The sequence below is a fragment of the Anopheles arabiensis genome, chromosome 2 (assembly GCF_016920715.1).
Source record: "Anopheles arabiensis isolate DONGOLA chromosome 2, AaraD3, whole genome shotgun sequence".
Lineage (NCBI taxonomy): Eukaryota > Metazoa > Arthropoda > Insecta > Diptera > Culicidae > Anopheles > Anopheles arabiensis.
This window is the reverse complement of record NC_053517.1, coordinates 73,764,013-73,977,485: the sequence shown is the minus strand read 5'-3', so window position 1 is coordinate 73,977,485 and position 213,473 is coordinate 73,764,013. Positions and strand designations below refer to the sequence as shown.

The following is a 213,473-nucleotide window of genomic DNA, read 5'->3' as shown; positions in this document are numbered from 1 at the left end:
GACCGCATTGATGTATTTTGCTTGAGCTAAACTTTTCCAATTTATCATTTGATAAAAGTTTGAATTTCCTCCAAGAGACGGGTGAGCGTCATATCTTCTTGAATTGATCATATCTTCTGTTTTAGTTATTGAAGAAAGAAGAAAATTTGAAGTTATTTCAATAACTAAAACAGAAGATATGATCAATTTACCATCCAGAAATGCAATCTCCCATACAAAATGTATGTCATAAAGATGAGGGTATATTTTTGGTCATAGAAACGAAGGTTAAATGGTTGCGTTCTCAACAGTGCTCCTGCCGAAATCTGCCAATATAATCTGGCCACACTGACCCGCAGGGCAAAAGCTCGCTAGAAAGGTCAAAAACCGTCGCAAAACGTCAAAAACGACCGTCGCCAGCGCCTCCAAATTATTGCGAGTTTCCCTCGCTGGCGACGTCGGTTTTAAGTACTTGTGACGTCGGTTTTGACGTTTTGCGACGGTTTTGCGACGGTGGCCGTCAAAAAGCTCGCCTTGCCCTGTGGGCAAAGTGACTAGAAATACCGATATATTTATATATCTAGGATTTGAAGGAAAAAATCTCAATGTTTTTAATCATTGAACTATAAAACTCAGCCAAACAATCAAATCAATCTAAATAATCCAGCGAAAATCAAATGACAGCACGTACGATAAAATCGTATCCGATGGAGCACTGCTGCGGCCCTAAGCGGTCGCGTGGAGCCCCGAGAAAAAGAACTTGCCACCACTGAGAAAAAAATGTGCATCTTAGTCCTTCTTTGGCTTAGAGCTCCAATTTTCAGATCGACATTTCATAAAAATTCATTTGTGTAACCGCGGAACCAAATCTAATCCATATCCTAGATAAAGGATGCATATTCTCGTGGGATGGAACTTTCATTTTGCGCATTAGCACTCCTCCCCCCCTTTAGCTTAACACTTCTTTCGCTTTTACTTCTTTCGAGTTTCGAGTTTTAACCTACCTAAAACTACCGATAAAATTTTGATGCGCCTACCGAAAATCGCCAAAATAATCTGGCCACACTGCTTGCCCAATGTCAAATGTCAGTCAAAACAAGACGCAAACTCACACATACACACACAGACTCCCTCCCCCCCCCCCCTCACATTACATCCGTAGAAGGAGTTATCCTGCTACCATCAGCGAATTGGAAAGAAACTCCTTGAACGGAAAGGATGGCCCAAAGCTTTCCGTCGTGCGTGAGGATGTAGCAAGGTTATTAGACTCTATACAGGTTACGACAGAGCGATTGAGAGGGTCACCATTTTGTAAACCTTGTTTACAATTTGTCTGTCAAAATCGACGCCGGTCAGCTGATGCTTGGAATAAACAACACAAATAAGATTGCAGAAGCTGAAACTAACGCTTCAAGTTTTCTTCATCCTACCACGTTCCATCGTTGTTGACCTGTTCAATGCTGAGTAAGTTCTGCTGATTTGCCTAGGATATCATCGCATTGTTTACCCAGTTCCGTTTGTTCTCCAGGTTTGAAATTGCAGTCACAGCTTCTGGGAACGAGGGTGTATGCCGTCTAGCAGCAGCATTGTTAAAAAGGGTTAGAAATTATGCAGTCCTGAACGCGACCCTACTGCGATGTGTGGGAAGCGGCGAGGCTCCATGCCTCCAGGGTGATCGTCTATGCTGCTCCTGTTACTGTTCCGTATCATAGGAAACGAATGTTCGTGCTGCAGTCCCCCCTCCCCCCCACGACTGCAGTCTTGTTCCAGTGGGGGTTGAGAATTAATGCCACCTCGGGTGAAGCTTAATTTAAGTGCTATAGCGAAAAGACGAGAGATAATTGTCGTCGCGGCAGCTGCTATAGTGTTAAACAACGGCGGGGGTCCATTTCATTTATGCTCGAGTCAAGTACAATATCAGAGCGAAAAGGATGTTTGAAGCATTTGTGGTGGGTACATAGGTGACATAGGTAGGGGGATCATAGGTTACAAATTCCCACATTTGAGTGAGGCGAGTGCATTGCAGAAAAGAGAGTGTGTACAAAGGTTGATCAAGTAGGTGCTCTCGGTAGGGGTGCTGCTGGTGTGCGGCCCGTACAGTATGAGTATCAAAATGTTTTGCAAATAGTGTTTATTTATATAATATTTTGTGATTGCGTAAATGGTTGTGACGAAAGTTATGAAGGAAAATCGTATTTGATAAAGTTATATTTTGATTTGCCAAAGTTATAAAGGAAAATCGTATTTGATAAATGCTACCAAAAAACACAAATATATTTGAAGTTTATTTTCTAATTATTATTGTTACAACGGGCTCGTTAAACATTAACTCACTTTTACATCCTTCTCCTACTCCTTGGTCAGCGATCCGACAACTCACGCACGTTCTTCTATACACACACTAGTGAAAGGCGGGGCAACTGGAACTCACCGGGTCGGAGCAATCCGAAGCATCCCGGAGTCGTGCGGGTCAACCTGAAACGTACAAATAGATGCAGTATGTGCAACGATTTCGGTAGATACGAGAAAGCATAAGCGATTCCGGCCCATTGGTGCAGCGAGTACGGGTCGGGTATTGAACCTACTTTGACCTGACCCAAACTCGCTGCACCAATGGGTTACTGGGTTAGTAGATGGAATCGCTTATGCTTTCTTACAACTACTAATCATTCGAGTTAACTTGAAGTCCTTACTACCTCGGGTCGGATTTGTTTCCGACTCCGATCTAGCACACCCGCTCCATTTGCGGGTCGGAATCATTGATGATGCATGATGTGCGTTACCCCACTGCTTCAAAACCCTTTACTGTAGCTTATTCTATCCTACTTTAGAATACGCGAGCATTGTTTGGTACCCAGTTAGTCTGGTATGAACTGACAGGGTTGAAAGCGTTCAACCGTTAGGCGGCTCTTGAGGCAATCGAGTTCTACTCTTCTCCCATATGAAATTCGGTGTCGTATGTTTAGTTTAATGATCCCCACGATCGTCGATATGCTTCTCAAGATTTGATTATTAGTGGTTTGCTTCGATATGAGATTGACTGTCTTTCATTGTTCATTAGTGAGCTGAGATAGTAGATGACGTATGATCACGTGCATCCAGTCTGCGTGTCAGAACTGATTATGCAACCAGATCACACACTGGAGTCGGGCTATGGTTGCAATTGTTGGTTATTTGTGTGCTGGACCCATCACGCGGCACTGTTGGAACCACAGGGATACGCCAATACATGTGGTGGCCAGCTAACGGTTTATCTCTATATGACGGTATATATGAGCAGCTTCTCCCTCTGCTGATGCTACAGTTACATCCGGGTGGTAAAAGAATTCGTTCCCTAGAATGGAGCAACATTCAACGGGTCATTCGTTCATTAGTGCAAAGATACTCATCTAGCCGTAGCAACATGCCATCTCGGTCATCAGGACATTATGTTGCAGTCGGGTGGAATCTGAAGGGAGCTAAACCTCATCCCAACGGATACTGTGCAACAGCCAGGCATGGTATGATTCCTCATCTATTATGAACAGTGATTGCTTTGGGAATATACGGCACTTTGCCCCCCTCCCTCTTCATAGTTACTGAACTGTTGTTGGTCGGAAAGGAAACTCGTAAGATGAAACTGTGTCTGCACTGCACACGTATATGAGAAATCTATGAGAAGAAAGTTTGTAAAAAATGAAAATTATTTTTATATTCATTTCATTAAAATATGAATCAAATTACCGCACAAGTTATAGCAACTGCATACATTTTCCCTTCAACATATGCTTTCTAGCTGGGTACTTCTCTCGCTCATTTATCTCCTGGTCCGTAATGCTAATAATGCTGAAAAGCGAATGATTTTAAAGCAATCTTCCGCTTGCTTGATATAATCGTTTTACCTGACACAATGTTAAACTCCTACATGTTGGATCTTATCACCACAACAAATGCATATTTTTACTGGATGCTCACTTTCTCGATTTCTTCCTTATCACAGCTGTTAATTCATCACAATATTAATAATTATAACATTACAAAATAATTAAATAAATTATAACTTGCAAGATTCAACACCATACCATAGCACGATTGCAATCCAGACAAATTGTAAACAAACCAGTCGAATTGTAAACAAACCATTCCAATTTGTCTGTCAAAATTTTCATTCATTTTTTTGTTGGAAATCGGCCAAAACGGGCTTTTGTCGTAACCTGTATAAAGTCTAATAACCTTGGGATGTAGTGTTCGTGTGGCTGGAACGGTGGAACTGCGCCTACACGTAATGCGTGGATCGTTCACGCGAAACTAGTGAGAACTAAGGGGGAAGCAACAGCGAAGTGGCAGTGTTGTCCATCCCACAGGGATAACGCAGCACACAACGGCAGTGGCCAGTGCTGAATGGTGTTGACGCACCTATAGAAAGATTCCCAACCAAAGTGAAAGTGGTCCTTGGTTCTCACTCCCGAACTCCACGTCCACCTGCACCGTCAGCACCTGTGCCGTGCGTATCAGTGTCCATCGAGCTCTTATCCGAACCCGTGTGGGTGGTGTAGTAGGCGCAGCGGCGAGCGAGTGGTACGATGGCAGGTGATTTTTCGGGCTGCACCGCGCGGAAGAAAAATCGGGCCCAATCCATCGAGTACAACCCGGTGAAGACGGATGGGAGTGGAGAAAACTCGAAACAGCCCACCAACCCGCTGACCACCCGGAGCGGACTGCGGGTGTACAAGATCGTCATCCTGGGCGATGGGGGCGTTGGAAAGTCGGGTAAGCAGCAACTCCTCAACCTTCTATGCATTGCTGGTAAAGTAGGCTGGCAGGTACTACGACTCTAGGACATCACCAGCAGCTGGAGCGAGCCGAGTTCGGTCCGTGGTGCCGTAACATGCGACACAGCACACCATGCCATATAAAACATTAAGCATTCATCCTCTCACGCCAAAGGTGGGGGCGGTAAAGCGCAAACACCGCCAACGCACGCATTTGTTTACGGGGGAGATTAACGAGTGACGTGAATAGTATTATCGATCGATTCTCCCCGCCCGATCCATCCGCCCAACGGTCCAACTGTTGAGCGAGACACAACAACATTTGTCATCGGTTTGATAGTGGGACGACGAGTTGATGTTTTTATGCTGTCCTTTCCCTTTTATCCTTCCTTCCTTGGGTATGTTAAACGGCTTCTTCCTCCCCCTTTCCCTGTTCCCGGGGCCTTTGTTTACTGAGCCGTGATGTGCCCGACCGACACTGGAACGGTTCGGCGACGTGCGTCATCAACGAATGCGTGTGTGTTTTTGTTTGTGTGCGCCTGGCCCGTCCTAGACGGCTCGGGTGGGAGGGTCACGATATCATCGGGACTTTAAAAATAGCTAACCTGTTGTTAACGCGTGTTTGTCCTTGCCGATGCAATGTTTCTTTTTTCTTTTTACAGCCGTCACACTCCAGTTCGTGAGCCATAGCTTCCTGGACTACCACGATCCGACGATTGAGGACTCGTACCAGCAGCAGGCCGTCATCGATGGGGAAGCCGCCCTGCTCGACATACTGGATACGGCTGGCCAGGTGGAGTTCACTGCCATGCGCGACCAGTATATGCGTTGCGGCGAGGGTTTCATCATCTGCTACTCCGTCACGGATCGGCACAGCTTCCAGGAAGCGTCCGAGTATCGGAAGCTGATCGCACGGGTGCGGCTGACGGAGGACATACCGCTGGTGCTGGTGGCAAACAAGCTGGACCTGCAGTCCCAGCGCAAGGTCACGACGGAGGAGGGCAAAACGCTGGCCAAACAGTTTGGCTGCCCGTTCTACGAAACATCGGCCGCCCTGCGCCACTACATCGATGAGGCGTTCTTCTCGCTCGTGCGCGAGATACGGCGGAAAGAGGAACAGCGGGTAAGTTGGGCGACCATGTGCTATTAGGCTTAGTGTTTATCGCGATAGTTTCAGTCTTACGTTATTTAAATGCTTCAATTAATTCCTGACATCAATTTGCATCGACATCAATGTCCTCGTCATAATTATTCCCTTCTGAATTCTTTTAAATTTATTTTCAATTCGACATAGAACGTTGTCCAATATTTGTATTTCTCGATACAAGTTCCGTTCTAGCTCCGAGCTATAAAACAATATCGTAATGGATTACTAGCACAGCACGATACATTTGTTTGTATTGAAACTGATCCTAAATTTGGTTCTTCGTTTCCGCCCTCCTCCATTCTGCTAATCTTTTCCTCATTTCAGGCACTGAATGGTGGCTCCAGCTCGGAAAAGATACACCCAAGACGGCGCAGCCGCTGGTGGCGATTACGGTCAATATTTGCCCTCGTCTTTAGACGCCGCCGAAATGCTACCGGCATCAATCAGTAGGCAACCCAACTGAACGGGAATCATCGAAATGGTGGTGTCAGGGAAATGTCCAACCGTTCGGTTGGGAGGATTAGATGAGTCATCCGCTCCGCGGAATGGGAGGGATCAGATAAAAGCTGGTGGTGCTTTTGAAAAGCACGTTTTCACACGGTGTTCAGTTCAGGATAGGTGTCGTTGTACTGCTGACATGATGTCCCATCGATATGCGTCTGTCCTCTGGACTATTTATTTTTCTGTGGATTCTTAGCCCCTTGGTGTAGTCCGTTATAGTGTGTTCTATTTGTAGCTAACGCTCTTCAATCAACGAACATCAAGCTCGTAGTTTCCCTGTAGACCGAGAAGAAAAGAACAAAAACTCCCATACTAAAGAGGAATGATAGTTATATGTTGTAATAAGTCCATAGGACGCAACAGATTGTGAAGGCAGGATCAACGAAATGAAGGGAAAACCCAAACAATTGTTTTGCACACTTCCAAGCTTCGAAGAAGCAAACGAATGGTAGGCAAACCTTCCTTGCTTAGGCTTTGTTGGATGGACTATAATAGTTCCTTTTACAAAACTAGTATAGAAATGTTTATTTTTTTATGTCCTTACCCAACTCGTCGAACACAGCAGCAGTTTATGTATGCATTGCGTTGACGCGCAGTATTAAGGAATTGAGGAAGGTCGTTCATTGTTGATTGAGAATTGCGCAAACAAATCACTTTTGTTGTTTTTGACCAGTTTAAGGATTTCTTTGAGATTTCTCACTTTAATTAATTTAAGCAAAGCTTAGCTACGATTTAGCTACATTATTATTGATCTGAAGCTAGTACATATGTTAACACAAATCAACGAATCTTTACAAATGCTGTTTTTTCTTTGCGATTGTTCACGAAGCGCATCACCTTACATTGCGATATGATGGACGAAAGTACATTCTAGGTTGAATTTCTCTGTCTCAAGTAGGGATTGGAATAGGAAGTGCATGAATAATTAGCAAAGCATAAAAGGAAAACAAAAGTGTAACCCCTAAAAGAATCATAGAAAGAGTTTACACAGTATAGTGTTTGTAGCTCTGTAGTATGGTTAGACTTAGTTTCGCATCTTACCATTCGCTGCAAGGTTTTACAAATCTTCATACCCTTCATCCTTACAAGTAAGCAAAAGCCACATTCAACCAGAAACTAGTGAGCCACTAGTCTGTTTCTGGTAAATGTACTGAAACACACATAACGGAACTCTACAACAAAAAACGAAACAAAACAAAACTACCAAAAAGCTAAACTAAACTTATCTAACTAAAATATCTGTGATGTATGCCAAAACCAAGAAACTTTTAATCTGCATATTTTTCTTCAAAATGTGTTATGTTTAGTTGCATTACCATTTCCTACTCTACCTTCTACTTTATGTACCATTTCGCTACTCCTTGACTATGTGAGGTTTTATACTGAAATATTATTTTTGTTGTTAATCCATATTGCAAAAGCAGTATGACGAAACGAAAACATACCAATCGCAGTTCAACTACATACAGGTCTTCTCGCGAAGCACGCAAGTTAAAGTAAACTCCTCTCAACCGATAGGAACAAAGGTGTTCCTTCACAGGGTTGAACAGATAATATTTGTATAAAGTATCGTATCCAATAGTACACAGGTTGCAGTAAAACCGGCAGGTATTCAAACAGATTGTAAGATTTCTAGTCCGCCATTACAAAGAGAGGAAGGTGTAAACGGGTATAGCGTTTGCGAAATGAATGCATTTTTTGCTTCAAAATCAGCAGGTGCAAGTGTTTCAGAATAGATTACTAAGTTGAGCATGCGTTAAAAGGTAAACGATTATGTTCCTTTTATTTTAAATATTAGTTTAATAATCTTTGAGATTTTTATCCTTTAACCGTATACACTTTTACGATCTGTTATTAAATTAATGTTTTTTCTCAGTTTTTAAAAAAGTCGAAGAAAGTTTGCAAAACTACGATTACCAATTGTTAAAAAAAACCAAAGATAAATCAAAGGAAGTAAACAGCGTAACGCTACTACACACATTGCACATAGCAGCAGCACACAAACAAACACAAAACATCCCGCGGGCACATACAGAAACAATCGAAAGCAATAGAGCAAATTGTACGTAAATATGGGGCAAAAGGTAAATCGCGCTACATGTAATAACAGCATTTAGAGTGCTGAAGTTGTTCTTCCTCCCTCGAACCCACTACTACCCGCCCATCCCCCCACCTCCCCCCCTTGTCAAGCAGCTGTTTAGAGCTTGCATTGTACAAACGAATAGTATGATAAGCACCAGAAAGAACCAATTTCCTAGAGTTTGTGGTGTGTCAAACACGCAAATAGTAATGCGTTATCCATCGCCCATTGATAGAAATAGGGATAGAGAGAGAGAGAGAGAGAGAGAGAGAGAGAGAGAGAGAGAGAGAGAGAGAGAGAGAGAGATATAAGAAATAGACGAACGATGAACAAGTAGCAGGATCCATCCAAAAGTGTAACACTATACGTATGCGAACATTGGTTTAAGTATCTTCATTTTAACCAGACAGCCTTGTCAGGGCTTTAATATATATCGTACATTGTCTGGCTTTAATTTAAGTCGTAAATTGGCATCGGAATTGTTTAAACTTCGCATAAACGGCCAACCCCAGTGTGTGTTCGCTTTGTTTGCAAGAGCATTTAGTTGGGAGAAAATACAGAACAGTGCTAAGAGTAGTAGCATTATTTGTTTCAGGACAATCGACGTTCCCTCCTCGTCCCTTTATTCAATATGGTACAGTATTTTATTCGAGCGAGTGACAATAATTGATATGCAAAAGCGCAAAACATAAAACAGAATACACAGTATTGCCCCCGGCTAGTTTGTTAGATTGAGATTGAGTTTGCTGCAGGTGAATGGTATTCCTTACTGCTGGAATTGATCCAATTTGGTACGGTAGAAATACGAATAATGTCGATTGCACTTGATAAGAACAAAAAAAAAACACAATACATACACATGCTACTGGTGATAAGCGAATGGATTTGTTATGGATTCCGACAAGATCAAACCAAGTTCTGATGTAATTTTGGAATGTAAATTGTTGTTACAGAGAGGAAAGCAATGATGTTGAGCGTGTGTGTGTGAACATATAGTGAGACCTTACACGGTGGAAAGCAAACGTATCAACAAAGCAAAACGAAAACAAGTGTATTTGTCCACCCCACGCCACCCCCACAACAGAAAGGCCTGAATTGTTAATGAAAGCAAATATTATTACGGTAAACGATGACGAACCCTCCCCCCTTTAAAAAAGGAATGGTGTTTCGAGTTTTACAATCATATCCTCTGGTAAACATTCACTTAAATACACACACCACACACATTGTGTAGGAGAGAAAAGCTACAATATATACAGGTCGCCACATACTACTGCCAGACCATAATAATGATGATGATGATGACAATGAGGATAGTGATGCCCATTCCTAATCGTAACTCTCCTCAAAGTCATGTGCGCTTTGTTTTTTGGTTATGAAAAAGCCACAAATTATAATGTTGCATGATGATGGATACACGGTGGAACGTGGAAGTGACCAGGACGTACAAGCGTAGCGAAAGCATTGAATTTATTTCCGTAGAGAAAAGAAAAAAAGAAAAGAAAACAAGCAAATTGCTCTGGGAAACAATGTTGAAATATTGATACAAAATAAATTTGAAACAGAACATGTGCAAAAAGAACGTGTGTTTTCTTTTTAAATCCTTTTATTTTGTTTTGAATATTCGCCGCTGCTCGAGCACATGGTCAGTACGTAACGGTCAATTCAAACGATTTGCGCCTTTTTCTATTTTGAAAACATCGATCAAATGTCACTTTGATTTGTTTTGCTTGCAATAATTCCTGTGAAGCCGGCATTGGAGAAGCAAGCACAAGAAAGCCGAAAGAGTTTTACGATGGATTTTTATCATCTTCTACCGAAAATTGTAGGTAAAGTTGTATATTTTGTAGTGCTTTTGTACTCATAAATGTGTTCTTTTGTAGGAGCTGCATGCCCATCTGAACGGATCGCTCAGTAACAGCACTTTGGCTGAGCTGCGTGAGCTGAAGTATGGAAAGGAAGTTCCCAGTGGTACTGACGATTGTTTCTACAAGATTTTAAACGGAGAATCTCTCACCCTGGAAGAGTAGGTGCTCGGCAATGTAATGTGTCGTGGCATATGATTTTGTCACCCAGGAAACTGTACACTCCGTTTTCGTTTCCTTTTAGATGCTTTAAAAAGTTTCAATACGCGCACGATTTGACCGATCGCCGGGAAGCGCTGGCACGAGCGACCGAGCGAGTAATAGAAGAGTTTGCCAAAGACAGCGTAATCTACCTGGAACTACGCACAACGCCCAAATGCACTGCGCAAATGACGAAACGCGAGTACCTCACCACGGTGCTGGACGTGATAAGGTAGGATTGGTTATGGTTTTCACGCCTTTCTCCTCAGTACTGACACCACTCCATTCGGTTCATCGTTAGAAAATCGTCCGAAAATCAACGGGGAATCGTGGTTAAACTGTTACCCTCGATCGATCGCTCAAAGGGCGTCCAGGAGGCGATGGAAAACGTCAATCTTGCCATCGAACTAAGTTCCTCGTTCCCCGGCCTAATGGTTGCGTTTGACCTGAGTGGCAATCCGTTCGGGACCACATTTTCCGGCTTTGTACCGGCGCTGCAGCGGGCACGCGAGCATGGCTTCCGTTTGGCGCTGCACTGTGGGGAGTTTGAGGATGAGCAGGAGATAAAGGAAATGTTTGCGCTCGGTGTGGACCGCATTGGACACGGCACGTTCATAGAAGGTAGGGGATGGTAAGAATTTCGTTCAAAACGTACAGTTTCACTGTAAAAGTGTTTCTTTGCTTCATTTTTTAAACCGAGAAACAGGAGAGAATCTCGCTTTTGCACAGGAACATAAAATTCCCTTCGAGTGCTGTCTGACCAGCAATGTAAAGTGCAAAACTGTACCGTCCTACGAGGATCATCATGTTGCGAAATTGCTGAAACTGAAGCATCCCGTGTGTGTTTGTGTGAGTAGAATTCGTAATGGAAGGATGATTGCTATTATTGGTTTTTTGATTTTCCTTTTGATAATGATAATTACAGACGGACGACTTCGGTGTCTTTGAAACGAGCCTGTCGCAAGAGCTTAAAATTTGCGCTTCCACCTTCAGTCTAACGAAGGCCGACATGGTAGAGATGCAGCGCAATGCAATTGAATATTCGTTTGCTAGCGAGCAGGAGAAAAAGGAGTTGCGCGCCAAAATTGAGCAATTCTCAGAGACTCTGGCGAAGGAGCTGTAAAAATTGCAACTTTAACAGGACAAAGAAAGGATACACAATTTCAACGTAAAAATTGCTTGGATAACTTCCCAACAGAACCTTGTTTTGTCCAAAATCCTCTCAGAAAGAACTCTTGCTACTGTTCAAATTCTGTAGCAATTAGATTAAGCCTTGGTTTGGGGCATTCGTTGTAAAAAATGGTATGAATTACTCTTTCCAACTTTAAAAACTGTTCTTCAAAAGCAGATGCAGCATACATCTTCGTTAGGTTTCCTTTTGCTATCGATGCTATAAAAGTGCCATAAAGCATACATTATAGCAAGCTAAGCTGTACGCAAATTGTTGTATGCTACAAGGGTTTGACGATCAGAAGTACTTGCGATTTCAATAAAGGACTCACTAATTTGTGTACTTTTATTATTAATAATTCGTTTTATTTTGGCAATAATAGTAAAATTAATAGAGACTTTCTTTCATTAATAATTTAAATTAATAATAATTGTTTTAATCAAGTAGAATAGCTATGAGATCGCATGACCACTCCCTTAGGAATATTGAATGCTCTTAATTAAAAACCTTAAAAAACCATCATTTTACATTCATCCATAACCATACACGTTCTTATCAGTAAAAGCAGCATCACCAGGCTCTGTCCTCAACGTGGAACACGTTTTCCAGACGACTTCTCTCGGCATGTTTTCCACCTCTCCAATGCATCCGACTCATCAGAACACTCAGACAACCACTAGCTTATAAGAAACAAAAACTCCGACCGAAAGAAAAAAAAATACAATCATTCCATTTTCCATCACACCTCCCGCGAGTGGGAAGGATTGTTGATGTTGCTTGAGCTAACTGCGGTGCGAGCGATACTGGCGCTAGAACCGGTCGCTTCGAAGCGAACGCTACATAATCGGTATCGTGATTAATGATTCGAAAGATGAATTACATCTCATCAGCATCAAATATAAATAAATACAGCGCCAAGCGTCGTCTCGTCTATTGCTGCGCCCTCTTGTAGCCCCGTCCCACGCCATCCAGCCCAGAAACGGGGGTGTCTGTGCCCTAGCTTTCCTTCCCCCTCGTCGCGGTCGGTGGTATTGGGGTTTACAGATGCAAAGGATACTATCGGGAAAATCGCTCTCGGAAACTCATTTACGAATCGCGAAGCGGTGTATCTACCCCGATCGGTTCAGCCGGGTTCGTGGACTGAGGATTTGGCAAGTGTTAGGGGGAGTGTAAGCGCCGCTACAGTAAGGAGCAAATTTCAACAACATCAACTAATCACTAAGGGTCTTGATGAAAAGGGTCATTATCATCTCAACCTGAAAAAATTCTTCTTCATGGCATAACAACCTATGCGGTCATGCCGGCCTAACGTTTGCATTTAGAAAAAATATGGACAATAATTGTGGATTTGGAATTGACTTGGAATTGAACGGCGAATTTTGGCGGAATTTCGATAAGATACCCAAGTCGGCGAACCGGTCCAACATCCCCTAGCTGCGTCCTATTGAAATTTTCTGAACCAACATAATGCAAAAGCTCTAATCCATAAATTTTGTCGCGCAAGCTGAGAAGGTATTGATAAAAAGCAAAGGTAGAACTTAAAACATGCCTACACGCATGTCTTCATCCACCATGGCGAAAACTCCGGATAACTGGCAAAAGGCTTGCAAGGTCGCAGCTTTATTTTTGCAACTAAAAATAACAACCTTTTAAAGGATGTTCATGGAAGGCAAATATCTCTCTTCGTGTTTTTTCTACAGCCAACCTTTCTAATGCCCTTTCTAAACCCATGATGGGCATGTTGTTAAGTCGTGCGAAGTCGTCAACTCGTACCACGGCACCGCCAGGAAATCTAATTAATAGTTCATCGATTCGCATAGTCTATTTACACATATAAGGGAAAGCGGGACAAACTGGCACTGTTAAGGGTTTTGCTCTGTATCTCATTGGGTAAACGCTGATGTTTTGACGGCTATTGATGCTTCAACGTCTTATTCATGAAGCAAAAATAGTAGTAGTTCGTACTAACAATACATATAAATGTATAGAATATTTAAAAATAAATATCAAAAGTCGTGAAAATGTATTGTGGGGGATAAAATGGTCTCGCTATGGAGCAAATTCTCAAAACACATAAAAACTAATGGGCAAATATTGAACTTTAGGCTTTAGTTTGAGATCTGCCATCTAGGTAGAATCGTAAAGATAGAGATTACAGTTTTTTATTAAAGTGTTTTGTTGAATAATTTATTAAATTGCTGGAATAATCTAATAATGCACGTGTTGTCAGCAATTTTTCTTGTCGATACATACATCATAGTTTAATCTATGTAAAAAAATATTAATGCGACCTTTACTTACACCTCAGCATCATCATTTTGCTCCTGTCAAAACATACCGACCATTTGGCTCCGATCAAAACTTTTATACTACAGTCAAATGGTTACTTTTTTCTCCTAAATCATAGATGATTATCGCGTTTCTGGATACACATCTTGTTTTCTCTATATTTTTACTAAATTCTTATGAAAGCTTATTTTCGAGACGATCAAAATAACATCGTTTTGACCAATTGTTTTATTTATTAATGTATTCTTTGATTTATAAATCTTTGGTTATAAAATGTTCATAATGTGCATCTAACATTGTATTTGATGTTTTTCAATCATCAGAAGTCATTTTAAACGTGGTAATTTGCGAATAATGCAGGTTGCCATTTTGCCCCACTTTCCCCTATACGTACATATAGGCGGACAAAAATATAATTTGTATAAATTAATAGTTAGTTTAAGGCAAAATAGTTCTTAAACTGTCAAGTATATAGATTAACAGTAAAACTTTTACGCGAGTATGTCTGGGATAAGGCTAAATACATAGAACAGAAATTAAAATAAATATCTGATAATACACAATGTTTTAGCAGTAACAATGTTAAAGTAAATAACACAATAACAATAAAACTCCATCAGAACGAATTTAAGAAACTACCGAAATCCTGAAGTGTCGCTCAATAATGTCACGCACTGTCCCATTTGCTTCGTGCAATTCCTTGCCTTCTCTCCTGTCTGTGCCGGTTGCTTGCAAGACTCGGATGTTAGAGAAGCGTTAGAGGACGTAAATTAATGCGCCCTATGCGAAAGAACAGAGCACCAGCGCCAAAGACAACCCAAACCACCTACATCATCGTCTCGGGGGAAAGGGGCTGGGAATGCTAGTGAGGACGAGATGAGCATTTTGCTATCTGTATTGGAATAACGGTGGTTATCGGAATTGCGGGTGGTTGGGAAGTGTTGAGAATGTTAAAATTTCAAGAAATTCCCCAAACACTTTTGTGTAGTGCATTTCAATTTTCCACGCTTTTTGTTTAACAATTTTATTAGTTTTTGGTGATTTTTGCAAAAAAAATTTTTTTATTTTACTTATCCGTCAAGGAATTCACATCGCGCCGCAGCATCTTCTTCTCGCAATACGTTTAAACGGGAAGCAATTAATGTTTGCACGATAAATTACCGATTGGCAGGAATGGCGGGGAAGTAGATCAATTCCATTTTCCCACCTACCGGTTGGCAGCGAACCCGAGGGGAGCCAAACATTCCGTCACTCCCGGGCCCGGGCTACGTCATTTGGCCAGTTGGTTTGAGAAAATCAATTAGTGAGATAAATGATAAGTCAAATTAACGAGCACCACCAGCACCAACACAAGTATTTGCATAATGATGAATGGGTGCTTTCGCTAGAGCGAGGCGAGTACGGAGCACTGTCGATGAAAGAAACGCTTGGTAAAAGCATCATTTGGTGTGAGATGCAACCATTTTCACGATTAATGCACTTGCTGCTGGATGTGTGTGTGTGTCGGGGTCGTCGTGAGTAATTCGGCAGGGTCAGAAGGAAAGGTAATATTGATCCAAGATTCATGAAAGTAAAAAGCGCATGTTTGGAATGCTTACCTTCAATATTGAACTACTTAAATCATACACGATCTCAGTCATTGTTCAAGCTCCGCAAGCTGTGCACGTTCGAGCACGGGTTTTTTCCTCTGATGGGAAGCAAACTTTACGACTGCGGCTGGAAGGAATCGTAAAAGTTTGCTTCACCCGCCGCACAGGGATGAAAACGGAGCGAGCAATAAACCGATCTGCCGACGCGTACGGTACGCGAATGTGATTACTCTCCTTTAATGCAATCAATTAGCAATTTGCTATTTGGGGCAGTGGAATTAGCACAGTTTGAAGATGTTGTTGTGGGGCTCGAATTTTATGACGAAGTTTTATTAGCAAAGTGAAGCATTTCGATGTGTAATTTCGGGGTGCAAAATAAATGTTTTCACAAGTTGTACTAATTTCTTGCGCACTACGTTTTAGTTTGTTAATTAAGTGTCAGACAGGACCAGTGTGTCGTTTTAGTGTCAATCAATTTGTTATAACAAGAAAAAAAAAGAAAATAAATACAACAGTATCCTTATTACATCTTTGAAGGAATAAAAATTAGAAAAAAGATTATCTGGACAATGTAAGCAATGTTCATACAACTAAACCAGAAAACAGAAAGACAGGTAACTAGACGAACAGTTATGTTGATTACCAATGTGTTTAATCAGAACTAAAGGGGCGGTTCCGTGGTACAGTAGTCAACTCGAACGACTCAATAACATGCCAGTCATAGGTTTAAGCCTAGAATGGACCGTCCCCTCGTAGCAAGGATTGACTATCCGGCTGCATGGTAATGAATAAAGCTTCGAAAGCCTGTATAGACTGGCATGTCCGTGTAGGACGTTACGCCAAATAGAAGATGAAGATATGTGTTTAATCGCTTAAGTTTTCTGATCAAAATATACAAGCGAGTAATATGTCAGTATCATAATTATTGGATTACCAGTTCATTCCCAAATTCCTCCACAGGCTTGTGACGGAGGAAAATTTCCACAAAGAGGGTTTGTGTACGAGTAAGAGTAGTCCGTTGGTTATAAGTACGCCAGTTACCTTGCCCCAATCCTCAGGCAGGAGTAAGCCTTAACCAGCAATGTGATTAAGAGCTGTGTTTTTTTTTAATAAACACTTCCCATTTTTTTAATTTTTAATTTTAATTTCCTAATTAATTTTTTTACAAAAATGTATTAACTTTTTGTCTCAAGCGACGTTTTTTCATTTTCGTAATTTGGATCGAGGGGAAAAGCTTATAAATATCTTAAATTTATTTTAATCAACCATAAACCTGTGTGTGTAACAATTTTTTTAATTTTTTGTCAAATAAAGACTGAGAGACCTCTTAATAAACTGAACTTATGACTGGGATGACTTAGAATAGAATGAGCTACTAGTAGGATTAGGAAGAAAACTTGCAAAATAGTTTTTAAAAAGGAAAAAGCTGATGCTTATGAGCCATCTAATAAAGATTTCTAAAGATACTTTTCTAATTGTTAAAAATAAAAATAAAAATAAATAATTTCATTTATTGCGTGCTAGTATATTAGTAATCACTTTATTTATATCAAGCCTCATGTTTAGCCTATTGAGACAAGAATATACAATAGTGTAAATAATAAATAAAAATTTATCACATTGATATCTCCATCTAATATGTGTCTAATATCTATGGAATGAATAAATGTCTTTCAAAGTCAATTTGCTATACTAGGCATGGAAAGAAATGGTCCTGGGAATTGAACCTTATAGAATTGTAATCAATATAGAAATGTTCAGGATTTCTATTAGAAGCGGTCAATCAAAATTCATCAATCATTTGATGTAATTCTGACTATATTCTACAATTTTAAACGTCCTTATTATAAGAATTAGGAATTATATAATATAATTTTACCAAGGGGGGGGGGGGGGGTTTGCATTTGACAATTGATGACAATTGATCCAATCAGTACAATTTGCCCGCAGGGACTCTCAAATTCAGAAAACAGTGTATCTTGAGGTCTTATTATATTCATGAACGATGGATGTCGTATAGATGAAATGGTGCATGTGGGAAGATCTGTTAATAATTAATTATTTATTCTAACACTAAATATATTTAAATATGTCTACTTCTTTTCTGGTGCAACAACCGTTGTCGATCAGGATTGATTACCCGTATCAGGATAGTCAGTCCTACGTATCGAGGCTCGTGTCGTACGAGATTTGAACCCATGTCGGGCATGTTGTTAAATCGTGCGAATTGACCACGGGTACCACGGGACCGACCCATTTAAATATCTAAATATTCACTCAATTCAAAATACGGGCAAACATATTCAGTCAGGATTCAACAGTTGAATACTTGATAGTTGGCTGACAGTTTGATTCAGATTGTTAAGAATAAAAGATAATAATTAAATGTAAGGTTGAATATTGGTATAGTAAGGTAGTTTTTGTTGTGGTTTACCTCAATTATTTTTTTTCTTAAATTTAACATACAATTCCAAACACCATCAATAATGTATAGTTAATGTAGCAACCAATGAATGACGATCAAGTATAAGGCAGACATAAATTAACAAGTCCTTTACAAAATTATTACAATATGTAGCTCCAAATAAACATAAAATCATCCAAAAGTTAAAAAAAAACAGCCATGATGCAAATATTCATAAAATGAAACCTAAAAAAACACGCTTCCGTTACGATCGCGTCGAATTTGCTTCCCGTTTGCATGGCGTATGACGCAAAAGGACGAAGCAATTGGCCCGAAAAGTGCATAGTGGAGAGGATTTCCGAAATAGCAATCCAAAAAAGCATGCCATGATCCAGTTCCATTGCAGGGCAGCTTAGAACGCGGCACAACATCCTGTGCAGTGCATTTGCCTACACTTACGGCATGCAGCGAGCATTGCAACGAACTAGAGAATGAGAGAGGAAAAGGCAAAGTAAAACATGAGGAAAAAAGTTTGGCGCGCTGCAAACGCTAGGATGCATTTTTATCAGCAATGCCCAGTTGGAGGAAGCGAAACAGGGTTAAACCCAAGAAGGACAGACAGAGAGCGATAGAGCGGGAGAAGGGAGCGGAGGGGAAAACATGTGGTAGCCAGCTTGCTGCATGTTGTACGATTTTCTTTGGCTCCGTTTTGTTGATCAATTTCGTATTTGAATAAATCTTTAGACCATAACTCCTCGGGTGTGTCCTGCTGTGCGTGTGCGTATGGTCAAAATAAATTTCATTCCCATACGCATACGCATGGGCACAGCTTTTCCGATTCCGCCTTTCAAGGAAGCACACTGCGTACTGCGTGTGTGTGTGCTTGTATGATTCAAAGAGGATACCATGACAATTCCCTGGCAGCTATAACTTGATCGCACCATAGTGCTTATCCTTCTTATCCTTAGAGCTGATAGCGAGTGGCGATGCTATCGAAACGCTCCCGAAGTGCCGCTAGCGCGCATGGCGCACATTTCCATATTTCCACCATGTTTGAACATAGCTTGATTATTTATTCATGAGCGAGGGGAACAGGGTGCAATGAATAATTACAGCAATTTTGCAGCAGCAAGGGCGCGCGCCGGAAAGAAATAATCGTGCATCTAGACGGAGAACAACAGTGGGTTTTCATTTTCATCCCCCTCTCGGTGGTGAGAAGCAACCATCGGGTCGTCTCGTTCTGCCGATACCCGTGCAAGTGAGATAGAAATAAAACATTTTGGTTTGATATTCACCAACAGTTTGTTCCCTTTGGCGACGATTTACTGATTTTGTATACAGTTTAACATTGAAAACAAATAAAATAAGATTCAGTTTAATTCATTAACACATAAATCGCCTTCTTTGTTTGCAGGTCTGATTTATTAGCAACAATTTACAATTTCTCACTCCGTCGTAGTGAGAAAAGTGTGCGTGATGAATGAACGAGAATAAAGGAGAGAATTTCATTGATGAACGCACGCACACAGTCGCACGCTCTTGTACACCGCCTTCTTTTTTTACAAGTACGTTGCTACGGGAAAAACGCAACTCTGTGTGGTGGTGTGTGAGCGCGTGTGATCTCACTTTATGGAAAATTTGCTTGCATTAGGTGTGTGAAGAAGTTTGGCGCAAAAGAAAGGAAATTAATTTTGAAGGAATAAGGGTAGATGGTGCAACACAGTTAGTTCAATAGTTATAAAAACAAGTTTATAATACATTTTATAAATGTTTGTAGCAAGAGTAATTAAAAATTCTAATATACAAAGACAAACGATACAAATTTCATCACGCATTGAATACAATATAGGGAATCACACTATTTTTGTGTATAGAAAATATTTAGAAAATAAACAAACAATCTATAAATATACCCACACCACCAACAAACTGTCGATTTTCTTCTGACGCATGTGTTTATACCAATTTTGTGCATCGCTGTGCCCACAGTGCTCACAGCGAACGCACAGGAGGAAGCCAACCAGCTCCGGTTCCGTTCCCTGTTGCCGCAGTCAAAGCCGGCGCCTTGTTCGCGCATACGAGTGTGTACGTACGGTGGTGTGGTTCGGTCGAGCAACATCAAACGGAATCCTGAAGCTGGCCGTGGTTGTGCTGCTGCCTCACCGCCGACGATAGCAGCTAGCGCACTATAACGATCGGATCGGGTTCGACGCGCGCTGTGTGTGTTTATCAATACGCACGCGTGCGCGTACTCGCGTATCAACGCCTTCACCACCACCTGCCACTAAAAAGATAGTTGGTGTGTGTGTGTGTGAGAGAGAGTGTGTTGGAGTGTAATTGTAGTGTGTCCTAGTTGTGTGTGATCGGTGAGTTGCTGCTTTCCCACCCTCGAGGGGGGGAGTTCTTTCACTTGGCTTGCTGTTGCTGTTTGCGATTGCTGCTACACAGAAGGGGGGGATGTTGCGCTGGGTCGCGTGTACCCTTTGACGCGTTCATTCATTCATTCGTTGCCGGTTGCCCGCATGTGGCGCGTAGTGTGCATAAGGTGCGTGTATTTGCGCGAATTTGGCGTTGGTGCCGATCGTAGCCATAACCGTAGAGCGTTTGTTGCAAAATCTGTTTGTGTCTAATTGCGCTGTGATTTTACATTTCGGTTTATCGTTGGCACAAATAAATGTTTAGCAGCGATTTAAAGCAACGGTTTGTTTTTACAACGGAAACATTGTGCTCACATACACTCGGGAGCGTAGTGCGACATATTTAAGTGCATTCTAAAACAACATCCCATGCAGTGAAAGAGAGACGCGACAATTTGCATCCGGGACCGGCTTGTGCTCCACGGCATGCTGTGATGTGGTGGTACATCTAATGTTTACCAGGTGACAACCAATTGCGTGTGTGTATGTGTGTGTGTGTGTCTCATTTGTGTGCCTGACCGACGACGACACGTTGCTTGCTGTGCGTGTAAATCTGGTAATTCGTTTGAAGAGTCAGTGACGCTAAACTGTGACGAGCCGAGAGTGAAAGTGACTATATCGCCGTGCGTGTGCCGCCACATCTATTTTCGTTGAGCCCAACTAAACAACCACACACACCAACACTTTGTGCGTCTAAGTAACGAGAGCTAGAGTGAGCAAAACCCCCCAAAAAAGGTTGAAAAAGCGATCAGCTTTATAAATTTAATGTGCATTCCTTTAGTGTAATCCGCCAGGTAGAAAGTGAAATTGTGTGGAATTTTTGAATATTCATTGTTGCACTATTAATTGGTGCATCAAGAAAATCTTCGTGAACTGTGTGATATGGAGTGAAATTAATTTTGCGTGCAGAAATTGAAGTGCATTTGAATCATCTGAATCGTTTGTGGCAAATGGAAACAGTGGCAAATTATCATCATTGACATTTATACGAATTTTTGCAACGCGACCAACGAGGTGCAAAAGGTACCTACTTTGCAAAAGGTATGTCGGGTTTTATGAATTGTTTTTCTTTTTTTAAGTTATTTTTTCTGAATATAACATCTCATATTTACATAAGAAAAATGTAAGCAATTGTTTAAAATTGTTTTATTCAGTCACTATTATTAAGTAATACAAACAAAAAGTTCCTCAGTTCCAAAATCAGGTCCTCAGGCATGAATGGGTTTGAACTGTGTTCATTTTAAACTTAATTTGTAAATTTTTTATGCGGTAGTAAGTAACAATCTTACGATACTAATTGTGGTTTATGTGTGTGTGTGTGTGTTTTTTTTTTAATTTTGTCACTCATTGTTGAGCCGAGGTCTCTTTAAAGGCATTAAAAGAAATAAGTTATGCTGTCATTTCTTTCTTTATAGATTCCTATTTGTAGACTATTTGTGGAAGAAGAACACTTATTTTAATGCACGATTCGAATGCGATGCGTCATCACTGCACCGCTCGAATAAAATTATAGAATAAATATTTTTTAACTAAACACAGAGTAATGCAATTAGCTATCGTTTGATGCATACAACATCATACTTCATTGTTTTTTTATATATTTACTGAAATTGGGCTTATCATTACTTCTTACTTTTAGTAAGAATTTTTATTCTCTACTTAAAATTTCACAACTGTTCATGAGTGTCATTTAAAATTGAAGTAATATAATTGCCAATAAATAAATTGTTCAAATTTATTATAATACAACTTGAAAGAAATTAAAATTGTTATCTGCAATTTTACTTTTTACGGTAGGTTTTACTTTATACCTTTCTCGGAAGTTTTGAATGGATCTTGTTGTTTTAAATGTTGAGGAAAATATTAATTACAAATGAAGTATACTCTCAGTTAGATTGTTTTTTATACAAAAAATAAACTGATAAATGGAATGTATGATATGAATATACATTTATCTGGTAGAACAAATTTGACATGCATAATTGAAATGGTATAATAATATAATGATCAAATTAGTTATAATTATTGCCCTATTTGTATTATAATTCGAGACGATTAATATTGTTCTAGCAACATCCTCATTGAAAAACTTTCTTCGGGGGGACTTACTTTTTCATCTTTTCTTTTACCTCATACAAAAATGCGTTTTTAAATACTTTGCATTGAAACTAGATCTGAAGCAGGTTTCTCGCTTCTCATTTCACGTTTCTTTTCTATTTAGATGGAACGGTCAGGCTGCATAATGTTGGGTTTTAGGTTTAAAAGTTTTAAAGAAGAGATAACAATAAAAAATACACCGGGTGTCCAGCATCTTCGCAAACTCGCACGATTTAACAACATGCTCGTTGGGGGTTCAAGTCCCCCACGTAGCAACTGACTATCCGGATGCGTGATACCTAAATAATCTAAAAAGCTTGTATAGCCCGGCAAAACCGCATAGATCGTAACGCCAAAAAGGGATAACGTGAGCTTCACAATCTTATTTTGCGCAAGTTTTTGGTAAAATTCTTCATAAAAAGGCTCGTGCCGTACAAGATTTGAATATATGACAATCATGTTGTTGGATCGTACAATTTGATAACAAAACAGTGGCAATAGCTCTTGAATAACGAGACAACTTTGCTTACAAAACATACAAACTATTTATACGATTATCAAACAAAAATTCCTGTCTTCATATCTTACCAACAGTATGATTATCATATTTTGATCATCGTCGTGTCTGGTTACTTTCCTATTGATTTAACAACAAATGTTATGGTAAAGTGTTTACACTATGCTCTAATCCTGATGTTTAGAAAAAGTATTTAACAGTTTTCAAGCTTAATCCATAGTTCTACGATAGTTTCATGTATGTTTGAAATACTTGTTTTATTTGTATTGCAAAAGTATTTGTGTATTTGGTAAGCCTATGTTGATAGTTAATTTGGTAAATAGACGTTGTGAATTCCATTTTTGAATGGTTCACATACCTTAAACAGGAGGTAAAATTCGGTTCGGTTTGTACGCATGCAATAATATTAAAAAAAAAACCGTAACAGCGACACCTATTCTTAAACCAGCATGCAATTGTACCAAAGACCACCAAATGAGATTCCGCCGAGCGGCTTTAACCCTTTGCCGGCGTATTGAACTCTACCCTGGTGGTCTTGTAACCGGTTATACATTCTGGTGACTGTTTTTACAGCATTTCCCTTAAAACTTTATACATCCATAAAGAATCGTCCTAAGGATAGGACGCCAAAACTACAAAAAATGCTTCCAAACTGCAAAGCCTATGCACAACGCATCTGGTGATGATCATTTAACGACAACGCTTTGTTTTATCTTTCGAATGGCACATGGTGTTCTACTGGGAAATAGCATCGGCTCAAAAAAGAAGAAGAACGCAACTTTGGGGGGAGTTCCGCGGCTCCGTTGCAACGCTCGAAACAGGGCGCTATTTCGGCAGCTCGGTGTTTGAAAGATAAGGTGTTAAATGTCTCGACAGAATTTTTGTGCCCATTTTGCTTCCTTTGCTAAACATTAAAGGATCACATGCTTCTGTGTGGTCCTTGGGAGCGGGTTTGATCCTATGCGGTGGGTCCTGAGTGAGTTTCGTTTTCGGTTTAGCAGGGGGCAGCGCAGGTGATAACAGGAGCAAAAGCTGTCGTAAAGTCATTCCTAGAAGCAAAAAAGATTTTTTTTACAGAATTTTTGAGGTTTTATGCATTTTGTCGTTATTCTCACAATGCTGGGAAGTGACAAACTTTTGGCAGCAAAGTTCTATTTAAACGATGAAAGTGGGACAAAACGTTCAGATCGATAAGAACCGTGGTACCGAAGACACGTTCGTTCTGTGTTTGGTTTGTTATCAACCGAGTCTAACGTCAGCAGATAACACTGCTGTTTATAATTGGTGATCAAATTGCTGTGAAACAGTTCCGATGCTGCTTAGGGTATGTGTATATCTATTCTATAGGCACGAGCGATTAGTTTTGTGATAAACATAAAGTTTGTACTGAATTTTTTTCATAAAATTGAGTACCTCAATAACTTAAAAGATTTTTTGTACGCCCAATTTTAATGATTGGTTTTTCAAAGCGTTTCAATTCGTTTCAATTATTTTATTGAAGTTTTGGATCTAATCCTAACCCTCTACCACTTTCGTTAAATCCTTCAACGCCTGCCTATAAATGTCCTGGTTTTGGTTCGTTCTGTTTTTTTCAATATCTTTCGTTAAATCAAATCGGTTCTAAGATTGTCAAGCACGATAAGCGCTCCCAGTCCCCCGGTGTTGGCTAGCGATCGTACGTAGTTCGTCTTTCGTTGGAGCACACACCGCTTCTCCCAGTAAGCGATGTGAAAGGCGATTAATTCGTTACGGCAACGGTTGCTATACGGTTCAGCTCTATTTTACTGTTCGTCGTGCGTGTTTTTGTGTGCGCGCCCCCTTTTGGTGTTGGAAGATCGTTGGTACACCAAAGCGTCGTGTGTTTGTTCATTAGTCATCGTTAGAAGACAGCGCTTAGATTACCACCGGTAGCATTTTGGGCAGAGCAGGAGGAGTGTCGTCGTGGTCGTCGTCTTTTTTTTGGCATGATATCGAGTGCAACCGCCGTTACTGTGTTCGATAGTTAATCATGTCGGATGGCAAGACTGACTTTTTTTTCGATCAGTTTTGTCGATGTGTGTAATTAATTGAACGCAGGAAACCAATCATTATGTAAAGTGCGCGAATAGTGTGTATCACCGGCGACCCTGTTGGGTCGTCCCTAGAATTATGGAACACTTTCACTCGGTCGTTTGCGTTTGTTTCTTTTTTTTTCTTTTTGGAGTAAAGTTAAACCCGTTTTTTGCACCTTAATCGAAGGCATTAATTGCAGTGTGATAATGTCGGTTCAAATATGGAGTCGCTGCCACGCTTCTAACGATATTATACGACATGATCGCCACATGATCCAGTGTTATCCGGTTGAGGTTTAAAAAAATAAAAAATAAAGGTTAATTTTGGACTCATTTCCAAATCCAGTTTTATCCGCTTTCGTGCATAGGACTTTCTTCATGTTACAAAAAAAAAACAGATAATGTGTAATTCCGTGTGTAGGTAACTCTTGAAAATGTATATTCTATGTGTTTGTACGTGTGTGATTTCCTATGTGAGTGTCTGTTAGTGTGCGTGTTGAAAGTTTTGCAATTTGACCGATAAAAAACGTGAATTTGAGAAAAAAAGGAAATTGCATTAAAAAACATTGCATTGGGGCATTCGAAAAGACTCTCAAAAATTAAACTCTACTATAAATCTGCGCCACTTAGCGCGTATCGGATCGTTAAGAGAGTTTCTACCGTATACGGTAGACGAAAAAAGGCTTCACCATTCGGGTTAAGAATCGAGAACCTGTGCCGGTGTACGCGGCGATGGAGCCAAGTGTTTGCCGGACAGAACGGGACACTGACTCCGACCTTGGCGATGATTCACCGTTGGTAAGTGTGTGTGTACTTGCAAAGGATTAACAGTACAGGTATTCCCCGATATGCGCTATTAATGCGGACCGGAGGCAATAGCGTATGTCGAATTTAAAGGTTTTCAGTCAAATTATAGCTAATTTTTGTAAAATTTGCTTGAAGTGGTATGTTTTAGCCACTTAATTATGACTTAGTCAATTGGTGAAATTAGTATTTCAACTGAATATACCAATTTTATACCTTTTAAAATTTGGATTTTAAAATTCGTCCAAACGAAATTTATTTTACATTTGACATTCGATAGGTCAAATTTGTACAATTTGCTCAAAGAACTGTCAAATTTAGAAAATAGAGTATAGCTAAATCGCGTACATCGAGTATGGGGTATATCGGGGACTACCTGTGTTGGTCTATATTTAAAGCGTACTCGGAAAAGCATTTCGTTGGATTGGATTTTATTATTTTAAAATATGTTTGTTGGTATGTCATTGCAAATCAATTGAAGAAATATATAAATATCGTGGGAAGAATGCTGTATTTAAATTTAATTGTCATTCTTTTAAACCTTTTTTTCATTTGCATGCTGCTTTCAAACAGACAAATTTGGGCAGACGAATTTGCAATGGATTGTGTGGTTAAGGATTGTATAGCATCGATTTTAAACCATTTCCAGCCTTTGGTCTGTTCCAGCTATTATACTAACCTTTTTAACAATATCTCTAATTGGGCATTTCCTCTTGAACGTTGATTAAAAACGTACATTTCAAGGTTGTTTTACAGCATAAGAAGAAGCAAAGGAAGTGTTGATTTGCCACACCACCGCAAAAAGAGTGCAGAAATGCAGTTGTTCTGCTCTTAACCTTCAGAAAAAAGCTGCTTCAAAACGACGTCAGTAGATATTCAGGGACATGAATTTGTAATTAAAACACGAGCTAAAGCTACGCGTGCAATGCAAATGCAGCAAAGAATGTTTCGCAACAGCCCTTTTGTGCGTGAAAAAGTAGTGTAATAAAATAAAAGCTCGCGAGTAGAAGGCGGAGCTTTTCAGATGTGTTTACAAATTGCGTCTCCCGTGACTACTTCTTCGATGGGAAGGGGGTAGAAAATGATGGGCAGAAACAGACCTGAAAGCAGGAAGGAAAGAAGCGAAGGGAGAGGAAGAAGGTTGTGTAAGCTTTCCTTTGGTTTTAGCACAGTTGTTTGCGCTGCTTAACGATTCCCGATTCTGGATTAAGGCTTGTGCTTGGTTAAACACTTTCCTGGTAGTGGAAACGCTTCCCCAGGAAACGCTGTGCATAATTATGATTTATATAAATATAAATGAACCAACCCCAAGGGAAATGAAAAGTGTGTTCACCGTTTGGGGGGGAAGGTGCGCTAGTTTGCACACCACAGCGCACCGCTCTAAACTATTGTGCAAGTAGTGCAGAGTGCACCGGATAAGGAAAAGGGAGCCGTTATCGCCCGCGTGACCGAGACGGTTGGCCCAAGACGAGACGATAGGGGTGAGCGTATAGATTGGTCAAAAAAACGCAATCTACGCCCTTCTTGGAACAGTTTTTTTTGTGTTGTTGCTGGAGCCGCCAAACCGAAGACGAAAGTGTAGACGAAAATGAAAAGGGAAAAACAAACTCCTCAACGAGGAAAACGCGTCCGAGGCTGGTTGTGTGGAAGGGAAAAAACGACGGTCTGCATCGGATTCGAAATGCCAATCCAAGGCCTGCTGGGATTTTGTTTGCGTTTTACACTGCCTAGTCGTCCCTCCCTCTTGTATCTAGTGCCAGACCTTCTTCCTCCTCTGGCAGTGGTGGTGGTGGTTCGGTTTGTACGAGCTCCAGTGCGTGTTTGCCTGTTCTGCACGGGGTGTACACAATATCCGCGGTAATTAATTCAAAACAATTATCCAGCAATTAATACAAATTAACGTTTGTGGCTGTGGGAAGAGAGAGAGAGAAAGAGAGAGCGAGAGGACGGTAGGGGGAGGGGGGGTGGATAGAAGCTGCCAATACGGTAATAATAAAAACAAAGGTAACGAAATGATTACAACCATTTGCGACCATGGCTGCCAGTTTGCAATGGCGCCGGTCTCTTATGCTGTGGTCGCGTATCCAGCGCGAATGAAAAACGCTAGTCTTGCGCTGTGGTAGTGCGGTAGTGTGATGTTTTTTTTGTTCGCCCTCCCCCCCGCCCCCCCTCTTTCGCCGTTGTTTACCCGAGCGATGGCAATTATCATCGCACAGGTTTTCTGTGCGCGGAGTTGGGAGTTGGGTTGGCGTACGCGTACGGCTCTAGTTATGCTTTCCCGACCAGTTTTGGATCCTTCGACAGGTGCTGAAGTTGCTGTGGTTGTTGGGCGGATGGTTGTGAGGTGACGAGGGAAATTGAAGTAAAAATAATCATACTTAAGCCGTGATGGGTGCGCACACCTGACTGATAAGAGATTGGTGGGTGTGCGTGCCTATCTGCGACTGTGATTGTAGAGTTGAGTGAATTTTCTTTCGAACGCTATCATCGACGGATGTGTAATTTTCGCTGTTCTAATTAATAATCATTTTCGCAATTTAGTGAGCAAAATAAAAAAAACAAATCATGCATCATTTTTGAATTTTTGGACTAGTTGAGCGATGAGTATGTTATAATTGAATTAAGCTCTGCCATCATACTTTTTTTTGCTGTACCAAATTTTAAAATACATCAAGACATTGTTCAAGGCAAGTCTTCTTCTTCTTTGGCTCAACAACCTTTGTCGGTCAAGGCCTGCCTGTACCTCTTGTGGGCTTGGTTTTCAGTGACTAATTGATTTCCCCCCATAGCAGGATAGTCAATCCTACGTTTGGAGGCACGGTCTATTTGGGGATTGAACCCCATGACGGGCATGTTGTTAAGTCGTACGAGTAGACGACTGTACTACGGGACCGGCAAGGCAAGTACTTAAATTAAAAATTGAACAAATACTTTGACTTCAACGTTGAAGTGTATAAATTACTATTTTACGTGAAGATTTCATAAATCAGTTAGATTACAGTTTTGAAAATTTATTGATGATTACAATCATACAATTGTACAAACAAAACTTTGCCGGACTTTGCCGACCGCTGGTCTAACGCTATTTTTTATATGATGAACTTGCATGAAGCGCAAGAAGTATTAAATGCAGTGGCGACCACCTAAAATCGGACACCTTATGTTTTCCCATATTTTCTGACTTTGAGGCACCCTGAATAGTTCTTTAGACCACTTATCGGAAAAATTTATTAGTACGTCTTTGAGAACACTCTACAGCTATGCTCAGGCAAAAAATCGTACCGATATCTTGAAAAATCCATGAAAACTATGCATAAATGTAAGAAAAGGTATGGAATTCAAGCGGTCGACCGAAAATCAGACAGTCTCAATTTCTAAGCAAAATGACCACGTAGCTTGTTAACATTGGCCAAAATGGTTCTAAAATCGTTTAATCAATCGATCAATTAATTGGTTCGAGAGGTCAATCGATAAAGCATGGCTCCAAATTCAGTTAATATTAGAAAATATAAGGTGTCCGACTTTAAGTGACCGCCACTGTATGTACTTACAATATGAAATCTGTTTCTTTACGTTACGTTACGAGTTAATTGAGAATTATTATCTTTAATTAATTCTTTGGTATACACATTTTTTCATTTCCGTTTTATTTAAGTAGTATCGATCAAGAATTAAAAAGTATCGAAATGATAGGTAAAAATCAGCATCCCTAACAGCTTGCCATACTATCGCGGCCTAGTGCTACAGCAAAATCTACACCGCACACAGTAGATAAACATGTAAAACCTCTAACAGGATTGTGCATAAAGGCAAATACGTGTTTCAACACAGCGAAGTGCAATAAATAACGTAGAAAATTAGCAAATAACTCAATACCGAGTGTATTTTCACGATGGAACAAACAACAACACAACAAAAAAACACAGACCCTGCTCACTACAATGTGTAAACCGTTACCGATAGTTTAAGCTAACGTCGTGGTTTCACAATCTCTGCACCGATCGGCCATTTGCAGCCCCCGGTACCACCTTCTCCTCTACCCATTGCCCACCCCATTTCCCCAGAGGATGCCCATACTCCATGGCACCTTCCGCGATTGGGGCCTTTTATTTTGTTTTTTGCTTCTGCCAGCGTTTGCTACCGGCAGCCATCCCTGGGTATGACACCGCGCGGCCTTAGCGAAGACAAACCGTTTAAAGTTAATCGCTCACTCGCTCGTAGACGGAAGTGATTGTAGCTAATTGATACGCCGGAGAAATTAGCATCATTTTATGATGGCAACCATCATCGGCAGGCCGGGGCGCCTGTCTCGCGCGTCAGCAGCCAACGGGAAATTGGGCCTCAGCGTGTGACACTCTGATGGTGGTGGTGCGGTAGTGGTTTTGCCTATACTATTTTGTCTTAGACGTTACCTGCCTTGACGTGTGTACGGTTTGATGTCCGTTTTTATCTACTTTACCTTTTCCCCACCTGACTCAGTAAGAGTTGATTGATTGATACTGTTTGACCTATGTTCGCTATTATGTTTTTGTATTGTAATACGTTTTATCGCACCTAAGCTAGATTATCCTTTCCTTGGTTTTGATGTCGGTGAAGTTTTAAATAAAAAAGCCTTATGTGTACTAAAATTGCGAATACTTTAATTGATCGCCAACTGCAGTCAACTGCACTAAACATGAATGAATGATACAGAAGGCAGGATAGCAGGAAGATAATTATTGGCGCAAACCGAACGCAACCACTGTGTGTGTGTGTGTGAAACCATCGGTTCGGACGGAAAAGTGGAGTACCGCGGGAAGCAAAACGCAAAATGGGACGATGGCTGCTGGATTAATATTCCTCTCATCAGCATATCTTGGGAGCGGTGGAAACCGATCAACGTCGGAAATGGCCTGTTGTGGATGGCGGGGGCCGCCCGATGAGCTGGGCGAAAGGGAACGGCGAATGACCACTTCGCGTAATTACCCTTGAGAAAGAGCGTTGGTAATTATCGATCGGTTACATATTCGAAGCCACTTCCATTGGCTTCCATTGGCCGGGCCCGCCTGCCTGCCTGCCGGAATCGAAATTGGAACAGGTCACAAACCAACGCTCCGGTGCGTACACAGGTGCGCACACGCAGCTAAGCAATGAACGCACGAGACGCGAGAGTTGCGGCCAAAGAGCGTGCGTGCATTCTGCAGCAGACAGCAGCCGCCTGCCCGTTGGTTTGCCAATTGCGACTTATCAAAGCGAACGCGATGGGCTTGGGCGACTCGTGGACGGGTGAGACTCAAGGACTGTGAAGGATTTCGTTACGTTTGGAACACTCGGAAAAATCTTTTTTTCCCACCGTAGGGCGGTGGAATTTCCATTGCGCGGTGGTCCAGCTCGGTCGGTTGGTTGGTTTTTTTTCACACGCCCTGCATTTTCTCACCAATCTTACCAGCAGTGGCCCAACCGGCACCAATCAAGGCTGGTTATCGGACGGCGATCGCCTGTCTGGAAGCTGCCGTTGGACAATCGCAAATTGAGGACACTTTTCTGGTCGGCTTTTTCGTGCCGGCGAAATTGTACCCGCCATATATTCAGAGCCAGTGTAGATGCAGGTCTGGTGACAAATTCGTTCAACCATTTATCTGTCGGTGGAAGTTTGTTAGTAGGGTTACGTTTCCACAGGCGGGTGGTGGCCGTGGTTTATGGTGGCTGAAAACGGACGATGTGGTGAAATGACCGGCTGCAAATGGGCAAAAAAGATGTGGGACAAATTTAAAATGGCTGGGAACTGGAAGAACGTGTTAGTTTATTTAAATAGGCGTGAAGAAAACCAGTAGTAGCAGTAACTAAATTTATGCAACTTTATGACATTCACAATTTGTTTAATACATTTTTGAGAAATATTAAGCATTAAGTGTAAAAGTTAGGCAAAGATTTTTAAGATTAATGGATAGAAACGGATAGCCCAAAACTTAGTAACTAAGAAAATAACTAAGCCATGAAGTTTAAGATTGAAAATATTAGTACACAGTACAGTATTAGTAGTATAAATTAATGTACACTTTGTTAAAAAAAAACATTACACCGTATTCCTTTGAATTACGAACCCTAAGGCATTTTTGTCATTTAATATGTTCTTACTCATTAAATTTTAATTGACCAAACCGCTGTATGCGGTTCACTTTACTTACTTACTTGTTTTCTTCCTTACTTTACTTTCTATATTTTAGAAAAAAAAGATTTATATATTCGAAACATTGCAAATAATCATAAAATTGCAAGGATATTTTGATTAATGTTCCAGATAGTTTCAAGTTCATGTCTCAAATAACGGACGTTTTGATTCGAAATCAGGACAGCCTCAAAATATTAACTTTAATCCTATAAACATATATTTAAAGTAATTTAATCACAATTTACTTCATCTGACCGAAATTTAAAACAAGATAAAAAATGTTGCTTCGGATTCCTGACAGAATGAAAAACAGGGTTTAAAGAAATACATAGTATATTATGATAAAACACTGTTGTTATCAGGTTGACAATGGATTCCGGTTATACAATGGATTCCGATACACTTCAATGTATCTGGACAAAATTAATAAGAGTTATAGACGATATTACACTGGTGTAGGTTTGAAGCAAAACTGCTAGGAATGCCTGTGGTGGTGAACTGACCGATAGAAAATATTTATTTACTGTAGCATTAGGGCCTATTAGGGGTCAGATACATTTTTAAATTATTCTAGTACATCATGGTAATTATTACAAATTTAAAAACGGTATGGCCAAGGTCAGGGATATGAAGAAATTCTATAAAAACATGCCAAATGTTCGGAATTTGAAGCTGTCCATAATTTGAATCATAACGGTAACTACCAAATTCTATTTAAGTAAAAAAACCCGCCTTGGTTGTGTTTGTTTTCTGTTGATTTACTTGTGTTATTTTAATTATTTATGATTCTTATTTTCCAGCTTGTGCAGTTACTCTGTTTCATTGCAATACTTTTGTACATTCACGACAAACATTTTCAAAATCAAACTGGTTCTCAGCATCCCTTTATGCTCCTCATTTTACGACAATTATTTAAAATTGTAATGGCATTGAATGTCATGGTAAATGTCAACTTTTACGATCCATCCTCACCCTAACACCACAATCCAATCCCACCATTTCCCCCACCCGCCCTTTCGAAAGACGATGACGAATATTGTGGTTTTTCACTTCAATTAGATAAACCGATTGGAGCGGTTTTGTGGGCGATCGTATCGTTCGTGGTTTGTGTGGTGAAAATCGGTTGGTCCCTTGCGTAACGCCCAATGCCATCCCATTGCCACCTGGCCTTTGTTGCTGTGAGCCATTTTCATCTGCCCAACCTCATCACGATCATCATCACCATCATGTGCACCATCACCATGCTCCGAAAATGCCTCCACCGTTTAGCACTCGGTACCGGTGGATTGGGGGCGCCAAGCAGAGAGCATTCAGCGTCTGATGATCGATTGCTAATAGAATTCGAACCTCAAGTAGATGCTTGACGCGCTGATGAATCGTTCGGTTTGGTTAACAATGATGTGGTTGGCTGCGCGTTCCGGGGATGCGATGAAATGGTGGGAAAGTACCGACCGTCGAGCAAAGAGACCCGATTCAATTAGGAAATTTCACATCCCAATGAGTTTGTGGGGAGCTCAACTACTACTACTACTGCTACTACAGCGTGATGATTGTAGTGAAGAAGCGAAGAAAGAGCAAAGTTTAGGCAAAGGCGGCCCAATGGCGGTTGTTGCAGACACACTCATTTAGGTCACACTATCGATATGAATGTTGAAAGCTTTTTATCTTTTTTAATGCCATAGAAAATTGAAACATTTTCATATACAGAATATTAAAATTAAACAATATTTGAGGCTTGATCTTGCAAAACTTGTGAAATAATTGTTTTATTTCGCATTAGAAGCTTCAAGCACTTTTGTACGTGAGTCGTATTTTATGGCTGTAGATATTAAATTATAATCTTTCAACTTTACTGCCCCTTGTTTCCACCGACCAGCGTTACATGGAGTGCGTTAGGCAGAGTGCGGAGAGAATGGACGCATGTGGAAATCGGGGGAAAAAATTAGCAAAATGAAAATTAAAACTGCAAAAGCCAACGGCCTGTAATTGTTCTCTACCCTGTTCTGCCGTTTACGAGCGCTAAAGGGTGGTCAAAAGGTTCCTGAGTCCTAGTAGCACGGCTTTAACCGGGTGACCCAATGGGAGGGGGGCGGAGAAGGCAGGAACGGAGGCACCTTACCACCGGAAATGGTCGGAAATTAAAAATGAGTGCCGCTTCGGGTCGCGGAATTAAAGGCATTCCATCGATTTTCCCCGCTCACACATCCCCCCAGTACGAGCTCCACCGTTTTAATCAGCCGACCGATACCTTTCTGCGTGCGTTTTTGCTCACAGTGGTGCAGTGTGCATACGTCTGTGAGTGTGTCTGTGTGTCTGCCAGGAGCCGTAAAAAGCCGCATTTATCAGTGGAAAAGCAACGGTGGAGAAATTGAACAGCTTTGTGTGCAGCTTGAGCGAGTGTAGGAAAGGGCAAGCAACAATCGTCCTTTTTCCCGCCAGCCAGAGCACAGAGCGGTTGCGTTTGTATGCGCACAGCACCGGTGTGGCAAGCTGCAACGAACGGCCGATGATTGCAGCCGCTCCCTTAGCCCCTTCCATTCTTCTGCCATCCAGCTTGCCGTCAGCGACCGGTGAAACAGCACCGTGTGCCGTGCAAAGTGAAGAAGGGCAGGCAATAAAAATTAAATTACAAATAGGCGTGGTCTATCAATGAGAAGTGCAGGGGATGCATTTACCATGCATAATGGGGTGGGGGGGGGGGAGAGGTGGTTATAAACAACAGGGGAAGAAAACAGGCGAGTGAGAAGGAGATATAATAGCAGTGAGAGAGAACGATAGCGAGCATACTGCGGGCATACCACTTTAGTTTTATTACAATTTTACACCCTGGCAACCCTGGCCAGTGGACAGCCGGGAGGTTTCGATCGTCCCGGATCGCTGTTGCGAAGTTATCCAGCCAAAGACATCCTCACAATCTCCATCTCCACACACACACAGACGCATACCTAATACGCACTTCGCTGTGTGGCGACTAGCGAGAGGAGAAACTTTTATCGCCCCATCCGCGTCAAACACAAAGATGCATGATAATGCGTTGAAGCATTCATTAAAATTCGCAAACCTCTTGGTGGCACTCCGTTCCGTTCGTTCCTTTCGGCGGCTCGGCCAAGAGTTTATCGCGGAATTCGCTAGAATGGTGGCCATGTGTTACGTTTATCCAGTTTCTCGTGTTTGCCATTACATGAGCGCTGGTTTTAGTGCGATCCTCATTTAATCGCTTCTGGCCAATTACACAAAGGCACATTGTTTGGATTTGCTTTGTGCATCGAGCCGAACTGGGATGAACGAAAATCTCCAAATAATTGATTTCTGACCCTGAAGTTCTTGTCGTTTTCGTAGAATGATTATTTTCACATCCATGTTTGTTAAATCGTTACCAACCATTAGAAAAGTTTTTGTTTATGTTAAAATTCAAGCGTGTAAAACATTGCGAATGTGCTACTGTACCAAAGAATCACTTCGTGCTAGCAAATGGAAGCAATCGTGACCTAAGGCTGTCTTAATACTACTTCAATAACATTTGAGTATGAGACAAGTATGAGTGCTTAGGACCGACAGCTAACATTAAAGAGTTATATTTGCATCTTAAATGGAGCTTATCACCGTTATATATGAATTGAATGTGAGTGTTATTCTTAGTAGATATCCTCTGATCAGTGTTGTACCGGTGGGTAAATCTTTTCGCACGGTATTTATTTTTTGGGTTTTTACCCGGGTAAATATTGGGTATTTTCGTTTTAATAGAATTTTTGTCACTTTTATTAAAAATCTGTTGCAAAAGTTCATTTAAAACAAAATTTTCAATATACTTTACGCAGGTTAGGCAAATACATGGTCTCTTTACCTACATATTTAATACATTTAATGCTATTTCCAACGTGGCTAGATTTAACACCTTTATTTTCCCATTGAAGATGTCGTGCAATCAGATCTTGGTTTGTAAAAATTTTGTTCAATGTTTTCAAAAGAACGATCGAAAGTTCATTTAAAACAAAATTATCAATATACTTTTACGCAGGTTCAATGTTTTCAAAAAAAATTAAATCCATCAGATCAAGGTACGTAACCAGGATGTGGTAAAAAATTGAACTCAAACGAGTTAAAAACGAAATGGATAACTGTGGAATGATGTTTTAGCTAATTTGAGTAGCTGCACAACAAAAAACAATAAAGTTTATCCCGCTGATCGAGATGGCAAATTATCATGTTTGTCGCACAATTATGGTTTGAGCAATGACATTCCCCTTATATTGTTATATATGATCTTTTGTACTCATTCTTTGGCACTGTACCACTAAGGGGGCTGGCTTTCAGTGACTTATTGATTACCATAGCAGGACACAGTCAGTCCGACGATTAGAGGCACGGTCCATTCGGAGCATGAACCCATTACGGGCTTGTTGTTAAGTCGTATGATTATAGATGATGGTTTAACAAAATTATCAGTTTATCAAGATGAGCGGTCCATTCTAGAAAAATTAGGTCCAATTTACTTGGGAAAATACAAATATGCAATCACCCTTTTACGCCATGGAAAAAAAAACAATTTACTTGGGATTTTTTTATCATCAAAATTGAAAATACCAGATTTGGTACATCTCTGCCTCTGATAAGTCTAATCTACATCTAATCTGACATGCATATGACATGCAAAAATCTATGATGCACTGATTCGAAAATATCAAACGAACTCAAATTCGTCTAGCAGATTTATTATAAAATAAAAATAAAAATCACATTCAAAATAGTAATCTAAAAGATCGTCCTTCTTGATCCTATGTAGGGGTGGAGGTGGGACCATCATCATCACCCACGAGTGTTTCGATGCATAGTGGCTAGTATCAGTGTTTTTCCAATCATGAAAAATAAGTACCAACCACTGTCTGTATAAAGATGTAAAGTGATTTTAGTCCTCACCGACTCGTTAGTCACTGGAACCAACCACAGGCTGAAAAGTCCGTTGAAGTTGCTTTCATTGAAGGTTGTCTTAAAGCGTTATTTGAATCAGATTATTGAGTAGAGGTCAATTGATCGGAACCAGTGTAAAACTTTTAAATATTGTTATAAACCAATTCTAATAAACCAAAACTACTTATTTACTTATTTGCTTACTTACGAAGGGTGTCTTAAAAGGTTGTTTCATAAAATGCAATCGTGTATGCGCAGCTATGTCCGAATTGATTGTTCAATTTGTTTGTTTGTTGTTTAATCTGTTTCGATGGACCCAATTTGGTAGCATTATATGCTATTATAATTTTGTCTTGGTTAATAAGACTTATGTATTCCTTAATCACTTAGTGCACAATTTATATCAGCATCTCGTGTTTAGCAGTTTTATATCACAGGATATAAGTTTTTATCACTCAAATTAATGACTCAAGTGTTTACAAAACAAAGAAAATCCTACATTCACGTGTTCATACTGTAACTGTTTTCACAGCAATATCGGAGTTCAAATCCCCTTTAAAGCATGCAATTGCTTGGCATTTGATTGGTGATTATGTGCTCAGGAAACGTGACCAACGAACCGTGCCTAATTTTGGGTGCAATCATTACCGCAACCGTTACGGTCAGCTACTAAGTTTCTCAGGATCCCCCGTTTAGCGCTCGCTTCCATTTTAACATCGCCCCCTATGTGCCAACTGACTGCACTGATAACGCAAAGAACAAAAGAGAAAGGCTGGTTAGTTGACCAATTTTTATCTATTTTTGCTCAACTTGTTTTAAAATCTAATCGATTCCTATCGAGTATGGTGCTTCTCGCCTTTGCTCGCCCTAAACCCTGGTATTGAATTGCGCAAAATCGAGTGCTACTTTACCGAGCATCACAGGACGGTACCGCCCCATCGGCTGCATGCAACGGCTATGGTTTATTTACGTAAAAGGCACAACTTTGTAGGCGAGCGCAAGTATGTAGCGTAATTTTATGCACAAAAGGCGCACGATAGGGGCAGGACGACGTAGCGTTGCTCTGTTTGGAAATGTCGACCCATCGGGCAGCACGTTCAATACTGTAAAATCAATAAAAGTCCCCAGAAGGTTATATTCTGGAGATGAAATATTCATCGTTTTGTTTCGTGGTACAATTTCTAATTAATATTACATTACACATTAAAATGATTTTAAAACTTTACCACGCAAATGGTATAAACCAGCACATTGGCAGCAAAATGAAACGTAGTTTTAGTTTTATTTTACGCCAAGTTTGCGCTTAAAACTGAAGAAGAACGATATTAATTCCACACCATTGCATTTCGTATAAGTACATTTGCTTCATTCCTGTGCTATGACCATATTTCATCGAGTTCCAAAGCAGCTCATGTGAGCTCATAGCAAAACGTGAACACAACGTTGACCGGTTGGGCACGTTCCGAAGTACTTACGGGAACTGTACCATAGAATGAGTCTCTACTAATACCCAACCTTCCCCCAAGACACCCACTTCCACCCTGTGCGTTCCATTTAAATTAAAATCCATATGCAATATCGAATTTCCTTCGTTTATATTCACCACAATTTTTATATTGCTATCAACGTGGCCGACTGTCAACGTGAGCGGACCAGTGCAGCACCGAGTAGCGGCCAGGTGTACCGTCTCGGCGTAAAGACTAGCGTCTAGCGGGCTTCCTTCCAGGGAAGCCACGCAAGAATGCGCCTCTCAAGACACACTGTGTACGCCCGCCCTGGTGCCATGAGTAGTTGGTAAGCCAAACGAAGACGATTTGATTCCTCTTCGCAATAAACTGCAGTAGAAACAGTATCCTACTGGAACAGAAACGGAATGATATCATAACGAAAGTGTCTTGCCGGTCCCGGTTCCGAGCGGAAGGATTTGAAGGATTCAATTTCATACCGTACTTTGCCTTTAGCTCCGTACCAGTACGCCTGTCTGGCAGGTCAACGAACACGCTCGATGGGTATAAAGCAGATCGATACATAAATCATAATGTCATAATGTTGCCCGCACCTCGCCAATCCGGACCGCCTCCGCTAGCTGCTGCTGCTGCTGCTGTCCCAGTACAGTTTGCTTTAATTAAGTTGCTCGGCATTCGGAAAAATACCCGCACGAGCCACGAGTAGAAAAGTGCGCCTGTCCTGACGCACTGGAGGTGGGGGAAAAGTAGGCATATTAACATTGCCCCGGGGCCGCGTCCAGACAGTTGACAAGCGTGGTAAAATCGTCCGGTACGAATTATGAACGCCCGATCGGGGATGTAAAAATGGGTCGGATTCCATTTTTCACGCCTTGTTTCTGGGAAGCATTGCCGTGTTGTGCCCCTAATCGATCCACTACGAAATTTGGTAATTGTATGGGTTGCGGGTAGTAGAGCTAGCTGCTCGGTCCGGTTTGATTGACCCATGAACTGCGGTGCAAGGGCGAGATCGCGTGGGGAAGCCTTTCTGTGACAATTCAATTTTTGGTCGGTTTGCAATAACTTATCTAGGGGTACGTATTCTACCATATCCAGGGCTTGCAGATGATTGAGATCAGGGATATCTTCCTGCCAGGGTTCAAACATCGAGGATCGTTGGGATAGGCAATCAAGCCTTGCGGTAAACAGTATCGCTTTTCCCAAACAATGCGCCTTTTGCTGGTGTATAATTGAGAAATTGGGGTATGAAATGTCACCATGAAACGGAGAAGCTCGTTTGGCAAACATAACAAGACCCGCATTGCAATCAATGGTCAGTCAGTATCGTTTCTGATTCCTAACAAGCTTTGCGGGTTAGTGATATCAATTGGATGAATTATAATGGTTTGTTTAAGGATGGTTTTGATTTTCAAGGGTAAAGGAAGGAATTTGGTTTTTGGATTTGTCTTAATTAAACTTCATTTGAAAACAACCATTTTAATGTTTGTTTAATCAGTGTGGTTAAGTATGACGTAGCAACGTTAGAGGGGACAAATATGGTATCAAAATAGGATGTTTTTTACATCATCGTTAGTAGAAAGAAATTCAAATATTACAAATTCACATACATTTTACGTCATTAAGATTGTCAGATTCGGCCAGATACGGCCAGAACACTCTCGATCATAGGCGCAAGAAATGAATTAAAACCTCTCTTCGTAAATGTAATCCACCACATAGTCTGGATTAAAATTTTTTTGTGCAATAGACAACTAAAAATGTAAAAAAAAAACAAACTTTGCGCCCAACGTGGGGCTCGAACCCACGACCCTGAGATTAAGAGTCTCATGCTCTACCGACTGAGCTAGCCGGGCATCTGTTGGGAGGGGCGCCTATGATGATATCGCGTTCTATTTGTACAGGGTCTATTTTTGTACATCTATCGTGTGTTGTAATTCTATTGCATTCTGCGGAAATGGTAGTCGGAACAGCACATTCGCTGTTTCGAATTGTGACTCATTTGTTTTAGAAAGCTAACCGCGGAAGGATAATTGTTTTAAAAACCTTAGAAAATTTGTCTCATCTTCAATAACACCTTTCAAACAGCTCCAATAATCGGTGTTTATCATTTGATTAGTTAAATTTCTTTATTTAATACCGATTTGTTTCTCTCGCTGTCTTAAGACGAATAAAATAAGTCATAATGTATCATTTAGACTAACTGACAAAACGTGATTCTCTATCGAAGCACGACTTGAATGAAATGCAGTATAAAAAGAGTTATTTTCTAGACCTATGCTACACTAACAAGCTTAACGTGGTTCAACGCGCAATGCTGATCTGCCCGAGGTGTATGCAAATGAATGGAAGAAAGATAAAAAACACGATGCTCTTCTATAGACAAGTCATAATTATCGTTCATTAGCATGTGCTCCATGCACGAACATGAGCAGAGAGCCTCCTAGCCCTGTGCGAGGTGCCGAGAATTCTTTTAGCAAATCACGACCGCCTCTATGCCATAGCGTTGTTTGCATTAAAGCACCTAACACACTCCACACACCACTGTTCATCCGTGTGTGTGTTGGGAGCGGGATAAAATCTTCACATTACATTATCCTGATCATCATCATCATCGTTGTCCGTTTGATCAAGGAAACGGAAAGTTGTGTGTAGGAGCAGCAGAAAACGAATGAATGATAAATAAAAAAAAGCTGTACGCTTTGCGTGAATAAGCGAGCAAATATTGATTTTACCCTTACGAATGTATTTATCGTCCGTGCGCTCGCCGGGCCTGGACTGGGATGCATCGAGCGCAATACCGATGCAATACCATCCGGCCGGACGGAATGACCTCCGCCAGAAACCAACCGACCGGCTGCCGGGTAAAGTCGGACCAAAGTCACACATTGATATTAAAAGGCTCTTGACGGTTGGACGGGTTGGCCGCGGTGAGTCTCAACCCAACTTTCTTGTTTGTAATAATGCATTTCAATCCCGCCGTCCTCGTGCGCGCTTGTCTCGTGTCTGTGTGTTTTTTTCACGTCCGAGGATGCTTTATTGTTGTAAGCCATCGCTTGAAGCCCTACCGGCTGGCTGGAGGCTACTTCGTACGGTTGAACTATAAAGCTTTATATCGCACGTAATAAAGCAGGGTCTGCTGAGGTGTGGAAACGGATGAACCGGGGAGAGTCTTGGGACGGAAGAAGGCATGTTAATCTATGATGGACCACCTAGAAGCAGCAGTGCTCTGGCTGGAAGGATTCTCCAGACTAGATGGTAATACACATTGCAAATGGAAAGAACAACATCTGCAGTAATTTAGAATAAGCAGCGGCTACGATGTCCTAAGATGACTTCAGCTTGTCACAACACAATGGAGGACTGACGCGGGCCAAACATTTTTGCACACTGCACTATGCAACAAAGTAGCTTTCTTGAGTCGTACAGAGGGTTTAATATGTCCGTATGCATCTTTAATCAGTTTCACAAGCAAACGCAGGCAAGATGTTAAACATAGACCACCATATAAGAAGCAATGAAGAGGTGTATGTAGTAGAAGCATTTTTGTTAATATTAATTAACCTCTTCTTTTGCTTGATAAATCAACGGTCAAATTGGTTATATAAATAATGCGGTGATGACAATAAGACATGATGCCGGTTGTGTGTGTCATCAAGATGAATGGGAAGCACACGAGTTTGATGACAACACGTTTCTTTAAATAACAAAATTAATACATTCTCCGCAGAAATACCGGAGAGGTAAAGAATCCAAAATCAAAACCTATATTTTAAAAGCTGTAATTCCATTTTGAGTTGTTTAAATGAAACCTCGAACGCCTTACAAATGTACTGCCTTGTTTGGCGAACGAATCAATCACTCCACGTTCCGGCATCCGTCTCAAAAAATTGATATTTAAGACAAACCGAGAGATAAATGAAACTGTTTGTTATCTTATCCGTTCCTGAAATCCGATTTGTTTAAGCAATTAATGTATTTCTTACAAAATATTTGTTCAAGCGTGGAATTGAATCACTTTTTCGTTTCCCCCTATTGGACGGTAAAGTAGAGGAAATCTAAACGAGATATCCAAACAAGTGCGAAACACCAAACCGAACTATAAAACCAATAAACAGCGCCCCTGGCCCGGCACTCCTGCCGACGCTGCAGGAGGATTGGCGTCTTTGTTGGCGGGCTTTTATGTTGCCCTCTCGGTATTGCTAGGGGATCGGAATCTCCGGGGCATAAATAACACTTGTTGAACTGTTCGGGCTCTATCTTTTCTTCTAGGTCTAATATTTACATTATATTTTCGGAGCAGCCCGGAGATGATGTGAAGTGTCAATCCTTTCGTGATGTGTCCATTTTAACAAAAAAACGACATAAACGAACCATCCCTTGTGTCAGCTTTGTCGTTTCGGGATGGGCGGAACATTATTGATCAGTTAAACATAAAAAATCGTTGTTTTTTGGAACCGGTAACATTTACTGAACATTTTTGTTTTGTATTGCGATTAAAGTTGTAATTTTCCACATTTTCCACTTTTCAATAATTTTTGTCCACCTTCATAATGCATGGTTGTACCATCTTCAACATTCTTTGTTCATATTGCAAGTTTGTCATATTTCATCATACAATACACATGAGAGCGAAGAGTGATTGTACTTGTGTTGATTTTCAAATTTCCTGTTTCCTTCCCTTTGATGATGCACCATGATGTGCCGCGAGTCGGGATGCCATCGTACAGGGCGTGGGTTGATGCCGATGACACGAATCCGTTCAACGAAAGGCTTGTCTTGTGCTTTATTTCTTCCTCCTTTCCACGAAGATTACCCTCGGATCGGTTGGATAGGAGGAAGTAGTCTCGAATATTAAAGAAAGCGGATAGTGGAGAAGTGTTAAATGATCGACAAAGGGAAGGTGCACCGATTCGGGAGGGTAGAAAAAAGTATATCCAAGAAGAAAAATCAAAGCAAATTATGTCTCTTCCTCCCTCAGGGCTGGGGCGTTATTTGCTTAAGAAAAGAATTTCATTACAAAAACGGCCGTAAAAAATGTGTGTGCCTTAGAACGTTTGTAGCGTCGCGGAAGCTACAGAGCGCCTCCCAAAAGCTGACATTTCTTCCACGCTCTTCCAGGATCGAAGATCAATTTGCTTTCATATTGTAATGCTATGGAAATTTCACTGCTGCGGCTGCTGCTCACTGTTCTCGAGTGTTCCGACATTCGGATCGTGTGTTTGCGGTAACGTTTTACAAGCATTGTCCAATTGACTGTACCATTGTGGGGGTGTGTGTGTGTTTTTGAGCGTTTTTTACAATTATTATTCACCCTTCTTGGCCACTTCAACCCGTTTCCGATCACTAGCGAGTTTCTCGATCAATATCATCCCACCAATGGTGTATCTGGGGAAACGTGAATTTTTATTATCCCACTTCCGTTGTGGCGTCAGAAAGGGTTATTTTGAAGTGCGTCAAACACACAAATCCTCCCATCATCACAACCCGGGGAGGACGCTCCAACGTAAATGTTCGAATGCGGAACGGGGAGGTCGGAAAGTACAGATTCGGCTTCATTTAAATGTCTGTTAAATCAATAAATACAATGCGTCTTCTTTTAACGCCGCTTCCGCTAGATGGTACCAGTCCTCGGCTACGATGAGTCAGGCACGATAAGGTGTGACAGTAGAAGACAAAAAAACCATTGCATAGGGAAGAGAAAAGTCTCACTGCCCGCTATGTAATGAAACGGAGCATGTTGCTGATTTCGCTGTTCAAGGGACGCACCCATGTCCGGCAAAGCCCAGATTGGATACGTACGTGTTGCTTTGCGCCATCATCACAGGATTGTTGAGGTGTCGACTTGTGGGTCTGGACCGTTTTAATGATTTGGTGTGAAATAGGTTATGTTTGCGGTATTAATCATTGGCGAATAGTTTGTGTTCGAAGATAGGATGGTATTTTGTGTCGATATCGTTCAATAATTTGTTATTGTTTATGATAATGTCTTATCTTTCTAGCCATGCAAACCCTAAGAAAAAAAGCCGTTACTTCTGAATACAAAAAATCTTTTTAGCCTAACGAGTAGGCATCATATGCGAATATATCAACTCAATCATAAACTATTTCATTTAAGTATAACTTATTATACGTTACTCATTTCAGAGTTAGAGTTACTCATTTCGATTGCAATAGTCACTGGTCGATTCCGATACCTACGATTCATAGAAGTACTCACGTACAGCAGTTGACATAACCACCAATTTTTTAATGAGTCATTCTTGAGAACAATTATTCTTTTATCACACTATTTTTTCTAATCTCTAGCAACGCAAACAAATTCATTTTTATTTTTTATGTAAAATTTTTTCTTTGATACTTATAAAATGTGTCTGGTACAAAAATCAAAAATATAAGGCTTTAGTAAAATGATATATTTTTAAACATAGAGACGGTTTCGTCATGGGTTTAAGGCTAGAATGGAACGTCTCCCCTTAGCAAGGGCTGACTATCCGGCTGCGTGGTATTGTTGAATAAGTCTCGAAAGTCGCGATAGGTCTGCATGTCCGTGTAGGACGTTACACCAAATAGAAAATAATGCTTTGTGTATGAAATGATTTGAACGCGTGTGATTTTACATAACTTAAGACTGTCAAAGAGTATAAACTACCGCAAATCAAACAAGGAAAGTTAAAGCTGTTAAAAGAATTGAAACGCTGGTGGTGAACATTTTGCATAAGCAAGTGTATTTAAATTGCCATTACTTACTTACTTACTTACTTATTTATCTTAATTTATAAAATACATTTAAATACATTTAAAATACCTCAACACTGATCCCATCGCAATATAGCCCCGAAAAACTCTTAAACCAGCTCGACGAAACAGTTCTTTGTCACATCATAAAGCGAGAGCTAAAACAGCTTCATCAGCACGCCTCCTATTAACACTCTCGGCTGCTTGATCAAAAGCATCTTGTCATATCGTTCGGTCGCTGTCATCGCAACATTTTTTCCCCTCTTCTCCTTACTGAGCAATAAATTATTCAATTAGATTCCATCTGCACCGGGCGTCGAAAGGCGTCCGCGGGTTTCGTAAACAGCAACCTCCATCATCCGGCATGTCGCCGCACTATCAACAGAAACACGTTTCCTTGCAAATTAATATTGTGGTTTTTATTTATTCACCTCTTCACCTAGAGTCGCGCTTTGACCGCACATGACCCGCCGACGATCTAAAGCGATCCCAACCCCTCTCAAAACGACGGAACTCCCAAGGCAAGGGATGGGCATGGGGATGTAATAAAATTCTTAAATGATGCTGGGAATGTTTTCAAACGCCTAGTGTGTGTCGCTGTCTGTGGTGACACTCGCCGTACTTCCATGTGTGTGCCTTAGTGGGCCGTCTATCTGACGCTCGCCTCCACCCTGGCATTCCTCGTCCGGAATCAAAATGTTGTTAAGTGTTAAATAAATCGCTCCCACCTTGCCGCATGACGCTTTTCTTCCCCCCAGGCTGGGTACACGCATAAGAAGGTACACGCTTTCTCTCACACCTAATGCGAGTTTCCCTGCCTCGCAGCGTGCGCATCCGGCAGCGAAAGAAGGGAGCGTAAATATTACATCAATTTCATTAATTTGACAGTTTAATATCAGTCCAAATCCACTGGCTTATAAAAGTGGCTATAAAAGTGCTACCGACGCGTTGTATTTTATTTTTATCGGTCGGCAGTTTGTGGATCGGGCGCCCCCGTTCAGTGGGCACAAGGGTACGACGATCTGATTGGCTAGATATAGGAAACGGTAGTGTTGCGGCTAATCTCGGTAGCAAATCTCGTCGCCTTTACTTCGGTCAGCAGTCCTGTGCTCCTGGTTCCCTGGTGTGTTGATCTCTTCTGCGAAGTGTGTGTGTGGGTTCGTTTTTTTCTACTGGTACCGCACGTTCCGTGGGTGCCAGTGACGACGCTAACCAGACGGAAGATCGCGACCCAACACCGGCGACAATGTATCAAAACGAGTGTTAAATATATGGACGTGTCGGTTAATCTTGCCGGGACAGTTGTTGTGTCAGCGTCAGCAGAACGTCGTTGGGGATGCAGCAACGCATCGGCAGAGCAGGCCAGTTTTCCCACATGTCTCGATCATCACGACGCTTTTCTCAATCTCGATCGTTTCGCCGATATGGGAGGGAGTTGTTCAGAACGGCGGGGTTTATTTTTCCTCTGGTATGCTATGATCTGTCGTGCTGTTCATAATTAATTGTTTTCTGTCCTATTTTCACCTTCTCCGGTAGTGGGGAATATTCCGCTTTTATAGTAAGGGAGTGTTACCGCATAATATTGGTAGGATGATGTTTATATGCTGATATGTTACAATAATAGCTTTGTCGTATTTAAAAACCCTACAGTGTTTATTTTCAAGCATCTGAAACTTTTGTAAACGTTTGTCCGCTTCCCTGTATTTAATGCACTTTTTATCGCATCCATTCTTCCCACAGTCCCACACGGCAGACGAACACTCCGATCGCGAGACGGATCCCGGCCGGGACGGTGAGTCGAGCGACGAGGGCGTTAATGTGAATCGCCCGTCGCCGGACGCAAAGATGACATCCGGCATGGAGTTTGGCAGAAGTCCAGACCATCACTCGGAGCTAAGGTAAGCTCGATTGACCGGTTCTAATTAGGAGTGTATTAATTTGTACCGAAACATTCTTTCCCCCCCACAGCCAGGCAACGGCCGCTGCAGCAGCGGCAGCCGCAGCAGCAGCCGCAGCCGCCCAGTTCGGGGCCAACCATCCGCTGGGCGTGCTGAGCAATCTGACGGCGCTCAACATGAACGTACCGGGGCTGTCCGGGCTGGCGTCGGGGCTGGCTGCGGGACACCATGGGGACGTGCTCGAAAAGCTGAAAATGCAGGTGCGCGACATGAAGGTGGGCGCACTGATGGGCGAACAAATGGCGGCTGACTTTGCGGCGCTCCATGCTGCCTCGTCGCCGTTCGGGGCCGCTCTCGCCGCCAGCACTGCCAACGGAGCCGGCAACGGCATGGGCATGTTCGGTTCCGGTAGAGATGATGCACGGGGTGGAAGTGGTGGGAGTGGTTCTAGTGGTGGTTCTATGAATGTTGGCAGCGGCGGAGGAGGAGGAGGTGGAGCTGCTGGAGGAGGTTCACAAGCGCAGACGGGGCCACAGAATGGGAGCAATTTTTCCTTCACCCTTCCGAATGCACCGATCAGCAAGGATGGTAAGAAGTTTCCTTTATGAAATTTTTTTGATTTTTTTTCTTATGATGCAGAAATCGCGAAGTCTCAAAAATAAAAAAAAAAACATTTATTTTGATCATGTATTCTTTTAAATCACAGAGCTTTTAGATTTCACAATTCAAAAAAAGTTGAATTTAATCGAACATCATGTTAATCCATTGAAGAATCTAGAAGTCATATTGTAAGATGTATTCAATTTCATATTTATACTAGGTTTCTAATGATCATACCCAAAAGCTAAGACTACATTAGAAACATAAAAATTTGGATTTAAGGTCGATTTAGCCCGCACGTGAAAGTGAACGCGAAATTTTCTTTTTTTAATATAAAAATAATAAAAATAATTTATATTTTATTTAAAATAAATATTTAGGATATAGTCTATAGTCTATATACACGAAAACAAAGGATATTAAACTTATAATTAGACTATAAAACATATTGAATTAATAAATTAAATGCATTTCCCTGAAATTCACCACTGACCATTATTTTTTCATCGAGGAAATGCATTTAATTTATAAATAGAATATGTTAATATCCTTTAATGTTAATATACACGAAAACAAAGGATATTAAACTTATTATTAGACTATAAAATCATTTGATTTTTAAATGCATTTCCCTGAAATTCACCGCTGACCATTATTTTTTCATGGAGGAAATGCATTTAATTTATAAAATGAATATGTTAATATCCTTTTTATGTTAATATGTTTATACATATAATGCTGCTAATATATAATTTAATATCCTTTCTTTGGTGTACGATGAGCCCTAGTCTGATTCATATTTAATGGATTCATCGATAAAAACGTGAAACATCGATGCCTCTGAACGATTTTCCTTTGTTTATATCATCTGCGAATGAGATATTTTATCTCTTTTTTTGTCTTCTTTCATCATCTTCCTACCAAAATCATCCAAGTTATATCCAATAAAAGAATTGTTGTTTCCTTGCTACTTTTTAGTAGTTCCAAAACTAAACTTTAAATAAAAATTTATTTAATACTCATAATTTTTAAATAAAAAGTAACCAAAACAAGCAATAAAGAAGCTCGCTACACGATAAAATTGGCTTCCATATGAAGCATCACATCCATACTTTCATAAACCGGATATCATCGCAGAGACACAAACAAATTGTTGCACGGAACCCGTGGTATTGAAATCGCATTTCGCTTTCCAATTTTTAATCACCCCAGGCAATCCCGGTTCCAATTCGTCAACCTCGAGTGAAACGTCGAACTCGTCGCAACAAAACAACGGCTGGAGCTTCGAGGAGCAATTCAAACAAGTACGACAGGTAAGTCGCCATCCGAAGGGAATGCGTTACGGAACACGGGAGCCCGTAACAAACCAACCAGAAGAGCAGCACCAGCAGCAGCACCACGTTTATAAATGCGTGGCGTCCTTTGCGGCCCACATTTGTGCCGTCGATTTGACGTCGAGGGACAGGGCTCAAAGTCCCGCGGAAAGGGATCGTAATTTCTCAAACCCTTCTCCCGTGTCTCCCGTGTTGGGTCGTAATTTTGCAATCAAAAGATTGCATGTTTTATAGCGTGCACCACGAGACTGGCCCGTGCTGCTAGGTGCTAGCCCGTTTGGTTACGTTTTATTTATTGCCTTCGTTTGGACTGCCAGCCGGCCAGGCGGATTGCACTTCCTCGTGTGCAAAATGACTCTCGAGCCGTCGAGAGGACCAATCCGCCCCAGCATCAATATTTATGGTTACAATCATTCATGATGTTTACAATTTTAATTAACTATTAATGCAACGATAAATACGCAACGGTAGTGGATGGATCGTTCAACGCTGTTCATTCAACGGAGCGCTCAAATGTTGTGGAATTAGTGTTTTCGATTTGGAATTGCAATCTGGAGAGTCTGGAAGGGTGATCATTTTAACACTCGTTATAATTTCGAAACGTCAAATCACAGCAAAGCGAGGTGGTGCAAACAATTCGTTCAAAATTGCCTTTAGTTGTAAAACAAAATACACAGCAAAAGCTTATATGGCAATTAAACACAAAAGCTACAATCTTCTCTCTCTCACACCTGTCGTTCGTCTGTTCAAATGCACAATCCACTTACCTGTTGCTATAAATGCAATTTCTAATCAAAGAAAGGCATCTCAGCGCTTAGTGCTAGATACACAGACCCACTCTAAAGGTGAAGTGCTGGTCACATGTTTGCTCGGGCAAGATAAATTACATCCATAACATGCTGATTAATTGCCGATTCAGAGTCAATAGCACGTTTCTATTAATTAATACTTGCCATCATCATCATACGTGTGGTGTCGAGTGCTGTGCGCACGGGAAAGATGACCATTGCCATCATCAAGTGGCGGAGACGCGTTAGTGCAGTGTTCAGTTTGCAGCCAGTATTGGCTGCATTATGTACACGGTCGGTTACCATTACGTATGCTTCCGTTCCGTGTGGATGGTACATCTACTTGCCTCTATTTCAACACTCCGAAGGTTGGTTTTTTGTCATCCATTTTATTGCCGTTGTCATGGGGATGAATATTCATTTTCCGTGCAAACGGTAGGAGCCGTAAGCTGGCGTAGATGATAACTGGCGGCGGAAAATTGTACGATCGTTGGAGGAGCTCATCAGAGCTGCGTGCTATTGCAATGGGTCGTCGTACATTCAGCTCTGCTGTGTGATGCATTTTAGCGTGGATCTCGTATTAAGTGTGTGATTTCTCTATTTGCTTGAGCTAAAATCCGTGAGTAAGGTTCGATGAAAGGGCACTTTGTAAGGGGCCGTCCCTTTGGAGTTTGGAGACGTGTCTGTTGGCTTTATTTTGCCAATAAAAGTCGGTTTTATTTTGCGCGACTATGCAGCACGTACTCAGGAAAAGATTCAAGTTGCTGGAACATTGTTAGTTGGTTAGGTTAGGTAAGGTTAGGCAAAGTTTTCAGCGCTAGGGTCAGTATGACAGTTGAGAACTGCAATATTAATCGTTTTATGCTAGATTTAATAGATGCCTGATTTTTAAAGTTTCTTCATTGTTGTGATTAATTCACAGCACGATTTGTTTTTCGTAATATGCTTTATCTGGCGTAAGTTAAAATCAAATAATTCAAAAAGATTTGTGACTAGCTTTCAACAATTCAAAAGAAAAGATAAAAAAACTTTTTAGGATAAGATAAAAAAGTAATACATTAAGTTATCAAACGAATTACGTTTTATGTATAATACTATAACCAATTGGCTTTAGGATATGGATTTATGAAACTGCAATCTCTGTAACTCAATTAAATGCATCTGCATGTTCCGTTATGACGAAGCAACCATAAACTGTTTGTCGTGTTCATTATTATGTTCATGGTTTTATAGCCCCCAACTGGCGTGATTGTTTTCCTTTTCTTCTTGCGGCCACGCTTCCCCTTTCGTAAACCAACCGTGTGCCAGCGAAGTCTCAAATCCGACCGTGAAGAAAAGTATTGAACCGACCGTGCGACGATCGCTCGGCGTACCCCCTGCAGTAACGAAATTGTGTACAGTAATTTGATATAAATTTTCACATCGAACGAGCGGGGACGAACCATTGAGCCTGGTGTCCCATGTTTGTCCCGACCCTGCTGTTTGGTTACACCGCGTGTACGTGTATTTCTTTATGCATACATCCACGCTTCATTCCACCGTCCATCATTGCGCGATGAAACCGCCTAGGCCCAAGTGTGGGTCCTTCGATCGCGTTGTGTCGTTGTTGCGGCCACATTTACGGCTCGTCCATCAACTTCGTCCCGGGCACTGTATTCGATATTATTATTTTTCATGCTTTTACTAATCGATTTGCTGTCTCCTTTCCGGTTGCTTGCATGCCCTAGATGACGGTTCTACCAACCCTCTGCCGGGTGACAGACATGCTGAGGACGGGGGTTGAGGTAAAGTCATCGCGATATTGTAGTTCATCAGATGTCCATAAATAGCTCTATGGTTCCGTGTGATTGTTTCGTTTAGAGTCGAATTGCTGAGAAAACGTTGTACACAGGGAAAATGGAATCCATTGAGGTCGATCTTTGCTTGCTGGTGTATCCAGAGCTATGTGAATCAACGTAAAAAAAAACATGTTCATTTAAACATAGTGGTCTAAGAACTGTTTGAATTTTCAAAAATTTAGTTTTTGTATAAATAATCTTATAAGTGCTATTGAATTTCTCAGGAAATTAATATCTGCAATTTCATCATTTTTTCATTTAAATATCCCTACACCATATGCGTCGATAGTTGCTTCACCGAGCTGCAAGATTGCAAATATTCACAATCGAACCCCGTGCCTACCCATATGAGGTGTTGGAAAATTTGTCGAGCATGTCCACCGGCGATCGTGTTTGCGTTCTGTCTGACACGCCGCCAGCACCAACGCTGACACGGTATGGCACCGTGTGACACCCGACCATCCGGGTGAAGCATCGATAGAGCAACTCAATGAGTCAACCTAAAGCGCTCCGCATTGATGGTAGATGAAGCGAATAAAACAGTCGGTAAAGAGAACGGAGCAGTTCGTTTGTTTGCCGTTCGTCTCCATGCCGGACCGCGGATCAGAGCGCGTGATGGGACGCGCGTATGACGCGGCAATATAATTTGACATAATGTCACGTTCGTCTAATTAAATTAGCTTCGAAGTCAAACGAATCGAAACCGAACACAATATTGCAGGAATAAGGCATCTCCTGGTTGCAAACGGAGATAGATGAACAAAGTATGGACGCGATGTATCAGTCCTTGTAGATGTTGCTGGCAAGATGTTGTTGACTTGGGATTTAAGTTTGAGCCTGAGATCATTGTTCGATCGATTTCAGGATCGTTCTTATGGATTGTACATATTGTTGCATTTGCCCTTACATAAAATTTTTTGATAATGTTTTACAAAGCGTATAACAATAACAATGTCTCAGATCTAAGAAATTTATCAGATGTTTAGTTTTACTATTTCGATCTTTGATATCGATTTTTCTACTGTACAAAACTCCTGAAGGTATTTATCATAACAATGTGACTACTTATTGCAAATCAACATATAGCTCAAAATTTCAAAGGATGCATTTCCTCCCCAAAGCCACCCCGTAACGAGCGCGTGAGTCGTGCATTAAGATGAGGTAACGCTTCTCCAATTGCCTTCCACCACAATTGGACGAGATTAAGTGATCAGAGTGCAAAGGAAAATGAATCCATCGCTCATGGCATCTCAAGTAAAACTAAAACTAAGACGGGTTTGATTAGTATTCAGCGGTTAAAACCGACTTGCGACGTATGTGCGAGTGCATCAGTGTGTGTGTGTGTATGTGTGTGCATTTTGAATAGGCAGTCCGCTTGCCAAACACATCGCTTCACACTGCACTGAAATTGAAACCGAAAAATGGAAGTCTAATTGTGTGCCTCCGCGTGCGCCGAGCGCGACGAGACAGCGATGAAAGTCCGTCGAAGGTCCTGTCGTGACTGCTGCGTATGGGTAGAGGCAGAGTGGGGCTGGATGGCTTTCATTACGGAATGCACCACTCACCACTCGCACAGCCGATGCACCGGTATCGCGTATGTTCATTATTTTGCAGTTGTAATATATGCCGATGCATTTGTCTTTTAGTCACATTTCAATTTCGTCGGCAAAGCGCTGATTCTCTCTTTCGGTACCGGGCATGGGTGCTCTCTGTTTAGCACGGTGCTGCGGGCCGTCAGAGCGGGTCGGTTTGTTGGCAGACGTTCTATGTTCCGCAGCATACAACATAGTTGATCGTTCGTCCGGGACTAGGGAGGGGTGGCACGACATGGCGTCGAAATGCCTTCCGGATGCGTTTTCTAGGATGCGCATGCTTATGAATACGACCAAGCAATGGCGAAGGCGACCCAGCACGGTGTCTCCACTCAATGTGCTTGCAATGTAATACACTCTATGTCGAGAGGAATTGCGCAACATATTCATCTATGTTGATGAATCGAACGATGGGTCGATTAAAGGAACAGGAGATGTATTTTCAAAATATCTCGATTAGCTGAGCTGTTCATTTACGCTTTAAAAAGTCTGCGAAAGGTTAGTTTTTTCATCGCTATAAAATAATAAACATCATTTAGCATTCCATTCGATCGATTCTTTCGTAACCTTTCGTATATAGATTGCTTGCTTCGCCGGTTTCTACACTGACAGGTTCAACGATACTCATCATCCAATGACAGCTACATTAGGATGTGTGTGTGTTTTTTTCCTGCTCCACTACTCAACTCGGTTGATTCTGTTGGTGAATAATTTCTGCGAGATGAAATCCATCCTGCAATCTTTCACCTTCTCGGCTGAAACGCGCCGGCTGTTTTTATTCGAAGCCAGCGTCATTTCGTAGGATCGTTCGGAGGGGCCTTCTTGTTCCTGGGCCATTCGTTTTCGTTGTTTGCTGCGAGGTAAAAATAGCTTCCAATGCAGCCCCGCGTGCATGATACGATCAGTTCGCACAAGGATTCTTCTGCATGGGGTTGACACGGTAACTGTTGCTCTAATCGGTTGAGTTCGTTCGGCTGTTAATTGAAGCAGAACAACGATTTAGTTTGATTTCTGTCAATATATTTTCTCCACGCGATCCATCCCGTCGCTTCCATCCCGTCGAGATGAGAGAGTTCAGATCTTTTCAGATGGAGTCCAGAGTTCAAGGTCTGTTTCTTGAAACATACATAAAAAAAGGAAGGAAAAACGAAACGCCCGTCTTCGATCTATAAGAGGAAATTAATTGGTTGGTCATGAAACGTTTCATTCACGATTTTTTCCTCTACCTCAGTTTCTCCCGACACGTCAAACGTTTGGCTGATTTGGATTTGAAAACGTTGCCTCCATCCTGGAGTGGCAGTCTTAGGATACTAAACATCGGGCCGGCAGCACGACGAATGAATGATGGAATGATCGTCTTCGATCGGCTCTCCTCTAGCGATGGGAGTTATGATAATTTTCCTAAATTATTTCATCCTTCACTTTCTCAACGAACCGCTTTAGCTGGGGTAAGCTGTAAGGGGTACTGTTATTGGCAGGGAGTGAGGGAGAGTTTTTCGAGACAGGTTTTTCTTTCCTATGGTCTATAGTTGGTCTTTTTTCCATAAAATAACATAAAAGAGCTCATGCGCTAGCCTCGTCACCGCACACTGGCGAGAGGGCGAGGGAAACAGTATGAGCGAGGTGTTGGAAAGTATTCAAATTATATTAAATAAGCTTATCACGAAAGCTTCTGTATTTGGAGCTTAGCGTTTTCGATCGGACATCGTGTTGTTTAGGGCCTCTCTTCTTGGCTTGTTTCGCATCTTCGCGCCGGCTCCGTGTCGTTGCATGCCGGGGGGCATCCTTCGGACATCCTTCCTGCGAGGCAGAAGAATTAACTCAGCGCTCAACTGCTGCAGCCGGGAGTGCAAGTGCAGTCTGCTTCCACGAGCACGAGGGAATGACGGGAAGGAAACTGCTCCACAGCCTTCGCCGGTGTGCGGTTATGCAGAAAATTGTTATCACATGCGTGAGCATAATGATGCGATTCCGGTTGCGATTGTGCATTCGGGAGCTGGGAAATAATATATTTTAAAGATATCCGCTTGAGCACCGCTGCATCGGGATCGCGCTGGGCTGTCGGATGTGCAAAGCGGAGACGCGACGGAAAAGGGAGCAACAAAAGGCCGTGGCTGTAACTCGTCGGCCCTGGCTGGGCCTTGCTTCCTTTCGGCAAGATTGATTGGTCAATTTGTTGTTCGAGCTGGCTACTGCAGAACGCAGGAACGCGCAGAATTGCCGTGAGGTAGAGACTGCTTCGACGCATTGTGGATTTTTGGGGCAGCTGATGCATGCAAATTAATTTTCAACATCGTTGGATGTGAAATTCGAACCGAAAACTGCAGCAATCTTGTTAATTTATCATTTTGAAAGTGTGTATCTTGGGCAAAAGAAATATAGCGTGTACACCGCGTGTACCGAATTCGAATCCTACAAGGTTACATTCCCTATCGCAGGCAGGTAGGATAGGTTTGCTAAGATTTGCGAACGTTCGATGTTTCATTGAGTAAAAGCCGCAATCGAACCTTGTTGCACTTAGCATTGTGCTATTATTTTAGAACAGACCGGTTAAATCGGCAGTACCGTTGGAACGAAATTCTTCGGCAGATTAACAGGCAGCCGAAAGTGATACGCAAAACAAGGCATAGGCTGCTGCGCAGCAAATTATCATCAATTTAACGAGCCGATCGTTAAGCAACATACCTGAGATGGAATAATGATGTTGCTGGTTGCAGAATAGCATCATTCAGAGCGTTCTTTGGAATGTAGAATCAATATACTAATTGAGTTAACACGTTTGCGGGTCCAGTGCAAAGCTTTGTGAGCCATTTTTATGAATGCACTTAACTACTGTGTACTGTGCTCGCTCAGTGTTCCGATTGGTAAAAAACCCAAGATTTTGTTGCTATGCAGCAAGTTATTTAATCTGTTTCACTTTAGTTTTAGAAACATTTTTATTGAACTGGAGGAAGTTCTCGGTAGCTTTTCATAAAAAAATTAATTTATTTCTTTTATTTACCAACATGTTTATCTTGCCCCCTTAAGGCTAAGACAAACGGAATACTTTGAACAAAATTTTTGAACATTTGGGAATTTAATTGTGAGAACTAAAGGAAAGATCGACAACACTATAGCAATCATTGAAAATTGTAGTCATACTAAGCAATGGATCGTTAGCACAGTAGAGACGAGAGCGGTGGTCAATGGCTAAAATTTGTCGAGGTCTTAAAACTGTGCTTGTAACGTAAAAATTTAGCGAAGACAACAAGTAAGGAGCATCGATGAGTCAAGTCAACAATTTAAACATGAATAACCCCTGTTCCACTTTCCTAAGATTCTCCAAAGTATCGAGCCCTAACAATAAACAGCGCGATCTGTACGATGGAAACTCAGATCGATTTGTCCATGGCAGCTCACTAATGGCAATTCGAGTGACTTTTTGAATTGTTTCTATCCTATCGATTTTTGTAATTTGTAGCGTCAAAATGTTGATTTAGGTTAAGATTAGAGTCTAACAGTGCACCTAAATCGCAATAATAATAATAATTGAATTTGCAATAATTGAATTGCCTTGTCATAGCTAGTAACGGTTCGTTGTATAAAGTAAGCCTTTTCTCACCGACAAGGAAGTTACGAGAGAGGTCTCGAAGGCTCGTATATGTTGATCTTCTCTAATAAACAAGGGACTTCTAATTTAGGGACGTCGATGTTTAATACTTTAGCAACAAATACATATTACTTTACCTTCAAACGGTGTTTGAGCGTCTGTAGGCCAAGTAGAAGGCAAAGCGAGCAATAATTTGGCATGGTGGTAAGTCCTCTGAATTGGTCGCATTTTAAAGCAAGTTTTGTAAACTTCCGTTGTATTGCCTCTATTCTGACTCTATTCTGCTAATGCAGCACTCCACACACGAGCGCACAAGACAAGTAAACAACGACTTAAGACATAAGAAATCACTACATTCACGGAATTGTCGAAAGATAAAACCTAGCATCTTGTATGCCTTATATGAGCTCAATAACTGATTAAGTTATGTACGATGTCAGCTCCGTATGTCCGTATGTCGAAGATTAAGCGAAACACGTGGTTTTATAGTAGACTATCATTAAATTACAGTAAAGTCAGTTTCGGTATGCGATGACGTGATTGATGTGGTCAGTCCCTCAGCCTCTTGGAGGTGTTTTGGTGAGGCATCCTCATTCATGTGGTACTAGGAATAACCCATAAGCACTACTGCGTATGCAGTTGGCTACAATTTGACAAATTGTAATGCAAACTTGTAAAAGCTTATTTATTCAGTACAATATTTATTATCTACACCTGCAGAATCAGTAAATTTACAAACATTCGCTCCATACAAAACAAGTTTCACGAAGAAAAGCAAACAATTTTCCCAAGCTTTTCACCAAGCAGCTACCCAAACAATGCGGCAATATTTCAACGCTATTTACGATGCCGCCACAATTTTTTTCGGTCATGATTATCCACCTTCGCCCAATGACATTTACCGCGCCGAGACCACACAGTGCCCTTTGTCAGCGCCAAACGAATATGCACCAAATCCTGCTTCAAAATTAGCGAAAACCATTTCACCCCCTCATCCCACATTCACCCATCATAAAGTATTGCAGTTTAATGTGCAGCTCGCTAGCCTGCTGCAAACCGTTTTCTCAAGGAATTCGCTTAGATGTTTGCCGGTTTTTCGCCGGTGGTCCCTCGCTTTCGCAAAATCCCATCGACGAGTGGAAGTGTGAATTGGCGTACGTTTCACGAGCGATGATTTGTGTCCGTGCGCCCGATCATCGGGAGCGCTCGCTCGTGCAGGCCGGATTAGGCATTGGCGCGTGGGGAGAGGGATCAGGGCACTTCAACCGAACCTCTAGTACGTGTGTGTGTGTGTGTGTGTGTGTGTGTGTGTGTGTATGAGAAGTGGCTTGAACGATGCACCAACGATCCCGCCAGCACATTCTCACAAGCCGTGCGGGACTGCAATGCGGGAATGTAGAAGTGCAGCACGGTCCCAGACAAGAGCGAATGCGGGAGGTGCCTTTTGCTCGTTTGTGGCAGATTAATTTGCTGATAGACGTTTTATAGTGTTTTACATGATGTGCATTACTCTTTTTCGCGCCCTTGTTCGGTGCATTTATCATGATCGCTGGCAGGGTCGCTCCGGCGTCTCCGGCGGGTGGATACAACCATGCGCTCTAAAGGTGCTCCGTAGATGGCGGGACAGAAATGAGAAAACGATGTATATCCAAGAGAATGCTAATTTCGCTCAGCTTCAGGTTTGCCACATGCACCAGAGGATATACAGTTTGCATCTCCAGTGTGCGTGTGTGTGTGGGTGCATGCATTTCTTCTCGCTGGTGTGCTGAACTCGCACAGTCTTGTGGGCTTTGCGTGACTGGTGGCAGGAGGCAACCCTTCCATTCGGTTGCATGTTCAGCGTGATTGCAGTGGCACGACGCAGGCATTAATTTAGAAGGGCTTTTTTAAATGTATCATAATCAAATGCTTGATACGTATGAACATGTTTAAGCGAGGTATTATGTGATGTTAAACTTTGTTGCATATAGTACAAGTATTAGATAAAATGAGAACTTATGTTTGTTTTAGTAAAATTGCTGTGTAATATAGTACCGCGTTTGGATTTGCAGTATTGCATCTAAAGGTTGTTGTAATTTTTTAGCATTGTACATGACAGACGAATTATCTGTCTATCTATCATACCCGCATCACCCCAAACCTCGCGTTGAAATGTAGCTAGTTTGCGTTCTTTGTGACAAAAACGTTTCGCATCATCGTCTGATTGTTGCATTTGGTATAATTTTAACAAATTGAGTGTCATTTCGCTTGTTTGCGTTAGATACTGGCACCAAACGATCGTTTCATCTTGCACCTAGCAAGTTTCATCATGCCCGATGTGTTACAATTATGCTTCCAATTCGATATTCCTATTCGATGTGGGCTGCAGCGTGTTGCAGAGAGTGTTGAGTTCAAAGATTAAGCGCTTCAAATCACTCATGTAATGAATCGTTCCTTCGTCTCATTTTCAACAACAACCATCGCAAAGGCACCAGTCAGTAAAGCATGAAGCAGAGAGGAGCTGTTTTGGAGTCGCTGTGAAAAATTGTGGTCGTATTATGTGTAATATAAATTTTATTTCCTTTTTTTGTTTGTTGCTTTACGCTGTACCCACAGCACACACCACCACAATGTAACCGCAGTAAAGTCGCAGTGTCTTCGCGCCCCGCTAAAGAGCGCAACATAAAGGCAGCACAAAAAAAACGTACACCATTAATGTGAACCCGCGCTACAAATTGAATGAAAATGGAACTCTTTTAATAGAGTCAACAGGCACGAAAGGGTGTGAAAATGCAGGAACGACCGAACCGTTGGTGTCGCATCTTTGGAGCTTTATTCAAATCCTCCCTATCCATTTAGCAAACCACACAGCCATCCGCACTGGCATGAATGAACTCGCTTCGCTCTTCCGTTCACACACACCGGCTGTTGGTCGACCCGGTGCCCTGTCACTAGCGCTCCGCGGGAATCTCGCGCCTCCTCGCGCCTGCCACCGGAACGGATTGATCGACGAGGATTAAAAGACGTGAGAGACGATCTTTCATATTCTGTGGCTCCTTTCCACACCCTCGCCACTCGCTCCCCTCTCATGCATGGCCGTGTGTTTTGTTTTGTTTGACAAAACGTTTCGCTGATGAATGGTGCCCGGCAATCTGCGGGTGGGATTATATACATACGTTTGCTTCGCACGTTCACCTGCACAGCGCTGGAGAGCGCAATAGGTTGCAGCAGTCCTGCGGAGGGCAGGAACGATCGGCAAAAGGCTTCTTGTGACTCCCACGGGGCCCGATCGCCTGAATGGCGTCCGTTTGTGTGCTCGGAGTGTGGTAATTATTTAATGCCCAGTGCCTCACATGCTGTTTTGTGGAAATTGATACATCAACAAACCTGGCCGGAGAGTGGCGAGCAGCACAGGCAGCGAGGCAAAGTGGAAAGCGATTGGTAGAAAGTAAGATTATGGCAGTATTTAATATTAATGCTCTCGTCACCGACGTCAGCGAGTTCGTCGATGATGGGCGCGTGCGGGCGCGAGGCCTTTGCCTCATCCCCAACCAGACGCCGTGTGGTGTAATTATTTTCTATTTTCAAATTATATTCAAAATGCACCCATTTCTTACGCGAGGCACAATATTTGTTCGGTCCTCAGTTACCCTGCATCATCTCAGTCCTGCTTTTCCCTCCCCAAATCTCTACTCCCGTCCCCCGATCGGTTCGTCTCGTTCGACGCAACCTGGAATCGTTCACCGTAGCCCATTGTTGCGACCGTCACAGGATCCCGGTGGTGGCGAGCGAACGAGCGGGCGAGCGGGCGGACCGGTGAAATGATGAACCGATGACGCTGAATACGAGATGACGATCGAACGTAATGCCGACGAGCGCAACATGATAAATTGTTTTGAATTATTCATTCTTTCAACGGCACGGAGCGATAAATTACCGACTTTTAACGAAATAAATAGAAGTCTGTACATGGTGGAGCAGCAGAGCCCGCATGCATGGAGCTCTGGTACATGGCGGGCGAGTATTTAATTTGCTGTAGGAAGAGATGCATATTTCGGAGGATTATTTACGGGTCTTTACGGAGCGCAAAATGGAATGTATTAGATTGATTTTGTTTATTCGTTTTTTTTCGATTTTCTCGTTAGAAAATAATTGAAATTATGAAATGATTGTCATGTTTCACAAATATTTGTTTTAATTTTGTTATGTTTTATTAAAAGCTTCCAAATTTTTATCGAACGTAACGAAATTTAATTTTAGGAATATTTTTACAAACAAAGCGAACTAAGTACAATCTATGGATTTTGTTTTACTAAGCATGAATTGAATTGTGTTTTTTTACATTTATAACTACATTGGAACTAAAAACTACGAACTTGAACTAAACTTGAACTAAACCTAAAATATTGAACTAAAACAAAACTTTAAATTCAACTAAACTTTGAATTTAAAAACTACATTTTATCTCAAGTTTTAGATATGTTTCAGAGCATTGACTCATACTACTTAGGATATAAATACGACTTAACATTTATTTTCCGAATTATCCAAATTAAAAATATTCTTGTAATATACAAACCTCAAACTTCTACTTCAAGCGACTTTTCTGAATTGATTAGCATAACCTAATCGAGCATGTGCTACATTCCAAAATAAAGAGATTTATCATTGCGCTATACACTCCGCATCTCTAAGTGCTTGTCAAAAACATCTCGTTTTGATGGGTGTGGGTCTGCCATCATACAATTTGCATCCTCCGTGCTCTATCGGTTGCCAGTCCGGGGGAATATTTAGAATCTTCCCGTACGCTTTACACTGCTGCATCTTTGGTAGTCAGCGGCCACTGTCGCTGCCGCCGGCAGTGACAACAAATGACGGTTGCCGCTTAATACCCACAAGCCAACAGGGCCACGTAAACGCCCCTGTCCGAGCGTCCATTTGGCCGTTCGTTCGGCGTTTTTTTATTTTCTTTCTGCCCGCAAAACCGTAGACAGGCCTGAGACAAATGAGACACGGGCACGGTCCTGGTCGCAGGCCAGTTCGGATAGCACCCGGTGCAGCGCAAACGCGAGCGCCCTTTTGGCCTGCAATTGGCACACTCAGTTGCAGTGCGCGGAAAGAACACAACGCGAGCGAAAGGCACGAGGTTTCGCGCGAATCGCACGCGTACTGTGCCTGCGAGATATAAAACTAGTAATTACCGCTGATTAAAATGATTCGTACTAATGATCACTTTCCGCCATTGTTGTTCGCGTCCTCCTGCCCCGGTTCCTTCGGTTCGGAGTACGGCAAGCGAAAGGGGTGTGCAACAAAACTCGCTAGAAATCTTCCTGACTGTCTTCCGCGTGCAATATTGTATCCTCCAGCAATTTCTTGCAGTACCACAGTGAAGTGCGCGGGCTTCCATATGTTCCAACTCCGCCGCAACACACATCCTGTCAAACTCTGCCCCGAACGGAGGGAAGCTATTCGTGTGAAGTGTGAGTCCCGGGACATATGTTCTCCGCAGGTTCGCTAATGTTATTAATTGCCCAGGCCCGTGCAGTTTGCCTGAACTTCGCTTTCTTTCCGCGAGGAGGAGGATAGGAGGGCGAACGACTTTGGGGGGACGGTGCCTGCGGGTTGAAACGCGCTGCCGATGCGTCGTGTTCTGGTGCAATATTCTAGCCCCTAGCGTACCTTTTCGAGCGGCCAGCTGACCGTGAGAGCAGAGTGTTTTGTGTGGCCAGGAGTTATGGTTTTAATTATCAACCGCTCAGCATTCTTTACATGTTTCAGGGCGGCTTGTATATTCGACGTATCGGTTTGTGCGATGCACTGTGATCAAAGTTTAGTCTAAATTAATTATGACTAGATAGCTAATCTTAAATTATATTGCATGGAAAAAACCATATGAACAGATAGAATTAATGATATTATAAATGATTATTATAAAAATATTACCATTACATCTTGGAAAATAATAGTCTAATCGTTGCCACTTTTTCAGATAGTTTCTATGTATTTGCTCAAATTGTTTCGTGATATGGAAAAGATAAAACATTGAAATCTTATCTTTGTTGTTCTACACGATTTTACACATTCTTTTAATGTTCAACATAGACACTTCCCTCTATTGTGTTGGTACAACCGTGAAAAGAAATTAAAGTACCCTCTCGCTTCGGGATAGCATCAGCCTCATCATCACCATTATCATCAACAGCATCGTCCCGTGAGCGGATAAACGCACTTGAGTGATTCTCACACTCCCTCACTCTTTCGATGCAGGCATGATGCGGCATGAACTGCATCACATGCAACACATATCAACGGGCAGTAAAAGGGCGCAGAATGTTCTCCGAATTTCCGATCCCAAATCCATCCGGCGAGCGGTCGAGGAACGTCTATATTTAGTGGCGGAATTAATTTATCGATTGTCACGGCTCGTTCCGTGCTGGAAAGCAACGCTTTTCCCTCAAGGCACGCCTGCCGTGCCATCGTAAAAGGATGTGCACACTGATGCCTCCGTGGGGAATTCATTTTGCTTGGGCCGTTTTTCCCCCTTTGCGCTGGCCTCCTCAGCGAAGAGTCTATTAATAGTGATCACTTCATCAATTTCCAATCAAAATTAATCGTCTTCGGCTAGCTTTCGTCTCGCTCGCTGCTGGGGCTCTCGGATAGTGATGAAACAAGGACGATCCCTCTGTTGCACGATTTAATTAGAGCTCGGGTTTTGAAGAAGATGCTGTGCTGCCAGCGATGAGTGTGAGGGTGAGATATGGCGAGATTTTAACGGCCCCGTGACATCCTAATGACATTCTGGCGGTGCAGCTTTTCTTGTTCCCTGATTCGTTTTGTTGAACGAAAGTGGTCGGGTGTCCCTGTGTCCTTACAGGAGCATGTCTTGTCGGGGTGGGATTATTGTCGGAAGCTTAATCGCGAACGTGAACAGCTGTATAGTATCATGTCTTAATTGTCTGCTAAACCCTCAGCTTGCTCTGCTAGACAAACTTTGGAGAGGCGTGATGTTGTAGTGATTCAATGTTAGTTTTGAAACAGTTTCTGTAAAACATAATCATCAAAGGGAGGTAAAATTTCTGAAGAATTTATGTAGCTAAAATCCATTAAAATATCCATCTAACTGCCTATTAAGGTTATTATTGTTTCGAAGAGGTCTCAAAAGACTCAAATTGAGCAAACAAATGAGGATAATGTTGCATTTGTTGATCATTGTTGATAATGTTGAACTTTAAATCACAATGTAACCAATAAATATATACTTAACTAGATCGACATTCGGATGAAAATAATAATGTTGTTTTATTTTGGAATATTGTTTACATCATATTGAAACGTCATATGATAGCATTTAAGACTCATTGACTGTCATCTCTCAGACCTAGTGATGAAGGGCTTCTTAAATAAGTACAATGATATTTATTTAAGAACATGTGTATTATTATTCCAAGGGCAGGAATCGAAATTTCGATGTTGATATTTTTCTCGCACCATTTGTTTCTGCTGCACGATCGCATCAATATTGTGTCTCCGCACGTCGACCGCATCCTTTGCGCTATATTTAGACCATTCAGCCGCTGTTTTCCCAAAATCTAATAAAACTTTGATCACCGCAGAGCATAGAAGGCATGGGAGCCGTCGACACATGTTTGCCATTACACGAGCGCAGCTTGACGATCGCGTTGCAGGCAAAATCTGCATCGCCGTTACCAATACAGCAGTACCAGTGGGTTGCCTAGCGGGCGTAACGTGCGCGTTCCAAATGACACACAGTGGAAGTGGATAGTAAAAGTTACTACGTCACGGGACCGATGTGAGTGTGTGTGTGTACGGATTTTACGACCTTTCCGACCGCCGGCTGGAGCGTACCATCCAAAAGCCGTGCGGTGACGCTGCCGAGGGACGACAATTTTCATTTGCGCCGATCTGCGTCTCCGCACCCGCATCTCCTGCCAGCGATCGAGCGTTCCTGTCCCCTTGGCAAACGGGCGCAGCAAATGTCAATTGTTTTTATGTCGCCGCCGAACAACTTGGCGCTGGAAATGTGGGTCACTGTTTCCGAGGAAAACGCTTCCGCCGCAGCTGGGGATGTAACCGTGATGGGAAAGTGGAAGTGGAAGGGAGGAAGGAAATCTGTGACGGGAAGGTGGCAGATAAAGGGCGCGATCCACAAGTCGATCGTACAGTGTTCTTGTTTTTTTTTTAGGTTTCGCTTCTCTCGTTGCTCCGGTCCAGCACGTCCAGATGAAACCGATTGTCTCTGTGTGTTTTAACGCCCGAAGCAAGCGAACCCTTGCAAGAAGCGACCGAGGAAAGGGAAGTGCAACATTTTCCTCGTTGGTGTAGGTCGCGTCGTGTTTTCGGTTGTCGCTGATCGCGACGCGCTCTCTTGCTGTGGATGGGACAGATTTTCCCACTTTTGTTGCCTTTCGTTTTGAACGGAGCTGCCGCCTGCCTGTCCCACATGCCGTGTCCCGTGGCTCGTTGCGTTACGGGCGAACGAGTGCGTGAATTTTATTGCCATGGATTATTATTATTGATGGTTCTTCAACGATGTTTGATGCTCCGATGTAAGTGTGTGTGTGTGTGTGTGTGTGTGTGTGTGTGTGATGTGTCGTTTGGAAAACAGAATTAATGCACACCAACATTTCACAGTCAATATTCAATCCTTGTCACGCGGGGGATGGTTGGCCTCGAATTGGCTCGATCACATTCAACTGTCCTTAGGGTCATGCCGAAAACATAGGGGCAGGCAATAATTGCGAGTGTAGGTGACATTGGACATATGCTGGGTTTATCGATACTTTTAAATCACACCACCAGCTTTTGCCAATTGACCACACACCGTCGCCATGCAGGGCCAAATGATTTCGTTCACAGATCGTTTTAACGATAGATCAAGATAATGATGTAGAAGATCGAAAAATAATATTTGCTCTTAGTCTTTGCGGGGAATTATACGATATTATTTATTATATGAAGTACATATTGCTTGTAGGTGGTTTTTAGAGTAAGAATAAGTACTGAAAAAATGTGCTAAATGCCTTTTTTTATTTGAATTGCATCATTTATAATGATTGGCTTTGAAAGAGAACGATTTGTCTTTATTTTAATACAAAATGGATTGGATAGTGCACGATTTGTCTTTATTTTAATGCAACACAATTATTCTTCATGTTTTTTTCAACGAATAAATTTCGCGTATACGTGGAAAATACACCGTTAAAAATCTTCAAAACACCAAAAAAGAAATATGAAAAAAACACTAACAGCATTGCACTGCTTGAATCTCCTCGGTATTACGAAACCATAAAAATATGTACTCACTCACCCGCCTGCGTCAGTTTTCCCCACAAAACATGTGGCTGTGGTTGGTTCGGTGGAAAAGTGGCCTGCGATAAGAAAATTCCGTACCCACCATCTACCGCTGGATAGAAATATTTCCACGAGTCTCTTGCGGTAGCGTAAGCGAGACCACCGTACACTGCACGAGTGCATGCGTTCTCTTTCTGCCGCGCACACACCGCTCCGCTGTAGCTTTATGTTTATGTTTAATCATTCAATATTTCACTTACACATACACACTCACATACACATCCGCGTGAGCTGCCGTAGTGAGAGGTCGGCGAATCTCTTCTCACGCCATGTTGCCCACGGTGCGTCAATGCTGCTTCTTCCCGCGCGAGTGAGCGAGATGAGTGCAGCCGCTCAGCGATTAATCATCGGAAAGAGACGACACGCAGCAACGCTGCGGGCGCTGGTGCGTATGCGCAAAGGAGAAACACGACGGTCCGGTTTTTTTGCCTGCATTTCTCCGCATTTTATCTCACACATAATGCCCCGTTAGTTTACCTTTGTGATCGAAAGATCGAGGATCGGATCGCTGTGTCGCTGCTGTTGTGCTGCCGCTGATCGTAAATGCGCTCGATGGCGGAACATCGTTGAGTTGGGCACGGACGGTGGTTTAGTTGTGTGTTTGGAACAAACGTTTTCGTGTGTGCACGTTTCACGGTGGAAAAAAACGCCTTTTGTCAGTATCAAACTGTAAGCAGGACGGTAACAGAAAAGTGTGTGCAGTGTGGTGTTGTGTACGTGTGTTTTTTGTGCGACCAAAGGATTGTTGTTTCGGCACTGCACGAAAAGGAAAACAAAAATGTAACAAATCAAAACGACCACTAATGAAGGATCCTTGCAGTCTAGTTCTTTGCGACAGTGTTTAGTGCGGCTTTAATTCTGAATTAGTGTGTGATTGTGTATGTACGTGAAGAGCGAACGTGTGGATGTTGAAAATTGTTATACGACGATAAAAACTCGTGTGGTTTTTTGTTAAGAAATACGTATTACTGTTGAACGTTTTTCGTTTCGTGCCAAATAATTGATTGATCTCTACAAAAGAGGGCTGTAAAGTGAAGTGTGTCTGGCGTTCAGAAACAGGACTGAACACGTTCTAAACTGTAACTGGTTTTATCGTCCTGTTTTTATCAGAAAGAGTTGTCCGGTGGCAAGTGTAACTTTTACCATTTGTGTGTAAAGTTTGATGTGTATCGCGAATTTCACGACATCGTTGAGTGAACACGTTTTAACCCGTTTTTAACGCGCCTAGAGACTGTGCAAGGAAATCAAACAGCAGTTTTTTTTTATCGCCGGATCGCCGTAGCGACGGCATTTGTTCATACCAAGCATTTGTTCCCGTCCAAGCGTGCATCGAATCAGTCGGTCAAAATGTTACCCGTAGACAACCAGCTCAGTGAGGTAGGAATTTAGGCAAGGCTTAGTCACATTTCGTTGTATTTTTTTTGGTACCTTTTTAAACGTGGCAACATGTAAGCTTGTGGTGACCTTGTGTACCCGTTTGTCGACTCATTTACTTCTGTGTGATGGCACATCACAGTGTGCCATAATATTTCCAGTGCGCTCCTTCTTCTGGTTGTGGTTCGTTACATGCGTGTTTGTGTGTGTGTTTTAGATCGAAGAAACAATTGAAACAAAGAGACGACAAGTAGATACATTGCAAAGGAATTAAACAAAGGCGAGAGGAAAACAAAAACCCAAAGCAACTCGAAACAATCTTCAACTTCTCTGAATGCAAATCGACTGGCTGCCCGTCCAGCTCGGCTCGGGTTGAACGTTCCAGAAAAAATGGTTGACGAAGGATCTGTACGACAAACGAGCCTCTCGCAGTTGGCAAAAGGCAAAAGGGATCCGTTAACCCAATGCAGTAGTGATCGGTGTCGCCATCGTCGGTGTCGCCGGCTTGAGTCATAAATATTGGCCGTCTGGCAGGGTCTGAGGGCTGATGGATCGATCGCTGTGGAACGATTCTGTTCGATCCTGATCCTTTTCATGGTCACTGACACTGGTAGCGCGGTTGCAATTGTAATATGAGCGCACTTTACGGCTCGCATACGCTTGCTGCCTACGTGACTCGGGATGCAATAATTTAACTTTTATTGCTTGAAACTACTTTGCTGGATGAATTTCCGTTTGCAAGATCTCGTCACTCATAAAATGACTTAAACTTTGTATTGAAGCACAGCATTTAATGAGCAATTGTTATTTTTTCTCGGGATATTGTTGTATTAAAGAGGTGTTGAGCATGTCGTGAGTAATGGTCCCTTTTTGTATCGCGTTAGGATTACAGACGTACCATTAATTGCACAATAATCGTTTCGAAAATGTAATCTCACGGTCATTGGAATTTCCATCAAACAGATCTTTCCTTATCGGAGGTTTAACTCCACAGCGTACCCACACTCCCTCATTCAACCCACAATCCGTTATCCTGGTGATTGATTCATACCACTTTTCCAATACATTGCTACAGCAACTTTCCACCAACTCGGGCACAAGCAAGGAAATCCGTAAGAAAACACATGAAAAGCTATCGCTAGTACGCACACACACATCGTACCCCACGACGGCGGTATATGCGCTGTGTAAAGTTAATGTGACAAATCTCTTAATCCTCTTCGATCGCTTTGTCGTGTCGTTTTTGTGCCCATAGTTCGCTCGCACAAAACCGTACCAACCTCCTGCCTACTCGAGGTTGCGGATGCTCCAGCTGTCGGTTGACTTGACGGCGAAGGAAGCAATAGCATAAAAATAGCATCACATACACCCAACAGTCGCTCCTTCTGCCTTCATTTGTAGCTGTGTACTGTGGCTGTGGTTTACTTTTCCTTTCGGGGTTTGTGTTTGTGTGTGTGTGTACCTTCTTATGTGGGCTTTTGCTTTGGGAGAGGAATCAAGACAAGACACAAGCACACGTGTTGTATGCGTGACTGTAGGAAAAGGCTCTCTATCTTCGTTGGCACGGGTTTTGGCCGGGTCTGATCCAAGCATCATCGGTTGTCCTTTTTGGGAAAACACAATATTAAACGCTCTAATCTGCCTCCTCTCCTGTACGCGTTAGACGTTTGGTAACGCTTTCCATTCCCCGTATACCAAATGATTTCCCCGTTGCTGGGGGTAAACAGATCTGTGATGGCGACAACTTGGTACTGCTGCCTTTCGCTCGATTGATGTCATTCGATGGGGCGATAGGAAAGAAAACCGATTCATATACCAACCACCACCACCTGTGCTACCTGTTTGAGCCGTTTAAATGCCCTCTAACTGGGCCGGTTACTGTGCAGGGCAACAAATAGACGGAGCAACACAAAAAAACACCACCCCACACACTCATAAATAAAAGGCGATGATACATTACAGATTTATTAGATCCAAACACAATACACTAACTGGAGGTTTTGTACTGGTGCACCAGCGCCTTCAATGCGGGGATTATCTCTTAAGGGAGAAAAAGGAAAGACGATGAGGTATCTCGTAAAGGTGATGGTGGACAAATCACGCTGATTGAAGACGATTTATTTCAACCGTGTAGATCAGTTGATGAATACAACTCAATCTTTTCATACACGAAACGGTACCTCTAAGATGGCTTAATATGTGACCGAAGGTTGTGTCAAAGGGGGTTGGATTCATTCAACTTTTCTATCTTCCATCTTACATGGAACATTTAATTGGGAAATCTTCTTTGTGGAATGCAACTGTTTCCTCGTTTTTCGAAGGGAAGTATTTGAATCTGAAAATGTTTGATTAATTGCGGGCTGGCGATCGGCTGACAAAAGCTGACAAATGACAACATCAATCGTAAGCGTACGATCTTTCTTGGAAATGAAGAATGGTTGCTACCGTTTTTATCGTGATTAAGTATTTATTATTTAAAAAAACACGAAGAGAAGCATAAAACCGACATACCGAACCGTCTTTTCTGTGCAGCTTTTCTTTTAATGTATCGCTCACATAAATAGTGCAGCAACATTCCACATTATCTCTATTACCAAAAGTGTTTTGTTTGCTTGCTCGAAACTAAAAAAAAAGGAATTTAAGTTGACATTTTCTTGTTGCTGCAGCTTTATGCTAAATACTTATCCCACAGCATTGTTAAATCGGTCAAAGGATCAATTGCCCAGCACAAACTCCAGGAAGTGATCAATTCAGTTGCTCCGATGTTCGATCCCTTGGCCAAATCAACACCAACCGACATCATTCATAATCCGGAGGGAACAAACAGGCTCGTCCAGCCGCTGCAAGATCGAGATGTTTCAGCATCGATCTTACTTAAACTCCCGCTGCGTACATGCATTCCCCCACTCCTCCCGTTTGCCGTTACACAGTTCCCGTTACATATGGCATTGCGTCCGTAGGCCCACAAGACGGAAAGGAAGCAGTAAATTTGTCTTCCCACTGCTCGAGTGAGAGTGCGAAAGAAACACCAGCAAGATAATAGTTTTTGTCAATGAATCCAGGATACACTCCCACTGCACGGGCGCATGAAATGATGATATGCATAGACATTCGGCCCTTGGCTTATGCGTACACAGGATACACAGCCAAGACAACGTGTGTTAAGATTATCGCAGCGGTTTCCTAGCGTTGTCGGTCCTTCCATTTCAAAAACATTCTTCATTGATTCCTGGTACTGGTAGGCGGATTGGTGTAGGGTATTGTTGGGCCGGGCTGAAAATGAACCATAAGTACGGTAGCGTAGAGCCGGGCCCAAAACCCAAACTGCATCGAGATCGGCGTCACATTTTTATTGCCCTGAACGATTGCTCCTTAAGCCTGATCGATGTCGCCGGGCTTCATATTTCGCCCGGTGCACAAATCCTTCCCAAGGGGTACAGAATCCATCGATCCCAAGCCTGTCCCCGTGTATTGGGCGAGCAAGGACGATTTGGTTAGAGCTGTCTGCCGCATGTTCGTCGCATTAAAATGTGCCCCTTTTAGGAAAAAGGTACCTTCCTTCTGCGGCCAAAACTTGTTCATCATCGTCCATGGGTAACGATAACGGAATGGTACAAGCACATGTGTGTTGTTCTTTGCACTGATCAAAATGGGAAGATCTGGGTGAGAGATATTGCAGAGAGGCTTAAAGAAAATATGAATAAATTAACGAGTAGGCAACGAGCAGTCCCCGATTGCAATGGAATTTAAGGACATTTACCAAGGCCTGCAAGAGATAAAGTAAAAGTTGGCAGAGCGATACGGCAAAGCGGAGATCAATAATAGCAGAGTGCTGTGTCATAAGGGGCTGATTCACTGGCGATTAGGAGGATTGAAAAATGGTCATTAAGTGTAAATATATTCCGTAATTATATCTTACTTTAACATTCATATACGCTCTTTTACTTTGTGTGGATATCATATAATACACCGATAGCTTTTCCTATAAACTGTTGATTGCCTCTGTGTGCCATACGATGTATGATTAACTTATTCCGGATAACAAACATCTTTTGCATAGCCACAATGTAACGGTTGATAAAAAAAAACCCAGACATTTACGCTCTTCTCAAGCAACAATGTGCTAGACATCGCATAACACTTCCATCTGAATCGTGCCGTCTGATCGTCTATGAGTATCGTTTGTTTTACGCTTTTGCCCTCTTGTATTGTCGTTTCAATCGGCCCATATTCACGTTTTTATGGGCCGTTTAAAATCGCATTTATTAGCAAATTATTAGCAATCCGACTGGGTGTCGCGACTGGCTGCCGGTTGGGCACATCATCGGCAACAATATTGAACCTGACCCGCGAGATCGCGGAGGCAATAAAACTGTCCCTTGCCGCGTGCGCGCATGTTCTCGTCCGTCGTCCGAACGCTTACCGGTAGCAGATTAAAGCATACTCATTTTACGGCTCTTTTGAACATTTAGACAATCTATCCAACGGTCCGTGATGCGTTGTTTGTCCGCTGGGATGTATGCAAAGATATCGCGCGGTCGGGGTCTGCTGGATTCGGTGGCGACAGGCAGCTGAAAAGCGGATCGAAAGAGTGAAGCGAGTTCGTGCATCGATTTTCTACTACTAGTACCTCATGGACCTCATGGCCATGGAAATGGTCAGACGTGTGTGTGTGTGTGTGTATACACGGGATCCAGACACTGCACCTGTCGGCATCGTCAGAAGCTACGAGACGCATCCGCTGCATATGAGATGTAGGCGCGACCCCTTCGTTGTCCAATAAAATATAGTTGATTAAATTTTGAATTACAATGTTGCGTCTACGGACGGCTTCTTCAATCGTTGCAAAAACGCTGCACGAACCCAACCAAGCGCCAGGAAATGGGTAAGCCCGATAGGTCACAACGGCGCTCACGTAACCTGTACGCGGGCAGCGAAACGGTCGCTTTTAACGATTAATAATTCAAAAATTACCGCAGTTGACGCGTTGCGGGTGTTTGCTGGTTGGCATTTTTGCGTACATTAGTACAAACTGGCCAGATCTATAGAGAGTGAGAGAAAGAGAGAGAGGGAGGGCTCGTTGCATGATTAGATGCAGTTTGCCAAGGGCGCAACCAACTACACTAAACCGTTTGGTTCGAAAACAATTCGATTAGCGGAGGTAACATTGTCTGGCACATAATTCTGTGCTGGTGTGTTTGTGGTGATCGGTCGACCGTTTTAAAAGGGTGGAGTAAAAACTACCATCACAATCAGGAAATCGTTCGGCTAGATTTATAATCATCTTGGGAAGAGTTCACCTTGTGCGATGTATGCCGCGCGCACCATTCACAATTCGACATTCGAGGCGGAATTTTATTGATCGTAAAAAGTTTCTAATTATGATTTAATCATATGTGTTTGCCTATTAAAAAGAGTTTTAAAAGAACAAAGGGCGTTTGCTCATGCCTTACGAGGTTTGGCGTCATTTACTAGGTTTCAGGGGCATATACTTGTTTTTAATCATTCATTTTCACGCTAAATTTTGAAATCTTTGAAGAACAACTAATAAATTGCTCAACATTCAAGAATGTTACAACTTATTGTATTGAACAGCTTGCAGGATTTATCGTTTCTTCCTTCCTGTAGTAAATTGTTCCCTGTTGTTGCTAGCGACAAAGTAATAAAGAAAAAAAATCAACGTTTATGCTTTTCCGGTCGATGGGAAAAAGCGCCAAAACAAAAAGATGGAAAATAACGCCGAAAATCCCCACCATGGCAATCACAACAACAGCCACCACCGGAGTTGTACCAATACATGGTGATGGTTTTATTGAGGAACCTGCCGTGAGGCTGGTGGTTTTTTTGCTGCTGCTGCCTTTGTTGTTGTTGTTTTGAGTCTATTTCCCCCCCTCGGTCGTTCAGAGCGGTGTTTCGGTATTTCCAATGGTCTAGATTATGTTGTCGCTTTGTTCTGCGTTGTCTACTTCTTCTACCCCGTGCCCATTGCTTTTGCTAACCGGGTACCGGCAAAGAATGTTTTTCTCCCTTTGTAAACGGAGCAATGCAGCTGAGAAGCTAAGGACGTTATAAAAACCCGGGGTAAGGGTTTCGGTTCCCTTGGTGGCCGCCCTAATCGAATGGTCCATTATTACACACTTACAGATGGGCACGCACGCACCACCTTGGGTGTCGGCATTGTCCTGGAATTAGGTGAAAGGGAATAGCAAATATGAGAGAGAATAAAAAAAACATATACAGGGGAATACCTGTTCAAGGGTATTGACAGGATCTGTCTGAAGCGTAAGAAACGGACAGGAAACAGGAACATAAGGTCAAACATATTTGCCATCACTAACACCACCACCAACCAACCAACCAACCAACCCCCAGGTACCAGCATCATTATCGAGCCATGAAGAATCTGTTTTGACTTGTTGCACGCGTCGGATCGGTTGCGCTGAAGGGCCTTTCTTCCCGGCGAAACTGAGGAAGGCTCATATTCACACCGGCTTGTGCATTATGTTGGGCGTTAAAAAAATGGGGGCGCACACAATGCTCTTAAACACGGCGTGTTACAACGCCGAAAAGCCGGTTAATACTTTTATTGTTAAAAAAGTGAGATAAATCGATGCGAAGAGTTTGATGGTTAGTGTACGGAGCGTATGGGTGGGATTTACACGATTCCCTCGGGATAGCAAAGCAATCGAAACCAACAACTAAACCTGCCTTTCTTGTGCTGAGTGGGGGGGAAAGGATGAAGAAAATTCAACGATAAACCGATAAAATCTATTTTTCCCACAAGAACAACGCCCATTTCGAGTTCGCTTTGTCTTAATATGTTACTTGTTTCAATTTTCCACGAGCAGAACCGAGCCCATTTTGGGAAGTTTGATTTTATGGCCACTTTAGCTGCTTTAGCTCCGATTGTAACGACTGTTGATGGCTCCTGTGGTGAATAGGGCGTACAAGGGGTACCCGCGGGCGCGAGTTCTAGTTAGCTTGCTAAAAAGGCCCACTGACGGGTGTAATAATCCGCCATTAGTTGCGGACCGCCGCGGGTTCTTCCCTGCCGGCTGTGGTGGGCCGAGGCGTTCTCGCGTGTGCCTTCTCGGCGGGTGTTCCTAGCAGCCGGGAACAGAGGATGCTATTTCCGTGTCCGAATGCGCACCGCAGGCGTAGACGAAATCAATTTGATCGGATATTAATTTCATGAGCTGTGCTGTTGTTATTTCTTTCTCCGTTTCTATTGGCCTTTCCCTTTGTACAGCGATCATTTGAACGATCGCGCGAACGGTGCGGAGTACGGATGGTTGCTCCGTGTGCTCCGATTCCGATGCGCCTAGTTATGGTTGATAATCGGCTCGCGACTCGGATAATCGCCCATCCCGACGTAGGCTAGACGAATAAAATTGATCCTACCCGGGAGAGCCCAAACTAGCCGTCAGTAGAACATCCGGGCCACATGAGGATCCTATCCAAAGTAAGAAGCATTAGAAAACATTAGTGTTGTGTACGGGCACAGAATAAAATCGATGTGGATAATTGAACCTTTTTTCCATTTTGGGTTGTTTTGCGCACGCCTGAATGATGGGTTAAGCATATCAATTGGTAATGGCACTGGTTAGGCCTTGTGGCGTGCGGAAAAGGGGCCCCTCGTTCCGGGGTGAAGACAGCAAAAGTTAACATGATCCTAGGTGCGGTCCGAATTTTACCACTGGAAGCTACACGGCAGAGGAAAAACGGGAAGACGCGTCATGATTTGCGATGGTTTATGAGGAGAAAGATTCAATTGTGATGATGCTGCGCAAGTGTTTGGTGGTGGTGATGATGATGGTAGGATGAATCGGGTTGGCTCTCCGCTTGCTGCAAGTTTCGTAATTGATATCCACCCATTACTAGGATGTAGCTTGTTTAGGAGGATAGGGCTATCCAATTTCAAATACGTATTTCATTAAGTTTTTTTCCTCTCTCGGCTAATTCGTTTAATGCTCTGGCGATACGTTGGGTCCGTGAGAAATGAAAAAAAGAGGGTCGGATACCAGCAATCAACAGCGAAATGAGCATTGATTCAATTTTTTTGTGGGGCCCAAGTACACCTATGATGGAGTTTAATATTAATTATTTTGAGTTAGCCATTCCTGACTCGGCGGACTTTATGGGACCATAAGATTCTACACGTGTCTTTGGAGGTACGCATGCATCTCGCATATCTTTCATTTGTTTTTATGTTCGGTCTTTTTACGACTGATTCGAGCACAGACCAGGGACCAGCTCAAATTAAGTCTCATCGGAAACGATTCCATTCCGTACGCCTTATTCATCAGAACTCGACGCCAGGGCAATGGGGATCTCTATAATACCGAGCCGAGCGAGGAAAGCGAACAGACAGATGGGAGGAAAATGTTATTAATAATTGTAATAAGACATTTTATATCCAAACGTCAAAACATAACCACGGAACATCATCGGTTGATGAGGAAGATCGCTTCGCACGGGAATCGACGCCACGGACGAAAGTGATGACCGAGGGGGGAAACAGAGCGAGTGTGTGTGTGTGTGGAATGAAACATTTTATAAGATTCATTTATCATTATGATGATTTTTTCGCGCTGCTCGGACCAACAGCGTACGTTGAACGAAGGCGCACGGGGTACATTGCATGGGGCTGTGGGGAACGAAGTCGAAGGAGGGCGAGTTTACTGCTTCGCTTCAATACTTGTTCGAAATCATGCTTCCATAACCAACTGGCAAGATATGGCACCATTCAAGCGGACATTTACACAAAGACAAGGGAAACAAAATTCATCATTTGCTTGCTTGTTTACTGGACCAAGCAAACGTTTGGGTCTTGTCTTTTTTCTTCCTTTCATTAAGCGACTGTTTGTCTTTGGCTTCGCCAGTCGTACGGATCGATCAGGAACCTACAAAAATCGCAAAGGAATGGGTTGATCGGTGTAAAATATCAGCATAATTTGATTTCTTCCATCGGGATGAACGGTTTGGGATACCATTCTGATCAGAAATTTAATTTTCTTCCTTTCCTGGTATTGTTGAACTTCCTCGAATCGCATTTTATGCTGATGGATGCTTACTTTTGATGCTTGTAAAATATTTGCCTGGTTGTTACGTGGAAAAAATACTTGCTACGTATAATTTGATCTTTTTTGTTATTATTTTGTATGAAATACAAATTTTGAATATATTTTTTATCATCCTCGATGCATTAAATGGCAGGCAAAATAAAAAGTAATCATTTTAGTTCTTCTTTTCTGTAATTGCCGTGGGGTTCAATACCATACAGATTGATGAAGTTAATTAATTGCACATTTTGTAAAAAAGCGGCAACGCCTTCTTCATAAAAACAAAGTCAGCGGCAAAGCCATATGATTGATATGGAAACGCAAAATGAAGGGAAATTAAATGAGACCCCTTACTAAAATGATTGCAAACACATACGCCACGGAAAGCAAGAACTGTTTTATGTCGGTCAATATATGCTGTTGGTTGTGTGTGTGGTTTTTTTTCCCAACGATGAAACCCAAACAGAATACAGTCGATCTGACAGACCGCTGGCAGTTGCAGCTAGCAGCATGTGCACTGGGTACGCGAGACGACGAACCCTGACCGGCGAGTGGAGGTTTGGATTTTGATTAATTGTAGAATAATTACAGAGAATGAAATGGTGCGTAGTCTCCAACATCTTCTCCGTACGCCGACCGGTGTACGTGTACCTCATACACTGCTACAGTTTTGGCGTCCTGCCATCGAGAGAACCGCCGAGCTTTACTGAAGCATGGTGCAGTAACTCACGGCAACAAGAATTTTGATTACCAACTTTTGGCGGAGCGGTACGCGGCTGCCGGCGGTGGACGGCGGTATAATTAAGGACATCGATCAGTGCCTGTGATTCTTGCGGGGGAAGAAGGCTACGATGTGGGCCGCGCGTTGGAACCGTCCTTCGATTTACCGGGGGACTATATTAATCATAAACGCTGGTGCGTTCGTGCTTGTCTAGCTAGGTTGGAAGTCAAGCACAGAACCGAAAGGCCTCAAGGCAATGACAGATACAAGACCATAAAGTTCACTTGCGGCTAGAGTGCTTGAATCAATCGCAAGCGTCAGCAAGCGAAAAGAAAATCAACTTGCCCGGGGCTCCAATGCGTTCGAGTGTTTTAATTTCCCACGGTTTCCTTTGTGCTGACGATGGTACGCATGGGAGACTGTGGTGGTGTTAATTTGCAATTTTGATTACAAGAGGATCCGTGGTGAAGTGTATGTGTGTGCGGTACGCAAAATGGTCTGCATTAGCTGTTCACGGCTCACGGAACATCAAATCGATGCCAAGCCGGTGGTCAAGAGTCATCATCAATCCAGTTGGACCTCTAAAACAATGTTGGCCTATGAAGTAGTTTCCGCTCTCCGGCTGAATCACTACAACACCACTTCTATTACGCGGTTTGAATTTGATTTCGATTTATGGGCAGCGTACAAATGGGGTTCATCATCATACATCGGATCATCCAAGGTGGTGAAGAATAGGGCGCGCGCTAGCGCGTGGCCCAACGCAAAGTATGTAAAAGGCCCCTGCTTACAACACGCGAGATCCTGTGTTTATCCAGAAGCACACGCCCAATCGTCAAGAGCCGGATGGCGTAACGGGTTCATCCGAAGCTCGATGAAGCACTTCGCAAAAGGGGCTCAAAATTTGAATAGCCACATCCTACGGCAGCTCGCAGCAGATCGGGGAACGCCAGGCCCTCCCGAACATCTTCTTCCAATGTGGAGATGCCGTGCGATTGCCACGAACGTATTCGATTCGATCGCGGTTTATAGACTTCAATAAATTAATATCCCAAGCATCGCCCGGAAAGTACATACATTCGTTGCCACAAGTGCGCGTGTTCATCTTTGTGTGTATGCGTACACTTGAGCTTACTGAGGTAAGCAGGACGGTCGAAAATCTGCTGACTCATGGTGCGCGCACGCGTAGGCTTTGCCCAATCTTTTGCCCGATCATGCCCAACCTCTTCACGGCTGGCCAATTGAGTGGCGAGATCTTCCCTGAAATGAAGGTAGGATCCCGTTTTTCGACGTCTATCCTCACAAACACACTGACGCATGATCGGTTTAGATCACGGACGGCCTTCTGGGTGCTTTCGGGCATTGGTCGAATCGAAGAGGTTACAACGATCAAAACATCTATCCCGATATCATAGACGCAATATCAAAAGCGGAAAAGTGGCTACCCACCCAATTTTAGCGTTCTCGCCGTAGGCAAAGCTCCCCAAGATCGACTCATCGATTGAAGTGATAGTTTTCAGACGCACCTTGAGCATTAAATATAAACCCTCTCGGAGTGAGCGTACAGCACCGGGAATCCTTTCTCCACTAGCACGAACTGTTGTGTATGCGCACTGATAGAAGAGGTTTTGATCATCCAACACTTCAAAGTTAACCGATGATAGCATCAGTCTCGATGGCCGGATGGGCGCGTGGTTGCCGCGAGTGTCAAGTGGTTATTTTTCGAGGTGCAAGAGCAGCACTGTGGCGTGCATTGGATTCTTGCTCCAGCGTTGGCTTCTTGACACTCGTCGAGATATCAGCCGGGGAAGAAGCCACTTTTCGTCAGGTTGTAAATGGTTTTGGGCTTAGTTTGTTGGAGAGGTCGTCTGTGAATGAATCTGTGGCGACGAAAGGCCAAACATTTGAACAGCTGGCCAAGGAAGGCACAGAACCATTACATTGAGCAAGCAGTTGAACGATTGCTCGAGTGTGCTCTGAGCGAAGAACGGTAGCACAGATTTAGTTGGAGAGCCTGGATAGTCTAGTCATCAAGAGGAACAACGGCAATCTTTTAAAAGAACTTCGAAAATGTCCTACCGAAAACAATATTTTATAGAAAATTGAACTAAACATGAGGTTGATCATGTAATGTTGCCATTTTGCCTTTGTTTAAAGAATGTGAAATCATCAAGATTGACTTCCCCACTTCAATCCATTGAATTGAGTCTGTGTGATTCCATTCATACTGCTCGCTTGAGTTGAAGCAAAAAACGAGCCGACATAGAGGAGTTATTTCTCAAGCGTAAAATAGCGTCTAGTACTAGCCAATGCTAGTGCAGACATTCCCACCAAGTGCGGGAACCAACGGGAGCTTCGGACTCATTGACACATTCGCAACAGCGGAGGTTAATCAAGGTTGCTCCCAATTGGAGCCTGACTCGCCAACTGATTGCAACGCTGCACTTTAACCGTAGCTTTCTGAGTGCATATATCCAGGAAGCGGAGATTAGCACAGATGCAGACAGGAAAGCAGAACAGCAGATAATCGCCCAGCCTGGTCTACGGGACCGGTTGATGTCTTCTATGGGTAGCTCTCACGTTGGTCGGCGAATGTCTTGACAGATATCCAGCTGTGTTCACAAATCCACTAGAAAATGTGAGACAGTGCGAAGAAATAACCACAGGAAAAGAGCACCCGACAAACCCTGGACAGGGCGAGAAAGAGATGCATGAAAAGAACTGATCCAACGCCTCGAAACCCTTCCCGACGCGGCGCATTGTCACTTGGCTGACGCTAGGCAGGGTGATTTCCACTTCCCACTTGGCTTCCAGATAATGAACATAATAGGCGAGCCATAATCATAATAATTTGCTTACTGAAATACACATTAATTATGGTCGTGAGAATATCCTATAAATTATGATCGAGAAGCCAACAAACTGGGATAGCGAAGGAGAAGAAAAAAACCGAACGCGAACAGATTCGAGCACTTAATTGAATAAACATCGGTTGGGAGCATCAGTAGGGAAAAGCGATTGACTCCGTTATCGTCAGGCAATGTGAGAAGTATGCCTCTGCGTCTCTCATTTTGTCCTACTGTCTGTTCCCACTGCCTTGTTCTATATACAGTTTCTTTCCCACTTTTCAAACGTGCGGTGGATTAGAGATTTTATTTGTGATCAGACGGCTTTAGGGGATAGCGTGATGTTAAAACGCAAATGTTAATCTACGCTGAAGGGCGTCTCATCAAATCGGGATTAACACGACACGAAAGCGCTCCTGCTGCGTGAAATCATGCAAGCATTGTTCGGCAACTTGATGGCTGTTGGTTTTTGTTTTGTTGCATCCTGAAAAGGACGAAACACGGGTTCTACCAACAACCAGCAGACTGAGCTTGTTAATGTTTTTCAAGGTGATGAAACAAATCAAAAGACCTTAATGATCAAACTAATCCGTTAATCTTTTACGTGTTTTATAAACAGGCCATAAAACCCCTGTCATTTGAAAAATATAAATGATCTGTCTCTCTCTCTATCTCTCTCTCTCTCTCTCTCTCTGTCTCTGTTTAAACTTATTGAGAAACAATGGATAACCGAATATAAACAGATTTTTGTATTATTCTCCTCAACATCAACATCTGCCGATATTACAGGGTTTTGCAGTCGAATAGCCAATAAATTTGTTGTTGCATAGGACCTTTTGTTTAGATCATGACACGTTTCACTACTGTTGTTATAACTTCCTCTCAATGCAAACGAGAAGACAAAATATCTGTAAAACTCAAAAATCATTTAATAAAGTTGAACAAATTGATGATCGAAACATGACAAAACGATAGAGGGATCTTTTACTTCTCGACAGATTGGACAGACAATTACTTCCAACTCCAAAGTGTTACAAACTATGATACGGCTTGACACTAATAAAATCAGCGGTCAAATATAAAAAAGCAACACAATACACAATGAAATGTGTGTACGCCAGACACATTCCCCAAGTGTTACGACTCCAACCGGCAAACGGCGGGGATGGGTCGATTTTTATGACTGTAAAATTACTAACCGTACAGCCCGGTCCCGATATCGGTCCGGCAACAAGGCTCGATCGAAGACCCTCCTGTCGGATGTCTGTCCACTTTTAGCCCCCGCTGATGGGTTTCGGGAATAAAAACAAAATCGTGTAAATTCAATGCATCGATTGTAAGGCTAACCTTGGTGCCGATTATGTATTTCGCATCCTTCACGTTTTGCTATAATGCAATATATTTGATGTAGCAAACGGGGTATGTTTGTGTGTGCATAAAGTTGTAAAATTTATTCATTCCGCTTTCCGGGAACGTCCGCCAGCAGTTGGTGTGTGTTCCGATCTTTCGCTTGATCGTTGAGCTAACGAAGTAAGCGGATTGTGTCTGGTCTTTTTCATCCTTTATCAGTTTTACCACCAAAACAATGGAGTGCAGTTTCATCCTGCCGCCTGTTGTAACAATGTTTTAAAAAGCGCTTCGGTAAGGATCGGTAGGATTAAACAAATTACGAGCTTAAGTTTGGTGTGTGAAAATTGTACCATGTGATGTGACGATGTTTTGCGGCCATTGGGAAGCACTCAATTAATTTTATTACCCTTTCGGCAAAGTCAATCATCAAATATGATCCCACCAAAATTTGAAAAGGTGTTTTTTTTCTTGTATCGATTTAAGCCGATTGCAAAATGATACATCGATGGTGTTAAGATGATTATATCTACTCACATGATACATATTATGCTTGGCAATTATAGGCAGATGCGTTACTGCAATGTGAGTGAGTTTATAAAGGATGTGTGAATAATCTTTTTGCTAATGTTTTTATTATGATACACAAAACCAAAGACAAATGTAGATGATTATGCAAATGAGTTTATATTAATCGAAATTTCTTATTTTCTTTGTAGGTAAGCCACCAACACAAAGCGCTAAATCGGAACAGTGTATGGCTAACAGTGAGTAGCGTCGTATGATGATTGAATGACTTTTAGAATTAAGCGTTCGTGTGACTACTCCTTATTTATTGAATGAAATTAACTCAAATCAAAATTTTGATACAACAGTATTCCAAACATTTTAACGAATTTCACAAACTTGGCTGACTCTTAAACTACACAATTTCCCTCAATTTTTTGAGTGTGGCAGCAAGTACGCAATTTATCCATAATGATGTACGTTTTCCTTTGGCTAACCTGCTCGTACCAAGAAAGTGCTGTACCTTATGAGGCTGCAGTGGAGTATAAAAATATTAATTTATTAAACTTTTTATACGTGCAGTAACAGTCTCGAAGCACCTCCCCCTTCCCTCTCTGACTCCCCTCACCGTACGCGAGTGAGAGGCGTGTCAAATCCAAATCAATCTATGTTGTACATTTATATCCGTCCGTCCGTTCGCCCCTTCTGTCGGTTCTGGGCCGATGGTATTGTTGTAGCTGCAACATCGTGTTGCCGGCCAGAGGAACACGATTCAATGATGATGAGAGAGCCCCATAAAAAAACTTTGGTCACACTGTGATGGAAGGGAGCCGAGCAATGTTAAGCTGTGCAAGTTCTGTGCGTTTACGAATTATAAATATCAATATATTTATCTTTACATGTAAGTGAAGATATATAGTTAAGTTCTTTGTTGCAATATGTAAAAAAAACAAGTGTGGTTATACAAATTGAAGTACAATCAAAGAATTTTTGCATAACAAATAACGAATACTACTCTTAAAGTACAACATATTCGTTAAATAATGTTTGAATATTACCGAATATTACTAACGTTTTGTGCAAATGTATGCTAAACGTTGGCATACGTGGAGTGTAAAGTATTTTAACACGAATCTGCCACCCGCAGTAAAGTTCTCACGTGCTGCACCGTGCACACACCTGTCCCGGCGGAAGATGTTGCTGTTCGTTCTTGCAAGCCCCCGAGAGCTGCTAGCCGCTACAACGTTGCACACCGCTCAGCCGCATCAAGAATGGATCATAAATCACGGGCAGCGGAATCGAGCTGCCCGCACCGGTCACGGATGCATTAGATTTGCTTTCAGGATACGTCGTATATAAAACCACCTTTCCGGGGTGGTGCACTTTTGAAAATGAACGATTTTACGAAGCAGATTGAAGTCATAAATTTTGGAGTGTCGTAGTTGAGTCGCCGGTTGCGTTCTCTCGAGCGCAAAAGAGTTTAATTGCGAAGGAGAAATTTGTTGAACCCTGGCCAAGTTCTATGACGCCCGGAGGTCATAATGTATGTTCGCTACTAGTGCGTCTCTACTGCGTGTTTATTAATGTTAGTGCATTATTTATTAAAGTTGCTTGTGAGATGAATGATTTTTATGATGAAAAAGTAAATTTACTTTCATATCAATACATAGCCGATCGTAGCTCTTTGTAAGCACTAAATGGAAAACCTTTCATTCCTGTTTTCATTATTGTGTAATGCAACTTTCCATAACCATCCATCCCCCATTAGAGTCCCTTCTCAATCAATGAGCCAGAAAAAAGCTTGCAAATCAACAATCGATGTCTTTTCATTCACTTTTTTATCATTCCTTCCTTTACATATCGTCTATGCGTGAAACGATGATTGATTGCGTTTATTATTACTGTACAAGATGTTGAACCGTCGGGTCGATCGGATCGCTCAGATCACAAACTTCCAAACGGTGTAGTGCCGAGCTGGAGCCGAACATTGCTTCTTCTGGAGCTGCCGTGGCTTCTGCCTCCATCGACGATCACTTTAGACGATCTTGAAGATGAGCGCAATAATGGTGCGCTTTGATCGTAATCGTTAGAGAAGAAAAATTGAAGCAAGCCTCTTTTTTACCATTTTTCCTCACATCTTCTATTCGCTGCAAATTGCTGTTGGTGCGCGTGTGGGATGGAAAGAGCCGTCGTTGGATCCGTTTAATTGAGTGAAGAGGTTGGAGTGTTGAGTGCGCTCTCGCTCCAATAAGGGTATGGGGATAACGCATAGAAACGATGATAGGGAAGAGTTTTGTTCCTAGCTAGAAGCACACGATGAACTCTCGATGGGGCTAAAGCCATGTCGTGCAGTTAGCAAAAGATCCCCCCCCCCTTTATCCGTCCTGCCCGTATGGGACTGGCTGGCACGAAACGTAAATGATCTCGTTATAGGCATTAAAATCATAAATTGTATTAATACAAATTAATTTTTCGTGCTGTGAAAAGGCCTTGCTTGTGTGCTGGATGCTTTTTTTTGGTCGCTGTGGTAACGACATGAGGATCTCCCGGCACACCACTCTCACCACCGATTGTTCAGGATGATCGAAATTAAATGATTGATTATTTTACATGCTCTGGCAGTACGCCATTAGAAGAAAGGGGAAGACCTGATCGTTAGACAATCTATTTCAGGGCTTGCTGGCCCGTCATGGAACGCTTCTAATTGACGATGAAAATAGTGATTTGATCTAGTTAATGATGCGCTACGATGTAGGGAGCAGTGCTTTCGCGATTTCGAACCAGGAACTACTCATGATCCATTCAGTAGTGAGCGTCGGGGATAGTTCATCGAGTGGAAGGATGTGAGTGATGTGCGTGGTATCGATCGTTGCTGAAGAAGAAAAAATCCCAGTCGCCACAAGCACTACCATTTCTCCTAACACTGGTTTAGTTTTTGTTGCTACCACCGAAAGGTTAGATGGGCATAGCTGACAAGAACAACTACCGTTAACTTTCCTCAAAAATCCAAATATACACTCGACTTGGAAAGTGAAACAAAAAATAACTAGACACACGATCACATTGACTGCATACCATTCCGTGATGCGACGACATCAACCGAAGGTGCTAAAAACTATGGCGCATCCTTCCCCCCTCCGTTCTGCCGTAATCGGATGTGTGTTGTGGCAAAGGGGACGTTAGGCGTGCGTTTGCGTATGTCTGCGGCTTTGGCTCATGCATGATTTGGTGGAAGATATCCATCAATCAAATTGAACATTGCTTCTTGTGGTTGAACAACTTGATATGCTGGTCGATTTGGGTTTTGGTGCGGTGGCCGTTTGCGTTCTACCGATGACAAATGGTAACAATCCTGACTGTATCTGACGGTGGAACATTTTTAGCACCGGCTGCGTATTCAATAATCGCCTTTTATGATGAGCTGTTTAACATGATGCTTCTAAACGGGTATGCAGAATTCACCATTCAAAGCGATTGATTTTGGTTTTTGGTATAATAATGATGCTATGTGGCTGCGACAAAAATCTTACAAATCGTTTGTATTCATACATTTATATGCCGTTTGTTACAGGAAGTTGTTCATGATTAAATGACACAAACATCTCCTCAATCAAACCAATGAACAATCGTCGCCAGTATGTCAACTGGGGGAAAACATATTAATCATACTCGGTATTTCCACCAACACCGACGTCGACATCACCTCACGTCCATCTAATCACACTTTGACTCTCTTTTTTCCAACCAAACGATGAAAAGGAAATGCCACAGAACGTGGCACCTACTTCGCGAAACAATCGAAAGCGTTGTCATGGATAAAAAAGGCGAAAACGAAAGTGTTAAAAATTATGTGCTTTTGCGGTTTTTATTTTCGAAACTCTACCGAAACACGATGGTGGTACCGTTCGGCACACGGCTGGCACATGTAGGTCACATCATATATACGCGGGCATCGTTTGGCAATGGCATCACGGTATAATGTTGCCGTCTTAACACCGGTTAATATGCGCACATATGTTTAGCTGGCTGGTAGGAGGAAGCTTGGGTTTGTCCGCTTGTTTTGAATGGATATCGTGGTGCAGCAAAGAACCACTAGCACACACACGCGCGCAATGTTTCGAAAACCACGAAAATTACTTATTACACTCATGGAACTATCGGCCAGAGATGGTTTGGTTGGATTGCAAATGTCGCCAGCGCACCCTTTTTACGATGTGAACGATTTTAGCGGTGCGGTTAGTGGCCCGAGTGCGGGCTTTCAGGTGGAAAAGCTTATCTACAGTAAATAAAGCGTGCTATTGTTTTCAGATTGAAAGTTTCACTCGATGCATCTCATGGGTGTGTGTATGTTTGTTTTGAAGACATTAATAGTAAATGTTTTATGACAAACTCGTAACTTAAAGTTGACTTTTGTTGCATGCTTTTCTTTACCATCTCACGTTTATTGGTACGAAAAATGTTGAGCTCATTGTTATCGGGGAGACTGAGCACCAAGTCACTCGAGTTGTAAATTATAAAAATCTCACAATTACATGCGTTTAATTACTGTTTTACACACACTAAATAACGCGCTGCAAAAGTGTTAGAACTTTCGTACAAACGCTAAACACATAAAACTACTCTTATACCACCGAATCCATGTAACCATCAATGTCCCGTCTGCTCGAATTACAGCTGTCAGTGGACGTTGTGTCAGACCGACGTCAACCTTACCGAGCATATGCAGCGGCACTGTTTGCATTTTTACATTAACATGCTCTCGCTGAAAATCATCATCTCGGGGCGGCCACTGCGAACACACGTGCGGTAACAGCGGCAACAGACGGGACCAACGGTGTATGCAAAATATGCAAAATTACTCACGATTTTTTTGTTGCTGTTGTTGTATTTCTTCATTGCAACCGGCGATTGCAATTACACTGTTTAGTTGTTTGGTTTCTTTTCATGTTTTTTTTTCACTTTCTTTTTCCCCTTTTGTTCGGTGGTTATGTTTCGTTATCTTAGCGATCGTGTGTGTGTGTGTCGGTTGGTTTGTTTTTTTTTGTCTCATTTTATCAAGAACACAGTTGATGTGTTTTGTTAGTTACATTATCGCTGTTTTCGTAGCAGCTCGGCGGGGAAAAGGATTATTATAGCTGCAATTTTTAGCTCGAAGGCTTTCGGAGCAAACCAACGGAAGCGCTACGGCGGTTGACGCGTACGATAAATTTTCGGTAGCACTTGGTAGCACCACAGACCAGGTCATCCCGTCCGACCGATGGCCCCCGTTCAGGTGCAAATCATTCCAATTTGTCAGGTCGCAAAAACGCAACCATCAAAAGCAATTATATTGGAAAGGCATTTTCAGCCCAGCCCAGTTATGCCTGCAACATGCGAGATCGATTTTCGCAAATCGATAGGACCAAACATTTCTACCAAAGTTTAGGAGTTTTGCAGTGCGATAGGATTGCGTGACGGGCACTTTTTATGTGTTCGTGTCTTTGAATGCTCTGTTCTGTAGCTTTGAATAGTTTGCCAGAAAACTATCAGCACCATTCATCGCAATTCTTGAATGAAATCTAAAAGAAATGTTTTAAATTCAACCTCTTACGGTTATTGAAATTAATTGCATGAATAAAAAGCGATACACAAATAGAACATCGTCTCGTCGGCTGAATATTACAGATGTACTGTTAACGTCTTAGAAGAGATTCCATTTAACCATTGATATATGTACACAAACACTCATGGGCTCAAATCTTATCAAATTTTGTCTTAATGTTTCTTAATAATTACATAAAATTGTGTTATGCTATGTAATCAAATGGAGCTTTGTATACCTTTTAATATTTCAAAGATTATATCGAAGATGAACAGTCTTGTATAACAATAAGTGTGGCAATATTACAACGAGATAGAGTAAAATACAAGCAAAATCAGAGTAACGGAGATGTATATAAAACGAAACATTAGAATTTCATAAAACCATTATAACACCTTTTGGAGCTTTTCATAATATCAAAAGACAAGTTACTTTGTTTGTTTAAGTTAGTTTTTATGTTAGTTTAAGTTGGACAAGTTTTTAGTCAGTTAATCAAAAATTCAAACTTAATAGTTAAAACCAATGGTTACAATACGCTTCTTCGGGCACCCGCACGTGTATTGCGCATTGCAGTGCGTATTCATACGGTCCAGTGCAACTTTGTTGCATTTAACATATAATTCCATCGGTGCATATTTTGCATATTTATTTCATTGATTATCTCGCACTTACATCTGCTCCGATTACATCGATGGCGGCCGGCTAGTAATTGTAACAGTTGCAGGTATGTTGCAATTAGTATTATATTATTTCACTGGCGGCACAAAGTTTTTTTTGCTGCTGCGGCTGCTGCTGATGCAGCAATTGCAACGGATTGCGATGCTACTTACTGCAAGCAGCATTCACTATCTGTCTCCACACCAGCCAGACAGCGAACGGAAGTGTGTGTGTTTTTGTTTGTGGAATATCATTTTGGGGGCTGGTGGTGGGTAACGGTTTCCAATACGGGATGACCTTCATTTTCACACGCAATCGAAAATTGGTATTATTGAGTGAGGTGAAACTTTGGGTTGGGGTAGTAACAAATAAACGATGATGGTTCCATTTCGCTGTTGCATCGCGGTGACCGTGGAAATGCTTCCAGTTAATGGTGCCGTCGTTACTCCGCTACGGGGACAATTACAAAACCGCCGTGTGCTGGGTCGTTGTATAGGTTGTGCTCTCCTGTGACTGTTTTACCTTGTTTAAGTGCCGACTTCCTGTACATTAAACTGATTAAGATGGTTTAGAATAACGTTTTAGAGCTGTTTCACTTACTCAGCAGCTCTAATATGTTCAATCTTAACAAATTGATATGTTTCTTGTTGTAACAACTACATAAAAAATGAAATAAGTAGCTGCCCTGCTTGCTCAAAGTATTGTCTGGCAAGTAATTGCAAAACCACCCACGTGTGTGAAACTCTAGCCAAAGCACCCAACAGAAGCTTACCAATCGTCGTTCAGCTACAGAAACTATGAAACAACTGCTCGCTGTGCCACTGGTACAATTGTTTGACGCCCCACCGGTTCTCGGTAGCGCTGCAGTCACGAACCAAACCCCATCCCCTCCCTTCTCCACAGAGCTCCCTCACACGGATCATCCCCTTTGGCGTGGAGACGTGCAAGCAAACGTGCGGTTTTGCGCTATTTCTCTTATACGCTAATAAAAATAATTTCACGAAGCACGCAATCAATTTAAATAAGTTTAATGCTGATGCCAATTGTAATTAATGTTGATACGTGTGTGTGTGTGTGTATGTGCTTGTATGTATATACACACACTCATACATTCGTAGCAAGTAAAGCAGCAGCAAAAACGGAGCAGCAGTGTTTGTATACGGTAAACTTTCCCCCAGCAATTGCATCGCGTTGAATTCACGCAGAAGCCAGCATACGTGCGAATGCGTTGAAACGATTAAATGTGTTATTGAAATCATCTCATCCCATTTTCCACCGGTGGGGCAGCGGTTGAATGAATCACGGTACGGTGCTGCCCTTTTTTTGTTTTACCTCCCACTTTTGTACGCATTGGCTTCCACCCATCGCCCAATCCGAAAGCGGTGTTCGATCGTCTATAATACACACTCAGTTGAAGGTGTAGGTGCATTGTGTGCGTGTGTGAGGAGTGTATGTTGCATCGACGGGCAGCGACCTCGGCTGACTTTCCGGCATTTGGCACAGGTTAAGCGTGATTGCATTTTCCACCGATAGCGCCCTGCCAATGGCTGACGAGGCAAATTGATTTTGACTCTTAAATTATTAACTAATTACCTACCTGCCGCCGCCCGACCGGACGTCACGATAGACGGAAACAGTTTTCAAAAGTACGATTTTAAAACGCCATTGCTAGACACTCGGTAGTGGTTGCAGCAAAAAGCTGTATTTTGTTGTTGTCTTTCCTTCCCGTCCTAACACTTATCGCACCGCGTTCATTTCTCTCTTTCTTTCTCTCTCTTTTCCAGCTATACGAAATCAACGATGACCCGAAGCGGAAGGAATTTCTGGACGATCTGTTCCTGTTCATGCAAAAGCGAGGTAAGTGGATGATAAAGGACAATTTTATTATCTTTACGAATTTTGCTTCTGCTGACTCACCAAAGTTCTCTGGTGAAGCGGGGTAAAGCGGAAAGCGAAGGGACACGAAATTCTTCCGCTATCAACCGGATATTGAAAGAGTATCAATTCTTGGGGAGTGAATTACTTTTCACGGACATTTTCCCTTTGCAATCACATTGTATGCAAGCAAGGAAGATAAAGCTAGGTACTGCCAGTGTAGTGCTTACGATACATTCTTCTCGTCTGATGTCGATTAATCATTCCAGAGAGTGACAGAGCACTGGCAGCAATTATTTTTTATTACATTTCTTCCCCTGGTCCCGGGTTTTGTTTTTTTGCTCAAATACAAGTAACTGTTGCCAATCGTGGATTGGTTGTTCGGTTTAAAAACGTACTTCCAAATCATTCAGTGTTGAATATAGCATCAAATTAAACGCACACTAAATTCACTAGGGTTTATTTGCCTTCTGATGCTAACCTTTATTACGAGATTTCACTCTCAAATTAGTAAACTCTTATTGAGCGTTCAGATAGCGTTGTGCAGTCATCTTCCACAGGCTGTGTTTCGATTTTGTTACCACCTCTTGAAAGACGGTTCTTAACTTTATAGCCTTTTCGTCTTTCATTCATCGGTCGCTCGAGACAGTAAAAGCGCGCAGAAACTGCAACTGAGGAAATTGCGTTGCGCAAGGTTAAAATTTAATATTTTACGATCCTCGCCTGCGCGTTCGGTTAGGTTAAAATCTTTGCCCCAAAACGGGAAGAAAACGACCCATCGCCAGTCGCACCATGAATGAGGATCCGAAACGTCCGTGTGCATCCGTTTGCATCGTTGTAGGTCGTCGGCCGGTTTTGAATTACATTCATAAAATGCGTACACCCGCCCGAATGTGCACACCGTTTGACGGCAGGGTACGGGGATGGCATCTCATGAATGACGCTCGGAGGAGGAGGATGCAGCAGTGCAGCCGTTGTGCAGAAATTGTTCTCGTGCGCAGGTTTTAATGCGTGGTTCATGTTTTATGTCGCCCAGCGGGCGAACGGCCGTACGGGCTTAAATTCTAACGCACGCGGAAGAGTGATGATTGCAAAACACGGCCGCTGCATGGTTCATAAAACGTGAAAACTGCAGAGATGCAGATGGTCGTTTTGTTGTGTGTGTGAACCTCGCTTAATCCCAAGCAAATCCTACCCCGGCCGCGCATGAGCATGCTCGATAACGCTGTTCCGAAACGTTTGTGGTACGAATTATCACCCAGATTCGAATGAAAAACATCACCATCATCGGTCGCTTTCGATTGATTGTGTTGTGCAGGGAAAAAGGAGCGCGAGCTGAGTGACTCCGATTGGCACCTGTTTTGATACTGTGGTTTGATGTTTTGCCGACCACCGAACCAGTTTTCAGTGTTTGAATTAAGTTTGACGCAATGCGCAATGGCGTCTGTCGTCTATCTCTCGTGTGGCAAGTTATCTGTCACGTTCTGATAAATAAATTATGTTTGTACAGTTGATTTATCAAACGGAGACGATAATTGTCAAAAAAAATTCTCTTAAAAAATAAACGCCAAGAAACCCCCCTGCTTTGTCATTTGCGCTGATAATGCTTTATCATATACACTGGAATGAGAAAAATGCAGGCTCAACGCACAATGTTTCAACGCACGACGCTTGACACACGGTAGGGAAACTTTACCGAAAGGCGTGAAAAATTCTTCACTGTAACTATTTCTGGGACAGCCAACCCTAAATGGTCCAAACGGAACGCTAGCGCACGGGCCGTATCAAACAATTAATCAAAGTCAAATTAGAAGCTCGTACGAGATAATCGTAATTTACACTGTTATTGTACGACTGCCTTGCAGGGGATACTGATCGAGGGACCCGGAGCACTGTTTTGCTACTCGCTTTGGTCCGCCCGTTGCCTCCCCAAAAATACAACCCCGCAATCATTCATATCATCAAGAGATTAATGAAAAACGAAAAACATCACTCATAGACACTCGTTGGCAGGTTGGCCGTAGTGCGATCGAAATCGGACCAGCTCGGATGGTGATGATGATGATAGCCCTGCCTATCATGCCGACCGTACTGCTTCCAATACGCAAATGTTGTTTCGAGGGTAGGGTGAAAGAAGGTGTCTAACTAAACTCATGAAATCATTAGCCGACGCAGGGCTGGTGTGGTGGTAGGGAGTTCACGATTCAAATCGAAAAAGGATGATCAAATCTTCCGCGCACTGGGACGGAAAGATGGGAGAGAGAAAAGGTCCTAACGTCCAAACAGTACAACAACAAAAAAAACACCGAATCGTTCGATCTGTGGCGCGCAGCAATAAAAAAGGAACGCAATTTTCTCGCTGTCAAATTGATCCGAAATCAATATATCAATCTTCCACCGTCGTGTTCGGGTGGTGTACGGAGTGTGCTGCTTCTTCGGTGTGTGCGCTTTCTCTCTAGGCTGCCCATCCCCTTCTCTCCCCTTGTCTTCCTCAGCAATCTCAACAAGTTGCTACAGCATCGCGTCTCAAAATTGCTTTGGAATTGATTCTCTTCCGATGTTAGGATCATTGATTTGAACCATTTCTTCGTGTCCGTCGGGACTCTAGCGAAGCTTTGGGGCTTCCTTTTTTGTTGTTGTTGTTACTTGTCTACCTTTAACGACCCCGCTTGCTCTTGCGTCCTCTGCAGTCAGGCGATAGTCGACGGCGCCTCGGGACCAATATGTTAGATCGCGAACCTTGTAAGCCCTCCGGGGTGGGGTGTGTGGAGCTTATGCTTTGGCTGCTCCTTTTCCTGCTGTATCTGCACCACGCGATCGTGTTGTCGTCGCGAATGATTAATAAAAGTTTATGTTGAATAATTGGACACTGGACAGTAACGATGCAGTCCCCCACCTAGTGCCCCGGGACCTACTTGCCACGCGAGGGTTACAGCGGTACCTACAAGGCGTTGCTGTGAGGCGCTACAATCAAGTCAAAACAGGCCCGGCCCTACTCGCCGGTTCCTCCAACACTCGTTTCGGCCTGGTCCTGGGTCTGGGTAAAAGGCACATAAATGATCCGATATTGATCCGAGTGGCTGAGAGGATCGGTGCCGTAGGGGTGACCCACAGAATGGGGAAGCTGTATCTCAACGCGATCGCACGTTCGATCGGAATCGAAGCTGCGGGAGGTGTATCGCTTGACTCCGGTTCTGGGTCGATCCGCCGTTGTTGATTACCTTGTACGTCTGATTTTCAACAGCTTAGTGCAAATCGATGCAAAACCATGTGGCATGGTGGTGGTGGTTTGTTGTGTGCAGTTTGATTTGTGCATGTCTCTGTAGGTGCGAACAAAAACAAAATTAAACCATATCGCGCTCTGCTTGATTGATTTCCTTCAATCAGCGCTTAACGATGTTGCCTTTGTAGGGCCGTTTACGTGTTTTTTTTTTGTTTTGCTTTCTAGGGATCTAGAAATCGATTTATTTTTCCCACAAACGTGACAGGTTTTTTTGTGGGATTTGAGTTATTGGAGTTGTTGATTTGTCTGAGTGGAATTACTTTTTGACATGCTAAGGTGTTGACATGCTTTCATTTAATTTTGTTTTTATTCGATGAATTTATACTAAATTCGGTTCAAATAAACTGTCCTTGTTTTATAACATTGTTATTTAATGAGCTCAGTTGTTGAAATCAATTTTTTCTGTAATATTTCTGTATTTCTCTTTCGCCAATTCTTCGTAAAAGCAAATCCAGAATTTCCAGACAAATAGTAACCAACAAAGTCAACAATGCCTTTTCCGAATTCTTGCCTTTGAGAAATTAGATACACGCTTGTAGATTTTTCCACCCCGATCGATCGCATACTGGCAGCACACCATTTCTTTCTTTTATTTTCCAACCCCAAAAAGCATCCTTTGATCTGACTGTGGCCAGATTACCGCGGAAATATGGCCTGGCTGCCCGGCTTGCTGACCATCGTTTGCTTGATCGATATTTCCGACAGCTGTGTGCGGATCGTCTGCATTCGGCGAACTCTTTCGCTGGAGCTTTGTAGTTAGCAGCTGAAAAATGGAAAAAAAGAATAGTTGTGCATTAATTCATCGGGTGGGGTTTGTGTTTTGCTTTTTATTGTTTAGCTTCCGAGTACTGGACGGGAAATTGTAACCACGCACCGCGCACACTTCAATGGGGGAGCAACAAGATGAATAGTGTTGGCATGATTTGTTGCTCCCAAATCTTGCCGCACTTTTCCCTTTCCTCTTTGATTGTGTTTAATGCCGTGTGAAAAGAATTAAGATTTTTTTGTTTTCGAATGGTCCTTTGGCTTCGGGACAGCGCACAGAACCGCTTCCAACGTTCGGGACATGGAACGTTTGCTATCATATGTTGATTACAGCACAGCCTGCTTCGCGCACTACACCTTCAGCGAACACTGGTGTGTTGATGTTTCACATCTGAAACCATAGCCAACCAGCGTTTCCCGCCCGAAGGCGTCAAATTGTCTGGCGATTGATAGGAAAAGTGAAGCTTTTCACAAACACAAACGCACACACACTCGCATCCAACCGTTCCCACCCTTGATCGAGGTGTGTATCGTTTCGGTCTCTCACTCGCAGCGCATCGCAGCGTAATAAAAACCGATGATGGATCATTTGTTTGCATGATTTAAGAACCGGGCGGGTGGAATACAAAAAACAAAATCCCTCCAAATAAAAAAGGGGCCGCCGTTTTCCCGCGGCAGTGAAAATCTGTTCTTGTCGGAGGGTTCGATTGCTACCACCGGCCACATCACCACCACCCCTGCCACCACGCCATATCATCGTTTCCGTAGATGCATTACACACGCTGGTGTCGATTGTTTACAAGCAACACATCACAACATAATCAACTTGTTTCGCTACCGCCGTCTTTTTACTGCAACTCGCACGAAGAACTCGCACTGTGAGAACGGGACAGAGAAAAGCGCCAACGAAAAGATCGGTCCGTAATGGTCGGACTCGGCCGAACAAGAACGAAACCCGTGGCCGGAGCCTATTGATTACGATCGATCCAACTGCCAGCAGCAAAGGGCAGTCGGCAAGCGCGCGCGCGCTTCGTTTGAAATGGAGGCCGGCTTAGCCGCGGCACTTAAACAATTTTGTAAACAAATTCCTCACAAAGCGTTGCGGGTCGGGTGTGGCGGGATTAGGGAATTGATCGAATAACTAACCGGAACATTGGCTCGTGCCTGAGCATCAAAAGGACAAGGTTTTCAGTTCCGTACCGTTGTGCCGTTTTTTGCTGTGTCATCCGGGAATCTCATTTTCATTGTGCTCCCTTTTTATCGCTCTGTTTTCTTTTATGCCCGATGCTTCCATTGAAAAAAAGAAGAAGAAAAAACAGGATGCCACCGAGAAGTTGGCTGCCGCGTGGCTTTTACTCTTTCGACAACAAGCTTTCGACACGGGCTGCTGTGCTGGAGTCCTTTTGGAGATGGTTGAAGCAGTTCAGTTTCCGCCAAGTCACTGCCGACCGGGAAAATGGACGTGTTCGATCGGAATCATCAGATAAACGTTTACACATGCACATTAACGCTGTTTGCAGTAGCCAATCTTCAATCGATTGAACGTCAATCAAACGATAACAAGTGGTGGCGCCGAGGGTGTCGGTTTGCCTATCGGTTGCCTATCGGTTGTTTGTGGGCATGCAATGAATGCTTAATTTCTTTTTTATTAGCTTGAATAAGCAGCATGACATAGCATTTGTTACGTTTGCTTCAATGTGAGAATTTTGAAACAGTATTCTCATATTGTTTGGAAATGTTCTTGCCCAATAAGATTCGTTTTATTTTTATTATATAGAATTTTTTTTATTTTCCGTGTATGTTTTGTGTTTTTTTATTAATTAATCATTAGATGATTTGTGTAATATATTTGTTTTTTTTTACTATTGTTTTATAAAAAATGTAACATTACTCAACTAATCTTCATCCAATATGCATTATTCAATATAATATTTTTAATTGTGTTGTAATTGTAAAATGTAAAGGTTTTTTAGTAAAAAAAGTTGACGTTTATATAGACCGTTGTATTTTTGGAAAATAATAAACTGAATTGTTATGAAATAAATCAATGATTTGCTGATTTAAAAAAAAACCCTTTCAATTGAATCCACTATCGCAAAAGCAATTGTTGCGATGTGCAGTAAATTCAATTATCAAGTACAACAGAACCAATTGAAAAGTAAAGGCAATTGACAAAAATCGTGCCCCAGATATTTAATCTCGACAAGCTACATCGTAACCGATTAGCGATCGTGCCAACTCGATCGCTATCAAACTCGGACACGACTATCGCATCCGATGTTAATCGAATCTGTCGATACCGCGGCCGGGGTGATGCTGGCAGCCGACCATTGTTTGATCGTTCCATTTCCGCTCTTCTGCGCGAGGGCTTCGGAAAAAGAGCCACATCTGGCCGATCGGTTGAAATTGTAAATTAAATTTCAATTAGTAATAAATCTGCTCTCTGCGCTCCCTTTTTATATTAAGCATTTATTATGCGCGTGATTCTCGTCGCCGCCCGAAGCGACCGCACAGCCCGCGAAAGTGTGCAATAACAAAGACGATGAATATTTGCTCCGCACGCGGACGGACCACCGTGTGATCTGATTTCGCGGGGGAGCATACCCCGGGAGCGGGGAAGCTATATTCCTATCGCTACCATCCCGTAATATTCGAGCCACACGCGAACCGATCGAAAGCGGTGTGAAACACACACACACACACCCGCGGTGTGAAATCGAAACAACAACGCGCGTAGATCGCGGAATGAGTTCACACCTTGCTTCCTTGCTTCTTTGGTAGACCTTAGACTAGCTGCTTCCTTTCCCCCCGGGAGGCTTGCGTCTTGTTAGCAAACCGAAAAGAGCAGCTGTTGATTGTGCACATACACTGCATCGTGCGGTATCATCATCTTTCGTCGCATTTCTCCTCCACAACCAGCTCGACGTCAGCGTGAAGAGGAGAAAGGATTTTGCTGCCGGGATCACCAGTTGGGCAGGGCAACTTTGGAGGCTGTTCCCTTAGGGGTGGGAGGGAGTGTGTGGCCAGCAGCGCCGCCAAATTGACAGGCTGTAAATTGATAAATTGAAGTGTTACATTCACTAAACGGGGAAGCTTTTGGAGGCGACCGGGCAGGCGGCTTTTCATTCGACAATTTGCACGATCGATTAGCAACGGCACGTACCTATCAGTGTTACAAATTTATTGATTCCTATCTTGGTGCACGGAAAGGTGCATGGAATTTGGAAAACTTAGTGGTTTTGTTGTTAACGACGAGAAGCGTGTAAGGCGCAAAGATAAATTCTGACTTCCTTCCATGCACTTATCAATTCAGACCATAAAAATCTTCGGGAATTGAAAGGAATCATGGTTCTGTCTCTCTCTCTTGCTGACTCCCTCACAACAACAAAACCCCGCAGGAAACGGTGCTGAATGGTTGCATAATTCGATTATAATATTTATAAATTGCATTCAAAGTGCATCTGTGTGCAGTCAGCACCAATTTGACGCACCTTTCCCATGGTTGTGCACACGACTGCTTCATACATAAAACAAGCTGTTGACGTTTGCAGTTCGCGTGATAACGAAGTGAATGGAATGGGGGGCATTAACAAGATTTCAACTAAATTTATTTATTAATCATTTTTCATTCCACCGCGTGCTGTTTGACACAACGCCGGACTCGCTGGTCTTGCGGTTGGAGATGGTTTTTTTCCTTTCAATTTAAGCTCCCTATTCTACCAGCAAAGTGTGAGACCAGCGGTGCCTTTTGCTTGGCCGGTTATTGTTAGACATTTCTCGTTAGCGAAATTGAAATTATTATTATTTTTATTCAGTAAAGACTTCAAACAGTTTACGGCGTCATGAAGTGGAACAATCTGGGCGAAGGTGTGCCGTCAGTGACATAACCATACCGCACCATGGTACGACACATTACGAAAAAGGCAAAGGAAAACCTACTTTTCCCCCATTGTACGGGAGCCATTTATTTTTCCGCTCATTAGGACGCGCACCTATTAATAACCGTTTGAGATAAAGCGGAAAATGCCCGGCGTCTTCGATCTGCATCCGTGCCCCCGTCCGTTCATTACGCGTCGGGAATAGAAATGTCACTTTCTATTTCACCCGATGCTCAGGGCTCGGGGGTTGAGGCCGTAATCATTCGATATTTACCTCACCACCAGCGGGACTCGTTCGTGTACTCGGCGCTGACAAACGATTTCCTTGGCGGACGGATTCGTCCGTTTGTCAAAAATCGATGCCGCTTGCTGCTTGCGACGTGGGTCTGGCAGAGGTCTCGCCGTCCCGAACAGAGGCCGATTGATGAGAAAATGATTGACGAGGTCCTACGGCGACGACAATGGATGGCGTGCCGCATCCGCTTCTGTGTCCACCCGTGGCCCCGTGGCTTGCTGCTCTGCTCGGGCAGGGCAGTGATAGATATTTTTGGGATGACCATGGCGGTGTGCTGATTGAGTGGGCGTATTTGGCCAACTGAAATGTCGTACAAAACTACCTCTCCAAAAAAAAAGAAACAAAAAAATCGAATGAATAAAGCAAAACGGTAAGCGACCATCATCCGGTGCGGTGCCCGGCGGAAGCAAAGGGGGAGGGGGCGAGGTGTATAATGGTAAATCAAGTGACAGATTTCAAGTGAACGGAAAAAATAGATCGATGTGAAGGGGAGCATATTAGAGCGTACAGAAAATACACGAAATATTGTGCCGATCGCGCGTCTTGCCGCGGGGTCCCTCCGGTGACCGGTGACAAATGAGAGCGTCTTCAGTCGGGGCGAAGACATCTTCTTACCGCCACTCTCCCGGTACAGATCTTGCCCCGTAAAGTGGTGACCGTGGGGCATCGGAATCGAATCGATGGGACACCATCCAGCTCCTCCGTGGCACTACCAAACCGTTCACAGGGGTCACCGCGTATGGGCATGCTGGGCGGAAATGTCGCCGGTGCCGGAGAGGAAATGTCACCACTGGGAAGGGGTGGGGAAGGGTACGGTTTGCTCTAAAATTATTTGTACATCATTTCCGTCGCATTTGTGTGACCGCAGCCGGCTGAGTGACGCAGTCGGCTTTTTCGGCGATTGTATTATCTGACGAGTTTTCGCTTTTGTGCACGCCAGACCATACGAGGTGTGGAGGAAAGGGGGAGATTGCACAGGGGGGAAGGGGGAGGGTTTTTTGGTCTTGGGTTTGGCATTTTGCAATCAAACTACGAACGACTTTTGAAGCACCTCCACAGTGGATGGACAGTCCAATCGGTCCGACACCAGTACGAGGTGGGGGTTGACATAAAAGGAGGGAAAAGCCGACAAGATTAGAGAGATGAGTGTACCGTTGTGACCATGGTATGTTTAGATAATGACAGCTAATGAATCGGTTACGCATAAATAAGCATATTAAGCAGCAAGAGACCGTTTACGATGCATTTTACGTTGTTTTTTTACAATTTTACTTCGCAAAAAAAAATATTTAAAATAGAGTAATAATAAAATAAACTAGCAGGATTTTATTTGATTTTCTTCAGCAATCTTTTATTGACCGGAAATGGAATGTATGCCTTTTCTGTGTTAAATAAAACATACCATCAGAACACAGCCACAACGATGTGCAACAAATAAAAAGGAAACTCATCACATACCCACATCACAACTCATTTCCTCTTGTACGCGGGTGTTTTCCATTTTTCTCGTTTCCAGCATCGCACTGCTGAAGGGAAACGATCTTTCCCGGTTCAAGGAAGAGACAATTATAAAATGTTTCATTCGTCAGATCTTCCATGCCCGGGGAACGGGGGACGGTGCCATATTAAAATCGTTACATACATCGGGCATTTTATTGCTTTTCAAGGAATTTGTCTCATGAATAACACGCTCCAAAGAGCGAAGCCGGCAACGATCAAAATGCAGCAGCAGCAGCTTCGATCAACGACCGATGCACGGCAAAAGAAGGAGAGGGCTGTGAAAATGAAATTGAAATTATGATCCTGTACCACCAATTTTGCCGCCGTCAGTCTGTCAGTCTTTGCCTTGCGTTTCTTTTCTTCGCAAAAATACATTTTCATACCATCGTCGGTGTATGTTTGTGTGTGTGTTGGCACATGTTCGCACAGTGTGACATCGAGCAGTGTTTGCATTGTATTCAAATTGTAAATTTTACGAGTGCAATTAAGCAATTGTGCAGAGCCGCTGTGAGTTACTTGGTGCAATAAATCTTCAGAGAACAGTTGCATCTCTTCCGCAAGAAATGACGAGGTTTGTTGTTAGAAGTAAAATAACAAATGCCGTCTAATGTCAAATGAAAGAATACGGCATCATATGGTGGAATTTCATAAAATAACTTGAAGATGAGCAACGTTTCATCAAATACATTTAAGGGAAACGAAGGGAATTCAAAGAAACCATAATCTCGTTGCTGGTTCACCAAGTTGCGGCAAGTATTACGTTATAGTATGATATCATGTGGTTTATTCCGTGTGATGCAAGACATTTTATTGCACACATCAATTTTGAATCATAATTTGCAAGATGAAAGCAATATTGTCATGGATTATTTTATTAGTGATTGCCTTGAGACTATGCAATTTGCATGCAGAGAAGTTCAATATAAATGGTGGAATAATCAATATTTAAGTGCAGACAGCAAGTGCTATAAAATGGGTAATTAATCTAAACATGACATGTGCAATATTTTACCGTGAATAATATTATTAAGTTGTCTTCATCAGTTTGAATAATCATTTCACAACTCTTTTCCTTCTGCGAACCTACGTTTTATCAAATGCTCCCCCCCATTCAACTCTTATTATGATGTGTCTAGCTAAGAATATCGTATTTTTGCTCCAAAATACCAACGGGTGTTTTCATGTCTCGTGTTTCAACTTATAGGAAACCCTCGCAATCAGCACCAGTACCACCCCAAAAGCGTACCATATGTTACTCAATTAAGCAATCGAACGCGCAAGCTCGATTTTAACGCTGCCTAGCAGTGGTGAACTTGCGCCTTGATCTTCCACTGTGTGATGTATGTATTTGTTGTGTATTTGTTTCCACCATTAAATGGAGGAAATTCAATCCACTCGCTAATGCAACCGCAACCATGTCCATTTTGTCTGATCGAACGCGCGCAAGAAGCCACCCCTTGACCGGGGGAGCATTGAGTTTCCACCGAAATGCTTTCCGAATTCGATTTTTAATTACGTGTTGCGCATCGAGCGCGCCGTGGTGTGCCATTTTGCCCCCGGGGATTGGAAGTATTTTGGTATGCTAAGTTCTCGTCCATCTTCCCCTCAACCCCCCAACTATGGGAAAACAAGAAAAGGATGATGATGAGCGATGGAAGTCAATTTTCCCGATTCTGAGACTCGCCAGTTTCTCCATCGACGAAGATGATCCATCAAGCGCGCTGACCGGGCGCACACGATGGTGTTACGGTTACGGCACAGTACGTTTGGGAAAATTGATTGAAACCATCGAGACCTATTCCCGACACACATCTGATGGATGACATCTTCCCTCCCAAGTAGACGCGACCACAAAGTGGATCTCTAATTATACATAGTGAGATCTATACACTTTTTTATGTCTATAAATTCTATTTCTAGTGTAGTCTACTGTCTAGTAGTAGTACCCCGACCCGTGGAAAGGATAGATGTTTGCCTTCGCTTTCATTTGAACTGGTTGGTACTCCATTCGATCAGTTCGACCGGCTTTACGCTGAAAAGACTTTTTGCTGATTTACTTTACGGATCTTCCAATCTTACTCACCACCCCTTGTACTCTTCCTCCCGCCAGGAAGCGCTTCTCTTTGTGACTGACATTGGATGTCTAACATATGTTAATTTAGTGTAAAAACATTTCGCTATCCCCGGCACTCAGCAAACCCCTGCCTCAGGGAGAAGAAGTAGCGGGCCCGGGGGGTTTCTTATTCATTCTGCAAGTCCGCGGCAATATCTAACGAAGCCGGTTGCCGTTCCATGCATAATACGGACTTTTTGCGCGACTGCTGTAACCTCCATTGGCGCTAGTTATAACCTTGTTCCTTGGCAATGTCTGAATTGCCAGAGACAGAGACGGGCCTGTGTAGTTCGTGTGTGTGTGACACGGTGCCAGTAGCATCTACACAACGGGAGGCATCGTTTCATGATGTGGGAAGTTCCCGCCGTTTTGTTGTTTTTCATGCGTACACTGTAATTAATTTGTTTCTTGTACCGGTAAATAGTAACCACGTGGTTGACGAATCCTAGTTTTACAAACGATTCTAGGTAGTGTTTGCATGTAAGCAGGTGATACTCGTTTGTTGGGTAGCTAATCATAATTGCTATTCGTAACCCACCGACGGAACTTTTTAAGCCAGCTTTGCCTAACCGTGGCCCACAAAAGCCAGGTACAATATGGAAGCAAAATACCGAAAAATATTGAAAAATATCGACCACTTCCCTTTTTAAAAATGATCCCAAAACGGACTAAATCATGAATCCATTCACCGAAATAATGTCTACTCTATACTTCACAGAGCATCGTAAAACCACCGTTAAATTATTTACCCAGCAGCAACATTTAAACACAATTTACGGTCAATATTTGTAGAAATGTAGACTAGTACAATCCTCCCCTAAATGCGTGAACATCTCCATAAGTAAGATCCTCCTATCGGTACGAATTCCGCGTGCTTGAGGTATCCAAATCAATTAAAGGCGACTCCGTTACCGGATCTCAATCTTGTCCATCCTTCTTTCCCGGCCACAATTCAAACAATTCCCAAGACACGAAAATATCTTTGGTCCCAAGTGCAACAGTTCACTCATCTAAGCTAGCCCCAGCAGAGTTGGTGGTGGTGGTTCCATCGGAACGCGGGTTTTTGCTGCTCCAAAATGATGTTATTGTGTGCCGATCGGAACACAGCTCGAACAAGATCATTTAAGGGGGACGACGTGTGGTGGGACGTCGCGCTAGATGTCCCCCGGATGTTGGGTGGATGAGGTGAGGTGCATGACGAGACACGAGTGTGAGCTCTACGGGCTCTCGGAACGCTAGAGCTGTGAACGGCCAATATTGACTTAATTAATTGAATCAATATTTATCCGCACGTTGCATCATCCTTTTCGATGGGCATGTTCCGTACAATGATTTCCGTTGACCATTGGTTGGTTGTACCGGACTGTCGCGCTGTATCATGAATGAATGACGAGCAGGCAAACTAGACAACACCGTCCTAGGAGGTGTTCGTTTGGCTTCGGAATGGACTGTATTTTTTACACAATCAAACAACAGAGCAATATATCTTGCTAAAACAGAGCTAAAGATGGTCGGTGTTTGCAGGCGGCTTGATCGGTACTGCTAGCCCAAGTTCATTGCAAAGATCGTATAGAAACGCAAACGCATAATATTATGCACAAACAGAGATGAATTTGAAATTAACATTTCTTCCAGCATAATGTTATCACCGTAGACGATCGTTACATTCCTGTTCGCTTGCAGCCAATCGAAAGGTCCCCCGTTTTCTTCTTCGTTACTACAGCTTTAGCTCAGAGACATGGAAAGCAACGATAAACGAAACACACACACACATACACCTCACATGCCATTTTATGCTTGACGTTTGCGATGAGGATGGATCGATAATGATTGACGAAGCATTAAAATTGTGCGGTTTTTTAGCCGTGGTCTTACAACAGTTCCATACCCTTTTCTGCACACGACGCTGCATCTCCTGCAAATGCAATGACCCCTTGCCCCCTCTCCAGCCTCGTTCCCGTAAAGCGTCGTACTTGGGCAGCGAAAAAGGGCGAAGGAACAAGTTGGGAAAGAGAAAGCGAAGAAACATGCTCCGCATATTTACATACTGGCCAAGGAAGCGCACGGAGCAAGGGAGGTCTGAGTGCAGTGCTCACCACGCGTCTCGTTTCATCCCTCACCTCACGAACCGTGCCTGGCAGCGACGGTAGTGTTGAGGTAACCCTTTCTTGCACGACGTGTCCACAACACTGCTAAGCCAGGATAAGAAATAATTATATTTAATAATTTTATTATATATTCATGCCGATTATGCTGGATGTACAGAACCTACCCACCTTCCTTCCCCACTTCGCATGTCTACCTCAGCCCACCCACTCATCTCCTCTTCGCTGAGTCACACTCAGCCGTATGAAGGACGCATGGATGTAAGAATGCTTGGGAATAGAAGGAGAGAGAAAATAATATCCAGATGAATTTTAAACCGTTTCATTTACGTTTTGTTTTCAATAAGCTTTGCTTATACCCTACAAACATGTTTGTGCTTTGTTCACAGGTTATATTCCCAATAGAAGATTTGTTTCCCTGTCGTTATGGAATTCGTATTGGAAATTTTAATTACTAAAATATTACACATACTTTATACATACTTTTTTTGTTCTTATCACATAATCAACATCCAAAGCTGTGTGCCCTACGCCAGCCTAAGTGCAATACACACTCAAAAAAAGCTTTCTGCATATATGCCCAATAATAGCTGAGCTGCGTCCGAGCTGCGAACATGAAACATGCATGCAATTAAACGCTTATCGTACGAATGCAAATAGTACACGACTGGGTGGTGGAGTAAGGTGATGGAATATTGGACGCAATCCTTGGGTAGAGGGTAGTTTGAATTCGATTTAAATGTGGGGTCGTTTTGTTTTTGCATTTTCCCTTTTTAACCCATGCAGTCTTCGTCATGCACTTCTGCTGCTGTAAACTATTCTCCAGATGGAGTGGCATTTTTTGCTTCCACCTTAAATTCTACTGCTTCAATGTACGCTGCAGTGGAAGAGACAAAAACTACACACATACACACACATAAGAAAACATATAAAACTGCTCACACATTTTGGAGCTGATTAAATTGTAGCCTCGGGGCAGAACTCCCTTTGCCGAGCGCGGTCAGTATAATAAGCGGTTGACATGCCATGCGTGCAAAAGAACTAAACAGGAAAATTCTGTAGAATGCAGTTGAATGAATTGTTTGTGCAAATATTAAACTCTTTAGATATTTTTTTGGCAAGCTCCAAGAATTTCGAACTTCTTCAGTATGTCAGCGCTTTATCTTTAACACTCATGTTGGGTATAAATTCGTTTACTCTCCATCATTTCATATCCAATAAATCTTCAACACATCATTGCCTTGGGCGCAAGATTTCAAAGATTTTCATATTTTTTCTCCAGCTTGCTGAAGAAGTAAAAATTCCCCTCAACCTTGCGCTGAGGTTTTTTGATAGCTCTTGCCTTTGGCGTATCTGTTTATATAAACTACCAGCCCACCTATTACACTTTACCCTTTTGGACTTGTTCCTGCGCGCTTGCAATGGAGCTAGCGAAGGGAAATAAATTTTATATCAGCATAAAACCGTAAAATCTAATTCTCCCAAACCTCCCACAATGCCGCACCACGCGCAATAACCTGCAAGATGAAACGTGAGAAGCCGCTCTGTCTAAGGAAGCTGTTGGAAGACGCTTTTATTATCCCTAACACTTCTATGTCGCTCTCTCTCTCTCTCTATGTTACTATCTATCTCTGGTTGAAGTTCTTCCTCACACTGTTAAGTCTGCGGTGCGTTTTGCGTTTTATAGCTTTTTAATGTGATTTATAACGCGTCTATTTGGTGGAAAACACGGGGCTAGGCTGATGATCTGATCGGTTGATTGAAATGAAAAATAACACTTGTCCGATCTGTTCGGACGAACCTGCTTGGAACGTAGGGCCTAATTCGGGCGAGAATCGTTTTGAGGAACTTTTGGGGAAACTACACCTCTCCAGCAGCAGAACAAGTGAGCGGTAAGCCTCTTTGCCATACACTAATCGAATAGTTGTAGTGCGTCATTTGGTGGGACAGTGAAAGAGAGAAGCGTTACAATACAGATGTTTTATTTCGCATTCTGTCCAATATCACACAGCACCGCTGATAAGTTAACACGCCCCAAACGCTTGCTGTTTGCTGTGATAGTTTGCTTGACGAGCCAATTAATTGATATCACACTCAATGATGATGCCAACCATTGCCCTGACACACGATATCATACCAGCAGTAACGGCAGCAGCAGAGCAACAACATTCACTTATCAAGCTCCAAACATGAGTGTCCACCCACTTTTGGAGTGGAATTGAACATGTCACTTTATTGCTGCAATGAAACACGTCACACCACTCACCCCAGCACTTATTTATAAGCGGAGTCTATCCGCAACACACGCCATTATAATTGATGAACATCCTCCGTTAAAAATTTAACATGTTTCTTGGTTGGTTCCCATTTTGTATATGTGTGTGCGTACCTTTTATCGATTACTGCCGCGGGGGTCGCAGCAACAGCCCTGCGATTGATTAATAAAAACACAGAAATCAAAAACACCAAAACACACACAAAAAAAACGCTGACAGCGGAAGCGGCAATCGCCCTGGAAAGAGGGAGCGCGAACATTCACCGAAATTATCCAAACTAATGGATTCTGTCATGGAGCCGTTGTTTTTGTTTCCTTCACGAGGGGCAAATTCTTGCTGGCCACCCCGCCATAGAGAGGGGGGGGGGAGAATAACCTCCCTTCCCCAACACGATAGAGAGAATTAGTGGAACAGGGTGACCGTTTATATCGGGCTCAGGCAAGCGCACATGCACCATTCCCATTTCTCATCTGGGCGGCAGCACCAGCAGCAGCACGGTGAGCGCGAAACAGTCGCCGGGAGTTTGATTTTGGGTTTCCCGGGAAAATAATCGGACGCAGGAATCGAGAATTAAGGCTGACAGACGAAAACTTGGCACAGCACCGGGCGATACCGGTGAAGCGTGTTGGGATACAAGCGATCCAGATGGATGTGTGGGGGGAAATCGTAAGATTGGTTCGTGATCGCACAGATCGTGAAGATCACCGTGCAGGCGTGCGTGCCCGTGCTCTGCGTTTGATTAATGCATCGTTGACGGGGATTTTATTTTGCTTCTTTCGTTCCCCCTTTTTTTAATTTCACCCCACCACGTGTTTAGCTATTTTCGAATTGTGCACGAAATTGTTGTGCTTGGGGCTGTGGCGTTAGCTTTTGGTTTAATGTGTGTGGTGAGAAACGGGACAGAAATGTTGTGTCACGCGTCGAATCTGGAATTATATCGCAGTGAAAAGGGAAAACGAAATTTCCACCTGGTTTTCATCTCAGCGCATTTGATGCGGCACTCTTACGGCTTATGTCTGTTATTTGCTAGAAAAAGCATTTTAATTCTTTTTCTTTTATTTCTAAAAAACAAATGCAATAATTTGTAGCTCGTATGCTACATTGTCGATCAATAATTGTGTATGCATTTACTATCACACCCGGTCACAAATGTCGTCACATCCCGGGGCGATGTGACACCCGGAACTAACAAGGATGGCTTTGCCAACAACAAACTAACTTAATTTGCATCCACATCATTATCGATGCACTGCACCACGCCCCTCCATTTCCGTCTGGGTCGTCTGGGACGTTCCGTACGTGTATTTTTCATTTTTGCATGTAATCCGATTCGTATCAATCGAAGGAAAAACTCCACTCAAGACACATGCACAAGGTAAAGAGCCACTGCTCGGAAGCCGGAAAAGTGCACGGTAAAGGTATCACATATCTCCTTGGGTATTCGATTCCAAACCCAGTTTCCCCTCCCGTGTTCGCAGTGTCTTAGTCCGATTATATCAAAGATTCTGCCATTCATTTACCGGTGTTTGGCTTTTTTGGTTGCCGTTTTTTTTGCTTTCCCTCCACGTATCGACGACTCGACACGTTGTATTGTTTTACCCGTCGCCTTCTGACCTCCGGCTGGATTAAAACATTGCTGCCGCCGGTGTTTCATGCCACACACCAGTGTGTGTGTGTGTGTGATGAATATTTTTTTCCTACCGATTGAAGTGTGAAACCTTTTTTCGTTTGGTCCAATTTTGATCCCTGTTGTCCCTGTTGTTGTTAGTTGGGAAATCTTGTTACGCTTTACCACTCGCTAATTAACACACAAACATTGGCAAATAAACTAAACCCCACTCCTCTCCCCACGGGCTGGGAAGGGAAGGATCTTGGAACAGAAACTCTTCAAGCGTGAGCGGACTTTGTCAATCACAGATGCAGCCGAAAACGGCGGCCATTTGGCAGCAGTTTCAATAATTAATAATAATACAAAGTAGCGCGCTGTGTAGAGCACGGGCGACCCACGAGCATGTTTATATTTTCACACGCACTAGTTTATAAACAACTCAATCCCGCGGTATTGCCCGTACTCGTGGTGAGTGTGACGAGCCACCGACAAGCGCTGCCCCTAATCGGTGGGAAACTCCGGATTCCCTGGGTGGAGGGGGGACGAAATTTCCGCAAAACGTTTTTCATTCCCTCCAGTGAAAAACCACAGCGCACCGACGCTAATCCCGTTGCCTTTCGCGTTGGCATCGCACACACAGACACACACACAAACACGAAGTCGAGACCTCGAAACAAATAAATTGTATTTTTCCACGCGACACTCGTTAGAGACCGGCGTCGAGACCGGAGTTTGTTTGGAAAAGCGAATGTCACAACAGTCGGGAGCCAGTGACCCCATCCCACTCCTATCCGCATCCCGCCGAAACGACAAGCATATGGAAGCGAGCCGAGGAGAGGATGGATGGGACCACATGGCTTTGGCACGAGCGAGCGCACCCCCCCACGTTCCCCCACTGTGTCAAATGACGTTGATAATGTGCCGCGATGATGTTTGATGATGAAGATGGAAGCAATCGCTAAATCGCACAAGGGAACGATCGCATTAGCGAACGCGATCGTTCATTAGTGTGGCTTTGCGGGGTGAAAGAGAATGTTGTCCCCCCCGCCACCGAAACGGGTGATGCTAATTTGTCAAAATATTTTCGCCGACTGTGGAGGCGTGTGTGTATGTGTTTGTGTGTGATTGTGTATGATGAGTAGGTTTCTCGAGGGGAGGGATTCAGAGGGCGACTGGTGGCGGGAGCACAACATAACCTTTTAATCATAATTCTTTTGCAAGAAACATGGCAATATCACTCACAACAGATGGCGGTTGGTATGAGTTATTGGATGATACGATGATCTTGCGGTGGTATTTATCATCCAGTCCCCCGGTGATGAAATCGCTTTCAGAGTGGATATTTGTCATGTCGCTTTTCTACCTCGTGTAGGTGTGGATAGATTTAAGGCACTGATTTTTTTAGCAATCTCAAATTCCACCAGAGCTGATTGGATTGTTCGTTCGGCTGTAAATGCATTCGAAAAGTTCAATAAGTGCCTATGCCCTAAATTGGCAACAATCTTGTTCCTATTGTATCAAAACGCTCATGAAAATCATACATTTCATGCTTAATGCATATCTTATTAAGATTTGAAAAGGGAAGAAATAAGTAAATTGTTTAATTCCACCAAGTAGCTTTCAATCAATAATCACTCCTCTATTCTACTGCCGGCGCCAGTCGCGATGAAGAACGAACTCCTCTAGCGTCGCAGCAAATAGGATTAACGCATCAAAAATAGCTAGAAACTATTTACGCCATCGTCTCCTTCGTTCCCAGTAGTCGATCAATGTACGATCATAATTTCCTCCGAACTCTGAATCATTTACCCTCGTCGTGACGCCATCTCGTAGCGCGACAGTACATCATCATCGTTCCCGATCTGCCGCCCGAAGAGAAGCCCACTTTAGTCCGCTCCTCCGGGCACCGGTAGAAGACAGCGTTTTGGTAAAGAGTTTCGTTGGACCGTCTGATGAACATATTCATCATTTATTTCCCCCAGGCACATCACCACCATCAGTTCCTTCTCCTGCTATTTATCGCGCCGGGAGATGTCGCCGCCGCTGCCACTGCCGAAAATATGCGCATGCATGCGTCCTCAGGAGAAGATGTCAAAATTGATTGTCAGATCGGTCGGTTTCGGTAGCGCTCGGTGGAAGATGTATTTTGTAGCATTTTTTCCTTGCTTGTGACCGGTAGCCACTGTTATTGTGGCTGATATTGTTATTGTTGTTAGTGGTTGGTTACATTTTTTTTTCTTGCTGCTGCTGTACTGCTGCTTTGCCTCTTTACATCCCTGCGCTATGTGTGCTATGGATAATGATCTTCGACTTTGTGCGCTGCCATCCCCTGCCTGTCGTCGCGCGGGTTCGAACGGAAAGAGTGTCAGGAGGTTACACCTCATGGTTACCATAATAAAAGCGAGCGATAAATAAAAATAGACTGCCCGTTTGCCGCCAGCCGGTGGTGGAGGCTGAGTGGTGGGACCTGAGGCGACCCGGGAGAACGTTTGATTTCAAATGACAAATGTATCGGTCTAGGTCTCTTAGTCGATTGTATATATTAGTGCTGCTGTTGCCTCATGAAATAGCATGAAAGGCAATGTAAATTGTATCTTTAATCATATTTCTATCTCTCTCTCTCTCTCTCTTTTCCTTCAGGCACTCCCATCAACCGTTTGCCGATCATGGCCAAATCGGTGCTGGATCTGTACGAGCTGTACAACCTCGTTATCGCACGCGGAGGGCTTGTCGACGTTATCAACAAAAAGCTGTGGCAAGAAATCATCAAAGGACTGCATCTACCTTCCAGCATCACCAGCGCTGCATTTACCCTACGAACACAGTAAGTATTGGATCTCCAGTGCTGGACAAAAATTAATTGTAAAATTTGCAATTAAACTCATTGTTCTACCGCACATACACACATTTGATTTATTGCAGTTTTATGGTTTGAAAATGTCTATTACCATGAGATGTAGCAGATTTTAAAGACCAATTTAAAGGCAAATTTTATATTATTCATAAATGTTGCCGCACAAAACACTACTGCAGCACTCATTGCGTATGCGCAAGCAATTTCTTCATTCTTTGCCTCCAATGCACCACCACCACCGTAGCGCGAGTGCATTTTCCTTTTGCTTGCGCCATTTTGTTCTCTCCCCGTCGCTTCCTCTTGCTGTACGACCATCTCAAAATTGTTGTAATCGGTTCCAGAATAAATTAAAACTGTGCCCAGCGAACCCGCAACCGTCCTGCCGAATCCGTTCCGCTGTTGCGCGAGGAGGGCAACCCTCCCTTCGACGCGATACGCGGTTTCGAATTCTTTCTCAATCTCCGTTTGCGTCTGATTTTCGCGACCGTTTTCTACCGGCTCACCCGGGGGCCACGTACCGGGCCAGCTGGATGTGGAATGCAAAAGAAAGAGAGAGGGAGAGCACGACTCACACAGACACAGCGAGCTCCGAAAGGACCGCTAAAACAAAATAAAGTCAATTAATTCGTCAAAATGTCGTCCGAATGCATGGATGATGGCACCACACACAAACACACACACACACACCACCCAGGGACATTCCGATGCAACAGAACCCGAGGGAAAGGGGACGGCAAACGCGGGAAGGGAAGCCCTCTCGACGGGATTAAATAAAACGGCACGAGAGGAACGCCGCACAAGCACACACCAAAATGGCCACCGTTGCGCGAAACTCCTTGGCAAGCTGCTGTCCTCTGCATGTGCGAAACGAGACCCACATCATGGTGGAGCGCACTGTATAATATATTCCAGATACAAATCGATCCAATGCGCAGAAACGAGTTTACGGAAGGGTTCGCGCATCGCGCCTTCGCTCGCTCATTCGCTGACGAGGCATCGCGATGTTCCGTGCGATCGACGGGCAAAGGGAAAAAGGGTACAAAAATGCAACATATAAACTGCTTGATAACTGCAATCCACGCTCAAAAGGGGGCGTATGTGTATGCGCATAAATTATTACGATCACCGATCCACCGCACGCGCTCGCTCGCCCCATCCTCTTTGCGTTGCAATGGCTCGTTCTGGACTCCCGGCGATGGGATGCGGTTTAATGTGGTCTAATCATACGGCCCGAGCGCTCTATCATTACCAGCGGCACTTATCCTTCGAACGTTGGCAAATGGGTGTCTTCGATGATGCTGATGAGGATGGGGGATGATGGTAAACATGATTGATTTTAAAGCTTTGATGGAATGCCAAAACGAAGCTTATTGCAGGGTTTTCAGGGGTTCTCATAGTTGTGGGACACTTCCTTGACTCTTTCATACGGGAAATGGACTTCATTTGCTGGAAATTCGATTCTATGGCATCCTTATTGGACAGGGTGTCCAACAAGGGTGCTATAGAGTCCAATTCCCATTTCATTAGTTTCATTTCACGTTAGAAGGAGTCAATAAAGTGTCCCACAGCTATAAGAACTCCTGAAAATCCTGTAAGTAAATATCGTTCGCATTGAACAATTCTTTGAATGAAAATATTAATCAGGATCTTTAAAATGCATTATTCAATGGCATGTGGCAATTGAAACTAAAATGCTATTACATTGCATCATCCAAATAAATCATTCGGCACACCGAAACACCAAACAAAGCAGCGCGTCAACAACACTTTGCGCATCTATTTTGCTTTCCTCGTTGCTCTTACTGGCTGGCGTGGTTCAGAACGTTTAATTGCTTTCAGATATATGTACCTCTCTAGCAACTGTTCACACACTCTTAAGCTCAAGATGCTAAGATTCCATCTACCACCACCATCGCGAAAACTCTTCAAATTGTGTTTACTACGAAAAACAACAAATTGATCGTCATTGCGTCGCATCGCATCACGTGCCCGGCTGGTGCTGCTGCTGCTGCCGCCAGGCGCTCCCGCTTTTCTCGGTAGTAGTTCATGAAATAGCACCAAGGACCCCAAACCATTCCTCCATCCTCCTTTCTCGATCGTGCCAAACCGTCCGCCAGCACGGACCATCACGGACGCCCGCGTTTGGCCAGTTGCCAGAGCGGTCGTCATGATTTATAATCTCGATGCCGCCCACTCTCCGTAACTCCCTCAGCAACGAGCTCCCCGTTGCGCCCGATGCAAGCATTATTATTTATACTTCAGTTTTATTGGATTTCATTTTGTTTTAAGCGCTCTCCTGAGAGACGGCGCTCGACCGACCGCGCGCCAAAGCGACCAGCAAGCGTTTCGGAACTCTCCTCGCATTGCTGCAATTGCGTCCCCTGTTGCACATGTGCAGAATTGTAAGTGCATCCAGTGCAAGCAGCCGGCAACTTCTCTGTGTGTGTGTGCTCCCGTCCATCTACGAGTCGTGTTTTCATTGGGCATAAAATTTGGGCAGCCAGGGATACAATAATACGCCGACGCCGCGATACCGCGCCGCAAACAGAAGAAACACTGCCAAGACTACCCGCGCCTGTGTGTGTTGTGTGCTGTGGTGCAGCTGTATGTGAAAGTGCACACAGGGACCAGGGAACGGGCACGACCATCAATGCGCTGTGGGCAGGAAATATGCTCCACATATTCGCTGCTGCTCTCTTATGCTGCCCTTGCGAAGCGGAGAAGCGTTTGAACCGAACCGGACAGCACAAGCAGGGAAAACAGTTTTATAGGCCGGCACTAAATTAAACTGCATATTAACCGATGTTTTGTTTTGAGCTTTGCAGTGCCTTTTTTAACGCTTGCCCAACCCGATGCCTCCCCAACCCCCGTTTCATCAATAAAGTAAGCTAATTTCATTAAAATACAAATGAGACTCCGAAGCTGAAACCAGAAGGATTGGTGGCCCAGTGTTTTGTTGCTGAGCGATCGTATTTCCGACACGGAAATGACGGATGGCTGTGTATGTGTGTGTATCGTGGCAAGCACGATCGAGCCAGATTGATTTATGAAGATCGATCGTTAAAGTTTACTCATTGATGATTAAACAATATAAAATGTACTCTGGAGCGAGTCGCACGGGAGGAAAGCTGCAGCTTGAGCATCCTTCTCATGTGAAAACATTTAATTTCCGTTGCTCCCCCCTTCCCAGTCGTTTATCATGGTTAAATGGTTTGGTTGGTTTGGCATGTTTAACCGAGCGATTGGAATTGCCCTTTATGTCTTTTTGCTCACATTGATTTGTTGCAATAGTTAAAGCAATTACTACGTTTTGCTTTGCTACGAATCGTCTGTTTAAGAAAGGAATAAAAATGAGCTCATAGCTTGTGTGGATGAATAATAAAGACACCCTGACACTATGTCAAATCCACCCCTATTGCATGCCAGTGGAACAGTGGAACAGCGGGGTCCTTACCATTATGCTCATTGTTCACACAATCATCATGCAAAGCTCTTCTTAACCGCAAACTGATCAAGCTATTATAACATCATCGCAGTACAAAGTACCATCCTGACCGCAGAAAGTTAGGTGACAACCAGCGCGTGAGAGAGAGAGAGAGAGAGAGACAGAGAGAAGGCAAAGGGACACAGGGTGAAAAATAAAAACCAACAATCACTTAATTGTTCAAACATGGACGTGTTTGATATCGTGTACGAAATTGATTGTTTTGTTATATCCTCTCTCCCCTTCTTTCTCACTGTTTTGTTTTACGTTTCCCTCACCTATGCGACTATCAGTGTGCTGGCGTGTGCGGTTTGTGGTTTTTTTTTGTCTACTTTCCCCACCAATGAATGCCAAAGCTTTTTTAACGAATCAATTACACTTCAACATTTCGTGTTTTGCGCATTATTATGAACAATGCTGAATTTAAATTATTAAAGTAGAAGTGTAAAAACCGTCCCTCTCGCGGCCGGGAAGTGATAAAAGACCAAAGTGACGGCAAACGATCGGGCGATGATGCTGGTTTATGATTCAATGGGGGTTGCAGGTCTCCTCTTCTGGGTCTCTTCACCACCTTCAACCACAAGGTGATGGTGACGCTATTTGTGGTCTGCACAACCCGCAACCTACGTGTCGGTGTACCCAAGAAGTGTCCCAAACCCCCCCGCTTCTGCCGCACATAACCCTCCCTTTACGACCAATGCGTTCATAAACATATTTATATGTGCACATGGCTTAGTCATAAGTGTGCGGCTTTTGGAGCGAACGACAGTCGGAAAGGGGGGATTGCGCTCGAGTGGGGACCGGTATTTGAATTTCAATAGACAAATATTTAGGCCCCCGGTGTCATTGCACGTGTGCGTCGTCGCTGTCGTTGCGCGATTGTAATTGATGTTTTGTGTTGGTAATTAGTGGGAGTGGATTTTTCTGCTTCTCAGGGGTTTTTTTTAAGATTACTTGCCCCACTATTGCTGTAGCATCTTCCCGATTTGCGCGGATTAATCCGTACCATTAATCCGCTTTGACTACGCCAGCAAAGATGAAAGACCGCCAGACCATGATGTTGTGTTATGATTTCCATGCAAAAAAGAAAAACCCTTCAATCTCCATTCAACCACAGCTCTCGGCGCGAACTCGGGGCTCGCTGGCGTCTGTTTGTCTGCTGCGCTCGCAGCAACATCTGCAGCAACGCCCTGCTGCAAAGTCAAAGAAAATTGATTCAAAATATTGTTCTCCATCCTCCGCCGGCCCACGGCGGACAACACACATCTGTTTGCATTGTGGTGCGCCCATGTTGTGCCATGCAGCAGTGCAGCGAAATGCTCGCCGAGTCGGCTAACTTCCTTTGCTCTGTCGATGATTGCCGTGTGGTGTTTGATGCCCCGTGAAATTGTGCCCGAATGATGATACGATTCGATCATAAATTCATTCTTTTGGCTAATCATTATGTAGCGTCTGCAAAGGGTAGTTATTGTCATTCTAACGCTGTTTGCGCATTACTTTTCAGCTCGGGATGCAGAGGTGTGAACCGTAATAGCATATTCATTTCGGAACTTTTCTCCATGACGCATCAGGTGTGCCGATCGTGTTTGGAACGACACGTGCAATTCTTCTGACTTGAGGCGGAACCACAAGCCTTAGTGAACAACATAGAGCATACTTTCAGTTGTTCGCTGTCGGTGCGAGCGCGCCATACCGTCTAAGGCAGGCTAAAATTGACACCCATTGGGGTATCAGTAAGAGCTCTCCCTACCCATAATGTTGCCTTCCCCCGTAGTTTCTCTTTTTGCGTTTTTTTTTTTGTCTCCTAAACTGACACAAATTTGGTCTTTCATGGTCGTCGGTGTGATGGTAATTTAAATATTAAATTAATATATTTTTGTGCCATACCGAAATTAATGTCCCGATTGTGGCCCCCCTTTGGACCGCGTGTGGCAAGCGACATGCAACCCCCATCACACACACAAACACCCACCGTCCCCTCCCAAAACAGCGGATGAAGCAATGGAAGACAGAAAAAAAACACAAACTCCAACAGTTCACCTTTATTGTCTGCTCACTCGGCGCGCAAACATTTGGGAGACGCTTTCTCGGCTTGCGCAAAAAAAAAGGGTCGATGCAGCGGGGAGAGCGCGAGTAAGGGCGAGTCATGGTTGCGGTGCGAAGACATCAGAGGACTCGGTTTTGGATGTTGCGGGTATTTGGCACGATCGACGCAGCGGGAGTGGGTGGGAGTCAAAGTCAATGTTGATAATTTTGTGACATTTATTATTTCCCGTGTTGTTGTTTCCCTCTGTTGCTTTTTTCCTCTCTTTCTCTCGCTGGGGTTTTGCGGTACGATTGTCGGGTTTTCTTTTGTATCTCTTTGTGATGTGTGTGAATGTGCGTGTGTGCATGTGACGGGAGATTGTTCTGTGAGGATTTCATTTGACATTATTACTGTTTTTTTTGTATTCAAAATTCCTACACAAGCGACTGCGCTGCGGTATGCTGCTGTGGTGTTTTCGCTGAAGGTGGTGGCTGCTGGAAGGTCGATTCTTTACCAGATCTGAATGCATTTGATGCTTGAGCGGGAAACGCCGGGAAAACTTTAACCCACTTTAACGTGTTACTGGTTGATAACATGAACAGTTCATACGAATAAATTGGATGAGAAACTATGAATTTGCATCGTTCAGTTTAATGTGACCCATTGTTAATTGGTTCATTGAACCCATTGAGCAAGCCTTTTGCGAAGGTAACATGTACATCGTGTGTGTTATCATTTCGATGTCGATTGGAACACCCATTAAAGACGGAGTGTTTTGAAATTTAATGAATTTTACCTTATTATTGCACTCTCCTGAAGTATGGTATGGGATGGAATTTTAATCATTTTTTATTGCTCAAAACTCTTCCCTTCCCTGTGGCTTTGGTGTTCCCTTTTGGACACACCCCGGACCACGAGCATAAATGTGCACAATTAAATGAGTGGCAATGTGAGCTGTAGCTCAAACAATAAATTGAAGATGATCATAAATCCAATGCGTCCATCAACCGTTCATGCGTCCATGTTCAATCGGCCCCGCCTGGGCTCGAAATGAAATCTTTCGAATTTTTAACGACTTCAAATACAGCAGACAGCAAAACCGAACCCCACACCACATCGCGATAGCTTCTTTGGCCAGCACGGGTGTGAATCAAAACGAGTAAAAAAAAAATCCAAAATTTTTTAAACCTGATTTTTGAAAGAATTTGAAGAAGAAAGCAAAGATATCGATTATCGCTTTCGCGCTACTAAGCGATCGCGACTCATCATCGCGACTGTGCTGTGAGCTTCCCTTCCGCTTCGCAGCCTCATCAAAAGGCCATAATAACGCCCGAAAGAGGAAGGAGCTTCTGTTTCCACTGTGAGGCTGAGTAAGTGGAACCGAAGGACACTGCACGCATGTCTGGACCACCGGCAACCATCGTATCTCCCACGGCGGTTCGATTTTGCATGCGTTTCTTGCAGCGAAGGAAATGTGGTTCAAGGTTTATTAGCTTTCCGGTTTTCTCGCGGGCGCTATACCAGAAATTCCGAACAGAAGGCAACGTCTGGACATATTCCGTCATTCGGGACATAAAGCCGCCGCACTGTATTAATGAGATTGCTTCACTGTGACTATTTTATGTGTTTTATAAGGAAAGAATAAACCCCTCGTCCAGAACGGAAGCCTCCTCTCTCTCTCGCTCTTTGGCCCGGCCGAAAGACAAACACATTGTAGTCGAAATGTTTACCACAAGAAGGCACTGGACTCGGTTCGGGATGTTGAGATGAGTCTTTTGGCGGGTTCTGTGTGTGTGTGTGTGTGATACACAGCTGCCCTTGCGAATCGTCCGCCCGGATTCTGCGGATGCGTTTCACGATGCAGCGCAATGCTCAATCACTGCTTCCCGGAACTATGCTGTGTGGAAGTTTTTGTAGAATTGGATTTGATTGAAATATGCCGAACGGGGTTTTATGAGTTTGTAGCGATTATATTTCAAACTATTTATTATAAATCCACAATGTACTGCCTTTCCAATGGACCTCAAAAGCACGCTCTTTGTCGACTCTTTGTAAAACTTCAACGGCTGAAGATATCTTCAATCTTGAAAGCACAAACACACGCTGGACCGATAGGCGTCCGTTATAAAATACTGGTTTTTCTCTCCCTCTCTCTCTCTTTTAATGCTGGTCCAGCATGCATTGCAATGCATGTAAATATGTTTACACAGTCAATTAGAACACACCCGACAGTCCCGACCAAGACAGACAGACAGACAGGGGCAGACAGGAAAGCCAAGTGAGCGAGATGGCGGTGGCGGTTGCAGCACCTTTCGATAAATTAATATTTATATTCACCTACCTGTTCATCCACTTCTCCCTCTATCCCTCTATCTCTTTATATACCTTCCTATTTTTTACATTGGTCATCTGTTAGCGCATAGCATAAGCATAAGTAGTGATGCGCTCCCCATCGTCGAAACCATAGATGCAACCCGTTTGCATCATCTCAGCATCAGCAACAACAAGCGGCTGGACACATTCTTTTCTGTTTTGGACGCCTCTTTTTACGCCTCTTCTCTCTAATTCCATTACAGGTACATGAAGTATCTCTATCCGTACGAGTGCGAGAAGAAGAACCTGAGCACACCGGCAGAACTGCAGGCGGCCATCGATGGAAACCGGCGCGAGGGTCGTCGCTCTAGCTATGGCCAGTTTGATTCGGTAAGTGCAACGAACGGACCCCACAGACTCGGGGCACACTCACCTACACACACCGGGGGGGGTTAGAATCAGCTTCAGTTGATACAGGTGCGTCAAACGCACATGCTGCCCACTAAGTCTCCAATCGTTGCAAGCGATGTAGGGAAGGGATTTGGACGGCAGAAGAAATCGTTTTACATTTTAAAAAATATCGTTATAGTGCTCCTCCAATGTTTAGCGTTAGATAAAAGGTTTTGCAACAGTAATTTAATGTCACAACAAGCTTCAGTTATTTTTCAAATGCTACATAACTCATTGATCTGTCGGATTTATGTTATTATTATTCGCTTAAAAGCACCATCTGCAATTGATCGCTACATACTGCATATACTACAACAATCAAACTTCTTTTACGACTGGACCGACTCCAGTAAAACCCGCACGCCCTCCAATGCAATAAACCATAGTCCATAATAATCAATAAACCTTGATCCATGCTTATGTTGCAGTGTTGTAAACTGATCGCAAAACAACGCAATCTGCTAGTACAACGGGCCATGCATGCAAGCCCATGGCCAGCACGAAGGCAGGGAGGCATCAGCAGCATACTGCCGCTAGAATGATTCGTGTCGGAGCTCATGTTTTCGACTGGGCCCGTTTAAATCGTTCCCGGTTGTTAATGTGTTGTTAAAGGAATGATTTGCTTCCTTGCCCGATGCATACGGCTGCAGTGAGCTCACGTTTGCTGCCGCACTTGGGCCTGCTCTTATGGCTCTTGTGGTGTAATAATGGAAATGAGTAAAACCCGAACGTGAAAACACAGCTCCCCGACTTGAGCACTGATCTCGATCTTCTGCGCACATGATCGAATCGGATGTTGTTTGTTTTGCGTTCAAACTACACCAAACATTGATGAAACGGAAATGGAGCTTCTTTCCATTCATGCGTTCGATCGATCGACGTTATTCCAAGTCCATTCATTAAATCAGTACAGTTCTAGTTTAATTAAACAGAGATAGAGAGAGAGAGAGAGAGAGAGAGAGAGAGAGAGAGAGTAATTATGCTTTAAAGCGTGTACTAAATATTGCTTTGTTATTCCTCAACATCCCTTACAGCCCTCAGTGCAACGTTCGCCGATTCCGCAAGGCATTTCCCAGATGCCGCCCCTGTCGCTGGTGTCGCACGTCAACCAGCAGCAGCACCATCACCGGCTGCTGCCACCGGTCGGCCAAATACCGAACATGCTGCCGGCCGAGTTCGAGCAGCGCATGCTGAACTACATCAAGATGTTCCAGCCGAAGGAGATGGGCCGCTCGCAGAGCCCGGACAAGCTGTCCGCCCTGAACGCGATCGACATTTCGCGCGTCGCCCTGTGGAACATGTACAACCCCAGCCCGAACAGTCCACCGAACTCGCTCAACACTAGCCCGGAAAACAACATGCAAAGGTAGGTGGTTCACTAAAGTGTTTCAATTTCCACGTTTTTTTTTTCATTACTAAATTGCATTTTTTTTACATTCTTTTTCACAGTGCTCTCGATCTGTCGGAATCGCCCGATCATGCAATGGCAGCGATCAAACGTGAACGGGACCATCCGGTCGACTTTAGCGATCCGCGTGACTACGGCAACGGGCTGGGACCGCCGGCCAAGCGCAGCCACCATCATCACCACTCGCACCATCACAACCGCTCGCTAACGCCCCAGAAGCTAAACAGTTCCTCGCAGGACGAAGATGACGCCCGGTCGGACAGTACACCGGTCAACCTGCGCGAGAATGGATCGCACGGCCGTCGTGCCACGCTTGATGACGACGGTGACGACGAGGAAGACGAAATGGAGGACGAAACGACCGACGAGGACATGCTGCGGGCATCGTTTGCTGCGGCCGCCGCCGCCGCTGCCGTCAACCAGCACCCGCTCGCGCTCAGCCTTGCAGATCACCATCTTCAACAGCAGCAGCAGCAGCAACAACAACAGCAGCAGCAGCAACGTGAGCGAGAACGTATTCAGCAGCAAGTGGCCGCCCAGCAACAGCAGCAGCAGCAGCGCGAACAGCAACACAGTCTCGCCACGCTCGATCTGAGCATACTGGACCGCGAGCGGCTACGCTGTGACAGTGCCGACAAGCTGAAGCGCCAAAGCCAACAACAGCAGCAACAGCAGCAACAGCAACAACAGCAGCAGCTGTTGGATCAGCATCATCTGCACCAAAGGCAATTGCAGCACCAGCAGCAGGCGCGTGTTGCGCGCGAACTGCGCAAGCACGAGAACGGCGATCGGCTCAGCCTGACGCCGGACAGCAGCGAGCTGCTGCACCACTCGAAGAATCATCTATCGACGAGCGGTGGCGGTGGTGGAGCCGGTAGCGATCCGTTCAGCTCTCCGCTTGGCATTACCGGCATGCAGTTTAAGCTGATCAGTCGAGGTAAGATCTTCAGAATAGAGATGAGAATCACCTAGTCGTTGCATTGCTTTGAATCAGAGCAGAAGAGTGATTGTAGGGATTTGATTCTTTAACTCATTCTTTAACGATTCTGAAAAAAGCGCAACACACATCCTTTGTGCCGGCTAGATACTTACTTTTTTGGGAATCTAATGCCTAAATCAGTGCTGCAAAATGTCACTGTCAATGTTTAAAAAAAATGTGACTGAAACAAAATCTATGTTCGTGTGGTGACATTTTAGAATGCTTCGTGACATTTTTGCAACCAACGCTTGGTCAGTCACTATGTCATGACTTTTTTTTACTACGATCAGTTCTGCAAAATGTCACTGACATAGTCATGACTAATTCCGACTGAAACAAACCTGAAATGTCAGCGTCACGCGCTCTACTGTGATAATCAGAGGTAAGGCTCAAACAGTCGGTACGACCATCACATGCTTGGTGACATTTCTGCAACCGATTCTTGGTCAATTACTTGGTCGCGACATTTTCTGTCGATGATCATCACTATGGTCTTGGGAGATAAGCGGTGCTTGCGAGTGATTCCAAGCAACAAAATGAGCATGCTTTCTCCCTCTAACGCTTTATCATTCTACCCAGCAAACGAAAAACAATCAGAACGAGAAAGCATGCTCATTTGGTGGCTTGGGACCATTCGCCAAGTATGTCCCAAGAATGTCGTGAGTATCATAGGGAGAAAATTTCATGGCCAAGAAAGTGATCAATAGTTGGGTGCAACAAAAAATGTCACCAAGCATTTGGGCATTTGGTCACCTGCTGTTTGAGTCTCACCCCTGATCATCACAGTTGTGTACGTGAGCTGATTTGATCTTCGTTTCAATCAGCAGTGTTGGTGACTGAAACAGTGTCATTTGGCAGACTCAAGCATTCACATGTTGCGTTGGGAATGTCATGACGCACTTTCATGAGTATCATGAGTATCAGCAACAAGCATCAAGCAACCACGGATATGTTCATTGTTTTCGGTGGTGATCGTCACGTGATGCTCATGACATTTTACAGCCCAAAAACATTGTGACTAATTTCCCAAATATAAACTATTTATGCTGAGTTGAGTCATTTGTTGGATTCAACTCACTCACCCTTTCTGACTCTGTGCGTACATCTCTACTTCAACCACTCTGATTCACGCATTACCATTGAATCACACTGTTACTAAAAATCTTTTTCTCTTTTTCGGTAGGCGACGCTAGCAAAGGCGACCAGAAGCTGGTGGTCACGATGGAGTTCAATGGCGTCCAGTACGAGGGTGTCCTGTTCGCGAACCCGCTCTCCTCCGCCAACCTGTCAGCGCCGCCGGCCTCGACGCCGCCCTCCTCGTCCGTGTCGGCTACTTCGGCCTCCCCGATCGGTTCCATGGTATCGCCGGTCAAATCGAGTGCCGCCGCCCACATCGCGTCACCCCTCGACGAGCGTGATTCGTCCGCGTCCGCGAACATTGACGTGGCGGCGATGGGCAGTGCACTGGCAGCAACCGCAACCGTGACCAGCAACGCCAGCAGTAATGCCACCTGCATCCAGCAGCAACCACTGGACGGTGCAGTAACGCCACCAGCAGCCCTCTCGATCACTGCACCTTCGGTTGGTGCCTCAAGCCCTGCCAGGTCGTTAGTTTCATAGGCTAGCAAAGACGCTTCGACGACCTCCCTCCCAAGCGCTCTCTTTTCCCTTCACTCTCTCCCTCTCACTCTCTCTATCTCTTCTTCTCTCTTTATCAAGACAAGAGAACGGCTCGCTGAAAAGGATATAAAAACGATAGGATTACAAAAAAGGCGCTCTCTTCTATATGATCCTCACCTCACCTCGCTTCTGGTTTAGCGTTTAAATGCGTTACAAGTCCGCTTTCCCTCTTTGTTTGTGCCCCGGGGAGGGGGAGATGGGAGGATTGGAAGCTTAGCAGTAGCTCCGATAGAGATGCTATTTTATTTTTTTAATGTTATAATACACACACGTACATACAGCATGTACACGAATGTTTGTAAGCAAAGGGAGTAACTTATACTGTTAGCAAGGTTAGCGCGTAAACGAATTGCGATTGATACGGGCCGCCCCTTCCTATATCGTTTTATCGACTTAACATGATATCCTTGTAGAGTTCACACACACATACACGGTTTATGATATATTATATACATAGAAGGTACGTTTTTTATCATTTCATCCGCATAACGTGCGGAGTGTTAAGCGTAAGGTGATCGTCGATAATTTTGTGACTCGAAATGTTTCTCTTAAAAAACTGTTCCATAGTGCAGCTAAAGCATTCGAGTGCATGTCACAGTGTGTGCAGCATTGTACAATTACGGCGAGACACTGAGAGGAGGGATTAAGGATATAAGGAGAGCGAGCGCATTATAAAACGACTTACTCTCTATCTCTCTCTCACCTACTGAACGATGATCAAAATATAACTGATAGCGAACAAAAAGCAAGCGCATCGAGAATAGAGGAGCAAAAGATGCAGAAAAAGCTTAACGAATATAGTCTCTAGCCTAGGAGTGTTCGATGGTATAGTTTTTTTTGTGGTAGTGTTAGTAGCAAGTAGGAATGTTTTACGAAAATGTCTTCTTTACTTAACTTTTATTGCAATGTTGTGCGTGTATTTTTTTAATTATATCGAACGCGTTCGAAAGCGCATTTGGATAGGCTTAGAGGAGGGACAAACAGAGGAGAGAGTGAGTGAGAGAGAAATAAAGAGAGAGATACAGAGAGAGAGAGAGAGAGAAACAGAGGCAAATGTCCTGAGATACTAAACCCTCGCGAACGATTTAATTAAGTGCTTAAGTTTTACTCTTACTGTCCCTTTTTTTATTTCGCATTAAAATTATAAACCCATCGGATACACACATAGTTAGGTGGAGATGGCAAATAGTTTTATTATTTTTTATATCATCCTCTTTCTTCCTTCTTTTGCATTCTTCGGTACTTTTCCTTTTTTTGTTTTTAATTTGCTCTTCTTCCGAACCAAAAATTATGTTTAATAAGCCAATGGATGATTGCAACGTGTACGTGTTTTCTTTAACACTGTGTTAAGTGTGCTTTTTTTCTACGAACCTATTTCCCTTATTTACTTCTGCTCTTCTCCTGTACAAACACTTTACACCGGACACTGGTGCTTAAATAAGAAATCATGAACATGATACAGAGCTAAACAAAGCAGGACACACGTTTATACGAAATTGTATTTTGTAGTTTCTTTAATTGTGTTTTAGTGTTTCCGTTTTCTTGTTCTTTTTTTTACAAAATCAGAAAGCTAGCCAAAAAGAAAAAGAAAAAAATACGGAACGCTTAGTAGTAGTAGTAGCGCGCGTTAGTGGAGAGTAGGGAATTTGCTCTCGTAGTACACGACATAGGTTGGTTTAATAATGTAGCAATCCATTAGCACAGCATACAAAAACAATAACTTGTACAATATACATAAGCGATAGGGTGGTCGACAGAGAGACAAACAAGGGGGCAGGAATGTGTGACTTAACATTCGTCAGAAAAGAAAAGCAAAAAATATGCATACTGAATCTAGCCAGAGCAAGCAAAAATGATGAAAAAGAAAACGGGAATATATGCAACTACATTAATCAGCAATCTTTGTAGCACTATGACTAAAGCAAAAAATATGCAAAGCCCCCCCGAATTAGGCGTATAATGTTTAGCTCTATGCAGCTGCCACTAAAAGCAGTAATAGAAGTAGTAGTAGTAGTAGTGGTAGTACAGGTAGTAGTGACAGATAGTGATAGTGAAATTATTCAAAGTTGCATATAATTCATGTGGCGCTTTTTCCAGACCCACCCACAACATCCCACATAAGTCGGCGCTGGTAGGATGAGTTTTTCCCTCCTCTTTCTCTTCATTGTCGTTTCGTTAGTTGCATACCACGTTAGGGCATAGCAGGCGGCTGTTCAGTTTTCCGTTCCGTCCCGCGGAGACGCGGCACAGTGTGTGTGTGTGTGCGTCTGCTGTTGCTGCTGCCATGTGCGTGTCGATGTGTGGCTCCAGTAAGCGAATGTTAGTAGGGTGGGGGAAGGGGGGAATGGGGGGTTCGAAGAGACAATGTGCTCTCTGTTACACCTTTCCCTATAATATTTGAAATAAATTAATGCACTTGTATTAAAACTTCACCACGGGTTTGTCGAGTTTGTTTGTGTCGTTGCTTCGAAAAAAATGTGAAAATCAAGTTATTTTATAAACTGCGAAATGTATTGGTGCTGGTGGTTGATGCACATGATGACGTTCATGATGACAAAATTACGCCTTTGCTTCGGACTGCTTTGGTAAGATTCATAGGTTTAAATTAAAAACAGGTAGTGTTTCAAGGTTATGAAATATTTGAATACACCGAAAGATCAAGGGAAAACATTTAGTTTCTCATTAAAAATTTTGCTCGGGGTTTTTTCAATTTTTCCAACAACGGTAATGCTAAATACTACGAAAGCAAAAAAGTAAAACTTGGCAGAGCTAGCTAAATTGTTCAAACATTGAAGAAAGAAAACGAATTACGAATAGAGTATCTATTGTACACTGTACAAACATTTTCAAATCAATACAAACTTGTCTACTACTACTCAAGGGATAATATTAACGATCACACGATCGCTCAAACTTCTTAAAGCGCATCTTCCCTACAATATTGGGTCGTTTCCATATAATCTGTTCGCTCGTATGAAGCATAAGATGGTACCTCAGGTCGACGGCTATTAACAAATATCTGGATTTTCTTCTCATTTTGCTTGATGAATTGTGGCCAGCCTTTTTAACATCAATTTGCACTCGTTGATCTATGTTTCGTTGCCTCAATGCTGAGCATAACAAAAAGCATAAATAGTTCGAGTTCCCAACACTAGAGCGCGCAGCAGGCGTGCGTGAAAAATTTCAATCGGTAACATTTCACATGATGTACAGTGAAGAACAGAAAAAGGTGATTGCGACTGTTGGGAGAATTGAAATTTACTACCAATTAATGGAAATAGTTTTATAAATCTACGAATATTTCATGAATTTACATGACGTTTTCAAGTACATGACGTTCTAAGTAAAATAGTGCTGAATACAAAGTTTGAAACATCAACAAAATGGTAATGAAATAGTGCTAAATATTTATCATAGTGACTTACTTAAGGTATCATCCATTAATTACGTATCGCTGATAGAGGGAGGGGGGAACAAATGGCCCGAGGTACAACTGTAACACAGGAAACAGGAATAATACCAATCCAATTGCTTTCAAACCCAATTTGTTTCAAATAAACTGGAGATTTTGGTAACGTTTTTTCGTCCGAGTTGATCGTTGGTTGTAATTTTATGGATACATTGGAAATGCAGACGAAACTCCTGCAAGTAGTACCGATTTTGTTCGTAATTTGTAACACATGAATAACATATCAAGCTTTACATATGGGATGGGATAACTTGAGATAACTTTTCTTTATGTAAAATATAATATAAGTTTATCTTCTTAATATAATATAAGGGGGGTTCTTCCAACGATACGGTTTGTTACACTAGGGAGAAGGGGGAAGGAAGGGGGTCGAAAATTGGCAATTTTTGCGTTACGTAATTGATGGACGTCTTGCCTTTATCGTAGCCTCCATGCCGGATTTCTCCTTGCCAGCTTAAGCTGGACCTACCTCCTCTGTATGGACTGGGCTCCAATCGTTTAACATGGCCAGAATGCTAAGAGGGTTTCGTCAAATCTGGACAGTATCCATGTCTCATTTGCCAGTAGAGGTGTGCCAGCTTCGAGGTCCTACCCATGTTCTTTGAGATGAAATACTTTCTTAGGCTATATCATTTTGCAACTTAGTTTCCATGATGTTATCAATGTTGACTTTTGATCCGGGCTAAGTAAGTTATGTCTTGCACATCTTGAACTACAAATGTGGTAATGGAATTAATTTCTCCAATTATCGTTCATCTAAAGCAAGGATCGTGTCGAGAAAGGATCAAAATAGCGATCGAGACCGCACTACAATCACGGCTGCACTACTGACTATTTATTTGAAGTCATCAATCATACCAATAAATCGCTGAAAAATTATTTACTTCCTTGAGGTTCCAACAAGGAAAAACAAATAATTACCAACAGTATCACTTCGCACTAGCACCGTATCACAAGTGTTTGTAATCATTGCATGATTCTCGCAATATCCATTTTAATCCAGCTTTTCGGAAAGCAACTACATCCAATGCCAATGTGCAAGCTCATTCTAAATACATTCGTCTATAACGAGATTACCAAACTACTAGAGGAATTTCCACTAACCCAGAGTTTCCGAATGGACTTAACGATCATAACATAGCGAGGATCTTAGTTCGATTCTCCTTTATTGTCATCCTTAGCATAAAAGCGCAACAAAATCCCAATAAAAGTCCGGCAATAGTTTAGCAAATGTACAATTGTTTATTTGTTCCTATAACTTTCTTCTTCCACGACGCGTCGTCTCGCAACAGTCTCGCAACCTTCTTTACTGAATATAATCCCACAATTCAACTCACTTTCTGATCAATTTCGTGTATGGTATAGTATAAGTAATATTTCCTCCAAAGTCCCATACGTCTACCACTACTACTACTACTCCTACTACTACTACTACTGCATCCTCACATTATTTGTCTGCCAAAAGCATTGCTTGTTGTATTGCGTTTCCCTTTTCTGCTTGTATAACTTCCCTTCCTTTTGCTCCTTTACATTACAATCCGGTGTGTGATTTGGATTCACATCCTAACAACTCCCGCTTTCGATATTGCTCATATATACGCGTGTCGTTAAATACTTGTAATTGTGTCACGAACTGTATCTTTGTTAGAATTAGTAGTTCACCCTTTAGTTAATACCTAGCGCGCAGTGTGTACCCACTCAAACCCGTCGTTTTAATGTTGTTTCCCTTACTATCAGGCCTAACAACAACAATTCCCGCATTTCTTCGGCACCAATATTAAATGTTATAAGCCCGCCGATATGCAATTACCGACCATCATCTGTCTATACTCTTCCCCCGATGCCTTGATCGTGGGGCTTTAATAGTGTTCTTATTAGCGTTTTCATAAACTACTTCGTTAACGATCTCCGTCTTCATTGCATACCTTAGTATAAATGTGTTAGTAGTTCAATCTTTAATATAGCATCAAGAACGGGATGCTCACAAAACAAAAACTCAATCGTCACACTGAACGATGATACACACTCACATGCACACACATGCACTCTCGACTTGCAAATGATATGTTCACTACACTATGCAGATTAGCATAGAGAGAGGGCGCGCTTGTTTATCATCACGTCACTCCAAGCTTATAGCTTCAAAATTTCATCTAACTTTAATATTGTTGTTAAATACAGTGAACGATTGCATTCTATAGCCGCCCGCTTCTTCTCCGCCCGTAGGAGCGTATAACGATTCCGTATATATGTGTATGTAAAGGTATATGCATATATAAAGATATATTAATTACTTGCTGTTGAGTATGATGCTCCGACGGCTAAAGCTCTCTCTATAATTCAACCGTTTCGTTTCCGTTTGAATGAAAATGACAGGTTAAATGTGTGGTTGTCTAATGCTACGGTCGCTACGGTGTATATATAAGGTGTGTATGTTTCTGGTTCTGTTAACTATCAAAGGCTTTCCACCGCTACCCATCACATCAACGATTACAAACAACGGAAACCGTGTTCGAAATTCTAATTATTGATTACAACTTGTTTTTTTTCTCCTCCTATCGCGTAATATGTTCTACTTATACGTGTTAGTGAGTTGTAGGTATGTGGCCAAGCCGGTACATGTAAATGTATATGCGTAATTCATTTGGAAACAGTGAACTACCTTTTTCGGAATCGAACCGAAGGTGTCTGGGTGTTGTAGCGTAGTTTTGCAAATGCTGAACAACATTAAATAAACAGTACGCTTGCAGTAGGAGCAGGATGAGCGGTGAACAAACGTGTTCAGTTTTGATGTGTCTTCAATTCCCACCAAGATTGCTTATGATCTATCTTCCCTGCTAGCTAACAAAACACAATCAACTCAACTCAAAGCACACAAACTCACAAACCTAGGGGAGGGAGCGAAATATTCCTCCGGTACGTAGCCTAGGGTGGTCATTCTCACTCGCGGGAATTTCGTTATCGGGGGTATAAATATTCGATAAAAAATATAGCTGCCTACAACTGTCTACAGACGTCCTGATACGATCGCGTCAATCAGTAATGCGGGAGACAAATATAGTTATCAAACCCCGGTATCATATATGCCGAGGACATATGCTGTGGTGTGTGTGATCTCACACGCCCAAGTCATATCCTATTAGGATCGAATAAATTAGCGCATAAATTATTGCTTCGTCCTTCGTTCGATTATCAAATCATAAGTGTGTGTGTGTGCACACCATTTGCGCCGTCGGTCTGCTGCTGGCTGGAAGCGTTCACCAGTATCTCGCCGCCGGCCGTAGTGGTGCCGTTCTTTTTGAGCAATTCGCCGGGTACGGGCGAGGCCGCATTCGGCTTGTCCGGTTGAGCCTTCTTGTTTTGCTCCTCCTTGAAAAATATCTTCGTAATCACAATATCGCCCGTGCTGAGCGTCTGGCAGGCGGCTTCCTTCATTTCCTTCGATGGCAGCACCGGCGGTACCGGTTGCTGGTGCGGTGCCGCTAGTGGCGGTGGCGGTGTGATTGAGTGTTGCAAGCGTGCCGCTATCTTGGAGCTTGGTTTGCTCGCACGGCTGTAAGGGGAGTCGTCGGATTCGTACAGGAATAAGAAAAGGTGTGTGATTAGTATGTTGAACTACTTCGGTCGTCGACAGTCTGTCTACACGTACCTTTTCATGGCGTCTTTTTCCTTTGCAGGCTGTAGAATATTATCGTTGGTTACTACGATCGTATTGGCATTGAAGCTGGACATTGTGTCAGCAAAGGACTATAGTGCGGCGTTACGTAAAATAAAGAAGAAAAAAAACATGTTTACACAATGCATAAAAATATTAACAAAATAATTAAAAGTAAAAAATTAAAACAAATTGGAAATGGAAGTGGAATTTCAAACGTAGATGAAAGTAAAAATTTAAAATATGCAAAAAAAATATATTTTTTTTGGCAATTACACTGAAATTACCTGATCGTTTGGCAGCAAGGTGGCGGCGGAAAGAATCGCTTCCAGCTTATCGATCTTGGCCATCCGATCCATCGTCGTGTTGGAAAGGATTTCGTCCATCAGCTGCATCGACTCGGTCAGGCTGGGCGGTTCCGAGCTTTTGGGCGAGAATGTGCCGCTGCCGGCGGTACCCGTCCCCGTGCCGGGCAGCGAATTGTCCGACGGTACGCTGTCCATGCTTTGGTAGTCCTGCTCCGTCACGTCACACTCGTCGTCCGAGTCGCTCTGGTCGCACCGGTCGCGGTCGTAGTTCTCCAGCTTGTCCAGCTTCTTCGCCACCTTGTACGACACCCGTAGCTTTTCCTTTTCCTCCTCCGTCAAATCCATGTACCTGTGAAAAAACGAGCCGCATAATAGTGTGTTAGGGAGCGAGAGCGTGAGAGAAAGGTATTCAAATCTCAACCCCCAGCTTACCTCAACAGCCGGATTTCTCTGTTGCTAAGGACGATGTTTTTGCTGGCCGACTTTAGCTTCACCTTCAAGTCCTGTATCTCCGAGCGCACCTTGCGCTGCTTCTTGCGCATTTTCACGTCCACTGGGCGGATTAACATTAAAATCTGCTCAGTGCACAGCTCCGACAGCAGCTCGCGGTACTCTGGCCGGATTGATCTGTGAACACGCGCACAAAGAAACATGCATGCATTGAAAGGAACGTCCGCGATCGTTAACACCATACAATCTTGTGTCGCCGCTGCACTTACGTCGCCATGTTGAGGTACAGCTGCTCGTTGATCAGAATCAGCACGTCTCCGGCGGCGTACAGCAGCATGTCCCTTGTCAATGGTCTCCGCGCCCAGTACTTCTGGTCACGCCGATAAACGTTCTTCAGCTGATCTTTCATCGGATTCACGGTGGCATTATACATCTCGCATAATGTATTGAGGGACACGTTCTTCACCTTGTACACCTGTTTGCCCTGGTCCTGGAACTGCAGCACGGCATGCGCGGACTGAAATGGGACATAAAAAGATCGATTACATTTTAATCCATTTACTTTCCCCGGCGATTCCCTTTTACCTGAGTATCAAAGACGTTGCGCAGCAGAATCTGGAACTGGTTGAACAGATTGACCGAATCGTTCCGGCAGTCGTGTATCACCTTGATCACCTTTTCCGATTCCAGTATTTCCTTCAAGCCACCCTCCACCACCATATCCGGGCAGGTGGCAATGTCGAATATGAACGCCTCGCCCCGCGTCGTGCCGAGCTGCACCATCGTGATCTGGCCCCGCACGCCCAGATTGATACCCTCGCAGTCGAACGATACGATCGCCTGCTCCTCCAGCGACGACTTCATGATGGCATTCGTGACAAACAGCGACTCCTTGACGGTCGAGATGACGCGCGTATTCTGCAGCACCTTGATCTTCCACGTGTCGCCGATGAAGTAGTTGTTCGAGTGTACCGGATTGCCCCCGATCGGTGGCGGGGTCGGTGACATTGCACCGGACTGTCCCGTGCTACCGCCACCCATGCCAGCGGAGCCGCCGGTACTACCGCCAACACCACCGGCTACGCCTGCTGCGTTATGCTGCTGCGTCGTCGTTTGTATCGCACCCATCGAGTGTTTGTCCTTCTCCAAATTCTCGGCAAGCGTTTTGATCACGAGACTGTTGATTCGCTGTTTGAGTGTTTGATTTTTGGAGTTTGGAGCACCGGCCGTCGCCGCCGCCGTTGCTGACTGTTGTTGTTGTTGTGGCGGAGGCGGCTGTTGCTGCGTTTGCTGATGGTTGGCGATCCTATCGTTCACCCCCGAGCGGCCAGTATTGGACGGCTCGGTTGCATTGGCGGCGCCACCGGACGACACCGTCGTGTTGGTGCCCGCATCGTTCGTGCCTCCCTTGGGCGGTAGCAGCGAGGACGACTTTGCATAGCTCGTCACCGTTGGACAGTTGCGCGGGCACAGACTTTCCATCTTGAAATCGTTCGTTATGAGCAAACTGTCAAAGCCGCTGTTCGGTTCGCTCTTGCTGTTCGCGGTCAGCGAGGCCACGTTGCCGGCCGCGTTAGCGTTGCCCCCGACCAGCCCGACCGAGACCGGTTCGTTCAGCTTGAAATCTCCGATCATGTTTTTGGGCGAAGCCGTCCGGCTCGTGTTGCTGCTGCCGTTGGCACTGCCGAACCCGATGCTGCCGCTGCCGCCGAACGTTTGCAGGCTGTTCTGGGGGCTGCTGCCCGCCATGTTACCTAAGCTATAGCTACTGTGGGTGCTGTTGCTGCTCCCGCCGAACGTGCTGTTCGACAGGTTGAGTTTGTCCTGCGCCTGCCGGATGTGCGCATCCGACAGCTTGGGCTTCTGCAACAGCGTGACTAGATTCGACTGGATGTGGAAGCAGTCGGAGAACAGCTTCAGAAACGTCTTCAAATCGCTCGGGTTCTTGAACATGTGGAACCACTGCTCCTGCGGGAAGTTGGACGTCACCATGTGGAACAGCTGGTCGACCAGAATCGGTCCCTTGATCTCGATCACCTGGGCGAACGAGTCGAGCAGCTGCTGGGTGGCCTGCGTGTCGATCGTCGAGTTGGGCAGATGCAACCGCTCCGACGCGGGCACCTCCTCCTCGTCCTCGCACCCGACCAGCACCACGTTTTCGTTGTCGATCACCTGGAAGGTGTCCGGGTGCTTCAGCAGAAACTCGGTGAACTCGCGGATGTGCTGGCCGGAGATGTGGCGCACCTGGGGCGAGGCCTGGCTCCGGTGGCCCAGCAGGCTGCGGATCGGCACCTCCGTACCCTTGCCGTACTGCAGCAGCTTGTGTTTGAAGTAGTCTTTCGCCTCCTTGATGTAGTCCCGCTTGCCCGAGACGGACGAATCGTCCTGGCTGCTCGACTGGTACGAGTTGATGTGCACAAAGTCGCCATTTATCTCGAACAGGGCCGGATATTGGGCGAGAAATTTCTTCAGTCCTGCAACGATAGGGAAAGAAACGTTCATTAGCTACTTTCAAATGCTTACCATCCACTCACACGACCATAAGCCTCGTTTGCGCTCCCTGTGTCCCATTCGTCTTGTATTAATGATAACATTCGATAACAATTTATCGCCGAGCAAAAGACTACAATTTAAAAAAATGCGGTAGGAAAAAGGGGGTGGAATTTTGCCAACCAGCAATGCTCTGCCAGTTGGACGCTAACGGAGCATCATCCCACGCCGTTTGCTTCCGTTTCAATCGCTTTCGTAATGTTACGCAAAAGATCGTTGCACGCGCGAGTTCGAAGCGGGTCAATTTATTAGCCACCGTTGAAAAAAACCCATCGTTATGCATCATAAAGCACATTGGGAGGGAGTGACCACCAACCCAATCCCGTTGGTGCTGTTGGCCATTCATTTCGGGTGAATTTTATTTCTTCATTTCTGCAGCAGTATGATGTGCTGCTTTTGTGGCGTTGTATTTCGGTGTTGCCATTGTGCGGAGGGAGGAGGAAACATGAGAAAAGCTTGATCACACTTTCATCAGTGCCGGTTCATACCACCCCGAGCGAGGGAGTCTTTTGTGCAACACCTTCGCTGCCGATAGAGACTGTTTGCTATTTTGCACTCCAGTTTTGTATGGTTTTTGCAATTCTTATCGTACAACAGTGCACAGTTGGAAACAATAAATTAATAAAAAATAAATTTAGAGACGTTATTCGAGGCCTGGCGGCTACATTTCTTTCCCTAATAATAATCCGTGAGGGTGTAAACATCCGCGACACTGTTAGCTGTTTATATATATACGAGATTAGAAGCCTTATACAACAAAGCTGAAAGATAAGGCTGCCATGGGACTTGAGGAGAATGCAAGATGCAAGGGCTATCTAAATGTGCGCTTTTTACGATCTACCTAAATATCTTAAAAAGCTTGGACATCTATATCAATGAATAAACTTTTGTATTAAACCATTCGGGAGGAGTTCAGATATATTAAGAACGATTCTGTACGAAAGTGGGGAGTGAATAGCTCTTAAACACTTGGAATCTTGCAAGGTGTTTCTTCAAATATCGCATAAATCCGAGCAGAATCCTCCATGTGCAAGACTAATCACAGTTTACTACATTTCAACGATACATTTCTCCACGAATTATCCAAATTAAAGCTACCGTGATCGATTCTAGGATCGTCATCAGTAGTGGTGGGTAAAGTTGGCAGAAATTCCAAGTTGACTCCGATTGAAGGAACCAACCAAAGCTGGAAGGTAAGTCCGTCCAGAATCATCCGGAGCCGCCCGGAATCGTTCAGAGTCGTCCAGAGTTGAAGTCGTCCGGAGTCGTAGTCGTCCAGAGTCGTTCGGAGTTGAAGTCGTCCGAATTCGTTGTCGTCCGGAGTTAGAGTCTATCAGAGATGGCAAGAGTCGGCCGGAGGGGACGAGATTTGGAGGCGGTCTGGATCGGTCAATGTCGGGGTCGGAGACGGCAGTTGCAATGCAGATGCCGTCGCAGTCGTCACTCCAACTCCGACTCTGGACGGAACTAGAGGTTCTGATTTTGTCGGAGTCGTCATCAGGCTATCAATAACCAGAATCGGATCGTAGTCATGTGTGTGCTCCAGAGTGTCATGAGATCGAATTGGTTTCTCGACCGGGATAGAGTTGACCTATTTCTTCGATAGATTCGTAATAATTTCCAGTACCATTAATACCAGGACTGAAAAAAGCTAAGGATCAGTCCCATAATCAGGACTTAGGCTTGGTTAAGGATCAATTCCAGGAACAGCTGCAAGGATGTTCAAAGCTACTCAAATACGTCCCTTTTTAGTCTCAATTGAATAAAAATGAACAAAAACAACCAAAATAATAATTTAATAACATTTATTAACACACTACGCCAAAGACCAGCAAGAAACGATTCATTTTACTCTAATAAAAATACCAAACGATTCACGTCCGCTAACAAGCCTTGCAACACAGTGACAATAAATGTTAAGTTCAAATCGAGATTTGCCCTTATCTTGCTCGACATACACACACACACACACAGAAGTATGAAGTACCTCGCTAGAAATACATTTTAATTGTTCCCCGGTGCCACTGCACCCGTTGATTACTCGTGTCTGTGTTCGTTTATCATCGTTTAAATACACGCCATCCAGCTACCCGCGCTTAATAACAACCGGCAAGATTCTGTGTTAGATTTTTGACACCACAAATCCAGAGAGAGCCATATCGGCAGAGTGCATCGTATGTGGGTGTGTGTGAGTGTGTGCGAACCAGCATTACATCGAAACCAGTAGCCCAATCCCGCATTACAAGCACACAGAGCCACACAAGCGAGGTAGAAAAATGAATAGAATAAATATATATTTATACAATACCCCAACGATCTTTAATTTATGTATGTGGGTAAAGTGTAAACATCGCCCCGGCCCGACCAAACACACCAACCTCGAAGGGGAGGAGAAGGCGCGAATGCCCTTTCTTCCTCCTTCATGCTGGTCTCTACCGGCCGAAACTAAAATGACTCCTAAAGGGGGAAAGCGCTTCAGCGCATTTTCTATTCCCCATTTTCCAATACCCTCCTCCTCACCAGCCTGTTCTTGGCCATCTAACCTGTGTCGTAGCTCGCCGGCGAAGAATCAGGTGCGAATAACACTTAACACCGGCGGGTTCTGGCCGCGTTTGGGAACGTTCACCTTTTTGCCTACGTCAATCACCCGCTCCCTCCTTCCTCCTTCTTCGCTCGCCTCCATCACACCATTCGTTCGCGTTACTGATGGTTACCTCGCGCCCTTCTTTATGGGGACCGTGACCGAAATCGAAATGCAGATGATGACGATGATGCCGCCTTGGGGGTGTCGGTCATACAGAGACACACACAAACACAAACACCCCCCGCCGATGGGAGTTTTTTTCCTCCAGCTCGTAGGTAAGTAAAGAGAGTACACAACGTTGCGGATCATTCACAAATCAAACCATTCCATACCGTTGTGGGTTTTTTTACGATTTTCCTCCAGCAGAAACTGCATCGATGATGTTCAATTTTCAGTTCCCGGTGCGGTGGCGTTTGCTGCAACACAGACACACACACACGCTAATATACGATTGGGTTTAAAAATTCAATCTCCCACCGCCATCGCGACGACTACTACTGCCTGACTACTGCATGACTGCCTTGTTGGTGCTGATTATGGTTTCGACTCACGTCGCACTGGAAGGAAACGGGCTGGAACCACTTTGACTAAAGTTAACCGTTACTGCTTATGGATTACACCGCTTCGTGGTGTACACCCGAGAAGACAGAGGAGTTCGCGGGTTTTGTCGTGGCGTTTCTTCGTTTCGCTTCGAGGATGACATGATTGAATGCTACAACATTCGCTGCCAAAGGTAACATAATATGCATCATGCCCCGGGACAGCCCTTTTTTGCACCCATCCAGGATCTGATACCGGGTATGAATATCCAGGATATGACTCATTCCTAAGAAAAGAGCGGCAAATAACTCTGGGTAAAGGCAATCATTTTATCACAATGTAACGGAAGCGAATAAAATACACAAATAAACCTCTAAAAGTTCCCAAAAACGAAACAGCTTTTTTTTTGCTGCTCCATAAAAAAATGATAATGAAAACATGTCTTTACCACGTCAACACCCTGGCACACAGATACAGCGTTGGCTACACACAAACTATAAAATTAAAATGTTTATCCCCTTGTTCGCAAATACAGCGGGCGTTCACGGGGAAGCAACGCGTGTAGAGATAGCAGCTTAACATGTCATGTTAGTTGCTTCCTTCGTCGCCTTCGTCGACACTCTGCATAAATAAGCGATCCATCACACAATTAAACGCTCCGTTAATCATATAATCATACCTAAAATTCGACCTACTAATTCATTTCACACAAATTAAGTTACAAATACACCCCCCCACACACACACACACACACACATAATTATCACTTTCGTAACATTCACATCGCATAAGCGACCGTAACGACTAGCACCACTACCCGGGTCCCATCGGGGATCCGGGGTTTTTTTCCTCACATCTTTAAACGACAGTGGATTTGAATAACTTTATGAAAACGGTTACAAAACGTTTAAGAGACACGGTTCAAGGGCACACAGTCGGGCGGTGTGAGATAAGATGCGTGGCGTTACAAAATGGCAACGATCACACTTCAGCACGATCAATGAAAGGGAAACTCATCCGCTGACGGATGATGGAGACACACCGTTTGACCTTTTGGGGTGCCCCAGCGCTGAAAGACTCGCTCACACCGTCCCGATCGGAAGAAATTCGATCGATTGTGCTCAATTACAGTCACTTGAGACCGCCACATAAAAACGAACTCTGTGGTCAAGTGCGAGTTTTGGCCCGTTCCGATCACCAATCGAGGCTCTTTGAGGGTGACCACCGATTGGGCCGTATACATTGACTCTCCAAAGCGTTCGTCAACAGACGACGAACTGCACACGAGCGGCAGTAGTCAGGAAGGGTCCAAAACACTTTGCACCAGCCAATTTGTACCACTTTCGAAGACACAACAACACCCGGCACTATAGGGGGGATATCCCATTTTGACTAGCCAGTGCTCGGAACGGTTTGCGTTGTGATTTGATGACCGAGCAGCCGGCGCTGCTACTAAGCAACTCATCATGCCAAAGAAACCCATTTCCCTCCGATGAGTCCACGACTGCGAGTTCAACAGCCCGAGCCCTCGGTGGCGAAAGGTGTTTCGTCAAGATTAATCAAGAAACATTGGGCGATAAAACCGATGAGTGACACTTGAACTCGGGGCGAAAATGTGTTCGTTTAGTCCAGCGCGAGCCAGTCCAGGGAGAAGGCAACGCCCAACAACACCAGCATAGGGATTAAGTTGTGTATTACCACACACCGGAAGCCGGCTATTACCTGTTGTTGCTTTCTCGGATCAATCTCCCTTTCCTTTAAAGGCTAATCTGGTTGATCGAACAACACTATTCTGGGGTGCAAAAAATGGGAGAAAACCTTTCAGCAACTAAAACAACAACAGAAACAGCACGAAATGAAACATTACCTTTTCAGGATTGAAGCTAAAATATGAAAGGCTAAAATTGAACTCCAAAAATGATCGTGACGACGGGCTGAGGGGTGATGAGAAAAGATTCCTCCTTCTCTCGCTGGTGACCTTGTTCCGCCAACCGGGTATATAATAAAACAATAAAACGCATCATCATCATCATGTCTCGATTGCATGAAAGTGTTGATCTACGCGTGAAGGTGTCAAAGCTGGCCACATTATAAGATGAGCCAACCGAAGAATACACATCACGTGTCAAAAGTACAATTGTCCCACCGAAAGTAAAGGGCACAGAAGGTGGTTTTATTTAGCAGACAAGCTCCCACTTTTAAAAGAACACACCTAATGCCGAGAGAGTAGTGGTCAGCTTCAAACCTACTTCAAATTCCAACAACGCATTTAGAGTCCCCCTTTACTTCATTCGCCCCCTAAATGCCCTTCTCTATTCTCTTGCTCTGGTGTGTGAAAGAAACGGACCCACACAGCCATTTTCTCCGGTTTGGGGCAACAATTATTAGGGGCAAAATTCCGCAAGGAAAGCTGACAAACAGCGAGACACACTGAATGGCACTTGTTTTGCTTTTAAAGCAGTCTTGTGGACATGCCACACCTCCTCCTACACACAACAGCCAGCGCCAAACAGCCAGCAGTAGCCTCCGTTGGAATAAAAATGCATATTTACACACAAGTTTCATTAACCACCCGAAAAAGGGACGGATTTAAATAGAATGCGGATTGTTGTAGTTTCTCTCCTCGACGGAGCTCGCTTGCAGTAAGTCAACTTTTTCCCACACACACACACACACATTTGCAATCTTGAGCGACGGATTATGCATACGTTTACCTACATTGCTGTACGGGAAGCGGATTTATGTGCCAATTGCTCCCATGCATCTAAAACAAGTTGCTGCTGCTTGCTGTTGCTTCTACTCCCAATTCCGTTGGCTTTTCTCGCAATCCTTCGCGCAAATAGTTGGCTCACAACTTTAATGACAAGTTCGAGTGAGTGAGAGCATTTTTTTTGGCATACTTTCATATCGCACGCCAATAATCATAGCGCACATGATTGGCCTTTGGGGGGTGATAATGTGACGAAAGCGGTTCGGGAAAGATCATCGCCGCATATGCCGCATATGATGATGATGGCGCTCGGATGTCATTTCCGCGTTTTTATTTGTTTGATATTGAGATTAGCCAGCGCGATCGTGATGATTTTTATCTTGCGCCGTCGATATTCATACCCATAGTTATGAAACGGGACGGTGGTTAATATACATGAACACACACACGCGTTTGAAGATGCTAATTAAAAGGCGATAAATAAAACATTTTCTATCGTGGTCGTGCAGACTCGTATCTTATCGTTCGCCGGCGATCGATATTAGGTGAAAAAGACGAAAACAACATAAAGATAACGGTTGTATATAACGCGAAAGGCTACAATACATGACGTTTCCCTAGGTTTTGATATTTCGTGTAATTTTTTTTCTGTATAGAGTTTGACAATTGGCAGCTCAAACGATGTCAATACAGCATACAAAATACAGGCGTCCCCCAAGTTACGACCCCCTCGAGTTACGATGATTCGCAGATACGAAGATTTTGATTTTGACAGTTAAAAGTAGTCATTGAGACGAAATTAATATATTTTTTAAATTTCTGTGCAGATAACCGTTACAAACATATTTCCTCAGATTCCACAACTCCCCGATTTTGAATATCTGTATCGTGTAAACTGCTTTCGGAAGAAAATTGATACATTATCGTACATTATTTTAAATAAAATACACGATTACATAGATAGCGATTCTTCAATTTCGGTTATAAACTATATGTTCACAGATATTCGACATACGACTATTTCGACTTACGCCTTGCTTTAGGTCATTTTTTCGGTCCCAAATACAGTCGTATTTCGGGGGACATCTGTACAACCAAAAACTATCAATTATACATCACAAAGTTTATAAGTGGATCTTTTGAGGCATAAAATGTATAAACTATGAGCCGAAATAGCGCTTATGAGAAATACAGGTTTTATGCTAAATCCCGCGCCTTTTGTACAGAAATATTATAGGCAAACATACAAAAAAGAATGTTTGAGATCGCAAACAAACACAATTAAGTCTATATGTAAATGTTAAAGTTAAACAATATATTATAATATTTTTACTTTTTTTAAATAAAATTGTATTTTTACTTTTCTTATTATTTGCTCTAAAATCAAGGTTTAATTCGAAACTCTACAAGTTTCGTTAGTATTTTGTTAAAAAAAACGAGATTTATAAGTTTACCCATCACTTAAGGGAAGGTCAAATGGCCTTCAAAATAGTTATTTTCGAAGCAATGCAACTGTCCGCGAGCAGGAATGTTTGGAGATCCCTACTCTAGCCTCATTGCATATACCACGATACCAACCAATTGTTTCAAATCAAATCATTTTTCTACAACGATAAACTCTCCACTTCAATTTAAGCTTTTCAATATTGACGTAACATTTCAAAATTTTTAAAATAATTTATTGAATATTTTATTAACATCTAACCAAATTCCCTTTAAACACTAACTGCAAAAAAAGCCTATCATGAATGCCTTGTAACGATAAATACCCAAGTACCAACTATCATTTAAGATGTAAATATTTTTCCCGCATTCAATTACACTTCATTGTTTTCCTTTTGTGTTGTTTTGATTATCAAATCTCAAAGAAATAATACAAAACATGAAAAAAATAGAAGAAACAGTCAGCAAACTAATTACTACGAAACTAAAAGTTAACATCATTCAATGTCGTTTGCACTTCTACCTGGCCAGTTATAGTTGATAAAGCAATTAAAATTCTTCACAACTTTGCCAGCAAAACCACATGATGCAATCACGAATTAATCCTACAATCCGAATGATGATGAACTTTTCTATTTCACGTTTCTGGCCGCTCCTCGATCGACATTAGAAATTATTACAGGTGCAAAAAACACAACTATTTCCCCGCCAACCACCCGGCCAAATCGATAGCAATTGGCAAAATACATCGATCATCGGGCGAAATACAAAACTAAACTAAACTTTTACTAATCCCAAATCCCGCAAAACCGACCGGACGGTCATCAGTTGGTCCAAATAAATCCGCCTCACTTTTGGCAACTCACTTTCACTGAACGATTGGAATCGAGCATGTGGCCCAAGTTTGCTTTCCTTTTGCTCTCTTTCTCTCCTTCTGTAGCAACAAAGGTCCTACAAGATTGATTTCGGCACAAAGAAAGACAGAGAGAGAGGCTGCTGGAAGAAATGGCAAACGGCAGAAATTAAAAACAACTAACTAGATTTTATAGGTGCGACCAACAGTGAAATGAAAAGTGGCCGCGTGACGTATGCGCCCGTAGTCATCTCTCTCTCTTTCTTCATTTCCTGCTTCAGTTTCCCAACGCTCCACTATAAATCGGATCTCCTCCCTTTTCCACCACGTGTGAAGCATACAAAGCGTGTGATGCAGCAGGGGGAGTGAGTGTGCAAGAGAAAACCTGCGACCGACTGCCCCCCTCCTTTTTAGGCTTTCCATTTTTGTGCATCTCTCTTAAGCGTCTCGTCTCGTTTTCTTCAATTTCCCTCGTTTAAATTCGGTCGACGTGAATCTTCGCGGTTGAATGGACTCTTGCACAGTGCGCCGCTCCGCCCCGGGGGAGGATTTTCTATCAGTGCGCCGTTTTTCGTGAATCTCTCGCTCTCACCCCAGGTCACCCTCCCCGGGCCCATCTTTTTGTTGCACCAGTCTCAACACAAATCTATATGAAGCAATTAATTATAATTGCAGTCGGACCATTCCTTCTCATCGATGCATGGTGCAGAGCTGGCTGTGCTGGGCTGCGAGGCAAAAATATTTATATATCAATTCGTTTGTGGCTGCGGAACCAATTAACCAAAGTGTTGTAAATATGGATTCGAGTGATAAGCTACAATTACATTTATTATTTTTTCTTTTATAAGCATAAGAAACTTTCAATATTCTGTAAGATACCTGTGATACTTTAAGAGATGATGCCTCAACGTATGCTACGACTAGCTCAACAAAGCGTCTGGCCTTTGCCAAAACAAGCCACAATTCTTCTCCAACCCAAACAAGCAATCCAAATACGTGTCGAGGCCATATTGCGAATTTCTCAACGACGTGTCGAGCAGCGAAAAAAACACAAACTTTTCGCACAAATAAAATACCTCCACGTATTGGCCACACTGTACCCCAAAGAAAAAGAAAATATTGCAAGTAAAGGCAAGCAGCGTGAGCCACCTTTACCTTCCTTGCTCCCCCCTTGTGCTGCTGCGGTGGCAAGCGATGAAGGTGTGTGTTTCTCTCGCGCATCATTTACTGATACCACCGAATGGAGGATGTTACTTATACCATGCGCTCGGTGTGTTGCAGGCACAGCCGGAAGCCTTTGGGTAATAGCAACACACAACAACCACAACAACAGCAACAGCGGGCAGTGGCAACGTCATCTTCACGTGCATCTCCTCCCTCCCTCGTGCCATTCACACTGCAACCGACACCGGCCTTGATCTCGCGCGCGCAGCCGGTAATAGTCTCTCTTCAATGAAAAGAAAACTGTGAAGGAAGGAAAGGAAAAATATACACCAACGATATAACGATATCACGATTGCCGCCGGGCGCACTACTCTCCGATAGCGATAACCTACGCGCGCCGGACCCCGGTTCTGCTCCCATTCGGAAGGCATTTGGTTGATCCGGTTTTTGCCGCGTAGCGGTTGTTTTCGCTTCGATTTTCCGATCAAATCATCAACTATCTCAGCCGCTCGAATGGAGGGGGTGGCGACAGAGGAAGAGAGCAAGCGCTGGCGGAGGGATAAACATGTAATCATAACTATTGCATGATTATTTTTACTACGGTGTGTCTGCGGGCGGAGAGACGGGTCCGACGATGTTCGATTTTCTTCCTGTGTTAGAAAGCTGCAGTGTTTTAGTCCGCGGATACAGTGCAGTTTGTGTGTGGCGGTGGCGGTGGCTGCTGCACATCATCATCGCTCAACGTGCGACAGGATAAACAAGCTCTCTTTGGATGCAATCGCCGCTTCGAACCTCTTGTAGTTCAGCCACACAAACAGACATAGTAGGAACAACAAAGGAAAATAGAGCATATTAATTATTTCCCTCACGGCCCGGGAGGGTTAATTTGGATTAATCATTTTGCATAGCATTAAAGGTTGTATCGGTGTACAGCGTCTGCGGTTTCTCTTAACATGTAGGGAGGTACTCGATTTAACATGTTTTGTTACTCCCAATTAATTCCAAAGAAACATAGATTTAAAACAAATACAATAATCTCTAGTAACATCTTTAATTAAATATTAAATTATTTTAAAAAGCACTAAATTTTACTCTTCCACGTGAGATTAGAATGTGTTATACGAATTCAATCGTTTTGTTGCAATGGCTATGATGTAGCAAAGATTTTTTTTTGCATTTTAATTGCTTTAAAACATCAATAATGTACAAATAACATCTAAGTTCAAAATGTTAGTCGTTTAAGATTTGTTTTTTATTTTATTTTATAACAAAAAATGAATTATTTACATACATTAGTATACTACGATGTTTGTGACTGAATCTATTTTCAACCAGTATAAAAAATTAACCCAAAGTTTTCCAAAGCCCTCCTTCTTAACATTAAATCAATTAAAAAAACTAACATTCACAAAGTTAATAAATTAATAAGTATCAGTGGCCTCAAGCTTCATGTAACAGCAAACGATTTTCGTTTCCTTAGCGGCTACAGTTAGCCACGTGTTCACCCACAAAAAAGTAGACACAGAGACAACCAACAAAATCACAGATCGCAAAACAATTAAAAGCAAAATTGTAGCGTATCGATTGTATTTCGTTTATTATCATGAATTTCCTTTTCACGCCCGCCCCGGCCAGATTATATCAAGTAGGGTATAAAAACTAAATCGAAAGTGAAGGCGAAACATTGAAAAAGGTGTGTACATCAACCGCGTAAAAGTAACCGAAAAAAAGTCCCCATAAAACCATCGATAAGCGTTTACTCTACTGCGTCGTCGTCGTCGTTGTCGCTGCCGTCATCGTCGTCTACTGTACTGTTGGGTGAGACCGTGGAAATCGAAACGCACTCCGGGTGTTGCCGGACACCGCACACCAACACTAAACCCACCACCTTTCTTTATCGTACGGCGGAACAAACCGCGCCAGAGAAACGCGAATCGATTGGCTGGACGCGCGTGGAGAAACTGCTAATTACTCGAATAATGGTTAAAGTGGCGGCTGTTGTTCGGGGAGATCACCGTTCATGGCAAAAGATCGCAAACGTTGCAGCAGCACCACTCTACTCCTCTTCAGCACACCACCACGCACCAAATCGATGAGGGTGGCAGCAATCTCACTGATTGAACGAGGCGCTGTTGCCAGCTTCTATTTCCACGCTTTTCCAAACTTCTCTCGGTGTGCTCTCGCTCTTCAGACTTCGCTGCTGGACCAAACGGAATGCGGGCTGCAGGTACGATGACCACGCGTTTCCTTATGTAGGTCTCCCCCGCATGCATTAGGTCTTTCGAAGAGTGCTCAGTGACAGTGGAAGTCATTTTGTCATATTTAGTAAGTTGCAAGTGGGCACAAAGTTTGAGCATTCCAAAGATAGCTCAGGATAAAGAAAACAATTGATTTCTGACGATCTCATTAGTCCCTTCTGCTCATAAAGAAGATCTGTTCAATCCTTCTTGTCAATGATCATCTCCTATATGCAAATCATTTGAAAATGTATCAGTAAATGTATTCTATTACTGAGCGGCCATCTATTCTACTCCTTTATGATGTCCCTGATGTTTGTCTAATTTGTTGAATGTATGTCCCTAATAAGTAAGTGATGTTTATATCTCTTTCCTCCTGCTCCTAGTTCATCAACTCATGAATATTCTATCACAGGGACTTTTGGTACATCGTCTTCCCGAAGTCGTCGGTTCCCTTAATCCCTTTATTCCTGAATTATATCTTGAGGTGCTGCTCGATGTTATGAAATCTTTCTCAGACCTTAAAGACTATGCTATCATCAGAACTAACCAAGTTCTTGATTCAATAACTCGCTCCTCGGTAAACTTCAACAATCATCTGCGATTCCGACCTTACATGTATTCTATCTTCTTTTCTATTTCTTCTCTCCTTCTTCTTAACTATCCTTTAACTAAATGCTATATAACATTCTAAATTAGATAGAGCTAGTTAGGATCAATTTCTGAGGTATGAAAGTTTTAATAAATATGTAAATAAAATCATTACTTCAGACTCTTGCGATTGAGAAAAATATTGATCCTCACTATGCACTAATCCCAACTAACTTCTTCAATAAATGAAACTCTAGATAATTTCAAAGTAGTAATTTCGAAATTCCTCCAAAAATGGGTCCTAACACGCTGCCAGAGAAAATGGTTTAAAAATCACCAACTTTCCGGAGCACCCAACACACATTTTCTTCCTCCAGCACTACTTGTTGCGTGTGGCTAACGAGCAAAGTGTCTCATACACCAACATCTGAGTGAGGCGTACTACTGCTCGCTTCTCGCATTGGACGCGCGTAAACATATATCGCCATCAGTTGGCCACTAAAACGACGCAGCAGCACTCACTAAATCTGTAATAGCCGCAGAAATCGAAAGTAGTGCTAACCGTCAGACACGAAGCATTGGCAAGGGTAGGAGGAAAGTGCAAACATCTCGAAAACGATACCGAAAACAACCGGACAAAGAGGGGAGGATTTGTGGTACAGTTTTTATTGCACGTTTAATCGCCATGTGCGAGATACAGACAAGACGGATTCCCCATCAAACACACACACACGGGCTGGAGTGTACCATTGACCGTGGTTTGCCGATCGAAATTGTATCGTTTCAATGTTTATTACGCACCGCACCAAACCACCCAGCGGTTTTCCTTCGGCCACACAGATACACCTCCTCAGAGTGCGCAGCGGAAAAATGGGCGGACAAAACACACACATGATAGCTTTTTTGGGTTTGACCGACGCTCTACAAGGGCAACAAAACAAGCGCAATCCTTATCTGGCTGCAAGCGCTCGCGCGTTTCTGATATCGACAAAGCACACGCAACAAACATTAGACGATGAGTGTGCATGTGTGTGTGGTCATTTTGGTACGACAAATTGGGCCCCAAAACATATAAAAGGGAAAAGGTAAAATCGTCTCCAATACAGAAATCAAGCGATTTACTGATAACGCGCCACGATAAGCACGACCTTTTTGAGCTTCAGCGCTACTGAGGAACACATGGCATGTTGTGCGCGATGCGAAGCGATGGGTCATGTTGTGCCAGAGATAGGGACCGAAGCGGCCACTTTAAACGTCTGCTGTTCAGGCGCACCACCCCTGGGGATGATCAGATCTGGTGACCCCCACCCAAACCCATCCATGCTGGGAAAGCATAACGCTTTTCGCTTTTTATCACGATGCGCGCTGCGGCGTATCCGTGACTGTGCCCGCCGCCCTAGCTCACTTCTCACTCAGCTCACTAAATCGCTCCATTACGAAAAGGGCTAGGGAGTTTGGGTTGATGCATTCACAGTGGAAAACGATAGAGCGGGATACAATTCATTCATCGGTGGTCGCTTTTTCATGCGAACTTCAAATTAGCGCCAGATTGGAGGAGCTTGTGAAGTTTTGTGTGCTTTTCGGTAATTAAATACTTTCAGCACAACACGGGAGAGTAGAAAGACATCAGAAATACAGTGGGAAAATGGGGATACAGAAAGAAGCAGGAAATGAAACACAAACAGCAGTTGAATAAACCTCATGTCACCAGGCAAAAAGCAACCGGATGTCGTTTGAAGCCGGAATAAAGGCGCAACACGTCTTAACCGTTGAACCCGCGCGATCGTCATACTTTCATGACATTTCTGCCACCAAGCAGCCACGAGAAGACGGGCGCTCGTTTTGTTTCCATTTTCTCACCCAGCACACTGCAGAATGACAGACACCCGCAGCTAATTAGCAAAACAGACAGAAACTCGCGCAAAGTAGCAGCCAAATTGAAGCACAAAAAGGTGCGGCCTGACATGGCTGGATTCGCATGCGCTTCGTCTTACACTACACTCTCGGGTTGTGCCTGGCATCGAAACATAATAAATGCCGTTGGGATCCTCTTCTCCACCAACACCAATCAATCTGCTCGTCCGCCCACCCAACCAGACACAGCAGCAGCAGCAGCAACAGCAACATTTGCTGCCTCCGTCACGGGTGACTAAAGTCGATCGAGCACAGACAAACGCCCTTCTTATCGCGCGCACCCTTCCTAGGGCCGCGTGCGATGGCGATGCGCGTTGATCGGTATTATTTTTTCCGCCTCACTGATCGGTGCCGGGGAGGGGTGTTGCGCCGTTGTTTAAAAATTCTCGCTCCCCTCGCCGATGGCACACTTTGGCAAACATTGGATTTGTTTGTTGTTTGTTTGGAGACGCTTCTCACCCCCGGCGATGCGTCTCTCTTCCCACCAACATCATCAAGCACACACACACACACACACACACACGTGTTGCTAATAAAAACGGTTCCACGCTCTCAACGATCGGGCGAATGAAATCATTTGTTTTGGATAGACAGCATGCGCACACTTTGGGAGGAACATCATAATCACCAGGGCAATCAACAGTTTACAATGCTCGCATGTGAGTTGTGAGGTTTATTGTGGACCAGCGAAAAATGCAATTGAAAATTAAGATGTAAGGGAGGTAAACTTGGAGAATGACCAGACAACTCAAAAGAAACTTTACAACTTTACAGCTTTACAAAAAAGACTATGAATGTTTTAAATTTTAAACCTTACCTTACTTTACAAAGTAACAGGTATATCGAAACCCGGAAGGGTCGTGGACAGTATCAAGTTTGGCAAAACAACACCTAAAGATACACAATATCACTAAGATCCTGATCTACTATGTTCGTTTAGCGGCTTGTTTTGCTTTGATTACTATCAGAAACATACTGTGGTTTTAATTCTTGGATGTTAAAATCCCCGCAAATGCCCAATTTGTTTGTAACCTGTTGTTGATGTACTTGAAAGGAGGACACCTAAAGTTAATTGAATCATCACACCATTACTGAATCATCATTATTGATTGAATACGAATCAAAATGTTTGAAAGTATTTAGACAGTGTCCAGAGTTCTTTTATGTATGTTTTACTCCACATTTAATCACAATTCGGAATGACTTAATCATAAATTATGATGGGTACTGTTGGCGAAAATCAGAAGTAGACTCCGATCCGACTTCAATAATGTCGGATCCGACTCCAAAAGATAGTTCCGCATAGCATTATCCGGAGTTGTTCGGAATCTTCTAGAGTCGTCCGGAATCGCTTGAAGTCGTCCGGAGTTGCCCGGAATCGCCCGGAGTCGTTCAGGAGTCGAGAAGTCGTCCGGATTTGCCCGGAGTAGGCCTTCAAAACAAAGCCCTGTATACGAAAATACACACGCAAAGTGAAAGATAAAAACCTACACAGCGAAATGAAATGTCTGATCACAAGAACATTGCACCGGACGGATCCAGTTGACTCAGAATGACTCCGATTTCTGTCGTCTCCGGACGTCTCACGAACGATTCCGGACGTCTCTAGACGACTCCGAGCTTGAACGACTCCGGGCGACTCCGGACGATTTCGGACGACTCCTGACGACTCCGGAGGACTCCGGGCAGAACTAGTGGTTCCGATTTTGCCGGAGTCGAAATCGGACAAAAAATAGCCGAAGTCAGATCGAAGTCGCGGCATATCATAGAGCACATCACTAATCACAACCACAATGAAGTTATTATGTTATGAAGCCTGGCATGTGATTAACCTAACACACAAATTAGATTTTTCAAAACTTTTTAATAGATGACGGTAAACCTCGTTTCAAAAGGGTTTGGTTATGTGTTACACGAAGCGCATAAAATATGATCCAAAATTAGCGTCCGACCGGGAAAGGGAAATACATAACCCCGAAAAGGTGCACAATTATCATATTAACACACACACAAGAGCCATACATAATCTTTCTCCCAAACGCAGATGGAAATATTTAAAGTAAGACATAATTCAAATCAATAAGCATGCGCACACCCATGATCATGACGAACGATCGCGCTTTAATCGGTCAAATTCGATTGCCGAATCGTCAACATAATTTCGTCCACTTATTCCACCTTTCCGAAACCCTTCCCTCTCTCGTGCTGTGGGCTTGCCCAAGGGTGGTTGGTTAGGTAGTTGTGCGCTGGAACCATCGCTTAAAGTTCACTTTGGTTTCGTTTTCGAAGAAAATGCCCCTAATCACGAAACGCCACGACTTTCCGCCGCTACTTTCCCCACCCGGTGAAGCGGTGTTCGAAAACTTCCGATTGCATGTGGCAACCACGTCGCAAAGCAGGGGTGCGCAAAGACATATCGCAACGTAATAGGACTTGAAATAGCAAAAGAAAAAAAAACTACACACGAACCCATAAGCACCATCGACACGCGCGTTCACTTTCACGAAAGAAGTCAAAATATGAAAAAGCTGATACGTTCGGACGTGGAGTGACCGCACGCGGTTGGGGCTTTTCTCCCCCCAAATTAAGCTCGCCGAGAGCTCCACGGGGGAAGAAGCGGCGGGGAGTTTCGGAGCAGTTTGTCGAATGCGTTTCCCATCGCAAACTCACCCCCGCTGTGGTTTGTATTTCCTCCTTGAGCTTCCTTACAGGTGGAATTGCTGGGTGATGAGTGATACCCCGCGGGCAGTACAATACTACACACGTCGTGAAATCGTAATGCACTTTGCAGTCGAAAAAAGCTACGAAACACTTCCCAAAACCTCCCGAATGCACCCCGACACAGCGGCCACGCTGAGGAAGACAGGCCGATCCACCAACCGGCCACGAGTTGCAGGTCGCTTCTCGATCCATACAAGACATGTGGTGATCACTTCGTCGTTGAGGGAGGAAAATTCGAACCAAAAAAAGAAAAAAAAGGAAAGTCACGCAAAATCGAGCAGCAATTTTTGGACCGGACGTGGCACGGTGCTGCAGCGGCCATTCGATGGCATTCGATTTTCCAGTTCCGTCCGTCGCGTTTTTTTTTTTTTTGTACCGAGGCTCTCCTACCCAGGTGATGGTTGGCTCTTGCTCTTAATTTTCCTACCCGTGGCACATGCTATCCCCAGCCAGCCTGAACTTATTAGTGAGCGCGGCACACCACCACGTGGTTAATTTCTTTTTCCGTGTTTCTCGCTTGCACACATCTCCGCATCGCCCGCAGTCTTGCGAGTCGGTAAAGTGCAACAAAAGTGATCCCAGACCTTAATAATATTTTTTTTTTTTATTTTCAATGGTCGCTTCTGCATTGCCTTTCTTGTTGGCATTGTTTTATTGCTATGAGGTTTCCTCCCGCCATTCATCCACAAACATTTTGAGGCAAAAGAAGTCCTCTTTCATAACGACAGCTTGGCCATTGTTGTTGTTTTTTTTTGCTCCCAACATCTTGTCCAATGCTTTGACGTGGATGGAGAGAGCAAGCAAGATGAACACTGTGTGGTTTACACTGGCCCAGTACCAAAGACATTGGTAGAGGAACATGGGGCAAGATGTTCATGTTAGGAGGGTTTTACTTTCTATCTCATAGAATTGATGTTAACAATAGATTTTAAACCAATAATCAAAGCTTTAATATTTTATTGATGTAATAAAAATAATAGCAAACATGAAGAAAATAACATGTCCCAAGGGGCACAATCTACAAATCAAGGCAAACGAAACCTAACAGAGTGATGCTGTTTTCGTATTATAAAAGATATGGTTTTTGGATGCATTTGATCTACTTTTATTCTATTGATTTAATAGAATCTAACATTAATTGATGAAATTCTAAAATTGTCCATTAATGCATTTTTTTGTTAATGTTTTGTACAGAGCCACTTGTAACTAATTTTAAGTTTATTCAATAGCTCTTCTATTAAATAGGGCTGATAATTTGCCTGCGGTCTGGATTGGCGCTTTGTTTGCACCAATGACAACATTTAACAAGTTTCGATAGCAAATACTGAAAAGAAGTCAAATGTTTAGTTTCATGCCATGAGAAATGTTAGGCCGCGGGGCCATGAGGTTTGAGAAACATTTTCAACATCAGATTCTCAGGCACTCGTGACAGCTTTTGAGAATCCTACGTTATCAAAATTTGTGAAATCGGCATAAAATCGGTATGAGAATCTTTTGAAAAACTTTTAAGAAAGTTTACGATGTAGCGATCGACTATCTGAAATCTTAGCAGCAATTTTGCTATTCGTTTGTCGGTAATTACGTTGGATTTTTTTTTTTTTTTTGTACTGTTTATAATTGGAAAAGGTTTTAAAAACACAGGCGATCAAAAACTTATTATCTATTTAAAGCTCGAAATAAAGCTTGCTATATCAGTTCTCAGAGTGAGAAAAACTGACGACTGCCACGGGCTCAAACCTGAGAGGAAGTTTGGAGTGATTGACAAACTTTAATGAGTGCTTGAGAATGTTTCAGCTCAGCTTGAGAAAGCCCCTTGACCCGCAGCTTTAGATTACTATAACAGGTTCATGGTTTACATAAAACATTATATTTAGAACCATTCGAAGCAAATTTAGCATCTGTCGAAACTGCAGGTGACCATTTTGCCCCGAGTGCCCCTTAGCACAGGAAGAAGCACCAAACGTGAACGTGAGCACCGAAACATTTGCGTGCATATCTCATGAGAGCACTTCGCTCTGTAAGCGGTCCTATTTTCTTCCTCTTCTTTTTTTCGGTGGTAGTTATGTGAAGCACTAACATACAAGATGCAGACAAGGAAGCGAGCGACACACGAGCGACGGACGCAGAATGTGTTGGGGTTGGTCATCTGCGGTGAGCAGCACTTACGGTTATGGCCACCTTCGGTGTGACAGTCTCGCGCGCGTCAGGTAGGGTGCTGCCGCTACGTTCTTGACAAAATAAGTTTCATCCATAAATATCCGCACATACCCCGAAAGGTGTACACACAAGTACCGGACGGCTAATGTACACATTACATCACCACCACACCAAGACACGCCGCTGACCTCCAACGTTCTGGTGGCGGTTGTTATGGGCCCTGCCGTAAAACCGTTGTTTATTTCTGCGACGTGCGGAGAAGACCCACCGTGCTCCAAAAGGTGAACGCGGCTCATTTTCTTGATTGAACTAATGTCGAGTGTCCTCGCGGTGCACAAATGTGTCCACCCGCAACCTACATTGTGTACTTGTTTTCCTCTGTTATGTTTTTGCCCCACCCCCGACCCAACTCGGTGGCCACACTAAACAGTTATGAAGAGAGGTCGCCACCACCACCACCAGTGGGGTATTATGTTTTGCTCGGCTCGGCAACCTGCGCACAGCACGTCGCCCGAAACGCATTGCCCGGAGAACTGTACAAGTACCGGCAATCCTTCAAAAGCGGATTTAAACTCAAAAACAATACCTTTCTCGGGCGAGCAGGGGGTTCGTGCGGGGTCGTTTCGTAACGGTGACACTGATAGGCTCGCGGCGCAATAGGGACGACTCGTAGCACTCGGGAATTTATGCAGTGATTTCCCCCCTCTGACCGGTGTCTGTGTTTTCTTTCACTAAATTCCCTCATTCTGGTTCGGTGCGCGCGGTCACTGGTTGCTTCTTCCCGCACGACCCTGTGGAGGAAGAAGCCGGATGAAACTGACACTCCGAAAACCGATCCATGGTTGGGATTCTTTCATACGAATTGGACCTTCCCCTTGGACGCGAAACACAACCACTGTTGAGAAAAGATACACGTGGTGTCCGTTTTCCCTTTGCTTTCCCGAGGGACAGATTGGGTAACTAAACAACACACAAAATGCACACGACGAGACGAGGTGGTAGGGGGCAAGGAATTCCTCAGCACAGCCGGTAGAGCAGGTTCTGGTTAGCTTTTGCTTCACGGTCGGGTCGAGCCTTTTCATTCAAAATGGAATGACAAATAGAGGAGCCGCCGGATGCAGTGCTTTGTTCTCATCATCATTTGGATGGGAATGTGTTTTCCTGCCTCTTCGCTTGTGTCTCTACATTGCTCTGGGCTCACGTAGAAAAAATACACGGACTTACGAATACTTTTGAAAGCCTTTGGCAACGGTCGTACCATTTTTTCCTCACTTTTGGTCGTAATCTCAAACCTGTTTAGCGTTAATGTTCGTAAAAGAGGTTTGGACAATGGGCTCGATTATGATTTAAATAGTTGATAATGAACTACAGTAGAATATTGTCTAATCTAATGCTAATGTTACTAACCAGCTAATTTTACAACTTTACGAAAGCAAATAAATACATAAAAAACAATAGTGAAGAAGAATCTTACAAATGAAAGAAAAAATATTCTTCAAAACAAACATCATATTTTCAAAAACTGTTCATTAGTCAAAATTATGGAGCTTATAACTCATTTAGTTATATATTCATTTACATTTCAATCAAAGAATCTTCGATTTCATTTTACAATATAAAAATGATATACCGTATTTTAGCGTGTATAACGTCCCCCTTATTATTCAATATTTTTAGAATTAAAAATTAATTTTACCATATTCAAAAACCATATTCAAATACTATCAATTTGATGATGATCAAACTTGTTTGTCTTCTCGTTCTTCTAGTACAAGCGAATGGAACTCCATCTTTTTACCTTCGGATTCTTTTGGTAAATTCTTTTGAGCAAGTTTAGAGTTTTTGTGTTTTTGAAGCTGAAATGGTTCCTTTTTACGAATCCGAATCACTAATTTAAAAAATCAATGAGATGAATTGTTATCTCATTTTCCAAAGTTATTTTTTTTATCCTTATGCATTTCCGTGGCAAAATGCCTTATTTTTCCCAGCATTACCTTGTATACTAACTTGAATGTATATTAATGTCTCAGGTGTATGGTAAAAAATTACTAACCATGTATAACACACGACCACCTTAATCTGATGTTGGTTATTTTGGACATAAAAGGGGCTCATTATACACGCTAAAATACGGTATAAAAGGCAAATCGTTAAAATAGAAATTTAATACTGCGCTGCTATGAAAATATGAAATTTTCAATCTAATAACTTTAGAATCAGACTAATAGTAAAGGAATAATTCGTCTTTCCCCATAGCAGAACATTTATTCTGAATGCATTAATTAATATGTATTTTGAAAAACGAGCTTCTTCAGTGTAATTAAATGGTTTAATAGAATAATAACAAATGAACAAGTAAAAAAATCGCCCAACGAGTAAACATGTTTCAACCCACATATCTTTCAGTTAACAACTCTGTTCAGAAGACGAAGACCTTCAAATGGTGTGGAAAAAAGGGAAAATGATATAGTTTAATTTAAAAAAAATGCTGTAACTTATTTAAGCATGAAATTGAATTTAGTCATTTATAACGGAACCCGGCGCAAAGCCAGTCATAACATTTCACGATTGCACTATCAAAGAAGACGTAGAGCATAGGATGTTCTATGAATTTCCTAGTTGATAGATTATTGCAAAATAAATTACTTTTTTTTATAGCACAGTATTACTGCCCTGCAGCACCGAAGACCACATTACATCGATAGTGATGCGGCCCTTCAAAACACTTTGCCACGTTTGCCGCGCTTTTATGAGCCATTTCTTCCCGTTCGAAATTAGAAATAACACACGAAACAATTTCGTCCAACCAAAACAGAGAGTAAGAGGGAGAGCGAGAGAGACAGAACACACTGATATGTTATTTTCCTTCCCGATTCCCCCAACACGCCACACGAATACTAAACGACTGCAATTGCGCTTGATTGTTTTGGTGCAACTGCAGTACACACATGCACATCTCTCCTCCAATTCAATCCTCCCCTCTCGGTTTACCATTTCTGTGCACTGGCTGTGTGTATATATATTTGTGTTATAATTTATTGTCCATTACGGCCAGGCCCATGTCGTAACACGGTCCGCATTCAACCCGAACGCATTTCTCGGCTGCGGCGCTGCTTGCAATAAAATCCTGCCAATAATACCAAAACGTGAAGCCCCAGAAGTCGATGCGTCTTCACCTCTGCGTTGGGCTACACAACAACAGCAGCAAACTACCCATGAAACCCTACTACCTGACCCAATGTGGGGCCGTTCTTGGCCGTTCGGTGTGTTCACCATTTTCTTCGGCAGCTCCCCCGATGCAGGTGGCAATTTTCTTGAAAAGATGCGCAACAACTGCTCCAGATTCAGTGAGGAGGGAGCATCATTTTGCCTGTAGCATTCAATGTACCCTCCCCCCCCCTTACTCCTGTCTGTTAGTGTGGCTTCCTGCCTTTTTCTGCTGCCAAATCACCCTTCTTTTCCATCGCTAATGTTTACAAACTATACACACACACCACGGATAAGATTAACAAGCCTGTACGAAGAGGAAATAGCCTCCGCGTGCCCAATGGCTGCTCTCCCTCCATGTTCCTTGAGGGCCACCCCGACCACCACTAGCCGCATTCGAGCGAAACCTAGGTGAGAAAGGCCGAGGTTGAGAATGTTCAAGCGTACATGTGGTGGTGGAGTACTACGTACCCACTACTGCCTTCGCAAATGCAGTGCAACATACGAAAACATGCTGCTGCTGCTGCTGCTGTGCGCATAGAAATCCATGCACTATCCTCCTCCATCGGGCGTCTGTCTTGTTAGGGCAGATGAAATGGTGGAAGGGGGGGGGGGCTTGAAGCATCGGCACCACGAGGCATCCACTGCACTGAACAACTCAAACATAACCTTGTCTTGTGAACCGAGCCGATGCGCACAACAAGTTTTCAAGAAGTTTGGCCGATAAAAGCCACACACACACGCGCTCCTTGGGCTGGTGGAGCTTGCGAAACACTGCGTCAGGAAGCCGGCAAGTCAGTCCACCACCACATCAGCACTACAGGTTTCGGGATGTAAATCAGAAAACAATAAACTATAATAAAATATAAGCCTTCTCCCTTCGCTGGGCAGCTTCATCAACCGGGAGCCGAGAGACACCGGTGCGGCGGAGTGACGTTAGATGTTGTTGTTGGTGATCCACTTCGCTAAGAAAAGTGGCGAAACTTCACCACCACCACAGGGACACGTCGTCACCATGTGACCTCAGAGAACGACGGAAACACTTGCTTTATTTTTGTTTTTAGCATTTCGTTGCGCACAGGCCGAACTATGGGAGTAACGCCGAGTAAAATGTAAAACCTAATCCTGCTTAAAGCAGCAATACAGGGTTTTCTAAGTTTTGTAGATTTTCATTGCTTGCGAGATGTTTTTTAACAACTATCAAATGTTGTATTTGCATCACAATAATGTTTCAGTTCTTTCAGCACATCACAAGCTAGGCTGAGTTTTCAGATTCAGAGTTCTTTGTTGAATATCATATGGAAGAATTGAAATTTTATTGTGATCTAAATATGACACGAGACTTGGAGATTGGAGATTTGGAGATTGGTGTGGAAACCCTGTAATGTTTCAGTTCTTCCAAATGATTTTCAACACGTCTCTGATTTTCAAATAGCCAAACCTCTGATTTGGGATGGCATACCCATTAAAGGACCGAAAGAAGAAGAATGATTTTCAACACGTCTCAGACTGGATTGAGTTTGACAGTTCTTTTTGTGGTGTGTTGAAAATCTTGTGTAAAAACTGAAATTTTAATTTTATTATGATACAAATACACTATTCGACGGCTGTTGAAAAACAATTTGAAGCTGATGAATAATAATGTACACATTAGCAAGTGACTGTAAGCTTTTAAGCATTCGATAAAACAGTTACGAGGTAATGTAGTGCTGCAAAATGACACTGTCAATGTCATACAAAAATCTGACTTAAACCAAACCCATATCAGCGTCACGTAATCAATTGTAATAACCAGAGGTGATAATCAAAAGGATTGCTGTGACCAAAACATGCTTCGCGACATTTCTTCAACCAACGCTTGGTCAGTCACTATGTCATGACTTTTTTTACTGTGATCAGTTCTGCAAAATATCACTGCAATAGTCATGACAAATTCTGACTGAAACAAAATCGTGTCAGCGTCATGAACTATGTGATGATCAGAGGCGAAACTCAAACAGGTGGTGCGACCATCACATGCTTGGAGACATTTTGTGCAATCAACTCTTGGTCAGTCACTTAGTTGCGACATTTTCTGTGAGTGATCTAGAGTTGGGTGCTAAACAAAATGTCATCAATCATGTGATTGGTCCACCAACTGTTTTAGTCTCATCTCAGTTGTGTACGTGATGACGCAATTTCATTGAGTATCATCAATGGCCATCAAATCAAGCAACCACAGATATGTTCATTGTTTACGTTGGTGAACATCTCGTGATGGTCATGACATTTTGCAGCACTGGTAGTGATGGTTGAACAAAATTGAACATATAAAAACTTTTCAGAAAAAAACTGGTTCAAAATGAGTTTGAAGTTTTCGCTAAGAATGAGTAGTAGATGCCTAGTAACTCAAATCTAATGTGCCGACTTTCCATAGTTAGCAACGTTTCATTCGAAAACATGCTAAAATTAAAAAATAAGTGCCGGAAGTGCTCGTAGATTTTTCACTTAACGTTAAATTTGTTGTAATCTATTTTAACTTCAATCAGTTTAAGCTGATATCGATATAAAATACCCAAAAAATAGATTTAAAACACGATAAAAAATAAGTACGTAAACTTCGTTCTTAAAAGCCTAAAACTTTAATATTTGGTCTGCATTTTTGTGCAACATGTTTTGCCCAAAAAACATTCAGGGTAGAAAATTGACAACGAAAATTAAACTAGAACATAGCAGAAGAATGCTAGCATGGCGTACAAGTTACGATGATAAAGACATTAAACAAACAAAAACATTGATTTAAAACATGAGACTTTTCACTAATGGCAAAAGCACACCAGTGGCAATAATCTTGGTATGCTAAAAAACAAAACCCTCAAAAACAGCCCTGATACCTATTTAAGTACCTTTAAAATTAAATCTACTCTAAGCAATCCCGATACTTGTTTTTTACCCACTGCCAAAACCCATTGTGAGCCAACCAGGATTCCGGTGCCAACACACAAATGCTAACACGATTTGCCACTGGAATAGCGTCGTGTCCTAGATTGGCGCAGGACAACTTCTACAGACCAATTCTTTTCGCCCACCCTCCTTCTCAAGGTTTAGTTTATTATTATTATTTTTATGTGCTCCCGCTGTGCCACGCGCTGTTGAACAAAGAACGGAACCTTCTTCTGCTACTTTCACCCCACACAGGAGCCACCGTTCTGCAAAAGAAAAAATCCTTTGAGACTGCTACTGCACACGGTGGTGGGGCGATTCGTGGCACGACAAAACAACGCCGGAAGTCGGCCAAGCCGAGGGTGCAAAGCAAGCAGAAGGTTGGAAGCGCAGAACCCTCCACCAAGGAGCAGCATGTGGAGGGAACGGTAAATCGATAGCCCAGTTTTTGCTAGCTCCAATGTGCGATAGAGCTGCTGGTGCTGCTGGTACTCCCTCTCTCTTCCCAAGAGGATATGGGCAACTCAGGTATAAGACACGACGGGGATGGGAAAAAAAGAAGAAAACGCAACTAAAATTAAACCTGTCGGTTTGCCTGCTGCTACGAAACGAGTCCAGCGGAAAGGGGCAAAGTTACAACGGACCATGTTACAGCGCGCGCAATAAGGACAAAGGACATCTTCTTGAACACAACTGACCTGATTGACTTCCGCCGGCGATCTGACGCATTTCCTTGGTGAATCCGCGGGCCCCGAACTGGCAGGACAGGTCGTGCAGCGTTCTCGGCTCCCCGCGATCGAGCAGCCGCTCGAGGAAGAACAGCAGCGTCATGTTGCGCGCCTCCTCATACTCCATCGACTCCATGGTGTCGCCGACGCCGCTGCCGCCGCTCCCGGGTACTGTGCAGCAGATGTGTCTCGGTCGCCCTCGGCTGTGCTACCGATGCAGTGGCTGCGCGGTGTCTTATCTTATCTCCCCCCAAACTCCCCGGCCGGAATGACTCGGGCTCGGTATCTCAACTCGGAAGAAGTTTCCGACTTCCTGACCTATTATTGTCACACCTCGATGCACCCCCAGGCCAAGTGAAAATGGCCCCAAAATCTAACCCGCCAGAAGCACTACACACTACACCACTTCGGGGTACACTCTCACCCTTACCACACACACACACACACAGACACACACCACCACACAGATTTTCCCTTTCTTGCAGCGAATGCAACGATGCGATGACACTTTATGGTTTGGCGCAAATGGGGCACACGCTCGCGCGGGCGGCCGCACTAATTGAATTTAATCACAGACTTTTAACTTCACTTCTACTTCTGTGCGCTTCTTCCAAGACTTCGACGCTTGGTAAGAAAACGGGGGGTGGTAGGTAAGGGGGGGCGGCGGTCAGCTTTTTACTTCACTTTCGACACTTTTGCTGCCACGGAGGTGCAATAAACAGTGGGGGTTGGGTTGGGTTCGGCTGGAAGCGATGGTCAGTGTTCGTCGAAAGTGTCGTTGCTAGGCAGTGCGAGACGATGGGCGATGTTTGTTGCTCTGAAAGAAACGAAAGAAGTAAAAGACGGCTCAGTATGTGTGTGTGTGTGAGTGTCGGAAAGGTTTAGTTTCTTCGCTTTTTTGCGGGGAGGTTTATCTTTTGGAGGTTCTCCCTCCTATTATCTGCAACACGATTGCAGCTTTACGTGGGGGTTTTTCTTTTTCACTTTCGTAATACAGGTGAAAGGATATTGGCTACCACGTACGATCACGAACTAAAGATGGCAGAGGTCACAAACAAAGGATGCGGCAATGCAACGGCAATCATATATGGTCCATATTTCCCCTACTACGTCACTACATGAAGGGGATAAAAAAAGTCCTTGTAGTTCGGATTCGGCAGTATCCATTGTTGCTTAGAATGAATTTTAAAACTGAATGGGTGTTTACCATTTAGGATGTTGCAATGTTTGGTATTCATTGTATTGTATTGTTGTTGTTGTTGTTGTGGAACCATGATTTTGAAACCGAATGTTGTATTTTTTAGCACAATAAAAATTTGTTAAATGATTTTCATGTAATTTGTTTCGATTATTAAAGTCGGTACTGCGCAATTTTGGCTCTAAAGCATCAATTTTTGGCTCCAACTTATCTATTTTTGTCTGTATGTCAACAATTTTTTACTCTTGTAGGAATCATCATGAATTTACCATTTATTTGAGCAGATTTATGACAACTGTAATTTGACATCACAAAAACAGTACAAAAACCATGTAATTTGATTTTGTGAAAATACAACTAATTAGATGCAATCAAATCTCAGGATATTGTTCACACATGAAAATACATGCCGATCTTTTTTCAATCCATTAAAACTCCCAAAATTGGCGTAACAATTTTTATATTTTAAATTGTATCAATAAAATAATGGTCGGCTTTACTTTAATTTAGCAATTTTGGAACGCACAGTTTCAGACATTACGTTAAATTTTTAAATAAAGGGGTTGATTTACAGCAAATTTACAGCAAAAATTGTGACACGCTATCAACAATTGGTGCCTTAGAGACAAAAATAGGTGAGTTTGAACCAAAATTTAGTGGCAACGAATGTATTCATATCATAAATGTATTGCTATCGCAAGCCCATCTTGCACCGAACTCCCACACAAAACTAGGGTAGTCATGCGACCCATGAATAGTGTATTGGGATTGATGAAGAATTTGTAGGTTTGTAGATGCAATTGAATTTTTGCTTTTGTCTTTTATTGTTTTTTTTCTAGTAAATTCAAACCAATATCACCACTAATACATAAACACAAAAGTAAACTCTCTACCTCATTAATAATAATTGAACTTATTCTCTTGTTGACGCCATGTAGTTAAAAATATATAATCTTTTTTATATACTGTTTTTGTTCTTCAAATAATGATAAAAAAAACATTCAATTGAGCTCAATTGCTTTTTTAAATTGTTCTAATTTATTTAAAGTTAGCTCGTCCTCAATGGACTGAAGTACAACAACAAACCTAAAAAATCATACTTTTAACTTAAAATGTTATAATTATAACACACATGAAACAGTTAATTTGTTAATGTTTGATGTTTTTCATTGTTTTCACAGCAAAAAACAGCATCAAAACAGTATCAACCAATATGAAATATAAACAAAAATTTGTAAATACTCAACAACAAAGTCAATACAGCCGATGGACTAAAAATAAGAAAATTGAAAACTTCAAATACTGTTTAACTACATTTAACAGTGCTGTAATATTGATAAAATTTGTCATTTTTCTCAGTTCCTAATTAATACACAAAATCGTTAGTATAAATCTTCGCGGGCACAATCATTGCAACCGTAAACACTTTAAACTGCAGTTAATTACGTATCAGCAATCAAAAACAAATACCACTGCATTACTGCGTGCGTACTATAGTCTCCAACACTGCCGTAGTAGCAGAACAAGGAATGCATTATTTTTTGCATTCTGGTGCATTTTCTTCCCTTCCCGTTTCCTATCCACGGGATTCTTGGTTGCATTTATAGACCATATAGCTTTGCATTTAATTGCATGTACAGTCTTTGCTCCATTCACCTCATGAAGGAGGAAGAAAGTTTGTGTTTTAGAAAAACAAATGTGTTAAAGGTTGTGCACATGCAACACCACGCACACACACACACATGTATACGGTTGCTTGGAAGGGGGAGCTTACCTTGAGAGTTTTGCAGTTGCTACTATTTAACCTTCATCGGGAACTGCTGCTGTTGGCGGTGCTGTTGTTGCAGTTATTGTTGATGATGATGATGTTGCAAATGATAATGATGATAGTGGTTCACGGTTGTTCCTGTGCTACACACGTGAAGAAATGAGGCACGTTGATCAGAGGATTGGTTATTGCCAGAGACAAAAGCAAAGCATTTGCTAGCGTTGCTTTAAGACGCGACTAGATTTTCTTTTCCCACCCATCTGTTCTATACACTGTCTCTCTCTTTTTTCTGCAACTAGTTTCTCTGTTTCTGTTCAATCATTAGTATGTTTTTCTTCTTTCCTACGTACGAATGGCTTTCTCCTACCATTCGAGCGGGCAAAAGAGGCGAAGAGTGCGCGCTCAACAAAATAGCAAAATTGCCACTCATCGATCAAATAAAGTGTTGCTGCCGAGGATTTGCTAGCGACCTACGTGTACGAGGCGCGTTTGAGGGCGAATAAAAGAAATTAGGTAGCATATTCGAGGAGAATAAAAACAATACCAGCTGCAGTCGCGCTTCTGAAGACAAAAAGGCAGACAGAGCTTTCGTGCAAAACTCAAAAAGAAAGTAATTTCTTCACGCACACACGAAGCAGTTTGAAGCACGAAGAAATAAGAAAATTACTTGTCGTATGGATGTGTTAGGTATTGATAACACATGAAAAAAAAGGATTGCCATAATGTCGACTGCTTCCGCCATACGAATGAATTAAAATTAACAAAAAACGGCTCTAAAAATTTCCCCACAAAATCAGTCGTTCAAAAAACACCAAAAAAATGGTCCACACACACACAAACACACAATCATACAAACAGCAGAGTGCGGGTTCGTCCGTCTTGTACACGAGTTCGGTGACAAAATGTTGACGTAATTTAGCGATCGTGGACCCAGAACACACACAAAAAAATCACTCTTTGAAATCACACCCACTCTCTCTCTCTCTCTCTCTCTCGAACACGCACGCACACACGCATTTGGCACGGCAACGAATTTAAGTGAAACGATCAGTAACGCTTAAATCAGAAGCCGCCAATCAGTGCCACTGCTGGCTGTTGGGTCAAGAGACTACGATATATCGATATTTTCACAAATCACACACACACACACACACACACACACATTGCCCCATAACCAGCAGCACTGGGCACACACCACCAAACATTCCGCAGACGGCTGCAGCAGATCTTTGTTGACCGACTTGATTAGGTCACCTGTCGGGCCAGCAAAGACCAGTGCAATGGGAGAGGAGAGGTTCACAGTGAAATAATTTCAGCGCGCAGGTGTAAGGCACACATCCACAGAGAAGCAGCTCGCGTCTATTACCAGTCCAAACCTGCACAACGAACACTGCCCGACACATAACGAATGATTGTCACCGTCTGTCGCTCCTAAACAGAACGCACACGATCACGCACCATTGGCGATCGCGTTGTCACATGAGCTGTTGGAGTTGCTGCAACCTTTCTTCATAGATTCCCTCTTTAGTTCACACAGCCACATACTAAAGGGACGACACACGGGGGGTCGTCGTCCCGCTGGAAGATGTTCAACGTGGCACACCAAACACACAGTAAAAAAAAGCCCTCTGCACCAGCTGCAGAAATGCTTTGCAGACGGACAAACACACTACAAAATAATTGCGTTGGACAAAGGGCATACAAAACGTAATAATTGGCCACACCACACACACACGCTCCGTGCACCGAGTTTCTTGCTTGCCAGCCGCCAGCGCGTACTAGCGAAAACGATCTTGTCAACCCGCGCGCACCAACAGATCTTCTAGTAGCGCTCTGCTCACGCACACACATCTCCCGTACGATCGCTTGCGTACACACCCGCGTTCCTCACCCGGCCGAACGATCTTTCAACGCTTTCCAAATCCGATCGCCATTTTGAAATCTTTCTACGTGTGCGCTTCAATTTCGGCTCTTCTGCGGTCCGTTTCGCACCTCTTCCTTTTCGCGCACACTGGCCCAGGTGTCCGACGGTGAGGAGAAAGAGTGTGTGTATTGCTGTGTGCGTATGTGTGAGCGGTCGTGTGACTCTAGATAACGAACGATTTCAACAACTGCATCACACCTGCCTTATCGTTCCCTAGTGCAGGAATGCCGTGCCCGTTAGACCAACGCAGCAGCCTCTAACTAAGAAGCGCACACACCATCACACCATCACCACCTTCAACTACGCATTCCAATCCGTCGACCGGACAGAAACTGACAGCATCGATGAAACACCTGACCAAACGACCGTGCTGGGCGATCGCTTGGATCTGTATCGTTCGGGGGGGCTTACTTCTGGGTGAGCGCTGGTGCTGGGCAGCGCACACGGCAACTGATTAGATGGAGCTGGTAAAATTCGTACTACCAACCAACCATCACACGGTCCGTCACCAAATATTCGCCCGAGGTTTCAAACAAAACTGAGCGAACGAAACGAAACACGCACACACAGCCCTGTAAGCTTTACGGCAGCTGACGACGGTGTGTTGTTGTGGGTGTGCTGCTGACAGTTGTGCAATTGGCACCCAAGCAGCAATACGGAACCGTCAGAGGAAAGGCGTAACCCAAGTGACACATGTCAGCCGCCCGATAACCAGGCTAAACTGATTCAAAACAGGCGCTTTTAGTGATGCATTTGTTTGGACTGGTTTTGCAGGAAACGGTAAGTCATAATCGATTTTAACCTGTATTAAAACACCCGAATTCATTCGGCATGTTTTTTTTATAATGAGGAACAAATATTACAGCAGAGCGCCGTTTATTCAGGCACCTTTTATTCGGTTGTCCGAATATCGGTGCTTTTTAGAAATGACAGCTTAATACAAAGGTAACGAGGTGTGCCGGGCAGGAGGGTAAAATAAACCGCTATTAGAATTAATAGCATAGGAAAAAACAATAAAATACGACATTTGAAAAATTCTCTCTCTCTCTCTCTCTCTCTCTCTCTTTCTCTCTCTCTCTCTCTATCTCTATATCTCTCTCTCTTTTCCTCTCTCGCTCTCTCTGTATCTCTTTTTATCTCTCTCTCTCTCTCTTACACACACACACTTTTTCGGCAGGTCTTGCTATACCTAATGCAGTTATCGATCTCGCTGTGCTCCCCCGTGCCTTGTGCCTAATCCCATTCGCCACAGATTAAGCTTAAACCACTGGAAAATCAAACATGCATAGAAAAAAACGAAAGCTCCATAGCTTCGCTGGTTTGCTGATATCCACGAATCTGATCACACGACCATTCTTATAGATTGTTGCTCGGAAAGTTAGAAATGAATATAGGTCAAAATTAGATGAATAAGGCGAAACGAAACACAAATAAGGCGAAACAAGAAAAGGACAGCAATATAATGAAGAATTATAGAACGCCATCTATGGAGCAAAACCAGTGAAGCTATGGAGCTTTCTTTTTTTTTATTGACATTTGATTTTCCAGTCGTTTAAGCTTATTCTGTGGCGCGACAAAACTGGAGGTTGGAGGAGAGGCCTTGAAAGCCATCTCAAAAAAAAAACTTCATCGCAACGAAAAGATTGTTAGCAAAATCGCGATGAAATTACACAGCACATATGGGGGTAGAGAACGCAGAACGCAGAGAGAGATTTTATTCAAGCTAGCAACTTACTTTTATACCCATCCTCCTGTCACTTGACATTATATTCATACCAGGTAGCATCACGCCTGACAGTGATAAACCATTATTCCACAAAGATAACAGTAAGAAGTACTGTATCGAACCAAAAAACCAACGATCAGAAACGACAGCTGATAAACGACAACGCTCTTAAGCTTATAAACTTTGCCTCCTTCAAGCACATGAACATTCGTAGTACTTCTTTTCAGCATTCATCTCGCTTCAGCTACACATGAAGATCACCAAGGCAGACATATTTCCAAATCGATCACGATTCTGATTGACGGAAGGGATTTCCCGATAACGTTTGCATAAAAATGGCCTTTGTCGACTGGCTGCAAACATAAATCTACTACCTTGTGAGGTGTCTTTCGTCAGTCATCCGGAATTATCACCATGATGGATGAAGACATGCCTTTAGGCATTTTGTAGAGATCTATCTTCTATTTTTATCAATTCCTCCTTTCAATTCCATTTTTCGCGACAAAATTGTTGGAGTATAGCTTTTGAATCATGTTGGTCTACAAAATTTCGATGAGACGCAGCTGGGTATGTTGCACATATCGAAATTCCATCGAAATTCACCTAAAACGATCGCATTCAGTTTTGGCGTCATTTCTTACCGCTGCGAATTCTGCTCCCTGATACGTTTGTTCCTGTTTCACAGGTACTATTTCACCCTCGGTCTACGACTTTCCCTCGGTCTTCATTTTCAGCAATATTTGGAGCTTCTAATCCCTCTAGGTCTCTAGGCCATTCGGAACTAGACTTTTTTCAATGCTCTAATTGTTGTCTAACTGTACTAAGACGTTGTAGATGTAGGAACAGGCTTATACGATGTCCACAAACATCGGGTAATCGGGATAAGGGGTGCCGTTCTGCGTTCGCGCACGCTTTTATACGAAGTTGCTTCACTTTTTTGGCTATCACGGTTAGAGTTCGACTGATAAAAGTGTCATATTTTGTCTGCTTGCTCATGAGATACTATTATTGAAAGTGCAATTAATGTTTCGTTATTGCGGGTGAGTTTAGAGCGTTTTTCAGTATGTATGACTTTAGACCTTCAGATACATCGAGAGATAGTAAGTATCGCATTATGGCCGGTCTCGTGGTTCACTCGTCAACTCGAACGACTTAACAACATGCCCGTCATGGGTTCAAGCCCCGATTGGACCGTGCCGCCATATGTAAGACTGACTATCCTGCTATGGGGGGAATCAATACACCGTTTTCCGGGTCAGTTTCTATTGTGAACGGCATTATTCAACAATCGCAATAGGTTTTTTCAACAGCTCCGCTGTAACAAATAATGCCAGCTGTTGAAAAACATCTTGCAGATTTTTAATAACGCTGTTCGCATTGAAAACTGTGCCGGAAAACAGTGTAAGTCACTGAAAGCCAAGCCTACAAGTGGTACAGGCAGGTCTTGACCGACAACGGTTGGTGAGCCAAAAGAAGCTATTGCGGATGAAGTTAAACCCTATGAAAAATCATTTTTTCAATTTTTCAAAAAATCAATCAAGTCAATTTTTTAATGCAACATTTATAGGCCGTTACGATCGACACACCCGGATCAGAATCGATCTTCCGGATCGAGAGATTCATATATCTACGAACTGGTTCCATCGCCGCTTTGATGACTGTTGGCTTCCTCGCTGTACGTGGTTGCTCGGATCTGGCACGGTACTTGATCGAGCACATCCGAGTACGGTACTGTTGGATGCCAAAGTAAACATGACCCTGTGTCCCAATGATCGAATTTGTCCCAAGGACGCTACCCTTTCGAACATAATTTCTATACTGCGTCGTGGTTCCCTTACAACTTGCGTGTACTACAAGCGTGTAATAAGAAGATATCGTAACTGACTCCAATACCATTTCTCAATATGCATTTGTCAGTACCGCTTTCAAACGTTCTTGGAGGCTATTGTTTATTCCCTACAAAATTCGATCCGCGAATTGAGCAAATTTATGTAGTCGATAACCTTACAACAGTATCCTGAAAGATGAGTCGTTGATAATAGAAAAAGATCTCGAATTGCCTCATTTTCTTCTATTACTATGCTTGGTTTCTTCGTATTCCTGTTAATGGTTAATCGTTTATATATTATTAATTCCACATATGGCTCGAAGTGAGAATACCGGTACATGACCTTACAATATTATGTCATTAAGGATCTTCTTTTACTCTCAGACGAACAAGCAAACATCTCGTATGATAATGAAAGGACCATTGGGTCGTTAACATAATGATATTTTGTAAAGTTCACTTCAATAAAGTCTCGTAGAGTGTTAAACCAAAACTACGTGATCAATATACACACAGCGTTTCGATCATTATTTCTGTTCTGCAATCAACATTTTTTTTTTGGGATTTTTTTAAATCCTAAAATAACATGGCTGATGCAAATTTGAATAATCAATCGACAATCATGTCAATTAAATAAATCTCTTTGTGTTAAGAGCAGAGGGACGTGATTCTATTTCCGGCGTCAAGAACAGAAAGACGTGAGAAGGCGGGATATCTGATCACAACTTCATGTGTGTGCATTTGAATAGATCCAAATAGGAAAGGAGTGTAAGAAAGTTTAAAACTTAAACCAAAAGACAATTTATGTTTGATAGAGACTACGATTGCCACAATCAGTGATATACCGTTGGGTAAGTTTGGTTTGATCGGTTTTGATGGGATTTTTACCGTGTTACCCTGTAAAAAAATGAGTATTCTCATTTCATCATTATTTGTTAGGATCTTACATAAATTTGTTACCAAATCTCCATCATCTCATGACAAACACTAAAACAGCAACCATGCAAGCCATTTGGAAAGATGGGATCCCGTTAGAGATACATCCAATATTTTGCAAAGTAATAATATGGTATTCTTTAAAGTGTGCTTCAAGTTTTTGAAAAAAAAAACTAGAGGGATCACGTTCTATTTAAGCATATTTTTTAAGATACAGGATTATATGGCCCAATCATTGATGAATGCGTTGAATTTAATACGCTTGTTAGTAGTTAAATTAAATCTAGCCACAGTAAAACCGGGCCGGTCTCGTGGTATAGTCGTCAACTCATAAGACTTAACATCATACCCGTCATGGGTTCAAGCCAAGTAGTGGCAAAGGCAGGCCTTGATCGACAGCGGTTGTTTAGCCAAAGCAGAAGAAGTGAAATTGATTAAATAACATCAGAACCTTCCCTTCCTTCCCTTGAAAAATAATCAATTTCCCCGTGAAAACACCATTCCCTAAATTGAAAATACTGAACTTAACTAAATTTACAGTGTTTCTCAAGCCATTTCAACACTGCAAGCTTTATTTGCAATCCGTAAAATCGCTTTTCAACATTTTTAAATTACAGGGTTTTCAATGATATTATTGACATGTTCAGCGAGTTGTTGAATCGTTCGGGCATATAATTGACACTTTCAGCGAGATATTGAATTGTTCGGAAGCAGGCGTTGACACGTTCGACGATACTATTGAGCTCTCGTTTGTTTTGTTTACACCCTGTGCCGAAGCGTGTAATTTTTCATTCTTAGATGTCCTTTTACAGGGTTTTCAATGATATTATTGACATGTTCAGCGAGTTGTTGAATCGTTCGGGCATATAATTGACACTTTCAGCGAGATATTGAATTGTTCGGAAGCAGGCGTTGACATGTTCGACGATACTATTGAGCTCTCGTTTGTTTTGTTTACACCCTGTGCCGAAGCGTGTAATTTTTCATTCTTAGATGTCCTTTTATTAGCAAATAGCCATTCCCCAAGCTTTTTAATACATATATTAGTTAAAACCAGCATATTTTTTCGAAAACTGTTTGTTTACCTTCTGATGGGAAAGATCCAAGCTGCAGTCCAAGGGGTACGAAAGTGACAGCTCTATAGTATCGCCGAACTTGTCAACGCCTGCTTCCGAACAATTCAATATCTCGCTGAAAGAGTCAATTATATGCTCGAACGAATCAACAGCTCGCTGAAAACGTCAATAATATCATTGAAAACCCTGTATTAGCAAATAGCCATTCCCCAAGCTTTTTAATACATATATTAGTTAAAACCAGCATATTTTTTCGAAAACTGTTTGTTTACCTTCTGATGGGAAAGATCCAAGCTGCAGTCCAAGGGGTACGAAAGTGACAGCTCTATAGTATCGCCGAACTTGTCAACGCCTGCTTCCGAACAATTCAATATCTCGCTGAAAGAGTCAATTATATGCTCGAACGAATCAACAGCTCGCTGAAAACGTCAATAATATCATTGAAAACCCTGTAATGTCGAGCGTATACCGAGCAACCAATGCCAGGTCATTCGAGTTTCCATTTTTATTGTTTAAATATATTTTATTGAATTATTCGCTTCCGATGTTGAGCTGGCTAGAGAAATCCTGTAACTTAATTCTAAAAAAAACATACCAAACAACACCATTTAATCGTTATAGACATTTTATTCACTCGTAGCACACTTTTGCCCTGAATTATGAGCAGTAATCTAAAAGTAATCTCATTTACTTATCTTATCTGAAATACAGCCCTAGCGTTTCTCTTGGAGGATTACCACTAACGGAAATGCAGAAAAATGATCATGCATTCGTTTCATTGCTATCACTTGCAAACGTCAGTCTCGATACATCTGCCGACTGCCAGCTATCAAGTCCTAGTTCACATTCTGAAACAATAGAAAGCAATTAGTTGCGAATTCTTCCGATTTCGTCTACATCCCCGTCACGGGGGTGGCCACGGAGCAAGCATACTTACAGAGGATTCTCGTTTGCCGAACTTGCTCCAGAAGGTGACCTTACACTTGGTGCGCTTGCCATTTTGTTTGTTAAAGATGGAGCACACATCGAACGGGGGGCAGTACAGGTGCAGCGAGACGGCCACATCGGTGTGGCTCGGATTTTCGACCCGGTGCAGCCCGAGCGTATCGTTAATGTAGCACACGCCATTCGTTTCCAGCGTGCTGCGCGAAAGCTCCTCCAGCTCGTCCCCATTGTATTCCACCTCTTCGCCAGCCGGCTGACCGCTACCAATGTCCGCCTTGCTGTCCTCCGTGACCGTCGCATCCTTCGGCCAGGCATAGCGCGTCTCCATCAGCTGTCCTTTGAGCATCTTCATGAAGCAATGCGAATCGGCATGATCGTGGATGGCCGATGCGTGCCCTTCGTTCCAGCAGAGAATCATCAGGTTGTACTTGCCATTACCGGCATCTACCAGATTTCGGGTGTAGCTGTGTGTAGGCAAAACAGTGAGGAAAGAATGAAATAGATACGTTGTCCAATCATCACAACAACGAAAGCCAGATAGCGTGCGGTGGGAATGTGTCAGTTGCCATTTGCCGCCATTTCAAATGTCCTGAAAACAGACTCTCATACTTGTTCGCTTATCGAGCGTGGGCTGCAAAGATAAACCCATCATTCGGACAGGACAATCAACTTTATCATTTTTCACGATGGAAGCTGTTGCAAACAGTCTGAAGCTGAAATCTGCGCCACGATGACATGAAATAAATTAATACTCAACATCTCATTTTCAATATTTGCGATACATTTGAGTGATACGGACAGTGTCGCTATCGATAAGAACTTTATCAAAATACGACTTGCTGGGGTTGGGTACGTCACAAAGTCTTCCGTTTCCTACTGGTTTTGAGATGATTCCCTCATAGGCTTATTAGACGATGGAAAGAACCGTCACCTTGGTTTGGCATTTTTCCGTCATATCGCAATGGACAAATAACTACTGTTGTGGAAATCGGAATTCGACATGCTCATTTCCAATTCGCTCTGGAGAGGATTTTCCTATCAAAGTCGATAGAAGTATTTGAATTTACTGTTGGTGTTTGATACCAAAAATACTAAACGAGGATGCCAGAACTTTCCATCGTCTAACAATCCTATCACAGTGCTTTATCTTATAACAGATTTAGTAGAATTCTATCGCAATCACTCTCCAGCAACAGTCCTTCCAGAAAGGGATGTTACTCTTCTACCTTACCCTACAATAAACCAAAGTCCAAACCTAATCGGAATTGAAGCATGTGTGCTATGCTACCTTCATTAATCGTCTACTAAAGATAAGCTGCTTTGTTCGACATTACTCAGTCAGCTCTCTTCCGACGCCTCCCGACCCTAATCCAAAAGATCCCCGGATACGATCCCGGACCACCATGCGAGCGCATGTGTGTTGTTGCCAGGGACCGGGGATCCGCCGCCATCTTGCATACTGCACACACTTACCGGTATCGGTCGAATTTGGCAAACTTGCGCCACTCGGCCGGGTTCGACTGGTAGCTCAGCATCAGATGGTTCACGTACTCGATGTTGACGTGGTCCGAGTCGAACGTTTTGCGCAGCTCGCCGATCAAATCGGTCAGCGTTTCACACTTCCTTGCGTTCTTGAGCGGTTTGTCGATGCCGGTGAAGGTTTTCGTCAGCTCGCGTAGATACTTTTCGCAATCTTCGTTCCGGTTCTCATCGCCGCCGCAGTTGTTGTTTAGCTCCATTACCGCCAGCGACGTCATTATGATTTTTATGTTTCCCCACTGGGCTGATAACGCACGACACTCCGCTGGCCGTACGACACTGGTCAATCGATCTGGGCGCGCAAATAGTGCTGTGGTGTGCTGCCTTCTGCCTATTGGAAGGGAACGGGTAAAACGTAAACAATAATATTAAAAACATACACCATTAATTACTGCGTACAGCGACTGGTTCGATCTATCGGACGCCAATAACAATAAGGGGGTTGCTTTTAAAAGGGTTCCTTCGCACCAGTTTGTAGTGAGAGCGAGAGAGCTAGAGAGGGTTCGCAAAACTTGATTACGCCAGCGCGCCAGGGCGAAGATGCAAGGCAGAGATCGATCGAGCCGCAATCTGGGCACAATCTGGGGCCCCAAGAGTGTGATTTACCGAGCGTTGGGCACTGCAATTGTCCGGCCGTTCTCGCCACTGCACTCGGTCACAAACACGGCCATTAGCAAACGGCCCGCCATGTTGGGCAGGTTGAATAGCCTTTTAAAAGTCATCGGCATACCATTGCTGAGCGGTCCATGCGACGGTCCACCAAGGGTAGGCAAAATAGACATCAGCCACCGAGGTCCGTAAAGCTAACGAGAGCTAACATAAAAAAGCCACACAAAGCCATCGCCCATGCTTCCTACCGTGATCATCAGATCTTCTTGATCTTCTTTTGCAAGATCGTTCCCCGAGAAAGGTTCAAGCCGATCTTTATCAGCTTGCAATAACAATTTGTTCCTAGGTCAAACAGACTAGCAGAAGGGATAGTTTTTCTTTTACGTGTGCTACTTGATAAGCTACTCTAACCTTCACGGTAAGTTTAGCTGATCATTTGAAGAGTTTATTTTCCGCTCGCTCCCTAAAGACCGCACGGTCACGTTCTTTATCATCATCAGCATCATCGCACGTGTTTATTTTCGCGTTTGAAGAAAGAAAGAAAGAAACAACGGTGGTCGCAATACTGCCAGCAGCATCAGCATCCCGCATACAACATAATGCTCCTGTGCCTGAGATTGCATCCAACACACCAGCCGTACCGACAAAGCATAAAAGCAAAGATCAACAAAAGCAGTAAAACAAAAACTTTCTCTCATCTCTTTTGTTACCTCCGCTGCGATACCGTCTTATATACACGTACGTCTCGCCACGTCTTTAGCACTGGCTGCACCCGTCTCCACCTGTTGCCAGAAATGCAGCGCAGACTTTCTCGTACCTGTTGCTGTTGCCCAGGTCGTCCAAAGTGCAGCAAGATGGTAAAACAAAAACCCTTCCCCTCAACATCGACAAACATCCCCCCCCCCACCTCCCCCGCGATCAAGGTTAGGTATGCGAATCCTTCCACGCGGGCCAATCCCTAAAGCCTCACACTTAATTGGCTTGCAGCAGCATTCGACAGAAGGAATTAAGCGCTAAAGCTTACCCCGCGACCTGTGGTCCGTCCGTCCGAGTTTTCTAGAAGCCCTCTTCCGATTGGGCTTGGTGTTGGGCTGCTTGGATGGTGCGGCACTCGTTAAGGGAAAATAAAACACTTGAACCACCACCCTTCTTCTGGGTAACACACTCACACACACACACACTCACACACAGACACACTTGATCCGGGCTATGCGCAGAAGGATCGTGTTTGGCGTAGCCGAGGCGCTTAATTAGCGGTAAAATCCCTTCGGTAGTGGAGCAGAAGCAATGAGCAAATATTTGTCCGTCTTCTCAAGTGCTGGACAAGATCTTTGAATAAGCACACAGCACGCAAAACATACGCACACACAAACACAGAGAGAGAGAGAGATGCGGAACACCGTTTTGTTTGGAAGCAGTTCGAAGCAGCTGCTGCAGGATGAGGGAGGATGTTGCTTCACGACACTTGCACAGCGACTGCCAGCACATGCCCGCACGGCGAGTTAATTTAACATTTTTTCCCTCGTTTTTGCACGATCCGAATTATCGCTCCAGTGTCCTCCTGCCACCGCATCGCGCCATCTCGTTTGCGCGCTGCATCATCACCATCGCCAGCTCTCGCTAGTCAGCCACCGCCGATCGGCCGTGTACCGCGCACATACCGCTTACACTTACACCCGCCGCTCGCAGACGCTTATCAGCGGCTGACGACCGGCCGACCGACAGCCCCGGCCACAGCAGAGGGGGTGGCACCTGCAGGAACAGCAGGAAAGGAGACACCACCGGACACTGGTTTGAGCGGGCTGAGGGAGAGAGGGCACCGAGGGCACACAGGGGACGGTACACCACCACGACAGGCGTATGGGACGCACCTCCAAGTCGAGAGGGCCGCGCGTCCAATCGCGTTTGTCGGTTGAATGCTGCGCACACCTTTGCCGCCGTCCAAGCGAGCCCTTCCTCCTTGATTGGGGACAGGCGGGGGTGGTGAGGGTTGTGTTTTTCCCTCTTCCCAACAATGACTCTTGCCGAACACACGCACACACCGCTGTAGGCTCGTGGAGTTGTTGGACTGGGGGATGGAGGCGGAGGTTTATGTTGTTACATAGTCAACACCGGTTTGTTGTGTCCGTCGGTGACTCACGGAGGCTCGAGCGCACACACTGCCGTGGACTTTGTGCCCTCCAGTGTGCGCGCCATCGGTTTTTGGTGCGCGTGTGTGTGTGTGTTTGTTTGGCTCTCTTGTAACTGTGCGCAAAGGGGAAATCCGTCAAGATGCACTTCAGCCCGCCCACCTCGGGCGGGGAACGTCGCGATAAGGGGACGCTAAACTCGCAGGTCGCAGGAGCGAACGATCGCCCTATTCCTCAGCATAGGAAAGGAATTCCCGGGCCCCGGCTGATCGTACCTTTTTGGGTGCTTCTCTTCTTCCGGGGAAATCAGAAGCTGGCAGCAAGAAGACGGTCGGGCATTTTGGGGTAGTAGCAAAGAGACCATAATGATAGTGAAGGTAGCGACCAGCACATAACTGGACCAGCCAGGCGTCGTTTTCCAGCACAAACCGGTTTTTTTCTATGCTGAGAGGTCGTGGTATTTTCTTTCCTTCTTTCGCAAAAAAACATGAATGGAAATTCCACAGTAGGTGCGTTTTTTTGTTTGAGGACGTGTTTTCTTTATTGCTCCGGTTGCGGTTGCCGTGCCTGTTTCATGTTTCTTATCAATCGACGAAGAAAGGGCAAGACATGTGGGTCACTTTGAGTTTGTTTTTCAAAGTATTCAAAATTTATGTCAAAAATTAAACATACATAATGATTAAGAGTAAGGATATGGAACGGAGACAGCCTTTTCGAGCCTCGCCATTTGCCTTTTTGGGACAAAGAACGACAACGACGTGCATTGTCTGAAGCGTGATCAAAATTAATCTGCGCTATCGCACCACACCGTCCCGAGTCAATCAGTCAATGCATTTCGAGTCGTTGGGCTTGTTTTCATCTCCATTGTCCGGTTTATCTGGCGTGTCGATGTATCTAGAACCTGTATCGTATGTCGACAAGATGCTGGCAACAAAGCAGCAAGGATCCTACGCGACACGTCACCACTGACCAATGCTTGAAACATTTAATAGCCCTTTTGTACGCATGCTTTACAAGCTCTGCGTTAAGTAATGGGCTGTTGTTATCAAGCATAAGGCCTGTCCTTCAATACATTGGAACGGAGCACTTGATACAAAAAAAAACTAGGTAAAAAAACATTTGCAATCATGTGGCCTTGCCTGCGAAGCTCATTCCATCTTATCGACAGATTATCGAAATCGTGGGAAGGTAAAGAAACGGATTAGGAAACAGCGCCACCGGTTCCGATGTGGTCGTCGTTGTTTTTTTATTGTGCCGCTTGTCAAAGGGTTGTTTACTGTTTGTTTACCACGAAAGACGCGTATCGAACGCGGTGTTGTGACCTATTTGCTGCGTGTTTTGTCGAACCGGGTGTCAACCTGGTAACTGCTCCGTTCCTTGACACCCTCCATTACATTGTTGCCCCACCAACAGGGGGTGTTCCCCTCCCGGGACCGGGCGTCTAGTAATTGTTTACCGGTGGACTGGTAATTGCATACCTGGTCGCGTTATCAGAGACCAAGACAAGCACGAGCAATCAATTTGTTAGACAAAAATAATATCACCACCCTCAGTTCCCCCCAGGTGACGAAGATATGGATGGGGTGTGCAAGATATGTAAAGACGTTGCGATGTGAGCAGTGTAGAGAGCACAGTGAGGCGCAATAAATTAGTTTAAGGCACATAACAAACTACAGCAGTTTTTTGTTTGGTTTCGACTGGTTGATTAGACTGTGATAAAAATACAGTGGACAAATGAAAAACATCTCTGAGTCTGTTTGCTTCCTTTGCCCGTCGGTAGTTGATGATATACGAGGTGTTTGTAGTAGATGGTGTTGTGTATGTTAAACGGTTTATTCCTGCTTATTGTAAACAGTGATAACAGGCTGATCTTGAGTTGAGTTATTTGACCACCAAAGTTCAACGGAGATGATACACTCACCCTTTGCAGTACAAATATGATTATAGCAAGAAATCAATCTGTTCAATAAGGGGTTTTAAGTGTTCTAACACAGCAATACAATTTTGAGAAAATTGATTACTTTCTTAGTACATACATATCAAACTGTTATTCTCATTCTCACTCACAACTGATCAGGTTATTCGGCTAAACTAACAGGTTGTGATTAGAACTAATCGAAACACCGATCATCAGATCACCTGCTCTAGTTGAAAACGAGCCTTCAGTTTAACAATTACAAGATCTACTGAAACAGCCGTGTGAAACTCATTTTAACAGAGAGCCGCAAATACAAATTGTCTGTGATTTGTGAGCTACAGAGTTGAGGATAATAAATACACCCTAATAGTTAAAAAACACATTAAAAATACCATCTTTGTAACAATTCGTTCATTGATGGAGTTTGAACCTGCTTCAAATCAGTATTATTAACTAAATTGTTTAATAGGTGGATAGCTTGAATTGCTCGAACAAAAATTCGCAGAATGCTGTAGGACTTCCTCTACTTCCGTAAAAAATGTGTTTGACTTATCTTTTTGTAACAGAATATGCGCTATGAAAACGAGGCTAATGAATCATACATGTTAGATATTAACTGATTATTTTTGTTATGGTGGTGTCACTACGACAAATCCAGAAGGGACACCCATCGGCATCAAAGATGTAACATTCCAAGGTCAGAACCGTACAGAGCCGTTTGAAGCCGTTCGAAGCAAACCGGAGCAGACTAAAGCCTCTACTCGGAAGAACTCGTAGAAAACGGATTAGACCGAACGGAAACGACCGGACTCGTAGAAACTCTGGCTGCAGACTAGCGGCTCCGTGCGACAACAGATGACTCTAACAGTTCCTGATGGAAAACTGGAAAACTTAATGCACTTAAAAGTTGTAATAATAGATGTTTGCAATGCTTTTTTAAGCAATTCTCAAAATATTCTCGCGGACCGCATCCAAAATCAACGCGAGCCGCCAGTTTATCTGTGTATCTATAAATTCACTACAGAAAAGTCTTATCGAAGTCAAATTATTTGTAAAATTAACACTTTAACTCTAAAATTAAATTAACACTAAAAAAGATTTTACAATTGCAGATCCGATGATAACGATGCTCATCCGGACAATTCGTCCTCCCGTATTAAGAACAAAAATAAGGAAAAAAATCAGATTACGGCCATCCACCAATTTTTAAAGAAGAAAAAAACAAAAAGAGGTTCTTTTGAAATAGAGAATTACAGTAACCATGTATCCATTTTTTAATATTACAAAAAAAAATTAGAGCAGGAAAAAAAATCGCAAAAACACGGTAAGGATTGAAAGACTTATGTGTTTTATTCTATATAGCGCAACAACCGTGGGCGATCTAGAACTGCCTAAATCACAAGTGGGCTTGGCTCAGCTACCTGTGACTTATTTGAAAACCCATAGCAGGGTAGTCAAATTCATCTCGATCAAAACGTAGCTTGAACTCTCGAAGGTCATGTTGTTAAGTCGTGCGCAGTGCTGCAAAATGTCACTATCAATGTCATAAAAAAATCTGACTGAAACAAAATCCATATCAGCGTCACGTACTCAACTGTGATAACCAGAGGTGATACTCAGAACGATTGGTGTGACTAATACATGCTCATGACATGTTTACGACCATCGCTTGGTCAGTCACTATTTCACGACTTTTTTTTGCTGTGATAAATTTTGCAAAATATCACTGACATAGGCATGACAAATTCCGGCTGAAATAAAATCATCTCAGCGTCACGAGCTCTACTGTAATGATCAGAGGCGAGCCTCAAACAGTTGGTGAGACAATCACATGCTTGGTGACATTGTGTGCATTGGTCAATCACTTGGTCGCGACATTTTCAGTCGGTGATCAAATTTTGGACTAATCGCGATGGTCACGGGAGATATGCGGTGTGTGCGAGTGGTTCCAAGAAACAAAATGAACATATTTTCTCGCTCTATTTGACCCGACAGATAATTAAAACAGACAGAGGGAGAAAGCATGCTCATTTTGTTGCTAGAGCCCACATGCCAAGTATATTCCAAGAATGTTGCGATTATCGGCGACAACAATTTCGTGACCAAGTGAGTGACCAAAAGTTGGATGCTAAACTAAATGTCACCAAGCGTGTGATTGATTCTCCAACAGTTTGAGTATAGTCACTGATCATCTCAGTTGTGTACGTGAGCTGATTTGAGCTTCGTTTCAGTCATGAGTGTTGATGACTGAAACAGTGGCATTTAGCAGCACTGTTCATAGCCAGAAAAAAAATCATGATTATGCTTGCGCCAGCATTAAGCTAAGGTTGTCAGTCAGAGTATCGCGTTGGACTAACGAATTCACATGTCGTGTTCAGCATGTCATGACGCACTTTTATTGACTATCAGCAATGAGCATCAAGCTACCACGGATATGTTCTTTGTTTTCGTTGGTGAAAATCTCGTGATACTCATGACATTTTGCAGCACTGGTCGTGCGAGTTAACGACTGTGCTATAGGACCGACACGTGATAGTAGTAGTGAGGAAGGAATGATAGTAGTAAGAACGTAAAAACAAGAGAGAAGATAGAATAAGCAATATAACCAATTTGTTAAACTCGATTGGACTCGAGGATAGATACATAAGTTTAAGTTATATTAAGTTCAGTCTATCCGGGGTGAGTCCGTTCCTCAAGAGGTTCAGACGGGTCCGGATGATTCTGTACGTCTCTGGACTCGTCCATTAGACTCCAAACTAGTCTCGATCCGCACCTATTGGGTCGAAGCCATACGAAAGCGACCCGAATTACAATTACAAATCTGCGTCCGCTCAACCTCCGCTCAACCAGCCTCGTCCGAAATCTTCGGGTGTCGAACTAGACAGTCCGGAGTCGTCCGGACTTTACCGAAATTGCGGAGCAAACATAGAAATTGACATCAAGAACATAGAAATTGACAATTGACAATAAATGTGAGATGATCTAGTAAACAGGGATACGTGGAAATTTATATTGAAATAACAGTAGTTTTTTGAGAGCCAAGTAGAGTTTCATAAAATAAGAAAGGGAAACAAATGAAAACTTGCGAAACACTGAAGAATAAGCAGAATCTACGAGACACAGGTAGATTTATATCAAGATCTTATATTTTTATATTGTTACTGTACAGGCGGTCACCTTAAGTCGAAAACCAATTCATAAATTTAATAAAAGGTATGAAATATGTGCACTGGAGGTCCACTGAAATTCGGACAGCCTCCATTCCTTAACAAAATGATCACGTAGCGTGCCAATATTGGCCAATATGGTTCTAGTTCCATACGAGTTACAGAGACAGGCCTTGACCGACAACGGTTGTTGAGCCAAAAAGAAGAAGGTTCTAGTTGTTATTCATAATTTTAAAGTAAACTCTCAGGACCTTTTGCTACCACCAAAGGTCTGCGCCAGGGGGACGGGCTTGCCTGTCTCCTATTTAACATGGCGCTAGAGAGGGCCATCCGCGACTCGAGGGTGGAGACTACGGGAACCATCTTCTATAAGTCAACCCAGATCCTGGCATACGCTAATGATATAGACATCATTGGTCCTCGGCTTTCCTGTGTAGCAGAAGCCTACCAAGGGATCGAGCAGGCGGCAGAGAGCCTCGGATTGCAGATAAACGAGGCAAAGACCAAACTGATGGTGGCAACATCAGCGGCCCTACCAATAAATAATTTAAACCTACGTAGTGGTGACGTACAGACAGGCGAACGTAATTTTCCCAGCCGTCCCAGAATTTACCTATCTTGGGTCAAATGTCAGCAACGACAATAGCATGGTAGCTGAGATGCGCGCAAGGATGCTGGATGCCAACCGTTGATTCTACAACCTGAAAAATCAGTTCACCTCAAAGAACCTGTCGCGACAGACGAAGGTGGGACTATATAGTACCTTTATAGTACCGGTACTCACATACGCCTCTAAGACATGGACACTGTCCAAATCTGACAAAACTTTCTTAGCCGCGTTCGGGAGGAAGATGCTCAGAATTATACTTGGCCCTATATAAGTGAAAGTATTGTGATATGTTGCGCTACTTAACAACGGCCAACAACACGGGAAGGGTTTAAGCTTAATATGTAGGTAAAACACCGTGTATTCGCTAATAATATCTTTGCCCCTCTGAATGCCCGTACCGAGTGCCCGATCGCCGCTCGGTTCCCGATTGATGCCCTCTCATTCTCCCGAGAGACCCGACCTCCTACACTCACACATCACACGAAGACCCTTGCCTGTCGTCGGTGAGTGGCCTAATGTGTTAGGCAGGTTGGGCCATAACAGAAAGGACAATGGATGATCCGCTATAATGACGAGCTATACGAGATGTACGGCGACCTCACTGTCGTAAAGCGTATCAATCTCGCCAGGCTCCGGTTGGCTGAACATCTCGTACGCATGGAAACGGACGACCCAGCTCGTAAAGTCTTTTTAAGCCATCCACAAGGACAAAGGAGGCGTGGGAGGTCCAAATTGAGGTGGCAAGATGGCGTGGAGGCGTCCGCCATTAAGGCCGGGATAACGGATTGCCAGTCGAAGGAGCGAGATCATCACCGGTTTCGGACACTCCTGAGCCAGGCCAAGACCGCAAAGCGCAGGATAAGTAAGTAAGTAAGTATTTTAAAGTAGTTTTATATTTTAAAATAATCAGAAATTAAGTCATTTTGAAGATTTTGTTATTTTTTTACATAACTTCATAAGAAGTTACATAAGACAGGACAGGGGGTAGACCTATCGTAAAGGACCTATCGCACCACTTAACAACATGCCCGTCGTGGGTTGATGTCTAGAATGGACCTTTCCCCGTAGCAAGGACTGATTATCCGGCTGAATGGTACTGAATAAGTATCGAATGCCTGTAGAGGCCGTCATGTCCGCGTAGGATGTTCGACTTTTAGGTGAGTTTATACAATTTGCAGATAACATTAATTTATTTTTCGTAAAGAAACAATTAGTTCTAACTATAAATTCAAATTGCTGTTTTGTTTAACATTCTTAATCCGTCTGAGTTATAAACGATCAAGTTAAATTAAATTAATTAATTAATTAATTCAATTAAAAAAAAACATTACGAATTTCAAATAATAGTCAAAATAGACTAGCATGCAGAATAGATTAAACTGGGTATGCCATGACGTTGCTGGCACTTTCATCATATCAAATGTTTGAATATATGGAATTTGATATCCCGATGATCCCGATGATTTGATACAGCCATGTAGCCGGGCCAATACAGCTAGTGTATAAACACAAACAAATCACGGAGTGAGTGGAACGGTATTTCCCACAAACATTAATAACTTATGTTTTATAATTTAACACAGAAACCATTCAAAGAGCTAAAGTAATTTTAATTTAAATAGCATTTTTATTGGTCAGCTTGTTTTGTGGTTGTTTAGAATATATATAGGAGAGCTTTTTCTACATCACTATGGGTTGAATGTAAACTGATAATGCTTAATTCTATTTATACTAGATCGGTACGGAGAGACAAACACAATATTGATTACTAATCCCAGTTACACGCGAGTACAAAGATGGGTCAGCATTTGAGTCTTAATATAGTACTGAGCACAAGGTTTTTTGTTTACTTTTTCTCAAGACGGGAACATCCTTTCTCGAAATTTGGTGACATAATTCACTTTCTTGCAAGTGTCAGTTTAGTTTGTTTGAATCTTTTTTGCCAGACTATGTCACAACAATTTGAGAAAGGCTGTCACCATCTAGAAAAAAGGTAACGAATCCTTTTTGCTTAAATCGGTATGCAGAGACAGATACAGTAGGGTCAGGATTTTGCATGTTACGGAGTACGTACTGCAATCATTTAAAAAAACCGGAATTGAATCGATGCTGGAATTGAATGCACTCACCGTGATGGTAATTATCGATTACTTCGCTTCGTTTGCCGGAACGATTTCTCTATCTCGAACTGACGCAAATCGGTACGCTCCAGGAAATCGCGCCGCTCCAGAAACCCTTCCTTGCCCTTGTTGTGCGTTTGCAGCTCCTCCTCGATGCCCTCCTGCCGCTTGAAGCTCGTCCAATCGAGCTTCGTTTTCTCCAGCGTGCTCAGCTGGTTTTTCTTACTGAGTTGATTTAATACTGCCCCCAATCCGCCGGAGGAACTGCGCGAAGGAATGGTCGATTTCGGTGCCGCCGGTCGTGTGGACACCGTAGAGGACTTTTCACTCTCGGCACTAGCTAAAATCTTACTGCCTCCCTCTTCGGTCAGCACGATCTGTTCACCGGCGAATTCAAACAGCTGTGCTACGGTTGGTTTTTTCCTTCTCGGGCACCTTTGGCCTGGGTGAGGATTTAACCTCCGTAACGGGCTTTTTCACCTCCACGCTCGGTTTGCTGGTGCGGGTGGAAGTGGCACCGTTGGCTTGCTGGGTGCTGCTGGTGCTAGAGCTGGTCGCACTACTGCCACCACCGCCTAGAAAATCCGCCCACAACGCATCGGTCCTTCGCTTCTCTTCCTCCTCATCTAACTCTTCGTCCTTTTCCTCATCGGATCGGTGAGCTTTCTCGTGAGCTTTCACCTCCTTCTCATTTGCCTTTGTCTTTTTCCTGCTGGTTGGAACTGATTTTCGCTTGCGCTTTGCACCACCTCCGTTGGACGATTTGCCTTCCAATTGCTCACCGCACTCTTCCTGTTCCTCGTCGTTCGAATCTAACTCGCTTCCGGTTTCTACCTCTTTGTCCGGGCGGAAGTCTTCATCGCTGGCATCACTGTCGCTCGGGTAATCCTCCTGGTTCATAGTTTGCGGACCTGTTGCAAAGATGAAAAACATAAGCTTATAGAGCATTTCCTTAAAAAAAAAGCTGGTCGGAAGGACGTCAAAAAGGATAACGCCTTCCGTCACGCCCGAAGAAAGCCACAAGCAGAAGTGATTGAATTGCTTCTCGGCAAGCGTATAGGCAAAACAACGCACCTTTGCAACGTTGTGTGTTTGTTCTTCTTACAGTACTTTCCGATAGTCTGTTACAAATTTTCGTTCACCAGCACTAAGAGTTGCCTAATTGAAAAGTTTTATTTGAAGCAAAAGCCGGCCAAAATCTAGAACCAACTCGCACTTTGTGGACAAAGAGTGAAACAGATGGAAGCGCAATGATTCTCGCTGTATTGTCAAACTTCGGCCCCGCTTCGGGCGCCCAATCTGCAGTACTCGACTCTCGCGCATATACGAATGGGCGCTATCCACCAGAGTGACCAGAAATAACGAATTATGTGAATTCCTACCGATTTTTGAAATGCCTACTGATGCACAGATGAGCACCCTAAAACTATCGATTTTTTTCATGATACTCACCAAAAAAACCTAAAACTATATTCCCAAACAGTTTAAGCATTAAACTTATTTTCAAGATATTGAAATCATTAGCGACCAGAACAACCCAAGCGCCACATATGAAGCTTAAACAACTGGAAAATTAAACATCCATAGAACAAAAAATGAATGCTCCCTAGCTTAACTGGTTTGCTTAATAAATGGCGTATTGTTACTCATCATTATATTGCGGTCCTTTTCTTGCAATGTGTTTCGACCAGCTTCATCTAATCATAACCTATATAGCCTTCTTACTTTCTGAGCAAAAATCTACATGAATGATCGTGTGGTCAGATAATTGGGTATCAACACCAACAAGCATTACTCAATTCTTCACTTGGTGGTTTCCATTGGAGTTTAGTATTTAAACAATCGTATCGCCGTTCTAGTTCTAGCGATGCATAATATCAATGCAAAACCATATAACAGTACAGAGGGAAGCAGAAAGCTCTCAAAGCGAAGAAGCAGAAAGCGCTCCACTGGTTGAGTGTCACACCAACAGATGGCGCTACCAGCTTTTATTTTTAGAATGCATCAGTCGTTCACCGTCTGCTAAACGAAGTCTTTCTCTATTCCGTTTAGGTAGAGAGCTTGTGTCGTTAAGAACCCGTTTAGTGGTCGTTTAGTGGATTTGTAGCACTTGGCACTTGGATCTTAATACTTTGTTTGCTTGGAATCCATAGTACAATTTTCAGATCGACACTTCAGAAAAGCTTACATTCGTGTTATCGCTATGAACCAAATCTAAACCATCTCCTTTAAATAAATAACGGATGTATTACTCGTGATATGGAACTTTCATTTTGCACATTAGTACCCCCCCCCCTCCCTACTTAACACTTCATGTTAACTGCGTTTTAAACTTCTATACCTACCGAAAACTACCAAAAACATCTGAAACTCCTATCAAAAATTTCCGATTACAATTTGGTGCTCCTGCCGAAAACCACCATTATGATCTGGCCACACTGCTATCGACTGTCAACCAGGTGACGTATAAATAAATACACACACTCACACATACACACACATCCATTCCACCGAGCGTGTGCCTGCGATACAAACAACTGTGTGTGCGATTGCTATCGAGCCAAAAAGAAGTGGAAGAAGAAGCCCTGTCACACACTTTTCTACGCTCAACAAACGTTTTGTGTCTCTTTGGCGTGTACATACTTTGACTGTTTTGTATTAAAAAAAAATGGCAATGGTTCGCGATAGTGCGTGAACTTTTCGTCCTCTCCAAAGGTTTGCCCTCCTAAAAAGGAACGATTCCCCAGTGTGTTGTCGTCAGCGAAAGGGGGGAACGTATTTGCGGTTCGTTCGTTTGTGTGGTGCCGTTCGATATATCGTTGCAGTGTTTTGAGAAGGGTGGACCTGCTGCCTAGTGTGTGTGTATGTGCGTGTGTAAGTGTATGTTTTTTTGTTGTTTGCCTTTTCATCGCATTGGAAAATACTCAGCTCAAAGGTCGAAAATCTGTGCTTCCGCAGCATTGTTGCACCACTGTAATTGTGATTCAATGAAATACTGTGTCCTGTGTGGTGCACGGAGCAGCCGTGTGCTTTATTAGCGAAAGGGCCGTAAACGACGAGACGGTAAACGAAGGAAAAGTGAAAAACAGTTGGGGCGGAATGGATCGATTGGAAAGTGAAAAAGTTTAATGAAGCCGCAGTACGATTTGGCATCATAGCAAAGAAAGAACGGCAGCAACAACAGCAACAATAACTATTGCAACAACTTCCTCCGAGCGGGTGAGGGCCCGTTGCTCCAAAGTAGGCCGAAGTAATTGGTGTACAGTGGAATAAAAAGTTTACCGCCCCCTAGTACCTTCGCCGAAACAAAACTACCAACTCTGCGACCAACTCCAGCACCGCCTAAACTGCGCGTACAATCTTCAAGTGGCCGTAAAAGCGATGTATGAACATTGTTTTTAAGTTTTCCGTTCCCAGTACCGCGACAGAGCAGCAGCACCACCCCGAACACCGAAACAGCAAAATTAGTCCACGGCTGAAACCGAGCGATTCCTGTGTCCAGTGCGTCGATAGCATCAACCAAACAGGGCATTAGTCATCTGGTGTACGATAAATGGAGAATCCAGCGGATGAGGACAGTGGGAGGAACTGTAGCAGGAAAACATACTGATACAAAGGTACAGAGCATTTGTTATTTCGCCTTAATTTTTAGTTTCTTGTTTTATTTTACCTTCTTCCTTTGGGATGGAAACAGGCAAGGATATTTGGATGCAGCACAACTTGTGCACAATACACGCGAAGATACAGTGATAGAAATTGTTATAAGCGCTTTAAATTTTCATCATGTCAATTGTCAAATCGCATTGTTATCATTATTTTCGTAATTCGTAATATGTTGCAATATAAATTCTCGCCTTAATTCGTTGTGTTAATAGCTAATAATTGTCACAAATTTTCCCATCGTTGTCAAATGCGTTTTCAAAATTGTCAAGCAACTGTTTGTTACTGACCGTGTGAATATAGGATGCCGAGTAGAAAATCTAAACATCTGCTGCTCCTTTCTTAGTTTTACAGAATCCGTGTAAAATGTTCACGTTTTCTGGCATTCTTGCAACACCAATCTAGTGATGGGTAAAGTAGGCAAAAATCCGGTGTCGACTCCGATCCGACTCCGATAATTTCGGAACCGACTCCGGAAGGTAGGTCCACACAGCATTATCCGGAGTCATTCGGAATCGTTCGGAATCACCCGGAGTCGTCTGGAGTCGTGCGGAGTTGTTTGGAGTCGTCCGGAGTCGTTCGGAATTGTCCGGAGTCGTCCGGAATCGGTTGGAGCCGAAGTCGTCTGGAATCGGTCAAAGTTAGCCTTCGGCACAAAGGCCTATATACAAAGTGCACGCGCAAAGTAAAAGAAAAAAACACAACGAAATGAAATGCCTAATCACAAGCACATTGCACCGGACGGCTCCTGTTGACTCTGACCAACTACGTTTCCGGTTAACTCCGATTGACTCTAGACGACTTAGAACGACTCCGATTCCGGTTGTTTCAGGCCAACTCCGAACTCCGAACGACTCCGGATGACTTCGGACGTCTCCGGATGACTCCGGATGACTCCGAACGACACCGAACGACTCCGGACGACTTCGGACGATTCCGGACGACTCCGCCCAGAATTAGTGGTTCGGATTTTGCCAAAGTCGGAATCAGACTAACGATAACCGGATTTTAATTATAGTCGTGGGTGCGCTCCAAAGAGCACATCACTACACCAATCACGTGCCGATCACAGTTTTTTAAATGACGAACTTTTCGTTTTAGTAATTATATTTGTTTGTTGGTAGCCAACGCAATTGCCACTAGTTAATTTGGCTTGGCTACAGGGCTACACAACAAAAATTCTGGTAAATTTATAGAGGAAAGCGGTGCAAAATGGGCATGTTAAGCAGATTACTAAATATTCCTTTGAATATGCCACAACACACAAATTATTCTTACATTATTACATGCCTCCACCATATATCTATGGTTTAAAATTGCCGTGAAATTTATTCTCATAACTATTCTATGGTTTGTTTTTCTGTTCAAGAAAGCCTTTAAAATTCTTCAAAAGATATGTTATCAAAATTAAAACAGTTTTTAAACGTTTCAATCTACAAAATCGAATCTTTTGAAGCTGTGCCTGTTAACATTATTGTAGGGACAAATACAACACCATAGCCTCACCAAGCGCCATATGTCAAAAGCATCTGCTCATTTTGCTCCACGTGAAGCATTTTTGTATTTTTTGTTATATTTGTAAAAATACGCATTCAATTGCCTTGCTTTATTGGGACAAATAGTATAGAAATATCATATCTTTAAAAATTTACCATGTAAAACTTTCACGCATCTCTGTTACATTGGTTTAAGCTTATTTTCGAAGTAACAAAATTACATCAATATGCTACTAAATCTTATTTTGCATTTTACTTGGTTATTTGTTATTATTATTATCACTCTTCTTCTTCTTTTGGGCTCAACAACCGTTGTGTAGGACAAGGCCTGTCTGTACCACTTGTGGGGTTGACTTTCAATGACTTTTGGATTACCCCCCATAGCAGGACAGTCAGACGTATGGCGGCACGGTCTATTTGGAGCTTGAACCCATGACGGGGATGTTGTTAAGTCGTACGAGTTTATATGTTTATATGTTTATTGATTAATCCATCGGGATCTTGAAGATCCTACATGAATGTACTTAAATTAGTGCTTATAGACTATGTAAGGTACATAAATCGATCGGGGAGAACAGGTGCACAAGAATAGAAAATGTATTTTGAAAATAAAATTATTACGTAAGTTGTGTCCGGAGTCTATCTCTAAAAACATTCTGTGGCATATTGAAATCAAATAAATCAAATTTATTTATGAAAGTTCGACACATAGCTGACATAGGATCAGACTGGCCAAAACGAGTTCTATAACGAGGGACGGATATGAATTGACGTGTACGTAGATTCCTAGATGGCGCGTTAAATTCTATCGTAGCTAATAGAGTAGGAGCATCAATGTGGTGGTTAAGTAGTCCTGATATAAAAAGGCATTTAGCTATCTCACGGCGCTTTTTCAACGACTGAATCCCTAAAAGCAGACACCGGGAATGGAGTTGACGACTGTACCACGACACTCCAATGAATACATTTTAAGCATTGGAATGCATCTTTGTAGTGAAATAATGCTTAAATAGAAGTTGCCCATTTTGTCCCGCTTTCCCCTACTCAATTCAAGCTGCACATATTTTTTGAATTTTATTTTTATCTCATCATTCCCATCATCAATGCAATAGGAATAATCCTATTATGAAAACATCCCGTAGGAACCAACATTCTGACATGTGTTTTGGTGTTTTTTGGTTCTGTTTGTTTATTTGAGCCTACACTAATAGGTAATATTAATAAAATGGTAAAATTGAATGTTCAGTTAAACAGCCATTCAAATGTGTCAGCAATTTCTTTTCAAAAATTGATTACTCCGTTTGTTATTTATTATTTGAAATCAAATAAAAAAATATTAGACAAAAATTGCAAAAATATAATGGTGCACTTAGGGGAAGTGCTACCACTGTATAAAGATTTATCTTGTTGGTTTGAGCAGTCACACTTGAAAGTGCCTAAGCTTGATATGAAGAATGCAATACGAAGAATGCTTATCAATCCAATTAGATTTTGATAACGAAATGCACGATTCTAGTAACACCCAAGAATAACGGCACAGTCCTACTAATGTATGCTTTCCTAAACGTTAATTTATAAATCGAACGCCGACATGTATCACTCTAGCAAATGTATATTAATCTGATTGTGTTTACCTTTTTTCCCGTACTGCTTACAGAACCACACAATGGTGCACAGTGGTGCGATAGTACCGCACTATCTGCTGCGACCATCATCTTCTGCCGCTGTCGCCGCTGCTGCACGCGTTGCCACCGTACTGCTGGACCATCAGAGCAGCAGCAGTCCGTCGATAACAACATCCCCTAGGCTACTACAGTCTGTAAAACCGTGCGTGCATTTGCCGTCAACCGTACCGCCGCAGCCTTCTGAGCGAGCGCTGGTTGCTGCGTCCCGATTGCTAGCGTCATCGTGTTTGTCGCCCAACGTGTGGCTGTCGCAGCCAAAGTCTATGTCAATTTTAATCGTCCTGAAAGGAGGGCAGTCGACACAGCGATACAGCAGAGAAGAAGCCACCCGGAAGAAGGGTAGACTCATTTACGAAGCCCACAGTCCCTACCGATCAGCAACAGCAGTGCGAAAGGTACCGTCAACGTCGAAGATCGATCGTAGGCAGCAGAACTATTGGTGCACCAGGCTATTGTAAAGCCCGAACGAGATAGTGAAGCGCACCGCTGTCTCGATCTACTAGGATTGCAGAGTCGCAATCCCCTTAGTGACGACATCGCGGCTTTAGTCGTGTGTTATTCACTTATAACAGCAGCAAGTGTGTTCCGTGTGTGATTTGCCATCATCAACAGGGAACCGGCGTAGCCTCTTGTATCGTCTTAGTCCCACCCATCTCATTCCTATCGTTCTATAAACACTCCTTGATGTGTATATCATAATTTTAGGGCAGAAAAAGGATTTAGAAAAGTAAACGCACCACTACGTATAGAGTGCGAACAAAAGGGTCGAAGGGCATTTCTGTGGCAGAAGATACTATTTGTCCTACTCGAGACGAAGCAAACGACTACCGGCGACTCGTTTGAGATTTAAGAGCCACTCGCATCATCCCAGTTGGAAGCAATCAGAGGGTGACCGATTTCAACGACCGCTTCTGAAAGCGCACCAGCGATGATGTACTATGGCAAGGACAGCAGTGGCGGTGGTATCTCGGAGCTGGACACGATAGCGAATGTGATCGGTCTGAAGGGTGTCGGTACGTCGTCGCTGCGCACGTTCGTCGAGATGTGGTACCACATCTTTCTGTGGGCCCTCTTCTCGTCCATCTTCGTGCACACGTGCGCGGCGGTCATCGCGTTCGTGACGTTGCGCAAGCACAAGTTCGGGCGCTTCTTTTCCATCTTCATCTTCGTGATGGGCGTCCTGTCGCCGGCGACCGGTGGCGTCGTCAACAGTACCGTCATTGCCTTTGTACACCGAGCCTCCAACTTTCAGATGTCGCCGATCGCGGCCATGATCTGGGGCGTCGGGCAGACCATCGTGTCCGCCTGCTTCGGGTTTACGCGCATCCTGGCCACACTGTAAGGGACCGACCGCCATCAACCTGCTGGCCAACCTGCCTATCCATTTGTCTCCCCCCTTTATTCTCCCCTTCCCTACCCCCATTTTTCTTTCCTCCATCCGGGGTCGGGGATTACCCTTTCAACAAACTACTCATCCACTGCTACACCTGTCCTGTACACACTTACACACTTGTGTAATGACCCGTGCGGAGGGTGGGCTCATCCTCGTTGGAAGACTGGTATTTTGCTGCAAGCCATGTTGGTATGAATGTGATATTGAACGCGTTTTGGGAGGGGAAAATTCGCGATAAAAAGGAAAGGCACGAATACGTTGGCTTTTTTTCATTTTGTTATTCCTATTCCGTCAGTTGGTTAGAGTACCGGCGGTGGTGGCGGTGGAAATCAAAATTTCTCTAAGGTATAAGAGGGGCACCAATGATTTTTTGAAACGTAGCTGTAGCCTGTAAACAGTAATATGCATAACACATAGGCGGTAGGGAAGAAATAATGGGAAAAAGGAAACTTAACCTCCCCACTGATAGTAAAGACAGAAACGAAACACATCACAACACATCAAATCACATCACGCCAAAGGGAAAACGCAAAGGCGCGTGCAATCAACGCATTTGTTGACCGCGCTGAGCTTAGGAAAATTGAAAATGGAACAGAACGTGAGGACGATACAAAACAAAAGCGCAACATACGTCACTGTTGCCCCGGCAGCCGTTCATGACACGTGAGACCAGGAGCGGAAGCTTCTTTGCGGAAAGCGGAAGTTTCATTTCGTTTCTTGTGTCTGAGTTTGTGTTCTCTTCATAGCATTAGGTGAAATTCTAAAACAGCTAATTCAAGCATAATGCAACACACCGATTGCATATGGAAGGAGATCCACTACCAATTAGGCAATAGTTTAACGGAAGTAGAGTCGTCCCCGTTAGTTGTACAGAAGAATGGCGTAAGCTAATAAATCAATGAAAAGGAGGCGTTTAGCCACATGAACCACTCACGCGCTCCGCCGTAGTTAAGTTGAACGTTTCGCGGATAATTCCACGCGTATTCCAAACGGTCGCGTAACAACATGTGATTTTCATCCGATGGCACGATCGGGGTGGGGGCAAACAAAGATAAGCCGCGAACAAACCGTTTTCACAACGCCCAAACCGTGCGTGTGTGTGTGTGGAGGAAGGCATCGGGGACGAAAGACCGACAAATAAGGGAGTAGAATGAATCCGGCTTGTGTATCTAATGAATGTCCATTTGTGTCCGAGTGAATGTGTGTGCGCGCGCGCGTGTGTGTATGCTTTGAAAGCGGCTTCGGACTAGCGAAATCAATAATGAATAGCCACAATTACTATAGTAATCCATGATATGAAACGAATCGAGTAATAGTGATCCAAGTGTATCGTAAGTCAAACCTGCTAGATATATAACTATCAATCATTTACGCGGAGAGGAGATGAAGGAAACAAAAGAAAACAAACGAACGAAAGCTACGACTAGCAGCACCAAGGGTCGTTGTATTGTAAGGAAATGTTATTTTAAACCCACACACACAAAAGATTCGTAACATTCTCGGTGGCTACCTTTGAGAAAATTGTGAATTGATCAAAGCAAGTGGAACAAAACCAAGGCAGCAGCAAGGCCGGCAAATTCCTACTACCAAAGATGAAAGTAAAACTGGAACACAAACACACTAAACATCACTACAGGCTGGGCCATTTGATTATGCCAGGAAAGGTTTGCACTACACTGCAGGACAGGGAACGCTGCGGCGAACGAAGAACATGGCAACTGCAGCGCAGCCATAACACGTGCTGGATGGCTTCAGCCATTGAAATGATTAGTAGCAATATAATCAGCATCAGCGATTGGTAGCCGAACATGCGTAGAGAATGATGCAGCGGGAACTTTTTTATTTTATTTTATTTTATTTTACTGATCATGTTTTATGTTTATTCCATACCGAAGGAACGATTGTTTTGTATATTTTGTTCGTTGCGTTTATTATGTCTGTGCTGGGAGAGAAAAGAACAGTTTAACTAGTATTTAAAGATAAAAAGGGTTCTATTTTAATTTTAAAAGCTGTGTTTGCGTCAAGTTTGATTTTATCCATTTTTCCATGAGATTTACGGCCGACGGTGTTAGACTTAAAGTTTTAAGCGATTATCAGCAGGGCAGCAAGTAAGCTGCACTAGCGTAAATATGGAAATAAACTGAATCAATTCAAGAACAATAAGGTACATGACAAATTGTTTCTTTTTTTTTAAATTAATTTAAACCTTCCGAAATGTTGCTTGCTCTCTCTGCAAATTAACGACACAATTAATAAATACAGCCTGAACTCACTGGTTGAATTTCGATTGAAACATGCGAACAATTGAATGTGTCCCTTTTAGTTGGCACGTTTTTCCATACATTTATTTTTTAATTTTTTCTCTACAGCAAACTATCGAGCGTTCAACTAAAAAGCATGCGAACTAAATATTGCCGCCGAAAGGTCCTGTAATTTCAAGTTCGCAAACTTTGAGCTCGTCCGCTATGCGCTGTGGATACCTTTGTGTACACACCTTATGCTGCTGGCGAAAACATATGTTGGGGCGAAATTTGGTAAACGTCAAACGATCCAATCGTAAACAACGCGCACGTGCATTCGGTAAGCGATTTCACAGAATCATTTCGTCGATCAGACAATAAAAACTAAATCAAAATGTATCTTATGTACGATTTAAATGAAAATAGCGAAAGGGTTTACACCCTGAAGGTAAGTGTGAGCGTAATTCTTCGAGACCGGTCGTTCTAACCGTTTCCCTGCTCTTGCAGAAAAACAACGCAGAAGGCAAGCCGACCCAATCAGCACATCCGGCGAGATTTTCTCCAGAGGACAAGTACTCTCGCTACCGTATCATCATCAAGAAGCGTTTTGGATTGCTGCTGACGCAGAAGCCCGAGCCCGTGTACTGATCGGCTGAATCGTTAAAAATTCCACTCTACCGTTTAAAAATAAAGCTCCGAATTTAAGATGTAACTTCCTACCGTTTATTGCGTGTCCGTTTCTATCGCTTCGATTTACTTCAGCTTTCGGCTCAAACCGACCGTATAATCGTACAGCTTTGTGTTGGTAAACTCGCCCCGCATATCCAGCATGTAAAACAGTGCCCTGTTCTTGATCTTCACCGGTACCGTGACACGTGCTGCCTCGCGGGACTCCTGCGCGGAAACGTACTTCAGCGGCACGTCCATGATTCGGTTGGTCCCGAACGGAGCATATGTAACGACGCTCACCTTGTCGCCACCTTTGCGCAACACCAAATAGCGTACGGATCGCAACGTGAACATCCACGAAGCGAACAGCACTCCGTATCCTAGAAGGGAACCCCGCACATTGGCGTGAATTATAGACCTCTTTTAATTTGTTTTTCGAGCATCACTCACCTATGAAGAAGCACATTATCGCTATGCCATTGCGGTATTTATTTTCTCCCAAATTTACCCTTTTGTACCATGGTAGGTCCTCTTTGCCATCTTCCTGCACGGGGGCATCCTTCAGCGTGGTGTAGGAAAAGTGGCACAGATAGCCCCAGAACAGAAATTGCGACACGGCAAAGATGTTCAACACTTTGAAGAAGCGCGGATTTTCGTACTTAAACAGCATCACATCCTTGGGAACTTTGGTGTTCACATCGTACACGCGGTTTGCCGGTGCTTGGGTCGACTGCCCCCGCTGTACGGTCGAACGGATCACACTCCCGCAGGACGGGTAACGGGTTCCTAGAGTAGCAAGAATCGAAGTAGGCTTACCCAGGTGACCATTGAGCGAAGACAGCAACCGTAAAATCATGTTTTGGACGATTGTTGTTTCTTTTCGCGCGAATAAATGATTAGTTATCTAACTGCATTATGAAGCGGCGAAGTTTGTTTATATTTACAATAATACCCCCTCTAATCAAATGGGACTGCAAATGGCCATCAACGTGACATTTGTTAAAACAGAATTACAAATTTTTTTCATCAAACTATAGAAAATACTTTTATTAGTGTGTTTTGAAAGTAACACAAATAAATATTGATTAAAACACGAGATACATCGGTCTAGAGATAACATCTTTTAACGTCAAATTTATTTGTTTTATAAAAAATATTAAATTACATTAGCTTTCAAATCGGTCAAAAGAATGCATAATTATGCTACTCTATGACTCAAAGGATTGCTAGAATTTCATACAGAGTAATTAAGAGGCAATAGATAAAACGAACTCAAAAAATGACATTTGCGATTGACATCAAAACAGATAGTGTGGAGTGCGCCAATGATCTGATTCTAATCACAACATGCACTTTGCGATAAATGATATTATTTTTACAATTTATGAAAACTATGAAACTATGCTATATAATGCGCAAAATGCTACATAACCTCTCTCATTCTCTATATATATTATGCTACCTTCGTATTGTTATAACCCTTAGGAGATGTATTTTCTTGCTAAAACAATAATATTGTAGCAGCAAGTTGTCATAATAGCTCTGAAAACAGTGCATGGCTGCTATTAATGTTACAGGACATGATGATCATTCTTTAGAAATGATATTCACCTGATAGTATACTACCAGCTAAACAATTGAGTAAACGAAGGTGATCATTAAATGAAACAAAATTCTACAAAACACACACACATACTTTTCGCGGAGAGAGCGCAACTGCGAAAGAGAAATACAGGCGGTCCCCGAGATACACGGTAGCTCTTATACGCGGATTCGGAGATACGCGGTTTTCTAAATTTGACAGTTCTTTGAGCAAATTGTACTGATTTGACACATCAGTTGTAAATTGCCAAATAATTTCCGTTTCGATGGAATGTTAAAAACTATTTCAAAAGGTTTAAAACTGTTATATTCAGTCAGAATCATATCAAATAATTCATAACCAGGCTAAAATCGCCCCCTACTTGCAAAATTACACGAAAATTAGTGATATTTTAGCTGGAAATCAAGAGATTCGACTTACGCGGAGATTCGAGATACGCGGTATTTTGCGGACGTTTTCGGTCCCCATTAACCGTGTATCTCGGGGACTACATGTATAGATGGCTAGAGAGAGAGCGTCATTGCTAGAACTGTCAAACTTATAGGCGCCTTTGTGCGAAAGACAGAGAGAAAGGGAGCAAAGCAAGCTGTGAAAAATATTTCACTATCACTTTTCGTTAGTGTTTGTGTAGCCTTTGTGCAGTGAGGACGTGTATTTAGTGCTTCTTAGTGCTCCCGTGGTCCTTATTAGGGTTTCACATGAAACAATTTCTCCTACACAGTAAGTAGTTGGTAATATGTACATTATATGTTTACATTACAATTCTACACACAATACATACACAATAACAATTATTATTAATAATATTTCTTATTTCTATTTGGCACTTTTAATAATGTTTAATAGTTAACTTTATATAATTGATTTAGTAAAACATGTATTACTTATCATACAAATCTAATGCTGAATTTGCATTATTCTAAATGTTCAACTATAAAGGTCACTCCTGTGTTGACATTATATAAATCGACCACAATCCTCATTTAACTAATCTATCGTCATTAGTTGACAATAACAACATTACAATTCTCCGAACGACATAAGGAACTCCATACGAGTGCCTGTGTACGTTTATATAAGGTTCACCTCATATAACTATTGTATGGTAATATGCCTGTACAACGCAACACACCGAGAATAGCAGTCGGTAATAGCAGCGCGCATGAGTGTGTGTGCGTGTAGCGAAATCGCACACACAGCAAAGCTACCGACGCGCAAACATGTCTCTCTTGTGGTGTGTGACGGTGCTAGTGGTGGTGGTAAGCGTGCTTCACGGAGGCACAGCAAACCCGGCCAGTAACAGCCGCCTGCGATCTGTTCGTTCACGCTGTAGCACCTTTTCGCCAATCAGTCCATGTACATGGTGAAAGAGGATTATCGTTTCGCTAGTTTTTAGTCGAAATATCACTGTGAACGATGTATGAGCAAGAGTTGTCTATTACGACTTCTGTTTGCAATGATAGTTATGTTGGGTATTTTCCCCGCAATCAATCCCAAAACCTCGAATGGTTGAAATAAAATTCTACCCGTAACCAATTTCATCATTGTTTATCATGGTGGAGGTCGGATAGTTGTATCTTTCTCTCACGAAATGGTAGTAGTACTGCTATCTTTATTTCATGTTGATATCTTGAACTCTATTGGAAATGGTCTCAAGCAGGTCTTTCAGCTTGATAACTTCTTTTTCTTCTTTTCGTTGTATGTTTTTCTGCTTTCGTTTTCACTGCTCTATGAGCTAGAGGTACTTGTTCATTTAGCCTAGAGGCTTTAATTCCTCCGTTGGTCGAATATTCAATCTCGTAAAAAAATTGTCTTTTCAAAACAGAAAGACGTTAAATAATTAATTTATGCAATCAAAACAGAGAAAGTTAGAAACAAATAATCATTTAACAACCACAACCGCAACAACAACAACAACAACAATAAAGAAACATAAATTTTGCTCTTGCTGTACATCCCTAGAGAATGCAATACTTTTCTCGCGATGTTCGGATTGATTACGTCGACGTCGTTGTGTGGACACAAAATGGAAGATTTACACACACACATTCACGTTTGTTAGCAGAACTGCTCAAATGACTTTTTTTTTCGACGAAAAGTATTGCATGACATGAATATAGCAATAGAGGAATATATATTGAAACGATCGCAAAATATATGTAGCGAAGCCAATTCTTCAAAATGAATTTAAATGGAACTCGCTATTCATAGTTGATATTCCAATGGAAGCGGCGTATTCGTTGTATAAATGTTGTGTTAGGTCTATATCAAGAACGGTGGTCTTAACTAACCATTGAAGGGCGTTGGCGATTGGTTACTCTTGACATAAATTGACACATGATATCTGCCAGCCGAAAGTGTTTTCCTCTGGCCTTGAACATGACGTCAAAAGTAAATGTTAAAACTTGATCATCTTTTCATCACAGCGTACTTTGACGGTCGCGAACGATTTCGCATACTTTTGAGATGATGATAGCATCAGAGCGTATTAGCCCCAGCACGTAGGCTGTGACATTATAGTATTTGTGTAATGTATTCGCCACTGTAGAGCGTTCAAAGAATTGTCCATAGCGATGTAGTAGGGTGCATCTTCGCAAACATCTGCAAACTTCTCAGGGATTTCTCTTGATGCTTTGTTGTTCGTCCTATTTTCGATGCCGGCACTGCTGCCATTCTTTGCTCCAGGGATCGTCAGCGGTACTAGCGTTTTGTAAAATATCGTTTTATCGCATGGGAATGATATTGCAAGGTATTCTAGTAACGAACAGCTTTACCAACCGGATCGAATCGGTGCGGTTCTATTCTCTGAGTGCCTAAAATGTCAAGATATCCGACAAGTTCGGTTCTGCTTTGTACGGACTTGAGCGAAAACGTATGATTGCCTCGAGCTAGAGAAAGAAAGGCGTGGTATCTACCGATCATGCTCATTGAGCAGTTGATCGAGCTACATTTAGAATCCTAGTAGTAGCTTTTATGGGTAGGTGCGGTGGAATCCATTCTACATCGAAATGTACTTAGAGAAGGTGAAGAGAGAGCGCGGGAGAGGGCGAGCGGAAATGAGGAAACAGGATAGGATCATCACGCTGGATTTACCGACCCTATTGTCCTTTGCCGGGAAGGGGAAAGAGGTACAGGATCTCACAACTACACAGCCACGCGCCAAACACGTTACCGCGCGTTTTGCTCTCCCGTGCGCTCTCAGATAGTCAGAGAGAAAGAGAGAAAGAGCGGGTCGATAACCTTCCCGCTCACGCTCACGCAGCAACAGAGTCGTTGTGTGATGTTTGACACACACATACACACAAACAGTACATGCGTACGCGTACGCGGCATAGGTTTTCGGTGTCTCTTGCTGGACAGAAAAGTGGAGTTTAGAGTTGTTATGAGGTTTGTTTGACAATTTTCCCTTTAATTGTGAGCTTGCTAAAATGCGTACCTACTCGTATTTGCAATCTTAATGTACATAAAAATGGTGTAACTTAACGCTGGGTGTTAGTTTGGGTTTCTCCCCGTTCCCTGTGCGGGGGGTAGCACTGGTGAAGCAATTGTGTGTCTGATGTGTGTTCTCCTACTTCTCTTGCAGCCGTCGCTAGTGCTTGAGCAATGATGGACGTGGATCAGCCAGTTTCATCCACCAACGACAAGGAGCAGTCTGCAGCGGATGCCGAAACAGCACAGGAGCTTGTCGCTGAAAAGTCACCCGGGGTTGTTGGGCGTGAAAACGATGATTTGCCTGCCCTATTGATCAGTGACAGTGATGAGGACGATCCACCGAAGGCACCGGCCGGAGAGGAGGGGAAGAGCAAGGCCAGCGATAATTCGGAGCCCGCGAAGCCGGATGTAGCCCCCGGGGACATTTCCGGTATTACACCGATCGAAACGACGATACTAAGCGTGGACGCTAAGGACAAACATGATGACCGTGAGGCTAAAAAAGAGCCAACAACAGTGGCTGAGACCGACGACCAAGCCTCACAGAAGCCGGCGGAGCGGCAGGAATCGGCCTCCCTTTCGCCGCCAGATGACGAAGACCTTTCACTGGTCGAAAACATTGATCTGACCGGTGTTTCCAGTGCGGAGGAATCGGGCATTAGCGAGGAACCGAGCAGTGAAAAGCCCGCCCAGAGGGTGAAGAAAGCAACAGTAGCAGCACCTCCGACGACGCCGGCAAAGTCTAGCGCCGAAATGACCGCACAGGAACTGCTCCAGTCGTTACTGGGAGCGCAAGAGGAAGCATTTGCTGCGCACCAGGCATCCGACGCGAATCGGAGCGATTTGATTGAGTTCAATGACAAAACTGTAGATCAACGGAAAGATGGTGCGACTGTACCGGATGATACGGTTGTAACGCTGGATGATACATCCATTTGCCTTACGGACGGTAAAGCAAATGAAGGAAAGGATAACGGTCACTCTGGTGCGAGTGTACCGCCGGAAAACACTGCCACATCCTTACAGCCGAATTCTGATAAAGTCGAACAGGCGGCGATTTCTTCAGATACGGAAAAGTGCTCCTCTGATAAAAACAGTGAATCGGGAACACAAGAAGGTGCCACCGTGCTAGCGGTGGACTGTTCAGACACTGTACCCATTGATGATGATGTATGTATGCTTGAAGAAATGCCAAATGTAGCTAAAAGTCAACGGCAGCCCGAGGCTAACGAAGGTCCGAGCTCTCCGTGCATTAGCGACAAACCGGAAGGTTCCAGCACCGATGTTGCGAAAGATGTTGCACGGGATAAACCGGCGCCGGTTGGGAACGATAATGGCGATCATGCGAAAGTAACCGATACGGATGCTGACCGGATGGATGAGAGCGAAGCGTCCGAAGCAAATGAACCGCCCAGGAAAAAGGCCCGCTCAATGAGTGCGGCCGATGAGTACCCGTCGACTGAGCCGGCCGATAGTTCATCCCATGCGAAACAGCACGAAACTCGGGAAGAAAAAGACCAGTCAGCAACTGGTACTGCTAAGATAGATAATTTAAATAACCCTTCAAAAGAACAGATGGATGTACCTGCTAGGTTGAATACCGATTTGCTCGAAGCGCAAGCTAAGTCGGCGGCGATAGACTCACTTAGACCAAATGCGGAAACACGGAGCGGTGCGACGCATGAAAATAACGCAACAGAGCATAGTAACCCTGCAAATAAGCAGTGCGCCGAAGCAGATGCTAAAAAGCGTACCGCCGCCCCAGAACCTTCAGTATACCCGTACGTGCTGGTGATAGATGACGACGACGATGAGGACGAGGCCGACAAAAAGACTACCGGGGACGACTCGAAAGTCCAAAGCATGAACCACACTGATAAAAACGCGACGGCAGACTCTGCTCCAGCGGACGGGAAGCAAAGCAGTGATGCTGAGGCGAAGCAGTCCGTTGCGGTCGAATCGAAGGTACGACTCTCACCCATTCCTCCCGAGCTGAAGAGCGCCGTACCGATGCGGATGGATTTTGTGCGAAGGTTTTGCAAACCGTTCACGGGAATGACGCGCTCCGATTTGGAGCAACTGGTGCTGCAGAAGATCAGCGAAGCGCTGGTGTACAAATCGGATAATGCCGCACTGCGAGCGATTATCAAGAAGCAGGCTGTAAAGCTGCAAGGCTTTGAGCGCAGCTTGGCGGACATGACGAGCCACTATGAGGCGCTAAAGCTGGTCGCCGATCGAGCGGTAGAGGACATGAAAAAGCGGGCTAACACTTACATCGCACCGGTGAAAATTACTCGCGCTGTTGGGCTGCAAGTGTCGAGGGGTGGATATGCAGCGGAGACGGGTCACAAGCCGTCCAGCAGTAGTTCCGGAAAACGGAAGGGTGAATCAGCTGCCGTTGCCATGGCAACAGCAGCGGTGAACGGTGTTAGTGAGCATGGTGGCAGTATGCGCGAGGTTTCCAGTGAGATGGCGAAAAGACCCGGCCAGCAGGCAGTGATCGGTGGTGTGCAGCGTGTCACAGTGCAGCGGCATCATGTACCGAATAATGCACCGCAGATGATAACAACTCGCACGAGCCCAAACAATTCCACTACGGCGAACGGGGTGGCACGATCATTCAAACCTTATGTTGCGAAGCTTAGCAATACCGTGACAACGGTTGCTACGTTCACGCCACCGGTCACACCGAACAGACTGTCGATCAATGCCGGCGATGGTTCAAACGCAGTACCGGCGCTCAACAATACTCCACCACCCCTTGCCATTACCGCGACAAGCAGTGACTCCGGAACTAATAGCGTTTCGCCTGGAGTTGATAGTCCTGTGCGCAAAAAGCAACTGCAGAAAATTACTCCCATGCGGCCTCCACTGTCAGCGTACCAGCAGGCGCAGCAAGAGAAACAAGCACGGCAGCAACAGGAGCTTCTGCTGCAACAAATACACGAGCAGAGCCAGCAAGTGCAACGGAAAGCGCAAACCAATGCGTAAGTGCAACAGAAAGCGGAAACGAAATATGCGCATTTAGTTAAAATTATTTTATTAATTTGTTTTTTTTACCTTCCACAGCCGACAAGATGTGCAACCGGGTGAAAATTCCCTCGCCCGACCTTTAGTGGATAATTCTATCCGACCACGCCCGGTAAATGTCCAAGCTCGTGTGTTGAATAGCAACCCGCCCCCTCTCGCAACGAGCAGCTTCCAACTGGCTTCGGTCAGTGCGTTGCGAACTTCCTCCACCACTGTAAGCTCCACCACGTCGCCGTCGACCCAGAAAAGACCGAACCCTCAACCATCGTCCACGGTTGTCTCCTCCTCTGTGGACGATTCTTTGATCGATTTGACGGAGGAAGATGAAACGCAGGGAGGGGGAAGGCGATACGGCCTCGTCGAATGCTGCCAAGCGGCCGAGACCTTCTCTGAATGGCACGCAAACGTTTGCATTAGCACAAGCGCCTACAGTCATTCCAACCTCACAGGTTGCTACCAACCAGCTGATGCGCATTCAGGCAAGGCTTGCCAAGCCCGACGGCAGTGGAGCTATTGCTACCGTGGCGTCAAACTCGCCAGTCGTCAGTCCAGTATATCAGCATAATGGTGTCGTTGTACGACCTGCGATAAACGTTAAACGCGTAAATGCACCCCCGTTGCAACCAATCCGCCAACCCATCTATACTAGCAGTGTGGCACGGCCGCCGGTTTCATCCACAGGTATGAATCAATAAATTCACATCTTTCTACTTCCATTTTCCAGATTTCATACCACCTTTAGTTTAACGCGGAACGATATTTTACAAGTTTTAATTGTTTTTCGTATTTGGCGCAACGACCTTATGGGGTCGGTATTGGCCCGCCTAATCGACTAATGAACGTGTTACTTGTTGGTGAACTTATTAACGGATTGTCCGTCATGCTTGTAGTGTTTGGTGTAACGTTCTACGCGTACATGACGACCTATACAGGCATTTGAATCAGTTCTTGCTACGGGGGTATGGTCCATGAATCGTATGAGCTGACAATTGTACCACGGGATCGTGCAGTCGTGCCTACAGTACTTGAATCCATGACGGACACTAACAAATATGTTTTTGTTTGAATCTAATTTATTTTTAGGCTTGGTTGGCAAACTCTAATTACTAACCGAAATATGTTTTAATAGCTGTTCTATATGTGATACTTTATAGGATTTTAATATGATAAAAATCTAGGCCGAATGTCTAGGCAAAATTTGCGGCTAGTTCAACAGTGAATTACGCATTTTCATGCAAAAATGCGTCCAGTGACGACATTTTTTGACGACACTGTAGAATGAACGAGTGAAAATCGAATGCGATGCTTCAAGCAGTGTGAATGTTTACATGTTATGGTCGATGTTTGTCACCGTTCGCAATACTGGCCAGGTACGCAGTTTGTCAGCCAAAGGAAATTAGTTTTCTTTACATGGTCACAACCAATGCTTCAAAGTGTAACTGTCAATGTCATAAAAAAATCTGATTGAAACAAAATCCATGTCAGCGTCACGTCCTCAAGTGATATGACCAGAGGTGATACTCTAAATCAGTAGTCTCCAACCTGTGGTGCGTGGCGTTAACAGATGTGGACCGTAAAAAATATGAAAAAAGAATACCTTATATTACCGTGCATTTTTGCAATATTATACATATCGTGCATTTTCCCCCCATAGTCCAAACTAAATTTTCAACAGGCATGTGGGCTAGAATAAGATTTAAACATATTTTGATCAAAAACTTTGAACTAAGTTTAAAAAAATGTATGCTCTCAATGGATGTGGGTCGCAGCTAATTTATTTTCAGAGCCAAGTGGTTAGCGATCCTAAAAAGGTTGGAGAGCACTCTAAATGATTGGTGTGACCAGTACATGCTTTGAAACATTTTTGCGACCATTAGTCATTGGTCAGTCACTATGCCATGACTTTTTTTTTACTGTGATCATTTCTGCAAAATGTCACTGACATAGTCATGATAAATCACTGACAAAATGACTGAAACAAAATATTGTCAACGTCACGAGCTCTACGGTGATGATCAGAGGTGAGACTCAAACAATTGGTGCGACCATCACATGGTTGGTGACATTTTGTGCAACCAACTCTTAATCAGTCACTTGGTCGTGACATTTTCTGTCGGTGATCATCGCGATAGTCATGGGAGGTATGCGGTGCTTGCGAATGGTTTCAAAAAACAAAATCAGCGTGTTGTCTTTCTCTGTTTGACTCGACAGATAATCAAGCAGACAAAATGAGACAGATTACTTATAGCAATATCTTAGTTGTAATTAAGCACCGATTCTAGAGTGATATCGATTTCCAGGAAGGGGTTTCAGGGTTTCTCGGTCACGGTCAATCGTCTATGGGTCGTCATCAGCCATGGGGACTAGCACGGAAACACTAAAAGTTATACAGGTTCATAAAACAATGAACTAATACATCTTGTGGAATTCATCCCCTCGTAATGTCCGACTAAGAACGTAGACTGAACTTACGTAAAGTTAACTGAACTGTATCTGGACCTGTGTCTGTCAATGGACGATTCGCCATTCTGGCTTGGTCCAGGAACCGATTCTATTTCTACTCCGATCTAGTCTCCATTACTGATGAACGAGCCATTTCCAGCAGTAATTGTTTGAAAAGCTCAACTTATAGATTGTTTTCGAGTTACGCGGTTATCGAATTACGCGGATTTGGGATTGATTCATCAAAAGTTAAATCAGAACAATCTGCTTCAAAAATTATCCATTGCAATATAAATTGCATTTTTTTCGTCCAAAAAAAATTAGTCCACTTAAACCCCAGAAATAACAGATTTTTCTGCACGAATCGTATCAAATAAATGATAAAATGCATAAGAGCACTAAATTTAATCACGTTACTCATTGCACTTTGATTAGACGGCCATAAACGAAACGATTCATTGATGCCGGTTTATAGGCGTCGTTGTCCAAAAATAAATCACGAATAGCTTATCATTTACACGTTTATACGAACATGTCGTCATCAACGTATCATCATCTACGTTTATACGAACTATAAACGAAACGAAACGCAACAGTTAAACACAATTATTTGTAACAATTTATCTTTCATGCACCAAATCATTCAATATTGCAAATAGTTTTAGTTTGTTTCAATATAACATTATTATTAAAAAAAGAAAACAAAATCTTGATTCTACCTTTTTCGGATCCTGCAGATCAAGCGTTGATGAAAAAGCGCATCGTAGTGAAACCGTCCATACAAGCTCTGATTGTACCGCTCCCACCACCTGGACCGCAACCGGAAAACGATCCGTCGTGGAAATTGCCCCCACCACAACCAACTATATGCGTTAATAATGTACAAACTGGCATCGTTATATCCTGGTTAATGCCTACCCTCGACCACAGGCATTCCGAAATCGAAAACTATCAGATCTATGCATATCAGGAGTTAGCGGTCCCGAACGCGGTGGAAGAATGGAGACATGTCGGAGACGTTAAGGCGCTGCTATTGCCAATGGCGGTGACGCTCACCCAGTTCCAGGAAGGGCAGCGTTATTACTTCGCCGTACGTGCTATCGACAAACACAAACGTGTAGGAATGTTCAGTGACCCGCGCACCTGGAGCGAATGCAGCGTGTCCAATGCTTAGAGTTAAGCGTTATCTTAAGGTAGCCGCGTTTGAAATAATGTCTAAAACACGATTGCACGGTCTTTCGCTGCATCATATAATATGCTCATAAACATGGCCAACAAACAAACCTTCTTTTTAGTTTTGCTAGAGACCGACTGACTTGTTCGATTAGTTGTAAAATTTCAACTCCGTTGTACATACTCTTTTAACTCCACTTTCAACCGGAAGAATCTATCTTTCAGCTGATGATCTACATCTATCCTCTTGTTAAATTAGCTTTGTATGTATGGTCTTCGTGTGTGTGTTCAGCTGGGAGGAACCGAATAGTCCAAAAAGCGTATGTCCACCATTTTGAGTTATCTGGTCCAAATAAATGTCTTAGAATTGCGTGGTGCAGTACAATGAAATTAATAAGAAGGTGAGGCGTGCCATGCTGGAATTATCTATTAACAAATGATTCTGTGCAACACGTGTGGTGCTGTGCAAAACGATCTGGATGTTAGAATCTTTAACAACAAAAAACATACATCGCCCAAATATTTAGTCATGGCAACTTAGGCAATTTTATCTACAGAACGGAATACATTAGCAAACGGATTGAATAACAATGGCTGTCAGTAACGTCACAATTCATGACATGTTTTTAAAAGTACCAGAACGATTTGTAAGCCAGGACCCTGCAGACGGCCGGTTAACCTAAAAAGGAAGGAGTGCCGTTGTTTTCATACCAGCGCAAAACGATGTCAACATGGACGAGACAAGGTGGTAGAATGTGCAGTTGTAGAACCTCCAGTGTTCCTTCGTTATGAACGAATAAGAATAAATAAATAAATAATTGAATTATGCAGTAAAAATCGGCCTTTTTTCTTCACTATTCAATTGTTATTCCTAAAATTATAATAACAAGTAAGTGAATGTATTTTTCTAGTTTATTTGTTTATTTGTTTGAAGGTTAACCCATCGAACTCATGTGCTTTAAACGGGTGATCTAATATTAGTTTACGCGTGTAAGTGTAAGATAGACGTAAACGCTCCCTGAATGTAGCCTGAGTTAAGTCGAAGTCGAACAAATCAGCGGATGTGTTAAAGCTTCTAGACACGGACGCTATAGGGTTATTTTCTCCGTAACGCTTGTTGCCTCGATCGAGTGAGAGAAGTACACGATGCCGGGCTGCTACTCTGGGTACGTGGAAATTGATTTGCTCTAGGATACGCGGTGCGTCTATCGTTCGGTTCAGAACTCCTGCTACGAACAGAGCCTGAGCCTTTTTCCTGCGGTTGCTCAATGTCTCAAGACCTAGTAGTAGACAACGCGATTCGTAGGGTGGCAACCGAGAGCTTTCATTCCACGGTAACATCCGAAGAGCGTAACGAGATAGCTTTCTATCGACTGATTCTATCCTCTCTATCCACACGTGCATGAAAGGACACCACACAATAGACGTGTATTCTAAAATAGATCTAACCAGACTAGCATAAAGTGCGGTAAAGGCAGTTGGGTCACTAAAATCTCTTGTCATCTTTAACATAAATCCTAATGTTCTGTTTGCGCGATTTACGATATCCTCATAGTACAAGTGTTGTGTATTATGCATTTTTCATGAAATCTTAAAAAATTACTAATCTTTTGAAATTCCTATGAATCTCGAAAGATTTATGAATCTGCAAAAAAATAAAATAAAAATAATCGCTGAGGATTTATGAATCTTAAGAGCCAACATTTGCATTACAGGGTTTTCCAAGTCAGTTTTGAATGTAAACATTGTTATTCACGGCATCCAATATGTTTTTCAACAGCTATCAAATAGTTTATTTGTATCAAAATGAATTTTCAGTTTCAACACATGATTTTCAACAAAGAACTGTCAAACTCAATCCAGCTTGAGACTTGTTGAAAATCATGCTGCAGAAATTAAAAATTTTTATGATGGAAATGAAATGCCATATCGATGTGGAACAACATTTTGCACGCGGTGAATAACAATGTTTACATTCGAAACTGACTTGGTAAACCCTGTAAGCTGTTATTGGAATCATTCATTAGATTTTTCTTTAAAACCGAGTTATGGTATAAGAAAGTACATTTTTGATGACGGATACATGCTCACCTGCTTCGATTCAGCTCATCCCAGTATTCTTATTCCTATCGCTTGCCTTTATCATTCACACCGTATCGTGTTGCGCTCGACTGAAGTAAATTTTCTTGCACTTACTTTTTCTTCTGCAAAAATGTTATTAGTAGTACTAACGTCTTTGATGTTCTTTGAGTACAAGCGTATTGTGCACTGTTCAAAACAAACTGGACGTAACTAACAGTCAGTATCACGTTACGATTGTAAAATTCTGCGTCATCAGGAAGTTATCGGGAATTAACAGCCAATCAAGATGGTGTTCACCACCCCATTGGCAAAGCGTCGTCTTTGCGTTGCGTCACTGGTCGCATAACCTTTTATTGCACCACCACCCCTAATTGTAGTTTAGTTTGCAGTTGTACGGATTTGAGCAATTCCTCAATCTAGCTCCACTGTACTGTGCTAAAGAAAAATGATGCATTCGATTGTTGTATTGGTAAGCAATAGAACGTTATGTACTCTGCAGGCAACAAATTCGAGATGGATGAAGTTACACTGGACGGTTTTCTTATTCGGCCACTTTGCACATGATGTAATGTGATTGTTTCTATTTGAAGTAAGGCTAGAACATAACATTGTATTCTTTTCAGAAAATTTTCTTTTACCCTGTCCTTGGACTTGCGAAAATGTTCCAGTTTTGCAATCGAATCTTTTACCAATTTGCTGTTTAATAAAGTAATGATGGTAAATCCGAAAGTAATTTAAATTAGTAATTTTGGTCATAGAAAAATGGATTTGCTATAGAATTTCAGAAAACATAAACTTATAAAGAAATCTTATCTTAATTATGCACTTAAGTCTCGTTCGTGTTGTGTTTTTTTACGTTTTCTTCATAAAAGATAAAGAAATTCAATAGTATCGTGGAATTAAAATTATTTTAGGAATAATAAAATTCAAAATTAATACAACAAATCATCCTCTCAGGATATACTGCAAATTTACAACTACATACGAACGCATCTATTGCAACTAGTGATGGGAAAAATGAAGTTTTCGGTGGAATCGATTCCGGCTAGCTCCGAAGTTTTCTGGAATCGATTCTGGATCGTAGGTCCTGAATCAATTTCCGGAATCGGTTCCGGAATTAATCCCATTTGTGGAGTCAATCCTGATTCCGTTACCGGGGCAAATTGTGATTCCCAGGTCGATTCCGATTCCCGAGCCGATTCTGATAGTGGAAGAACTAAAGAAATGGCTACGAAATCATCTCCGAAATAGACTCCGGAATCGGAATGGAATTCAGCATTATAATCGGCACCGGAATTGATTCCGAATACGGAATCGGAATCGGGTAGATTCGACTTCGAGGTCCCACCACTAATTGCAACACAAGCAAGAATAAACCAAAACTATCAAGCATCTAACATCTAGCCCGTGCTGATACAGCTTCATCATAATTGTAGCAACAACGAACTAACATGTACAAACAAAGCAAAACTCACGCACACATACAGCCCTCAAACCACGAATCCTGCTTTGTTTGCCCTTGTACCACAACGGCTAGTGTCCTTGGCGCTATAGCCGTATTAGTACCATTCTAATCCATTACTCCCCACTCGGCGGTTTGTTCTTCCACGCCGGTGTCCTTTAATGTTGTTGTGGCGTGGATGTATGCTTAGGAAGAAGGAGTTTATTTGCACACGCTGTGGTCGCATGTGTTGTTTACAAATGTGTTTAAACTTCATTTTCTAATACGAGGGTGCGGATAGTGCATTCAAACATAAAAAGGATATCGGGTCCTGGGTTTATAGTGAACACTAAAATTGATTTAAAAAAGTCATTTCCAAATAAGAAATAGAAATTAAATATTTATTTGCAGCAGGAGTGTATGACGATATGATCAAACCCATGTTTCAGCAGTTACATTTTCCCGCGCGGAAACGTACAGCCAAATTCCTCTCCGAGGGTCTTTGATCTTTATTGCCTAATTCTTGTCACTCTCGAAACAATGTGCCGCAAACAAACGGTTGACGTGATAAAACAACAGTTTAAGGACTTACGGTTCTGTCTTTCGAGCAAATTTTTCAACATATATTGAGTAAAGCACAAGATAGAGAAAGAGAAAGAGAACAAGTTTCTCGGAGCAATGCAACGGAGAATAAACTGAGAATGCAGGGTTATTCAGTTAGGAATTATTCATAAACCATCTAGTACATCAGAATAATTAATGAAAATGAGTGTCGGAAAGTACGCGAACGAACGGATTCAATGATATTGGATAACGGATATGTATTTGGAAAATATTAAAGAAAACACCAAACCAATCGATTATTTTTTCAATGACGATAATCATAGTGCAATACAAATATCTTCTCGACATTATTAAATACAAAATTGTTCGTATACCGTATAGCTTCGAATTACGGACACTTAGCCATTTTTGGCATTTAATATTTTTTTACTGATTCAATTTTAATCAGTCAAACCCTCACATAACTCACTTTACCTAAGCAAATCTTCTACAGTTCAAAAGAGAGATAATAAAATATAAGGATTTTTAATAATTTTACTCGATACATTTCAAAATGTCATGAAACTGCAACAATATTTTGATTCATATTACGGACACCCTCAAAAGATCGTCAATAATATTCAAATTCAGATTCATTTTAAATCGAGACTTCTGCAAAAGCTCTGTAACTAGCTTCATTGCAAGATAAGCTGCACTCTGCATAGGATTGACGAACCATGATTTTCATGCCACAACTGGCGCATTGACCTGCATACTAATCTTGATTTTTTTTTTCAATTTAAAAACTCAGGTATAAGACTTATTGGGCAATTGTTGGGCATTAAATTAGAAAGAGCTTGTAGTGTTTATTAATAATTCAGGGCTAGATAAAAATAATTATATAAATATCATAAATCATTCTGTTATTAAACGATGTTGCCTCATATGCCCAGTTATTCACTAACCCTGTACATGCTTTGTTATTAGAGAGTTAAAAACTCATCGCACAGAGAAGGTGAGAGTGAGAGAAAGTCCTTAAAATTCGCCGAAACAGGATCTGTTTAGCCGCCGTAGCTTCAGTAGTAAGAGCGCTTATTCGTAGTAGGCTGGTGCTGTCGCTGCTGGCCATCAAATTTTCCGTTTACGTTTAGTCGACAACATCCATCGGCGTGGATTGGTTGGTAAACATGCCACCAGAGCGTTTCACGGCGTTTCGAATGGTTTTGTGTTTCTTTTTCAACTTGCCTTGCGGATTGTAGTGTATGTGGGAGCAAAAGAAAAAAAAAAAACGAGAAAATATCCGTGCTTTGCCTCCTTCGGGGCACAAATGCAGCAAGTCATTATATTGCTGGCGGTTTGTTGTGCGAACAACGGTTGCAAATGGCGAGTGACGTTACGAGTGAAACTTGGAGGAAATTAATTTCCCTAATTAAAAGCCGATCGGTTTCCACAGCGGTACAAAGGTATTCGCGCCCGGTACGTAGTGTAGCTGTAGCTCCTTGCGGCCATCGAAACTTGTGAGCTATAAATGTTCGGCGAACAGTTACCGGTCGTATTTTATACCGTTTCGTTCGTTAAACCGTGAATCCAGTAAAGCTAGGAGTGGAACGTGTGTATAGTGCCTGTGGGGTTTCTGCTGTACGTGTGTGTGTGGGTGCTAGTAAGTGTGTTTTTTTTAGTTTCTTTACTGTGGCTTCATACCAATCGATTCCCTTCAGGGTCCTTCAGGATCCTGCCACAGGGCGTTCGTAGTCACTTTGATTAATCACCCACAAGGTTATCGCTTCGAGTACTTTTCCGGTCTTTGCTGCTGTGCGAATCGATCATCTGTGTCGTGCGAACATAATTGTTGAATTTATTTACTACATTGTGTGTGTGTGTGCGATAGTAGTATTGTAAGCTATAAGTTCACGCTTACACAGAGTGTAGAGTGTAATGTTAGTTAGTGGGGCGTAATTGTTTTATTTTGTTTGGTGAAGCAAACTTATCCAGCAAGGATCTCGAGCTCGTTTATACAACATGGAGGATATATTGGTGAGTTTTTTATGATTTATTATTGGCGGTAACTAGTTATTCAAGTATCTTTTTGGATTTTTATATCAATATGATATATAAATGTTCGTTTGGTTTCGCTTGATTTCACCAAAGAAGGTTACATACGCATAGATGTATTTTTAAAAAGCAACCCAATATACTTAAATGAAGCTTGCAATCAATAACAACATGTGTGAAGAAAATTGACAAAAATAATAATTTAAAATAATAACGTACATAAAAGGAAATATCACTAAAAGACTCAATAAATCATCATGTTCTGTGTTTCAAATATGTTATACCCTTTCGTGCACAGTATGAAATTAATATGAATACATCTTCTTCTTCTTCTATTTGGCGTAACGTCCTAATCGGACATGCCCGGCCTATACAGGCTTTCGAGACTTAATTCATTATTTCGCAGCCGGATAAGTCAAATCCTTGCTACGGGGGGGACGGACGGTCCATTCTAGGCATGAACCCATGACGGGCATGTTATTGAGTCGTTCGAGTTGACGGCTGTACTACGGGACCGCCCCAATATCGAAACATAATTTGGCTAAATAGTAATTCACCGGGTGTAGTCAATCTCACTTTATAGGCCTGTTTTTTGCTCAATAAATATAAATTGTATAAAGTATACATTGAGGTACAGAAAAAGATTTTTTTTTGCAGTTTTAAATTAAAAGCATCTCATACAGGTTTTAGCACCGGCTACGGTTGTTTGCCATTTGAGAAGAAGTTTTGCTAATTTTAAAATAAACGATGAAGATTCATGTACAATAAACCATTGGGTAAGATCTCGCATGAACGAGATGAAACATTCAATTTATTGTATGTACTTCGAACATTTCGTGACTTATATTAAATTTGGTGTCATTTCGAATCCTTACTTACCTATGTAATTGAAACACGTGTAAAATTCTGCTGCACATACCTGAATTCCTTTTATGTAGCTTTTGTCATTGTTTTGATTGATTTTTAATAGATATTTTCCCGCAAACACGGATAATTTTCTTGGAGTATCCCTTGAACATACTTTCCGACGAATCGCTTGCGATCGATTCGTCTTTCCTCCTTACGTTGCCATGCTTTGGACCTCATTAAAATAATATGAAAATCACTCATCGAGCTAATCGCCATTCCGGTTGGCCTCTAACCTCGATGCCGAAGCCCGCTTTATTCAATGAATCCTTCTATCATGGCGTGGTGCTTAAAGTTCAGTGAACGTTTTTGGCAGATTCCGAAGGAGAGAGAGAAAAAAACCATACTCACGCAAATGCAGGTTGGAATAAGTTTTCCACGAGAGTGTCTACCCCGCGGAGAACCGATTGAATGGGTAGGAGGGATGCTATGGTAATGGTAAATTCTGGTGAAATTTCAGCACCAAAATCGTCCTTCGAGTGCGCGGAATGAGGGGGGAAGGAGAGAACGGTAATAAGCGGTTTCGTAACATTGATGGACGGTATCCTTCACACCGGTACGGCTGACGCGGGACGCGTTAGCGTAACGAAGGAAACCGAAATCCGCGCGCTCAACGTTAGGGTTTGACAGTAAGTCGCTGTTACTGTCATTTTCGGGGGAAGCCCGGTCTAATTAGCACAAATTTGGTAACAGTATACTGGGCGGGCATCTTATTGGTCCGAAAGGGAAGCTAACTGTCGGCCCGGGTGTAAGATCTGTTGAGTGCTAATGCATCCCATTGCGGGACCAGTATCATTTTATAGAGTGTCATTAGTGAACTCGTGTAACA

At 43.1% G+C, this 213,473-nt stretch overlaps 10 protein-coding genes, 1 long non-coding RNA gene and 1 other non-coding gene across 30 annotated transcripts; 6 read left to right on the top strand and 6 right to left on the bottom strand.

Moving 5' to 3' along the window:
- Nucleotides 1-2,223: 2,223 nt before the first annotated feature.
- On the bottom strand, nucleotides 2,224-4,189 carry LOC120895758. Of its 2 annotated transcripts, XR_005738376.1 has the most exons (5): nucleotides 4,041-4,189; nucleotides 3,861-3,958; nucleotides 3,703-3,804; nucleotides 2,676-3,630; nucleotides 2,224-2,454 (listed from the first exon to the last, which is right to left on the bottom strand). It is a non-coding gene; the product is annotated as an uncharacterized LOC120895758 (long non-coding RNA). The 2 variants fall into 2 exon arrangements; XR_005738375.1 differs by having other exon boundaries at nucleotides 2,224-3,630.
- Nucleotides 4,190-4,201: 12 nt separating this feature from the next.
- Nucleotides 4,202-9,303, top strand: LOC120895755 (GTP-binding protein Rit2). Its single transcript, XM_040299347.1, has 3 exons — nucleotides 4,202-4,728; nucleotides 5,393-5,853; nucleotides 6,202-9,303. Exons 1-3 carry the CDS (start codon nucleotides 4,542-4,544, stop codon nucleotides 6,325-6,327), a joined length of 774 nt encoding a protein of 257 aa, XP_040155281.1. The 5' UTR covers nucleotides 4,202-4,541; the 3' UTR covers nucleotides 6,328-9,303.
- An 891-nt stretch (nucleotides 9,304-10,194) lies between these two features.
- On the top strand, nucleotides 10,195-11,871 carry LOC120893771 (adenosine deaminase-like protein). Its single transcript, XM_040295870.1, has 6 exons — nucleotides 10,195-10,283; nucleotides 10,342-10,484; nucleotides 10,568-10,756; nucleotides 10,826-11,145; nucleotides 11,231-11,373; nucleotides 11,450-11,871. Exons 1-6 carry the CDS (start codon nucleotides 10,254-10,256, stop codon nucleotides 11,645-11,647), a joined length of 1,023 nt encoding a protein of 340 aa, XP_040151804.1. The 5' UTR covers nucleotides 10,195-10,253; the 3' UTR covers nucleotides 11,648-11,871.
- An 8,173-nt stretch (nucleotides 11,872-20,044) lies between these two features.
- On the top strand, nucleotides 20,045-125,529 carry LOC120894890 (protein dead ringer-like). 10 transcript variants are annotated; one of them, XM_040297754.1, is made up of 12 exons: nucleotides 20,045-20,343; nucleotides 21,176-21,435; nucleotides 46,864-47,021; nucleotides 47,092-47,609; nucleotides 48,834-48,934; nucleotides 82,183-82,230; nucleotides 89,993-90,065; nucleotides 110,548-110,731; nucleotides 118,848-118,974; nucleotides 120,069-120,400; nucleotides 120,484-121,379; nucleotides 122,605-125,529. In XM_040297754.1, exons 3-12 carry the CDS (start codon nucleotides 46,969-46,971, stop codon nucleotides 123,039-123,041), a joined length of 2,769 nt encoding a protein of 922 aa, XP_040153688.1. In that variant the 5' UTR covers nucleotides 20,045-20,343; nucleotides 21,176-21,435; nucleotides 46,864-46,968; the 3' UTR covers nucleotides 123,042-125,529. The 10 variants fall into 10 exon arrangements, with proteins under 10 accessions (XP_040153688.1, XP_040153680.1, XP_040153678.1 ...); XM_040297746.1 differs by lacking the exons at nucleotides 20,045-20,343; nucleotides 21,176-21,435 and adding exons at nucleotides 24,647-24,849; nucleotides 25,406-25,857; XM_040297744.1 differs by lacking the exons at nucleotides 20,045-20,343; nucleotides 21,176-21,435 and adding exons at nucleotides 24,647-24,915; nucleotides 25,406-25,857.
- On the bottom strand, nucleotides 40,169-40,241 carry Trnak-cuu. The gene has a single exon. It is a non-coding gene; the product is annotated as a tRNA-Lys (tRNA).
- A 2,260-nt stretch (nucleotides 125,530-127,789) lies between the features above and the next one.
- Nucleotides 127,790-164,803, bottom strand: LOC120906416. Of its 5 annotated transcripts, none has more exons than XM_040318090.1 (9): nucleotides 164,606-164,803; nucleotides 162,277-162,413; nucleotides 159,275-160,121; nucleotides 131,569-133,457; nucleotides 131,253-131,500; nucleotides 130,966-131,160; nucleotides 130,513-130,882; nucleotides 130,220-130,317; nucleotides 127,790-130,123 (listed from the first exon to the last, which is right to left on the bottom strand). In XM_040318090.1, the coding sequence occupies exons 3-9, from the start codon at nucleotides 159,438-159,440 to the stop codon at nucleotides 129,763-129,765; spliced, it is 3,327 nt and encodes a 1,108-aa protein (XP_040174024.1). In that variant the 5' UTR covers nucleotides 159,441-160,121; nucleotides 162,277-162,413; nucleotides 164,606-164,803; the 3' UTR covers nucleotides 127,790-129,762. The 5 variants fall into 5 exon arrangements, with proteins under 5 accessions (XP_040174024.1, XP_040174031.1, XP_040174057.1 ...); XM_040318097.1 differs by having other exon boundaries at nucleotides 162,277-162,408; XM_040318123.1 differs by having other exon boundaries at nucleotides 164,686-164,794.
- A 5,564-nt stretch (nucleotides 164,804-170,367) lies between these two features.
- Nucleotides 170,368-174,347, bottom strand: LOC120894565 (cysteine dioxygenase type 1). The gene is made up of 4 exons (XM_040297224.1): nucleotides 173,878-174,347; nucleotides 172,179-172,575; nucleotides 170,698-171,169; nucleotides 170,368-170,608 (listed from the first exon to the last, which is right to left on the bottom strand). Exons 2-4 carry the CDS (start codon nucleotides 172,460-172,462, stop codon nucleotides 170,597-170,599), a joined length of 768 nt encoding a protein of 255 aa, XP_040153158.1. The 5' UTR covers nucleotides 172,463-172,575; nucleotides 173,878-174,347; the 3' UTR covers nucleotides 170,368-170,596.
- A 7,934-nt stretch (nucleotides 174,348-182,281) lies between these two features.
- On the bottom strand, nucleotides 182,282-184,063 carry LOC120894566 (craniofacial development protein 1). The gene is made up of 3 exons (XM_040297226.1): nucleotides 183,872-184,063; nucleotides 183,233-183,708; nucleotides 182,282-183,198 (listed from the first exon to the last, which is right to left on the bottom strand). The coding sequence occupies exons 2-3, from the start codon at nucleotides 183,695-183,697 to the stop codon at nucleotides 182,818-182,820; spliced, it is 846 nt and encodes a 281-aa protein (XP_040153160.1). The 5' UTR covers nucleotides 183,698-183,708; nucleotides 183,872-184,063; the 3' UTR covers nucleotides 182,282-182,817.
- A 1,242-nt stretch (nucleotides 184,064-185,305) lies between these two features.
- On the top strand, nucleotides 185,306-193,198 carry LOC120893361 (transmembrane protein 170B). Of its 5 annotated transcripts, none has more exons than XM_040295182.1 (3): nucleotides 185,306-185,671; nucleotides 185,820-186,414; nucleotides 189,611-190,555. In XM_040295182.1, exons 2-3 carry the CDS (start codon nucleotides 186,367-186,369, stop codon nucleotides 190,094-190,096), a joined length of 534 nt encoding a protein of 177 aa, XP_040151116.1. In that variant the 5' UTR covers nucleotides 185,306-185,671; nucleotides 185,820-186,366; the 3' UTR covers nucleotides 190,097-190,555. The 5 variants fall into 5 exon arrangements, with proteins under 5 accessions (XP_040151116.1, XP_040151117.1, XP_040151119.1 ...); XM_040295183.1 differs by having other exon boundaries at nucleotides 185,306-185,677; XM_040295185.1 differs by having other exon boundaries at nucleotides 185,306-186,414; nucleotides 189,611-193,198.
- A 364-nt stretch (nucleotides 193,199-193,562) lies between these two features.
- LOC120893362 (H/ACA ribonucleoprotein complex subunit 3) lies at nucleotides 193,563-193,983 on the top strand. The gene is made up of 2 exons (XM_040295186.1): nucleotides 193,563-193,719; nucleotides 193,779-193,983. Exons 1-2 carry the CDS (start codon nucleotides 193,666-193,668, stop codon nucleotides 193,917-193,919), a joined length of 195 nt encoding a protein of 64 aa, XP_040151120.1. The 5' UTR covers nucleotides 193,563-193,665; the 3' UTR covers nucleotides 193,920-193,983.
- On the bottom strand, nucleotides 193,972-194,907 carry LOC120893360 (transmembrane protein 223). Its single transcript, XM_040295179.1, has 2 exons — nucleotides 194,391-194,907; nucleotides 193,972-194,320 (listed from the first exon to the last, which is right to left on the bottom strand). Exons 1-2 carry the CDS (start codon nucleotides 194,794-194,796, stop codon nucleotides 194,025-194,027), a joined length of 702 nt encoding a protein of 233 aa, XP_040151113.1. The 5' UTR covers nucleotides 194,797-194,907; the 3' UTR covers nucleotides 193,972-194,024.
- Nucleotides 194,908-196,145: 1,238 nt separating this feature from the next.
- LOC120894172 (activating transcription factor 7-interacting protein 1) lies at nucleotides 196,146-206,457 on the top strand. The gene is given in 5 exon segments (XM_040296600.1): nucleotides 196,146-196,263; nucleotides 199,127-201,962; nucleotides 202,045-202,567; nucleotides 202,569-202,686; nucleotides 205,185-206,457. Coding segments are annotated over 4 exon segments (3,891 nt in total). The 5' UTR covers nucleotides 196,146-196,263; nucleotides 199,127-199,149; the 3' UTR covers nucleotides 205,622-206,457.
- Nucleotides 206,458-213,473: the final 7,016 nt, after the last annotated feature.

What these genes read in the sequence shown, in the direction of transcription:
- LOC120894890 (XM_040297746.1), top strand. Translation starts at nt 25,792, where the DNA reads ATGGAGCCAAGTGTTTGCCGGACAGAACGGGACACTGACTCCGACCTT. An exon ending in GCATTTACCCTACGAACACA is followed by an intron (nt 110,732 to 118,847) that starts GTAAGTATTGGA and finishes ATTCCATTACAG; the next exon opens with GTACATGAAGTATCTCTATC. An exon ending in GTTTAAGCTGATCAGTCGAG is followed by an intron (nt 121,380 to 122,604) that starts GTAAGATCTTCA and finishes CTTTTTCGGTAG; the next exon opens with GCGACGCTAGCAAAGGCGAC.
- LOC120894565 (XM_040297224.1), bottom strand. Translation starts at nt 172,462, where the DNA reads ATGACGTCGCTGGCGGTAATGGAGCTAAACAACAACTGCGGCGGCGAT. An exon ending in GCCAAATTCGACCGATACCG is followed by an intron (nt 171,170 to 172,178) that starts GTAAGTGTGTGC and finishes GCCTACACACAG; the next exon opens with CTACACCCGAAATCTGGTAG.
- LOC120893771 (XM_040295870.1), top strand. Translation starts at nt 10,254, where the DNA reads ATGGATTTTTATCATCTTCTACCGAAAATT. An exon ending in GAATCTCTCACCCTGGAAGA is followed by an intron (nt 10,485 to 10,567) that starts GTAGGTGCTCGG and finishes GTTTCCTTTTAG; the next exon opens with ATGCTTTAAAAAGTTTCAAT. An exon ending in ACACGGCACGTTCATAGAAG is followed by an intron (nt 11,146 to 11,230) that starts GTAGGGGATGGT and finishes ACCGAGAAACAG; the next exon opens with GAGAGAATCTCGCTTTTGCA.
- LOC120893361 (XM_040295182.1), top strand. Translation starts at nt 186,367, where the DNA reads ATGAGGACAGTGGGAGGAACTGTAGCAGGAAAACATACTGATACAAAG. An exon ending in GAAAACATACTGATACAAAG is followed by an intron (nt 186,415 to 189,610) that starts GTACAGAGCATT and finishes TACTGCTTACAG; the next exon opens with AACCACACAATGGTGCACAG.
- LOC120906416 (XM_040318090.1), bottom strand. Translation starts at nt 159,440, where the DNA reads ATGGAGTCGATGGAGTATGAGGAGGCGCGCAACATGACGCTGCTGTTC. An exon ending in CGCCGGCGGAAGTCAATCAG is followed by an intron (nt 133,458 to 159,274) that starts GTCAGTTGTGTT and finishes CTATCGTTGCAG; the next exon opens with GACTGAAGAAATTTCTCGCC. An exon ending in GCAACGTCTTTGATACTCAG is followed by an intron (nt 131,501 to 131,568) that starts GTAAAAGGGAAT and finishes GTCCCATTTCAG; the next exon opens with TCCGCGCATGCCGTGCTGCA.
- LOC120893362 (XM_040295186.1), top strand. Translation starts at nt 193,666, where the DNA reads ATGTATCTTATGTACGATTTAAATGAAAATAGCGAAAGGGTTTACACC. An exon ending in AAAGGGTTTACACCCTGAAG is followed by an intron (nt 193,720 to 193,778) that starts GTAAGTGTGAGC and finishes CTGCTCTTGCAG; the next exon opens with AAAAACAACGCAGAAGGCAA.
- LOC120893360 (XM_040295179.1), bottom strand. Translation starts at nt 194,796, where the DNA reads ATGATTTTACGGTTGCTGTCTTCGCTCAATGGTCACCTGGGTAAGCCT. An exon ending in GATAATGTGCTTCTTCATAG is followed by an intron (nt 194,321 to 194,390) that starts GTGAGTGATGCT and finishes GTTCCCTTCTAG; the next exon opens with GATACGGAGTGCTGTTCGCT.
- LOC120894566 (XM_040297226.1), bottom strand. Translation starts at nt 183,697, where the DNA reads ATGAACCAGGAGGATTACCCGAGCGACAGTGATGCCAGCGATGAAGAC. An exon ending in AATCCTCACCCAGGCCAAAG is followed by an intron (nt 183,199 to 183,232) that starts GTGCCCGAGAAG and finishes ACCGTAGCACAG; the next exon opens with CTGTTTGAATTCGCCGGTGA.
- LOC120895755 (XM_040299347.1), top strand. Translation starts at nt 4,542, where the DNA reads ATGGCAGGTGATTTTTCGGGCTGCACCGCGCGGAAGAAAAATCGGGCC. An exon ending in TGGGGGCGTTGGAAAGTCGG is followed by an intron (nt 4,729 to 5,392) that starts GTAAGCAGCAAC and finishes TTCTTTTTACAG; the next exon opens with CCGTCACACTCCAGTTCGTG. An exon ending in GGCGGAAAGAGGAACAGCGG is followed by an intron (nt 5,854 to 6,201) that starts GTAAGTTGGGCG and finishes TCCTCATTTCAG; the next exon opens with GCACTGAATGGTGGCTCCAG.